The 243,793-nt window shown below is 45.9% G+C and overlaps 3 protein-coding genes across 5 annotated transcripts; 1 reads left to right on the plus strand and 2 right to left on the minus strand.

Moving 5' to 3' along the window:
* Positions 1-24,106: 24,106 nt before the first annotated feature.
* Positions 24,107-28,992, minus strand: LOC142072636 (platelet glycoprotein Ib alpha chain-like). 2 transcript variants are annotated; one of them, XM_075130124.1, is made up of 4 exons: positions 28,915-28,992; positions 27,665-27,840; positions 27,032-27,153; positions 24,107-26,220 (listed from the first exon to the last, which is right to left on the minus strand). In XM_075130124.1, the coding sequence occupies exon 4, from the start codon at positions 26,215-26,217 to the stop codon at positions 25,189-25,191; it is 1,029 nt and encodes a 342-aa protein (XP_074986225.1). In that variant the 5' UTR covers positions 26,218-26,220; positions 27,032-27,153; positions 27,665-27,840; positions 28,915-28,992; the 3' UTR covers positions 24,107-25,188. The 2 variants fall into 2 exon arrangements, with proteins under 2 accessions (XP_074986225.1, XP_074986226.1); XM_075130125.1 differs by lacking the exon at positions 28,915-28,992 and having other exon boundaries at positions 27,665-27,932.
* Positions 28,993-41,229: 12,237 nt separating this feature from the next.
* On the minus strand, positions 41,230-45,539 carry LOC125637916 (platelet glycoprotein Ib alpha chain-like). Of its 2 annotated transcripts, none has more exons than XM_075130104.1 (2): positions 45,476-45,539; positions 41,230-44,615 (listed from the first exon to the last, which is right to left on the minus strand). In XM_075130104.1, exon 2 carries the CDS (start codon positions 44,610-44,612, stop codon positions 42,816-42,818), a length of 1,797 nt encoding a protein of 598 aa, XP_074986205.1. In that variant the 5' UTR covers positions 44,613-44,615; positions 45,476-45,539; the 3' UTR covers positions 41,230-42,815. The 2 variants fall into 2 exon arrangements, with proteins under 2 accessions (XP_074986205.1, XP_048708957.2); XM_048853000.2 differs by having other exon boundaries at positions 45,446-45,533.
* A 49,467-nt stretch (positions 45,540-95,006) lies between these two features.
* LOC125637939 (E3 ubiquitin-protein ligase rnf213-alpha) lies at positions 95,007-239,948 on the plus strand. The gene is made up of 63 exons (XM_075130130.1): positions 95,007-95,067; positions 100,635-100,674; positions 102,432-102,611; positions 106,073-106,293; positions 108,116-108,381; positions 120,437-120,657; positions 122,307-122,501; positions 124,468-124,666; positions 126,432-126,496; positions 128,258-128,453; positions 143,608-143,730; positions 143,810-143,908; positions 145,468-145,590; positions 146,439-146,643; positions 147,313-147,492; positions 148,094-148,225; positions 148,979-149,565; positions 150,841-151,006; positions 152,048-152,265; positions 156,764-156,901; positions 157,831-158,022; positions 161,784-163,254; positions 164,327-164,517; positions 165,178-165,333; positions 166,475-170,092; positions 172,136-172,269; positions 172,389-172,484; positions 173,816-173,931; positions 175,150-175,278; positions 176,040-176,104; positions 176,798-176,948; positions 179,221-179,362; positions 180,143-180,316; positions 181,575-181,708; positions 183,544-183,701; positions 184,250-184,453; positions 188,162-188,355; positions 190,308-190,428; positions 191,795-191,895; positions 193,286-193,459; positions 194,078-194,253; positions 194,652-194,748; positions 194,857-194,971; positions 196,942-197,125; positions 200,616-200,827; positions 202,287-202,388; positions 202,812-203,027; positions 206,184-206,265; positions 206,887-206,921; positions 209,317-209,411; positions 209,684-209,834; positions 210,029-210,194; positions 212,856-212,947; positions 214,211-214,459; positions 216,691-216,832; positions 220,210-220,293; positions 220,906-221,074; positions 226,116-226,311; positions 227,852-227,926; positions 234,026-234,226; positions 235,315-235,404; positions 237,099-237,259; positions 238,613-239,948. The coding sequence occupies exons 1-63, from the start codon at positions 95,022-95,024 to the stop codon at positions 238,782-238,784; spliced, it is 14,583 nt and encodes a 4,860-aa protein (XP_074986231.1). The 5' UTR covers positions 95,007-95,021; the 3' UTR covers positions 238,785-239,948.
* Positions 239,949-243,793: the final 3,845 nt, after the last annotated feature.

Genomic DNA, 243,793 nt, shown 5'->3' on the forward strand with positions numbered 1-243,793 from the left:
CCTACTGGAAATACCTCTCCTGATGCATCCCAAGGTGCTGGATGCCTCAGCTGGATGGGATACAGAGCCTTTCACCTCTGGGTCACCAGTTCAACTTCAACCGCGGCCTGGTCAGCAGCACCCAATGTAATTTGATTGCGTGTGAGGCTACGAATGACTTGGTGGGGGTCCATCCATTTGATAGTGGGCAGCTGTCCCAGTCCCCTCCCAAACCCATCAGCACTAATATCCCATTGCTGGGTTCAGCAGAGAATCCAGGGAGCTGAATGGGCCAGGGAGACTGAACTCTCCTGAACTGACAGGAGTCAAGAGTCAGCTGGGTCAGGATACTGGAAGATCAGCAGCAAAAGACAAACTTGCGATCACAACCACAAGTCAGATGCCAGGAAACCAAGCCAGGGAGCGGCAGCAGAAACAGGCACCACATGGTCCAGAACAGGGAGCAGCCCTGGTGTTCAGTCAGTTTCCTGTTCCTGCTGCTGTCTTAAGCAGGACCAGGGGGCCAATTAGCTTTTCTGGGACTCCCCAATAGGACTTTAGGAGTGGAGCCTCAAACTGGGGCTGAACTTCATGGGCCTTAGGTAAGCAATTTTCAGCAGCCTTCCAGGTGGAGGGTTGGAGTGTGGCTGCTCCCATGAACCCTGCAGACCCAGGTTGAAGACCCCTGGGCCGTGACAGTGAGTGAGCTCTCCCTGCTCAAACCTCCTGCAGCAGGAAACAGCCTCCAGGATCCTAGACACATCCTCTGAGAATCAAATGAGGATATCATGATGAGAAATAGGTTTCTGTTCCAAGCCTGGGATCCGGGGACAGGGAAAGCTCCCAACCAGGTTATGTAGCAGGAGCCCCCTGTTTGTTGCAAGAGCCCCAAGTGGCAGGATGAGTGAATGGTTCTTCCCTCCAGGAGGTGCATGGGATCTTCCATCTGAGCCTCAATGGGACCCATGTTGCTTGGTTTGACAGGATGAGATGACCTGTCCCCACTGCTCCCTGAGCTGGGCTGGCTGCAGGATATATCTGTGTGAGAGGCTGGGACAGAGCCTGAAAGACAGATGTGACAATCAGGGTTCTGTCACCTCAGGGGGAGAACAGAGGGTCTGAACCCCAAATAATGAGCAATTGAATCAACAGATTCAATGAAGTATTATTGTGCCATATAGGTACACCATAAGGTCCTCTCATGGATTGGTAATTGGTTAAACTTGCTCTGCACTGACTGCTCTGACCACGGGAGGCCCAATGGCCCAACACACCTCCAACTTAGCAGCTCCAGCTACCGAGAGAACAAGAACCAGAGGCCTTCCTGCTCCTGGGACAGAGGAGTAGGTTGATGATACTAAACTGGGAGGAGTGGTAGATACGCTGGAGGGCAGGGATAGGATACAGAAAGACCTAGACAAATTGGAGGATTGGGCCAAAAGAAATCTGATGAGGTTCAATAAGGATAAGTGCAGGGTCCTGCACTTAGGACGGAAGAACCCAATGCACAGCTACAGACTAGGGACCGAATGGCTAGGCAGCAGTTCTGCGGAAAAGGATCTAGGGGTGACAGTGGACGAGAAGCTGGATATGAGTCAGCAGTGTGCCCTTGTTGCCAAGAAGGCCAATGGCATTTTGGGATGTATAAGTAGGGGCATAGCGAGCAGATCGAGGGACGTGATCGTTCCCCTCTATTCGACATTGGTGAGGCCTCATCTGGAGTACTGTGTCCAGTTTTGGGCCCCACACTTCAAGAAGGATGTGGATAAATTGGAGAGAGTCCAGCGAAGGGCAACAAAAATGATTAGGGGACTGGAACACATGAGTTATGAGGAGAGGCTGAGGGAGCTGGGATTGTTTAGCCTGCAGAAGAGAAGAATGAGGGGGGATTTGATAGCTGCTTTCAACTACCTGAAAGGGGGTTCCAAAGAGGATGGCTCTAGACTGTTCTCAATGGTAGCAGATGACAGAACGAGGAGTAATGGTCTCAAGTTGCAGTGGGGGAGGTTTAGATTGGATATTAGGAAAAACTTTTTCACTAAGAGGGTGGTGAAACACTGGAATGCGTTACCTAGGGAGGTGGTAGAATCTCCTTCCTTAGAGGTTTTTAAGGTCAGGCTTGACAAAGCCCTGGCTGGGATGATTTAACTGGGAATTGGTCTTGCTTTGAGCAGGGGGTTGGACTAGATGACCTTCTGGGGTCCCTTCCAACCCTGATATTCTATGATTCTATGATCTACCTGGATGTGAGTGTTGGCCTTCCCCATGCCCATGGTCTATACTCCATTCAGGGCAGCACACAGGAACTGCGATTCCTATTCTGGATCTAGGGCTGGTTTCAGTTTGCTGGCAGGAGACTGTACATGAGCCCTTGCAGTTGCGGGGTGACCCAGGCACGAACACGGGCACGGAAGTTTGACGAACAGGGCAGAGGTCTGTGTGGGGCAAGGAGGGCAGGGATTTGGGAAGCAAGAGCAGAGGATCCAACACTTTCTAATGTGGGACAGGATGATCCCCATTTCAAAGACAGAGAAAGTGAGGCACCAGGTGGGAGAGTGACCTGGCCAGGATCACATTACCACTCAGTGGCAGGGCTGCAATATAACCTGTTCCCTGCTCTCATCACTGGACCCTGCTGCCCCTTCTGTATGACCACTCCAGTCATCCTCTCCCACAGGCCATCCCCACCACTCTCCAATACCAGGCTGTTTCCATAATGGAAGCAAGCTTGTAACAGAGTTCACTCACCACTAGGTGCCCCTTCCTGGCAAGGCCTGGTGTCACAGCTTTCTTGCTGGGCTAGCACCCCCGCCGATAGTCACGAGGGCACTTTGGCAGTTTTTTGGCTGCGAACTCAGCCCTTCAGCCAGGTGACCATCTTTTAGTCCACTCCTTCCTGGGTCGCACTTATCCCAAACAAAAAGTCCAAAAATGTCTTTAACCGAAACAAGGTCCTCCGTCCCTTTCGGGGGCTTTTCATCAGCCTGACTTTGGCTCGGCCTGCCCTTGCTGGTCTTGGTAGCCCTTTCTATGGCCTTGTACATCCCCTTCCTTAGAGACCATGGGAGAACCAGTCCTACCCTGGATTCTAGGTTCTACCCCAAGGCCCTGTACCGAACAGCTGGGCCTGCTCCTGTACCTTTGCTGCGGTTTTCCCTGGCTTTCTCCTCAGGTGGAGCTCACTCTGTAATCCATTTGGCCTAGCTCCAGGCTTTATTGCCCACAGGCCAAGCCCCCCTGTCATATACGCTCCTCCTTAGAAACTGGCCCACACGAGGGGAAGTTCTATTCTTGTCCAAGCTTCATCCCTCGTCATCTTGTCGCTGTCACCCGCTGCGTGCTTGTACAGCCTGCACCCACAGTGTCTCCAGCTCCACTGCCAGCTCCCTCACCAGAATGAAGAGGCAATCCTCCTCTTCTGCAGTATCCCAACGCTCTTCCTGCAGCCACTCATTCTCATTAACAGCTGCTTGCAGAGCCTGTTCTGAAGCCCTTAGCGTCTTCTGTAGCCTTTTCGCTGCTGCAGCTGCAGATGCCAAAATCTTTTTCATCAGAGTCGAAGAGCCCACCATGGACTGCTCCCCCTTGAGTTTTTCCCTACTCCAGTCTGCTTCATCTCTGGACCAACCATTTCGTCCTTCACCTCCCTGCAGCACCCGACAGGGTGTGTTGGTGGAGGGTCTGCAAAGTCCATGGCCATTCCTGCCACCTCCACGTTACCTGCCTCATGTGGGTTTGTGTCAGAGGAACCTTCTCCTTTCTTTCTAACTTCTTGGGGCCCTGGCCCCTCCTTTTGACACTCAGCAATTTCCTAAGCAGGCCCTGTCTTTTGATATGGCCTGCTTCTCTGCACCCAAAACAAAGAACTCCTGTCCCCATCTTGGCACTAGGCCAGGCTTGTACACTTTCTCATGTCCTGCTCTCCTGGGCTAACCTCAGCACAGCCCAGGCATGCTCTCCATGTCTGCTCTTTTTGTCCATTCCCTTTGCAAGATCTCTCACACGTATTGCTGCTGTTGCGTCTGTAGCTCCGCCTCCACTTCCTTCTGCCTCTCTTGGTTTTCTATGAGCTGCTGGAGAAACCCGTAGGCCTGGTTTGGCTGCTTAACCAGTCCCTGGAGCTGAAATGGGAAATCCAGTGACCGGCTCAGTCCCTCGATACACCCGCTTGGGAGGACAGACCTTCCTTCAGCAACCAAGTCTTCCATCAGTCCTCGTGGATCACAGGCAGAATTCAATCCTCCTGACTATGCCAATCATAAACGAATCTACTCATTGTTACGTGCCGCCGCTAGAGGCCAGGCATGGCATCACAGCCCTCTCACTGGACTAGCGTCCCCCACCTATGGTTGCTCCAGCACCATGGCAGTTTCTCTGCCTGGTAACTCAGCCCTCCAGCCAGGTTACCACCTTTGGTCCACCCTTCTGGGGCGCAGCTTGTCTCACACTAGAAGTCCAAAGAGGTCTTTCCACAGAAAGAAGTCCTTCTCCCATAGCTGGGGCTCTTGCTCAGCCTGCAACCCCTTTGCTGGGCTTCGTAACCCTCTCTGGGTGTGTGTACACCCCCTTTCTTGGGGCCAGTAGGGGAACCCAGTCCCACCCTGACATTGGTAGCAGCCCAGGGCCCTGTACCCAACAGCTAGGTCTGCTCCTTTCTCTTTGCTGCAGGTTTCCCTGGGCACGTCCTACCTCTCTTCTCAAGTTTCCTTGCTGCTCTGAACGACCTCGTTCTCCTTCCTGTTGATACCCCAGCTGGGCTGTGTCACCACTGAAGTCTGGCTCTTTAGGGGGAGGTACCTGGTGCCTCTCAGTTAGGGCTCATTCTGTAATCAGCTTGGCTAGGCCCCAGGCTCTGCAGCCCAGGGGAAAGCACCCTGTTACAGGCCTGCTCTGCCCACTCCTACTGTTATTGGCCTGGGGTCCTTGCTCCCCATTTCAGACCTGGTTTCCAGAGGGGCTGAGTACACACAGGCCCCATTTTCTGGACCTGAAGTTTGCTTTTTCTGGTGACTCTGACATTCAGACCCTTCATCATTCAGAGGCTGACGGGTGTGGTGAGGGGGCTGGAGAAACCCCACTGCTGAGCGGAAGGAAGTCAAAGAGTTGGGATTCTGGGAGCTGATGGGTTCGTTTGCTCTGCTGTGGGAAGTGGAGCTGGAGACCGGAGATGCCATGTGAACAAGACTACCTGATGCTCTGTTCCTGCCCAAGGGGCTGGAGCCTCCTGCCAGAAACACTCTCAGGAGTCCAGGTTCGAGGACGTCTCTGGGGAGCCCCTTCCTAGGAAGAAAACCAGGGTGGTAGATGATGGAGACGTCTCTGTCCCAGAGCTGGGAGCCAGGGACGGGGGAAGCTCCCAGCCAGGCTATGCATCGAGGATGTCATTTCTCCCCCAAGAGACCCACCCGCCCCATGGCTCTTAGCTCCATGGGGGAGTGGGGTCTTCCATCTAAGCCTCTTTGAGAGCGAGTGTTGCTTGCTTGGATGGGATGAGGTGACCTGTCCCCACTGCTCCCTGACGTGGCTCAGCTACAGGATGTGCCCGTCTGGGAGGCTGTGCAGGATCCCAGGGCCTGGAGGACAGCTGGGAAGGAGGCTCCTATTCATTTCACACCCAGAGACCCCATAGAGGGGCCAAGGGGAGAATAAAGGGCAGGAGGTGAAGCTAGCCCTGAGCCTCTGTCCCACCCCCACCTCCTCAAAAGTGGAGCTTTTCGAGCTTCAGTGGCCCTGACACAATGGCCTTCCTGCACCATATGGGGCAGGGAGAGCTCTACCTGGGCGCAGGGGGAATGGGTGTGAGGGAAAGAGCTCCTGCCCCAGATGAAGGAATTTGGACGACAGAAGGAAGGATCCTGCTCCACAGAGAGGGGAGAGAGTTTCTGTGAGTGCCAGAGGGCTCCATTTCCCCTTCCACTCACTCCCCATTCACAGGGAGCCAGAGCAGTACCTGCAGCAGGGAGCGGGAGTTGCTGGTGGCCTCAGAGGCAGAGCCCCTGCAGCGCCTCAGGCACCTGGCACAAGTGCCGGATGACGCGGAGCTGGCGCATCACATTGGCCATGACGCCCTCCTGCTGCAAGGGAACGAGGACCTGTCAGAGACTCAGACGCCCCCGCGGAATCAGGGGGAATTAAGGGCACCTGGAACCAGCAGCATTTCCACCCAGCACCCGCCCACCTCTGAGGGATGGATTCCCCCTCCTGACCCCCAGAATGGAGTCTTCTTGTCCTTTCTAGTGACCTCCAGTGCCAACGCCCCTCCTTGTAGGGTGAGCTCTTGCCACTTCCCCCTCAGTGCCCCTGACAGCTGTTCCACCTCCAATCCGCAGCTCAAGTTCTCAGACCCCTCTCCTCCACCCCCACCCACGTTGGGCAGGGAGGGGGCTCTAGCCGGGGAGGGGGGCAGAAGGAGGGATTCTGGCAGCAGTGAAGTGGGAAGTGGGGAGGTTGAGACCTTTCCCCAAGTCATCCCAGCCACTATTGCTGAAGCCGCAGGATGGAGCCCTGGTGAATGGGGCAGATCAGCAGCCCCTGCTGACTGAATCCTCCCGTTCTCTCTAGAGCAGGTCCAGCCCTGCCAGCGGCAAGACAAGCTTCCCCCGCCCATGTGCCTCAGAACTGCCTGGTCAGTCGCCATCACCCATCAGTCTTTGGCCTCTCAGGCTGCCAGGGATGGGAGCAACTGTGTGGTGGTTCAGGTGACAGGAGAGGCCCGCAGGGGGCACTTAGAGGACTCTGCTGCCCTTCCCAAGAACATAAGTCCGTGATGAGGCAATGCTGGTCATTAATTAGCCTTGCTAAAGAGCAGGGTTGGAGCTGCTCCTGGGACAAGCTGGCTCCCTTCTGCTCATGGAGGTGAATTCATCTCCCTTCCCAGTAGCACCTGCTCTCACTCTCATTCCTCACCAGTCTCCTTGCTGCCAGGCCAGGGAATGGCCATAGGATGGGAATGAGACCTGGGCCCCGCCACAATCTCCTGAGTCTAATGCAGCTGCTTCTCTTGTCCCCCATCAGCTGCTGGGCTTCCCCCAGGAGGAAGTAGGTGAGGAGCAGCCCAGCCTGGCTGACACGCAGCAGGGGGTCTTGGATGGCCAGCACTGCCGTCTACAGGAAGAATCTTCTCTGCCCCTCTGAGAAGAACTTTCCAAAGACCTAAAACCAACCGGATGTGAGGCTTAAGCAGATAGCCCAGAGCCAGGCTCCAAATCCTGGACTAGAATGGCATCTCCGTCTAGTGGCTCCAGGAGGCAGCCACCCGCAGTGCCAGAGCTGTGTCATGCCCTATCAGAGTGTCCTTAGCTCCCCCACCCTGGCTGTATTCTTGTAGCCCAGGAGCCTGCAGTCCTGGTGCCAATCCCAGACCCACAGGTCTTCGGCCTCATGGACGGTCAGGCCTGGGAAAGAGAGACGCACACACATTTGTCGTTCTGGTTGCAGTGCTTGTGTCCTTCCAATCCCATTGCTGGCTGCACAGTGGGCAGAGTCCTTGCTGTGTGCCTGGCCCAACACAATTGCAGGGGGTGGTGTAGAAGACAGAAAGAGAGAGAGAGAGACTCATCTTCCAGCCAGGGTCAGTCTGAGAGAAATTGGCTGGGGTCCCAGTCTCACTCTTCTCTCGGGTGCCATTTCCCAGCTGGGTTCCTTACCCCTCTGGTGCAGCAGCAGCTGGTAGAGCCAGTAAACCGCCTCCCTGGCCTGCTGGGTGATGTCCTTGGCTGGGTCACTGATGAACAGAGCCAGCTGTGCCACATGGTGACCCATCCTGGGGAATTCGGCTGAGTTCTAATGGAAGGGAGAGGGAGAGGGGATTCCATCAGCATTTTCCTGTCAGCTCCCAGTCCCCGCCTGGGCCAGGACTCTCCTTCCCCTCAGCCCCTCTGCAGGAGATGCTAGAGGATAGGATCCTTAATTGTCTCTGCCCACGAGGGAGCCTGGAGCACAGGGATGCGGGCAAGGCTCTCCATGAGGATTTGCTTCCCCAGCTGCTCCAGGATGACAGGAAGGCATGAATCTGGAGCATGGTCCCCTCAAAAGCAAGAGTCGCCACTTAACCAGGACAAGAAGAACTTGACTCAAGCCAGGCTCATTCTCTGCTTCGACTCTGCCTCCCCAAGAGGAGCACTCCTAACCCACAGCCCCTGCAGCAGCGGATCCAACAGCCTGTAGGAGCCAGCCCACCTATATCTGGAGTCAGGAAGCTGGGGTCAGAGGCCACTTACGTCGAACTCAGGGAGGGTGATGGTGGATCTGAGCAGGGCCGTGCTGCTCCTAATGGCCCAGGCTCTCTCTCGCGACACCCTGGACACGATCCAGTAGTTAATGTGCTGTGGGGAAAGGCGGCAGCTCAGGATCAATGGGCAGGTGCATGTGTTGTGCTAATGAGCCCCTCCCCATCCCCAGGGGGCTGAGACATTGTATGCGGGGTGGAATATCTGATTCATTGATCGCAGAGCTTTAGAAGGGGATTGTTGTGCCCAGGATGATGCTTGTAGGACACAGCTTGTCATTGTCTCTTTACATTGGGACAATACTCGGTGTCAGGGCTGGTCCCATCCTCCCTGAACTCCTGATTCCTGAACAGCTCACCAGGAAGGAGACAGACCCCTCACCCCTCCCTCCCTCAAGTCCTTGGTTGGGTGAAGGGACTGAGTGTGAGCACAATCCCCCCAGGAATCTCGGGGCCCATCAGAGACAAGGGCTGCTTCTCTGGGGTCCTCCTATTTCTCTAGGAACGAGCTTGTGACTCTTCTCTGAGGACCATCTTCTGGATCTCACAGGAGGGGTTCAGACTCTCACTCCCCAAGCCAGCCAGGGCCCCATGGTTAGTGCTCAACAGAACCAGGCAGAGCTCTGGCTTGAAGTCCCAGCTCCTTCCTCTGTCCTTCAAGGAGGAAGGGCCTGACACTACATTGCACTGACTGCCCTGACCAAGGATGGCCCACTGGGGGCCCAGCTAGGAGGACAGACTGGAAAAGGGATCTAAGAGTTAAGGGAAAATTGCCCCCACCCCTCTCATCGGGCTCACCTCCAAGGTGTAGTGGAGCCTGTTGGTGTGTGGGGACTCTGCCAGCAGGTTCCCCAGCATGGCATCCAGGAGGTCTGGCAAGACCCTATGCAGATCCTGCAAAGCAAGGGAGAGTCGTGGGTCAGAGTTAGGGAAACTGGGGCTACACCTGCCACAGGATGGGAAGAGGGGGGCTCTGGGAAGCACTGGTGAGACCCCCAAACACATATCCTGGCCTCTCTCATTCACATCCCACTGCAGACAATTAGCAAGGATTCATGGCAGGATGACAGCTGGCTCTTCAATCCAGGATTTAGCACGATCTACCTGGACTTGGCTGGTGTCCTTCTCTGTGCCCAAGGTGAAGACTGCATGCAGGGCAGCTCGAAGGAGGTGGGTCTCCAGCTCTGGCTCAAGGGCAGGTGTCATGGTGCTGGCAAGCGAGAGGAGCCGGTTTTAGACTGTGCAGTGCAGGGGTGGGACTGGCACCAACACGGACGTGAAGCTGCAGGGAAATAGGTAGAGGCTGGTGAGAATGGAAACTGAGGCACTGGGCCAGGGAATGATAAGGCCAAGGTTTCCCAGACAGATAGTGGCAGGGCAGGAATGGTGCCTGTTCCCTGGACCCTGCTGCCCCTCCTGTATCTAATCCTGTGAGTCAGCCTCTCCCCAAAGCCATTGCAATGTTACTGGAGGGAAAAGATCAGAGCAGCCAGGAGAGAGAGTGAACCTTTCTGCCACCTCTGCCAGAGGAGCCACCCTTGTGAGGTGGGAGGGGCAGTGACTCCCAGCCATGGGCCTGAGCAACACTGGGGTTCGGGGAACCGGGCAAGAGGGTCTTGGTATCTGAGGTTGCCCACAGCAGTCACAGAGTTGGCCAGGACAGCGCTGGGTGGAGAGTCATCGGGAAGCTCCTCATTGAGCTCCTGTGAGACCCAAAGGAGCATGTGAGCTTTGGGCCTCACTCACGCTTCCCAATGAGGAGATTACACAGCCAGTACCCCACACAGGCAGCAGGATCCCCCCACCTGCCTCCCGCTCCTCCGATTCCTGCCCACTATTTCTCCCATCTCTTCTCCGCAATCTTCAGTTCCAGCAATCCCTGCCCACAGGTGCCCCTCCAGCACCAGCCACCCCCGACCATCAGCCTGCGGAGACCCCTGCCCCTCCCATGTCTCTGTCCACCCTCTAGCTCCCGGGCGCCCTGTCTCACTCACCACAATCCTCTCCACCACAGCCGCCTTGCAGCAGTGCGGCTCCAGTGTGTCCTGCCCTCTCTGCTGTGCAGCGAGACACGCGGGGTTTATGGTGCGCAGGAACATGAGCTGCTGGGCCTCATCCTGCACCCACCAGGAGTGGGGTTAGGGGAGATAGAGCCAGTTAGCCAGGGCCCTCCCTGCCCCAGCCACACCAGCTCCAGGATTTAGGCCTGAATGGGGGATAGTGGGGACCCGCCCATTGTCCAAATCCCCCACAACTCCTACACAAGCAGGGTCAGGAACTGGGACAGCGCCTGTGGGGGAGGAGACCCCGGCTGGTGTGTGACAAACACCCCTATCTTGGGGGTCCTAAATCATGGAGGAGAAAGGTCCCCATTAGGGGTGGTGGCTCATGAGGGCCAAGACCCTCTGCAGGGGGTTGGGATGCTGGGAAGGAGCAGGACAATCTCGGTTCTAGCACAGCTGGGGGACGTTTGTACCTTTTCTCAGCCCTGGAGCTGATCTCGGATGTTTTTGAGAGCAGCCTCCTCTGTGACCACGTCCACCCTTTCCTCCTCCTCATCGTCCTCTGAGTCCCTGGCGGTCCCTGCACAAGAGAGAGAAGGGGACAGGGTGACTCCTGCTGCTACTTGGGGGAAGGACAGGGGCATGGTGGGGCAATGTGCCCCCTTCCCACCTCTGGGACCAAGGGCAGATCGGGCCCCACACTCCCCCCTGCCTCAGTGATGCCTTCAGCCCCCAACCCCTTCACAAGACCACAGCAAAGAGACACCCCTCCCACCCACTCTCCTGGACTCTCTGGGATTTGCCTCCACCCTCCACCCCCGCCCAATGGAGCACCAAGGACCAAAGTGGCAGCATCTAGTGTCAGTGGGGTTTACGTGGCTCAGGCCAGACACCTGGGCTGGGGACCCACCCCCATAGCACTGGTCGAGGGCCTGGGCCAGCAGGTTCACAGCCCGCTCCTCACCCCTCCCTGAGCCCAGCCTGGCTCCTCACCTGGAACAAAGCAGAAGCGTCCATCGGCCTCGCTGCTGCCCGAGTCCCAGGCGCTGCTGCTGTCCCATGGGGAGCGGGCCGAGCTCCTGGTGCTGGGACAGGGATCTTCCACCTCCTGCCCTGGGGAGGCTGGAAGGTCCTCAGGGACCGGGCAGGGCGATGCCTCCTGCTGGAAATCAGGGCTCGGCTCCTGAGGCCACTGCTGCCCACACAACAAGCCCCAGAGCCACCCTGCCCGGTTCTGCTCCTGGGCTGGGTCCTGCCTGCCCAGCCGCATCCTGGCTCCGCTCCATTTTGGCCTGGCCACTGCCTCTCCCACCTCGGCACCTGCGCCAGGAGTGGGTTTCCTCTGCCAGAAGGCTGGGCACTTCCACCTCCTGGCCCGGCTAGGGGCTCCTTCCCCACCAGCGGGGATGGAGGGGCCACTGTGCTCCTGGGGAAGATGGCAGCTACTTCCACCTGCAGAGCCTTCTTCCTGAACATCCTCAGGAGCCTGGCCATCCTGGAACCAAGCGGGGAGTAGGCGTGAGTCTGGGGTCGAGGCAGCCGCTCATGAACCAGCCTTATTCGTCCCTCCCCATCCCTGCCCCAGCCAGAGCAGCTCCTCCTCCCCCCACAAGGGTGCAGGGAGTGCAAGCAGGAGTTCGTTGCATGATCTGCTCCCAGCGTTCCCCCTCGTCATCCCTGGTGCTGCAATAACTGGTGAGTCTCATCCTTTTCGAGCACTGGGCATCGTTCACTTTGGACAAGACCATCGGTCACTTTGGACAAGCAGCTCCCTCCTGCCATCCCAGGCCACACTTCCCCCTGCCCAGGTTAGAGAAGGAACAGAACCCAGGAGTCCGGACTTCTCCTGGGAAACCATTCCCCACTTCGAAGTCCCTAGGCTGAGCAAGACCAGGGCCCCCTTGTTTCCCACTGATTTTCATGTTCAGCAGCTCACAGGGTCTGGCCCAGCTCAGAGACTCTCAGCCTGGGGAACTGTCTCCCACAAGGGAAGGGCTGGGAGCCCCATTGCTGGGACCTTTCCAAACATACTGGAGACATCTCTGGAGAAGCCCCTCCCCGGTCTGAGAGCGAGGGGCTCCTGGGGGCTGTTTGCAAATCCAATCTCCTTTGGGAGAGATTCTCTCCCCCTCTTTCTGCCTCTCCCCAGACAGACAGGGAACACCACAGAGGAACCCGAGTGCCACTCACTTGCTCTTGGTGATGGAGCGATGGATGGAGGATGTTCAGTGTCGTCCCTCGCCCTTCTCCTCACTCTCCAAGCCAAGGCAGGCTGGAGAGGGTGGTGACCTGAGTAGTTACCCTGCCCAGCCACCAGGCAGGGTGATGACACTGGGGGATCGACTGGCTGTGAAAACAAGAGTCTGTCTTATTGCCAAGGGACGGAGAAATTCGGCCTGCAGCAGGGGGTACAGATCACTGCCGTAGTGCGCGGGTGACAGCGCCTCCAGGATCCTCACATCCCAGCACTTTACACACCTTCCTGAAGCCTCCCAAACCCTCTGGGCTGTCAGGATTGCGACCTCAACCCTACTCATGAGAAACAGACCCGGGGAGGGGAAGCTACTGGCTCAGAGTCACAGCAAGTGTTAGAACTATGGATGGGACCCAGCAGTCCTTATTTCCAGGCCCCTTCACTAACCACTGCTGCACACTCCCTCCCACAGCTGGCAATTACAACCAGGCCCTCATGTCCGCTCCCCCAGCCTTTCAGAGGGAGTGTACTCCGCTGGAGTGACTGGACCAGGGAATTGGGAGTCAGGACTCCTGAGTTCCATTGCTGGGTTTCCTATTTGATCCATTGCTGATTGTTTTCCTTTTCCTGTGGGACTTTGGGCAAGATGCTCCCCCGTCTATGGCTCTGTCCCCAGCAGTCAAATAGGAATTTAATACTTTCCCGCTATTGGAAAGTGCTGGGAGAATCCCCCAGCAAAAGCTGCTCTGACAATGCTAAGCAGCATCTGACCATTAGAGATCGGAGCGCACTGCGCAGGAGGAGGAGTGTTTGGCTCTGGGGTTTCACTTCAGCCCAGTCTGTAGAGAGGGGCCCAGCAATGGAGTTTGGCTCAAGAAGACCAATTCTCCAATTTGTTAAGGGCGTTTTGAACTCTAATCCTATGCTCCAAAGTGCCTGGTGTCATTTGCAAATTTTAGAAGCATACTCTCCACTTCATTTTACAAATCATTAAGGAAAATATTGAATAGTACTGGACCCCGGACTGATCCCTGCCAGACCCACTATGTACATCCTCTCCATTGGACAGCCAAACATGGAGAAGGGCTCTTGGAGTATGGGCTTTCAACTAGCTCAGCACCCATATTACACTAATTGCATCTAGACCACATTTCCCTCGTTTGATTGTGAGAATGTCCCATGGGACTGTGTCAAAAGCCTTAGTAACACCAAGATAGATCACATCTACTGTTTACCCACCTCCACCAGGCCCGTAACCCTGCCAAAGAAGGAAATAGGATTGGTTTGGAATGATTTGTTCTTGATAAATCCATGCTCACTCGTCCTAAGAACGAAATTATCCTGTAGGTGCTGACAAACTGATTGTTTAAGAATGTATTCCAGTATCTTTCCAGCTATGGAAGTGAGGCTAACTAGTCTGTAAGTCCCAGGGTTCTCTTTGTTCCCCTTTTAAAGATAGGTCCTGTCTTGTTAATGGATGGGAAGATGTTCTTTTTCAGGGATCTCAGATGAAAGCTGGGGAACAGCACCTGATTTGTTAGGGCCACAAAAATGGAGGCAGGAACCTCTTCTTTCCTGCTGGCAAAGAACCCCAGGTACCTAAAAGACAGGGACTCACATCCCTGAATGGGCTTTAAAAAAGGCAATGGTTACAAAATTTGGCCCCAACCATTTCTTGTTTCCGCAGACTAGACATTTTAGGAAACTTTAGAATTCCTTGGTGCTAAACACTGTGAAACTCCCATTTCTCCTTCACAGAGGGCTTTAACGTCCCTTATCTCACTTGGGCTCATGACTGCCCAGAGTTCGAGAATTGTCCCTGTTTCCATTGGACAGATGGGGAGGAGCCTGAGGTACAGAGAAGGGAAGTGATCTACACAAGGGCCTACGCCGCAAGGTGGTGGCAGAGCCAGAAAGAGAAGCCACCAGTCCTGACTCCTGTTCTAACGAACAACAAACCACCCAGAGGTAGGGATAGAGTCCAGGAATTGAAATGGTGGGGCAATTTCATTGAAACCATTTCTGTCAGAAAATCCCATTCAGACTACACCAGTTTGTTTCTTGAAATCATAACAAACGGGATGAAAGTTCTTGCAAAAAATATTTTGTTGCAAAACAAAAGCATCTCCTGTTTATCAGAGTGTGTTAAATTGTCTCATCGCACACAAACAGGAGACACTTAGATCTCGAAGATTAGATAAGATGCTTCAGTCTGAGCTAAGTAGTTGCTGCTCTTAACAATTTCAAAATAAAAAAATACAAATAAAATAGAATATTTCAGCTATTCTATGATGTCATAATCTGATCTGAGTAAACCTCATATTACGCACTTCTCGTAGTGACACTCTCCAATGGATCCCCATCCTCCAGCCACCGTGAGGTAGGTAGGAGAGGATCATTATTGTCCCTACATGAAAGAGAGAGAAGCTAAGGCTGAGAAAGGAGAATTGACTTGTCTTAGGTCGCACAGCCAGTCAGTGGCAGAGTTGGGAATAAGACCCAAGAGCCTTGATTTTCAAACTAACCCTCGGATCTTGAATTTCATAGATTGAATGACGTGAATAAAGTGCTCTCAAATGAGCTCCAGACCAACAACACTACACAGGAATTATTCAGCAAGTATTTTAGGAGAACTGGAATGTTAGAGAGAAGCATGAACTGCTCAGAGACAATTAATGCCAAAAAGCAGCAAAATTCATCAAAGATATGACTGGTTATGACTTTTTTACTTGGTCTTAAAAGAGAACAACAATGACCTGAGTCTCCTCCCTGTCAATAACCCCCTGCTCAGGCAATCAGGGTAGAGACTGAGGATGGAAGGCTGAGGGTTCTCACCAGAGAGCCCAAAGGATGGCCCAGGTCACTGGTGGGGATCACTGCCCAAGCACTATTTCAGCCCCACATTTTTGGGGGGACCTCCCACAATGGGAGCTGCAGAGCTCTCCCCCACGACACACACACCTCCTGGTGTTGGGAGGGGAACAGGAGAAAGGACAAAAGAAGCAAGAGAAGAAGAGAAAGGAGGGAGGGATGGAGGAAAAGGTGAAACAAAAAGGACAAACCCTAATGTCCCTAGTGATTCTAAGGGACAAAATTCTAGGTGTGGAATAAAATTCTGCCTCCTTAAACTCATGTTTTCCACGCCTAGAATTCAACTGTCACCAGATGGATCAGACTGAGCAGGTTTCAAACTTCGAGGAGGCTCTTACCTTCTAAACAGGGATGTCTGTTTTCTAGTCAAATCAGTAAAAGGAAAGAAGAAAACTCAAAAGAGGTTCCTCCTCCACTCACATACGTGAACGCTAATACTCTCTCAGTCCTCAAAGAGAGACCTCGAGAAGAAGACTTGCTGAAGCAAAGCCACACGGGTCTGTGAGGTTTCCCTGGCCCCTCGCCCCTGTCCTGCCTGGCTGATGTCAGCATCTCTCTGTGAGGTCACCACCTCCTCACCACCTTGGACCAATAGTCTGAGGTCCTGCAAAAGGCCTTTGTGATGTCACTGCCACACCCCTCCCTTGCTGTGCTAATGTCCTGCCGCTGGACAGGCACTTTGGAGGTTTGAGCTACTCCCTGTGGATCAGCCCACTCAATGAGTGTTCATTCTCGGAAGCAAGCCGGCTAGACAGTAAAACATCAGACGCTGCTCCCAATGCTCCACTCAGTTTTTCAGAAATGAGTAGACTTTATGGCCAGAAGAGACCATTAGAGCATCTAATCTGACTCCCTGCGTATCACAGGCCTCCTGTATGACACAATAGCTACTTGTTGGGCAAACACATTCTAGAAAGGCATCCAGTCTTCATTAAATGACATTAAGAGATGGAGAATCCACCACTTCCCTTGGTAGCTTGTTCCTGTAGTGAATCATCCTCGCTGTTGAATATTTGTGCCTTACTTGTAATATGAATTTGTCTCTTTTCACCTTCCAGCCATTGGGTTTTGTTTTGCCTTTCTCTGCTAGATTAAAGAGCCCCTTAATACCCAATATCTTCTCTCCATTAAGACACTTCAATGAAGTCCCCTTTCAGTCTTCTTTTGATAAGCTGACCAGGTTGAGCTCTTTCAATAGCTCACGAGAAGGCATTTTTCTCCAGCTCGCAGAACATTTGGTGGCGCTTTGCTGCCCCAGCTCCAATTTCACAACATCTTTTTCAAATGTGGACACCAAAGCTGGAGGCAGTATTCCAATATCAGTCTCACTGATGCCGTGTCACCTCCTGTGATGTTATTGACATAATCTGTAACTCTATAGATCACTGTTGCAACCACTGTTATATATTTGCAGCCCCTATTGTATAAAGGTTGTCGTGTAAGGGGTCTGCGGAGAGGTTATGATTGGCTGATTCTCATTATGCTGTCTGTGTATATGTATCATTTTTGTAGTTGAAGTTATGACTATTGGCTCTATACTGTCTGTATTTCAAACTTGTGCTCTGCTTCTGGGGAACACCCCAGACAATTTGGTGTTAGCTCTGCCTAGCCTGCTTGATGGCCAATTAAGGACCATCAGCGATACAATCAACCCACTGAGAGAAGGCATAAACACCTTGTGACTCAGCAAGGTATGCAGGGACCTGCCTATGGACAGAACTCTTAAGGTTTTTCTATGCCACGTGCTGGATAGAGTGTCCTTGGGACAAAGAAAGCAAAGACCACATGGCAAGAGACTGATGCCTCACTTCCATCTTGTCTTCAGTCCTGCTTCATACCTCTGGAGGGACTTTGCTACAAACTGAAGCTCTATACAAAGGACTGAATGACCCATCTGACCTGTGGATACTACAAGCCTGAACCAAGAACTTTGCCATTGCTGTATGTCATTGATTCCTTTAACAATTTTAACTCTCATCTCTATTTATTTCCTTTTATGAATAAACCTTTAGATTTTAGATTCTAAAGGATTGGCAACAGCGTGATTTGTGGGTAAGATCTGATTTGTATATTGACCTGGGTCTGGGGGTTGGTCCTTTGCGGTCCTTTGAGAGAACCTTTTTTTTCTTTTACTGGGGTATTGGTTTTCATAACCATTCATCCCCATAAGGAGTGGTGCTGGTGGTGATACAAGGGAACTGGAATATCTGAGGGAATTGCTTTTATGACTTCCGATTAGCCAGTGGGGTAAAACCAAAGTCCTCTCTGTATGGCTGGTTTGGCGTGCTTTAATAGTAAAGTACACCCAGCCTTGGGCTGTGACTGCCCTGCTCCAAGCAATTTGTCCTGAATTGATACTCTCAGTAGTGTCCCGCCAGAGGCCACATCATTACAGGGGTCGTCCAGGATTACAACTGAGCTTCAGAGACTTGCCAGGACGCGCTTCCTCAGCCAGGGGAAGTATGTAACCCACACACCTTCTGGGTGCAGTGGTGTGTCCCAGCTAGTGGCACCAAGACCACTTAGAGGGAGAGATAAAATGAGTCTTCTCTACAGCCTTCGCTAACAGCCAGGTGGCTTTTAGTTCATGCTGTAGAGGCCCATGCACTAAGCTCCAGAGGTCCCCGGTTCGATCCCGCCCACCGACGACCGGGATCTGTCAGTCTTACACAGGCAGCTGCCACCCCAAGTAGAAGAGAGCTGCCATGCCACGCCTGGCTGCAAAGAGGTGCCAAGCAGCGAGTTGACACCCTTCAGAGCTTCCTGTGATAAACTGCAAACTTTTGACAATAGCGGGGTGGTAGGAAGTGTCACCACCTTGTGTTGCCCTCAAAGTGGCCTGGGTCAGAGCCCAGTGGGAGGCAGGGGAGGAGGTACACGCAGCACCCCCCACCGCCCACCATGGGGGAGGCGAGGGAGATTCCTGGACCTGAGAAGGCCCTAGGAGCACATGCAGTGACAGTGGTGGGGATGAGTGTGCTGCTGGGGGGGCAGGAAAGGGGGGCTCCTCCCACAGAGCTCGCTGCTGCCGGCAGGGAAAGGGCTGGGGGAATCCTCTCTGGCCCCTGTCCCAGAGCAGACTGCCTGCACCCCAAACTCACCCCCAGCCCTGCTCCATCCCAGAGCCCACACCCCCAGCCAGAGCTTTCACTCCACCATCGCACCCTCAACCCTCTACCCTAGCCCTGAGCCCCTCCAACACCCCAAACACCTTATCCCCAGTCCCAGCCAGAGCCCTCATTCCCCTGCACTCCAACCCCCTGCCCCAGCCCTGAGCCCCCCCAACACCACAAACCCCTCATCTCCAGTCCCAGCCAGAGCCCTCACCCCCCAGACCGCAACCCTCTGCCCTAGCCCTGAGCCTAACACCCCAAACCCCTCATCTCTAGCCCCAGCCAGAACCCTCATCCCCCCGCATCCTAACCCTCTGCCTGAGCCCTGAGCGCCCTCCCACACCCCAAACACCTTATCCCCAGTCCCAGCCAGAGCCCTCATCCCCCTGCACTCCAACTCTCTGCCCCAGCCCTGAGCCTCTCAAACCCCCAAAAGCCACGAGCCCCAGACAGAGCCCTCACCCCCCACACTCCTACTCTCACCCTGAGCCCCTCCCACACCCCAAACCCCTCATTCCCAGCCCCAGAGCCCTCTCCCCCTACACCCCTACTCTTGCCCTGAGCCCCTCCCATACCCCACACCCCACAGCCCTCAGCCCTGCCCCCCATCCCATCCCCAAACTCGCTCCCAGAACCTGCACCCCCTCCCTCTGCACCCCCCCATCCCCAAACTCCCTCCCAGAGCCTGCAACCTGCACCCCAATCCCCTGCCCCGGCCTAGGGCCTGCACCTAAGACCTCCTCCCCCACCCAAACTCCCTCCCAGAGCCTTGGGCAGGTACGGGGCAGAGTTTGGGCAGGGGCAGGTTCTGGGCACCACCAAAATTTCTACAAACCTGCCACCCCTGACCGCAGCACAGCATTCCCCTGAGTCCACCCTTGTGTTACTACAGGACGGGTTATCTGTAAGCCAGGGAGAGACTCCATCTCATGTGTCCCTTTCTTCCCTCCATTGCAAGGTGCTGGGGGAGAAAGAGAACGTGTCCCCAGGGCTGAGGCAGCATGGGATTGCTGGCGTTGCAGCATGCTCTCCAGGAACCCTCAAGCCTCTGCAGCATCAGAACAGCAGAGCCTGGACTGGAGCAAGGGAAAGGCCTGTTTTCCACAGAATCCTTCCCTCAGGCCTGGAGCATTTAGAGCAGAAATCCCCGTGGGAGTTAATGTTGCTCTAAAAAGAGCTGCCAAGGGGTGTGCAGCTTCTTGACAACACCACGCCAAGTGATCTGTTCGTAGAGATGCATAAAGCCCTGCACTGATTCTCTTGAGAGGATTCCCCCAAGCAGTTGGGGGAGGCAGGACCTTATTCCTTACCTCTCATGACAGGGCTGTGTGAGAGCTTGTAGAAAGCCAGAGGCAGCTTTCTAGAGCGTTAATTCAGAAATTCCCTGTGGCATCTAGGGGCTGCGGCCTACGGCAGGAAGGAGCCAGGTGGTTGTTGGAGTGACTCCAGGAGGAATGCTAGGGGATGGCTCTCTGATCACCTCTTTACTCTGCTTCTTCCCACCCCCACCTTTGGGGTAAGTCCATCACTTCCTCCTTAGTGCGTGTGGGCTGGAAACCAGATATGGCAGTAGAGACGTTGCCCACTCAGCCCACGCACAGGAGGATCCATTGCAGCTCACATCCTCCTGCTTGTCACAGCCCAGAGGAATGCATGACACCGAGCCTGGACTCTGGGACTGCATTAGTCACCAACAGGGGAGTGTGGCAGGAGAGGACACACAACATGTCTACAACTAACTTTTTCTGGACTGCTGAGGTGCGGGGAGCGAGGCCAGATTCCATCTGGCTCTTTAGGACTCTGAGGAAGCTCTGGGATTGGGAGAGAGGTCTCTGGAGCCTCGGGATGTGCAGGTTTGGAGACATGTGCCTCCTACCTAGTCCAAAGTAACCTGCTGTGCTCCCCCACAAGAACCATATTAACAGGCAACACTGCCTCTCTATTTCCTTGGCCACATGTACCGTGTCCTTTCTCTGGTGGCTAGTCCAGAAAAGGAGGACGAGAGCTCACGACTGCTACCACCTGAGGGATTTGCTGGGTTGAGATCAGCTGGTAGAAGCAGGCAATAGTGCCAGAATCTGGGACTTCAAGCCCCTAGAGTGACCTCTTACCTTTATAGACCTGCCCTTTCACCATACACAGCTATTTTAGTGTGATAGTAAAGAGACCTCTTTTCAACCCTTCACCACACAAGACAAAGCCTGCAGTATTTGTCATTAACTATTTATTTCTACTCTCCTGGCTCCCAAACGGCTTCTGCTCCCTAATGCCGCCAGCCACCTTCGAGTTCTCCCTCTTCTCTCACCACCTCTGCTCACTTGATTGCAGCAGCTCAGCGGATGGTCCAGCTTTGCTCTTTTACTTCCATTCTTCTTCACTTCTTTGGGTGGCCGTATTTGCCATTGAGCAGCCTGATGGAAATCCCTGAGACCTCTGTCTAGGCACACAGGCCCCGCAGCTAAAGCCAAGCTGCACTGAGAGCAGTGGGAGATTAGCCTGGAGTGTCAAGGGGGGAGGCTTGGCCCATGGGGACCCCAGGCACTGCAGCTGCTGACACCCACAAGGTGAATCCCCCAACCCATCGCCAAAGGGCTCTTCCACATTCTGCAAACTGGCCTCACTGGCTGACTGTCTAGGAGAACAAAAATCCTTTGTTAGAGCAGGAGAGTGTCTTCAATGCAGCACTCTTTCCACGGCTCCCAGAGGGTCCCAGTGAAACACCTGTGAGTCTCTAGGAGGCTCTCAAGGAGTTCCCTGCTCAGTCACTTGGCACCCACTAGCAATGGTCTCGACAGTGGCATTGCAAAGGGGAGCTCAGCAGATGGTCCCTTCTATGGCTTCCTGAGTGGGAGAAAGATTGGTCTTGTCATTTAAGGCCTAGCTGTCAGAGTCAGGGCTCCTGGGTTCTCTGACTTTGGAAGTGGGTGGAGGAGTCTAGTGGCTGGCGCTGGACTGGTATCAGTATCACGCTTCCTTCTTGCATCTGTCAGTGACGCTGTGTGTGACCTTGCAGCCAGTTGCTTTCTATCCGTATGCCCCAGCTGACAGGGATAATAATGACCCACCTCAGAGGGGCTGGCAGGGGTCACCACTGTCGTGAGTCAAATTTAAATGAGTTGTGCTCTTGGTAGTGAAGGGCCCAGATTCAGTCCCCATGGATGCCCAGGGTGTCTGTATTGTGGCCGTGGTTTGACTCACCTAGCATTACAGGCTGTTTAGCCCGGTCCTGGCCAGGCGTGGTGCATCTGCTCCTGGCCCTCTCTGGCACACAGCTCCGTCACACACAGAACACTGCCCGCCAAGGACAATCTATCAGCTCACACCTGGCGTTCAGCTCCAAGATGGATGGTGAGCCCTAGCTATAACAGGGTTCAAAAAATAACTTAATAAATTCACGGACAGGTCCACCAATGGCTATTGGCCAGGAAGGGCAGGGATGGTGTCTGTTGCCTGTTTGCCAGAAGCTGGGAAAGGGTGATAGGAAATGATCACTTGATGATTATCTGTCTGTTCATTCCCTTTGAAGCACCTGGCATTAGCCATTGTTGGAAGACAAGATACTGGGCTAGATGGACCTCTGGTCTGACCCAGTTTGGCCATTCTTATTGGCTGCAAATGCATCCCTGTCCTTAAGACCCTGTTTACTTTTTACTACTTAACAGTGTTTCCACCCAGGGAGCCAAAAGCCTTTTACAAATAAAGGGTGTGGGCATGGGGAGAAAACATATCTGTAGCCTCAAGAACAGACCTCAGGATCTCCCAGCTGACAGTCCCTGCTCCAAATCTAGATGTCACACTTCTCCTGGAGCTGGGAACAGAATTCCCAGCCCACCCCCGCCCCAACCTCTTGGTACATAAGACCATATCTGCTTCTCACTGTGATCACCTATTACATCCCTCCTCACAGCAGTCAGTCACCCCAGGAAAGTGCTCCCTACATTTCTCCCTAATCCTTTCCCATTCTATATCTGTGTGACCAGGGCAGAGGCCCAGATACCTGACACATGCTAGGCCACAAGATCCCCTACCATGGGGCTGCTCTGGGGCAGCAGCTGCTCAGGACCTGCTGTGCAGCTATGCTCATGGTTATGAGACGTGTGGGTCCTCTGATGTCTCGTGAGATGTGAGCTCTGGCCACAATTCTGGAGAGAGGTGGGAACACATGCACGGAGTGGCACAACTTTCAGCATTACTGACAGAGCCCGGGGGGTACATCACTCTCAGAGAGGCCGGTGCTTTTCTTTTTCTCCGAGGCAAAAAGGGGTAGTTTCAGGTTGAGGTAGTTTAAACATAGACAAAGATTTTTTTTAGGGGATTTCTCTATCTTTCCCACGAATAATCCCCAGCCAAATAGGTAGGAAACAGCTCTCTGCTATGTGGAATAAAAAAGTTTTCAGTTCCATCCCTTAGTGGGAGTTTGTATCAGCCTAAAAATACTAAGGCATATCCCAATGGGGGGGAGCCCTCAAACCAATGGGCCTGAGAGTAAAAGTCTCATGTGCTACCAGCTGCACTAACCAGGCACTACAGCACATATTCCGATCGGAAAATATTGACCTGAATAAATTCTTTCTAATGCTAAAGGACTATGGTTCAAACTGGACAGCGGAAATCAGTTCGCCTCATTATGTGGCCAGTTTTCCCCTTCTCAAATTAGCCCAGAACACTCTTGGCGTTTTAGAAATTAATTTCTTTTTCAAATTGTGTCAACTCATTAGTAAATTCTGTTCATCCTCCAGGTCATTCACAGACACTTTACTGGGCCACTGTCAGTCATCTTCTTAGCCACTGACTCCTCCTTTTGCTCCCTGCCTGCCTGGGGAGAGTCACTATTACCAAAGGTTCATTCCAGGAGACTGGAGTGAAATCAGTTCTCAGCCTGGGTGCTGTTCTGAGTCCTTCACCCTCATTCCTTAGGATATGGTGCCACCAGGTGGTCATTTCATGTCCCTCCTGGATTTTACACAGAAACACAATTTTCCGCGCACAGATCAATGGACAGCATATCTCAGATGACTGCCCTCGGGGCTGGCGCAGGGATGTTGCTGGGAGGTGACTGGTGTCTCCATGACAGGGACATCTTTGCCCTGTCCAGCACCCTCATCCCCAGGAAACAGCCAAGTCATACACCTTTTGCTGGCCATGATAGGGGGAAGGGCAGTAAAAACCCATCTAAAGCCAGGTCCCTTTATAACATGCCCAGAAACGATGGCTTCTAATCTGCCTGCAGATCAGTTATCAGCAAATGGGAAAAAATGGTCTGAAATTGGTAAGAGCTTGTTATTTTTACAACATATTCACTGCATACTATGGAGCATTAACACAGCAGGATTGACTTCTCCATGCTACTTCACAAAATATTGGCTCTACTGAGATTTGACTATTTCAGTCTTTCTCTGTTTTTGGAGGGGTGAGGGCGTAGATTAAATGAATGTAGTCTCTCCCAAAGAATTAACCTGCCATGTCATCACTGGGTCCTTCTTATCAATTCCAGACAGGGCAAGGCCTATGTGCAGCCAACCAGCACTGTTGGGGTCTTCGAGACAACCCAAGCTGCAGCTGTGGCGCAGATCAAGCAGTGATACGCGTTGTCGAGGAGTGCTCGCTAACCAAATTCAGCAGTGGGCTAAGAGAGCTCCACTTGGCCACTGAGAACACTACTGCTTGGCTCTGCGAACACACAAATGCTAAATAAACAAATAAAGACTCTGAAAAGTGATTTAACTCAACTCCTTTATATTTAAAGACATTTATTTCTATTCTATGCAAACTATAAGGATAAAGCAATTTCAGTTATTGTGACATTAGCTTGAAGGATTATTGAATCTTATACAAATTGTAAAAATGTATTCCAAACTTGAGCTTCCTGTTATTCAAGGCTGGGTTTCCAAGTTCAGGTCCAAATGTTAGGAGTTTATTTCCTCCAAAGATGGGGGATGTTGGTCATCTGAGAATGTCAAAATGGGAACACGACCAGGAAACATTATCTACAGTCACCGATCAGGATCACTCAGCTTGCTACCAGCCACTGTAAAAGTATAAGCTGAGCAAGAGTGACTAATGTATTGTCCATCCATTTAGGATAGTCGTGACACTTCCCATATGTGAATATGATTTTTGACCCCAATGAGCTGGGAAAACATTAAATATTAGACTGCATTTAAAACAAGAGCAATTGAAAAAAAATAAGGAAAATGTATCATCTCTGCTTTGTTTCAAACCAGGGACCTGTCAGATGTGAGACCAAGATGCTACTCACTACATTAGAGAAACCAACTGTGGGTTTATGTCCCTTGTGGTGTACACAAGTATCAATCATGAAGTCTCATTCTCCCATAGAACTGGAGAAAACGATCTTCTAAAATTTGAATGAAATCTGATTCTACAAAATACTTCCCGTCTCCATTTCTATTTCATGCCAGATAAAGTTTTGTTGCTAATTCTTTTATCTAATCTCCTCTTCTCATATTACGAGTCTTCTTTTCCTTCCAAGGAGTTGTGTGGTTACAGACATTGGCTGCTAAACTAACCAGCTCCCTTCTTGTGTCATTGAGACAGATTTGGCATGTGACCCTACACTATAGCAATGCCCTTTAATAACCTGGACTGTAATATGCTCTAGCTCTGAAACTGAAAGACAAGAAAAATAAAACAAAAATTGTAGACTCCTCACATCTCCACAAAAACATCTGTGATTTCTCTTCTCTTTCTTTTCTAATGGGTGTCAGCTTCTATCTTGCCTCAGGGCAGGAGATTGGAAGGCTGGCGGGGGTGGGGAGTAGGACAGGGAGCCTTTCCTTTCTAGGGGGTGCCAGCTTTGTTACAGCCCCAGGGTGGGAGATTGGCTGGCTCAAGATGGTGGGAGATGGGGTTGGTGGAGGGGACAGTAGCAGAGGGCACAGGGGTTCCCTCCTCTGTCATTGTCCCATCAATATCCAACTCCGCGTCCCCTCCTTTGCCGCAGGCCTGCTTGAACTCGAGGACGGGGCTCCCTCGGTGTCTGAGGGGCACATCGCACACGGGGCTGCGGGGATCATTGTCGAACAGCAGCCCTTCTGACCTCTGCTCCTGGGTGTAGATGCTGAAGTCATTGTCCGCAATCCAGCCCCGCAGATAGGCCAGGCCACAGTCACAGCGCCAGGGGTTCCCTGCCAGGAAGACGAAGGCGAACGTGTGCTCCTCGGGAAAGAAGCTGCTGGGCAGAGTGCGGAGCTGGTTCCCTGACAGCCTCAGTGTCTCCAGCTCCAGCCCAGTCAACAGCCCCCGTGGCAGCTCGTCCAGGGCGTTATCAGACAGATCCAGGTCCTTCAACCCGGCCAGGCCCTCAAAGACCTCTTCTGGCAGCGTCCGCAGCTGGTTCCCCCGTAGATTCAGATCCTTCAGCTGCCCCACAGCCCGGAAGGCCCCTGGCAGCAGCGCTGAAATGCTGTTGTGAGCCAGGGCCAGGCGGGTGAGGGCAGGCAGGCCCTGCAGGGTGGGCAGGACCCCCAGGGCATTGTGGGACAGGACTAGCTCCTGCAGCGAGGGCAGGGGGGGCCCAGTGTGCAGCGCACCCAGGCCGTTGCCTGACAGGTCCAGCTCAGCCAGCTCAGGGAGGTGCTGGAAGGAGGCAGTGGAGACGGACGCCAGGCGGTTGGTGCTGAGCAGCAGGATGCCGGTGTTCTTGGGCAGGGCAGGTGGCACCACTCTGAGCCCCTGCCCGGAGCAGTCGACCTGCAGTTGGTCCTTGATCAGGTTCATCTCGGACTGGCATGGCTCCCCCGGACCCACAGCGCCAGCCACAGAGAGCAGGGCCAGGAGGGCTAGGTGAGGTGAGGTGGGGCACAGCATGGTCTGCAGGGGAGATCAAGAGCATGCTCAGGGCACCGACATCACAGGGCATGTTTACACTAGGCAGCTCAGACTGCAACAATACAGCAACCCTGTGAACACTAACTGAGACGTGTGACTCCCCAGTCTGGAGTGCTGGGGGACAACTCCCAGGGCGATATACCACAGTGGTCCCATCTACAGTAATGCGGCTGGTGGTGCCACGGCGTTGGGTCCCCTGAGCAGATACTAGCTCTAGTAACAAGGGCTCCCTAGCTCCCCAGTGCCCTCTGTCACATCAGGTAGGAGGTCATTGCACTTGCACCCTGACCGTGCTGGGGGACTATCTACACTAACCCTGCTGGTGCTGTAACAGTGTCAGGAAGCTGCCATTAGTACCACTTACATGGGGTTGACTCCCCCACTCCTGCTCCCCGTCCCCCAGAGTGGACTAAACTCAAAACGTTTGGATCAATCCCTGTAGTTTCCTTTCCACCCAATCCCATATCTTCTGCTCACTTTATACCCACAGCAGCTGGTCCAGCCAGGAGACACGCTCCTTCCCCCCCCTCCAGGTAATTACCACATCCAGTCCCCACCTGCCAGTATCCCCTGTCTCTGCTTCAACCCGTGGCTGGGTGATCAGTTCATTTTATTTCACCAATGTTCTTGAAATGGACGTCTCCACTTCTCGAAACGTGATTTGGCTTGTAAGCTCTTTGGGGGCAGGGACCGTGTTTTTGTTTAGTGTTTGCACAGCCCCTAGCTAAGCACAGGCCTGGGCCATGCCTGGGGCACCTCATAGTGCTACGTCAATACAAATAATAATACTTACAAAAAACACATTAAAAGAACGTTATTTAGGTTCCAAGGTTGGGTTCTCAGGGTTAGGAAATGCTGGGATGTACGAACAGCCTGAACTTCACCCTCTTTGTGTGGTGGATGAGGCAGGGGGTCCTGTGGAATAAATAGCACGTGATCATGTACCACAATGAAGATTGCACCAACGCGCCCACAGCTTGGGAACAGCCACCCATCATGACTGTCTGGGCTCAGTCTGGGAGGAAAGTGTGCTCCCAGCTGGGTTCAGCCATGATAAAACTTTGTAATATGCACAGGCCAAATGAGGCCTGGTCTACCCACAGAGCCGCGATGGTTTAACTGATGGTAAGACTCCCAGCTCAGACACTGTCCCAATCTTCCCCTGGAGTGCTGGCAGCAGCCCCTCTGAATCATTTGATGCTACCACAAACCACCGCCATGGGGCATAGAGGGGACAGAATCTCTGTTGCAGAGCTGCTGCCCCAACTCCCAGTCCCTATGCTGGGGGTGGAAGGGTTGCTCTGGCTCTCCAGACCAGGGGTTGATCTCACGCAGAGAGGAGCAAGGACAGAGCAGGAATTAGCATCTGGGGACTGGGCCCCTGCACCCACAGTGCCACGCTCAGTCTCCGAGCTCTTCCACCTACCTAACCGCAGGGACGTGCCAGGCCCTGCTCCACGGTGAAAGGCTCCCTAGGACCTCCTGAGAATCAGAGTTAATCCACAAGGAGCTTTTGCAATGGAGGGCACCCAGTTCTGTTGCTGTGCCAGAAATCGTCTGTCCCGGCAGATTGTAATCGGCAGCTGAATGTGCTCCTCCCACCTGCCGCCAGCAATAGGGAGGGAATGTGAAAGTGAAAGAGCAGCCCCAGAAATGGGATTTTAACAGGACGTCGCTGGCAGGAAGGGGAAGTGTAGTGCAGCGGTTCTGGCAACAAATTTTTTGATGGCCTCTGAATGCGGCCACCAGCTCTTGCTGCTGGCCACCCTGACACTTTTTCCTAAAATTATTTATTTTTCCTAAAGCTAATAAAGTAATATGCACATCTATACATCCTCATCACTGTCATTTATTTAGGAAGGGTTTGGGGGTTTTTTCAGACTCAATAAGAAAAATCATGCACAGTTACTTCTATTCTTTACTGGACCTAACAGAAGAGAAACACAAATAAGGTGCTTTGCATGTTCTTGTCTTTTTTATTACTGTTTCTTTTGCTTTTTTGGTAAAAGTGGTTGTCTGTATAACAATTGTGAAGTAAATTTAAAAATGCTTTGACATAATAGAAGTCCAAAGTAATAATGAAAAACATATCTGGGTGGCTTGGGTCTGGGGAGGGGAGGATAGGCACGGCTGCGGCTGGCCCAGGGCTCCTCCGGGCAGGTGTGTGTGGGGGGAGTCTTGGGGCCTTGGCCAGCCTGGGGCTCCTCCAGGCGGGAGGCTTGTTGCTCCAGGTGCAGGGGGTCTCGGGGCTCTGGCTGCCAGGGTGGGGCAAATGCGGGCAGAAAGGGTGGAGTCAGGGGGGCTCCACCCGCTGCCCATGCACCTGCCGCTCACCTCCTCACCGCCGCCCACCGCTCGCCTCCTGCATCCCTCCTCAGCCCCCCACCCGCTGCTCACCTCCTCTCACCCCCCAACCTGCTGTCCGCCTCCTCACTCCCCTGCCACAGACACCCCTCTGCCCGCCGTGAGAATCCCACTGTCTGGTGGCTCACCGCTCTCCTCCTCCTCACTCCCCCGCTCGCAGCCAGACCCCCACGCCCACCTCCTCGCCCTGCTGCTGGCTCGCTGCTCACCTCCTTACTCCTCCGCCAGGCCCTCCCGCCCGCCTCACCGCTCACCCTCCTGCCCGCTGCTCTCTTCGCCGCTCGCCTTCGCACCCCCTCCTTGCCGCCTCACCTTGTTCCTTAAGCGTGGTATGCCCCACCTGGGTGTCCCACCGTTGTCTCCAGAGAAGCGGCGCATGCAGGAGGAACAGGGAGGGAGTGGAGGGGCTGGTGCTTCCCCCCACTGCCCAGGAAACTGCTGTGGCTGCAGGGAAACCCCCTGGTGGCCACATTTGAGAAACGGGGGTCTAGTGCGTCTAGACACGCCTCTGTAGGACTGTAGGATCATGTAGCTGGGACCATTCTTGTGTCTCAGAATGATACAATGTGGCAGCAGATCCTCTCCCTGGGATGGTTCCTGTCTCTGCTTCTGTCCCACAGAGGCAGGATTTTTTCCCCTTCCTCTTTCTCGAATTGACTCAAACTGCCTCATGGCTGCTTTTTAGCTCATTGTCCAGATGGAAAATGTTTTAAATTTTGATACTTTCTTTGTGCTTTGTTTCTGATTAATACTAGGGAGCTATTACATGGGGAGACTAAATTCAACCACAATTCCCCCCATGTGGTGCTGAAAACCACCACCCTTAAGGTGCCTATTCTACCAACTGAAATAGCCACGCTACTATTTACCAGCCTATCAGCCAAAAGATGACATCCGACCAGAGGTGAAAGTAAGCCGGTCCAGTCCAGTTTACTGGCAAGAGCCAGTATGCTGTGCCGGATCGGACCGGCTTCCCCAGCAGTGATTTAAAGGGCCCGGTGCTCCTGCCACTGCGGGGAGACCCGGGCCCTTTAAATCACCTCCGGAGCTCAGACAGCGGGGCTTGGGCGGTGCTTTAAAGCGCCCAGGGCTCCCCGCAGTGGCAGGAGCACTGGGCCCTTTAAATCCCCACCGGAGCCCAGCTGCCGGAGCCCCGGACCCTTTAAAGTGCTGCCTGAGCCCAGCTGCCGGAGCCTCAGGGCTCTGGCAGCCGGGTTCCAGCAGGGATTTAAAATGCCCGGAGCTCTGTGGCGGCCGGAGCCCCAGTACCTTTAATTTACCCCTGAGCTCTGGGGCTCCCAGCCAGAGCCCCAGGGCCTTTAAATTGCCTCTTCCTGTTGATGCCACGCCCCCACGCAGGACTCCGGCATACCAGTAAGTCCTTTAAGTTACTTTCACCCCGGCATCTGACCATGGTTTGTGAGCACTCTCACTTTTGGCCAATCTCAGGGAGTGATCCCAGAGCTGCAGCAGCTGCTCAGAGGGAATAATTTATTCTCCCCACTTGCCCACTTTCCCTCTTGTCACATCTCCCAAGATCACTCTGATTTTTACACATCACACACTTTCGCTAACACAGGTCCAGGGCTGGGTTACTCCCAGCCTCTTTGCTGTGATGGGGGTCTTTGCTCATTCGTGCTGGGAGATTTATCTTTGGGGCAATGTGTGTGACTCAAACTGCACTAAAGAGGGCAAAACTCTGGCCAGTTTCCCCAATGTGGGGGATGTTATCAGCGACAGACTGGAGTGTAGAGATTAGGGATATAGTTTCTCATTAGGGGCTGAAACAGGGATGTTCATTTCTCTTGATGCTGTTATTTAGAGGAAACAGTGATTTTTTTAAAAAAACAAGGTTAAAAAAAATCACTGAACCTTCTCTGCCATAAAAATTTACTGTCATCTAATTTTTGCCTCAGTAAGGAAAAAAAAACTTTACTTTTTGGCCGGTTTTGTTCTCCCAACTGCAGTAGCAGAGTGAGCTGGAACAGCCGGCAGCTCCGGCTCAGGATACGGGGATGTCAGTAGAGTGGGGTGTGTGGAAGAGCCCAGCATCTGAATGTGTCTGACCCTCCCGGAGATTCACTAAATTGAGAGCCGGGGGAGGTGGCCCTAGCTCTGGACTAAAGCTCAACAGAGCAATGTTTATATAGAGGGACATTTTAGGTCTATTTCATAAAGTGCTCAGTCACTGCTAGCCCTGAGCACAAAGTACTGTCTTGGAGGAAGAAGGGAACATTCCCACATAAATGGAAGGCCAGCTTCTGTGCAGCAGAAGGGTGTGGGACATTTGTGCCCTGATCTTAGGATGTAAAGAAACAATCAGCCCCCACTGACAGGAATCAAAGCAAGCATTTTCAGAAGATGGCAGGGTTTGAAACCCAGCAGCTTCTTACAGACAAAACAGGAGCTCTGCCACTGAGCTATATCCCCACATAGCCTGAAGTGCTCAGATCCTTAAAACAAGAGCGAAGCAGCCACCTATTCACCCTGGGTGAGAGCTGGGATTGAAATCACTCCTCCATCAGTAGATGATGCATGAGCAGTCTGCCATAGCACTGTGTACCCGTTCATCGCATCAGCCCTTTTACTAGCAGTGCTGTGCCAGGCACGATGCCCCCCAAGGGAAATAACCCCTGAATTCCTTTTCATCCGCCCTAGAAATGTGTTTAAATTTAAGTTTGCCTATTGGAGAAATAAATGAATCTCTCTGTGAACAGAGGAGAGTGAGTGCATCCCTTTTCGTAATCAATGTGCAGACTAGCAGCCTCTTGTTTCCCATTCCTGGAGTTCTGGTGCCGTCATGTAGCTATTTCATGTCACTCCTTTTTTTATTAAAAAATGGTGTTTTTCACAGAAAACATTATTTTCCTTTTAGAAACACAGAAGCAGTTTATTTAATCTACAAAAGTAAAGCAAATTCCCCCTTCTGATGCCACAATTCTGGAGAGAGGCGGGAACACATGCACAGAGTGGCACAACTTTCAGCATTACTGACAGAGCCCGGGGGGTACATCGCTCTCAGAGAGGCCGGTGCTTTTCTTTTTCTCCGAGGCAAAAAGGGGTAGTTTCGGGTTGAGGCAGTTTAAACATAGACAAAGATTTTTTTTAGGGGATTTCTCCATCTTTCCCACGAATAATCCCCAGCCAAATAGGTAGGAAACAGCTCTCTGCTATGTGGAATAAAAAAGTTTTCAGTTCCATCCCTTAGTGGGAGTTTGTATCAGCCTAAAAATACTAAGGCATATCCCAATGGGGGGGAGCCCTCAAACCAACGGGCCTGAGAGTAAAAGTCTCATGTGCTACAGCACATATTCCGATCAGAAAATATTGACCTGAATAAATTCTTTCTAATGCTAAAGGACTATGGTTCAAACTGGACAGAGGAAATCAGTTCGCCCCAGTATTTGGCCAGTTTTCCTCTTCTCAAATTAGCCCAGAACACTCTTGGGGTTTTATAAATTAATTTCTTTTTTCAAATTCTGTCAACTGTTTATTAAATCTGGTTCACCCTCCAGGCCATTCACAGACGTTTTACTGGGCCACCTTAGCCACTGGCTTCTCCTTTTGCTCCCTGCCTGCCTGGGGAGAGTCACTATTACCAAAAAGAAAAGGAGTACTTGTGTCACCTTAGAGACTAACCAATTTATATGAGCATAAGCTTTCGTGAGCTACAGCTCACTTCATCCGATGCATTCAGTGGAAAATACAGTGGGGAGATTTATATACACAGAGAACATGAAAAAATGGGTGTTACCATACACACTGTAAGGAGAGTGATCACTTAAGATGAGCTATTACCAGCAGGAGAGCGGGAGCCGGGGAGGGGGGAGAGAAAACTTTTTGTAGTGATAATCAAGGTGGGCCGTTTCCAGCAGTTAACAAGAACATCTGAGGAGCAGTGGGGGGGGGGCAGTGAATAAACATGGGGAAATAGCTTTACTTTGTGTAATGACCCATCCATTCAAAGTCTCTATTCAAGCCTAAGTTAATTGTATCCAGTTTGCAAATTAATTCCAATTCAGCAGTCTCTCGTTGGAGTCTGTTTTTGAAGTTTTTTTGTTGTAATATAGCGACTTTCATGTCTGTAATCGCATGACCAGAGAGATTGAAGTGTTCTCCGACTGGTTTATGAATGTTATAATTCTTGACATCTGATTTGTGTCCATTTATTCTTTTACGTAGAGACTGTCCAGTTTGGCCAATGTACATGGCAGAGGGGCATTGCTGGCACATGATGGCATATATCACATTGGTAGATGTGCAGGTGAACGAGCCTCTGATAGTGTGGCTGATGTGATTAGGCCCTATGATGGTGTCCCCTGAATAGATATGTGGACACAGTTGGCAACGGTCTTTGTTGCAACGATAGGTTCCTGGGTTAGTGGTTCTGTTGTGTGGTGTGTGGCTGCTGGTGAGTATTTGCCTCAGGGTGGGGGACTGTCTGTAGGCAAGGACTGGTCTGTCTCCCAAGATTTGTGAGAGTGATGGGTCATCCTTCAGGATAGGTTGTAGATCCTTGATAATGCGTGGGAGAGGTTTTAGTTGGGGGCTGAAGGTGATGGCTAGTGGCGTTCTGTTATTTTCTTTGTTGGGCCTGTCCTGTAGTAGGGGACTTCTGGGTACCCTTCTGGCTCTGTCAATTTATTTCTTCACTTCAGCAGGTGGGTATTGTAGTTGTAAGAATGCTTGATAGAGATCTTGTAGGTGTTTGTCCCTGTCTGAGGGGTTGGAGCAAATGCAGTTGTATCGTAGAGCTTGGCTGTAGACAATGAATGGATCATGTGGTATGGTCTGGGTGAAAGCTGGAGGCATGTAGGTAAAAATAGCGGTCAGTAGGTTTCCGGTATAGGGTGGTGTTTATGTGACCATCGCTTATTAGCACCGTAGTGTCCAGGAAGTGGATCTCTTGTGTGGACTGGTCCAGGCTGAGGTTGATGGTGGGATGGAAATTGTTGAAATCATGGTGGAATTCCTCAAGGGCTACTTTTCCATGGGTCCAGATGATGAAGATGTCATCAATATAGCGCAAGTAGAGTAGGGGCAATAGGGGACGAGAGCTGAGGAAGCATTGTTCTAAGTCAGCCATAAAAATGTTTGCATACTGAAGGGCCATGTGGGTACCCATAGCAGTGCTGCTGATTTGAGGGTATACTTTGTCCCCAAATGTGAAATAGTTATGGGTGAGGACAAAGTCATAAAGTTCAGCCACCAGGTTCGCTGTGACATTATCAGAGATAATGTTCCTGACAGCTTGTAGGCCATCTTTGTGTGGAATGTTGGTGTACAGGGCTTCTACATCCATCGTGGCCAGGATGGTGTTTTCAGGAAGATCACCGATGGATTGTAGTTTCCTCAGGAAGTCAGTGGTGTCTCGAAGATAGCTGGGAGTGCTGGTAGCGTAGGGCCTGAGGAGGGAGTCTACATAGCGAGACAATCCTGCTGTCAGGGTGCCAATGCCTGAGATGATGGGGCGTCCAGGATGTCCAGATTTATGGATCTTGGGTAGCAGATAGAATACCCCTGGTCGGGGTTCCAGGGGTGTGTCTGTGCGGATTTGTTCTTGTGCTTTTTCAGGGAGTTTCTTGAGCAAATGCTATAGTTTCTTTTGGTAACTCTCAGTGGGATCAGAGGGTAATGGCTTGTAGAAAGTGGTGTTGGAGAGCTGCTGAGCAGCCTCTTGTTCATATTCTGACCTATTCATGATGACGACAGCACCTCCTTTGTCAGCCTTTTTGATTATGATGTCAGAGTTGTTTCTGAGGCTGTGGATGGCATTGTGTTCTGGACGGCTGAGGTTATGGGGCAAGTGATGCTGCTTTTCCACAATTTCAGCCCGTGCATGTCGGCGGAAGCACTCTACATAGAAGTCCAGTCTGTTGTTTTCTCTGCATAGATCAATGGACAGCATATTTCAGATGGCTGCCATCGGGCCTGGCACAGGGATGTTGGTGGGAGGTGACTGGTGTCTCCATGAGAGGGACGTCTTTGCCCTGTCCAGCACCCTCATCCCCCAGGAACTAGCCAGCTCTTAGTTGCTCCTTCCCTTTGCAGAGGACAGAATGATCTTGGCAAGTCATATAACTTTTGCTGGCCATGACAGGGGGCAGGATGCTAAAAACCCATCCAAACCCAGGTCCCTTTATAACATGCCCAGAAACGATGGTTTCTAATCTGCTCTCAGATCAGTTATCAGCATATGGGAAAGAATGTACTCCTTTTCTTTTTGCGAATACAGACTAACACGGCTGTTACTCTGAAACCTGGTAAGATCTTGTTATTTTTACAACATATTCACTGCATGCTATGGAGCATTAACACAGCAGGATTGACTTCTCCATGCTACTTCATGGAGGGAAATCTGACAAAATATTGGCTCTACTGAGATTTGACTATTTCAATCTTTCTCTGTTTTTGGAGGGGTAAGGGCGTAGATTAAATGAACGTAGTCTCTCCCAAAGAAGTAATGTTTCTGTGGAAATCACTAACATTTTAAAAGAAAGGAATGAGACAAAATGGCCATGCATTGCACCAGAACCTAAGAAATGAAAAACAACACACATCTTTAATACACCAAACTTGTTGATATGCAACTCAACTCAGCAGTGTGCATCATCACAGGAACTCTCCAACCAACTCATCTTCCATGGCTTCCAGTTCTGAGCCACATCGCCCACACCTTACATCAGGAGGGAGATTGCAGCTGGCAAGCTTCTTGGGAAGGTATGTGCCAACCCAAGCTTGCCCTTCTTCAACAACCTTTTTAACCCACCTGCCACATGTCTTTCATCACAACACCCACTGTGGTCGAGGCTGCCATGCCAGGAAGTGACAGAGTCCCTGTAGTGGGAAGAGTAGTGCTTAACAACAACCACCAATCAGTTCCTCATCACAGACCCTGCTGCTCACCCGCTCAGCTTCAACCTGCCATGTCATCACTGGGTCCTTCTAATCAATTCCAGACAGGGCAAGGCCTATGTGCAGCCAACCATCACTGTTGGGGTCTTCGAGACAACCCAAGCTGCAGCTGTGGCGCAGATCAAGCAATGATACACGTTGTCGAGGAGTGCTCGCTAACCAAATTCAGAGCTCCACTTGGCCACTGAGAATGCGACTGCTTGGCTCGGTGAACACACAAATGCTAAGTAAATGAATAAATAACTATTGACTCTGAAAAGTGATTTAACTCAACTCCGTTATGTTTAAAGACATATTTATTTCTATGCTAGGCAAACTATAAGGATAAAGCAATTTCAGTTATTGTGACATTAGGTTGAAGGATAATTGAATCTTATACAAATTGTAAAAATGTATTCCAAACTTGAGCTTCATGTTATTCAAGGCTGGGTTTCCAAGTTCAGGTCCAAATGTTAGCAGTTTATTCCTTCCAAAGATGGAGGATGTTGGTCATCTGAGAATGTCAAAATGGGAACACGACCAGGAAATATTATCTACAGTCACCTATCATGATCACTCAACTTACTACTGGCCACAATAAAAGCATAAGCGGAGCAAGAAGGACTAATGTATTGTCCATCCATTTAGGATAGTCATGACACTTCCCATATGTGAATATGATTTTTGACCCTGTCAAGGTTCCTTCCCCACTCTGAACGCTAGGTTACAGATGTGGGGACCTACATGAAAACCTCCTCAGTTTACTTTTACCAGCTTAGGTTAAAACTTCCCCAAGGTACAAACTACTGTACCTTTTGCCCTTGGACTTTCACTGCCACCACCAAACGTCTAACTGGTATATTATTAGGAAAGAGTCTGTTTGGAAACGTCTTTCCCCCAAAAAATCCTCCCAAAAGTTACCCCCCCCCACTTCCTGGGAAAGGTTTGATAAAAATCCTCACCAATTTGCATAGGTGACCACAGACCCAAACCCTTGGATCTTAAGAACAATGAAAAAGCATTCAGGTTCTTAAAAGAAGAATTTTAATAGAAGAAAAAGTAAAAAGAATCACCTCTGTAAAATCAGGATGGTAAATACCTTACAGGGTAATTAGATTCAAAACATAGAGAATCCCTCTAGGCAAAACCTTAAGTTACAAAAAGACACAAAAACAGGAATATCCATTCCATTCAGCACAGCTTATTTTGTCAGCCATTTAAAGAAACCAGAATCTAATGCATATCTAGCTAGATTACTTACTAAGTTCTAAGACTCCATTTCTGTTCTGTCCCCGGCAAAAGCATCGCACAGACAGAGAGAGAGGCTTTGTTTCTCCCCCCTCCAGCTTTTGAAAGTATCTTGTCTCCTCATTGGTCATTTTGGTCAGGTGCCAGCGAGGTTATCCTAGCTTCTTAACCCTTTACAGGTGAAAGGGTTTTTCCTCTGGCCAGGAGGGACTTTAAAGGTGTTATCCTTCCCTTTATATTTATGACAGACCCCAATGAGCTGGGAAAACATTAAATATTAGACTACATTTAAAACAAGAACAATTGAACAAAATAAGGAAAATGTATCATCTCTGCTTTGTTTCAAACCAGAGACCTGTCAGATGTTAGACCAAGATGCTAATCACTACTGTCATAAATATAAAGGGAAGGGTAAACCCCTTTGAAATCCCTCCTGGCCAGGGGAAAGCTCCTCTCACCTGTAAAGGGTTAAGAAGCTAAAGGTAACCTTGCTGGCACCTGACCAAAATGACCAATGAGGAGACAAGATACTTTCAAAAGCTGGGAGGAGGGAGAGAATCAAAGGGTCTGTGTGTCTGTCTATATGCTGGTTTCTGCCGGGGATAGACCAGGAATGGAGCCTTAGAACTTTTAGTAAGTAATCTAGCTAGGTATGTGTTAGATTATGATTTCTTTAAATGGCTGAGAAAAGAATTGTGCTGAATAGAATAACTATTTCTGTCTGTGTATCTTTTTTGTAACTTAAGGTTTTGCCTAGAGGGGTTCTCTATGTTTTTTAATCTAATTGCCCTGTTAGATATCTACCATCCTGATTTTATAGGGGGGATTTCTTTATTTCTATTTACTTCTATTTTTATTAAAAGTCTTCTTGTAAGAAAACTGAATGCTTTTTCATTGTTCTCAGATCCAAGGGTTTGGGTCTGTAGTCACCTAGGCAAATTGGTGAGGCTTTTTACCAAACCTTGTCCAGGAAGTGGGGTGCAAGGTTTTGGGAAGTATTTTGGGGGGAAAGACGCGTCCAAACAGCTCTTCCCCAGTAACCAGTATTAGTTTGGTGGTGGTAGCGGCCAATCCAAGGACAAAGGGTGGAATATTTTGTACCTTGGGGAAGTTTTGACCTAAGCTGGTAAAGATAGGCTTAGGAGGTTTTTCATGCAGGTCCCCACATCTGTACCCTAGAGTTCAGAGTGGGGAAGGAACCTTGACATCGTGGCATAGTGGTGGGATTAACCTGAAATCATTCTGAGATCCAGTTGAGATTTTTTGAACTAGAAATACAGATTTTAAAAAGGAAATTTTTTTTCCTTTGGAAAGGAAGTCTAGAAAGCAGCTGAAACTGAAAGCAGCTTGTTTTTTCTCTGCTTTGTGGCCAAGCAGAGACAAAAGGGGATTATCTTTGTGAATTGCAGGTTTTCTTTGCCTGGAGGCAGGGTACTTAACTCCTGCAGGGAAATTCACAGTCTTCCAACCCAGAGTTTTTTTTTCTTTTCTTCCTAAAAGTAAATAGGGAGTGTGTGTTCTACCCATTTGCTTTTTCTTTGGGCTGGGTAAGCAGGTTTCCAAGTAGTTGGAGGTTTTTTGCTTTGATTTGGGCCCAGAGCAGAGACAAGGGAATTGTCTTTTTCTGTAGGCTGACAATCACTATCAGAGAATAGGTATTCTATTCCAGCACAGCAAAATTTTACAGCCAAGTTTTGTTTGTTTATTTCTAAACCTTGGGTGTAAAGTTAGTTAAAAACAGAGAGGTTAAAATGACAAAATCCGCGGCTCGACTACAGCTGGAATTAGCCAAATTTCAGGCTGAGGAAAAACAAAGGGAACATGAAAGACAGAACTCATGCGGCTGGAGAAGGAGGTACAGGAGGCTGCCCACAAGAGGGAAATGGAGGCAAGGAAGCATGTGGAGGAGGAGAAAGAAAAAGAGAGGAAGCATGTGGAGGAGGTGGAGAAGATAAAGGCTCAGCAGAATATACCAACAAACCCTAGCAATCCTTCTCCAGGTACCACTTCCCATCCCAGAAAGTTCCCCACCTACAAGGCAGGTGATGATACTGAGGCCTTCTTAGAAAACTTCGAAAGGGCCTGCCTTGGGTACAGCATCTCTACCAACCAATACATGGTAGAGCTGAGGCCACAGCTCAGTGGACCCTTAGCTGAGGTGGCGGCTGAAATGCCTAGAGAACACATGAATGAGTATGAACTGTTTAAATCCAAGGCGAGAGTCAGAATGGGGATAATACCCGAGCATTCTCGTCAGAGGTTCAGAGCCCTAAGGTGGAAACCAGACATGTCATTTACCCGACATGCCTACCACATTGTGAAACATTGGGATGCCTGGATATCAGGAGCAAGTGTTGAATCTCCAGTAAATTTGCCCTTCCTAATGCAAATGGAACAATTCTTAGAGGGTGTTCCTGAGGAAATAGAAAGATACATCCTAGATGGGAAGCCCAAAACTGTAATCGAGGCAGGAGAGATTGGAGCCAGATGGGTGGAGGTGGCAGAGAAGAAGAAAACTGGTCGCAGTTGGAGCGGAGACCAGAAGGGACAACCCCAGACCCCACCCTATTACCGGGGGCCGCCCAAAGCCCCACCTACCTCCCAAAGAACCCTCCAGACCCCTTATCATCCCACCACCCCGTTCTCCAGCAACCCTCCTCGCCCCAGTGACCCGTCAGCTGGACGATGTTTTAAATGTAACGAGCTGGGGCATGTAAAGGCCAACTGCACCAAGAACCCCAACAGATTACAGTTCATTGCACCGGAATCACACCAGAGGTCCACAGGCCCAGATACCTCCCAGATACCCTTGGAGCGGAGGGAAACTGTGAGTGTGGGCGGGAAGAAGGTCACCGCGTGGAGGGACACCGGAGCACAAGTGTCAGCTATCCATGCTTCCTTAGTGGACCCCAATTTAATCAACCCAGAGATCCAAGTGACGATTCAACCCTTCAAGTCCAACTCTTTCGATTTGCCTACAGCCAAGTTGCCTGTCCAGTACAAGGGCTGGTCAGGAATGTGGACTTTTGCAGTCTATGATGATTATCCCATCCCCATGCTGTTGGGGGAAGACTTGGCCAATCATGTGAAACAGGCCAAGAGGGTGGGAACGGTCACCCGCAGCCAGGCTAAACAAGCCGTGAGGCCTAGCTCTGTTCCGGAAACTTCTATCAGGACCTGGTCAGAGGTGATGGACCCGGACCCCAGGCCAATGTCTGCAACAGCAGTAGTGGATCCAGTCCCAGAGACCCAGATGGAACCAGTCCCAGAACCGGAACCAGCATATAGGCAGACACACAGACCCTTTGTTTCTCTCCTTCCTCCCAGCTTTTGAAAGTATCTTGTCTCCTCATTGGTCATTTTGGTCAGGTGCCAGCGAGGTTACCTTTAGCTTCTTAACCCTTTACAGGTGAGAGGAGCTTTCCCCTGGCCAGGAGGGATTTCAAAGGGGTTTACCCTTCCCTTTATATTTATGACAACTACATTAGAGAAACCACCTGTGGGTTTATGTCCCTTGTGGTGTAGACAAGTATCAATCATGAAATCTCATTCTCCCATAGAACTAGAGAAAACTATCTTCTAAAATTTGAATTAAATCTGATTATACAAAATATTTCCCGTCTCCAATTTTAATTCATGCCAGATAAACTTTTGTTGCCAGTTCTTTGATTTGATCTTCCCTTCTCATCATACTGTAAATGCTTTCTTTTCCTTCCAAAGGAGTTGTGTGGTTACAGACATTGGCTGCTAAACTAACTGGATCCCTTCTTGTGTTATTCGGACAGATTTGGGATGTGACCCTACACTATAGCAATGTCCCTTAAAAACCTGGACTGTAATTTGCTCTAGCTCTGTCAAGGTTCCTTCCCCACTCTGAACTCTAGGGTACAGATGTGGGGACCTGCATGAAAAACCCCTAAGCTTATTTTTACCAGCTGAGGTTAAAACTTCCCCAAGGTACAAACTATTTTACCTTTTGTCCCTGGACCTTATTGCTGCCACCACCAAGCATCTAACAAAAATAACAGGGAAAGAGCCCACTTGGAAACGTCTTTCCCCCCAAGCCCTACACCCCCTTTCCTGGGGAAGTCTTGATAAAAATCCTCACCAATTTGTACAGGTGAACACAGACCCAAACCCTTGGATCTTAAGAACAATGAAAAAGCAATCAGGTTCTTAAAAGAAGAATTTTAATGAAAGAAAAAGTAAAAGAATCACCTCTGTAAAATCAGGATGGTAAATACCTTAGAGGGTAATCAGATTCAAAACATAGAGAATCCCTCTAGGCAAAACCTTAAGTTACTAAAAGACACAAAAACAGGAATCTACATTCCATTCAGCACAGTTTATTTTATCAGCCATTTAAACAAAACAGAATCTAACGCATATCTAACTAGATTGCTTATTAACCCTTTACAGGAGTTCTGACCTGCATTCCTGCTCTGGTCCTGGCAAAAGACAACACAGACAGGTTGTTTCTGTTTCCTGCCCCTCACCCCCTCCAGCTTTGAAAGTATCTTGTCTCCTCATTGGTCATTTTGGTCAGGTGTCAGTGAGGTTGTCTTAGCTTCTTAACCCTTTACAGGTGAAAGGGTTTTTCCTCTGGCTAGGAGGGATTTAAAGGTGTTTACCTTTCCCTTTATTTTTATGACAAGCTCTGAAACTGAAAGACAGGAAAATTTTAGACTCCTCACATCTCCACAAAACCATCTGTGATTTCTCTTTAAGACTCTCAAGGAGCATTGCCATATGAAATGGGGTTTGGATTATATATATATTGTGTGTTAGTTACAGAGGAAATAGAAATTAGAAAGTGTTCCAGCCGCAGCTTAGTGCATTGGAATGATGTGGGAAATCAGACACTTGATTGGGAAATATGATATGGGAAATAAAGCCAGAACTTAAAGCCATCAAACAATCATACAACTACCCACTCTTCTCCTTCCTATAAGATGCTGCTGCAAATCAGCTGCAAGGTGGGGGAACTGGCCAGCTCAGAGTGCTGGGGACTGGGAGATGGGGCATTTCCCCTCTAGGGGGCACTGTCCTCGCTTCCCATCAGTCCCCAGGGCAGGAGACTGGCTGGCTCAGGGCAGCGGGGCGTGGGACATGCAGCCTGTCTTTTCTAGTGGGTGCCACCTTCAATCTAGCCTCAGGGCAGGGGATTGGCCCTCTGATGGGGGTGGGGAGTAGGACATGGGGCCTTTCCCTTGTAGGGGGTGCCAGCTCCAATCCAGCCCCGGGGTGGGAGATTGGCTGGCTTAGGGCGGTGGCAGATGGGGCATTTCTCCTCTAGGGGGCACCAGCTGATGTGACCCCAGGGTAGGGGATCTAGCTAGCTTAGAGTGGTGGGGATTGGGATATGGGGTTTTTTCGCTCTAGAGGGTGCTGTCTCTGAACCACACACAAGGCAAGGGAATTGGCTGGCCCAGACAGGTCAGGGCATACGATATGGGGCCTTTCCCATCTAGAGGTTGTCAGCTCCAGTTGATAAACTGAGCACCATTATTCACTTCCGGCAAAGACAACTAGCGGCCCAGTGTTTTTGAACTGTGACCTAGTTGAAATGCGTCCAGGGAAGGTCTTTATTCTGTGATTAGCCAATGGAACGGTCTGCCACAGGATTCAGAGTAGGATCAACATTTATGTGTATTATAAGAACAACCAGAGACTTGATACAGAGTGGAGGAAATATCTACAGGGCTCTGCCAGGGCACAAGCCAGCCCTGAAGTGCCTGGTTTTAGGGGCAAACTGTCCTTCTGGACAGTTATTCCAGATCTGGCCTCTGCAACAGGTGTGTGCGTGCGGGAGATACAGGGTTAGAAGGTCCCATTGGTCTGAGACAGGAGGGGCATCTGGGAGTCAGGACTCCTGGGTTCTACATATATTAAGAGAGCCTCCCAGGTACTGCAGCAGTGGGAGGAATCTTGTCCCCGGTGCACAGTGCGTATGGTCACAGCAACAGAACCGGAACTAGAACCCAGGCGTCCTGGCGACCAGCACCCCCTGCCCTAGCTCACAGGACCCTCCTCCCCAGCCCCAGCAATAGAACCCAGGTGTCCTGCCCCCCTTAGAGGGTGGTGGTTGCATATTTCACCCTGACAGCCCCAATAGCTGCTTCCCCCCTGTCTAGGCTGTAGGCAGAGGGAGCCCGCCAGGGGCCCAGCCCCCCCACACTCAGCAGCCTCCTGGTAACACGGCGGAAGGAGGGCACAGGGGGGTCACGGTGAATCTGCAGCTCTCTGGTGGTGCGGAAGGTCGGGGGCTCGGTGGGGCTCTTGAAGCTGCTGAGATGCATCATGGTGGGCGCTGCCAGCTCCCCCTTTCTCAGCAGCTGGTACCGCACCAGCCGTGCCCCCGGGGGACCCCTCAGAGCTGGGCGATACCAGCTCAGATATACCCAGCTCATCCAGCCCATGAGAGCCACCATGGGCAGTAGCAGCAGCAGCAAGGAGGCCAGGTAGAGCATCAGGTGCAGCAGGCAGCAGTGGGCGAGCACCCAGTGGCCCCACGCTGGGCCCTCCCTGCCCTGCTGACGTCCAGCCACGGGCATCGCTAGGGGTGGGGTGGGGCACACGCAGAGGCGGGGAGCCCCCGTTGGAGGGGGTGGCTGGTGGCAGGGGGTGATGTGGAGAGGGCTGGTATGGAAGGGAGGCGAGGGGATAAGGGTGGTGGGAGTCATGGGGGTGCTGGGGAGCCATGGGGGTGCTGGGGATGCAGGTTCTGGGGCAGTAGTGGGGGGCACAGGTGTGGTTGGGGGTAGGGTGGTGGAGGGAGCAGTAGTGGGGGGCACGGGAGTGGTTGGGGGCAGGGTGGTGGAGGGGGCAGTAGTGGGGGGCACGGGAGTGGTTGGGGGCAGGGTGGTGGAGGGGGCAGTAGTGGGGGGCACAGGAGTGGTTGGGGGCAGGGTGGCGGAGGGGGCAGTAGCGGAGGGCACAGGGGTTCCCTCCTCTGTCATTGTCCCATCAATATCCAAGTCCGCGTCCCCTGCTTTGCCGCAGGCCTGCTTGAACTCAAGGACGGGGCTCCCTCGGTGTCTGAGGGGCGCATCGCACACGGGGCTGCGGGGATCATTCTCGATCTGCAGCCCTTCTGACCTCTGCTCCTGGGTGTAGACGCTGAAGTCATTGTCCGCGATCCAGCCCCGCAGATAGGCCAGGCCACAGTCACAGCGCCAGGGGTTCCCTGCCAGGAAGACGAAGGCGAACGTGTGCTCCTCGGGAAAGAAGCTGCTGGGCAGAGTGCGGAGCTGGTTCCCTGACAGCCTCAGTGTCTCCAGCTCCAGCCCAGTCAACAGCCCCCGTGGCAGCTCATCCAGGGCGTTATCAGACAGATCCAGGTCCTTCAACCCGGCCAGGCCCTCAAAGACCTCTTCTGGCAGCGTCCGCAGCTGGTTCCCCCGTAGATTCAGATCCTTCAGCTGCCCCACAGCCCGGAAGGCCCCTGGCAGCAGCGCTGAAATGTTGTTGTGAGCCAGGGCCAGGCGGGTGAGGGCAGGCAGGCCCTGCAGGGTGGGCAGGACGCCCAGGGCATTGTGGGACAGGACTAGCTCCTGCAGCGAGGGCAGGGGGGGCCCAGTGTGCAGCGCACCCAGGCCGTTGCCTGACAGGTCCAGCTCAGCCAGCTCAGGGAGGTGCTGGAAGGAGGCAGTGGAGACGGACGCCAGGCGGTTGGTGCTGAGCAGCAGGATGCCGGTGTTCTTGGGCAGGGCAGGTGGCACCACTCTGAGCCCCTGCCCGGAGCAGTTGACCTGCAGTTGGTCCTTGATCAGGTTCATCTCGGACTGGCATGGCTCCCCCGGACCCACAGCGCCAGCCACAGAGAGCAGGGCCAGGAGGGCTAGGTGAGGTGAGGTGGGGCACAGCATGGTCTGCAGGGGAGGTCAAGAGCATGCTCAGGGCACCGACATCACAGGGCATGTCTACACTAGCCAGCTCAGACTGCAACAATACAGCAACCCTGTGAACACTAACTGAGACGTGTGACTCCCCAGTCTGGAGTGCTGGGGGACAACTCTAGGGGGGATATCCCACAATGGTCCCATCTACACTAAGGCGGCTGGTGCTGCAACAGCGTTGGTTCCCCTGAGCAGATACTAGCTCTAAGAACAAGGGCTCCCTTGCTGCCCAGTGCTCTCTGTCCCATCAGGCAGGAGATCATTGCACCTGCATCCTGACCACGCTGGGGACCATTTACACTAACCCTTCTGGTGCTGTAACAGTGTCAGGGAGCTGACACCACTTACAAGGAGTTGACGCCCTCACACCTGCTCCCCATACCCCAGACTGGACTAAACTCAAAAGGTTTGAATCAATCCCTGTAGTTTTCCTTCCACCCAACCCTGTATCTTCTGCTCCCCTTACACCCACAGCAGCTGGTCCAGTCAGGAGGAGATGCCGCCTCCCCCCACCCCAGGTAATTACCACGTCCAGTCCCCGCCTGCCTGTATCCCCTGCTCTTGCTTCAACTAGGTCCCCCAGTGCCATCTGCTTGAGGGGAGCATGATTAAAACATCTGGCATTTAGTGCCTTCAGCACCGGGTGAGGGATCACTGTATAAACAGCCCTTGCTCCCCATGCCATCAGTGGTACATCCCCGGATTAAACAGCTTCCCCCCACCCAGAGTTCCCTGTACAAACAGCTGCTCCACGCCAGAGGTGACTGCATCTCACTGATGATTACCCGTCCCTATGGACTCACCGGGGGTCTCTGCTGGGGTTGCTCTCCTACCTGTGTCTCCCACACTCCCAGCTGTGGATTGAGAGGTTGCTCTGGGGGCAGCTTTTCCCACTGGTCTGACTGACTGCATCAGGGATCCTGAGTCCAACCCCTCATATCAGCCTCGGCAGCTGCTGGGGGTTGGGTATGTGGTTTCCTGTGACATCAAACAGAGACACTGACCCTCCTTCCCGCATTCCTATCTTCAAGGCATTAAAAGCCTCTATTAGAGGTCACATCAGAGTCCAGCCAGATTGCACACTGCTTTCTGATCCACTCCATAAACTCTTGCTCCACTCCAGAAACTGCATCTCAGAACCGGGCAAGGGATCCCCATACAGATAGCAGGTATACTCTGGCAGGGGATGCATCTTGCCCGGCAAATGATGGTTATACAACCAGCTGTCCCACCCCAGAGGCATCTGCATTACAGCACTGGGCAAGAGTTCCTTTTATAAACTGCCTTTGTGCCCTTCCCCAGAGGTGGTTGCATCTAGATTCATAAATTCTAAGGCCAGAAGGGACCATTAGTCTGACTTCCTGTAAAGCACAGGCCAGAGAACTGCCCCAAAGTAATTCCTAGAGAAGAGCTTTTAGAAAAACATCCAATCTTGATTTATAAATTGTCAGTGATGGACAATCCACCACGACCCTTGGTAAATGGTTCCAGTGGTTAATTACTCTCACCATGCAAAATTGAGGCCTTATTTCCAGTCTGAATTTGTCTAGCTTCCACTTCTAGCCATTGGATCCTGTTCTACCTTTCTCTGCTGGATTGAACAACACATGATCAAAGATTTGTTGCCCATACAGGTACTTATAGAGGTAACCAAGTCATCCTTTAACCGTCTCTTTGTTTGTCTCTTGGTGTGAGGTGAGAGATCCCTATGTAAATAGCCCCAGCCACCCACACCAGAGGCAGCTGCATCTCAGTGGTGGGGGACAGATTCCCTTATAAAATAGCCCTCATTCCACACATCAAATCTGTGTTAATGGCAGATGGTGATCCCAGTATAAACAGCCCCCACCACCCACTAGAGAAGCAGCTCTGTCTCAGCGGTGGGTGAGGGATCCCAGCTCTACAGCCTCTCAGCATGGCATGGGTTAATTGCATCAGGAGATTGTGGGGGTTATTATTAACTGCGGAAGGAGTGACTGGGGTCTGGGCAAGGAGATAAATGGGAACAGGAAGGGATTGTCCTTTGTCATCCTTGCCACTCTCGGTTCCTCTAGCAATGTCCCCTGTCACACAGGGTGGTTAGAAGCACACACAGTCCAGTGGCTACAGTCCTGGGGTCCTGTGTGTGATCCCACCGGGGTTAGCTGTCTCCTCACCCCTAGATGTGCTTTCTGGCCTGTCAATGCTTTGATGTTTTGGGAGCAGGTGTCGGAGAGTTGAGGGGTGCATTAGGGGTCAGCAGGGACCTCCTGATTCCAACTCACATAAAGGGTTAGGGAGAGGGGCTCAGGCCCTTCCAGAACCAGCTACGTGGGGGAATGCACGGTTGGGGGTGGTGGTGGTCAGGCTCTCACAAGTGGGTGAGGGGCCCCAGACGCTGGCACACATAGACAGGAGCAGGGAGCAGGACTCAGCTACCCCCAGAGAGGCCAGGCCCCTTATATCCCAGCTCACAAGTGGGGGCAGGAAAGGGGCTCAGATGCCATTGCTGGGACAGATCCTGGCACACACGCAAAGGTAGGAAGAGGGGCTAGGCCCCCCAGGTCTTAGCACACACACAGAAGGGGGAAATATGAGGCTGACTTGACAGGCACTCCTGCCACTATTCTCCTCCAGCTTTCCTGCCACTCACCCCATATTCCTTCTTCCCTGTGTCCTTCCCCCTCACCTGAGTCCCCCAACCCTTCTCACCACCCCATCCCCATTTATCCCCCTTCCCACAATACCCAGTCCCCTCAGTGCAGCCCCCAAACTCTCTCCCCCCCATTCCCTCCACTCCTCCACCCAATTCACGACAAGTTTTTTACAAAAATACTTTGATTACTTTGCCTCCAAATAAAATAATAAAAATCCTGGACAGCAACAGATTTTTTCCTCCAACTTTTTCAAGATTTCTGCCAAGCGCGGGACTTAAATGGACAGGGAGAGGTGGGTCTTGTTTAAAGGCTTACCTACATGTAGCCTTGGGCTATCCTGCTGCAATTAAACGTGTAGTCTATAATCACTGTCTGTGCATGCTCAGTGTACTCTATTTGGCATGTGACCCAAGGCATGGTGACACACCTAACAGAAGAACCAAACTCTTTGGCGGATAACACTGTAATTTGATTTCTCCCAAAGGGCTGGTGTATAACATGCATTGGGGGAACTTTCAAGTGACTGAGAGCCTGGTGCGATGACCTCAGCCCTGTTTTGATCTCTATCCCTATGCAAAACATCATTGCCAAAACATGTCAACTTTAGTCTGGCGCGCGCGCGCACGTGTGTGTGTGGAGGGCCAGTATCTTGTGAGCCGCTTGTTCAAAAGGCCCTAAATTTGGGTCACTAACCAAACCCCATGCCACCATGAGGAACACAAAATGTCATAGGATCATAGAAGATTCGGGTTGGAAGAGACCTCAGGAGGTCATCTAGTCCAACCCCCTGCTCAAAGCAGGACCAATCCCCAACTAAATAATCCCAACCAGGGCTTTGTCAAGCTGGGCCTTAAAAACCTCTAAGGACGGAGATTCCACCACCTCCCTAGGTAACCCCTTCCAGTGCTTCACCGCCTTCCTAGTGAAACAGTGTTTCCTAATATTCAACCTAGACCTCCCCCACTGCAACTTGGGACCATTACTCCTTGTTCTGTCATCTGTCACCACTGAGAACAGCCGAGCTCCATCCTCTTTGGAACCCCCCTTCAGGTAGTTGAAGGCTGCTATCAAAGCCCCCCTCACTCTTCTCTTCTGCAGAATAAACAAGCCCAGTTCCCTCAGCCTCTCCTTGTAAGTCATGTGCCCCAGCCCCCTAATCATTTTCATTGCCCTCCTCTGGACTCTCTCCAATTTGTCCACATCCTTTCTGTAGTGGGGGGGCCCAAAACTGGATGCAATTCTCCAGATGTAGCCTCACCAGTGCCGAACAGAGGGGAATAATCACGTCCCTCGATCTGCTAGCAATGCTCCTACTAATGCAGCCCAATATGCCATTAGTCTTCTTGGCAACAAGGGCACACTACTGACTCATATCCAGCTTCCTGTCCACTGTAATCCCCAGGTCCTTTTCTGAAGAACTGCTGCTGAGCCAGTCGGTCCCCAGCTTGTAGCGGTGCATGGGATTCTTCTGTCCTAAGTGCAGGACTCTGCACTTGTCTTTGTTGAACCTCAACAGATTTCTTTTGGAACAATCCTCCAATTTGTCTAGGTCACTCTGGACCCTATACCTTCCCTCCAGCGTATCTACCTCTCCCCACAGCTTAGTGTCATCTGCAAAATTGCTGAGGGTGCAATCCATCCCATCATCCAGATCATTAATAAAGATGTTGAACAAAACCAGCCCAAGGACCAACCCCTGGGACACTCCGCTTGATACCGGGTGCCAACTAGACATCAAGCCGTTGATTACTACTCATTGAGCCCGACAATCTACCCAGCTTTCTATCCACCTTATAGTCCATTCATCCAATCCATACTTTTTTAACTTGCTGGCAAGAATACTGTGGGAGATGGTATCAAAAGCTTGGCTAAAGTCAAGATATATCACGTCCACAGCTTTCCCCATATCCACAGAGCCAGTTATCTCATCATAGAAGGCAATCAGGTTGGTCAGGCATGACTTGCCCTTGGTGAATCCATGTTGACTGTGACCAGAGAAGAAGCTAAAAGCAATGCCTAAAATCGCCTGAGTCTGGTAACAGTTTGTCAGGTCTCAGTGTGGTTGATCAGAGCACAGTGCTGGGCTTGTTTTAGCTTGCTGGGCAGCGAGGCTAAAGTGAGAGTCAGCACCAGAGGCAGAAACTGTATTTTCTACCTTTTGACCTTTCTCTCAGTACAAGGGAACAGGATCAGACTCCATCAGCAACACCAACCATCACTCCAGATCATTGAAACGGACGTTTTTCTGCCTAAAAGGACAGTTAATACCATCAAACTCTTCTCTAAGAGAAAGGGAGTAAGTGATATTGTTACAACGAAAGCTTTATATTTCAAACTCTTTAGCTGTTTTTTTTTTCTGTATGTGTTTGATAAGAGCTCACCGGTTTTTTTATAGAAGGTGGTTTCCACGGGAGTCACTAGCAATAACTTGACAGGAAATTGCAGACTGTTAAAGGGCTTTCTCTCAACTCTCCCACTTCCCTGGTTCTTGTCACGCAGACAGCAAGCAGCAAAAGACCAGAAGTCCAAAGTGAAGACAATGTGATGTTTATTGGGGTTAATTTCCACCAAGCATGATTCTAATTTCACCACCTATTTCCTGTTTGACCTCAGTTTATATAGTAACAGTCTCAGCTACTCCTTAACCAATCATTTTACTGAAATCTGTCTAACCAATCCTAAACTATTGTAACATAATTCTCTAACAATTATATCCCACTACCCTAATTAACTTATACCTAGCAAAATTAATTATACAGCAGACAGAAACAATTAGAGAACCAGACAGATTAACAATAGAAAAGTGTGGGCCATAAAGATAAAACATACAGAAATGAGGGTTTCACAACCACAACCATTGATTAGTGATTTCTTGCCAGACAGAATGCTATCAAACTAAGTTTTCTTTAACCCTCTTTCTCTGGAGGCGATAGGCACTACCAGAACAAGATTGTATTCCTAACAGCCCAATACCACCTTATTTCAATGTAACTAGTTTGGAATGTGAGGATGTGACCGTTCGCTTCCCAGCTTATGGCTGCCCCTGCTGCTTAGCCAAAGCCCTTAGCCTAAGAACCAGGCCTCAGATTATCCTAGTGCGAGAAGACCCATACACAGGTGGACTGTGATTTTGCTTCTTTGTTTTATACCTCTATAACTAGCTAAGTGATAAAAATACACTTAAGTTCTTAAAGTATAGGCCTTTACAAGAAGGCCTGCATATCTATATTCTAACAGTCCACCCCTTTCTTTTCTTTTGGGATCCTCCTGCCCAGGTATCCCTGGAAAGACATAGGACATATGGTGACACATTTCCTGATAGGGCCAGGCATCAAGGTGGAATGTGTCGATGCTCCATCTGTCCCACTGCTCCTTGTATAGTACCGTGCCCTGCACCTTCGCTCATCTGGGCATACCACACCTATTCCAATTAGTGTTCCAGACTTCCCATTATAGTGGGCCCAAGAAGTTTGAGTCCGGGTTGTCTAGTACGTGGGGCGGGGGGCTTACTGTATTACGTATGGATTATAATTATTGGCTGTTCTTTAGAGAGTTGTGCCTCTCTTGACGGCTTCCATATGCAATGTAACACAAGTATACTTAACAATACACCAGCCTCCATGACAATCCACAGCAACACTGAGACTTCTGACCACTGTAGTATAGTCCAAGATCCTGGCCACCACCAAAAACACTGCTTCTCCTCCTTCGATAGGGTTAAAATTCTGTCAGTGCCATCCTGAAGTGTGTCCAACTATTGGCGGCCACGGTGAGTTGCTCCTGTAATCTTTGTGTACTCTTGTCCATATTTTATACCCATTGAATATCCACAGTGAAATTCGGTATTGTCCACACCAATTCGACTACTTGTTACGGGATGGGGTAATAAGTGCGAGTTCGATTGTTTACAATGCTTAGGTCCACTGATCCATTCGTGCACCATAGTCCAGCTGGCAATGTATAGAAACTTATAATTTGGTCATATGCTGGTATGATTTTGCCTCCTAGTGTTATATTACAGGATTGCATACATTCCCAACAGCATACCCCGCACCCCTATATATTACACCTAAATATCCCCCCCTTGCAAGAAGCCATTGATCCTGCTCCTCCATAGTCATAGGAGAGGGGCACACCCAGATGCCTCCTCTGGGTATACAATTGCTTAACGTAATGATAGTCCATTCACATCATTCCACCCTCCCCATCTATTTCCCAGAGGCTCCCAACAAACGCCTCCTTTTCTTGTTACTCCGATAGGGTTCGGGGGACCACCTTAGTTGCATTCCCTTCCCACAGTATCATGGTAACAATTACACAAGAACTGGCCCCACAGGTAGGGGATATTATTTTCCAGGATGATGGGTATGTTTTCGCAAGTGTGGATAAATATGGGTCAGCTTCCCGATTTAATACCATAGGTCATTGTTCTGACCAAGCGTCTCTCATGATATCCATTAACATTATTAATGGAGCATTTTGTATATCTACACACACTTCTCCCCATGTTAGCCTTCTGAAGCCATCCATGTCACAAGGTCTCCTACCCAATGAGTTAACCGCAGGTTCACCTCTACTGCCGTCCTCCATCCTGTGGCATCTGCCGAGAGTTGCTGTGCCATTCATTCATTGTTGAAATCTCACATTTTGGCTTATCAATTGTTTGGTTACCCACTCGCCCCTCAGATTCCATGTACCCAGCACAGTGTTCCCTGCTGCCCACAATCCCCTTTTCCAACGACGATTCCAGGTGCGCCCCTTCACCCACCAATCAAGTTGTTGTTTCAATCCTTTTCTGTATGCACTACAGCTGGGATGAATTTAGTCCACCCACCATCCCTTGCGGCATACGACCCATGTAATAGAGTGAAAGGACACACTGAAAAGCACTGGCTGCACCTGCTCCCACAATGGTTCCCATCCGTTTGCATGTCGGGGAATATTCTCAGCTTCAGGCTGTGGCCAATTTAAAATTGTGTTCTTCCAGCTTGGCATCCATATCACCTGTAGGGTTACATTCTGCAAAATGGTTAACTCATCATATATCAAACGTCCCAAAGGGGAACCCCAAATTCATTATTATTTTTAAAACATCTCTGGCTTAAAAATCGTATCTCAGGATTTTTGAACACTAGGGAGTTGATAGTACAGTTCCAAAGTGAAGTGAACTTCTGACCCACCAAGCTGAGCCTGGTTCTGTTGTTTGATCAGAAAAGTGTGTCATGGGTTAAAAAACGCAGCTGCCCTGGGAGCAACCCCTTCCCTGAGCTCCATAAGGAGGGCTCATGCTCATGATCTTCAGAGAGAGCTAACAGAGCTGTACTTCCGAAAACTCAGGTATCTGTTCACAAGCAACAGTCACTCTAATTAGCCACCATACACATTAAACCCACATTAAAAGAGTAACAGAAAATCAACTAGGCTATCATATTGTTTATAAAAGCCAGCAGAAGTTGGAGAATGACTGGTATGAACTAAGATTGTTCCGGGGAAAGGAGCCAGGAGAAGAGGTTTTCCTTTTTTAACAAGCGAGGGTAATTAGCCTTTGGAACAATACTGTGGGTAGTGGTAGATTCTCTATCACTGGCAATGTTCAAATCAAGACTGGATGTTTTTCCAAAAGATCTGCTGTAGGAATTATTTGGGGGAAGTTCTCTGGCCTGTGTTACACAGCAGGTCAGACTAGATGATCACACTGGTGCCTTCTGGCCTTGGAATCTATAAAAAAGGCAGCTCGGGTTGGCAGGATGGTGAGATGGAAGGTTCTAGAAATGGGAGGAAATGTTCAGTTATAATCAGCCCCAAATGCAATTTGATTGGTTATGGGATGAGGCTGCCACCCTCTTTCTGGATGTTGTTAATCTGGGAGTCCCTAAATGGAGCAGCAGGACATATGGATTGGAAGGAGCAAGCTTCAGCATCATGGCTGCTCTTCTACCTCTACCCCTACTTCACCTTGGGACCCTGGGATCCACCATGACACCATTGGGCCTCCATTGTCCTGAGCATGGAAGGTGTCCCGACAAGAGAGAAGGAACCAATGACAGCTGCATGGCCACCAGTTCATGGTAACTCCTGACCAACAGCTGGGATGTGAGAGACTTGAGTTCCTGCTCCCACACACTCCTTCATGTGTCACTTTGTGTCCCCTTTTCACTTCTCTTCCCTGCCTCTCTCTTTTTGCCTTCTATCTAGTAAGAGTTTGGATTAGTCAGCAAAAAACCTCCACTCCTTGCAACAAAGCTGTGAGCCTGTGACCAGAGAAGAAGCTAAAAGCAATGCCTCAAATTGCCCGAGTCTGGTAAAAGTCTGTCAGGTCTCAGAGTGGTTTGATCAGAGCACAGTGCTGGGCTTCTTTTTCCAGCAGTGAGGCTATAAGTATGAGTCAGCGCCAGAAACAGAGACTGCATTTTCTTCCTTTTGACCTCTCAGTACAAGTTTGTTTTTTATGAAAGGGAACAGGATCCAGCTCCATCAGCAACACCAACCATCACTCCAGATCATTGCAGCTGCCCATCAGCAACACCAACCATCACTCCAGATCTTTGCAGCTGCCACTTTTCTCCCCAAAAGGACAGTTAATATTATCAAACTCTTCTCTAAGAGAAAGGGAGTAAGTGATATTGTTGCAATGAAAGCTTTACATTTCAAACTCTTTAGCTGGTTTTTTTTTTCCTGTTTGTGTTTGGTAAGAGCTCACGGTTTTTTTTTCCTAGAAAGTGGTTTCCACAGGAGTCACGAGCAATAACTTGACGGGAAATTGCAGCCCACACCCAGGGTTTTCAGTTACAACAGGAAATAGAGTGTTTAATGACACCTTGTCCCTTGCAGCGCATGAGACACCTCTCTAACACAGCCAAATTCTTCAAAGAGCTGTGACTGACAACAATCCTATTGGAATTGGACCAGGTTTGGATTTAAAAGGTTTGCCAGTCTCATTACAGTAGCACTTTAATGTGACAGAGTGGATGGATGCCAGCGCTGGGGAGAGAGTTCTCCCAGTGCTCTGCAGTAAGGTTAGAAGAAGCAGGAAACTAAGGCTTTTCATAGAGGGCTGTTCTCCCTCAGTAAACACTGAGTTTATGTCTCTTTGGAGGGCTGGGTGTGGTGACCAGCACAGGGAGAGGCCCGCTGCCCAGGGTCCCCCTCGCTTTCCCCAGCTGCTCACCGCACCCAGCTCCACCACTCTGTCTCTGCACTGCTGCTCCTCTGCCTCCAGCTCCCTGGGCTGCTTCTCTGACCTCTCTGGCTCTGGTTGCTGCAGCTCTGCTCCCAGGGCAAGTCTGCTCTGCAGGCTGCTTCTGTGACTCAGCTCCCAGCACTGACCTGCTTCCTGGGCTGCTTTTCTGGCCCCTCTGGATCTGGCACAGCTCTGCTCCCCAGCTTACCTTGGGCCCTTGCTTTCTCCTTAGCTCAGCTCCCACTCTGTCTGACCCAGGCAAATCCAGCTCACACGGAGGACGGGACCTTCCTGATTAGCCTGCCCCCCCTGTCATTCAGGCTGACCTGGAGCATTGGCCTCTCTCCATTGTTCCTGGGGGCTGTCAGTCTCATGGTCCTGATTCCTCATCGACCCTTCCCCCTTTTTAGTACTGGGAGCTAGCCAACCAAAACACCCCCACTGAATGTTAGTAAGGGGGCAACAGTCCCCTTACACAAGGAATGTATGTCTTTTGTGTTGCGGGTGGTCTTTTGCTTAAGAGAATTACTTGGGCCTATCTTGAGGTCCACCTTGTAAATATACCAAAGTTAAGCATTAAGGATCTCTGGAATATGATTGATTTATTCTGGCATACTGGCCCTTGCAGAGGGAGAAATGCTGAGGTGGCAAAAGAAGTGCCTTGCCACAGTATTTAATTTAATAGCAGGGCTGTTAGTAAACTAGTAGGAAAGAAAGTCAGGAAGAGAGCTGGGTGAATATTTGATATTTGGTTTGCTGGTCATACAACTGGGGCCTCTCCTCCCCCCAAATTTTTTGGGTTAACCTGAAATTTAAAAAGTCTAATTTTTCAGTAACCCAAAAAGTAAATAAATTCATTTTGGATTGAATTAAACTTTTTGTTTGACCTGAAACACGTTTCATTTCAGTTTTGAGTTTTTAAAAACATTCCATTTTGTTTAAAAAAAAAAGTTTTGTGACCAAAAGCTGTTTCAACTAAAAAATAAAATATTTCATTTTGAACACACTGACACAAACCATTTTGATTCTTTTGGATTTTTTTTTATTTTGGGTTTGTTTCCAACAAAGAAGTCGGCAAATTCAATACAAATTTGCTAAATGCTTCAGTTGGCCCATATCTGCCTTTTTCTGCGGGAAAAAAGTTCCGGGTGAAACCTTTTGCCCAGCTGTAGTCAGGAGGTGAGACACAATACCTGATCTCTGAGTTGTGAAGATGCTAATTTCAGGCTCCAGCAACAGCTGTTTTGCTAAGGCTGGGAACAGTGACAGATTAAAAGGACACAAAACTCTGTCCAGGGAGGCAACTGTCATGGAGCAGACTGACACAGATAAGGCAGACCCTTCAGAAAGGTCAGAAACTGGTGAACTTCCAGGAGTCTGGTGAGGCTTAGGGAAGTGAGACATGCATGTGGACTATTGTCTTGTTCTCATGTGCTGTTCTGTGCTCCTATTGTTAGGGTTTAATAATACTTTAGTTTAAGAAGGCTGCCTCGTGACAGTATTAACCGCTCATCACCATTCCTGAAGGGGTTGAGGCCAATTAGTTGGTTGGTGAGCAGAGGGCTGTAGCCAAAGACCTGGTCTGGGAGTGAGAGGCTTCTGGGAGTCCACTCCACGGAAATGATAAAACACATAGAATTCAGGAGCAGAGACAGGAATAGAACCCAAGAATCCTAGTTCCCAAACCTGTGCTGATTTCTTGAGACTGTAGACTCTTGCATCAGTTACTAGTCAGTGGTTTCTCACCCAGTTTGCACCACTGTAAATTTCAGGAAGGTGCAGGGAATCTGGCCCTATTGAATTCTCTTCTGGTTCTTACCGTTCTCCCAGAACACAATCCTGTTGATCAGGAATTAGAAAGACTGGATTGTCTCTGAGCTGGTGTGGATCACAAGAGTGAAAAAGGAAATGGGGGGGGGGGGAATGTCACTAGGACAGCATTTCTTACCAGGATGCATATGGTGAGTAAGATGGGACCATTGCTACACAGTCACTTTCAGAGATTCAAAGATTCCAAGGCCAGAAGGAACAATTAGATCATCTAGTTCAGTGGTTCTCAAACTTTTTTTTCCGCAGACCACTGGAAAATTGCAGAGGGTCTCGGCGGACCACTTAATGATCTTTCCAAATGTTGTTTGTACCATTAGCTAATTATCGTAGAGCACTTTGGATAAAAGCGCTATATAAAAAAAACCTTAATAATTAACTATCCCTCTTGCACGCATATTATCTGCACACATAGCTCAGCTTTACGATTCTAAACAAATCTATGAGTCAACTATAAATAGGCATGCTCTCATTGCAAACATTACGACAATATTTTCTGATACTGGAAAGGAGAGTAAAAGGCACTCACTCAGGCTTATGCAATTTCTCTGAGATATCCACTCTAAATTTGATTAATACTTCACACGCAGAGAACAGTAAAATTAAGTAATAAAGTGACACAAACAGGAAAACCAAACCAAGTGACAAAAATACAAAGGAAAGTAAAATATCAAGTGGTTGGTTATGGGTATTTTAAATGAGGGTTTAGGACCCACCCTGTGCAAATGCACCAGAGCCCTGTAGAAACAGACAAAGTTCTCCTGGTTTCACATTGTGTTGTGTGTCACCAACTCAGAAACTCACAGTGCACTCATTGAGTTTTTATAAGTACTGGAATTCATTAACACATGACTTGGAGTTTGCAGACAGATCCCTGCTTCAGGGAGCTTGCAAATAAGGTCTTTATCCTACAAAACACCCAGCAGCACCCCCACCAAACCTAGTGCTGCTTGCTACTTAAGAGTCAATGGAAATACTCTTAGGCTTAGAAGGAACTATCCACGGACCACCTGAATGGAGCTCGGACCACAGTTTGAGAACCTCTGATCTAGTTGACATCCTGTATATCACAAGGCATTTAATTTCACCTATCACCCCTGTTCTGAACCCAAAAATTTGTGTTTGGCAAAAATATCCTCAAAAAAGACATCTTATCTGAATATTAAGATATCAAGAGATGGAAACTCCAAAGCAGAGCTGCACATTAAGAAGAAATAAATTCATTACCAACTTGGCAATTTTACCATAATGGTAGGTCTCTCCTCTAAAGTCCCAGCTCCTGAAGTCACAGGATTACGTGAGGAACTCAGCTTTCAGTTAAAAAGCTCCTAGTCCTATTGACTCCAGAGAAAAGCTTAAAAACATGTCCTGAGTGTGACCCTAAAGGCTCAGAAAGCAAAAGTAAAGATCCCCCTCCCCCAATTTATTATTTTTTAAAACTCTGGTGATTTTTAAGCCAACCCCATGATTTTTGAATGGCTGGTGATACTGAAAACCCCTGTTTCTTAATATTTCCATATTTATTAGTTACACTGTAACCTCCCTCATTTCAGAAGACTGAGGGCAGATCTACACTTAAAACACTGTAGAAGCGCAGCTGCATTGTGCAGCTGTGATGGTGTAATGCTTCAGTGGAGTTGCTGACAGTGCAGTTAATCCATGTCCGTGAGAGACCGTAGCTATGCGCTTTCTGCATCGGGGATTAGATCGGTATAACTTTGTCGCTCAGGAGTGTGGATTTTTCACCCCCCGATCGATGTAGATATACCAATGTAAGTTTGTGGTGTAGACTTGCCCAGAAGTATGTTAGGAACATAGGGGTAACTGAAAACCCTACGTACAATGAGAAAAGGAGTACTTGTGGCACCTTAGAGACTAACCAATTTATTTGAGCATGAGCTTTCGTGAGCTACAGCTCACTTCATCAGATGTTTACCGTGGAAACTGCAGCAGACTTTATATACACACAGAAATCATGAAACAATACCTCCTCCCACCCCACTGTCCTGCTGGTAATAGCTTATCTAAAGTGATCAACAGGTGGGCCATTTCCAGCACAAATCCAGGTTTTCTCACCCTCCACCCCCCCACACAAATTCACTCTCCTGCTGGTGCTAGCCCATCCTCTGAAACCTACGTACAATATTAGCCTTTTGCACAGATTAGAAATATTATTGAATTACTTTCACTTTCAGAATGAATGCATATTACTTACAAGACAGAGAGCAAAGAAATCATGTGGTTTGGGCAGGCAGTTTGACTCCAGTATATACAAGCACACACGAAACAGATGTTATTTCCTGGTGAAGACAAAGGCACATGAAGGCATCTTTATGGCTGGGAATCCAATAGAAGGTAGGATAAAGGTAGACCAAGCTGGATGAGCAAGCATCTCAGAGAGGTGAAGGGTGATTAAGAAAAAGCAGAAAGCATACAGGGAGTGGAAGATGGGAGGGATCAGCGAGGAAAGCTATCTTATTGAGGTCAGAACATATAGGGATAAAGTGAGACAGGTTAAAAGTCAAGTAGAGTTGGACCTTGCAAAGGGAATTAAAACCAATAGTAAAAGGTTCTATAGCCATATAAATAAGAAGAAAACAAAAAAAGAACTGGGACCGCTAAACACTGAGGATGGAGTGGAGGTCAAGGATAATCTAGGTATGGTCCAATATCTAAACAAATACTTTGCCTCAGTCTTTAATAAGGCTAAAGAGGATCTTAGGGATAATGGTAGCATGACAAATGGGAATGAGGATATGGAGATAGATATTACAATATCTGAGGTAGAAGTGAAACTCAAACAGCTTAATGGGACCAAATTGGGGGGCCCAGATAATCTTCATCCAAGAATAATAAAGGAATTGGCACATGAAATTGCAAGCCCATTAGCAAGAATTTTTAATGAATCTGTAAACTCAGGAGTTGTACCGTATGATTGGAGAATTCCTAACATAGTTCCTATTTTTAAAAAAGGGAAAAAAAGTGATCTGGGTAACTATAGGCCTGTTAGTTTGACATCTGTAGTGTGCAAGGTCTTGGAAAAAATTTTGAAGGAGAAAGTAGTTAAGGACATTGAAGTCAATGGTAAATAGGACAAAATACAACATGGTTTTACAAAAGGTAGATCGTGCCAAACCAACCTGATCTCCTTCTTTGAGAAAGTAACAGATTTTTTAGACAAAGGAAATGCAGTGGATCTAATTTACCTAGATTTCAGTAAGGCATTTGATACTGTGCCACATGGGGAATTATTAGTTAAATTGGAAAAAATGGGGATCAATATGAAAATTGAAAGGTGGATAAGGAATTGGTTAAAGGGGAGACTACAACGGGTCCTACTGAAAGGTGAACTGTCAGGCTTGAGGGAGGTTACCAGTGAAGTTCCTCAAGGATCAGTTTTGGGACCAATCTTATTTAATCTTTTTATTACTGACCTCTGCACAAAAAGTGGAAGTGTGCTAATAAAGCTTGCGGATGATACAAAGCTGGGAGGTATTGCCAATTTAGAGAAGGACCGGGATATCCTGCAGGAGGGTCTGGATGACCTTGTAAGCTGGAGTAATAGTAATAGGATGAAATTTAATACTGAGAAGTGTAAGGTTTAGGGATTAATAACAAGAATTTTAGTTAGAAGCTGGGGACGCATCAATTAGAAGTAACGGAGGAGGAGAAAGACGTTGGAGTATTGGTTGATCATAGGATGACTATGAGCCTCCAATGTGATATGGCTGTGAAAAAAAGCTAATGTGGTCTTGGGATGCATCAGGAGAGGTATTTCCAGTAGGGATAAGGAGGTTTTAGTACCGTTATACAAGGCACTGGTGAGACCTCACCTGGAATACTGTGTGCAGTTCTGGTCTCCCATGTTTAAGAAGGATGAATTCAAACTGGAACAGGTACAGAGAAGGGCTACTAGGATGATCCGAGGAATGGAAAACTTGTCTTATGAAAGGAGACTCAAGGAGCTTGGCTTGTTTAGCCTAACTAAAAGAAGGTTGAGGGGAGATATGATTGCGCTCTATAAATATATCAGAGGGATAAATACTGGAGAGGGAGAGGAATTACTTAAGCTCAGTACCAATGTGGACACAAGAACAAACGGATATAAACTGGCCACCAGGAAGTTTAGACTTGAAATTAGACAAAGGTTTCTAACCATCAGAGGAGTGAAGTTTTGGAATAGCCTTCCAAGGGAAGCAGTGGGGGCAAAAGATCTATCTGGCTTTAAGATTAAACTCGATAAGTTTATGGAGGAGATGGTATGATGGGATTTCTCCTTAGCTCAGCTCCCACTCTGTCTGACCCAGGCAAATCCAGCTCACACGGAGGACGGGACCTCCCTGATTAGCCTGCCCCCCCTGTCATTCAGGCTGACCTGGAGCATTGGCCTCTCTCCATTGTTCCTGGGGGCTGTCAGTCTCATGGTCCTGATTCCTCATCGACCCTTCCCCCTTTTTAGTACTGGGAGCTAGCCAACCAAAACACCCCCACTGAATGTTAGTAAGGGGGCAACAGTCCCCTTACACAAGGAATGTATGTCTTTTGTGTTGCGGGTGGTCTTTTGCTTAAGAGAATTACTTGGGCCTATCTTGAGGTCCACCTTGTAAATATACCAAAGTTAAGCATTAAGGATCTCTGGAATATGATTGATTTATTCTGGCATACTGGCCCTTGCAGAGGGAGAAATGCTGAGGTGGCAAAAGAAGTGCCTTGCCACAGTATTTAATTTAATAGCAGGGCTGTTAGTAAACTAGTAGGAAAGAAAGTCAGGAAGAGAGCTGGGTGAATATTTGATATTTGGTTTGCTGGTCATACAACTGGGGCCTCTCCTCCCCCCAAATTTTTTGGGTTAACCTGAAATTTAAAAAGTCTAATTTTTCAGTAACCCAAAAAGTAAATAAATTCATTTTGGATTGAATTAAACTTTTTGTTTGACCTGAAACACGTTTCATTTCAGTTTTGAGTTTTTAAAAACATTCCATTTTGTTTAAAAAAAAAAGTTTTGTGACCAAAAGCTGTTTCAACTAAAAAATAAAATATTTCATTTTGAACACACTGACACAAACCATTTTGATTCTTTTGGATTTTTTTTTATTTTGGGTTTGTTTCCAACAAAGAAGTCGGCAAATTCAATACAAATTTGCTAAATGCTTCAGTTGGCCCATATCTGCCTTTTTCTGCGGGAAAAAAGTTCCGGGTGAAACCTTTTGCCCAGCTGTAGTCAGGAGGTGAGACACAATACCTGATCTCTGAGTTGTGAAGATGCTAATTTCAGGCTCCAGCAACAGCTGTTTTGCTAAAGCTGGGAACAGTGACAGATTAAAAGGACACAAAACTCTGTCCAGGGAGGCAACTGTCATGGAGCAGACTGACACAGATAAGGCAGACCCTTCAGAAAGGTCAGAAACTGGTAAACTTCCAGGAGTCTGGTGAGGCTTAGGGAAGTGAGACATGCATGTGGACTATTGTCTTGTTCTCATGTGCTGTTCTGTGCTCCTATTGTTAGGGTTTAATAATACTTTAGTTTAAGAAGGCTGCCTCGTGACAGTATTAACCGCTCATCACCATTCCTGAAGGGGTTGAGGCCAATTAGTTGGTTGGTGAGCAGAGGGCTGTAGCCAAAGACCTGGCCTGGGAGTGAGAGGCTTCTGGGAGTCCACTCCACGGAAATGATAAAACACATAGAATTCAGGAGCAGAGACAGGAATAGAACCCAAGAATCCTAGTTCCCAAACCTGTGCTGATTTCTTGAGACTGTAGACTCTTGCATCAGTTACTAGTCAGTGGTTTCTCACCCAGTTTGCACCACTGTAAATTTCAGGAAGGTGCAGGGAATCTGGCCCTATTGAATTCTCTTCTGGTTCTTACCGTTCTCCCAGAACACAATCCTGTTGATCAGGAATTAGAAAGACTGGATTGTCTCTGAGCTGGTGTGGATCACAAGAGTGAAAAAGGAAATGGGGGGGGGAAATGTCACTAGGACAGCATTTCTTACCAGGATGCATATGGTGAGTAAGATGGGACCATTGCTACACAGTCACTTTCAGAGATTCAAAGATTCCAAGGCCAGAAGGAACAATTAGATCATGTAGTTCAGTGGTTCTCAAACTTTTTTTTCCGCAGACCACTGGAAAATTGCAGAGGGTCTCGGCGGACCACTTAATGATCTTTCCAAATGTTGTTTGTACCGTTAGCTAATTATCGTAGAGCACTTTGGATAAAAGCGCTATATAAAAAAAACCTTAATAATTAACTATCCCTCTTGCACGCATATTATCTGCACACATAGCTCAGCTTTACGATTCTAAACAAATCTATGAGTCAACTATAAATAGGCATGCTCTCATTGCAAACATTACGACAATATTTTCTGATACTGGAAAGGAGAGTAAAAGGCACTCACTCAGGCTTATGCAATTTCTCTGAGATATCCACTCTAAATTTGATTAATACTTCACACGCAGAGAACAGTAAAATTAAGTAATAAAGTGACACAAACAGGAAAACCAAACCAAGTGACAAAAATACAAAGGAAAGTAAAATATCAAGTGGTTGGTTATGGGTATTTTAAATGAGGGTTAAGGACCCACCCTGTGCAAATGCACCAGAGCCCTGTAGAAACAGACAAAGTTCTCCTGGTTTCACATTGTGTTGTGTGTCACCAACTCAGAAACTCAGAGTGCACTCATTGAGTTTTTATAAGTGCTGGAATTCATTAACACATGACTTGGAGTTTGCAGACAGATCCCTGCTTCAGGGAGCTTGCAAATAAGGTCTTTATCCTACAAAACACCCAGCAGCACCCCCACCAAACCTAGTGCTGCTTGCTACTTAAGAGTCAATGGAAATACTCTTAGGCTTAGAAGGAACTATCCACGGACCACCTGAATGGAGCTCGGACCACAGTTTGAGAACCTCTGATCTAGTTGACATCCTGTATATCACAAGGCATTTAATTTCACCTATCACCCCTGTTCTGAACCCAAAAATTTGTGTTTGGCAAAAATATCCTCAAAAAAGACATCTTATCTGAATATTAAGATATCAAGAGATGGAAACTCCAAAGCAGAGCTGCACCTTAAGAAGAAATAAATTCATTACCAACTTGGCAATTTTACCATAATGGTAGGTCTCTCCTCTAAAGTCCCAGCTCCTGAAGTCACAGGATTACGTGAGGAACTCAGTTTTCAGTTAAAAAGCTCCTAGTCCTATTGACTCCAGAGAAAAGCTTAAAAACATGTCCTGAGTGTGACCCTAAAGGCTCAGAAAGCAAAAGTAACGATCCCCCTCCCCCAGTTTATTATTTTTTAAAACTCTGGTGATTTTTAAGCCAACCCCATGATTTTTGAATGGCTGGTGATACTGAAAACCCCTGTTTCTTAATATTTCCATATTTATTAGTTACACTGTAACCTCCCTCATTTCAGAAGACTGAGGGCAGATCTACACTTAAAACACTGTAGAAGCGCAGCTGCATTTGTGCAGCTGTGATGGTGTAATGCTTCAGTGGAGTTGCTGACAGTGCAGTTAATCCATGTCCGTGAGAGACCGTAGCTATGCGCTTTCTGCATCGGGGATTAGATCGGTATAACTTTGTCGCTCAGGAGTGTGGATTTTTCACCCCCCGATCGATGTAGATATACCAATGTAAGTTTGTGGTGTAGACTTGCCCAGAAGTATGTTAGGAATTTAGGGGTAACTGAAAACCCTACGTACAATATTAGCCTTTTGCACAGATTAGAAATATTATTGAATTACTTTCACTTTCAGAATGAATGCATATTACTTACAAGACAGAGAGCAAAGAAATCATGTGGTTTGGGCAGGCAGTTTGACTCCAGTATATACAAGCACACACGAAACAGATGTTATTTCCTGGTGAAGACAAAGGCACATGAAGGCATCTTTATGGCTGGGAATCCAATAGAAGGTAGGATAAAGGTAGACCAAGCTGGATGAGCAAGCATCTCAGAGAGGTGAAGGGTGATTAAGAAAAAGCAGAAAGCATACAGGGAGTGGAAGATGGGAGGGATCAGCGAGGAAAGCTATCTTATTGAGGTCAGAACATATAGGGATAAAGTGAGACAGGTTAAAAGTCAAGTAGAGTTGGACCTTGCAAAGGGAATTAAAACCAATAGTAAAAGGTTCTATAGCCATATAAATAAGAAGAAAACAAAAAAAGAACTGGGACCGCTAAACACTGAGGATGGAGTGGAGGTCAAGGATAATCTAGGTATGGTCCAATATCTAAACAAATACTTTGCCTCAGTCTTTAATAAGGCTAAAGAGGATCTTAGGGATAATGGTAGCATGACAAATGGGAATGAGGATATGGAGATAGATATTACAATATCTGAGGTAGAAGTGAAACTCAAACAGCTTAATGGGACCAAATTGGGGGGCCCAGATAATCTTCATCCAAGAATAATAAAGGAATTGGCACATGAAATTGCAAGCCCATTAGCAAGAATTTTTAATGAATCAGTAAACTCAGGAGTTGTACCGTATGATTGGAGAATTCCTAACACAGTTCCTATTTTTAAAAAAGGGAAAAAAAGTGATCTGGGTAACTATAGGCCTGTTAGTTTGACATCTGTAGTGTGCAAGGTCTTGGAAAAAATTTTGAAGGAGAAAGTAGTTAAGGACATTGAAGTCAATGGTAAATAGGACAAAATACAACATGGTTTTACAAAAGGTAGATCGTGCCAAACCAACCTGATCTCCTTCTTTGAGAAAGTAACAGATTTTTTAGACAAAGGAAATGCAGTGGATCTAATTTACCTAGATTTCAGTAAGGCATTTGATACTGTGCCACATGGGGAATTATTAGTTAAATTGGAAAAAATGGGGATCAATATGAAAATTGAAAGGTGGATAAGGAATTGGTTAAAGGGGAGACTACAACGGGTCCTACTGAAAGGTGAACTGTCAGGCTTGAGGGAAGTTACCAGTGAAGTTCCTCAAGGATCAGTTTTGGGACCAATCTTATTTAATCTTTTTATTACTGACCTCTGCACAAAAAGTGGAAGTGTGCTAATAAAGCTTGCGGATGATACAAAGCTGGGAGGTATTGCCAATTTAGAGAAGGACCGGGATATCCTGCAGGAGGGTCTGGATGACCTTGTAAGCTGGAGTAATAGTAATAGGATGAAATTTAATACTGAGAAGTGTAAGGTTTAGGGATTAATAACAAGAATTTTAGTTAGAAGCTGGGGACGCATCAATTAGAAGTAACGGAGGAGGAGAAAGACGTTGGAGTATTGGTTGATCATAGGATGACTATGAGCCTCCAATGTGATATGGCTGTGAAAAAAAGCTAATGTGGTCTTGGGATGCATCAGGAGAGGTATTTCCAGTAGGGATAAGGAGGTTTTAGTACCGTTATACAAGGCACTGGTGAGACCTCACCTGGAATACTGTGTGCAGTTCTGGTCTCCCATGTTTAAGAAGGATGAATTCAAACTGGAACAGGTACAGAGAAGGGCTACTAGGATGATCCGAGGAACGGAAAACTTGTCTTATGAAAGGAGACTCAAGGAGCTTGGCTTGTTTAGCCTAACTAAAAGAAGGTTGAGGGGAGATATGATTGCGCTCTATAAATATATCAGAGGGATAAATACTGGAGAGGGAGAGGAATTACTTAAGCTCAGTACCAATGTGGACACAAGAACAAACGGATATAAACTGGCCACCAGGAAATTTAGACTTGAAATTAGACAAAGGTTTCTAACCATCAGAGGAGTGAAGTTTTGGAATAGCCTTCCAAGGGAAGCAGTGGGGGCAAAAGATCTATCTGGTTTTAAGATTAAACTCGATAAGTTTATGGAGGAGATGGTATGATGGGATAACATGATTTTGGTAGTTAATTGATCTTTAATTATTCATGGTAAATAGGCCTAATGGCCTGTGATGGCATGTTAGATGGGGTGGGATCTGAGTTACCCAGGAAAGAATTTTCTGTAGTATCTGGCTGGTGAATCTTGCCCACATGCTCAGGGTTTAGCTGATCGCCATATTTGGGGTCGGGAAGGAATTTTCCTCCAGGGCAGATTGGAAGAGGCCTGGAGGTTTTTCACCTTCCTCTGTAGCATGGGGCACGGGTCACTTGCTGGAGGATTCTCTGCTGCTTGAAGTCTTTAAACTACCATTTGAGGATTTCAATAGCTCAGACATAGGTGAGAGGTTTTTTGCAGGAGTGGGTGGGTGAGATTCTGTGGCCTGCGTTGTGCAGGAGGTCGGACTAGATGATCATAATGGTCCCTTCTGACCTTAGTATCTATGAATCTATGAAAATGAATGTTAAGATATTTTTAACTGGCTGCATGACTTTCTCACTTGGTTTGTGATGCCTGAGTTAAGCCGGCAGGAGTTCCCTGTGTTTTTTGAATTTCACAACAAATCTTTAGATTAAGGATAAACAGATAGCTGCCGCTTCCTCTGCATGAGCCGTATTACACGGAAATTACATTTCCTGTCTTGGTGAAATTGCATTGATGACTAGAATGGAGGATAGAATATTTATAGAAATTCTTTTCTAAATTCTGATTCACAGGAATTGATACATTGTGGTATAAATTCTGATATATGCCTTTAACATAGATGTGCCTCCTTATTTACGTCTTTTTTTAAACTGGGATAATGACATTAACTTTTTCAGAGTCTCCTAGATTTACAGTAGTGGTGGTGTCACTGAGATCAGAATTCAGCCCTGACTCCAGTGCACTAAGGGCTGACTCCAGATTTACCCTCAAGGGAGCTGAGATCCGAATCTGGCACTGACTCCATCACAGTCACTTTGGATTTACCCTGGGGTAAACGAGATCAGAATCTGGCCCTGACCCCACTGTAGTCAGCGAGTGACTGAATTTAGAGCAAGGTCGCTGAAAGGAGAATTAGGTCTAACACCTGTACTGACAAAAATGTGAGACTGTCATGATGTGTTGTGTGCAAGTGGAGACCCCGGACTTGGCCTGTGGGCTTTGAGATCAGAATCCAGCCCTGACCCCACTGCAGTCAATGGGTGACTCCAGATTGACTCAAGGGGAGCTGAGATCAGAATCTGGCCCCAAGTGCCCTGCAGTCAGTGGGTGACTCTGGATTAATTCTGAGATCACTAAGAGCAGAATCAGGTCCGATATCTGTACTGACAAAAATGTGAGATTGCGGTGATGTGTTGTGTGCAAAGAAACACCATAGGCTTGGCCATTTGGGTTGAATCCCCCTGCCCTTCACCTTGTGCCATCATTAACACCAGTGGAAAATGAGGGTAGAGCACTGGACAGGGGCTGAGGAAGCCTGACTCTGGTTGCTGGGTGACCTTGGGCAAGGGTCTGTGCCTCAGTTTCCCCATCTGTAAACTGGGATAATGAAACTGGTCACCTTTGTAAAGTGCTTGGAGATCTACAGATGATAAGAACTAGAGAATGGGGGCTCTTCCTCTGTTTAACTGCATTTCCACTTTGGAGCAAAATCTGCCAGTAGAGGACAAGTTGGCTTTTTCAAAAACCTTGTGTCTTTTGCTCTTTACACAACAAAAACAATCTGAAGGATTCTCTTAGGGTGACCAGACAGCAAGGGTGAAAAACTGGGACAGGGTGTGTGTGTGTGTGGGGGGGGTAATAGGAGCCTATATAAGAAAAAGACCCCAAAATGGGGACTGTCCCTATAAAATCGGGACATCTGGTCACCCTAGATTCTCTTGGGCTCAGCTGGCCCCAAATCACTATGTTTACTAACTACACACAGACACACCAGGCCCAGCTACTGTTGTTCTGAGAAAGTTCGACTGGCTTCTAAAGCAGAGAACACAGTGCGTGCCATGGGAGGGGTCCCAAAGTATTTACATGAATGCTGTCCTATACCTGTGTGCTAAAACAAGGGAACTGAATGTAAACACATTTATTTTTTATTTACATTTTATAGATTTTTCCCTCCCCCTCACAAGTAGGAGAAACACAAAATCACAAATCTAGAGGGGGAAGTACAGTTATGACAATTAGCTCAGCAAAACAGCCATTGTCCAGCAATCAAGAATTTGTATGATAAATAGGCTTGGAAGAAATATATTTTTATCTATAAATGTCCCTAAACATTGATTTTTACCGTACACCCACAAACTGATGGAAAAAATATTTCCATCAATAATAATCTAAATTTACAGATGAGCAAAGTAAGAAAAATGCTGTTTGAGAACTTATCAGAGTTCGATTTAAGGCTATTTAAATACATGTGATGGTGACAATTTACATTTTAATGGTTAAAAAGCTTTAACTTTTTGAATTGCAACATCTACATCATTAAATAATTATTGTCTGACCCTTCTTCATTTCCAACAAATATGAAAATTTAAATAGATAAAAAATCTAAAAATTGCTTAAAACCTATAATTTTGCACAACAGTGAAAATGTAAATAGATTAAAATAGAAAAAATGCTTACAAATAAATATCAATATTATCCGTCAAAATTATATATAAAAGTCTGCCAGACATAATGAAAAAACATGTACAGATAGATTGTGTCAGCAACCCTGTTCTGTGTCACAGGTAGACTCCCTGGGTATAATAATCACAACTGCCAGTTGGACAACCAAGAATGAAGCCCCTTGGTGCTAGGTGCTGCTCAGACAGACAGATAGCAGGTGGTATATGAAATGACATGGTTTCTTTCAGCTGACTGTAAGTTCATTCCTTCTACTCAATGAGCCAATCTCAGTGTTAGGTATAAAATCACACAAAAGAGAGAGTGAATGCAGTAATTTTTTTTTTTTTAAGACGACAGCAAGCAAGGCAGGAGAACAGAAAGATAAAGGAACAGGAGGGGAGGGAAGAGATGGATTGGGGTGGGGGAAAGGAGAACAACACCTCTGTTCCCATCTGCTAGGGGTTAATAAGTGCTACAAATTAATTGCAATGTTGTGCTTGAAAATTTAATGCTTGTAGCTCAGAAATGCACAAGTGAAAGCTCCCATGATTCTGGCCTCCATCCTGTAAACCCCTACATAGGTGTGTATGTGTTTGCCAGATCAAGGCCTATGTTCCATTGTGCATAATGCATTAACAATATTAATTGCATGAAAAAGAGTGTAAAATATTACCATCTGACAGTCCCATCTTCTTCCACTGTCCTTTCATGAGGAGAACAGTTTTGCATATAGTGAAAACTATTTTTTACTTGTCTATGCACTACTGCATGGGATTTATCAACGTCACCTAATTTAATATGTCTTGATGCTGCTGATTAGATGTGACAAATATTATTTTTTGCTAAAGCGGTTGTGCTGATGGAAGGATGGGGCAGGGGGAGCATGAGAATGCATTTTCGGTTTTACTTCCTCATTTTGTGTCTTCAATGAAAAGCTTTACACTCCAACCTTGCAAGCTGAGCTGAATTTGTTAGGTTTGTTTTCAACTTTTGACACAGCTCTCTCACTTCCTTGCATCTTCACACAGACTGCTTCTTCCTGGATAGCTTTTACCTTGAAATTCAAATCCTGGATAGTTTTTGCCTTGAGATTCAAACCTGGGATCAAGTGTTGAAGAGAATTAAGGCTAACAAAACTAGAGATTCAGAATTAATTAAAATGTTTTTAAAAAAACAACCCTTACCTACATCACTTTACTTCTCTTACCTGATACTAAGGTGGAGGCACTGCTGTTTTTCAGATTTGTAATTGATACAATGTTGGCTGCTGCTCTCATAATTTTATTGTTTTGTGATATTTGGTGCTTTTTAAAATCCTCAGCTCCTGGAGTCAGGTGTTTACGTGAGACTCAGCTTCCATTTAAAAACAAAGTCAGATCCTATCTTCCGTTGTTGGGGAGAAAAGCTACACAACATGATCCCTAAAAGGCCCAAAAACCAGGAGACAAAGAAAAAGATAAAATTCTCTGTAAAATCAGAATGTTAAATACCTTACAGGGTAATCAAATTCAAAACATAGAGAATCCCTGTAGGCAAAACCTTAAGTTACAAAAAGACACAAAAACAGGAATATACATTCCATTCAGCATAGCTATTTTACCAGCCATTAAACAAAAGGAAATCTAACGCATTTCTAGCTAGATTACTTACTAACTTAAGGAGTTATGAAGAGCATTCCTGGCAAAAGCATCACACAGCCAGACAGACCCTTTGTTCCCCCCCACCCTCCAGCTTTGAAAGTATCTTGTCTCCTCATTGGTCACTTTGGTCAGCTGCCAGCGAGGTTATCTTAGCTTCTTAACCCTTTACAGGTGAAAGGGTTTTGCCTCTGGCCAGGAGGGATTTTATAGTTCTGTATACAGAAAGGTGGTTACCCTTCCCTTTATATTTATGACACCCCCAAAAAACCTCTCTCACTTTTTAGTTATTTTCCAAGCTGGAAAGAGTAAAAAATGAGGAGGGGGGGAAAGTGGGAGAAAGTGGATTCCCTCTCCATACACACACTGCTTCTCACTTTTTAAAAACTTTCCTCCCCTTCTTTCAGTGAAAGTAAAAGTTGGGGGTGGGGATAAAGAGGGCAGGAAAAACCCAGATCTCCAAACCAAAATGTTTTAGTTTCCAAATCTCAAATAAAATGTCATTTTGAAGCTGAAATTAAATGAACTGTCAATTCAAAATCGAAAATTTTCATTGGAATTGTCATTTTTTTATCTACGCTGATCTTGAGTCTTTTGAAACTAAATTCACAGGGTTTGATTCTCCGGTGTATAGAGAGACCCAAAGATCTTCACCTCCGCAGCGCAGGCTTGTACCAGTTGAGCTGAAGGAGCAACTCTGTTAGCTGGAAGCAATAGTAGGTTTTTATCCTCGATCAGCTAAATTTTCAAAGACATGGATGTTAGGTGCCTAACTGCAATCTGCACCTATGAAAATCTCCCCCTAAGTGGTTAAGCCACTGGAAAGGGACATGACACAATAGGCCTGGTCTGTACCTCTGAGCACCGTAGCTATTTCAACCTAAGCCCCGGTGTAGACACAGCTAGGATGATGGAAGAATCAAGAATGCTTCTGTTAACCGATCTACCATTGCTTAGGGAGTTGGTTTACCTACAGTCATGGAAAAAACCCTTCTGTCTCTGTAGACTGCCTCTATACTGTGAGGTTACAAGAGCACTGCAGCTATACTGCTACAGCCCCTGTAGTGTAGACAAACCCTTAAGCTAGTGTTCGGGGACTGAACCAGAGACCTCCAGAGCAAACAGCAAAAGCTGCTACAGCTTGAGTTAAAAAGCCAATCCTCTGCAGCTGGGGGCTGTAGCAACTCACATCCCCTGTGGATTGGCACAGATGGGCACCTGCAGCCCACTCAGCGGTGGGTTATACTTGCACTTTGTGTTATCATTCACACTTGTGCAAAGTGTGTGTGACTCCCTACCACCAGTGAAAGCAAGGACGGTCAGCCCTGCAGGGCTGACCATCTATAGCATACAGTAGGGAAAGTTGTTTTATAGCAGGATTTCTGTCTCTTGCTAATGACATGCATGCTGGGGCGGGGGTATTTCTCCGTAGGTGTTGGAACTAGGGGTGCTGCCACACTCCCTGGCTTGAAGTGGTTGCCATTATATATAGGGGTTATTCTTTGGTTCAGTGGCTCTCAGCACCCCTAGATTTCTCCGAAGCTGTCTATTTTAATACTAACATATTCACTGGTTTTCTTTAGAGAAGTTCAATTTGACAGAATTATCAAATTAAGAGTCTGATCCAAAGCTGAGGCTTCAAGTGTGTTGTGATCTTAATTCCTTCTTTTGCACTTGCTTTCTGTTTTGTCGATACTTTACCAATAGCTATTAACGTCATATTTCCCCAAACCTCATTAAAATATTTAGAAAATGTTCACAAAATTTCTGCAAAAGCATTCTTACATCTTTGAACATCTTCCTGAACATTTATTGGTTTTGCCACTCCACTTAATTATTATCATTAATAATTATTACTGTTACGAATTATACCTGGTAGGAGACGCACACAAATGCTACGAATTACACCTGGTAGGTCACGCACACAAATGCTACGAATTATACCTGATAGGTCACGCACAGTTCAAATCTAGGCTGAGTCCACAACTGCAGAGTTCCCAAAAAACACCAAGTTCATTACGCTCGAGCGTGGTGCCCCCCTGCTAGCCAGGAGGGGACCCCGAATACAGATTATACAAAGGTTATATACTTTTTAGCAAAGCATGTTGCCCTCGTGCATCGGAAACCTTAGCCAATAAACAAACCCTTTTCTTATCTACCACCTATCCCTGCTTGGTGCATTCCTCCTGCTAAACCAGTATGTTAATTACACAGCATGGTCCTAAAGCCATGCATCAGGAACTTTTATTATCAGGATGGGAGGCCTCACATCAAAGGCCAGGAGATAGGGAGTTAGGGACTGACAAAAAAACAGATACTGGGAGTCAAGGCAGGCTGGAGACAAGGAGGAGGATTTTCACAGGAATGCAATGTCTAAGGAACACGCCTCCTGGTGCATGATGTGCTTGCTTTTAGACAATGGTGGGCCCCAAACCAAAATGGAGTCACATGTACTAACTTTTCCTTAACATTACCATAAATAATAATACACACCTTATCTGAGATGGGGCCCCATCATGCTGGCACTACACAGACACACAGTGATGGAGATCACGGCCCCATCTTGCTGAGGGCTTGAGATTTGGGTCCCGTTGTGCTGGGTGCTGCACAGATATATACGAAGATACTGACCCTACTGTGAAGAGTTAACATACTGAAAAATGTATATTTCCCCATATTACTCAGCAGTGGAATAAAATGGGGAAAATACTTTCCCTGTGATCGAAACTTACTGTAATAGTTTCTCTCTCAAATGGTCATTTAAATGAACACTGGGAATTTGCTGTTACGCTCAGTGAACAGATGCTGTTTTTCTGTTTTTGATTTTTTTTTCATTCCAGGAACGAACTATTTAGAACTAGATAAAAATGAACCAAAGCCTCTGAGGTCAGGACTGTCAGAAGATGCCCCTGCTGAACAGGACCCGGGATCTGGACCCCAGCCGCCAGCTGGTTCTGCTGAAGCAGCCACTGAGGTGGGGCGTTCGTTTCCTTAGGATCAATGGGAACTGAGACTTAGTTTTATGGCTAATCAGGAACTTTCCAATGATATGTTGTTGTTTTTTTGTCACAAAATGCTGGTTTATTAAAACTGAAATTCCTTGCGGACACATTTCAGTTTCAATAAAGTTTCACCAAAACACAGGCCTGATTTCCTGCCAGCTCGCTTGGTGGTGTGCTTAGGGGCCTGGCATTACAGAATACATGGGTTCAGGGCAACCTCACCAGGCGGACTGCAACTGGGCAGAGACCCTAGGGCTTCCAGGCTTCCTGCCATGAAGACCTGAGTGTAACAGTCCTGGAAGTTCTTGGCGACCTGGCTGGATCTGGTGCTCTCAGGTGTTCTAGGTTTCCCAATGTGCAGCGGGGGACTGTCTGGGCTGCTCCTTACTGTGGGGGTCTCCCTGACTTCCACTGGCTATGGACCAGGACCTAAATGGTCTAATTTTCAGAATCATCGGGCACCCGGCAGCTCCCAGTGTAGTCAATGGGATCTGCTGGCTTACGCTGGTGGAAATCTTTCCAAGAACTTTTTCTTTTTGGTGGAAAATTTTTTTTGACTAAACCAAAATTTCCTGAAAAGTCTCCACTTTCCTCAAAATCTTTTTATTATTTAGCAGGTTTTGGCCAAAAATTATTCTGTTTTTAATTATTATTGACCAAAATTATTAAGGTTTTTGGCAGTTTGGGGCCAAAATTATTACAGTTTTTGGCAAAAATTATTTTGATTTTTGGAAGTGTTGGGCTGAAGAGTTCTGGGTTTAGCGGCTTTTTGACAAATAGTTGCTTTTTTCCTATGAAAACCACTCCCACTCCCATTTTCCAATCAGCTCAGCTGCTGGATGCTCAGCACATCTCAAAATCAGTCCACTCATTTAATTGCCTAACTATGGATGTAGGAGGCTCCTGTTTTTGAAAATCTGAGCCATAACCCGGCTGTTATTAACGTTTTCCGTTAATCTGTTTCTGCCTTCGGTTAGCAGAGGAGTTGTTTATGCAGCTACCCTCACACCTGTCAAAGGGCTGCATTTATCAAGCCTCTGCTGTGTTTAGTCAACCCGTTCATGCTTTGATTCATTTCCTTTACCAAGGAACACAAGGTCGGAGCTACAGATCGAGCCACTGGCAAAGCAGAGACAGAGAACCAGAAGGAGGGGAACACAGCAGATGGTACAGGTAACCATTTAATTCCCTGTGTGTGTGTTTTTTTTTTTAGAGCTGTTTGAAAATTTTAAATGGAAGAGTTTCCATGCAGTTTTGTCCAAATTGAAACATCTCATTTAGAAAATGTCAAAATGTTTTGTTTTGATAATATTGTTTTGGTTCACTTTGGTTTTGACTTTTATATTAAGTTTAGTATCACATGTATGATATTTAATAATATGTATATATGATATTTAACATTTAAATATAACATAAAAGTAAAAATGACCACTGAATTTCAATATTCCTGAAAAGAAAATTTCTGAAATGTTCATTTTCAGGGAATTTCATAATTTCAGCTTTTCATACCAATTCAGAACATTTTTTTTTTTGAAATGTCAGAATTTCCCCAAGAATAGAAATTCCCTTCCCTGAGCAGCTCTAGTAATTTTATTTACAAGTTTTTTATTTATAAAGATAAATGTAATCCAAAAATCTGCCCCTTCCACCTGTAAAGTCTCTATTGATGTGAACTATTACCACCTGGGAGCAAGTGAAGACGTTGTGTGCACAATGTCACAGAGACATGGTTAGTGCCTTAAATGGACAGCCAGAAATTTGTGGTCTGGCAGCGGCATGGGGTCACCGCAATGTGGTCTCTAGTGGATTCAGACATAGAACCATAGAAGATTAGGGTTGGAAGAGACCTCAGGAGGTCATCTAGTCCAACTCCCTGCTCAAAGCAGGACCAACCCCAGCTAAATCATCCCAGCCAGGGCTTTGTCAAGCCGGGTCTTAAAAACCTCTAAGGAAGGAAATTCCACCACCTCCCTAGGGAACCCATTCCAGTACTTCACCACCCTCCTAGTGAAATAGTGTTTCCTAATATCCAACATAGACCTCCCCAACTGCAACTTGAGCCCATCGCTCCTTGTTCCGTCATCTGCCACCACTGAGAACAGCTGAGCTCCATCCTCTTTGGAGCCCCCTTTCAGGTAGTTGAAGGCTGCTATCAACTCCCCCCTCACTCTTCTGGATATTAGGAAAAACTTTTTCACTAGGAGGGTGGTGAAACACTGGAATGCGTTGCCTAGGGAGGTGGTGGAATCTCCTTCCTTAGAAGTTTTTAAGGTCAGGCTTGACAAAGCCCTGGCTGGGACGATTTAATTGGGGATGGGTCCTGCTTTTGAGCAGGGGGTTAGACTAGATGACCTCCTGAGGTCCCTTCCAACCCTGATATTCTATGATTCTGTGATTCTCTTCTGTAGACTCAACAAGCCCAGTTCCCTGAGCCTCTCCTCCTTGGTCATGTGCCCCAGGCCCATAATTATTTTCGTTGCCCTCCGCTGGACTCTCTCCAATTTGTCCACATCCTTTCTGTAGTGGGGGCCCCAAAACTGGATACAATACTCCAGTTGTGGCCTCAGCAGTGCCAAATAGAGGGGAATAATCACTTCCCTCGATCTGCTGGCAATGCTCCTACTAATGCAGCCCAATATGCCGTTAGCCTTCTTGGCAACAAGGGCACACTGCTGACTCATATCCAGCTTCTCATCCACTGTAATCCCAAGGTCCTTTTCTGTAGAACTGCCGCTTAGCCAGTCGGTCCCCAGCCTTTAGCAGTGTATGGGATTCTTCCGTCCTAAGTGCAGGACTCTGCACTTGTCCTTGTTGAACCTCATCAGATTTCTTTTGGCCCAATCCTCCAATTTATCTAGGTCCCTCTGTATCCTATCCCTACCCTCCAGTGTATCTACCTCTCCCCCCAGCTTAGTGTCATCTGCGAACTTGCTGAGGGTGCAATCCATCCCATCATCCAGATCATTAATAAAGATGTTGAACAAAACCGGCCCTAGGACCGACCCTTGGGGCACTCCCTTGATACCAGCTGCCAGCTAGACATGGAGTCATTGATCACTACCCGTTGAGCCCGACAATCTAGCCAGCTTTCTACCCACCTTATAGTCCATTCATCCAATTCATACTTTTTTAGGCAAGACTGCAGTGGGAGGGAGACTGTATCAAAAGCTTAGCTAAAGTCAAGATATATCGTGTCTGCTGCTTTCCCCATATTCACAGAGCCAGTTATCTCATCATAGAAGGCAATCAGGTTGGTCAGGCATGACTTGCCCTTGGTGAATCCATGCTGACTGTTCCTGATCACCTTCCTCTTCTCCAAGTGCTTTTGAAATGGTTTCCTTGAGGACCTGCTCCATGATTTTTCCAGGGACTGAGGTGAGGCTGACCGGTCTATAGTTCCCCCGGTTCTCCTTCTTCCCTTTTTAAAAGATGGGCACTATATTTGCCTTTTTCCAATTGTCCGGGACCTCCCCCAATTGCCACGAGTTTTCAAAGATAATGCCAATGGCTCTGCAATCACATCGGCCAACTCCCTCGGCACCCTCAGATGCATTAAATCTAGACCCATGGACTTGTGCTTTTCTAAATACTCCTTTTCTAAATAGTCCTTAACCTGTTCTTTCACCACTGTGGGCTGCTCACCTCCTCCCGATACTGTGTTGCCCAGGACAGTAGTGTGGGAGCTGATCTTGTCTGTGAAGACCAAGGTAAAAAAAGCATCAAGTACTTCAGCTTTTTCCAGATCATCTGTCACTAGGTTGCCTCCCCTGTTCATTTTTCTTGTTGCTAACATACCTGTAGAAACCCTTCTTATTACCCTTCACATCCCTTGCTAGCTGAAACTTCAGTTGTGTTTTTGCCTTCCTGATTACACCCCTGCATGCTCGAGCAATATTTTTATACTCCTACCTAGTCATCTGACCAAGTTTCCACATCTTGTAAGCTTCCTTTTTGTGTTTAAGCTCACCAAAGATTTCACTGTTAAGCCAGCTGGTTGCCTGCTATTCTTTCTGCACATCAGGATGGTTTGTTCCTGCGCCCTCAGTAAGGCATCTTTAAAATACAGCCAGTTCTCCTGGACTCCTTTCCCCATCAACTTTGCCTCCCAGGGGATCCTGCCCATCAGTTCCCCAAGGGAGTCAAAGTCTGCTTTTCTGAAGTCAAGGGTCCATATTTTGCTAATCTCCTTTCTTCCTTTTGTGAGGATCCTGATCTCAACCATCTCATGGTCACTGCTGCCCAGGTTGCCACCCACTTCTGCTTTTCCTACCAATTCTTCCCTGTTTGTAAGCAGCAGGTCAAGAGGAGAATGGCCCCTGGTTGGTTCCTCCAGTAGTTGCACCAGGAAGTTGTCCCCAACACTCTCCAAAACTTTCTGGATTGTCTGTGCACTGCTGTATTGCTCTTCCAGCAGGTGCCACGGTGATTGAAGTCCCCCATGAGAACGAGGGCCTGTGAGCTAGAAACTTCAGTTAATTGTCCGAAGGAAGCCTCGTCTACCTCATCCTTCTGGATGCACATAGCACATGCCCACCACGACATCACCCTTGTTGCTCTCGCTTCTAAACTTAACCCAAAGACTCTCAACAGGCTTTTATCCAGTTTTATACTGGAGCTCTGAGGAATCATACCACTCTCTTACATACAGTGCAACTCCTCCACCGTTCCTCCCGTACCTGTCCTTCCTGAACATTTTATACCTATCCATGACACTGCTCCAGTGAGCTACCCCACCAAGTCTCTGTTATTCCAATCACATCATAGTTCTTTGACTGTGCCAGGACTTCCAATTCTTCCTGCTTGTTACCCAGGCTTCTTGCGTTCGTGTACATGCACCTAAGATAACTAGCCAATTGCCCTGCTTTCTCAGTATGAATCAGACGCTCACCCCCCACACTCCCGTTGCACCCTCCTCCGTGTGTTTCCTCCCAGGATCCCACTTCCCCACTTACCTCAGGGCTTAGGTCACTGTCCCCCAGCGAACCTAGTTTAAAGCCCTCCTTACTAGGTTAGCAAGCCTGCCTGCGAAGATGTTCTTCCCTCTCTTCATTATGTGGATCCCACCTCTTCCTAGCAATCCTTCTTCCCGGAACAACATCCCATGGTCAAGGAATCCAAAGCCCTCTCTCCGACACCACCTGCATAACCACGCATTCACCTCCACAACTCGATAGTCCCTACCTGGGCTTCTTCCTTCAACAGAGAGGATGGATGAAAACACGACTTGTGCCTCAAACTCCTTTATCCTTCTTCCCAGAGCCACATAGTCTGCAATGACGTGCTCAAGGTCATTCTTGGCAGTATCATTGGTGCCCATGTGGAGAAGGGTAGCAGTCTGAGGGCTTGATCAGTCTCGGCAGACACTCAGTCACATCCTGAATTCTAGCTCCAGGCAAGCAGCACACTTCTCGAGTCTCTCAGTCTGGCCGGCAGATGGATGACTCTGTCCCCCTTAGGAGGGAGTCCTCGATCACCACCACCACCCGTCTCCTCCTCTTGGGAGTGGTGGTCATGGAACCCCCATCCCTAGGACAATGCATCTCATGCCTTCTAGTTGATGGGGTCTCCTTCTGATCCCTTCCCTCAGATGGCTCTTCCAAATCATTCTCCTCAGTAGTATGTGTGCAGAAAGCCTGAAAACAGTTTCTTACCTCTATCTGCATAGGGCAGGGGTGGGCAAACTTTTTGGCCCGAGGGCCACATTGGGTTTTCAAAATTGTACAGAGGGCCAGTTAGGGGAGGCTGTGCCTCCCCAAACAGCCAGGCGTGGCAAGGCCCCCGCCCCCTATCCGACCCCCCCTGCTTCTAGCCCCCTGACAGCCCCCCCAGGACTCCTGCCCCATCCAAACCCCTCTCTCCTTCCTGATGGCCTCCCCTGGGACCTCTGCCCCATCCACCCCCACTCTCTGTCCCCTGACCACCCCTAACTACCCCTGCCACCCCATCCAACTCCTCTCCTCTCCTTCCTGACGCGCCCCCCTGGGACACCTGCCTCATCCAACCACCCCTTCTCCCTGTCCCCTGACCTCCCCCAGAACCCCCACCCCGACTGCCCCCTGCTGCCTCATCCAACCCCTCCTCTCATTCCTGACTGCCCCCTTCAACCCCCCTGTTCCCCGCCCTCTGACCACCCCAACCTCTATCCACACTCCCCGCCCCCTGACTACCCCCCAAACTCCCCTGCCCTCGATCCACCCCCCCCGCCCCCTTACTGTGCTGCCTGGAGCACGGGTGGCTGGTGGTGCGGATGCACCAGGACAGGCAGCCGTGCACTGCGCAGCTCCGGGTCAGGCTGCAGCTCTGCAGCCACGCTGGCCCGGGAGCTCGCAGTCTGCCGCCCAGAGCATTGCACCGACGGCACGGCGCGCTGAGGCTGCGGGGGAGGGGGAACAGCAGGGGCGGGGCCGGGGTAGCCTCCCTGTCCGGGAGCTCAGGGGCCGGGCAGGAAAGTCCCATGGGCCGGATGTGGCCTGTGGACTGTAGTTTGCCCACCCCTGGCATAGGGGGTACATGGGTTCTCCTCATTCTTCTGGAGGTCACATGCTGCCAATATTCTTCAGGGGGAGGGATAGCTCAGTGGTTTGAACATTGGCCTGCTAAACCCAGGGTTGTGAGTTCAATCCTTGAGGGGGCCATTTAGGGATCTGGGGCAAAAATTGGGGATTGGTCCTGCTTTGAGCAGGGGGTTGGACTAGATGATCTCCTGAGGTCCCTTCCAACCCTGATATTCTATGATTCCCCATTCTGCGCTGCACTCTCTGATTCTTCAGCATGTTGTACCTCCAGAACCAAATGCTGACTTCTGTCCAGAAAGTCTTAATTTTCTCTGATGCAACGCAAGGTTGATACCAAGGTGATCATGCCATTTACCAAGAGGTTCAGCACTAACAGCTCTGCTCTTGGGAATCCCGACCCTGATGGAGCTAAGGGTTCTGTTTTTCAGAACCATCCCTTTGTCACATTGACTCATTAGTCTCTTCCCCAGGAGGCTATGAATATTGCTGGTCAGAAAGTGAGTGTTTTTTTTTTCTGGGAAAAATTTAGGTGAAAATATATATATATATTGTGACAAAGTTCCTCCTCATAGACTCATAGACTATCAGAGTTGGAAGAGACCTCAGGAGATCATCTAATCCAACCCCCTGCTCAAAGCAGGACCAATCCCCAATTTTTTTTGCCTTGGTGGGTCTTGCGCTTATTTGCAGATTTGCTCGCCTCGGAGATTCATGGCAGCCCTCAGTTTGGCCGTTTTCGTGAATCCACAGTCCAGGTCAGCTCCTCCTGGGTCTGACCAGGAGTTGGGAGGTTTGGGGGGAAACCGGGCCCGCCCTCTACTCCAGGTTCCAGCCCAGGACCCTGTGGAATATAGCTGTCTAGAGTGCCTCCTGGAATAGCTGTGCGACAGCTACAACTCCCTGGGCTACTTCCCCATGGCCTCCTCCCAACACCTTCTTTATCCTCAGTCCTCCAACAGTACGCGTTCTCACTCTCAGCTCCTCACACGCACCCCACAAACTGAAGTGAGCTCCTTTTTAAACCCAGGTGCCCTGATTAGCCTGCCTTAATTGATTCTAGCAGCTTCTTGATTGGCTGCAGGTGTTCTAATCAGCTTGTCTGTCTTAATTGTTTCCAGAAAGTTCCTGATTGTTCTGGAACCTTCCCTGTTACCTTACCCAGGGAAAAGGGACCTACTTAACCTGGGGCTAATATATCTGCCTTCTATCACTCTTCTGTAGCCATCTGGCCTGACCCTGTCACAATATATATTTTATATATATTTTTTAATATTTTGTTGAAAACTTGAAAACAAAGAAAACAAATTTCAGTTTTCAGCAGCCAAAAACTGAAGTTTTCAGTTTTGCCATGAAAAATTTATTAAGACACATTCTGCAAAAATGTTTGTTTAGATTAAAATGAAAAGGTATTTCCCTTGAAAAGGTATTTTGATTTAAAAAATATTGACCAGCCCTAACTCTCAGTTTAATTTTTTTAAGTAGATATTTTTTCAATTTTTCCCAAAACTAGTTAAAGAAAGGGGCTAGGGATTCAGCTGGACTAAATGGGAGGCTGATAAGTGAGTGGGAGAACTGTTTATTAATTATTATTATTATTATTTATTATTAGTGTTATTTTTATTAACATTTGGTTTAACCAGGATCTGGAAGTTTAGAACCAGAAATAAATGAAGGAAAACCTGTGAGTCCAGGACTTCTGAAAGATGACCTGTCTGGGCAGGAATCAGGATCTGGATCCCAGCTTCAGGCAAAAACAGAGGTAGGAGTGTCATTTCCAGTAGAGGCGATGCGTGTGGGACAGTATGTGGGGTCACGTGTCCCCCCAGATTTGTTGCTTGGCTTGTTCTGAGCATGCTTACACAGACTGGGCACGCTCAGTAACACTGCTGAAGCTGGCTTCCCTCACTCTGCCCTCCTACTATCAGCAGGCACGTGTCTTTTCTGCCTTCAAGCTTTCTTTTTTAAGTCAGTTATTCCAAGATATAGGAGGAGTCCTCTGCGGAGAAGAGGAGTGAGCGGCGGAGCTGAGTGGGAATGGGCGGAGCCACTCAGCTCCTTCCCCACTCGGCCCCCCCCCGCCTGCCGCTCTCCATCGCTCCTCTTCTCCTCGGCGGTAAGGGCAAGCAGCGGGGCTGAGCAGGGAAGGGGTGGAGCGAGGGGAGGGTGGGAGGTGGAGTGGGGAGGGGGAAAAGCGAGGGGCCATAGCCCTGGCATCTGCACTCTGAAAGGCGGCGGGGTGGCGGTTGGGTCAGGGGAGACTTAAACTCCCCTGGCCTATTATACCCGCCACCCATGTGAATCAACAATGTAACACTCAAAAAAAAGCAAACATCATTCTGGGATGTATTAACAGGAGTGTTGTAAACAAAAAACAAGAAATACTTCTTCTACTCTACTCTGTCCAGTTGTGGGCACTACATTTCAGGAAAGATGTGGACAAACTGGAAAAAGTCCAGAGAAGAGCAACAAAAAAGATTAAAGGTCTAAAAAACATGACCTATGAGGGAAGATTGGAAAAAACTGGGTTTGTTTAGTCTGGAGAAGAGAAGACTGAGAAGGGACATAACAGTTTTCAAGTATATAAAAGGTTGTTACACGGAGGAGGGAGAAAAATTGTTCTCCTTAACCTCTGAGGATAGGACAAGAAGCAATGGGCTTAAATTGCAGCAAGGGAGGTTTAGGTTGGACATTAGGAAAAGCTTCCTAACTGTCAGGGTGGTTAGGCACTGGAATAAATCACCTAGGGAGGTTGTGGAATCTCCATCATTGAGGATTTTTAAGAGCAGGTTGGACAAACCACCTGTCAGGGATGGTCTAGATGGTGCTTGGTCCTGCCATGAGTGCAGGGAACTGAACTAGATGAGCTCTCTGGGTCCCTTCCAGTCCTATGATTCTGTGATATACTAGTGCCAGAGTTATGCCCTCCCATGGATAGTGCATTCGGTTCTGGTCACCCCATCTCAGAAAGGATGTGAGAATCGGGCAATGAGAAGGATCAATGCCTGGAGACTTATATATGAAGAATGATTCGAAACATCAGGATTATTATTTATCTGTGACAGTGCCTACAGGCCCAGACCCAGGCCCAGTGCGCAGGGAGCTGCACAAATAAACAACAAAAGATGATCACTGCCTCAGAGCTTACAGTCTAAATAGGTTTAGCTTGAAAGGGTGGTGAAGGGTGGTTAGGGTATTAGCTTAGCCCTTGGGATGTAATGGTCCATTTCCTTGCTCCCCCACTGACTTCTTGTGTGAGCTTGGTCACGTCAGTGCCTCAATTTTTCAAGTGTACAAGAAGCGTTGTAGCCATTTCCTACCTTCTAGGGGTATTGTGAGGATAAATACAGCAAAGGTTGTGAGGTACTCATATATTATGGTAATGGGGGCCATCTAAATACCAGAGATAGAATAAGAGGGGGCCTGATGGAGGACTTTAAAATAATGAATGGCAGAGAGGAGGTCAGTCAGATGCTTCCATTTATGCCGTTTCATGACGCAAGAGCAGATGACAGATTCAGCTAAATTGAAAAGCAAGGAATTTAAAACTGACCAAAGTAGCTATTTCCTTATTGGAGAGATAGTTAGCCTGTGGAACTCACCGACACAAGGTATTCTTGAGGCCAAGAACTTAGGATTCCAATAAAAAGGTATGGACATTTATATGGTTAATAAGTTTATGCACAGTTTGAGTAGATTCGGTAAAACACTATAATAAACAAACCCACCTGCTTTGGGGAATGAGCCAGCCACTGTGGATAGGAATAAGTTATTCCATAAATGTCCACACGGGGGTTCCTTCCTATGGAGAAGCTGTCACTGACCATTGCGGGAGAGTGCTGGGCTGGACGGATCATTAGTCAGACCTCATGCTGCTTGGATCCTGCTTCTATGTTATCGCACACCTTGTGAAATGTGTGGAAGGAAGGGCTTCTAGGAGCTGATTTGATACCATGGCTCCTGGAAGGAAACATGATGATGGAAAGTAGGTTTCAGTGGCTTGGTGGGCAGATGGGTTCTCACAGGTGATGTGAAGAGTCAGAAAGAATCACGGGGTGAAATGTTCTGGCCTGTGATACACAGGAGGTCAGAATAGATGATCATAGTGGCTCCTTCTGGCCTTGGAATCTATGGATCTGTTTTGTCCATAGTAAAGCCCAGGAAATTGCCCTCCAGTGAATGACCCGTTCAATATAAAGGTCCCCTGTGTTCAGCCAACAAAAGATGAGAGGGAAAGTTTTTCTGCATGAAATTTACCCCAGCACAAATTCTGGGCATCGCCTCAATCCTGAAAGCAACGGGACTTAACAACATACAGTCCTTGTGTGCAAGAGACAACGCGCTCTTTGGGCTATTCCTGGCCTGACAGAGCTATGCCTTACTCCTTATTTGAGGCTGATTGTAAAGTTACATCAAGTTTTCTGCACGATCCAGATCGTAGAGAGCTCCCAAGGGGCCTAGGCAGCTGTTTTGCCTTTGGATTTCTGCTAGGCATGAATTTCACCCCAGCTAGTTGCCTGTTACAGGACACAGAATTATAGAAATGTAGAGCTGGAAAGGACCTTAAGAGACCATCTAGTCAAGACCCCCAATCTGAGGCAGGACACCTTTGGTCTTTCTCCGGGCTTTACTGAGCTCTCTCAGGGCTGTATGGCCTTTATTTTCTAGCTTGTAACTTTTCTTTTCAAAGGGACACAAGGACACCAGCTCAGAGAGCAACCTCGCTGAGTCAGAGAGAGGTGATGACCTGCAGTTGCGGGATAACTCCTCCTGGGTGATTCTACCCCCCAGTGCAGGTAACCAGCTTCAAACAATTTGCTTAAGAAAATCTTTGTTTAGATTTTCTTTTTCCACCAGTCCGTCTCCCCTGTAATGTCTGTCTTGTTATTTTGCAGACCAGAGGGGCATCTCCTACCCTTTTATGACCATTTTGGGAACAAAACTGACATCCAGGGCTCTTACACAGATAAGAGTTAGATGTTGTTTTATCTCTAAGTGCTTGACAAAAGGGGTGTGTGACGGGGACTGTTAATAGCTCCTTGGTCACTGATGTCGCTGCAGCATGAAGAAGGCTGCAAGCTCAGCTGTGAGCAATTAAACACTGTCGGCTGGGGGATTATGCGCACCTGAGTGGTGATCGCTGGGCTAACAATGTAATTGGTAGGATACAAGTGGAAGGAACAGGAGGCAAGGGGGAAGCTAAGAAGTTGAAGCTGGGCTGAGGAGTGAAGGCTGTGTGGCAGCCTCTGCTTGTCGTAAACCCTCAGTCCACTGTTATGCTTTGCAAGGAAAGAATAAATACACACTTTGGTGAATGGGTAACAATCTGGTGTGTGTTTGTGACTGAGGGGCCACACAAATTGGCCAGGGCAGTATACTGGGCAGTGGCAGAGGTGCCTTGTAATTGGGTGTCTGGTGGGGGATTTCTATAGTCTGGAGAGGGGTCCCAGGTCCTATCCATGCACCTCTGCAAAAACCCAACCTTCCCTCTCGGGGTGTGTGTGTCAGAATTAACCCCTGGGACAAGCACCACACTTAACAATAGGGTAACACTTTTATCTAAACCAGGCAAAGCCAGGAGCAGATCCAGGTCAGGATCTCTAGTAGCGGGTTCACCAGTGGTGAGGTCTTGCTCATGCTGGCCAGCTGAGAATTCCCCTATGCAAGGCAGTTCTCAGCTGGTGTAAGGTCGCAAAGCTGCCAGTTGGACGTCGCCTACACCCTGGCACAGGAAATGGAGAATGAGCATAGCTCAGGCAGACTCTGCCTCTTGCACTAGTGTCTAAGATGTACAGCTGATGCTGTGAGTATCATCAAGTTACACACTGAGTCTTTGGGGCTGCAACTCTCACCACTCTTTTCAGAGGGGTAGCCGTGTTAGTCTGTGTCAGCAAAAACAACGAGGAGTCCTTGTGGCACCTTCGAGACTTACAAATGTATTTGGGCATAAGCTTTCATTGGCTAAAACCCACTTCATCAGATGCATGGAGTGAAAAATACAGTAGGCAGTATATATATTAGAGCACATGAAAAGATGGGAGTTGCCTTACCAAGTGGGGTGGGGGGGGGTCAGTGCTAATGAGGCCAATTCAATTAAGGTGGACACCCCCCTAGGTAAGACAACTCCCATCTTTTATGTGCTATAATATATATTCTGCTTACTGTATTTTTCACTCCATGTATCTGATGAAGTGGGTTTTAGCCCACGAAAGCTTATGCCCAAATAAATTTGTTAGTCTCTAAGATGCCACAAGGACTCCTCGTTGTTCTCACCACTCTGTATGCCATTGCCACCCATCACCCCCAGGAGGGACAGACAAGTTTTCCCACTGTACACTGTGAAAGCCTTTCTAGAGAGGTGGAGCTCACACGAGTGCTACGAACCCTGGCGTGCAGCCCCAGAACTCTGAGCCACATGTCAGCGAGCCAAGCTCCAGGGGGCTCAGGATGTACTATAGCTACCCTTGCAGACCTCCGCTGTTGTTCTGTAGCGTGGCTGCTCTCCCACAAGACAGGCTAACGTGGGTTTCAGAGGCTGTGTGTGGCTAACAGAAGAGAAGAAATGTGAGGGTGGATCACTAGAGTCTAGAGCATGGACACACCCTGAGGGTACGACTACACTGCAATAAAAAACCTCTGGCACCAAGTTTAGAGCCTGGGTCAGCTGACTCGGGCTCTCAGGGCTCAGGCTGCGGGACCAAAAATTGTACCGTAGCTGCTGGAGCCTGCGGTCTAAGACCCACCCTCATGTACACTGCGACTTTATAGCCTTGCAGCCTGAGCCCTTGAGCCTGAGTCAGCTGATCCGGGCCAACCCTGGCAGTGCCATGGGTCTTTTAGTGAAGCATAGACGTACCCTCTAAGTGACTGGTTGAAATCCAGCATTACAGAACATAAGAATGTAAGAATGGACATACTGGGTCAGACCAAAGGTCCATCTAGCCCAGTATCCTGTCTTCCAACAGTGGCCAATGCCAGGTGCTTCAGAGGGAATGAACAGAACAGGACAATATTAAGTGAGCCATCCCATGTCATCCAGGCCCAGCATCTGGTAGTCAGAGGCTTAGGGACACCGAGAGCATGGGGTTGCATCTCTAACCATTTTGGCTAATAGATCTATCCTCCATGAACTTATCTAATTCTTTTTTGAACTCAGTTATACTTTTGGCCTTCAAAACATCCCCTGGCAATGAGTTCCACAGGCTGACTCTGCTTTGTGTGAAGAAGACTTCCTTTTGTTTGTTTATAAACCTGCTGCCTATTCATTTCATTGGGTGACTCCTGGTTCTTCTGCTATGTGAAGGGGTAAATAACACTTCCTTATTCACTTTCCCCCCACCATTCATGACTTTATAGATCTCTGTCATTTGTTGTCTCTTTTCTAGGCCGAACAGTCCCCGTCTTTTTAATCTCTCCTTATATGTCAGCTGTTTCGTAGCCTTAGTCATTTTTGTTTCCCTTCTCTGTACCTTTTTTATTTCTAATACATCTTTTTTGAGATGGGGCGCCTGCAGTATTCAAGGTGTGGGCGTACCATGGATTTATATAGTGGTATTATGGTATTTTTGGTTTTATTATCTATCCCTTTCCTAATGGTTCCTAACATTCTGTTAGCTTTTTTGACTGCCTCTGCACATTGAGCAGATGTTCTCTATGACCCCAAGATCTCTTTCTTGAGTGATAACAGTTAACTTAGGCTGCATTATTTTGTATGTATAGTTGGGATTCTATTTTTCCAATGTGCATTACTTTGCATTTATCGACATTTAATTTCATCTGCCATTTTGTTGCCCACTCACCCAGTTTTGTGAGGCCCCTTTGTAACTTCATAGTCTGCTTTGGACTTAACTGTCTTGAGTTGTTTTGTACAATCTGCAAACTTTTCCATCTCACTCTTTAGCCTTTTTTCCAGATCATTTATCAATACGTTGACCAGTTCTGGTCCCAGTACAGATCCCTGGGAGTCACTGCTATTTACCTCTCCATTCTGAAAAATTACTATTTATTTCTACCCTTTGTTTTCCTTTCTTTTAACCAGTTACTGATCCATGAGAGGACCTTCCCTCTTATCCCATAACTGCTTACTTTGCTTAAAAACCTTTGGTGAAGAACCTTGTCAAAGGCTTTCTGAAAGTCCAAGCATGCTATATTCACTGGATCACCCTTGTCTACCTGTTTGTTTACCCCCATCTCATGGATTGGAATACATTGGTGAGGCATGATTTCCCTTTACAAAAGCCATGTTGACTCTTCCCCAGCCTGTAATTGCCAGGATTGCCTCTGGAACCTTTTTAAAAATTGGCATCACATTAGCTATCTTCCAGCCATCTAGTACAGAAGCTGATTTAAGTGATAAGTTACATACCAATTAGTAGTTCTGCAACTTCCTATTTGAGTTCCTTCAGAACTCTTGGGTGAATACCATCTGGTCCTGGTGACTAATTGCTGCTTAATTTGAAAATTTTGTTCCAAAACCTCCTTTATTGACACCTCAGTGTGGGACAGTTCCTCAGATTTGTCACCTAAAAGGAATGGCTCAGGTGTGGGATTCTCCCTCACGTCCTCTGCAGTGAAGACCAATGCAAAGAGCTCATTTAGCTTCTCCACAATGGCCTTGTCTTCAGCTTCAAAGGAAGTTGAGAGCCTGTTTCCTTATTGTCATTAGTAATCATGTTTGTTACGGCAGTGCCTCAGGGCAAAAGAATGGGGCCTCATAGTGCTAGGTGTTACACAGACACAGAGTGGTAGATGTCCTTGTCCTGAAGAGTTGACGATCTCAACAAACCAGATACACCCAGGGTGGGGGAAGGGGTAGATCACAACAGCGGAGTGGGCCAGTGGAATGGTGGCAAAACGTTTTTGGAGGATTTAGTTAGGAGGGGACCAACTACACAAACAGAAAAGAGAAGTGAGAGGGGACACAGAAGGGAAGGGAGGCTGAGGGGGACAGGGCAGGGGAGAAGAGGGTAAGAGGGACAGGTGTGGAATGAAACTGAGGTGAGTTTACTGTGGGGACGGGGAGGGTTGGAGCAAGCAGCCAATTGGAGAAAGTCCTGTCAAAATTATAGAAAACCAAACTCCTTCCTCATTTCCTGTGTCCTGCAGGACAGCTCCAGAAAGGAGGGGCACGAGGCATGTGTGAAGGATGCTACCAGGCTGGGATGGGTAAAAACTGGTGATCTTCACTACTTGTTTATTTTGCACCTAGAACTGAACCAAGACAAAGCACATCCACTGAGTTCAGGACGGGAATTGGGACCTGGATCACAGCTGCAGTGCCATGTAGCTGGAGTAACAGATGAGGTGGGAGTTTTATTTAACTCAGTCAAGATCAGTTGAGCATAGTTATTCCAATAATTAGCAGGCATGCCAGTTTGGCTGGTGGCACAGGGTGGTGCCGCAGAGCAAGATCCCAACTCAAGTCTGGCCAGCAAACTTTTGTAGTTTGGACCAAGAGGGCCTAAATTCACAGAGACTATTATGATCATCTAAATCGGGTCTCCTGCTTAACCCAGGCCAGAGAACCTCACCCAACCTCATGTCAGGGTGGAATATGGCACCACTTTCTATTGCCGTCAAGTGACTGCTAAATGGATGGCTTATTTACAAACACTGGCCCAGATTCTGTCATAGCGATGCTGCCCTGGCATCCCCTTACCCTGGGAGCGCCCTGCGGGCCAGCGGGCTGGGAGGTGAGGGCTGTAAAGCTGGTCCAGCAGCTCTTAAGAGACCCGAGATTGCCCCTACCCAGAGAGGATGCAGAAGAGCTCTATCCAGAGCAGACCCTAGAACTGAGCTTTTTAATTTTGTTTTAATTTTAAATGGCAAATGGATCTAGATTTATTATTATTAATCTGCACTGAGATTTATTGCTACTTATGATTATTTCAGCTAGGGCTGGTCAAAATATTTCCATCCAAACTGGTTTTTAATGGAGAATTGGATTTTCAACTAAATGAGGTTGAGTGTCCACACTGCATTGTAAACTTGTGTTTACAATTGCTGGACCTGGGTCTCACAGCCGTGCTAACACTTCCATGCTGCACTACACGGACCTTCTGACTTGACCTGCATCCACACTGCAAAATGACAGGGCTTGGATCTGAGTCACAGTGGGATTTGGGCTCTGACCCATCCCCTAGCAAGGTCTTGAGTGCTGGCTGACCTGAGTCAGACTGATTTTGTGTGAACGGAAGGGGGTTTGGGCTTAAACCTGAGTCAAAGCATGGTCTTAGTGTAGATGTACCCTAGCTGGGCAGCCAAACATTGTGGTGGCGCACAAATATTAGTGGCCTCTTCTGAAAATTTAGGCCGATTTGTACAAAGCGTAGTTATCACTGCCTGTAGCTTTTAATAGTTGTAGAAGCACCAAGTACTTCTGTCCAAAGACACTGTACAACAAAATAAAACCCCTTTGATACCTGAAGCCTTCACGTGGGTTATTGTTTTTTCATTTACAAGTGACACGCTTGTCAGTTCGAAGGTTTGCAGGGCCCAATGTGCCCATCCAGTCTGGCTTCCAGCATAACCCAGGCCAAAGAATCTCTCCCAGCCATTTCTGCATCCAGCCCTATAACGCCTGGCTGAGTTAGAGCAGATTAACTCAGTCCTGCAAGCCAAGAAAACAGATGAGTTTTGTAATCCCTGAAGGTCAACAGAACTGGAGGCGTGAAATGAGTTGCAAGATTGTGAATTCCTTTCAGAAAATATCCCTGTTTGTTAAACCAGGGGCCTACTAGCTTGATTGCCTTTGCTGGTCGTAGCTGTAGAGGTATCCCATGGGGAGAGAACGGAATTTTCAACGGGAAGATCCCAAGCCATTTAGGGCTTTCCGTGTCAAAACCAAAATCCTACACTGCACTGCCAATCAGCAGCCAGTGCTGACCTTGGAGCCCTGGTATGTGGCCTAACTGTGATGCATGGCGTACCAAGAGCGCAGCCACAGCCTGCATCTGCATTGACTTTATTAGCAGAGCCGAGCAAATACCTGATTTTTCAATTCAGGGGTTGAATTCAAAAATCTGGAAAAAACCCCACATTTTGAGTTGAAGGATTTTTCATTTAATTTTGGGTTGTTTTGGGTTTGTTTTTTCACTTTTTCACTCAGCTAAATTTCAAAACAAATGGCCATTTTGAAACAAAAACTCAAAACGGTTCATTTCAAAGTGGTCAAAATGAAATGTTTCAGGGTGAAAAGTTGAAATGTTTTGTTTTGAAATTGCCAAAAATAAGCTATTTTAATATCTTCAAATTCTTTCCCCGTTTTTTTTTTTGAGCCAAAACAATTTGCCAGATTAGATCCAATTTTTTGAATAGTTTCGTTGCCTCAAAAATGCATTTTTTGGCAAATATATTATTCACCTAAAAAAATGTGCCCAGCTCTATTTATGAGGGTTCTTAAATTGTAAGTCCATGAAAAACAACTTGGATTGGGGTCATCTAGTTGTGACAAAGGCCAGGGTGACTGTAGCAAACACCATATCCCAGAGGAAAGGCTGCATCCTTCAATAAAATCATGTCTCCCCACAACGAGAGGCTTCTGTTGTTGCCGGGACAAGAGACCAGCATTCAACAGTTCTCTGGGCACCAGCAGGAGTCACCAGTGAAGGTGGAGAGAGACAACCTCACAGGCTCCGCTTCCCAGCCAAAGGAGGTGAAAAAAAGGTTGGGTCGTAAACGTTTGGATAAACCACATGTAGCCTCTAAATCCCAGGTAAATGTATTTAAACTTTCAATAACCTGGTTGATAAAGAAGCAAAGTTCTATCATGGATCAGATGTTGTCTAAAAGAAAGAAAACAAAGAGAAGGAAAAACCAGACCATTCCTGTAGTGCATAAGGGAGCGTCCCTTTAACTAGTATGGGAGCCCTCTAGTGGTGCTCACTGTGTTCTGTCTTTTGGAAGCTCCTAGGAACCAGCCAGAGCAGCCATGTGTATGTAGCTGGGCCTTGTCTTTGCATGTTCAGTGGACATAGTTATTTGGCACTAGAGCGGAGTGAATAACGTTTTTTTTCCGGTTCACTGGAAATTCTGAAAAATTGAAAAACAATTGTTTTGTGTCAAACCAAAAACAACATTTTTCAATTTTTTTTGAGTGGATCAAAAAGTTGAAAAGTTTTCATTGCAGGTTGAACTAAACATTTTGTTTCATTTCAATTTTGAGCATTTTAAAATGGATTTTAATGGTTAAATTATGATATTTCCTTAATTTTATATTTTAAGTAAAGTTTGTTTCGGTCTGAAAAACTGAAACATCTTGTTTAGAAAATATCAAAATGAAATGCTTCATTTTAAATATATTTTTTAAAGTATTTTAACTGAAACAATTTGGCAAAAGGTACATGAATTTGCTAAATATTTTGGTGTCACTGTGTGACAGGTTTCAGTCGGTCCTCCGAGCCCCTAGGGGGCGATGGAGAGCTATGGTCCCACTGGCAGGCCTTAGTCACACCTTTCGGGTGCTGGGGAATTAGCGGGCAGGGGCGCGCCGGGACGAGTCTGCAGCGCACAGTCCTGCTACCCAAGGCGGGTTGGCCGGGGTAGGGGAACGCAGGCCCACCCGACTCCACTGCGTTCCAGCCCAGGGCCCTGACAGTGGCGGGAGGCGAAGGTCCTGCTGCTGGGTCAGCGGGGGGGCCATCTGCGCCCGCTGACCAAACACCCCCCCCCACGGTGCAATTTCTGCCCCTGGGCTACTTCCTACCCGGTCTCTCTGGCGCGTCTCTCCGGTCCCTCCGGCTTGCCGGGTATTCCACTGCTGGCAGCTCCAGCTCCCCCTCTGTGTCGGACTCACGCCGGCCCGGGCTACAGCCAGGCCCCTCCGGGTACTCAGCGGCTGGCAGTCCTGGTCGCGACAGGCCTTCCTCCCGGTCAGGTTCCTCCTGGCCCCAGGCCTCCCCTGGGTTGGCAGCAGGATTGCGAGGGAGCACCCTGCGTCCATCTCCCTCCCTGGTGCTCTCCTCGCTGGGCAAAGGGCTTTGTACTTCCTGTCCCACCCCTCCCCTTCTGGGGATTGGTGGAAGCTGGGTCTGGCCCCGCCCACTCAGGGTGAGAGGGTGGCTCTTTCCCTCTGGTTCGGGGGGAAGCCATCCTGGCTCCCTACACACTGAATCTGCATTTTTTTAACTGAACAAATGTTTAAGTAGAAAACTTTTGCCCAGCTCTATTTGAGATCAGCTGTGCCTGGAGGAGGGTTCTCCATGTTGTTGATGTTGTTGTTTGTTGTGTAAAGCACAAAAGACACAATTCCCAACATTGCTCTAGCTTAACTATGGAGGTGTCTGTGGGAGGAAACTGTGGTAAAAGAAGAGTCTGTGGGAGGAAACTGTGGTAAAATATATAGTAAATATCTGGAAAGGAGGCTAAGCAGGAAGGGAGCAAAATTATCAGAATCCTGTGAGGAAAATCAGTGAGACCTAACCCAGCAAGGTGAATGGGAAATACCCCGGCAGAGAGAATTCAGCGATGATAAAGGCAAAGTAATGGACATTAGAAGGAGCAATTTCAAATACTGATACACCTTACAGGAGTTTATTGTAACTGTACCAGCTCAGAAAAAGTCCTTGGGTCCATTATAGACAGCTTAGTGAATACCTCTGCTCAAAGTGCAGCTGTGTTCAAAAAAACAAACGAGATGTTCAGATGTAGTAGGACAGGATGGAGAATATTACAGAGACTGTTCTGATGCCTTTGTATAAACTAGTGTGGCTGCCCCATCTGGATACTGTGTGCAGTGCTGGGTCAATTAGTCTCCTGTGGGATATTGCAGAATTAGGGCAGGTCTACACATAAAACATGGCAGAGCTGTAGCTCTTCAGTGAAGACGCTACTATGCTTACAGGAGAGCTCCTGCTGGCGTAATTAATCCACCTCTGTGAGATTTGGTATCTGTGTCAGCAGGAAAAGTCCTCCCATTGACATAGTGCAGTCTACACCAGGATTAGGGTGTGGATTTTCACATCCCTGAGCGACTTAGTTATACTGATGTAAATTTATAGTGTAGACCTGGCCTTAGAGAGGTTCACAAAAGGGAGACGAGAATGATCAAGGGCCTGGAAATTATCTTCTATGAAGAGAGTTTGAAAAGACTGGGAGTGTGGTTCCTTTAGCGAGGAGATGGGTAAGAGGACACATGATAAAAGCCTGCACTGAGTGGTTTGGAGAAGGGAGATTGGTCACTTCTGTTCTCCCTGCCTCATAACAAAAGAACAAGAGTACGTTCAATGAAACTGAAAGTGAGAAATTCAAAACCGAACAAAGGAAATATTTATTCATACAATGTGTAATTAGCCTGTGGAACTCACTGTCACCATCTATCACCGAAGCCAAAAGCTTAGCAAGTTTCAAAGAAGAACTGGGCTTTTATAAAGATAATGAAAACATCAGGAGTTACTTCAGATTGGGGCACAATACGCAAGAGAATTAAATCTGCATCAGCTATTCTCTAAGTGCCTTGGGTAAGAAAGACATTTCCTCTGTGTTTTGTCCACATCAAACCCCAGGAACTAACCCACAGTTTAGGAGCCTACAAATTGCCAGACAGAATCAGACCCAAGGTCCATCTTGCCCAGTCCAAGCCCCAGGTACTTCAGGGGAAGGGATAAAAAACCCCACAGTAACAGATGTGGGGTAATCTGCCCACTATGCTAGAGTTCATCCTGGTCTCTGATAGCAAGAGTTTGGCTTAATTCCTGTGGCAGTGAGTTCCACAGACTAATCATATGTGGTGTGAAAAAGTATTTCTTTTGTTCAGTTTTGAAAATTCCACCTTGCAGTTTCCTATGTTACAGGATGGGGAGAACAGGTGTGACCAATTTCCCTTCTCCAACCTGGTCAGAATTTTATAAATTAAGAGTCCCGTAACTTTCACCATCAGGGTTGCCTCAGGATTAAAGCCCAGCCCTCTGGCACTACAATGAAAGCCAGACCCCCAAGACACCCATTTTACTGGGCTGCTTGCATCTCTCATTTTCAGTTAATGTAGAGATGACTCTCATGCCAGGAGTGCATTCCCTGCTGCACAGAGACAGGGAACAGGCCAATGCACTCCTTCCATCTCGGTTACACCGTAGGCCCTGCCGTTAAAGGGTCACCAATTTGGTGCTTTAACTGGTATTTATGTTTTAAAACTTTCTTTTCAAAGACCCAGAGCCCTGGCAGCTCAATGAGAGAGGAGGCAGTGGAGCTGGAGGAGAAATCCCACAGAGCAGGTAACCATTCCATTATATCAGCACAAACTTGTTCATCTGTCCTTGGCCCAAAGCTCTTTGATATCATCCTTGATGATCCAGAAGGAGATACAAAATCACTGCTGATGTCGTTCATAGATGACACAATCAGTGGGTAGTGAATAGTGGTGGAAGCAGAGCAGTTACACAGAGCATTCCAGATCAGCTGGGCCCATGGGCCCATGGGAACACGCATTTTAATACAGCCCAGGGGCAAGATTCAGGAACCAGCAACATAGGCCACACTTGCCAAATAGGGGCTGTATCCTTGAAAGCAGGAGCTCTGCCTGGGAAGGGCAGAAGGGGGTCCGGTAGAAACCTGCCTAACAGGAGCTCCCTGTGCGATGCTGTGCCTATGGTGGCAAGGCGATCCCTGGAGAGAGAAGCAATGGGATATCGAGCAGGGGCAGAGGGGCCGGGTTACTTCTGTACATGGCATTAAAGAGATCGTTCCTGGAGACTGTGGCAGGTCTACACTACAAACGTACAGCTCTGATACAGCTGGGCTGCTGTGGTGCTTCTGGTGAAGACACACTAAGTGGCGGGAGAGAGCCCTCCCATCCGCTTCATAGCTCCACCTCCGCGAGAGGCGATGGCTATGCTGGTGGCAGCTCTCCTGCTGACATAGCGCTCGCTGTCCACACCGGTGCTTAGCTCGGTATAACTACATCACTCCGGGGTGTGGATTATACATACCCCGAAGTGACCTGGTTATACTGAAGTAATTTTGCAGTGTAGACCAGGGCTGTGTTCAGTTCTGGTGTCCACACAGATGGTAACCAACTGTTAAGGGTTCAGAAAAAAGCTGCAAGAACGATTTGAGGTCTGGAAACAAACTTTTAGTGAGAGACTCAGAAGCTCAATCTATTTAGCTCATCCCAGAGAAGGTTAAGAGGTGACTTGATCTCATAATCTACAAATACCTACATGGGAAGGAGATTTCTGATAGTGGAGAGCTCTTTAATCTAGTAGACCTAGGCAGAACATGACCCAGTGGCTGGGAGGTGAAGCTAGAAGAATACAGCCTGAAAATAAGAGGCCAATGTTTAACAGAGAGGGGAATCATTGGAACAACTCACCTAGGGAACATGGTGGATTCTCCATCACTTGGAGTCTGCTCCCTGCTGGTGTTCAGATCTGTGAATCTGTGATTTAAAAATCTGCCCAGTTTCCCCCTAAAGTCTGTTGAGCTGAAACATTTCTCCTTGGGGGCACAAGAAGCTGTCACTGTGTGTGGAGTCTCACCAACACACAGCTGCAGCCTGGTTCTTACAAGGACATCTATGAATGTAGGGCCTAGTAACTGGTGCCCATAGGGAGGGGATCTCTGCTTACAAGGCAAGGCAGCTGGTCTCCAGTGGCCTCAGGCATGGTGCAGGGAGGCATCTAGATCACGCCATGTGCCAAGAGATTTAGCACTAACAGCTCCTTCCCAGCTCTTCTCCTGGGGATGCCCCCCTTGATGGAGCTAAGGGATCTGTTCTTCCAAACCATCCCTTTCTCTCAGGTTTCAGAGTAGCAGCTGTGTTAGTCTGTATTCGCAAAAAGAAAAGGAGTACTTGTGACACCTTAGAGACTAACCAATTTATTTGAGCATAAGCTTTCATGAGCTACAGCTCACTTCATCTGATGCATTCAGTGGAAAATACAGTGAGGAGATTTATATACACACAGAACATGAAAAAATGGGTGTTACCATACACACGGTAAGGAGAGTGATCACTTAAGATGAGCTATTACCAGCAGGAGAGCGGCGGGGCGGGGGCCGGGGGGGGGGAGAAAACCGGTTGTAGTGATAATGAAGGTGGGCCATTTCCAGCAGTTAACAAGTACATCTGAGGAATAGTGGGGAGTGGGGGCGGGGGAAATATGGGAAAAAAGTTTTACTTTGCGTAATGACACATCCACTCCCCGTCTCTATTCAAGCCCAAGTTAATTGTGTCCAGTTTGCAAATTAATTCCAATTCAGCAGTCTCTCATTGGAGTCTGTTTTGGAAGTCTTTTTGTTGTAATATTGCGACTTTTAGGTCTGTAGTCGAGTGACCAGGGAGATTGAAGTGTTCTCCGACTGGTTTTTGAATGTTATAATGTTCATGAAAAAACTCGTACAGATACAGACAGACATCATCTTCCTTTCCAAATGCAAACAGATGGACATCGTACCAAAAGGACTGAAGGTAAAAAATCCATTACAATCTACATACCACACAGACTATGCTGACAGCTTGTGCCACACGCTCTCAAAGAAATTGCGGAACCACCTGATCAACATCCTCTATAGCAAACAGGGAAAAGTTAAGAATGAGCTCTCAAAACTGGATACTCTCATAAAAATCCAACCTTCCACACAAACTTCCTTGTGGCTGGACTTTACAAAAACTAGACAAGCCATTTAAAACACACACTTTAGTTCTCTACAAAAGAAAAAGGACACTAAACTATCTAAACTACTACATGCCACAAGAGGCCACAGCAATGGTTCCCTTAACCCACCCAGCAATATTGTTAATCTATCCAACTATACTCTTAGCCCAGCAGAAGAAGCTGTCCTATCTCGGGGCCTCTCCTTCTGCCCCTCCACCCCCACGAACATGATACAGTTCTGTGGTGACCTAGAATCCTATTTTCGACATCTGCGACTCAAGGAATATTTCCAACATACCTCTGAACAACATACTAATCCACAGAGACCTTCCTACCAACACTACAAAAAGAAGGATTCTAGGTGGACTCCTCCTGAAGGTCGAAACAAAAGACTGGACTTCTACATAGAGTGCTTCCACCGACGTGCACGGGCTGAAATTGTGGAAAAGCAGCATCGCTTGCCCCATAACCTCAGCTGTGCAGAACACAATGCCATCCACAGCCTCAGAAACAACTCTGACATCATAATCAAAAAGGCTGACAAAGGAGATTCTGTCGTCATCATGAGTAGGTCGGAATACGAACAAGAGGCTGCTCGGCAGCTCTCCAACACCACTTTCTACAAGCCATTACCATCTGATCCCACTGAGGGTTACCAAAAGAAACTACAGCATTTGCTCAAGAAACTCCCTGAAAAAGCACAAGAACAAATCCACACAGACACACCCCTGGAACCCCGACCTGGGGCATTCTATCTGCTACCCAAGATCCATAAACCTGGAAATCCTGGACGCCCTATCATCTCAGGCATTGGCACCCTGACAGCAGGATTGTCTGGCTATGTAGACTCCCTCCTCAGGCCCTACGCTACCAGCACTCCCAGCTATCTTCGAGACACCACTGACTTCCTGAGGAAACTACAATCCATCGGTGATCTTCCTGATAACACCATCCTGGCCACGATGGATGTAGAAGCCCCCTACACCAACATTCCACACAAAGATGGACTACAAGCCGTCAGGAACAGTTTCCCCGATAATGTCACGGCAAACCTGGTGGCTGAACTTTGTGACTTTGTCCTCACCCATAACTATTTCACATTTGGGGACAATGTATACCTTCAAATCAGCGGCACTGCTATGGGTACCCGCATGGCCCCACAGTATGCCAACATTTTTATGGCTGACTTAGAACAATGCTTCCTCAGCTCTCATCCCCTAATGCCCCTACTCTACTTGTGCTATATTGATGACATCTTCATCATCTGGACCCATGGAAAAAAGCCCTTGAGGAATTCCACCATGATTTCAACAATTTCCATCCCACCATCAACCTCAGCGTGGACCAGTCCAAACAAGAGATCCACTTCCTGGACACTACAGTGCTAATAAACGATGGTCACCTAAACACCTATACCGGAAACCTACTGACCGCTATTCCTACCTACATGCCTCCAGCTTTCACCCAGATCACACCACACGATCCATTGTCTACAGCCAAGCTCTACGATACAACCGCATTTGCTCCAATCCCTCAGACAGAGACAAACACCTACAAGATCTCTATCAAGCATTCTTACAACTACAATACCCACCTGCTGAAGTGAAGAAATAAATTGACAGAGCCAGAAGAGTACCCAGAAGTCACCTACTACAGGACAGGCCCAACAAAGAAAATAACAGAACGCCACTAGCCATCACCTTCAGCCCCCAACTAAAACCTCTCCAACACATCATCAAGGATCTACAACCTATCCTGATGGACGACCCATCACTCTCACAAATCTTGGGAGACAGGCCAGTCCTTGCCTACAGACAGCTCCCCAACCTGAAGCAAATACTCACCAACAACCACACACCACACAACAGAACCACTAACCCAGGAACCTATCGTTGCAACAAAGCCCGTTGCCAACTGTGTCCACATATCTATTCAGGGGACACCATCATAGGGCCTAATCACATCAACCATACTATCAGAGGCTCGTTCACCTGCACATCTACCAATGTGATATATGCCACCATGTGCCAGCAATGCCCCTCTGCCATGTACATTGGCCAAACTGGACAGTCTCTATGTAAAAGAATAAATGGACAGAAATCAGACGTCAAGAATTATAACATTCAAAAACCAGTCGGAGAACACTTCAATCTCCCTGGTCACTCGATTACAGACCTAAAAGTCGAAATATTACAACAAAAAGACTTCCAAAACAGACTCCAACGAGAGACTGCTGAATTGGAATTAATTTGCAAACTGGATACAATTAACTTGGGCTTGAATAGATACTGGGAGTGGATGTGTCATTACACAAAGTAAAACTTTTTTCCCATATTTCCTCCCCCCACCCCATTCCTCAGACGTTCCTGTTAACTGCTGGAAATGGCCCACCTTCATTATCACTACAAAAGGTTTTCTCCCCCCTCCCCTCCGCTCTCCTGCTGGTAATAGCTCATCTTAAGTGATCACTCTCCTTACCGTGTGTATGGTAACACCCATTTTTTCATGTTCTGTGTGTATATAAATCTCCTCACTGTATTTTCCACTGAATGCATCGGATGAAGTGAGCTGTAGCTCACGAAAGCTTATGCTCAAATAAATTGGTTAGTCTTTAAGGTGCCACAAGTACTCCTTCCCTTTCTCTCAGTGACTCCTACTCTGTTCATCTGCTCCCCAGATGAACTTTAGCTTTAGCTGAGAGTGTGAACAAAATATTTTAATGGGACTTTTTTTCTTCAATTTTACTATAATGAAAGAAAACTTTATCTGCTGCAAATGTGACAGCCAACACATCAGGGATTTAACTGGGGCCCTCCAGAGCTAAAAGCACGTGCTGCTACAGCTTGAGCTACACAGCTAACTGTGCCCGAATGGGGCTACAACAGGCCCATATCCTCTGTGGATTGGGCACAAATTGGGACCTGTCTCTCACACTCACCAGTGGATTACCCACTAGCTAAAGAAATGAAGTTGGGTGAAGGGCAACAAGACGATTGGAGCAGCAGATGTCAAATGCATTCTACTGACCGCATGCGAGCTAAGGTGTAACAAAGTATTTTGAGGCACTTCGACCTGTGACCAGGCCCCATTTTTGTACTTTGAAGTTTCTTTCCTTTGTTTTAAGCATGTGAAACTTTTCCTCACCCTTTGCAAGTTTAACTGAAAGCTCTTTATAAAAATTGCAGATCGCAAGGGAAATGAAGAGACCTCAACATCGGATCAGAGGTTTGTTGCATTGTTCAGAAATGGATGTTGTGAAGCAGACTCAGTGCAAATAAGAGTGTAAAAGAAGCCGATTTTGCTTGAAAATCAAGGAAGCTTGAGACCCGAGAGTTAAGTGCTGCATAGCGAGCTCTCACTGCACTGCTATTGTTACTTGAGCCAGCTTTGATCTAACCCTAACCCTCGCTATATCAAAACTAGCTTGGGTACACCTACGTAAGCTGCAATTGCATTTCCTGACTGCAGCGTAGCCATAGCCTCTCTGTCTTCCTTTTAAACAGCACCCAGCACAATGGGACCCCGTGAGGCATCTCAGTGCTACCATAATATAAATGGTCACCCATAATATTCATAATTGAGTCATTTGTGAAAGAATATGAAGTAGGAGCAGGGAGGGGCATTGTGTATGGCATTGGTGAAACCATGACTGGATCCTGTGCCCAGTTCTGGTGTCCACACCTCAAACAGGATGCTGCCAAATTTTTAAGGTTTCAGAGAAGAGGTACAAGAACAATTCAGGATCTGGAAAACCTGCCTTGGAGTGAGAGACTGAAGCAGCTCAATCCATTCAGTTAAGAAGGTGAAGAGGGGATGTGATCCCGGTCCACAAGCACTGACATGGGAATGGGATTTCTGAGAGCAGAGGGGTCTTTAACCTCCAGACAAAGGCAGAGCCAGAACCACTGGCTAGGAGTTGAGGAGAGACAAATTCAGACTGGCAGTAAGGAGACCATGCTCAACAAGGAGGGGAATTAACTCTTGCAATGGCTCCCTGAGGGGTGGTGTGGCTTCTCCATTACGGGGAGTGTGTCAGTGGAGATGGGGCATCTCCACTCCAGCTCAGGCAGGAGTTTTTGGGCCAGAGGCAGGAATCATTGCGCGAGATTACATGGGCCAGGCTGGATGCATTCTCTGTCCTTAAACCTTTGAATAGTTTTGGTAGCATGTGTAGGAGAGCCTTGATTTAACCCACAGAAATGTTATGGGGGCACCAAGAGCCAATCTGCAATTAAGCTGTGTTCACTTTTTGAGTTAAAGTAGAGCTTCAGGGCCTGATTGCCCATGTCCTTGCCCCTTGTGTACTCATTTACCACTATGTACACTGAGTGCAGAATAGGTAGGACATGCTCCCATCAGCTAGCCTTTTCCACCTGCTTTGCACTCTTACAAGAAGACAGAATGAAAAGACTCAGGTTGCTTACCTTGGAAAGGAGACCTGGAAGAGGGGCACGGTGAAAGTATATAAAATACATATACAGAGAAAGGTTTATTCTCCCAGATGGGGAACTGAGCCACAGGGTATTATTATTTATTACAGCTGTATGTAGGGACCAACCAAAGTTGGGCTCCATTGTGCTATACAGATAGAGACAGGCCCTGCCCCAAAGGGCTCATAATTTAAGTAGATAGGACAGGGGAGGAGTTGAGATGCCATGTACAGCAGAGAGATGGTTGGCAAATGTCACGTTAGGGTCACGTGCTTTTGTTTGGGGTAGGTTTTGTTAGGAAGTGATTACTTAGAAGGCTAAGGGGGCAAGGGGCGGGCAGGGGCAGATGGAATCTCTTGCCTAAGGTTATGCAAGATCTGTACCCAGGTCCCCTAAGCCCCTCTTCCCTGCCTTAACTCCAAATCATCTCTCCTCTCTTTTGGGCAGAGTTGGGGAGAGTGGAGGGGTCCAGATGCTGAGGGTTTTCATGCCTGGGGGGCTGTGTGGAAGATGGCACAGAGATTATCTTATGCCATTTTAATTTTTTTCTAGCATTTTACTGGAAAATTCATATTTTACAAACACAAGATGCGCATTGGAGGAGATGATGACTCTGGAGTTTGTTGTCGTATGGTCTAAAAATTTTGTGTTTAATGAAAACCTTGACAAGATTGTTGTTGCAGCCTACATGGGTCCCAGGAGATACGGAGAAATTGCTAGGATGAAAAAAAGGTAAAACGATGCCAGAGTTGGATTACACTGACGGGTCATTTGATCTTTCTTGGTGCGGGGAAGAATGTGATAATGAGACACATTTCAGGCAGCAGGTGGGGAAATCCCACAGGTAAAGTCACCTCTGGCCTGTAGAAACCAACTTGCACTGGGAATGTTACTCCATCACTCAGGAGGAGTAGCCATGATGAAATGCAAGGGCAGAATCAAATTGGCACCCCTCCAGGTGGAGACATTGGCAACTGTCACCTCTCTGTTCCCCCACTCCTAGGAGCAGTCTTGGGGTGGCTTGACCCCTGGCACAACTTAGGGCAGCTCTAACTTGTATGGACTGGAACAACCAGCCTGGGATTGCTGGGGAGCAAAATGACCTGCCACACCCCCTTTCGTGTCCACTATGGGTAGGTGCAGGAGTCAAAATGAAGTGGCACAGAGCCAATTAGGACAGCTAGCTATATCCCTGCAGCAGGGGGAGAGCTGTATCCAGCTCCAGTGAGCCATAGAATCATAGAATCATAGAATATCAGGGTTGGAAGGGACCCCAGAAGGTCATCTAGACCAACCCCCTGCTCAAAGCAGGACCAATTCCCAGTTAAATCATCCCAGCCAGGGCTTTGTCAAGCCATGAGAGGATTGTAAGAGCCAACACACTGGGGATTGAACCAGGGACCCTCCGGAATGAAAAGCCTATGCTGCTACAGCTTGAACTAACACCCCATAGCCGGTGGCTGCAGCAGATTCGTTTCCTGTGTGGATTGGCAGAGAGGGGACACTAACACTCGCTCACCATGGGGTTATACAGCAGGAAGGAGATGGGGGCTGAGGATTTGGCCTCTACATAATCCACTGATCTGCGGCCAACATTTTGCAAAATGGCCTTGGAGCGCAAGTGCCTCAGTTGCTGTGGGGTGGGCTTAGCCTGAGGCCTGTAGGCCCTGATATTCAGAGGGGCTGCAACCCACAGCCCTAATTACAGTCAGTGGGGGCTGCAGGGGCTCATACCCTGCCCTGTAAATCAGGCCCAAGGTGCCTCATGTCAGCTCCACTTCCCCCAAAACTGAGACGCTCACAATCAGAGGCTGCATCTGACAACTTTAGCTTAGGGGGGGGTTAATCAAGGATACATGTCAGATGCGCCAGGAAAGCCAGACTCCAGGACATACTGATACCTAGAGGGCAGTCGATGCAACTACATAGGAGTGAGGTGGGTTCTCCATCACTGGGCATCTGTTAACGGAGATGCGGTTTCTCTTTCTTAAACCTTTGCTTTAGCTCACCCAGAAGTTTTTGGGCTGGAGGCAGGAACCACTGGGGGAGATTCTGGGTTAAGCAGGAAGCCAGGCTGATAGGCACAATGGGCCCTGCTGGCCTTGACATCTATGAATTTGTGGGTTACTTTAACAGCTTGACCCCTAAGCACTATATCTCTTGGCCCCGTTGCACATGGTTGATAAGGAAGGTTTTGGCAAAAATGCCAAACGTTCACCTCCAATGTGAGAGGGAGACCACACAAAAAAGAAATAGCAGCAGCAGCTGGAGAAAGGCAGAATTAAAAAAGGAGAAATAAAGGAATTACCCATGTTGCTCTAAACACCACCAGGCTTGGCATAAAACTGGCCTGGGGATCAAGGATTTTCTCAGAGCAGCCATCCACACGGCATACAGTGGGGACTGGGCCTTAATGTTTTTCACAAGGTTTCAAACACAGTGAAATTTGAACATCTGAATGTTCTTTTGCTTATTCCTTTTTCTAATGGGTGGGGGCCTGGTTTGCGGGGACAGATCTTCTTTCTCCTAAGTTCTTGTCTGACATGTTTCCTCTCCGAGTGCACTCTGATCACCAGTTCCTTCAGCCTGCTCTGCCTCTTTCCAGTGTGTGGTTGTCACGAGGTAACACACTTTAGTTCAGTTCGAGCAACTTTTCCATGGAGAGCAGAACTTAGGTGCCTGTAAGAATCTGGCCCTAACCATGCAGATAAGCACCCAGATGGATTTTGAAAATCTGCATCGTCAAGCACCTAAATACCTGTAAGAATCTGCCCCTGAGTCCTTCAGTTCGAGTGGTAGAGGCTTATGGTCTGAGTGCTGAACATTCCAGATACAAACCCTGCACTCAGCCCATGATGGTGCATATCCAAAGAAGCCCATTAAAGTTACTGGAGTAATGGAGTAACACTGGTTTAACAGAGAGAATAATCAGGCTCGTTGTATATGTGTCTTTATCATTACCAAGTTGATTGAATTAGGCCTCAATCTTGCAGTATCACCATTACCAAGCTTTAAAGAATCAAAAACCTGTTGGAGTTGTTGTTTATGCAGGGTGTTACCACGATACTAATTTAACCATAAATTCCTTTATTAAATCCAAATGCCAAATGACACCTATATGTTTCCTCTAAACATGCCTTAAAAACCTAAATAATAAGAAATGTACTATATCCAAATAGTAACTAAACATTTATGAGCATTTGATCAAGATACTTACAAATGGACTGGACCTAGGGGTGTTTAGATCCATATCGATCAGCTCCAGCTTGGTCGGGCAGGTGTGAGAAAAGAGCCCTTCAAGAGTTTTACTTTTTTATACTTTAACAAACAAGTGATGTCAATGGCCATTAGCCGATCTTAGCTAAGGCCAGATGAAGCAGTTTTATTATAATACGTAAAACAAACTTATGTAGCCAATTATTTATTGCATCTGGTACCCAGAAAACCATGTTTTATTTCTCTTACTTCAACCCAAACCTTAAATAGGATAACACCGGTATTTCGAAGGCTCACTGCAAGTTTAACACAAAAACTCTTCTTTCTCACGATCTCATTCTTTTTGGACACATACTTCGGGCCCATTGCTTATGCTAATATCCCAACTCAATTTAAAACCATAGTTCCCACAAGCCTCCCCCCCCCATCTTGAAATTGGCTTAAAATCATGAAATTTTTTTTAAAATGTTAAATCTGGAGTTTCTGTTTGCTTCCTGGTGCCAGAGCATTTAGTATCAGCATTGCCATGTTTTTCTCAGCAACTGTGAGGGCTAGAAGCTTATGTTAAAAAAGAAAAGAAAGCTGAGGTTCTCAGCTAATAAATAATCAGAAAGTCCTCAAAAATCATGAGATTGGCTTAAAATTTATGAGATTTTTACAAAATAAATGCCATGGGTTCATTCTATTTATCCTCTGGTTTCTGAGCCTTTACAGGGGTCTTGGTCACATTTTCAAGCTCTTCTGAGCAGTCACGAGGGCTAGAATCTTACTTTTTGTTTTAATGAGAGCTGAGATTCTCAGCTTGCAATAATATTCTGAGGGCTGGTAACTCTGGTCTTGTCGCACTGACCTCATTGCAGAATCGATGCCTTATTGGGGTTTGATCATGATCCCACTGAGGGCAAGGGGAGGTCAACTGGAGCTCTTTATGATTTAAAATAAACAGCCAACTCTTCTGTTTTGTTTTAATTTCCTAGTGTCAGCAATAAGTATGGGATGCTTACGGTATGTGAAGCAAAAGTTCCTGTTTCGGATCTACAAAGCAGACAACCCATCTATTATAAATATGGGGTTATTGACATGCACAGTAGTAAAAGACCAATTCAGTTAGAGCATATTTATAAAACAGTGCAAAAAAAAGAAAAGGCTGAGTTCCACCGAGTTCTAATTGTGCCCGATTCGGCCATCAAAGCAGGAGGTAAGAATCACATTTTGCACTGCGATAAATGATGATGACTGGAGCTCTCAGGTGCTTCTACAATATAAATAATTAGAGATGGTTGGAAAATGAGGCTTTTGTCTCAAGAAAAAATAATTTTTCATTCTGTATAAGCTGAAATCTGAAAAATTTGGGGTTGTCAGCCATAACAGTTTAGTTTTCAGGGTTTGGGTTTTCCAATGAAAATTAAAAAAAAAAAAACAAGGGAAATAAGACATTTTCAGTGCAATTTTTTGTTTGGTTGACAACCCAATTTCACATCAAAAATAAATTTAGGCGGAAACATTTCCGAACAGCCCAATAAGTAATGAATATTTTGGTTTGGGGAGACAGTACCTAGCAGAGACTCCAGGGGCATGTGGGATGTGCCCAACCCTTTGGGTTAGGTTTTTTTCCCGAAAAAATATATTCTTTAGGCAATGGTTCTGGAATGTTTTTTACTGTGTGTGTGTGTGGGGCGGGGGAAGCTGAAAGCCAGTAGTCCTCCCACCAAACTTTTTACCTTACCCCCTTACTCCTGTCAATGCCCCCCACTCCCCAGAGCTGGGCCGCCAGGAGCACAGCCATGGCTCTGGGGACAGGGGGATGAGAACAGGGGTGAGGGGGCCAAGGCTGGGACCCTGTGTTCGGACTTCAGGTGTGGGGCCATGAACAGAGCCCTGGCCATGGGGTCGGTGGCAGCCAGGAGCTGAGCCTCTGGGCGCGGGGTCAGGAGCAGAGGGACTCCAGGTGTGGGGCCAGGAGAAGAGCCCTGGATACTGAGCCGGCAGTGCTGGGACCCTGGACGTGGAGTGGTGGGTGTGATCTGCACAAAAGCTGGCGGTGCTGCGGTACCCCCCCCACCTCCATTCACACACCCATAGTTCCCATGCCTATGTCTTTAGGAATTATTTTGGGGCAGCTCTCTGGTCTGTATTGGACAGAAAGTCAGACTAGATGATCACAGTGCTCCCTTTTGGCCTTGGAATCCATGAATCTATGAATCTACACACCTTCCTGAGCTGTAGCTTACTCGCTCCTTTGTGTTAGTCCTATAATGCGAGCTGGGACATGGGAAGGAGATGGAACTATGGCCTGGCCATCTTCTCTAGACTCAAGTCCTGTTGTGCTATCCACATTTCCAGTTCTGGTGTCTGCATTTCCAAAAGGATTTTGACCAATTGGAGAGGGCACAAGAGAAGAGCTATGAGAACATTTCAAAGTCTGGGAATACCTGCCTTAGCATGAGAGATCTTATTTATCCAAGAGAAGGTTAAGAGAGGACATGATCCTGATCTACAAGCACCTACATGGGGGAGAGATTTCTGAGAGGAGAGGGCAGTTTAACCTCACAAACAAAGGCAGACCTAGATCCATTGGCTGGAACTTCATGGGAGACCATTTCAGTCTGGGAATAAGGGGACAGTGTTTACCAGGAAAGAGAAATAGCCATTGCAACAGCTCCCATATGATGGGATGCATTCTGCATCACTGAGAATCTGTCAGTGGAGATGGGGCGTCTCTCTCTCAAAGTTCCGCGCTAGCTCAGCCAGGAGTTACTGGGCTGGAGGCAGGAATCGCTGGGGAAGATTCTCTGGCCTGGGTTAGGCAGGAGGGTGGCCTGGATAGGCACAATGGGCCTTGCTTGGCCTTAGAATCGATGAATCTATTAAATGAATGGTGCAAACAGCACTATAAAATATCAAATGAAAACATTAACTCTGACAGATTGTGGACTATTACCTCCCACAATCTGCCCCCCTGCAAGTTTGAAGGTTTACAGGCATTTATTTGAAGGCTTACAATGTTTATTTCTCATTAGGAGTGTGGACCCAATTTGATGACATCTGTCAGTTTCCAGAAAAGTCCTGGAAAGACTCTTTCTCAATAGGAATGTCCAAAGAGAATGATAGCAAGTCTATTCTGCAGTTCCTGGAAAATGAGCTATACCAAGAACTTTCTCTCCGAAAGGACTTTGGTGACGTGGAAAGGAAGCTTCACTGCTACCAGGAGTGCTTCAAAAGCAGGAGCATCGGTGATGCAGAGGAAAAAATAATTTATCGTGAAACTGACTTTGACAAGAGAAAGGTAAGGGAGCAGTGCCCATCTCTCATGGCAGCTCCACAATGGCTGGAAAGGTCCCCACTGAACCTTTCTGGAGATAGCTGTACCTGCGCATGGCGCATTGACAATCATCAGAGAATCATTAAAAGCTGGGAGTTATATATATATATATATATATATATATACTGCTCTTTCCTTCTCTAGCCTTGAGCCCTGCTCCAAAGATCACTGGAGTTATGGGAGTCTTTCCATTGACTTTGTGGGCTTTGGATGAGATCCTAACAGCCCAGTCTAGCTCCTGTTGAAATGGAAGGATTTCCATCTGCTTTAATGGGAGCTGGATTGGACTGCCACTGGGATCATCTCTACCAGATTGGGACCTGATGGGGGCTGGAGATGTGTCATGGCATTTTTTTTAATCAAAAATCACAGAGCAGTCATGGTAAATTTAATAAAATTCACAGGTTTAGTGTTTGCTCCATGAATTTGGATAAATGATGCCCTGACAAATGAGGGGGCATTGAATACCTATAGCAGCCCTCTCTGCTTCAGCACTGCAACCCTAATCTCAGCTCAGTGAGGAAGGAAAAATGAGCCTGTCCTACACTCAGCCAAGGCAGCTCCTGTGTGACTGGTCACTCTGGATGTTTTGAGCTAGTGCATTCAGGGTGGCAGGTTTGTAGAATTTTTGGTGGTGCCTAGAATGGGTCCAAGTCCCACCCGTCCCACCCCCAAGGCTCTGGGCGGAGTTTGGGTATAGGAGTGGGTTTGGGGTGCAGGCTCTGGGAGAGAGTTGAGTGCAGGGTGCGGGCTCTAGGCTTCGGCAGGGTATTGGGGTGCAGGCTGTGGGAGGGAGTTTGGGTGCAGGCTCTGGGCTGGGGCAAGGGATTGGGGTGTGGGCTCTGCGAGTGAGTTTGGGTGCGGGAGCGGGCTGCAGGAGGAGTGTGGCGCTTACCTGGGGCAGCTCCCGTAAGTGACCCCCCACCCCCGGCAGCAGCTCCTAGGTGGGGCAGGGGGTCTCCGCACGCTGTTGCCCGCAGGCACCATCCCCGCAGCTCCCATTGGCCGCAGGGGCGCTTGGGGTGGGGGCACTACACAGGGACACCACACACACACCCTGCCCAAGGGCCGCAGCCACCTGGAGCGGAGTGGGTGGGCAGGAAGCCGCTTTAGCCTCGCTACTCTGCCAGTGGTGGCAGCGAAAATCACCCGGGGGCAGCAGGTGGGTCCGGGGGAGGCACGCAAGGGCGGCAGCAGGCGGGGCTGGGGGAGAGACCCATACCTGAACTTTGGTGGAGCTGGGTCCTGTGCTCTAAATATTGGTGGAGCACGGGCACCACCGGCCCATACAACTCGCTGCCCATGAGTGCATTTGGTTGCAGCACTATTTGCGCAGGTTTGGCTCTGCTGCCTCCCCATCGTGTGCTGAGCCAGTGACTCACCTTCAGAAAGGTATAGACTAACTGAGAAATCATGGTGTCTGGGCCTTTTTCTGCACTGTAACAAACCTGCAGCCCTAATGTAAGGGCCTGGGGACTAGACCCTAGGTCTGCAGAGCCTGGGTCAGCTGATATTCCCACAGTACCACTAGGAGGCCATGCAAGGGCACAGCCAGGGAGAGTTGTGGAGAGTAGGTGCCTCAGGACTTACTGCCCACAAGAGCCAGAATGACAGTATCCTGCAGCCCCCAGATTGGCTAAGTGCCCCTATTAACCCCGGAGTTGCCCTAGGAATTTGTCTGGGAAACCACACAGATCTTGGCCTGCTGCAATGCCAGACTTTGCTTTGTCTCCTGGTCTGTGACTCCAGCCTGACTTTGACCCTGATTCCTGCCTCACCATTTTAACCTGGTACTACCTTTGATTTCCAGTCTCCAACCACAGCCTAGGAGGGAGATTGGGTGCAGGAGGGGACTCCAGGCTGGGGCAGAGGGTTGGAGTGCAGGAACGGGCATGGGGTGCTGGCTCTGGGAGGGGGGTCAGGGCTGGCACAGGGGGTACAGGGTGTAGGAGGGGTACAGGATGCAGGAGGGGGTATGGGGTGCTGTCTCTGGGAGGGGGCTCGGGGCAGGGGCTTGGGGTGCAAGAAGGGGTATGAGGGGCTGGCTCTGGGAGGGGTCTCAGGGTAGGGCTTAGGGTGCAGGAGGCATATGGGGTGCTGGCTCCAGGTGGGGGTGCAGGAGCGGGCAGCACTTACTTCAGGCAGCCCTGGCTCCACACCGCTCCTGAAAGGGGCCAACTCATCTTGTGGCCCCTGCGGGAGCACGTGGCTCTGCACTCTGCTCCTCTCTGCAGGCACTGCCCCTGCAACTCCCAATGGCCACGGTTCCCCATTCCCGGCCAATGGGAGCCCTGGAGGGGCGGTGCTTGCTGGCAGGAGCAGTGCATGGAGACCTCTGCTTCCCACCCCAGGGTTGCAGGGGTGTGATGGCTGCTTCCGGGAGTGGCGTAGGGCTGGGGCAGGCAGGGAGCCTCAGGGAACCTGTGCTGCTGGAGATCGCCGGAGATCATGATCAACAGGGAGCTGAACTTTAGGTCCATGGGATCTGCCACTGGCTCGCAGGCCTTGCAGTGAAGAACACTGAGCTAGGTTGTTCTCAGTGGTGGCAGATGACAGAACAAGGAGCAATGGTCTCAAGTTGCTGTACGGGAGGTCTCGGTTGGATATTAGGAAAAACTATTTCACTAGGAGGGTGGTGAAGCACTGGAATGGGTTACCTAGGGAGGTGGTGGAATCTCCTTCCTTAGAGGTTTTTAAGGCCCAGCTTGACAAAGCCCTGGCTGGGATGATTTAGTTGGTGTTGGTCCTGCTTTGAGCAGGCGGTTGGACTAGATGACCTCCTGCAGTTTCTTCCAACCCTAATCTTCTTCTTCTATGACTAGTTTCTGGGGGTTTAGAAAACATAGAACACAGTGAGTACTGTCACGTTGTCTGGAATGGCTCAGAACTGTGAGTGATGACCTCAAAACAGACTGTCAGAAAACAGGGCAGAAAACTGGTGGTGTGTCCTACAATTAGATTTCACCAAGCAAGTGACAAATGTGAACTCTTGGATCACTATACCAGTCTTACCATGGAGTCACAGACAGTCCCCTTAGACTCTCCAGTCTATCTTGCCACCCAGATAACCTACACTTTGTGATAAATGGTCACTTAAACCAAAAATAACATCACATCAAGTTGTTCCCAGTCCCAAGAGACCAGTCACTTACCCCAGATCAATAGGTACTTCAGATCTTACACCAAAGACAACGCTGGCAGCCAATTCTGTAGTAAACTAAAAGTTTATTTGCTGAGAAAAGGAAATGAGAGTTATTGAGAGGTTTAAAGCAGGTAAAAGAAATGTACAGGTGAGTCACAGTTTGTAATTCCAAATGGTGGCAGTGATGTAATAAACTGCCAGTTTCCCAAAAGTCTTTCAGGGTACTCAGACTGTCTCTGGGGATTTCTGCTTTGCATCTGGTAAACTTCCCAATAAGAGTCCAAACAGTCCAGAGATGCAGGATCCTTCCTTGAATCCATATTCATAGCTTCTTCTGACAGAAAGCAAGCTGACAGTGTCTATACTCATGTAGTCTTTTCCTTTGATGATGGAGAGCGAAGAATCCATTTTGGGTCCTTGATCTCTGATCATCACACACACAGACCACTTGCTTTGAAATTGGCCTTTTTTTTCATTTGCATTCCACAAAGCTTCATTCGCGTTTGATTGGTTATTTAGTTACGGGGCATACACAATGTAAATATTTGCTGTTATAACAGGATACAGGTACATGAAAGCAATGCAAGTGACATTCCACTAGATTTCATTAAGTTTAAGTTTCAACACTGCATACACACTTACTCATTTAATACCCACTTTGATCTACTAACACACAAGTGAATTGGCCTGTGGCTCTGGCATGAGCTGGCACCTGGTCAGCCAGGGTTACAAGCACCACTAGGGCTCACCAACTATTGAAAAGGATGCTACCACATTAGACACTACTGCTCCAGTGCCATCTGGGAAAGTGACACCAACTAGCTTTACAGGCAAAGATGCAGTGTAGGGTAAGGACCTTTCCACATGCTATAAGCTTCGGTGTGTGGAGCAGCACCATTTCTGTCCATTGTGTAACAGTTCATTCAGGGGCTGTGTCAAGGTTCCTTCCCCACACTGAACTCTAGGGTACAGATGTGGGGACCTGCATGAAAACCTCCTAAGCTTACTTTTACCAGCTTAGGTTAAAACTTCCCCAAGGTACAAATTATTTTACCCTTGGATTTCCACTGCCACCACCAAACTTTATCGGGGTTCCTGAAAAAACGTAGTTTGGACACGTCTTTCCCAGCAAAATCCTCCCAACCCTTGCACCCCACTTCCTGGGGAAGGTTTGGTAAAAATCCTCACCAATTTGCATAGGTGACCACAGACCCAAACCCTTGGGTCTTAGAACAATGAAAAAGCATTCAGTTTTCTTACAAGAAGACTTTTAATAGAAGTAAAAAGAGAATCACCTCTGTAAAATCAGGATGGTAGATACCTTACAGGGTAATTAGATTCAAAACATAGAGAACCCCTCTAGGAAAAACCTTAAGTTACAAAAAAGACACACAGACAGGAATATTCATTCTATTCAGCACAGCTATTTTCTCAGCCATTTAAAGAAATCATAATCTAACACATACCTAGCTAGATTACTTACTAAATTCTAAGACTCCATTCCTGTTCTGTCTCCGGCAAAAACATCACACAAACAGACACAGACCCTTTGTTTTTCTCTCTCCTCCCAGCTTTTGAAAGTATCTTGTCTCCTCATTGGTCATGTTGGTCAGGTGCCAGCGAGGTTACCTTTAGCTTCTTAACCCTTTACAGGTGAGAGGATTTTTCCTCTGGCCAGGAGGGATTTTAAAGGGGTTTACCCTTCCCTTTATATTTATGACAGGCTGTAACACTGTAGCTGTTTTTGAAAAGCACCTATGGTGATAACTGACCATTCCCAGAAAGGAATGTAGCGGTGACACATTTTGCAGTTGTGGAAGCAGGGGTGCCACTATCCATAACTGAGAATTTGAAAATTTCACATTCTCAGACAGTCTTGCTGTCCTAACCTTCTGAAGTTTCCCATAGATTCTAAGGGACCACTTGTGATCATCTAGTCCGATCTCCTGTATAACACAGGCCAGGGAAATTTCCCCAAATTAATTCCTGTTTGAACGAGAGTAGATCATTTTGAAAAGCATCCATCCTTGATTTAAAAATGGCCAGGGGTGGAGAATCTACCACATCCCTTGGAAAATTGTTACAGAACAATTGAGGTGCTCCCATGACCAAGTAACTGTGCATGCTGGAAAAACCCTGTAGTAACTTCTCAGTGGCTCACTGCTAAGTTCCAACACCCAAAAATCTTACGTATATGTATATGGGCACATTTTTTTGGCCAAACCTTTTTTCTGGCAAACAATATAGATTTGGTGATACCAAAACACTATGCAAATTTGTGTCAATTTCACCAAATTGTTTTGGTTGGAAATAAAAGCTGAAGAAGTCAAAATATTTCAATTTTTCAATATGAAGTTATTTTTCATTTAGAAATTTCCTTCAAATTTATTTTTTAAAATTTAAAAAAAGTTAAACCCAAAATCCAAAGGAAACATTCAGTTTCAGGTCAAACAACATGTTTAGTTGGACCCTAAATGAGGTGTTTTTTTTTCCTTCAAATTTTCTGATTCTCTGAAAATTTTGCTTTCATTTCAACCCATAATGAATATTTTTGTTCAATTGTTTGCAACTGACAGTGAATGGAATAATCTGTCATTTGCAAAGTGCTGTGTACCTCAACTGGCACAATTGGGCCCTGTTTTCCCACACACAAGCCTCATGATGACTCCACAGCTGCCTGTGAGGAAGGTTCTTCTCAATTTCATTTTCTGCCTATGGCTGAGGCAGAATGCTCTGACTCTCTGGGTAAGTCTACACTGCAGAAAAAACCCAGCGAGTCTCAGAGCTTGAGTCAACTAACTTGGGGTCGCACTACAGGGCTAAAAATAACTGTGCTCCAAACAGCAAAAAGATGAGTTCTATTCTCAACTGGAACAAATCATCAAGAATGTCCCTCTAAGGAACAGTCACGCTGATCTCAATGGTTTCAATGCCCATGTGGGTAGGGACTGGGAGCACTGAGGACACAGCATTAGCCAACATAGTAGCCTCAATGAAAATGGCCAATGTGTGCTTGAGCTTTGCGCCTCTTGTGTGTGCTGATAGTCTCAGATACCTATTTTGCTGGCAGTAGCAGCCTCAGTGTCACATGGAGGCACCCTCACTCTGGACACTGGCATCAGCTTGACCTCATCCTGATCCATCACAGAAACATTTGTGATGTACTGCATGCTCGATCAATGCATAGCACTAATTGCAACACTGACCATGCCCTTGTTGCCTCAGCTTTACTAACATGAAGGACTCTGACACTTAAGCAAAGTTTCAACACGCTCTTGAGCGTATGTCTGAAAATGATCAACATGATTCCCCTGTTTCTGACACCTTGTGGGAAAGTTTCAAGAATAAGACACTGGCTACTGCAAAGATGTCTTTGGAACAACAAAGAAAAAATAACCTGACTGGTCTGCAGCATCTGAACATCTGCTGCTCCCATTCATAGAAAAGAAAAAGCAAGCTTGCCTAACTTTACTTCAACAACTATCTAAGTCCAGATCTCTTAAGTTCAAAGAAGGTAAGCCTGCAGTCCAGAAAGCCACTAGAGAATGTGCCCAGGATAGGGTGACCAGATAGCAAGTGTAAAAAATCAGGACGGGGGTGGTGGGTAATAAGTGCCTATATAAGAAAAAGCCCCAAAAATCGGGACTGTCCCTATAAAATCAGGACATCTGGTCACCCTAGCCCAGGAGTATTGGCAAGACCTGTGCAAAAAGATTCAGACCTGTTTTGAAAGAGGGGACCTTTGTGGTACCTATGATGGAATCAAAGAGGCACTTAGTCCAATTTGTAAAAAGTCTGCAAACCTGAAAGTGAAAGATGGTATCATCCGGACTGACAGGCAAGAACAACTTGACCAATGGACTGAGCATTACAAAGAATGCTACTCAAAGGATGTTATTATCTGTGATACTGCCTTAGCAGCTTTCAAGGTTCCTGCCCCACTCTGAACTTTAGGGTACAGATGTGGGGACCTGCATGAAAACCTCCTAAGCTTACTTTTACCAGCTTAGGTTAAAACTTCGCCAAGGTGCAAACTATTTTACCCTTTGCCGTTGGACTTCCACTGCCACCACCAAATGTTTATCCGGGTTTATTTTATTAGGAAAGCATTGTTTGGAAACATCTTTCCCCCCCAAATCTTCCCAACCCTGGCACCCCACTTCCTGTGGAAGGTTTGGTAAAAATCCTCACCAATTTGCATAGGTGACCACAGACCCAAACCCTTGGATCTTAAGAACAATAAAAAAAAGCATTCAGTTCTTGAAAAGAAGAATTTTAATAGAAGAAACAGTAAAATAGAAGTAACAATAAAAAGAATCACCTCTGTAAAATCAGGATGGTGAATACCTTACAGGGTAATTAGATTCAAAACATAGATAATCCCTCTAGGCAAAACCTTAAGTTAAAAAAGACACACAAACAGGAATATCCATTCTATTCAGCAGAGCTTAATTTCTCAGCCATTTAAAGAAATCATAATCTAACGCATCTCTAGCTATATTACTTACTAAGTTCTAAGACTCCATTACTGATCTGTCCCCGGCAAAAGCATCACACAGACAGACTCTTTGTCTCTCCCTCCCTTCAGCTTTTTAAAGTATCTTGTCTCCTCATTGGTCATTTTGGTCAGGTGCCAGCGACGTTATCCTAGCTTCTTAACTCTTTACAGGTGAAAGGGTTTTTCCTCTGGCCAGGAGGGATTTTAAAGGTGTTTACCCTTCCCTTTATATTTATGACAGCTGCCATTCCCCAGCTGCCAACGATGCAGGAGCTGGACCAAACACCAGCTCTCAAAGATGTAGAGAAAACTATCAAAGAGATTGCGTTTGGGGAAAGTAGCAGGCAATGATCAGATACCTCCAGAGCTCCTAAAGGTAGGGGGAGAAAACTTGTGAGCGACATCCACGCACTTGGGAAGAAAGCCACATACGCCAGGATCTGAAAGATGCAAACATCATTTCTTTATACAGAAATAAACTGCTACTGCAACAACTACTGAAGGATATCTCTGCTTAACACGGTCAGCAAGGTGCTTGCAGGGGTCCTGCTGAAAGGATTCCAAGTTCTTGCTGAGAGAATTCACCCTGAGAGACAGTGTGTATTACAGCTGGAGACTTTATGACTGACATGTCCTTCACAATGCGCTTGTTGCAAGAAAAAAGCTGTGAACAATAGGCACCTCTCTATGTAGTGTTCATTGACCTACAAAAGGCCTTTGACATGGTTAGAAGGAATGGCATGTATAAGATCCTGTCGAAAATTGGCTGTTCACAAAAAGTCCTCTCCCTATATAAGGAGGTCCATGAGGGAATGAAGGCAACCATCCAGTATGAAATTGAAACATCATCTGAATTTAGCATTGATACTGGCATGAAGCAAGACTGCGCTTTAGTGCCCACTGGCTTTGGCATCTTCTTCTCTATTCTTCTTAAATATGCTTTTGGAGACAATCCATCTGGCATAGTAATTGAATCAAGGATTGTTCAACATCAGATGATTTCAGAACAAAAGGCATGTCATCCCGCTCACTATTCAGGATCTGCTCTTTGCAGATGACATTGCATTCATCTCTAATTCACCTGATGAACTGCAGATCATGATGAATAAGTTCTCTGACACATGTATCAAGTTCAGCATGGTAATCAATATCAAGAAAACAGTTGTCATGTCGCAGGGCATCAACATCCCACCTAAAATCTAGGTCAGTAATGAAGCTCTGGACAGCCTGGATCACTTCTGCTATCTTGGCTCAACTGTAACCAGCTCACTTTGCCAATTCTCGCATCGAGTTCCCTATCAAGGCTAAGTCTCTGTCACCTTTGGCAAACTTACCTCACATGTCTGGAACAAGAAGCTCCTAACCGTGAAGTCTGTTTATCAGGCTTGTGTCTTCAGTACCCTCCTTTACAGCTGTGAAAGCTGGGTCACATAATCTAAGCCGGACCGGAAATTGAACAGCTTCCACCTTTGCTGTCTTAGAAAAATCCTTGGCGTCACTAGCGACCAATGGATCACTAACAAAAAGATCCTTGAGAGAGCTGGCCTATAGTCTATGCAGACTATACTGGACACGTGGAGCATAAGCCTCAAGATCATCTGCTAAAGGCCGTGTTCTGTGTCCAATTCAAGAACTGCCCATGATGCAGAGGAAGGCCAAATCTCCTCCGATACAGTGACAAGGTCAGGCATGGTCTCAAGAAATTCAGCATTCCCACTGACAAATGGGAGAACCCTGCCCACTCAGTCTGGAGAAGCTAGGTCAAGGCTGGTGCAGTCATTGCAGACAGCCATCAGAGAGCCCAGGCTGAGGCCCACAGGTGAGCCAGGAAGAAGAGTGTACTTCAACCTCCATCTGGTGAGTGGATCTATAACCACTGTGGGAAGGTCTGCTACTTGCATATTGGACTCTTCTCCTACACTGCTGTCAAGCATCATTGACTGACTGACATTTCCTTTCATCTGTCAAGATGTTGGACGGCCATTTGTTACTGTTTGGGCTGGAGCCCAGACTCTGAGACCCAGCAAGGTGGGAGGGTCCTGGGTAGGTTGACCTGGGCTCTAAGACTCACTGCCACAGGCTTGTTTTTGGTTTTTATTGCAGTGTAGATGTATTGTCACTCTCCCTGCCTCTCCCCAGCTCCGGGGCTGGAAAGGCAGAGAGGTGCGGCACTCGTCCCCACCCTCATAACAGGGGAAAGAGTAGCTGAGCTCTCTGTCTCTCCAACAGCCAGACTGGGAGGCTCTTTTCAGTTTTGCTCTCAAGTTCAGTGAAATTGATGAGAACCTTCCAGAGGCAAGGTTAGGTGGATGAGGTAATATATTTATTGGACCACTTTCTGTTGGTGAGAGAGACAAGTTTTCAAGCTCACACAGAGCTCTTCAGGCAGATAGCAAGGGAGCTGAAAAATTCCATGTAGGGTCTCCTGAAACAGAGAATATTCTTGAAATCCCACCCTGTGGCTTTAGATGTCTTTGACTTTTCGTCCTGGTTCAGGATTGATTTTCTTTTCTTTTTTTAAATGCAAGATTTTGCAGGAAGAGAGATCCGTTTCCCAGCCAGTTGTAATCATGATGGAGAAAAGGGCAGTCAGTTATGATAAATAAAGGAATTTTCGGGCTGCGGCTGCATGAGAACTTTGGTTTTGTGGGTCTGAGTTTATTTTTAGTTAAAAGGTGTTACAAAAAAGATGACATGCTCCAGGACAAATTTCTTAGGTTTCCCATTTAAAAAAAAATATTTTGTTAACTGATGAACAGGCTTACGCCTGATTTTATGGTCCTGATCCAAAGTGCATTGAATCTTCCCATTGATTCCACTTCCACCCCACCCATGTAGAAGGTCCAGCCACAGGCATGTGAACCTCTTAAATTGCACTTATTTCCTATTTTGAGGAATTAAGTTACAAATAGATCTTCTGCTGGGCCCTTCTGCACAGAGGTGACTTTCAAGCCACATAAAAACCCAACCAAGTCTTAACTACTGATAATATATGATTATCAGAGAGACAAGGTAGGTGAGGTAATATCTTGCATTAGAACAACTGGCTACAACAACATTGCAAATAATATACGATCTAGTATATTGTTCAATATACAATATACTTTTGTACCCCAGCAAAAGTTAATCTCGTGCTTGAAAAACAGCAAAATACAAATCAATGCAATGCTTTTGTAAATGAAAGAAGAGGGTCAGAAAGAGAGAGAGCTAGATACTGTGGAAACTGCAGATAAGTAAATCAGAAAGCCCAGAGCTGGTTGGCGAAACTGTGGTACCATCAAAATTGAAAGGCTTTGTGAAATCAGGTTGATTAAGCTGGAATTTCATCTTGAAAAATGGGAGGAAATATTCAGGCATTTTCAGAATGAAACCTTTTGATTTTTTTATTTGAAATGACTTTGTTTTGAATTTTTAAAATTTTTATATTATAGTGTGTGTGTGTGTGTGTGTATATATATTATAATATAACACAATTTAAAAAATGTTGAAATTGAAATGTCTGACCCAAAATAATTTTTTTTCAGAATTTCCCTTTGCAGAGAACTTTGAAATGTTTGGATTTTGTTCTGATTCAGAACAAAGAATTTCAAAATTCTTCGCAAAGCAGAACGTCCATCCTCTGCATAGTTCTAACAGATGCACTCATATACCATGGTGAGAAGTGGCTATATAGACTCATAGGCTCTGTCTACACTACAGATGCTACAGTACACAGCTACTGCACTGTAGCTATGCCAGCATAGGGTAGACTCTTCCTATAAAGACCGGTGTTTTTCCATCTCTAGTTAATTCACCCCTCTGAGAGGTGGTAACTCGGTCGATGGAAGAATTCTTCTGTTGACCTAGCAGTTTCTACAAAAAGGTTTAGGTTCGCTTAACTATCTCTCTCAGGGGTGTGGATTCTTCACATCCCTGAGTGATATAGCTAGGTCAACCTAAGTTTTAGGTGTGGGCCAGGCTCCATTGTGCTTAGTGCTGCAAAAATGCACAACCATCGAAATTGGGGCCCTGTCACACCAGGCACTGCATAGGTACACAGTGACCAAGTTTTGGGCCCTGACACGTCACATATTCAAGAACAGTCCCTGTTTTGAAGATCTTACAATCTAAATAGAAAAAGTTGAACAATTAACTGACTTGACCAAGGTGTCACAGGGAGTCTGTGGCAAAGGGCAGAGTTGAACATGAGTCTGCTGAACACCATGTTAGTGCCTTCAGCCTCAAAGCCACCTTTCCACTTTGCAAGTAATGACAAATACCTCCTCCATCATCCATCCCCATCCGCTGGCCAATGTAGCTGAGATGATGCTGGGAGAACTTTATTTCAGACATGTCAGACACTTCCGGTAAAATGTACAACATTCTTACTGTTTGTCTAGGTTTATGATGACATCCGCAAATTCATTGAAAATGTACTCGGAAACTCCAGATTTCAGAATTCTCCTATTCCAGCGATGGATGTTCTCCTCTTTGCATTATGCACTGTATGTCACCACAATATCCATATAAGTGCAGAAACCATGAGCAAGATCGAAAAAATAGCCAAAAAGGTTGACTTGCAGGAAGGCAAATTCGCAAACTTGAAAGAACCAAGAAAAAGGTAATATCTATCTAACTCCCTATATATGTAATTTTATTTGCTTGAACTCTGCCTGTGGTTTTAAAGGTAACACATTCACTTCCCTTTAAATGCTATGCACTGACATATTTGCAAAGCACACAGCTCGGAAAGTAGGAGAGTTAATTATTTATGGGTTTTCATTATATATAATAGGGGCTTACCGTGGGATCACCCTCTTCAGGGTTAACCCTAGGGTGACAATTACTATAATGTATTATTTGTACTGCAGTAACAGCTGGAAACTGTGATACCAACCAGCAAGACCAAATATCGAGGCTGCTGTGTGGCACGTAATGAGAGTCCTAGCTCTCCTCTAATGCTAATCAGATGGAAACAGACTAGCCAACAGAGCTGACAGCCTTAAAGTCAATGGGAGCAGAGGATTTATGCTTCCAAGGAACAGGTCTCCAGTTGGCTGCTAGTGGTACTACCTCCAGATGGGTGAGAGCTCTGGCAGGGCTGCCCCATCTGCATGAAGACGTGAATGATTGACAGAAAAGATCCCAAACCTCAGTTTTCTGTGATAGTCTTAAGGTGCAGGAGTCTTTAACCTGTGGTTTGTAGAATGCCCATTGAATCTGAAAAGATGGATATACAGGTGTGAGAGGAGGAACATCTGCCAGCTTTCAAGCTACTGCAATCTTATTATCAGAAAACAGAATTTGCAACACAGGACAAAAAGTCAACATCTTGAAAATTTTCATGCAATGAAAAGTTCTGAACAATTTCTATTTGGAAATGTCACAATGGAAAATGTTGACATTTTCTGATTGAAACAAAATGTTTTAACAATGTGAGATGACATTTTTCATTTTAAAAAGTCAAGTTTCAATAAAATGTTCTTTTTAAATTAACATTTTGACTTTAAATGACATTTCAAGTGCAAATGTTAATTTAAAGCAAAGTGGGTTTTAAATTTTCAAGGAGTATGATGCTAAACCCCTATTATAACAGGAAACATTGGAACAGGGGCACTCGAATACAGATTTTCCACATCTTAGGTGAATACCTTAACCACCAGGCTATAGAATCATTCTTTCTTGTGTGCATGATCTGGCCCAGTGACTGTTCAAGTATTTTATACAAAGCTTCTAATAGAGAGCGTCATCACAGAATTGCCTAGCAGTTAGGGCACTCACCGGGGAGCCCTTCCAGAGTGTGGATTCAAAGCTGGGTCTCCTACATCGCAGATGAGTGCCCTCACAACTGGACTAATGGTTATAAAAGAGGCAGCACATCCTTCTCTGATCATTTTGAGAAACTAGTCCTTGAAAATGCCTGGAAACTGTTTTGGGTTGAGCACCATGTTTCATTTGACCCAAAATGGACTTTTTGGATTCGTTGACATTTTTCTGAATTTTTGGATTTGGTTCAGCATGAACCAGAGTTTTTTTTTCCTACAATATTTTGCAACAAAAATATCAATTATTCATCACCGCTCAGAAAAACCTTGGGCCTATTTGTACAACTGGATGCAATGTCTTCACTCTGCTGTCCAGTCAGTCATCCAGATCGCAGTTGAAACTCAAACTCATCAAGAACTGCACAGACATAACTGTGGATTCAGGGTTTGTCTGAATACAAGGAATTTTTTGTTTGTTTAACATTTTGCATCCCTGTCATTGCAGGAAGTGTGTTTCAGCTCTGAAGCATGTTTGCATCCAAAGCTCCAAAGACCGTAATAGCATGTGCTGGATCTGGCTGCTTCCTTTGATGTATGCAGCTCAAACGGAACCATTGGAAAATGCAGAGTACCCTTTAACTTCACAACACATGCAGTCCCTGCCCTTCGCTCAGCTGAGGCAGGATAAAGACAAGCAAACGTGAGTCTACAAGAGAAATATTCCGTAGAAGAATGTTGTAGTTCTTTCGTCTAGCAAATTTTAATATAGCTATTTGTGGTATAACTTGGAAGCACTTTGCTTGCTGGCTCCAAATGAAGTAGTAAAACTGAAGACTGTGTGGGCTAGTGGTTAGAGCAACTGGTGTGTGTCCCAGAGGACCTGGACTTCTATTCCTGCCCATGCCACTGGTTTGCTGGGAGGCTTTGGGCAAATCATTTCACCTCCTCATGCCTCAGTTCCTCCATCTGTAACATGGGGGTGAAGATGTGGCCCCTCTTGGCAAAGTGCTTTGATTCATAGATTCCGAGGCCAGAAAAGACAACTGTGATCATGTAATCTGACTCTGGTATAACAGAGGCCACAGGACTTCCCTGAATTAATTCCTATTTGAACTAGGGCAGATCATTTAGAAAACCTTCTAATTTTGATTTAAAAATTGTCAGTGACTGGAGAATCTACTACAACCTTTGGTAAATTGTTCCAAAAGTTAATTACTCTCACTGTTAAACATTTACACCTTATTTCCAGTCAGAGATCTACAGATGAAAAGTGCTATGTAAGAGCTAGGGAGTATTATCTGGGTTTCTTCTGTATTTATATTTTTCATGAATTTATTTAATTAATGGATTTTCAGAGGTAGCTGCACCGTGGTTCAGGCTGGGTGGTAGAGTTCAGATTAACAGGAAAAAACAAACACAAATTCTAAACTTTGAGCACTATTTGAATTTTTCATGGTGAACTGATGAATAATGTATTGACACAGAGAATAATGAGAGAAAAATCTCATCCCTTTTGGTGAATTGTCTCATTTTCTTTTGAGTTCAGCAGTGTTACAGCAGAATCATTTCACAGATGCATAGGCCAAGTGCAAGTCAGATGTGCCAGTCATGAATGTCATGAAGTCATAAGGCTTATGAAGTCACTGTTAAGATTTTGTGCTGAATGGGGGGAGTGTCTATGTTATGAATTTTCTGATTTTAGATTTTAAAGCTGAAATATAGGAAACTAAATTTGCCAATTTGATAGCTGTCATAGGCAATATTGGAGTGGAATTTAATTAGGATAATCCTTTTTATTGAGCCCAGGACGTGTTAGCTTACTAATTTTGAGAAATTGGAGAGGGTTCAGAGAAGAGCAAGGAGAATTATGGAAGGATTATAAAGGCCTTGTAGTGAGAGATTCCAGGAGCTCAATCTATTTAATTTAATAAAGAGAAGGTTACAAGGTGACAGTCTATAAATATCTGCCTGGTATCAGCAATTTGATGATAGAGGGCTTTTCAGTCTAGCAGACAAAGGAATAACAAGATCCAATGGCTGGACGATGAAGCTAGACAAATTCAGACTAGAAATAGCATACGTTTTGAATAGTGAGGGTAGTTAATCATTGCACCGACACCTGAAGTGGAGCGCCCACAGGGGGACACATTTCAGAGAACCTCAGTTATTGTACAGGGTGAGTAACCTTCTCTTCTTTTCAGGTCTGCTTTTACCTTAGACAGTGTTTCTCAGAGCTGGACAAGTAGTTATTCTTAACCAATCCACAAATTGATGAATTCACCAAGAACCACTTCAGTGTATAATCAGTAGTTTTATAGATGTTCAGATGTAACATTCTAGGCATGTACAAAACACAACATATTTTCTTGCAAGTGACTGACATAAACAGCATTGAGTTCAAGCAGCTATAGCACACAACAGTACAAATCACCATCCATCCTGAAGAGGCCAAAAACATCGCCAGTCTAAGTTTTATTTTCCTTTGCAAATCAGTGTAAAGCAAAGGTATTGAAGAGAGAATTACTTATCCTTATGCCTTGGATACCAGCTCCTTGGGCCAAAACTATAATGATAGTGTATTTTAAAAAAATAAACCACTCCACCACATCAAATGCTTTCCCAAATGCAGACTTTTATTAACATAGAGCTCTATCCCACCTGTACAGGAAAGTTCTGGAGATGGTAAAAGCCCATCAGACCTTCATCGGGAGCTGCGCTTCTCTGGCAGAGAAAGTCATGGAGATGCTTGCCCTGAAGAATTTTTGTAGAGAGCCTGTTCCTCAGATACCTGTGCCCCTGCAGCTTCTCTTGAACAACGTGTACCAGCGGATCACCAATCGCCTAGCAGAGCGTTGCAAAATAGACGTAAGGCTAACAGCCAACAAGCACATTAATGGGGCCACCTCCCATTAATCTTTATTTCCTAAGCCATATTTTCTAGATGGTCAGAAAATCTTTGTTTTTCCTATGGAAAATGTAAATTAAAACAAAATAAAGGTAGGGGTCAAATATTGGGGGACAGGGATCTAAGGGACACTAGAATTGAATCTGGGAATTGTTGTAGGGAAGTGAGTGGTGGAGAGAGGATGGGCAGGGAGGGGGGAACTTAGTGTGTTGCACTTAAATACTAGACCTGAAAATTTAGACAAAAACAAGAAAAAAATTAATCTAGTCAAAATTCTTAGCAGAAAATTTGACTTTTCATCGGAAAAACAAAAACCCAAATATTGATTTTTTTCCCTCCAGAAATCAGCAACTGAGCCCCCAACACTTAACAAAAAAAAAAAGGAGCCAAAATCCTATGTTCCCTCTAAGCTGTGCGGCCACGCAGCAGTCTATTAAGCTCTGCACAAGCACTCAGGGTTACAGATCCCTCTCCCTCAGCCCCGAACCTGCTGCAGCCAGGGGAGAGGTGCCTCTCCACCCCAGCCCAGGTGCTGCTGCAGGGAGAGAGAGCTGCGGGGAGCTTTCTCTCTCTCTCTCTGCCATAGTTCTGGGGAAGCCTGCACCCAAAACCCCTCATCCCCAGCCCCACCTCAGAGCTGCACCCCTGCCGCATCACAACCCTCTGCCCCAGCCCTGAGCCCCTCATCCCCAGACCCACCCCAGAGCCCTCACCCCCATCTGGAGCCCTCACCCCAACCCATTGCCCCAGCCCTGAGCTCCCTCTCACACCCCAAACTCCTTATCCCCAACCCCACCCCAAAGCCTGCACACCCAGCCAGAGACCTCACCCCCATGCACCTGTTGCCCCAGCCCTGAGCCCCCTCCCGCACTCCTTACCTCTCAGCTCCATCCCATCACATGAATTTTGTCATGTGCACCAATATGGGGGTGTTGTGTCACACATCATCTCCATATTGGTGCACATAACAAAATTCATTCTGCACATGCATGGGAAAAATTAGAGGGTACACCGCACAACCGATTTTGTGTGTGTTGATTTTTACAAAAAATTGGAATATTTTCATAAAAGCAGACACCTTTGGTGAAAATTTCATTTAGTCAAAAACCCAATTTTCTATTGGAAAAAAATGCTGAAGGAAAACTTTTGAGCAGCCCTAGTAATTTTCTGCAAGGCCTTGGCAAGATGCTTTGCTTCGGTTTCGTTGCTTGTTTCCCAACCCAAGCCTTTCCACCACAGCTTGTCTAACTGAATAGCATTGGGCTCAATCCCCACCCTTGAACTTAATCAGCTTTAAGTCTAGAGGTGCTGTCACACCAGTGTAATGAGAATTTGTCCATTGGTTTCAGTGGGAGCTGGATCAGGACACATGGTAAATATTTGGGCATGGAGAGTGTGATCCTTAGGTGTGGCTTAGCCATGCGGGGTGCAGGACCTGCAAAGTCTGGGAGGATAAAGGTGACTAGGGCTCACTGAAAATTTTCTGTCAAAACTGCTTTTCAAGAAAGTTTGGGTTTTCAACAAAACTTTGTTTTGTGTTTTTATGCTTTTAGTGTAAAAATTTTGATTCTTCATAGAAGAAACAAATATCCAAAAATCAAAACTGTTTTGTTTTTTTCTTTCTTTGGACAAAAAGTTGAAGTCCTCTGTGGAAAAGAAATGTAATTTTTGATGAGCTCTAAAGTTGACCCATTTCCATGTTGTGCACTCTTTCTGTCCTTTCAGGAAAATGATGTCAATCCAGTTTTGGGGGACATGGCCAGAAGGACAAAGATTTGGCTTGGTGCTAGGTGAGTAGTCTACACTGAGACTTCTCAACAAGGTAGTGAAGAAACAGAAAGGAGCCACCACCATCACGGAGAGAAGCAGGAGGAGGTCATGGTGTCCTGCTGCCCAGATAACACCATGGAGCAGGTGTGGCCTAGTGGGCAATTTCCTGAAAGGCCCCAGCACTTAGAAGTTCCCAGGACTGCTCCAGGGGCTAATTAGTTGCAACTCCATACGAATTTTAGACCTGGTACTGGGCATGCAGGTGTCCCTGGGGGCCAACAGAACTTTGATCCACAGATCCATGTGAGGAGCGCCCACTGCTGGAGAAGAATGGGGCCAGGAGGTGGGGATTCAGGCAGGGCCAGGGTCTGATCCTGACAGCCCTCTGCTTCCTCGTGTCTGAATGTGGTCCTACACTGCTACGAGGTGTGACCTGAGACATCCCATAATGCGTAGCACTTGCTGGCCCCTGCCTGTAATACTCTGAGCACTCCCTAGTTGGAGTAGAGGATCAAGGCTGTTTGGAGCTGTGTGTAACTTAGTACTTAACTAGGCCCTGAATGACTCACATTGGGCCCTCACAGAGAGGCACTGAGTTACCTCTGACCCCAACTGACCTCTGTCTGTCTCAGGTACTTATCTGGTCTCCACTGCCTTAATATCTGGGCACCTCACAGTCTTTAATGAGTTTATCCTCCCTGCTCTCCTCCCGATCAGGGAAGATTTCGATGGGAGTCAGGTGTCCAGATGCTGCTTTGAAACTCCACTAGGTGCCCATCTGCATCTCTAGGCTCTGAGATACCTTTGAGGGTCTGAGTCTGCATCACTTTTGAAAGTGCGACTTCAGTATCCTCAGTCATTTAGGCGCTTTTGGAAATTTTACCCTAAGGCAAGTCACCTTCAGTGTCATGCCAACTAGTTCCAGTTAAACCTTGGGCCCAGTGGGATTTCACGATTAGCTGGCATAATGCTTAACACAGCTGCTCCTTGTCCACATTGATCACAGAGCCAGCCGACTGGTTAAATATCGTGTCTAAGCTCTGTTAGATTTCCTGTGTAGTTTCTGCTGTTGAAAACTAAGAACCCGCCAATATTCACACATTGGATTTAATTCTCCCCTGCCTTGTGCCTTGTTGTTTACACCTGTGCCAGGTAGGTGTCAATCCTACCAGGTCAGAAGAGCCGAATCTGACAGCCATGCTACACAACTCCACCAGGTCCATGGCAATGGAGAATCAGGCTCTGTTTAGGGTAGTTTACCGCTCAGAGGAGACAGAAAGCTGTGTGGCTAAGGCACTGGCCCAGGTTCTTGTCAGCTGTGAGGCTTTTGACCACTGATGGTTAGAACAGGGGCAAATCTGCAGTGTAGACGAGGTCTAGGGCTCAGGAGGTCTGGGGTCAGTTCCCATCTCTGCAATAGACTCCTTGAGTGATTTGGGCAAGTCACTTAGTCTCTCTGGGCCCCACCTCCCCATCTGTAACCTGTGGATAATAATTCTTCCTTTGTCTGTTTAGACAGTGAGTTCTTTAAGGCAGGAACTGTCTCTCGCTGTGTGTCTGTGCAACACCCTGTGTGTCAGGGCCCTGATCTTAGTCACAGTGTGTCTGTTCAGCTCCTGGAGCGAGGAGGCCCTGATCTTTGTCACTGTGTGTCTGTGCAGTGCTTGGCTAATATGCTAATAGTCCCATATTTTGCTTGCTTTGAAATATTTTAAAGTTAAAATGCCACAAATTATTGAAGAGCCAAGTTTTCAATGCTATTTCCCTTGCTGTATCCACAGACGTCAGTCAGGAAATGCAGAGGATGCTCTGCAGCCAAAGGAGTTGGAGGATGTTCTGCAGTGTCTTAATTTAATATTCACTTTGGTCAACAATTGCTTGAAACACCCAAAGAAAATACCATTCAGCCCAATGATGATGTTACTGCAGATTTTGGAATTGTTCTCTGGAACAGCAGATCTATTGCAAACCAAAAGGGTAAAATGAACATTTCAAGCTATTTATGAGGATTTTTCTGTAAATGTTCCAAGGTTTCTTTCAGGACGCTCATACCCTCGTTAGCAGCCATGAACTTTGCTGTGCCAAAAATGTCCATTAGTGAAACCATGAATTGTCACCGAGGTGTTACATGTGACCTGGCAGAGAACCCTCATAAGCCTTCTCAAAAGAACTGCTCAGAGTAGGCTAACTGAAAGCCTTGCAAACGTGTCAGAAACCTCCAGAGCCTTGTCTACACCAGGGTGAACCAGTGGTAGCAATGGTGGAATCTTGTTACACAATTTCCGAGTGTGCCCTCAGTGGGCCAGGTCCTCCTCTGGTGTAAATTGCCACAACTTCCATTGACTCCAGTGGAACTACAGACCATTGACACCAGCTGGGGATCTGGCCCCATTGCCTGCAGTGGAGCTGTGGCTGATTTACGTCATCTAGAGATCAGGCAGCTCTGCCAACCTGTTCCAACAAATCCCTCCATCATTTAGTACAGTGCACTGAACACAATGAAAGCTACTGTAGTAAATGATGGACTGCTAAACACTGAGGGTGGGGTGGGGATTAAAGATAATGTAGGTATGGCCCAAGAGCTAAACAAATACTTTGCCTCCATTTTTAGTAAGTGTAATGAGGGCCTTGGGGACAGTGGCAGGGTAGCTAATGGGAATGAGAATTTGGAAGTAGAAATTACCACATCCGAGGTGGAAGCCAAACTCAGACAGTTTAATGTGTCCAAATTTTGTGGCCCCAGATAATCTCCATCCAAGACTATTGAAGAAACCAGCACATGAAATTGCAAGCCCAATAGCAAGGATTTTTAATGAATCCATAAACCCAGGGGTCGTACCCAGTGACTGGAGAACAGAAAATACAGTTCTCCAGTCATTGGATACGACCCCTGAGTGTATGGATTCATTAAAAATCCTTGCCATTGGGTTTGCAATTTCAGTCCCACTTCTCCTTTCCTTGTTTTCTTTTTATTTATACGGTTAAAGAATTTTTTTCTTTTCCTTTGTCAGGTCCAATTCTGCTTGGCTTTTGGCAGTTTTCATTTCTTCCCTTTCTGATTTCCAAGAGGTAGCTTTCCTTGTAGGCTTTCTGCTTTCCATTCCTTATAGGCTTTCTTCTTTCTCTTAACCTGTTTAAGATGCTTGTTCATCCAGTGTGGTCTGTTACATTTCCTATGATTTCCCCCCTTTCCTTGGGATGCAGACTTCAATTACTTTAAGTCAAAGTTGCAGAAACTTATTCCAGGCCTCCTCTACATTCAGATCCTTGAGTTCTTCAGTCCAATCCACTTCCCCAGGATGGGCAGGGATGGAGTCCATAGCCTCTGTTTGCCAAAAGCTGGGAATGAGCGATAGGGGATGGATCACTTGACGATTACCTGTTCTGTTCATTCCCTCTGGGGCACTTGGCATTGGCCACTGTCAGAAGACAGGATTCTGGGCTAGATGGACCTTTGGTCTGACCCAGTATGGCCATTCTTATGTTCTCTAATTCCCTTAGTTTTTTAAGGTTTTCCCTTTTGAAATCAAGGACTCTAGTTGCAGACGTATTTTTGTTTATCCTTCGTTTAGTTTAAGCTTAGTTTAGTTCATGATCTCTCGAAAAAGGGGTATCCCCTACAACCAACAGTATGAGATCCTCACTACTTACCAATACTAAATCTAAAATGGCATCCCCTCTTGTTGCGTTGGTGACTATTTGGTGATGAAATCTGTCAGCTATCACCATTATTAGTGGCACTTGTCCTTCATCTGGAAATTAAAGCCTCCCATAATCAAACAATGCTCAGTAGCATTTATTTAATCACAACTATTAAAAAGGTCTCAATCCATATCCAGATCGGATCCTAAGGTTCTATAGCAGACCCCAAGCACTATCCCAGTGGAGCCTCTGTTACCTTTCTTCCCCAAACTGATTTTGACCCAAACAGATTCTGTTTTATCCATGCAATGATTTCCAGTTTCTTTACAGTCTGCCTTGTCATTCACATGCAATTCTGTTCCACCACCTGTACGTTTATTACTGTCTTTCCTGAACAACACATACCCTTCTATACCTGTACTCCAGTTATTCCACCAATTTCTATACCTGTACTCCAGTTATTCCACCAATTTCCATCATTTCCACCAATTATTCCAATAATGTTTTCATTATTCCTGTAACCCTTCTGCCAGGCCAAGTTGATAGCAGCAAGGGCCGGGTTCAGTACACAGGGGTTCCCTCTCACCAAAGCAAATGCAAAACTGGCTCGAGCCCCCACCCAGTGACCTAGAAAAATCTTACACACCCCCTGGGCACCTCAAAGAGGCAATACTTCCCCTCTCGCAAGCACAGAGTCTCGGTGTAGCAGAGAATCTTTAATAACATGAGGTAAACTACATCAGCATTAAATTGGGGAAACACCACAACTAGTGTTTACTAACCAAACCATGAGCAAAGACCCACCCCAATAAATTGGGCCACGTCCTTTCCCTCGGGTTCTTGAGTCCCACAACCCAAACGTCTCTTGAGTCCAGCAATCCACAAATCACCTAAAGTCCAAAAAGTCCAGCCCCAAAGTTCAAAAGTTCATCTGCAGAGTGTTACTCCCCAGTCTGGGTAAAAATGTGCCTGGGGTAGGGGGGGAAGAAGTAAGGGGCACCTCACGTGACCTGAAGCCGACTGCCCCACAGGGCTCCGCCCTGGTCACCATCTCACGAACGCTCTGCCAGCCTATCCACAAACAGCACCACTGCACTCTAAATCTTCAGGCTCCCCACTACTTGACACAGTGCTCAGTGATTTTAGCTCATAGTAGTGGGAGCCTTAGTGCTGGTGCACCATAAGGCCAAAGTGAATTCAGCACAGTACCTGTAGCAAGATTCTTAATAGACCCAAAATTAGCTCTGACATTCCACAGAGACAGAGGTGCAACTGGTGTTTCAGGCCCTCACAAAGGCACCCACACCACCAGGTACTAATACCTATCTCAAACCTCTCTCAATTCACAGAGTTTTGGAACCCATGTCCCTTACCTAGCGAGTGCTGCTTAGTTGATGGTGAGTCCCTCCATCATAACAAAAGACTAAGTACAGTTCCACTGTCCTTGATTCCCATAATCAGGGTAATAACAATTTATTCTTCCTGCCCCAGTAACAGAGACACTGGGGATCCCACAGCAGCCAAAGTGACCATTTGGGCAGCTATGGCCTCATTCTAGGCGGCGTGGGTGTGCCTATGCAAATGAGATCAGCCCCTGAAGTTCTTTTCCACAACTTGCCACACCTCACCACCAGATGTCAGGGGGGAGCTCATCCTGACTCTGCTTACACTCCGATAATATTTGGTTTCGCTTCCTGCACTGTAGTTCCAGTTCCTCCATTTTTGTTACCCAGGCTCTTTGCATTGGAGTATAGACATGTAAGTTGCTTCTCCTTGGCTTTACCCAGATTCCTCATCTGAATAGTTACAGTCATTTGACTGCCGGTATCACCTACCTGACTGTTATTGTCACTGTCATCGGCACCATCTTTTCTTGTCCATTTTTATCCTACACTCTGTTGTTCCTTTCTCCATTGCTGTATCCTCTTTTACTTGATTTTCTTCCCGCTCAGTGTTAAAATCAGGAGTGGTGATTCCATGAGCATCTCCCAACTGTCTCCCCTGCATTTCTAGTTTAAAGCTCTTGTAATCAGTTGTGCCAGCCTCCATCCTAGAAGTCTATTTCCCTCCCTACTCAAGTGGAATCCATCCCATGAGAATAGTCTTCTGTCCATGAATGTGTCCCAGTGGTCAAACGTCCCAAAGCTCTCCTGATAGCACCACTGCCCAGGGCCGGCTCTAGGTTTTTTGCCTCGCCAGGCAAAAAATTTGCTACCCCAAGCTCCGAGAGTGCAACTGCCCAAGCAAAAAAAAAAATGGCCGGAATGCTGCCCCTGGAATTGTGCCGCCCCAAGCACGTGCTTGCTTTGCTGGTGCCTAGAGCCAGTCCTGCCACTGCCTGAGCCTTCTGATGATCATCATAATCTTGTCTCGTCTTCTCTCTCCTCCTCTAGGGACAGTTAAAATCCCACTGAAGATCACCTGAGCCTCCATTTCTTTAAATCTCTTCCCAGCTTGGCCTAGTCTTCCTTGATGTGTTCCAGTGGGAATGTGGCAGTATCATTTGTTCCTACATGAAGGGCAATCAGTGGATTCTTTCCAGCTCCCATTAGAATCTCTTCAGCCTCAGATCAACACCCTGTATCTTAGCTCCTGGCAAACAGCACACTCTTCTGTTCTCCAGACCATCTCTGGTGACCTACCTCTTCCTGGTGTTGGTGCAATTCTCTGGCCCTCATAATTCTATTCTTTTTGTCTGAAAGTCCTCTTGTCTTGTGTTCTCACTTGCAATCTTCTGTGCATCATCCTCTATCCTCCCGGAGTGCTGAACTCTGACTATCTCCACTGTCTTTTACCTTCTTCTTCTAGGACCAGCTCTCTTCTCTTCTTCCTTACTCTCCCATCTTCTGTTACTGTCTGCCTCTGCCCTTCACTTCCCCAAACTTCTCTGGTGTTAGCTCTGTTTTCTGGCTCCTGTGCCTTTGGCTGGCCAGTTGGCTGCCTTTATAGAACTGTTGATGAGGGAAGCCCTGCCCCTTAATCAAGGTTCAGCTGCAATCATTGGCACTGCTTCTGTCACAGCACACTGTCCCTTATTAGATTTTGCAAACTGAAAACAAATCAGCAAGCAGACAGACAAACACACTCTCAAGAGCTCACTCACTACCCCTAAGGAACAGGGGCTTGCTTGTTTAAAGCAACCTCTGGTATTACCCATTTCTGGACTTGCACTGAACACGTCTCAACCAGACCGGAGCATTAGAACCTCTGGCTCTGAGGCTCACAAATCAGTTGCTGGAAGGCAAGAGGCATAACACATTGCACATGCCCAGTCCTGGCACCCGACTTAACTCATCTGGTTCTGAAAAATGTTTGGGTAGTTTGTCTTCAACATTGAATCCAGATCTGAAGCACTTTTTATTCTTCTTCCAGTGCTTGTTCACATCAATTCCAAACAGGTGTGCGTGCATCACACGCACGGTCGTCAGAAATTTTTTCCAGCAGCTCCCGTCGGGTCGGCTGGGAAGCCCCCTTGAGTGGCGCCTTGATGGTGCTCAATATATGACCCTGCTGGCCCAACCCTCCTTCAGTTCCTTCTTACCATCCATGGTGACATTGGAACAGTGTCTCGCTTGCTGATTGTAAGTCTCCCTTAGCTTAACAGATAGTTCGTTCTTAGTAGAGACATTGGTGGGCGGGATGGTCCACATCCCCTCACCCGCCCTGGGCTTCGAAGCATGCTGACAGCCCCAGGTTTCAAGCCTTCCGGTGTATGCTGGAAGCCTATGCCTAATAGCAACCCCCGCGACTCGTGCCTGAGGTGTCTTGGGGAGGTGCATCAGTCAGAGCGCTGCAGGATCTGTAAGGCTTTCAAACCTAGGACCAGGAAGGAGCATGACTTCAGGCGTAAACAATTGCTGACAGAAGCTGCTCTTCGTCCAGCGGCACCTGACCACCAGGGCCTGGGAGCGAACTCAATGCGGAACACTCCGGCGTCAGTCCAAGAAACGGTGCCGAGGAAAGACTCTTGAGCTAGAGACCCTCAGCACCAAAGATCACTGGCACCGCAGCATGGAGCAGCACCCCAGCACCGCTCCACATGCCCGGTGTCTCTAAAGCACCACAAGAAGGTGGAGAGAGGGCACTCTCCCCAGAGAGCTACAAGACCATTGGGAGATACCTTGCTGCACCAGAGAAAGGACTCTGCGCCCAAGCAGCAGAGACTCAGGCTGTTGACTCCGGCACCCCAGCAGGCACCGTTGAGTCCAGCTCTTAGTGACTCTCCAGCGGGGGAGTGCCTGGTGGAGATGTTGGAGCCCCCCTCCACCCCGGACACTTTTGAGGCAGCTAACAACCTCATAGAGATCACCGAGCCTCAGCCCCCGGCCATTAGAGAAAAGCCTCCAGCACCCCCTAGGTTCGTTCAGTTGAGAGGTAAGCTCACAATGATGTGGCGCTCCCTTATACCGGACCGGCACCGAGCCCGGCACCGATCCCGGTTTCCGTCACCGCGACACTGGCATGTGAGCGCCCGGCACCGAAGGAATGTCGCTCCATTTCCCCAGTACTGGAAGGGTGGCACTGATCCAGGTCTTCTTCACAGAACTGGCACGGAGGCGCAACACCCATTCACGGGTACCAGATACACGGCACTGGTCATGGTTGACACCAACTCGATCATCGAGGCACCAATCCCCGCCACCTTCCTCACGGCACTGATCCCCTGTGCAAGGATCATCTGTGCCGCTGAGGTCATCGCCCTCGGGATCCTCAGACTTGGAGGATGACTCTGCTTGCTCTAGGCACAGTAGACATCGCTCGAGTAGGCGCCGTTCAGAAGTGACAGCGGCCTGGCACCAACAGTGGCCCTTCTAGACCCCCTGGGCTTACCGTCAGGCACAGGGTACCCCCTCTAGAACCTCCAGGTTGGTGGCCTCCAGTCACCCTCCCTCCCAGTCCTCAGTGATCAGGCCTGCTCCTCGGTCTGCAGAAGCAACCCTCTGCAGGCTGCCCCCTCACACTTCAGAGGACTTGGCAGAGCCAGCTCCAGAACCACCCATGACCCCAGGACACATCAGATTGGGTCAGGCCAGTGGAGGACCCTAGTTCAGCACAGGACCTTCCCGAGCAGTTGCAGGACCAGGAGGACCCGGTACCCCCACTGGCCTCTTCATCATCATTGCCTGATGAGGTAGTCGCAGAGGCTTCAGCCTCAGGTCCTCCATCCATTGACCATAGGGCACGTCAGGACCTGCTCCACCGCATCGACCAGAACATGGGTCTTCAGGTGGAGGAAGTGGCTGAATCTGAGGACCCAATGGTCAATATTCTCACCCTAGAGGGTCCTTCCAGGGTAGTGTTACCCAGTATAAAAACCATACAAAACAATAACAAAACCCTGTGGCAGACTCCAGCCTCCATCCCACCCACCGCCAGGGGAGTAGAGAGGAAATACTTTGTCCCCTCCAAGGAGTACACATTTTTATTCTCTCACTGTAGCTCACGAAAGCTCATGCTCAAATAAATTGGTTAGTCTCTAAGGTGCCACAAGTCCTCCTGTTCGTTACACTCGAAGAAGTTCTTCTTAGAGTGCTGTCCCTGTGGGTGCTCCCCTTTAGGTGTTTGTGCGCCCCTGCACTCATAGTTGGAGACTTTTAGTAGCAGTGCCGGTTGGGTCGCACATGCACGGTCCCTGCCTCCCTGCGCTGCTGCAGGCAGTTAACCGACGCTGTGCGACCAGCCCCCACTCCGTTCCTTCTCTACCGCCCTTGGCTACAAGTCGGAGCAATCAGCAGCACCTCACTACTTTGTAGTTAATTAGTTACGGTCACTTACTTAGTTTCCTTATTAGCAGCTACTTAGCTTGTTTACCTTTCCTCTTTTCCTTGTTGAAAAAAAAAAAAGAAACCTCATGGCCAGGAACTTCAGAAAAAGAGCCGTTTTGAGGGTGAAAGCCCTCCTAGCCCCCCAATGGGAATGCCCAGTTTCCTGGGCTCTCAGCGCCTTGCCTCTAGGCTTGGAGTGCCTGTCCCTGACAGGTTTCAGAGTAACAGCCCTGTTAGTCTGTATTCGCAAAAAGAACAGGAGGACTAGTGGCACCTTAGAGACTAACCAATTGATTTGAGCAGAAGCTTTCGTGAGCCACAGCTGTGTTTGCTGCCTGCATGTTAGTGCCTCCAACACAGGCAGTAACAAAGTGTTGCGTTGCCTCAGGCTCACAGAAAGCCAGGGAGTGGAGAGGTCTCTCTGACCTGCGTCAGGGCATGAGGCTTGAGACACCCCCCACCCCGCTGCCCCTCACTTCGCCAGCGGCAGCTTCGTAGAAGTGCTTTCTCCAGCCCCACATTGGAGTGCCCTGCCGGGCGTCACTCGAGGAAGCACCTGGGTCCTCACCGCAGAAATAATAATAATAAAAAAAACCCCACAGCCGTCCCGTGGATAATAATAGCACCGGCTGTGCTGTCAGCGTCTGGCGCTTCGGTGGCTGGGAGCTCCAGCGCTGCTGCAGACAGAGACTTCAGAGCCCCGTGCCTCCATGCCGCAATCCACAGTCGCTCCACAGGCAGGCATCCAGTGCCGGCACCAGCTATGCTGTCAGCGCCAGGAGCCGCGGTGGTGGAAAACCCCGGCACCGCTAGAGCCAGAGACGCTACAAGAGCCGGCTCCGACACAGGCACTAAGGGGAAACCGAAACCCTGTGCCTCTGCATCGCTACAAAAGGCGGCGTCTTCAAAGGTGCACCCAACACGCAGCACCACCTTCTCCTCCGCAGCCCTGGCTCTGACAAGGAGGCAGCCCCAGGGGCCAATCAAACCAGCACATCAGCAGTTCCTCAGACAGAGGGTTCTGGTATTCGGCTCTGCCCCTGATCCCTCTATTCGCGGTACCGATACGAGCATGAGACCCTCGGCATCAAGTCTCCCTGCGTCCCCAGCATCACTCGCTGTCTCGCTCCTTATTTGAAGGAGGAAGATGAGGAAGAACAGGGAGTATTTCCCCCTCGGTTCCTATCCATCAGGAGTCAGTCAACCCAGGAGTCTCTCCTGGGGCATATTATGCTGTCTCCGGGTACTTACAGTGGTATGGGGACCCTCTATGCTGCTCCCATCCCCATGGGCATACTGGCCTCCATGGGTCATATGCCCCACACAAGGGGGGACTGCCCGCCACGGCCAGACCCAGCACACAGTAATTCCCAACAGCTTCTGTACCAATATCCTCAGTGGTACCGGGGAAAGAGGAGGAACATCTCCACCCCTGCAGAGGACATCACCTACCCACTTGCCATCATTGTCCACAGAGGACACTTTTATGCCTCCCCCCCAATATAGGGGATGATTTCAGACTGTTCCATTGCTTATTTGAGAGAGTGGCCCTCTCTGGACATCTCCCTTGAGGAGGTCCCCATGATACAGCATGGGCTAGTGGATTTTTTGCATACATCCATTTTGTTAAAAAAAAAAGTTGCCCTTCACATGAATGAGGCACTGATGGACCCTGTAGGGGTCATTCTGTGGACCCCTGCGGCTGCCCCTCCAGCTGTCGGGAGGTCCGACAGGAGGTGTATACCAACAAAGGGTGTGGACTTCGCATCCAGTGCCTAATTTCTTAGTGATAGACACAGTCCAGTGAGGTGGCATGCAACAACAGCCCTGAAACACAACTCATGATAAGGACTGGAAAAGACTTGATCAGCTTTGGCAATAAGGCTTACTCCTTGGCTACCCCTCACCTCCGCAAAGCCAACTATGCGACATTACTAACAAAATACAACTATACAAACTACACAAAAATGTCCGAATTGATTAATTTTATTGCCAAGGACAAGGGAGAACAGTTCACAGCACTTGATTCTGAGGACAGGGCTGCAACATCTATGTCGATGGTGGTTGTAATGAGAAGTGCCTCATGGCTCTATCTTTCTGGCTTCCCCGAAGAGGTGCAATTCACGGTGAAAGACTTGCCAGCCCAAATTATTCGCCAAAAAGACAGGCGACTCACTCCATTCACTCACGAGCGACTCTCCGATCCTTGGGAACCTATAACCCCAAACCGAAGAGGAAACAGAGGAATTACTTTACATCCCAATGATACCATCCACCAATGTATTCACAACAACAGTGGTGATTTGATTCACAGGGTTGCAGACACAGGCCCTGAGGGGACAACAATCTACTTCTCAAGTTGCTGCATCCCAACCATCAACTTCCCCTAACAAGAATTCCAGTGGTTGGAGACCAATGTTCGACCTCCAATAATTCAACAAGTTTGTCAGAAACACAATGATTCAAAATGGTCATACTATACACTATAAGCAACTGCCTGCTAAAAGTGTCAACCCAGCAGACAGCATTGCAAGCCACCGAAGAGGTGGTAACCCTCTTCATGAATCTGGGCTTCCTAATAAATACTGGCCAGCCCACTCTCACAACAGTGCAAGAGCTGGACTTCATTGGGGCCCACCTCAACTCTATCAAGGCTATAGCCTCACTACCAAGACAACATTCTCTCACTCTCACCAGCCTCATACCCACTGCATGAAATAGCCCACAGGTATCTGCCAGGACTTTCCTCCAACTCCTTAACCACACGGCAGCCACAACATTTGCTGTCAGACACACCAGATTAAACATCCGTTGTCTACAAGGAAGGCTACGTATCAACTTTGTTCCACACAGGCACAGCATAAACAAGCACCCCACAATATCGGGCAAAATAAAGGACCCCCTTCTCTGGTGGGCAAAACCGACCATCGTATGCACGGGGGCATCCTTCATTCAGACACAAATGCCTCATTCCTGGGATGCGGAGTACACCTGCACCCACATTCTATATAGGGCCACTGGTCCCCTGCGGAATCCCTTCGACATATAAACCTACTGGAACTTCAAGCTGTCCCCAACTCTTGCTCCCAGTTCCTGCCACTCATCACAGACAAGGCTATTTGAAGCCTTAGCTTGTATGTATTATATATACAGACAAGGGGAGCACACTCACAGTACCTCTGCGTGCAAGCCATAAAACCCTGACGATGGTGCATCAGACACAGTATCCACACCACCACAGCAGATACCCTCAGCAGACAAATTTCTCAGGACCGCGAAGGGAGCTCGACAACACAATAATCCAGCATGTATTTCAGCACTGGGGGTTCCCCACAGTAGATCTTTTATTAACTGCACAAAATACCAAACACCTTCGTTTTTGTGCCGGTGCAGGTCTCGGTGTGCAGTTGTTATGCGATGCATTCCTCCTCAAGTGGAACGCTCCCCTTCTCTATGCCTTCCCTCCGATTTCTCTCTTGAACCGAGTGATCCACAAGATCATGCTGGATGGTCCACAGTAATTCTACTATCATGATGATCTCACCAAACCATGGTATCCTTACCCCCTCAGCATGACCATGCATCCATGAATCGCACTCCCACTTCTGTCTCACACGTTGTTCCAGGATTGAGGCCGTGTCCTGCATCCACAGAAACTCCATCTCAGAGCTTGGCTCCTCCATGGCTCATGGAACCTGAACTGACCTGTTCAGAGGCAGTACAAAATATAGTTACACAGTTGAACAGAAATGAACTGTTGCCCATACACCCTAAAGGGTGAGATGAGTTAAGGCCTGGTGCCAACTAAAATGGATGACTTCCATCCTAGGGACATTACCCTCTATACTTCATTACCTATTAGAACTCAAATAGTCAGACCTATCCATGAGCTCAATAAGTCCATCTACCTACCATCACAACATTCCACCCCAAAGTGGATTGCCATCCCGTCTTTACCCATCTACTGACCCAATGTTTCCTCAGAGGACTCAATAATGCCTACCCTGAACTACGTGAGCCTACTACACCATGGGACCTGAACCTGGTCCTTCGAACCATCACCTCTTCCCCATGTGAACCCAGGACGACATAATCACTGCTACACCATTCTACGAAAGTAGCATTTCTTGTGGCAATGACATCTGTCAGACATGGTCTCCCATGTTTAAGTTCTGGTCTCCCATGTTTAAGAAGGATGAATTCAAACTGGAACAGGTACAAAGAAGGGCTACTAGGATGATCTGAGGAATGGAAAACTTGTCTTATGAAAGGAGACTTAAGGAGCTTGGCTTGTTTAGCCTAACTAAAAGAAGGTTGAGGGGAGATGTGATTGCTCTCTATAAATATATCAGAGGGATAAATACCAGAGAGGGAGAGGAATTATTTAAGCTCAGTACCAATGTGGACACAAGAACAAATGGATATAAACTGGCCATCAGGAAGTTTAGACTTGAAATTAGACGAAGGTTTCTAACCATCAGAGGAGTAAAGTTTTGGAATACCTTCCAAGGGAAGCAGTGGGGGCAAAAGATCTACTTGGCTTTAAGATTAAACTCGATAAGTTTATGGAGGAGATGGTATGATGGGATAACATGGTTTTAGTAATAGGCTTAATGGCCTGTGATGGGATGTTAGATGGGGTGGGATCTGAGTTACCCAGGAAAGAATTTTTCTATAATGACTGGCTGGTGAATCTTACCCACATGCTCAGAGTTTAGCTGATCGCCATATTTGGGGTCGGGAAGGAATTTTCCTCCAGGGCAGATTGGAAGAGGCCCTGGAGGTTTTTCGCCTTCCTCTGTAGCATGGGGCACAGGTCACTTGCTGGAGGATTCTCTGCTCCTTGAAGTCTTTAAACCATGATTTGAGGACTTCAATAGCTCAGAGATAGGTGAGAGGTTTTTCGCAGGAGTGGGTGGGTGAAATTCTGTGGCCTGCGTTGTGCAGGAGGTCAGACTAGATGATCATAATGGTCCCTTCTGACCTTAGTATCTATGAAAAACATGTGGGAGCACTGTGGGCTTTCATGGCGGAACCCCCATACATGGTCTTCTTTGAGGATAAAGCCTCCCTCAGACCACACCCCTAAACCTCACACAGATAGAACACATTACACACTCCATAATTTGATGTTCGGAGGGCATTGGCTTCTTATATAGACAGGACTAAACCATCCCATAAATCACCCAGACTGTTTCTACCCATCACTGAATGCTCCAAAAGGAGCACCATCTCTAAACAAAGACTTTCCATGTAGATCCATAATCACACAAAACCCTGCTATCATCAGTGTGACTGCCAATCCCTCATGGGGATTCACTCACGTCCCACTAGAGCCTTATCAGCCTCCATGGCTTCCCTGCATAATGTACCTATCACAGACATTTGTAGAGTTGCTGACTGGGCCTCAGCCCATACCTTTAGACAGCACTATGCCTTAGAGCAACAGGCAGCATCTGATACCTCCTTTGGATGCTCTCTGCTATCGGAGGTCATGACTTCAACTCCGAAGCCCCTCCTTCCATCAGAGGGCACTGCTCTGAAGTCACCTAAAGTGTAGCACCCACAGGGACAGCACTCGAAGAACAGAAGGTTACTCACCTTGTGCAGTAACTGAGGTTCTTCGAGATGTGTGTCCCTGTGGGTGCTCCACTACCCTCCCTCCTCCCCTCTACTTCAGAGTTTCCTTATTAGTCTCTTCAGTAGAGAAGGAACTGAGTGGGGGTTGGTCGCACAGTGTCGGTTAACTGCCTGCAGCAGCGCGAGACACGGACCACACATATGCGACCCAACCGGCACTGCTACTAAAAGTCTCCAATTATGAGCGCAGGGGTGCACGAACACCTAAAGTGGAGCACCCATAGGGACACACGTCTCGAAGAATCTCAGTTATTGCACAAGGTGAGTAACCTTGTCTTACCTTGTGCAGTAACGATGGTTCTTTGAGACGTGTGGCCCTGTGGGTGCTCTACTACTCACCCTCCTCCCCTCTACTTCGGAGTTCACACCACCGAGCTCTGCGGTAGAGAAGGAACGGAGGGGAAGGTCGGGGATGCGCGCGCTACAGGAGGTGACGATGGCTGCACAAGACGACTCCTGTGTGCGCCCTTCTCCCGACCAAGTACTGCTGCGAGAAATCTCTGATCTCTGGTGCAGGGATGCACAGACACCTAGAATGGAGCAACCACAGGGACACACATCTCGAAGAACCATCGTTCCTGTACAACTTCTTCTTACTCACCTTCTCAAAACTGTTGCTCTTCGAGATGTGTTGTTCACATCTATTCCAATACCCAACCTCCTCCCACTGTGTCGGAGTAGCCGGCAAGGAAGAACTGAAGTGGAGTCGGGTTGGCAGGGTTTTATATTGAGTGCCATGAAGGTGTCACTCCAAGGGGCTCCCCAACCAATCCAATTCATAGATTCATAGATTCATCTATATTAAGGTCAGAAGGGACCATTATGATCATCTAGTCTGACCTCCTGCACAACACAGGCCACAGAATTTCACCCACCACTCCTGCAAAAAACCTCTCACGTATGAATGTGCTACTGAAGTCCTCAAATCATGGTTTAAAGACTTCAAGGAGCAGAGAATCCTCCAGCAAGTTCCGATGGGAACTGCTAAGGGAAAAAGTTTCCGACGACCATGTATGTGATGCGCGCACACCTGATTGGAATGGACATGAGCAACACATCTCGAAAAACAACAGTTACGAGAAGGTGAGTAACCGTTTTTTTCTTCATACTTAATTTTTAGACGCAAGTCAAACTGGGGCAAAACAGGGTAGGGGGCAGTGATCCTTCCCCAAGTTTCACCCATAAACTAAATTCCATTCATGCACTTGTGACTCCAAAATGAGGTGCAACTCAGGAGATAGTGGAGAGCTTCACAATGTGACCCCCTCTCTCATCTCTTGGATGTTTTGATCAACAGTGAAATAGTTAACAATGTGGACATTTCAATTATGATTAGGCTTCAGTATTAACACTCCACTGAAACATCAAGAGAGACAGTTCCCAAGGACCTTCACCTGAGAGTGGTTGTGTGACTGGGATGGCATGCTAATGGTTCTGAGAGCTCTGATACCACAGTGAGGAGCATGGCCTAAGCAATCTGAAGACTCAGGCAGATGTCACATCAATTTACCAAAGTTTGTGGTGGATTCTCCCTATCACTAGCAATTTTTAAATCAAGATTGGATTTTTTTTTAAATACTCTAATTCAAACAGGAATTTATTTTGGGAAAGTTCTCTGGCCTGTGTTTACAGGAGATCAGACCAGATGGTGACAGTGGTCCCTTTTGACCTTTAAATCTATGAATCACACACAATTTGGAGGTTATGTTAGCACCCTTAACAGCTTAGAAGAATTACTTCATTTTTTAATGAAGTTTAAATTCTGAAACACAAGATGGCAACCCTAAAAAATTGTTTGCTCACTGAATTGCTTCAATTTGGCCCAATTTGATTCCTGGTTTCAGTTATTTTTTCCTGTAGCTTCCAGAGCTACTTAAACCTATAATTTCTCTATCATTTGCTAATGAGTTCTAAACAGCTGAATTTTCCAGTGACCTCATATTTAGGCTATTGAATAACAGCAAGTCTTGAAATGCAGTCTTGAAATTGGTGGCTTTCTTTTCAAGTGTTTGATTTAATGTCTATAAAGGAGATTAAAAGCAGGATTTGCTACTTCTGTAACTTGCTCTTTTTTTATCTTCAAGGAGTTTCAGGACCTTAGTCAGACCAGCAGGCTTGAGGAATTTGTGGATATAGCAAAATCATGGATCATGGAATTATTGCCCAAACCACATGATCAGGAAAATGCTTTTTTTCATGACATTGATGTGAGTCCAGAAAACCATTGAAACTGATTTCTTATTCCTCTTAAAAAATAGTCAACTGATAGGTTTGTTCTGTTCCTAGAAATGGCAGCAGCTCATTTCCGCTGGGCTGTTTTGTGATAAGTGGACACTTGGCTGGCGAAAACATATTAAATCTTTGTTTGCAGAGTGGATAGAAAAGGTGAGTTGACTAATTACAATAAAGACCTTGGGCAAGCTCTTTTCCTGAGAAGGCCAGGGCCCCCTTGTGTAGGGTGCTGCACAGATACAAATCAGACAACTTAAAATCTATGCACAAGGCAAGAGAGAACAGGATGGAGACACAGAGAGTTGGGGAAGCACAAGAGAGCTGTGAGATTATTATTACTGAAATAATAAGCAACGGTCACAGCGCACCAGCTACCTGTCCATGGGTGACAATCACAGCATCAGTTGTTTTTAAGGGAGCGATTTAGAGGAAGGTGGATTATGCGAAGTGAGGAGAAGAATGGGGACTGGCTGTGAAGGTCCTTGAAAGTATTGTTGAGGAACATTTGTGGTGAAAATTTTTTTTTACTGTAAAAACAGATGCAGTGATACCAGAACAATTTTGCAAATTCATGTTGATTTCACTAAATTGTTTTGGTTGGTTGAAAACAAAAAATCTACCCCCCGCAATGCTCCCCCGTTACAGGACACACTATAGACAGCTGCAATCCACAGGGGCCTGGGCTGGAACCCGGAGTAGAGGGCGGTCCCAGGTTCCCCCCATCCCCCCTACTCCCTATTTGATACAAGAGGAGGTGACCTGGACTGTGGGTCCCTCCAGAGGGGAAGGTCCCTGGCCTGTCCCCCGACCCATTAGGTGGGTCAGAAGAGACTGTGGGGACTGTTCTCCTCCTTTTCCCCATGCTGGCCAGTGATGAGGTTAGCTGAGTGAACAGCAGGTTTGTGCCACTAACAAAAGAGCCAAACTGGGGGCTGCTGTGAACCTCTGAGGCGAGCAAATCCGCCAGAAAGCACAGAACCCACCAAGGCAGAGGAGGAACTTTGTCACAATACACAAGGAACAAATACCCAATAATGGGCTCTTCGGTCTAGCAGAGGAAGGTCTAACACAATCCAATGGCTGGAAGCTGAAGCTAGACAAATTCAGACTGGAAATAATGGGTAAATTTTTAACAGTGAGGGGAATTAACCACTGGAACAATTTACCAAGGACCGTGGTGGATTCTCCATCACTGGCAATTTTTAAATTGTTTGGATGTTTTTTGTAAGAAATCTGTTCTAGTTCAAATAGGAATTAATTCAGGGATATTCTCTAGCCTGTGTTACACAGAAGGTCAGACTAGATGATCACAATGGCCCTTCTGGCCTTGGAATCTATGACCTTCTTCCCCATGGTTTTTCAACCTGTGTCGTCATTTCCACCTGTGCAAAAGGAATGTAAATTGCTACCATCAGGGGGCATGTTCAGGTGTCATTTCACCCCCACTTGAAACTGAAGCAAATGATGTCCCACAGCACCAAGCAGGAGAGAATGAGCTCCATAATATTTAAGGGACTGATTTACTACCATGTTACCCCTGTCTTACACACCAAAATAATGATAGGCAGCTCCTCGGCTGGTATACGTTGGTGTGACTCCAATGTGACCCTGCTGATTTACACCAGCTGAGGATCTGACTCTGCATGTGCATTAAGAAAGGTTTTTCTGAGGGTACAAAAGACGGTTGCATAACAAATGTTTCCTTGTTCTAGGTGAACCATAAACACCTGTTTGATCACTACTTGACTTTTATTAGAAAGTACCAAGACACAGAACTGGAAAATGGCTTTTCACAACACATCGTTCAGAGGATCGAAAGTCTGACAAAAAGCGAGGTATAGCAGAATCTCTCTCTCCTCATGTGTAGGAGCTGCCTGACCTTCACTGAACAAAGGGTCCAGAAGCCAGGAAATCCTGAGCGCTGTTCCCAACTCTGCCATGTTGGGTGGCTTTGTGCGTACTTATTGTACACTTTAGGGGAACACTTACAAATAGATTCTAAAAGGTTACTAAATGATTAATAGATGTTGTTAGTAGAACTGGGCAATTTTGGGGGAGGGGATGAATAGATTTTTTTGGCCAAAATGTGCATTTTTTGGAGCTCCAAAACTATTCACAATTTTGGATTGAATTCAACAAGTAGTTTAGGACAAAAACAAACAAACAACAACCTGAAAAAAATTATAAAAGTTGAAACATTTTGACTTTTTCAAAACATTGCGACTTTTTATTTTTAAATTTGGCCAATTAAAAAAACCACACATGCACACAAAGGTGTAAAACACCCCCAAAACAGCCAAACCAAAATGAAAACCTCAAAAACAGTGTCTAGTCAAGATGACTAAAATGTTTCAGTTGACTTAAAACAAATCATGTACCTTAAAAAAATAAACTTTGAGCCAACCAGGAACATATTATTTGATTCAAAATGTTATTTTTTGAGATTTGAATTCAATGAGAAATTTAATAAACAAAAAGTCCAAATCAAACTCAATTTTTTTTTAAGGTCAGCCCCTAAAACGCAAAATCCATTATTCCTTTAGCTCTACTTATGACATGTGACAGACATGAGTAGTATGTTACACATGGGTACAAAAACATCAGCAGATGTGAGAGATGGTGTGTGTGTGTGTGTGTGTGTAATATCTCTACCCATGTAGTTAGAAAATATTCTTTCTTACAGAAGTCAGAGTTGCGAGATATTCTTAGCAAATTTTCAAAGACGAACAAGCCAATCTTTGGACAAATCCTATCTATTATCATTGAAAAGATGTGGACTGAAGAATTGAATCAGATAGCGAATGCTAACCGGTTTGAAAAGAAGACAGCTGGCGTTCTCATAGGGCTGCTCAACTCCTCCATGGGCTGGGATATTATATCAGCTGTCCGTGAGTTTCTGTATGGACATTTTGTTCTGATGACCTCAGGATGGGTTCAGCTTATTGGGATCATAATTAAGTGAAAAGGAGTTGGCTGGGTGCCAAATCCCACTAGTCATCTATCTCTAGCTGTAGGTGCCTAAATGCCTTTGGAGATCTGGCCCTTAGGGACTTAGGACTAAAGCTGATTGAAACTTTTCAGACACAACTTTCTTTCAGAGAAAAATAGAGCAATAACTCAACATTTTACAAATTTGTGTCTGTTTCACCAATTATTTTGGTGGAGGAAGAAAACAAGAAAAAATTGAAATGTTTTGTTTTGACATTTTTGAAAAAAAAAGTTTCAATTTTTCAGTTTGAAACAACTGTATGTCTTGAAATTACCTTCAATTTTATAAAAATAAAATTGAAAAGATCATTAAAATGCCCAAAATCAAAACAATATTTTTCAACTTTCTGATTCACCACAAATTTCAAAAATATTCAAATTTGGATCTACTCAAAAAAATTTGAGTATGCAAAGACTTATCTTAATGCAGGTGAACGGTCCCAATGAAGTCAAGGATGTGAGAAACAGGTTAACATTTTCTTGGGTTTATTGTTAAAACAAAGAAGAAAACTCCAGTATGTGTTCTGAAATCGTCCCCAATATCTCACTATATTTTTTGTATTTTGCAGAAAAATCAAAGCAAAAAGGTCAAATTAAAATTAGCAAAGATGCACAACTGCTGATTTCAAAGGTATCTGAGTTGTTCTCCTTTGTGGGTCGCAGAGTATTTTCCGGAGACGTCCCATTCAACATGCTATCCGACATTCTACAACACACAGAAGAATTTGTCAAGATGCTGTGTCTCATTGGTAAATTTGCAGCTTCATACTTCTGACCCCAAAAGGCACCCAACATATTAATTTTTTTATGTAACAGTCAGAAAAGAAAAATGAGTATAAAATGCAAAACAATACATTATTACCACTTCTATGGAACATAAAACCAATTATTAATGGTAAATATAATATTCAAAGGCAGAGTCTTAAAATATGTTTTTTTAATTGGAATCAATTGTGTTAAATGTGATGGATTGACTTTTAATATTAAAACATTCTCTTCTTTATGTACATCTGATAGCAGTTGAATATTTGAAGTACCATTTATTTTAATAAATGCAGTTGAATTCTAAGCATTTACAATATTCAGTTTTGGCTCTTTATGCTGGTTTCATCAGAAGCTTCAATACTTCATGTTGCTTGCAGAAATCTTTGTATGACTAGTAAAAAGCTGAAGGACAGAAGTTTTCTTCCAAGTTGTGCCCCCAAAATAAGCTCCACCTACATCTCTGTGCTACTGTCTGAAGCTCTTTGCTGGCTCAGGCAGATATTTGTTCCTGCATCAGTTAAACTCCAGGGCAGCTTCCCCATATCATAGCAGTTGTCTCAAAAATCCTGTGTATCTCTTCTTCAGAGCCATCTTTCTCTCAATATATAAAGGAAGTGCTGGATGTCAGGGGAAAGGAGTTGGAGCAGCTGAAAAAACAAACAGAGGAAAGACGAGCATTTCTGCGTCTGTGCGGCTGCATCACGGACATCCTAAAAGGTACCATCCTGTTCTGTTCTCCTGTAGTACATAATAATGGAATTACTTACACACTCACTGGATTGCATCCTGGAAAGCAGCAACACTAGAAAGGGGTTGGGGTCCTGATGGAAATCAGCTGAACATGAGCTGCTAGTGCGATTCTGTGGCTTAGAGGGCAAACACAGTCCCGGGTTATGAGAAGGGGCATGTAAAGTAGGAGCAGGGCGATATTACCTCTGTATATGGCACTGGTGAGGCCATTACTGGATACTCTGTGTCCAGTTCTGGTGTCCATATTTCCAAAAGGATGTTGCCAAAATGAAAGGGTTCAGAAAAGAGCTTCAAGAATGGTTCGAGGTTTGGAAAACATGCCTCACAGTGAGAGAGTGAGGGAGCTCAACCTATTTGGCTTATCCAAGAGAAAGTTAAGAGGTAATGTGATCCTGGTCTATAAGGACCAACACAAGGAAGGAATAGCTGGGAGCAGAGGGGTCTTTACCCTCCAGACAAAGACAGAGCCAGACCGCTGGCTGGGAACTGAAGGGAGACAAATTTTGGCTGGGAATAAGGGGCCAGTGTTTATCAATCTAGTTGTCATGGCCATTTAATGGGCAAATGTTTTTCTAAAAGATCTGCTCTAGCAGGATTGTTTTGGGGAAGTTCTATGGCCTGTGTTACACAGATGGTCAGACTAGATAATTATGGCGATCCCTTCTGGCCTTGAAATCTATGAATTACATATTAATAAATCTGTATCCCCACACTGTTTAGTTGATGTAGGTGCCATGGAGCGAAGTGTTGATGACGATAAACAGAGCATTAAGGATCAGATACTGGTGAAGAAATACTCCGTAAGTGGAGAGGAGAAAAGTCAAGGTCTGCAGTCGAACCCACTTGTTAAACACAACGACATGGTTAGAAAAATTCATACCCTCCAGGAAAGCCAGTTCTTCCAGAAACTGTGGAAGCTGAAAGCTAAACTTGCCAAGGGTGATTTCCCAGACAAAGCCCTTCTTTCCCTGGATGAAGTGCAGAAAAACATTTACATCCCGGCCACGGGCGATTTTCAAAGCACCTATCAGACCCTTAAAGATTTTTCCATCCGCCTTGGTGACATTGAGAGACAGTTTGGAAAGCTGCTAATAGATGAACAGGTGCTCAGAAAGGAATTTAAAATCATGGAGAAGAGTGAGGGAGGACCTGGCAGCAAGTCTGAGTGGGCTGAGGCTGCAGTGGTTAAGATTAACAACTACGTGAAACTCTCCATGGTGGTGAAGAGAGCCAAAATGATAGATGAGCTACGAAGGACACTGGGACTCAATGGAGATTTCCGGCTCCTTGATGACCTGACAAAATACGTATGTAGGACTCTCATAAATATCATTAGAGTAATTGGTTAGACAAATGCAGTCTCGTTTTACACATCTACTCATTCTGATCTCATTTACTCAGGTGAAAGCCTGGAGTGACTCCATGGAAAATAGTGGAGTTCCAGTGATGTAAAAATGGCAAAAGAAAGATTAATTGTTTTTTTTTTAATTTTTCATATTATGTAGCTACTAGAAGCCGTAACCTGAGATCAGGGCCCTGTTAGGCCGGATGCTGCACAGGCTCACAGTGACAGAGATCTAGCCACCATTGCGCTAGGTGCTGCACAGACTTTCAGTCTTAGATTCACAAAGCTACTGAACTTTTAGGTGCCTAGAAAATCACAGGAACCACACTGCAATCCACATAGCTTGGGTTAGGGCCCAGGCTCCATATACAATGTGTGGAGAGATATAGGTGCCTATGAATATGATTCACAAAAGCCAGTACACAAGATGGGGAGCTACCTAAGCTAGTCAATGGGAGATGCCTACAACAGGGGTGTGGGCTGACCCTGACCCTCTCTCGGAGATAGGTGCCTAAGTCAGGGCTGCATGGAGGCACCTATCTCTGTCAGGGATCCACAGCTGGGAACCCTCTTAGAGGTTTCGGTGCCTAAGGCATTTTTGCAATAATTTTAGTCACATTAATAACAAAGGGTGTGAGTTAGAACCAATTCAGTTAATTCGGTGGACAGTTCGTTTCTTGGATAATAGTGGGCCAAGTCAAAAGTGACTTTAGCTAACTCAACTTTAGCCACTTTTATTCCAAAATGAGAGTGTCCACAAACAGACTTCCACCAAAATATTTAAATCGGTTCTAAGAACCTGATTTATTTAAACCAGTGCATGTTTGTGTGTATACCAGTCCTTATTATCTCATACAAATCCACAATAGTAAATCCAACTATGGCTGAGCAGACTTTTATAGACTCCCAGAGGATTATATTATTAACTGTTGCCAGCTTTAGGAAGCAGTGTTAAAGACTGTGTAGTAGGAGTGGCATGTACTTTTAATTTTGGATTTTCTGGGTTTCAGAGGTTTGCATTTCAGAGATTTAAATTTGGCCACTCCACATTCTAGAAGGGCACAAGGCAGCACTGGGCAACCTTAACTCTGCGTTAACAAAGTTTTGGGGGCAAGGACAGTCTTTTTCTCTGTGTTTGTACAGCTCAAAGTGCAACATAAACAATAAGTTAATTAAAATAAATGCTTGTCTCATTTCTTTGCTAAGACACATAATTTTTTATCTTATGTTTTAACAGGAAGACAAGGACTTCAAGGACAAGACTCTTGGTTATATGACCGATGATGTTATAAAAGTTCAAGATACTCTGAGTAATATCCCCAAGGGTGTGCTTGACTTCTTGAAGGAACTTCTTGAGTGTGCAAAGAAAGGCTTTACCTCTTGGATCAAAACTGTCATAAAAGGTGAAATTTATACCACTATTTATAAGCTAAGAAAGAACGTAGGGCCAATTGTGTAGCTCTTACTTGCTAGAGTTTGTAAGTCATCGTATTGTGGGTCGGAGATAGGATTGTTATTGTAATGTCTATGGTGATTTTCACGTGTATGAATTGTAACAGTTATAAAATATTGCTGAAAATTTCCCTAATTGGTGCTTCATGGTCTTTCTGAAGATCAAATTATCTTAAAGTTAGTTCTGTTTTCACGTAAGGGTTCTTTTCAATATTTCTGTGACTTTAACTAGAAAATAATCATGATCTTTGTGCAGCAATTTCCTTCTTTTTTTAGTAAAGAAAGCTAATAATGAGACTGTGGCACGCAGGGGTTGTCACTGGACATTTATATGTGTTGTGAAGAACCCTTGGACAGGCATTGGTTTGGGGTAGGGAATTATGAAATGAGCAAAATATTTTTCTCCCACGTATGTCGTAAGGTGTCCGGTAGCAGAGCGCTTTGTAAGGTCAGTAGGAAAGACATTACACGTTGCACTTGTAATGTTGCACTTTCTGAGCACAGTAAGAGGTGAGCTGCCAGAGAAGGTGCCCGTACTGTTGGTGGAAATGAGAAGAGATGTTTGAAAAGTGTTGGGATTTTCTCCTGCATGGAAAATAAATATCCGCTAAAAAATCTGTCTTTTGGCAACCAAAAACTTGTAGCTGAAAACTGCCAAAAATCTAAAAAATGAAAAATAAACAAAAATATTTTTCCAAGTTTTTGGTTTTCCAATAAAAAATAAAAAAATTCCAAGGAAAACAGAGACCTCCACAAAAAATGTGATTAGTCAAAAACACAATTTTATTTCTAAAAAAAGTTTTGATGGACCACCCCTAGATCTAAGATTTTATTCATTTGATGTAATTGGCATGTCCAAATGGAGCAACAACAGGGATTTTTCAGCTTTGGAGGGCAAAGACATTGTAAGTTTTGATTAAAACTATTTATAGATTCTGGAGCATTCTTAGATTGCTTGTTTTACACTCATTGGTGGATTTTTCTTCTTGCAGACAAAACAGAACTTCCTACATTTGTGGAGCTGGCGTCCATTTCTGCAGGAGAAAATGACATGGACATTGACAAAGTGAGGTTCTTCCGAGACGCTGTCTCTGCCTCTGTGCCCATCTTATTCGATTTGACTCCCGAATCAGGGTTTGAAGCTTTTTCCTCAGCTCTGAGTCCCATCAGAGACGCTGTAGAAAATGACAATAAACTTCCAAAGAAGCTAGTAAGTTTTTTACTGTTTTCTGCTCAAAGTAAATACCTTAAAGACACATTGTGATGTGATATTTGGTGGAATTTTAAAACAAGTAACTTTAGATGAAGGCTAGATGAAATTACTATGATGTGGGTGCACAATTGGTCGAAAGACCGTACTCAAAAAGTAGTTATCAATGGTTCACTTTCAAACTGGGAGGTTGTATCTAGTGAGGTCCTGCAGGTTCAGTACTATTCAATATTTTCATTAATGACTTTGATAATGGAGTAGAGATTGTGGTTATAAAATGTACAGATGATACCAAGCTGGGAGAGGTTGCAAGCACTTTGGAAGACAAGATTAGAAAACAAAATAACCTTGACAAATTGGAGAATTGGTCTGAAATCAACAAGATGAAATTCAGTCAAGACAAGTGCAAAGTACAACACTTAGGAAGGAAAAATCAAATGCGCAACTACAAAATGGGGAATAATTAGCAACGTGGTACGACTGCTGAAAAGGATGTGGGGGTTATAGCGAATCACAAATTGAGTGTGAGTCAACAATGTGATGCGGCTGCAAAAAAGGCTAATATAATTCAGGAGTGTTGTATGTAAGATATGGGAGGTAACAGCCCTGTTCTATTCAGCGCTGGTGAGCCCTCACTGGAGTACTGTCTCCAGTTCTGGGTGCCACACTTTAGGAGAGATGGACAAATTGGAGAGAGTCCAGAGGACAGCAACAAAAATTATAAAAGGTTTAGAAAACCTGACCTGTGAGAAAGGTTTTAAAAAATGGGTATGTTTAGTCTTGAGAAAATAAGACTGGGGCGGGGAGCACCTGAAAGCAGTTTTCAAATGTGTTATAAAGAAGACTGTAATCAACTGTCCTTCATGTCTGCTTGAGGTAAGACAAGAAGTAATGGATTTAATCTGCAGCAGGAGAGATTTAGGTTAGATATTAAGAAAAACTTTCTAGCTATAAGGATATTTAAGCTCTGGAATAGGCTTCCAAGGGAGCCCATCCTTGGAGGATGGAGCAGGTTTGGTAAACATTTGTCAGGGATGGTCCTGCCTCGGCACAGGAGGCTGGACTTGATGAACGCTTGAGGTCCCTTCCAGCCCTACATTTCTTTGATTCTATCAATTCCTGGGGTAAAATTTTCATAAATGTCTAATTGATTTAGGAGACTGTCACATTTTTAGAAGTGATTTAGGTACTTAGGAGCCTAATGCCACATTGAAATTCAGTGGGATTTAAGTTTCTAAATACAGCATGGCAATATTAGCTGAAAAATATATTTTTGAGGGCACCAAAATGGTGAATTCGCGCTAAATTTGGTGAATAGTTTTGACCAAAAAAATAGGAAAGGGTTTTTTTAAAAATTGAAATGGTCTTAACATTTCTATGTTTTGTTTCAGCCATTTTGAAACATTTTGTTTTGACTTCTCCTTTTGAAATGACATTTCATTTTAAAATTTAGCTAATTGAAATAAAAAAGGTAGAAAACACCCCCAAATGACCCAAAACTAAGCAAAACAAACAAACAAAATTTGTTTCAGATCAAATGAAACATTTTGTTCAATCCAAAACTAATTTTTTTTTGTTTTGGTGACTGTGACATGAGGGTACAATCCAGACTAATAAGTAGCTGTGTCACCCCTGCCCTCCAGCCTGGGGTGCCCTTTATACTGCTTTGCTACTGTGGCATCCAGCCTGGACTGCTCACAAACAGCCTCCAGCATGCAAATCACTCCCAGCTACGTCTGTGTGTGCTGCAGCCAGCCAGCCACTCCTTGGTTCTTACCAGCCTTGGTTATACTGCAGGGTGATTCCAACTTACTCCCAGTCTAAGATTCTCGCTCTCCTCCCCATCCCCCATGTATATCTTGTACTGCCCAGCCAGCACCCTCCTGGAAATACACATTTATATAAAGTTTGTATTTCTTTAATAGAAATAATATGCACCCATCTTGTTACTCCCAATGGAGTTTCCGGACAATTTAAACACATTGGATTAGGGGAAAAAAACAACAATAAAACAAGTTTATTGACCATAAAGAGAGAGATTTCAAATGAGTACAAGTAATGAGGCATAAAAGTCAGAAATGGTTATGAGAAAAATAAAGATAAAAACGTGACTAGTACCTAACTTAACAAACTGTTAAATTTAAAGCAAAGTTTTCTCACCACATTCTCTCAGAAGTCTTACTGACCAAACTTCTTAGGTTAGGACCCTTTTCCAGTTCAATGGCTGCTTCTTTTGTCCCTTCTGGTGCAGTGAACCGATGGGCAGGGGGCTAGGGGTGTCTTCGGGTGCTTGTCCCTCCTTTTTATAGTGTCAGCCCCCCCCTTGAGAAATATTTCCAGAGGAGATTCAGGAGACAAAGAGTCTGTGGAGAAGGATGTTTCCTGATGCTTTTCCTCACCTGTTTGAGGTTTCGTTGACTACCCTTCCTGCTTGATGACTCTGTTTACTGCTGAAATGCAAATTTAGCAGAGCACGCATTCCTTTGTTTGAGACAGGCCTGTTTGCCAACTTCGGCTGCGGTTTGGAACATGTGTTAATAACATTATACAATGAAATTTTGTAACTTCACATACAGTTTTGCCACACATAGTTTATTAGGACAGTATAGACCAGCAAATTATGAGTTTTCAGATGATACCTCACAAGGTATATTTTGTACAAACATTACAACAATGTGTAGAGTGTGGACACATGGGTACTTTCGGTCACAGTGACAGGAACAAAAAAATTCAATTTTGGTTAGAACTGAACTGAATTTTTATTTGGATTTTTCAGTTTGCTTCCCATCCCCCTCTCTTAACCAAAAATAAAATCAAGTATTCATTCAGCTCTAGACCTAAGTGCTTAAATCTCTTTTGAGAATGGCACTGAGGCGTTTAGTCCCTGGAAAATGATACCCTTGCTCTCCACACTGTTTTTGTTCTGTATACTTGTTTTGGTTATGGGTGTGATTCTTTTTTTGACCAAAATAGTTAACTTAGCATAGCCCCTAGCATGGACATAGTTATAATATGTCTAGTTGGCAGCCGGTATCAAGCGGAGTGCCCCAACGGTCAGTCCTGGGGCTGGTTTTGTTCAATATCTTCATTAATGATCTGGAGGATGGTATGGATTGCACCCTCAGCAAGTTTGCAGATGACACTAAACTGGGAGGAGAGGTAGATACGCTGGATGGTAGGGATAGGATACAGAGGGACCTAGACAGATTAGAGGATTGGGCCAAAGGAAATCTGATGAGGATTAACAAGGACAAGTGCACAGTCCTGCACTTAGGATGGAAGAATCCCATGTACTGCTACAGACTAGGGAATGGCTCGGCAGCAGTTCTGCAGAAAAGGACCTAGAGGTTACAGTGGACGAGAAGCTGGATATGAGTGCCCTTGTTGCCAAGAAGGCCAATGACATTTTGGGCTGTATAAGTAGGGGCATTGCCAGCAGATCGAGGGACATAATCGTTCCCATCTATTCGACATTGGTGAGTCCTCATTTGGAGTACTGTGTCCAGTTTTGGGCCCCACACTACAACAAGGATGTGGAAAAATTGGAAAGAGTCCAGCGGAGGGCAACAGAAATGATTAGGGGGCTGGAGCACATGACTGATGAGGAGAGGCTGAGGAAACTGGGATTGTTTAGTCTACAGAAGAGAAGAATAAGGGGGGATTTGATAGCTGCTTTCAACTACCTGAAAGGGGGTTCCAAAGAGGATGGTTCTAGACTGTTCTCAGTGGTGGCAGATGACAGAACAAGGAGCAGTGGTCTCCAGTGGCAGTGCGGGAGGTTAGGTTGGATATTAGGAAAAAAATTTTCACTGGGAGGGTGGTGAAGCACTGGAATGGGTTACCTAGGGAGGTGGTGGAATCTCCTTCCTTTGCAGTTTTTAAGGTCAGGCTTGACAAAGCCCTGTCTAGGATGATTTAGTTGGGGATTGGTCCTGCTTTGAGCAGGGGGTTGGACTAGATGACCTCCTGAGGTCCCTTCCAACCCTGATATTCTATGATATTCTATATTCTATAATAGTGCCCTACACCTGTACAGCTTATTCCTCTTCCAATACAGAAATAACTATGCTGGTATAAGCACAATTACATCGATTTAACTGTGCCCTCATTAGGAGAGTGGTAGGTTTAATGTGGTGTAATCCTTTTTTTAAATGATAAATGCTGAAAAGAGAACTCTGGTGAGAGTTAAGCTGAGGTGAAGAAAAAAGAGAAGTGTAATAGTTATATATAATGTTACCTCAGTATTCCTCTAGCCCCTTACACAAAATGTACGCCTATCTATCATTTGTGCTTTTCAGAACCCCTGTGCGCTGCCGCCTTCTTTGCCATCTTTGCCAATGGAAATGATCCTAGTTCTTTCTCTCTGGGAAGTTGTGAGGGGAGCGAACACTCCAGCGATTGGGGTACTATGGGTATCTCAGCAAACGATGCTATAGCGTTCTGGTGTGTGTAGCTTTATTCCTTCTTCAGGAACTAACACATTAATTGTTTTTAATAGAAAGATTCCTGTCACAACAGAGAGTGGCTGCAAATGGTCCATGATTGTCATGGGTCCGTGGAGCGCTCCTCGATGTCTCAGGCCAGGGCCATCAATGGCAAAGGGATTTTTATGATCTCCACACCTCAGAAATTCAAGGTAAAAGTTCAGCAGCATTTAATATAAGGGCCCACATTTTCAAAGTGACTTCGGCTGACCAACTTGAGCTGCCTGAAAGAGACCTAGTTTGACTGTCACTTTAAATTTCAGAAGTTTTTCCTGATCCTGCTTGCAGGCTCTAGGGAAACATGCAATCAGAGTCAGTCTGGAAAGAGCCAGCCTGGAACAAGGTGGAGTGAGTTGTGCCTCTCTGCCTTAGGGAGCAGCCTGTTTGTTTCTCTCTCTCTCTCTCTCTCTCTCTCTCTCTCTCTCTGTTGGGATCTTTGTGTGTTATTGTTCTGAATTCTAAGAAATAAAGTAGTGTCATGATGCAAACTTCCAGCAAGAGTATTTTATATATTTATTTAACTTCTCTGTGTGTGCCATGAACATAACAGGAGCTCAGCACTGTCTGAAAATCAGCATCTTTTAAAAAGGGTCAGATTGGCCCCCCAAAATCACTAATCACCAAGTCTATGGACTTAGAATTATCCCTTTTCCCCATTTCGGCCTGGTTCATACTAGAAGTCTGAGACCCAAGAGTTGGAATCTGGCCATGATTTTCAGAAGTGACTAATGATTTTGAATATCCAGTTGGAAACATCTTAATGATGGGTGCTCGGATATGTCTGAAAATCAGGCTCCTTTAAGATGTTTAAAGTTGGTCCCTAAAAAATCATAGCACTCCAAATAATCCATTGCTTCTGCATATCTTTGGCCCTCTGTACATAATACCTTCAAAGATCTAGAATGACTCCTCCACCTTTACTGTCTTGCATTGGTAAGATTAAATGAGTAAATTTCTACAATTAAAACCCTTGCAGAATAACAGATTCTGAAATGCTTTGTATTGGCCTTGTTTGGTGCACATGTTGGTCCCACAGAATAAAGGCACAGCAGCATTTATCTTTCTTAACTCTGTTTTCCAGCCTTCTCTTGATAATTGCATTTCACTGCTACTGCCAGGGGATGTCAAGGAAAAGGATGCTCAAGAAGACCAGAAAGACAAGACGGACTGTAGAACGTACAGTCTGGCTCAGCTCACTGAGCTGCAGAACAAGCTCATGCTGATAGCCACAAAAGCTGAGCAGGGGAGAAAAGAGGTGAACAGGTTTCTGGAGGTAAATCCTGATCTCTGCATTAACCAGAAAATGTGAGACTTTTTGCACTTCTTTATTTTTGTGTTTCCCTTTGATGGGAAGTTCTATTTCTCCAGCAACATGCTTTCCTGATGAAGAACTGATGTTTTGGAGGAGACTGTCTCATGCCTTTAGTTCAGTCCTAGGAGGCCAAGATAGGAACTAAAGCTGGTCCAAATTTGGAATTTCCATTCCATGGGAGATTCCAATTTTTTGAAATTTGTTTTCATTCCACATAGAAACAAAAACAACAAAAAAGGAAATGTCAGAGGAAATTAAATTTTCAAAACACAAACTCAGAGTGGCCACAGACCAGGTACAGCTCTGAGGGTGTGAATAGGCAACTGGTGGCTCTTGGGAGGAGGGCTGGGTGGGAATCTATCTTGTAAGAATTTTTTAACATTTTGAAATTTTTTCCCTACCTGAATCGGGACAAAAAGTCAAAATGTCAAAATTTTTCACTTACTGAAAATCCAAAACTTATTTTTTTAAGTTCAGGCATGTTTTTCCAATTGATGGTGATTCTCATTAAGCGTTCTTAGGCCTTGTTCAGTATTATCACTCCATCTTCTCCTTGGTCAGACACCATACGAGTGTCCTTCCAAGAGATGTTTAGCTGGTCTGTCTCCCATCATCCTAACTACATGCCCAGCCCTCTGATCTATTTCCCAGTCATCTGATTTCTTGCAGGGATGTCATGTGTATTTGCCATATTTTGGAGGGCTCCTGGCCTATATAAGCTCAAAACATTCCATGAAGCATCCAGTCCTCCTTCCGTCACTGAGGGCATTTATCCATATCATCATTTGTGGTTTTCCCAGGTTTATTTGAGAAATCCTTAACAGATGCACCGTTTATGGGATACGGTTGTTAGCCTTATTCAGAACCCCCAAGCTGGAGAACCAATGGATTGCTCCTTGGTCTGGCATCTATCCTATCTTGCTTGGGAGATCCTGTTGGTAGCACATCTACCCCTGGCTCAGCTTTCAGGATTATGAGCACTCAAACCCCTCTACCACATCAATCCGTAGGAAGGGGCAGAGAAGCCCCCTGTTTTTAAATCCAGTCCCAGCCTGAGAAATTCTTCCCTCAGCCATGTATTTATATTGCCAAGCTCCATCCTTCAGCCATGCAGGGCTCACCTGTTCACTGGGGATGGGCCAAGATATAGTTCCTCAACACCCCATTCTAGGCAAGGCATATGTCTTGGCATTGCCTCATCCACCAGTTATACATTTAAAAGATTAAACTGACTTTCAACATAGGGCACAAAATGGCATAATTTGGTATAGACAAGCAAAAAGCAGGGCATAACTTGATACGGGCCTGCATCCTTCTGTCACCCCAGTCATCTCAACTTTTCTTTTTTTAATCCTTCACGTTCTTGTCCTCAGTTACACGTTGTGGCAATGAATGAAAACTGACAGCATTTAAGCACCATAAGAAATGGAGAGAAGTTTTGATTCAGTTCCATTGATGTCAATGGGAAATACGTTGGGTTTGATCAACAAAGCACTAATGCTTTGATTGTCAGAAAGGCTCACAAGAGCTACGTGAATGACTGATTTTGTTGTCCACTGGCTGTTCCAAAAAATAAAATTAAAAAGAAGAATCTTGCAAGTCAACCCAATATTTTTTTAATTTTCAGCCAACCAAAAAGGCACTGCATTTAGCCGTATGGAGTCAAAAAGTTGAAGTAAACTTCATTTGGGGTCAAACAAAACATTTTGATCAACCCAAAATAAAACATTTCATTTTATTTTTGAGCTTTTAAAAATGTATTCTATTTTTTTAAAATAAAATTGAAGTACATTTCAAAACAAAAAATGGTTTTGAATTGAAAAATAGAAAAATTTCATTTAGAAAATATCTAAACAAAATGTTTCAATTTTTTTCAGAATTCGGTTTTAGGATTTGGGGCGGGTGGAATTGACCAAAACAATTTGACAAATTTGACATGAATTCATGAAAGGTTTTAGATGACCTGAAACTGCTTTTTCTTGGGGAAAAAAGCTTCAGCTAAAATGTTTCTTCTCCCAGCTCTAGTTGTCACTAACCCAGTTGTGTGGTCCATGCTCAGCATCTACCAAAATCAGACCCTATAAGTTGGGTCTTGGCTCTCTTAGAAGCATAGTAGTTCTGTGGTGAGATCAGCCGAGATTCTTGAGTGGAGCTGGTGGGAAAACAATTTTTCCCCCCTGGAAAGTGTCAACAAAAATGGGAGGGGGAATTGTTTTCACTGACAATTTCCAGGGAAAAGCTTGACTTTTTGGTGAAAAAATCAAAAATTTTCAGTTGAAAATCCAAATATTTTGATTCTGAAATAATAGATAGCACTTTTTATCTGTAGATCTTAAAGATTTCACAGTCTTTAAGGTCTTTATCCTCACAACTCTCCTGTGAGGCAGGGCAGTTATCCCCATTGTCCAGAGGGGGGATCTGAGACGCTGAATGACTTGCACCTGCATTTTCTAAGTCCTAGGCTAGGGCCCAAACCACTGGACCATCCTTTCTCTCAAAATGCCACTGTCCTGCCCCACGGGAGTTGTCGTTTGGGTGCCTCATGTTCCCATTCTCCTCTATAGGCTGGACTCCCTCATTGGGCTACATCTCTCATGATCAGAGGTGAAAGTAAGCCCCAGTATGGCGTACCCGGCAAGAGCCGGTGCACTGTACTGGGGCAGCCTGGATTCCCCAGGGGGCAATTTAAAGGGCCTGGGGCTCCCAGCAGTGGCTGGAGCCCCAGGCTCTTTAAATTGCCTCCAGAGCCCCGCTGCTGGAGCCCTGGGACAGTGGCTGCAGGGCTAAGTGTCCCCCCCGGCTAGCAGCAGCAGCACCCCAGGGCTCCGGAGACTATTTAAAGGGCCTGTGGCTCCCCTGCTTCTACAGCCCCGGTCCTTTAAATAGCTGCTGGAGACCCACTGCCTCCCCAGGTAGAAGCAGGGGAGCCGCGGGCCCTTTAGATAGCGCCCGGAGCCCTGGGGAAGCGGCGGGCTCCAGCGGCTATTTAAAGGACCAGGGCAGCAGAGGCAGCTGGAGCCCCACCACTACCCCAGGGGGTAAATAGCTCCAGGGGCTATTTAAATAGCTCCAGGGGGTATTTAAACAGCCAGAGCAGTAGAAGAGAGGAGTCACGGGCCCTTTAAATAGCCCCCGGAGCCCCGGGCTGTTGCTGCTGCTACCCACGGGGGGACACTTACATTACAGGGTGGGCTGGGGCGGGCTCTGACCCCCTCAACCCTGCCCCTTCTGCCCTAGACCCTGCCCCTTCCAGGGGCCAGAGCTGGCCCCAGTGTACCGGTAAGTCACTCGACTTACTTTCACCCCTGCCCATGATGCACCGTGATTCCATCCATGGCAAGGGGAAATGGTGGCATCCTGGAAGGTGGAGACCCACTGGGGAGCCCAGCCGATAGAGGAGGACGGTGACATGAGGCAACAGCGGAACTACAGCTCCCATGAGGCACTGTAGAAGCATATCCCCATGGGAATATTGTGATTTCGAGAGGTTTCATTTTTTTGATGAAAAATCAAAACATTCCACAGAAAGCGGATCCTTTTCATGTCAGCATTCTGGTTACCTGATGTAAACAGAGAAGTTGGGTGTCCCAAGATGAATCCCCACTTAATCAAATTACCCAGGTTAAGTTGTAAAGATGCTTAGAAGAAAGTCCCTAATGAACTTGAAAACGAGCAGTATTCTATAAATTCTATTTTCCCATTGTGTATTTGACACATTACAGATCCTGGAAAAAATTGAAATGGTTGGGAAGCTCTACTTGCAACTTCTCAGCGTTGGCAACATCCTTTTCATAGACTGGAAAGCTGAAATTTATTGTGAACCCAACCCCAAGGTAACAATCAACGCAGAGTTTGGAATAGCCGGAATCATTGTTCAGACCAACAAACCCATCCTGGAAGAATTAGATGGCATTTGCAAAGTCATGGAGCATTGCCTTGTAGAGTGGAAAAAATATCTGGAGACTCAAAGGAACAATTATTGCCATCTAAACATGTTCACTGCACACCAACTCTTCTACTTGTGTAGCAAGTTAGCCCAACTACATGAAGGACAAACAGACCCACAGGTTCTCAATATGCTTTCTGTTTTCAAGCATGATGTTAAAGCAGAGGATATCGGAGAGGCATTAAAGAGAGCACTTGAAACTCCTGCAGAATTTGTTGATATATCTGAGAAAGATGATCAATCTGTGTCCTGGAATGACTACATTGTTAAATTTCCTCAGCTCATCCAAGGTCTGGTTGAGTCTGGGTATGACGAATCAGTGGGTAAGGCAGCTCTGCAGAGTTATCTGCCAAACTCAGCCATTACAGAGCATATGCTCATGAAATTTGCCTTAGACTACGCTGATGAAGAGGAAAAGATTGAAGAGCTGTGCAGATTATATGATGAGCAGAGAGAAGCTTTTTTGCAGAATTCCATGAAGTTTGAAAACAGGAACAGAGATGTGGATCCATCCGCCTTCCAAAGCCTTGCGAAAGATGAACTGGCCACTTCCTTTGAGAGTTTGCCGTCTATCCATTACAAGGTGAATTTGCTCTGGAACGCTTATTGCAGCAAGCTCACTGGTTTGGTGTCAGACAAATACATCAGCCTGGATGTTTTCGGTGAAATGCTGAAAAACCTGACGTCTCCTGAAACCGCTGTCATTGAGAGAAATTTACCAGTAGGTTTGGAAGCGGGGAAGCCTTGCCTTGTCACGTGTAAAGAAGAGCAGATGTTACTCTCCTTGCTGTCAATCTATAGGCACTCCGAGAGAGCACCTCTTCCAACATACGATGAGGTGCTGGTCTGTACCTCCGACACAGAGGAAGAAGACATTGAGCTGATTGTAAGGAGAGCTCTTTCCCCAGACTCGAGAGACAAAAAGATCTATTGCTTGCTTGGTGCAGAAAAATTAGTTTACAAAGTCTCCAAACAGCTGGAGTCCCTCTTCTTCCACTTTGCACAATCTTGTAGCAATGCTGATTACAGGTTTCTTATTTTTTGTGACACCAAAGCTCACAATTCTTATGTTATGACGGCCTTTGACACATACAAAGTCTCTTTTTCCTGTGATTCGGAAGTAGAAATTCAGAAATACCTGAAGACACATCTGAAAGTGCCCAATGGGGTGGCACCTGTTGCTCAGGTCTTTGAAGAACCCTATCAACAAAACATGAAGTTTGTATTTTCAGAGCGAGCTGGCATGGGTAGGTTTTAGTAGAGATTTAATCTGGATTATACTTGTCCTGATGATTATGAATTGAATACAGATTAAGGGCTAGATTCTGCTTAGCCCTTATGCACTGGGAGATGGAGCAGAATCAGTCTGCGATGCCCCAGAGTACATAGGGAACAGGTAGACCCATGACCTACATAGGGGGGGTCAAGGTCTAGCTGGAGGTGTAGCCAGGGGCACACTTTCCCTGTGAGGCTCCTGAATATCTTTAGACACTGTTAGTCAAATGGGCTGTTGGGTCCAGACTTGGCTCTGGGACTGCAGGGGGTGGTTAAGGAGCTGGCTGAAGAGAGTGGAGCAGAAAATCTGCCCTCAGTTTTAGTTCTGCTTTATGCTCTTTATTGAGGGGGTGGGGATTCAGAACCTGAACTGGTACCACAGTCACTGGGCCTTTACCATTAAGAAAGCTCATTTTACAGCAAGTGACTATAACAGGGTTTAAAAAAAAACTAGATAAAATCATGGAGGATAGGTCCATGGCTATTAGCCAGGATGGGCAGGGATGGTATCCCTAGTCTCTGTTTGCCAGAAGCTGGGAAGAGGTGACAGGGGATGAATCACTTGAGGATTGTGTGTTTTGTTCATTCTCTCTGGAGCACCTGGCATTGACTGCTGTCAGAAGACAGGATACTGGGCTAGATGGACCTTTGGTCTGACCCAGAATGGCCATTCTTATGTTCTAAGTTGTGGCATGCCTAACCTGTGGAGCAGAGGTGAGATTTCTCAAGTGTAGAAACTTCTTTAACTCCCAAGTTGAAGAAAAATTATTTTAAAAGGCCAGATATTCAGCCTGTGTACATGAGCGTAGCTCCACTCACTCCAATGGCTCACTCCAATGGATCTGGACCATTGACTCCAAGTGACTTATGCCCATTTATAGTAGCAGGGGTCTAGCCCACTGATGTGAATGGAGCTATGGCTGATTTACACTAGCTGGGGATCTGGCCTTCTCTGCTTCAGGTGAAGAAATGGAAACATAAAGACAGACTATGAGAAGGCAGAGCACTGTAGAAATTGAATCTTGACCTTCTCTCTCATTTTAGGGAAGTCATTGTTTGTAGCAAATACCACCAGAAAAGCCAAAACCCGACTAGAGAAAGGGCTGAGCCACAAAACCATTAGGCTGACAGAGTCAGAAATAGATTTAGGATTTCTCCTGGAAGAGCTTCGCTCACTGGAACAGAAACCAACTGAGGCTGGGCCCAGGATCTTCCATATTGACGTATCCCCTGTGGTAAGTGTCTTTTCCGAGAGCAATCTCCAGGCCATGATATACAGTGGAGATGGATTTTCCAGGGCCTCATTCAAAATGGCCTTTCAGTGTCGGATAAGTAAATTCCTTCCACTGGTAGGTAGAATTGCAATGCAGTTAATACCCTTCAGTTTCTGTAACAAAGGGTTAAACTGTGAACAGTTGTCTTACCTGAAATTTAGTTGTCCTACCTGAAGTTCCACCACAAACCAAACTCGACCCACCCACTTGTGATGCCAAAAGAAGATGACGCTCCCAGCAGATTTTAACTCTGCATCGCTGTGCAGTGTCCCAGCACCTGATACTCTGTCACAATGCCAGCAAATCTCTTTGTATTGCCATTGCCTCTGTCACTGGCACAGCGACAGGCCAGCATTTACTATTATGTCAGCAGGGAGACCATAAATGGGTCAAATCCTTGACTGGTGTAAATCAGTGTAGCTTGCTTGAAGTCAGTGAAGACATGCCTGTTTTACGCTAGCTGAGGTTCTGACCTGGGATGTACTTTTGTGGGGCATCTCTTCTCTTTTGTTGATTTTTTTGGGTCGTCACTAATTCAGAATGTTTAGTAACAATGGGAAGCAATGAACAGTTGACATTGCAATGAAGCAAAACTGACCAGCCCTGCATCTTTCTTGACAGGTCTCAAAGGGTCTTTACAAGTTACTGATTGAGCTGTGCATTCTGAGACACATCCAAAGCCCTGATGGCATGGTCTGGAAGTGCAGAGAGTCCCATCTTTATTTGATTGAATACCTGGTGAGAGGAAAAGGCATAAGCAGCACAAGAAAACAAGAGGTATTCTCCAAATGTGAATTCTGCACTGTGAATAGCAGATTTTCTTGTGTGATAGCAGCATGTTAAAATTTAGTGTAAGAAGACTTTGATGGAACTACAAATCTTTGGCCTGTATTGTACAGTCCAAAAATAGAGAAAAATGAGTGAGTTGTATAAAATCATTGCTGTTGGAAGAAATACATATTATCAGTACCAGAGCTGCTTGAAAAATGAAACTTCCATCCTGTTGGAAAGTCTGCTATTTCAACTTTTCATCCTAACTTTGGAAAGTTCTGAGAAGTTTTGATTCAGAAATATCAGAATGAAAAATGGCAACATTTTTAATTGAAAAAAAAATGTTCAGATATGTCAAAATGCATTTTTTTCATTTTAACATTATCAAATCAAAACAATTTTTGATGTGATTCAAAACAAAAAAAAATTTGTTTCAGTATTTTTTTTATGGAAAATTGAAAAATGTAATAAAAATGTAATCAGAATTGATCCTTTCCTACAAACAATTTCAATGAAACCACATTTTCTGACAGGAAATGTTTTCAGACAAAAAATTTTGGCCAACTTTAGTCAGTATCCAGAATAGCGTTAAATTGGACACATTATATATGTATAAATAAAGTTAGAGCCTACCTTGAATCTTGTGAATCTATTTATACCTATATGATGCTACCATTCTGATCTAATACTATTGTACAAATGACAGCACAAGATGCCAAATAGTGGAAAATCAGGCCCCAAGGTTGGTGCTTCGCTTGTTTTAGAGCATCAACTACACACAGAAGTGTGCAAGAGGCGAGACTGTTGGACTATATCAGAGTAAGGCTTTTTTCATAGCAGGGCTTATAGTTTACCTAAAATTGGCAACTGTTCATCTTTCAAAGTTTTGTGAATTAAACACTATCATTTAGGGAGATGAGATGGTACCATCTGAGGATTAGGTAAATTACTTCATGAATCTAAATTTGGCTGTATCACAGTGAATGATTTGAACTGTGGAACATGGTCCTACCTTATCCAATTTCTTTGTGCTCTACTAATTAAGTCATGTCCTCATGAATAATATAAATGTCAATTTATAGATGATTGCTTCAGTTTATAACTTCAGTGTTTATGAAGCTTTAACCCCTTGTCATTTGGCTTTTAGATGACCAGTGAAATGGAGACAGGCTTTCTAAATCTCCTTCCAGCTGTGAAATGCATATCACCAATAGAAGTACTAGAGATGCTTACAAATAACAGTTCTGGAGCTGCTGCTGAAGTGGAACAGCAGCTGTTGGACAGTGACACGTTCAGGGGTGATGCCTTCCAAAGGTCATACCAGTACATCAGCAGATACCAGCGAAAGGCCGATCTTGACAGCTTCTGTTTCACCCCTGGGAGGGCTGAAGGGACCCAGGAAGAGTGTCTGAGGCTTTTGTTGGAGTCCTGTGGGAGAAAAAACCCTTCCTGGACTGAGCTCAGCAACTTCACACGCTTCCTAAACCTCCAATTAATGAAGTGTGAAAACTCAGTGTTCTGCAGCAGCAAATTAGCTGGAGAGGAATTTAAGGGGTTTAAAGCATTTATTGTAAAATTTATGATCACCATGTCCAAGGACTTTGCCTTGCCTTCCCTAGCCATGGCAGATGAAAGCTCACCCAGTGAAGAGGATAAAATGGATGAGGACAGTGTATTGAGAGGGTACCAGTTAAGACGCAAGTGGGAGCAAGAGTCTCACCCCTACATAATTTTTCATGCTGACAACCACTCCATGGAGTTCTTGGGTTTCCATATCAGTCGGAGTTTTGATGCTGTTGACGCACATTCACAGGTTGTTCTGGAGAAGAAGGTTATTGACCAACATTTATATCTCACCCTTGAGGCTCAGAAAGTCCCTTTCAATAAAAAGTTTGAAGATCTGTCCAGACAAGAGCAGCTAGAAACTCTCTGCAGCGTATTCGGTGTGAGAAGCTCCCAGGACCCAGATGAATCCTACCAACTGACCCTGGACAATACCATGAAAATGCTGGCCATTCACCTGAGGTTCCAATGTGGGATCCCTGTGATCGTCATGGGCGAAACAGGCTGTGGGAAGACCAAGTTGGTGCAGTTCATGTGCAGCTTGCAAAGAGCAGGAAGGGATGTTCAGAATATGATCCTGGTGCGTGTTCATGGAGGCACCAGCTCCAAAATCATCCACCAGAAAGTCAAGGAAGCCATCGAGCTGGCATGCTACAATGAAGAGACGCACAACATGGACACGGTGCTGTTCTTTGATGAAGCCAACACCACCGAAGCCGTGTTTGCAATTAAAGAGGTCCTGTGTGACCAGAGTGTGAATGGAGAGCCAATCTCCACCACTCGCTTAAAAGTGGTGGCTGCTTGCAACCCTTACAAAAGGCACACCAAGGAAACCATTGAGAAGCTAGAGAAAGCCGGCTTGGGGTACAGAGTTCGGAGTGAAGACACCCTAGAAAAGCTGGGCTACATCCCTTTGAGGCAGCTGGTGTATCGGGTGCAGCCTCTTCCACCGAGCATGTTGCCTCTTGTCTGGGACTTTGGAGAACTAAATGAAAAGACTCAGAATCTGTACATCAGACAGATTGTTAAATCCATCATGAAAGAAAAGCTTCCCGAAGACAACATGGATGTTTTTACCTCCGTAATTTCCACCTCCCAGAAGTTTTTAAGAGAAAAGAGAGAGGAATGCAGAATCGCCAGTCTCCGGGACATAGAGCGCTGCATGGGGGTGCTGCTGTGGTTTTATAACTTAAGAGACCTGCTTTTTCCACTTATCGACAAAAAAAAGAGTGGGGCTCAACATTCACAGGACCAAGACCCCACTCATGCCCTTGCAAAGGGGTGTGAGAAAGATCAGATATCTCTATTAAACGAAGCACAAAGATCTCTGGTTCTTGCAGTTGGGGTTTGCTATTATGTATCTCTCGAGAGTCGCCAAGATTATCTGAAAGAAATAGCGAAATGCTTCTCTGTGCCTGAATCCCTGCTTCAGCAAGAGATTGTACTTTGCCAAGAGGTGTTCCTGGATAACCTCTCTGTTCCCAAGACAACAGCACGGAACGATGCCCTCAGGGAAAACATCTTCATGATGGTCATATGCATGGACCTGAGAGTGCCGCTCTTCCTTGTCGGGAAGCCAGGTAGCTCCAAATCCTTGTCTAAGACCATAGCCGCTGATGCAATGCAGGGCAGATTGTCTAAAACAGAATTGTTCAAACGCTGCAAGCAAGTCCAGCTGGTGTCATTCCAGTGCAGCCCTCATTCCAAGCCAGAAGGAATCATCTCCACTTTCAGACAATGTGCACAGTTCCAAAGGGGCCAGAAACTGGAGGAGTTTGCCTCTGTGGTTATCCTGGATGAGATAGGCCTTGCAGAAGACTCACCTGAGATGCCCCTGAAGACACTGCACCCTCTTCTTGAAGATGGTTGTGTTGATGATGAAGCCCCAGAACCGTACAAAAAAGTTGGCTTTGTTGGCATTTCGAACTGGGCCCTGGACCCTGCTAAAATGAACCGGGGCCTCCTTGTGTTCCGGACCGACCTCAACAAAGACGAGCTGGTAAAGACGGCCAAGGGAATCTGTGCTGATGAGATGCATGTTATCAAGATTGAGCATTTGTTCCCTCCCCTGGCTGACTTCTATTGTGAGGTGTTAAAGAAACAGTCCATGGAATTTTTTGGGCTCCGTGACTTCTACAGCCTCATCAAAATGATACTGTCCTACGCCAAGAACAAAAGCATCTCTCAAGAAGAGAAGCTCATTTCAAAAGCAATTCTGAGAAACTTTGGAGGTTTCAAAGATATGAATCCTTTAGAGCTGTTCAGAAAGTACTCACCCATATCTCCGACTTCCAACTTAGAAACCATCCATACAGTTCGTTTGTTACAGGAAAATTTAGGCAAGAAACAGATGGAGTTTGTATCTAGATACTTGTTGCTGTTAACAACAAACCACGCAGCTTTCCAGATCATACAGATGATCAAACTCATGGACATAGAGAACTGTGATATTATATTTGGCTCGGGTTTCCCACGGGACCAAGAATATTCACAGGTGTGTCGGTCTGTTAACAGAGTGAAAATCTGCATGGAGACAGGGAGGCCCGTCATTCTCTTAAACATTCAAAACCTGTATGAAAGCCTTTATGATGCGCTGAACCAGTGCTTTGTCAGATTAGGAGGAAACTATTATGTCGACCTTGGCCTTGGAACTCACAGAGTTAAATGCCGCGTGAAGGAGGAGTTCAGGTTGATTGTGATTGAGGAGAAGAACGTGGTTTACACACAGTTCCCCACCCCACTGTTGAATAGGCTGGAGAAGCACTGCTTGGAGATGAACACCATTCTACACTGGCAGCAGAAGGACCTGAGGATGGAGCTGGACAAATGGGCCAAGTTGTTCGTCACTATCAAGAACACGGACTTCTGCTGCACGAGGCCGGCAGACCGGGCTCCCCAGGATGTTTTCATTGGTTTCAGCGATGACACTTCTGCCACTGTTGTTCTGCAGTGCTCTCCGAGTGGCCTTCAGGGGATCTGTCTGCCCAATGAAGAGTCAGTCCTCACAGCTTCTAAAAGCAAACTCATCGAGTGTGCAACCCCCGATTCCATCCTGCGCCTCAAATATTCTCCGCTGGAGGACGCAGAGCAGATTCAGGACCTGTACTTTGGAAAGCAGAAGCACAATGGCCTGATTGACATTCTGAGGGGAGCCATGAATCAAGAGTCAAATGCAGATGGCACCAATGGACTGTGCCTGGAGGTGAGAGGTTTTATTTCAGTGTTGTTATAATGGGCCTGATTCTAAGAGGTGGGGGCAACCAGAACTCCAGCTGATTTCCGTGATAACTGCAGGTGCGCAGCGCCCCTGAAAACACAGTATTAGACGACGACGACGACTGCTGCTACTGTTATTATTTATCATTCGCATTGAGGTAGCACCGATAGACCCCAGTCACAATCGGAGCCCCATTATGCTAGGCACTGTACAAACATGTGGAAAGGATGTTGACAAATTGGAGAGGGTTCAGAGAAGAGTCATAAGAATGATGAAAGGATTAGAACACAAGCCTTATAGCGAGAGATTCACGGAGCTCAATCTATTTAGCTTAACTAAGAGAAGGTCCAAAGCTGACTTGATGACAGTCTATAAGTGGGAACAAATATTAGCTAATGGGCTCTTCAGTCTGCTCGGTATAACATGATCCCGTGGCTGGAAGTTGAAGCTAGACAAAATTCAGATTGGAAATGAAGCATACATTTTTAACAGTGAGGATTATTAACTATTGGAACAACTTACCAAGGGCTGTGTTTGAACTCTATTAGTGGCAGTCTTAACATTGAGGTCAGATTTTTTAAAACGTTTTGTTCTGATTCAAACAGGAATTGTTCTGGGGAAATCCTATAGCCTGTGTTAGACAGGAGGCCAGACTAAATGATCACCATGGTCACTTCTGGCCTTGGAATCTATGAAGTTCTTGTCTTCAACAAATTCTTGCGGCAGTGAGTTCCACAGACTAATTACATGTTTGAAAAATGATTCCTTTTTATCAGTTTTGAATTCCCCACCTTTTATTTTCATTGACTGTCCCCTTGTTACTGTGTTATGAAACAGGGAGAACAGATGCTCCTTATCTTGCTTCGCTAGATTAGTGAGCATTTTAAAGATTTGGATCCAGCCCCCTTTTATTCATCTCCTTACTTTGGTAACAATCCCACTCCTTCAGTCTTTCTACAGAGCAGTGTTTTTCTAGGTTCTTTGACTTTGTCATTATAGGTAAAAAGTTTGTGGTTTTGAGAAACTAAGAAGTAAGTTCTATATATAAGAACATAGGAGTGGAAGGGACCTTCTGGAACATCTAGTCCCATCCTTGCTCACATAGGCAACTCTGTCAGATAATTCCCTTAATAAATTTATCAAGCTGCATCTTAAAACCAGTTTCTTTTAAATTTATTCATGGCCAATTTATCCCCATTTATTTTTGTGCCAACATTGTCCTTTAGCTTCAGTAGCCCTTCTCACTCCATGGTTTTTACCCCCTGATGTATTTATAGTGAGCAATAGGATCCCCTCTCAGCCTTCATTTTGTTAGGCTAAACCACTCTTTCAGTATCATCTTGTAAGATCAGCTCTCCATTGCACTTAGTATCCTAGTAGCTCTTCTCTGCACTTGCTCAACTTTGAATTCATATGTAGGTGGGTTTCTGCTAAGTGCCTATTTGCCTAACTCTGCATCTTACCCAGCTCTGTCTGCATCTTACCCAGCTATCCCAACCAGGCCTAAGATCCTCCCGCCTTATTCACTTTCTGGGCTTTGGGCCAGTGAGAGAGAGTCATTATTATTGTGGCCATTGCAAGGAAACTCTTATGATCCACTGATGTTTGGTGTTGGTACCTCATGCTATGTCTTCTCAAAACCCATACAGCATGTGTCTGGAGGGGACATGTTTCAGAACAGGGCTTTCTCCTCTCCCAGTCAGTGCTGACTCCAATGCCCCAGTTGTGGCGCTAGAGGGCGCTGTGCTGCAGGGAGTGGGGTGGGGGCTCTGTGGGGGGTGCTCTCCCCTCTCAGTCAGTGCTAGGGAGCGCTGCGCTGCAGGAAATGGGGTGATTCGTGGCTTTGGTTTTTCAACAAAAAGAATCAACATTTTCCATGAGAGGGAAAAACCCATTTTCACATCAGTTCTATTGGGCAACCGTTCAAAAGTCCGGTAAAGGAATGATTTTTATTGCAGTTTTCCTATGTCTTTACAATAGCAAAATCAGGTGCAAAAAACTTGCCTAAATTGACCTTCTTTTTCATAGGTTTCTACACACGCCAGACTTCTAAACCAGAGAGATTTGGAAGTGGTAAGGGATAGGCTGAACCTCCAAAATAAAATCCGCTGTCTTTTTCTCAGTCAGTTTGACACAGAACATGCATTCCGCCAGGAACTTAGGTAACGAGTTTTTTGGTCCTACTTTTTTTCTTGTTGTTTAGTCTTGTATGTGATTTTTTTTTATGTCTTCAGTGTGATTTTTTAAAAAGTATCTAAAGAGACTTTTTCATCTTGTGCAGTAAGTTTTTCAGAGAATCGACAGAAGAGAAACTGCTTTTTGTCCAGTTCAACTTTGACGAGCCGCAGAGCAGCAAAAGGCTTCTTGCCTGTGCAAAGTAAGTAGCTTTTCTTATCATTTTAGGTCCCAATACAGTGGAGGAGTTAAGCATGTGCTTCAATGATTTGCTGAACTGGGGCCTTATAAAATAACCATGGTGGTTCTGTGCTAGTAGATCTTCCTGCTGGTGGAATTTCCAGCGCTCCACTCCATTGCAGTGTCTGAGGGAGGCTGAATGGGAAAAATAAGGCTGTCAAAAGAATCTTGAAGGCCAGCTCGGCACTCAACCTTAAACAAAAGCAGGTTTTCCCATAATCCAGCCATTTTGGGAGCTGGGGCTTGGAGAAAAATCACCAGACTTGGCAACAGTCAGTATCCATTGCAAACAGCAGGGATGGCTGATTGTGCTGGTATCACCTCATATAATGGCAAAAAGTCAAAAGCAGACTCAAGGCTGGTCTAAAACTTAGATCAACCTTGCTACAAGTCTCAGGGGTGTGAAAAACTCATACCCTTGTATGTAGTTAAGGCAACCTAAGCCCCAGCGTAGACTGTACTAGGTTGATGGAAGAATGCTTCTGTCAACCTAGCTACTGCCTCTTGGGGAGGTGGATTATCTATAGCGACAGGAGAACCCCTCCCATTGCTCTAGTGAGTATCCACACTGAATCACTACGGTGGTGCAGCTGTGCCACTGTAGCGGTTTAAGGGTAGACATAGCCTTACTCTCAGACGTTACAGTGGAGAATGGAAACAGGGTGAAATACTGTCTTCACTGAAGTCAAAGGGAGCTTTGGCACTGATTTCAAGATATCAGGATTTCAACCAGAGGGAAGAGACTGCTAGAGAGACAGATAACACATCTTCTGTCTTGATTGTGGCCTAAAGGACCTACGTGGAGAGGAGATTTCTGAATGCAAAAAAGGCAGAATGAGATCCAATGTCTGGGAGCTGAAATAGGGTGACCAGATGTCCAGATTTTATAGGGATACTCCCGATTTTTGTGTCTTTTTCTTATATAGGCTCCTATTCCCCGCCCCCGTCCCGATTTTTCACACTTGCTGTTTGGTCACCCTAAGCTGAAATGAGACAAATTCAGACTAGAACTAAGGTGCAAATTGTTGACAGGGAGTGGAATTAACCATTGGAACAGCTCACCTAGGGATGGGGTGAATCTCCATCACTGGGAGTCTGTAAATCATGGCCGGGCATCTCTTTCTAAAAACTCAACTCTACCTCACGCAGAAGTTGTTGGACCAGATTCAGGAATCACCAAGTGAGATTCTTTCACCTGTGCTATCATGCAGAATGTCAGACTGGATGGTCAGAAGGTCTTTTCTGACCTGAAGATCTATGAAGCTATGAATCTTACTTCTGTTGTGTTTTCAGGTACTGCATAGTGGATGAGAGAAGAAAACCAAAAAAGACCAGTCCATCACATGTCGTCGTCATAACCAAAGTCCCAAGGATACTTGGGGGGTGCAGCTACCTGGCATTCAGTGATGGTAAGAATGTGTCTTGATTTGGAAAAAATTGAAAGCAAGAGGGATTGTTACAATTATTGCAACATTCTGAATAATTTTTAACCATCTTAATTGCTGTTCAGGGTGGAATCTTCAGTAGCATGTAAGGCCTGGAGTTTTAAAGGTATTTAGGTATTGCTGTGCTCACCATTGCAATGTCTAAGTCCCATGTTCTAAAGGGATTTAGGCTCCTAGGTGCTTAAATCACATTTGAAATTGAGACTTAGGCTCCTAAATCAGTTCTGTGTTGCAATGCTGAGCACAGCAACACCTAAATAACTTTAAAGATCTGGGCCTAAGTGACTTAGAAGCATAACTACCATTTCAATAGAACTTGTGCTTTAAGTAACATGGGGGAAAGCTAGTCAAAATTTAACCAAAAAGTGGAATTTCAACAAAAACAATTCTCCCCTCCCCCCCTGCCCAGGAATCTGTTCTTTTTGGTGGGAATTCTTCACCCCAGCCCCCCTTTTAGATCAAAATTTGAAGTTTTGATGAAAAATGTCACAGAAATGTCAAAAATCAAAACAAATTCTGTTAGCTCTAGTTGGGAACTCTTAGGGGAAAAGGCTGGTGGTGCTGGATGTTCAAGAAAGTGAGCTTTCTCCCCAAATGATAAAAATCACACATGGACAGAAGGGTAGACTGTATCTGAGAAAGCAGTGACTCTGCAAGGATCTAGGGGTCACAGTGGACAAAGTAGCTCAGCATGAACTCCCAGTGCAATGCTGTGACAACAAGGGCTAATGCGATCCTTGGATGTATAAACAGGAGGAGTGAGGAGCAGTAGGGAGATGATTTTACCCCTGTATATGGCATTGGTGAGGCAAACACTAGAATACTGCATCCAGTTCTAATATTTATGTTTTAAAAAGGATGGTAAAAATTGGAGAAGGGGCAGAGCAGAGCCACAAAAATGATGTGAAGGCTGGAGAAAATGCCTTACAGTGCGAGACTTAACCACTGGAACAAACTACCAAGGGAAGTGGTGGATTCTCCATCCCTTTATATCTTCAAATCCAGATTACATGCCTGGCTGGAAAGATATGCAGGTTATTGGGCTCAATACAGGGGTAACTTGGTGCAATTTAATGGCCTGTGTTATACAGGAGGTCAGACTGATGATCTAATGGTCCCTTCTGGCCTAAAACTCTGTGACTCAATGACATTTTGTGGTCTATTCCATTTGTGCCTCTGCAGGTGAGTGGCACACTGTTCACTTGGATGACCTGCTGCCTCCCGAGACCTTTGCAGCCAATCTGGGACAGCTCTCCAAAATGACAGTTGCTGAGATTTTCATGATCAGCACCCAGCAGGGAACCGACACAAGTAACCAACTTCTTGCTTTAAACCCATCTCTGATGTGTTGTTTTACCTTCCGCCGTTTCCCTGCCCCTATAAGGGGATGGTAACATCAGTGGAGTGAAGTTTAATCAGATAAGGAGACATCACCGTACGTTTAAAAGCGACTGTGCAAATGGAGCTGTGGGGTTCCACGCGCATTCCCTGTGAGGACTCAGTAGTGATTTAGGCTACACACCCACACAGAGACGTAAGAGGGGGGTAGGGAATCCCGTCATGCTCCTGCCTGGGTCATCCAGTCCACGGGTCCACTTGCGCAGGAGTCAGAGGCAGTCATTGGGTTTACTATGCTGGCAATGGTGCCGTCGCACTGGGCCCACACTTGGCAGGGGCTGTCACTGTGCCTCAGTGGGTCACAACTGAGAATACCAGACTGCTGAGAAACAGGGCAGACTCACCCCAAATCGGTGGTTATTCTTCCATGAGAGCTACCAAACCACTCACAAAAGTAACTTCAGTCTCACCACACTGGCTAACAAGAAGTCAGAAATGCAGTCTCCTTAGGCACTCCAGCCCTTGTTGAACCTCTAGAGTTAATGATGAGTGGTTATTTAAAACCAGTTTAATCAAACAAAGGGTTCTTCTGATCCAAAGGACCAGCCACATACCCAGGTCAATGTAGGACTCCGATTTTACCCAGTAATCACACTGTTGCCAGTCCTTAAGTATCTAATATCTGAAGGTTTTGATGCAACAGATAAGTAACATGCAATTGCTCATCATTCAAGGTTGTCCAGAGGATTCTATTGCCCCTGAAGATGCTCAAAAAGCCAATTACTCCCCAGAGGAAAATGTAAGTGTTTTATCTATCTTGCCTGCCATAAGTTAGAACTATCAAATCCAGTCTCACCTTTTCAGAAATAACAGGTCCAAATTGGGGAGGTCCCTGCTTCTCCGATTTCACTACCCAAGGGAGGAAAGGTTGCAGGGCATCACGCCTGGCGTTTTAGAGAACACCAGCCATCCTCCCTTGTTAAGTAGTGTGGGAAAGGCATTAGGAGTAAGTTTCAGGACTTCTTGGTTCCATTTCTGGCTCTGTCACTGACTTCCTGTGTGACCTGGGGAAAGTCACTGAATGTCTCTGGCCTTCAGCTCCCCACCTGTGGCTGGGAGGGGGAATAGCACTGCCAACAACATGGGGATAAACTCATTGGTGTTTGTAAGGTGATCAGATATTGCAGAGATGGGGCAACATGAGACAGATACAGGAACTGCAGCCCTGAGATGCGGCATGTGCCTCCCCAAACTGCTACAGAGATTGCCAGGGAGCAGCTCAGATGCCATTCTGCAGGTGGCCATGAAAGTGAAGAGGAAGGATTATCTAGTATTCTGGGCACTAGCCTGGGACTCAGAAGACCTTCATTCAATTCTTTGCTTTGCTGCTGACTTGCTGTGTGTCCCTGAGTCAGTCCCTTGGTCTCTCAGTGTCTCAGTTCCCATCTGCCATATGGGGACAATAGCATTGCCCTGCCAAAAATTTTTCCAGCTGCAGCTGATCAACACTGAATTCATGATCAAACAAAGTGTCCAGAAAGCTGTGATCCAGCTGGAAGATAAGAAAGACAACAGCCAGCGAGCTACAGAAAGGATACAGATTCTCTGTGGTGCACTTTTTCAGTCTCAGAGCAAAAATAGATGTGAGTATAAATAAAAGGCCTTGCATTTGTGTGTGACTGGCCATTACAAGAACTTTTAAGAAAACAAATTGGATGGATTAGTGGTACAATAGCTAGGGCACTAGCTTTACAGCTGTGGATTCCTGGGTAAAAATATGCCATTTAGACATCAAATGAAAAATGAGTGTGGCGGTCTTTCATGTTGCTGTGCTGTCAACATTTGTTATGTTCTACACAATTATTCAAGGCAACTGTGCAATCGTCCTTAGTGATTAAATGGGATCCAACTTTAAACAAACTAATGTGTAAATATTTCAAACTAAGTAGATGGAAGGTGCTTTTTTTTAATGGAGAGAAACTATAGCCCAATGGTTCTCAACCTATTTACAGTTGTGGGCCACATCCAATACAACCTATACGGCTCTGAGGATGTCACATGGGCTGCTGTTCTGTGCTGATTGAGCCACAAGCAGTCCGCAGGCCACAGGTTGAGAACCACTGTGTCAGGTGACACTGAAAAGTGTCCATTTTCCTTGGAAAATGTTAACTTTTCATCGAAAAACTGAGCAACCAAACAGCCAAAATCTAAAACCTTTCAATTTGGAAATGCCACCCAAATGTCTCTTGGGAGCTGTAGTTTGATTACATCCATGCCCTCTTTCTCTTCTGCGGGCTGGGCTCCCAGCTGGACTACATTTCCCATGATGCTCTCTGACTATGGGAGTCCTATGATATATCTTGGTGCCTCAGGAAGTGGAGACACCATAGTGCATCGTGCGAGATGTCATCTGGCTGAGTTGCCTGGCCCATAGAGGAGAATGGAGCTATGGGGCACTTTTCACAGGACGCTTCTTCAGCTATCCAGTGTGCCTCATTGCATAGGTTGTTTCCATGGTCCCTAAAACACAGGATGCTTTTTCAGCTATCCAGTGTGCCTCATTGCATAGGTTGTTTCCACGGTCCCTAAAACACAAATATGCCCAGGCTGTTTCCTTTTCATCATGTATACCTTTATTCTTCAGTTCTCCAGCAAACAAAACATGACACAGGGACACTGCAGGAGGAGACTTCTACACAGCTTCTCTCCTCTGCACAACTCACCCTCTGAGCTCTTCCCCCACTTCCTGTTCCTCCCCATTATATTCTCCCCATTCCTGCTAATTGTCATCAATCCAGCAGTTACCACACAGGTTTTTGTAATCAACCAAGGGAAAGTGTTTAATTCCTCCCAGCCAAGCTTGCAGGCTTTTCTGTATTGCCGTGATGTCAGTGATCAGGGTGCTACAGCCAGCTCTCGGTCACAGGCACACAAACGATAACTCCCATGAGGCACCATGGTGGCATTTCAGAATCAACATTTTTTCATTTTAGATTTTTTTTTGGCTGAAAAGTCAAAATCTTCCATGGGGAGAAAAGAAGTTCTAACCAGCTGTACCTTTAAATACTAGTGGACTGCTTCAGTTTCTAGCCCAGGTGGGAGTGGGTTTTGCTACAACATGGACGTAATTGCACTGAATTCAATGGTATAATGACAGATCTACACCAGAGTAACTGAAAAAAAGTGAGGGTTTGTCTACACTTAAAACGCTGCAACTGCGCAGCCGCACTGCTGTAGCACTTTAGTGTAGACACTACCCACGCCGATGGGTACCATCAGTGCAGGTAATCCCTCTCACTGAGAGGCAATAACTAAGTCGACGCAAGAATTTGTCCATCAACCTAATGCTGCCTACACCAGGGGATAGGTCAGTATAGCTACATCTCTTAGGGGTGTGGATTTTTCACCTGCTTGAGAGACATAGCTATGCCAATGTAAATCCCTAGTGTAGACCAGACCTGAGAGCCACATGGAACCCTCAGTTGCTACAGCTCACTTTTTTCCGTGACCCCTTTATCTAAGAGTTTCTTGATTCCAGTTGGAAGGTCAGATTGCTTAGGCCAAAGGAACTGTTTCAAAAAAGACAAACAGGAAATGTTTTTAGGAGAGTGGCCTTGAAAATATTTTTTCCCCTCCCACATGGTAAATTTCAACTTTTTGTCCAGAAACCAAACACCTGAAAACTGGAAAAAGAATTGGCCCAAAACTGCTGTAATCCAAAACGTTTTTGGCTGAAAATTTTCAGGTTTTGGGTTTTCTGTCAAAAAATCAAAAATGTGAGGAAAGCAGAGGCTTTCTGCCCTATTTTTCATTTAGTTGAAAACACAACTAAACAACTATTTTCTTTTTGCGATTAAGAAAATGTTGATCAGCCCTATTGTGAGATAAAGTGATTTATTTTTCTTTTATGGCTAGTTGCTCATCATTTTATGGTCATCTTGAAAAGGAGAATTTGTAACCTTTTACAAGAACGAGAGAAGCTGAGTAAGGAGCCTAGAGAGTGGATTTTCCGCAGAGCTCTGTCTAGTGAGTTCATACTTGAAGGCACTTCATTCAGGTAACGTTGTATGTTCTTCTATAGCTGCATCATGTTGGCCATTTGAATTTCAAATAGTTCCATTTTTTTGGAATACCAAAGAGATGTGATATGTTTGTTTCACGTCACTTAAAGGATTACTGTAAGGGGCTTGGGTTTGTGATGAGGTGGTATAAGAACTTATATAGAAGACTAGCATATGTTTTAAAAATCACAATTAATCAGGGGTATTGGCAACAAAATCTTAGGTCATTCGACAGTTAAAGGGTCTTCTTTGTAACAAGAACAAAATTGATCAGCTGAATGAAATGTGCCGAACCCTGCAGATAAATAACTTGAAAGTTTTGGAAATTCATATTTATGGTATTCAGCCATTGCAGCCAGCTGACTCCCAAACTGCTTGAGAGACATCACCCAGCCAATGCTAAATTTGCTCCCTGTTTTGTCCTGTGTGGACGGGAAGGAGGGAGGGAAGGATAGCTCAGTGGTTTGAGTATTGGCCTGCTAAACCCAGGGTTGGGAGTTCAATCCTTGAGGGGGCCATTTAGGGATCTGGGTCAAAAATTGGGGATTGGTCCTGCTTTGAGCAGGGGGCCTAGACTAGATGACCTCCTGAGGTCCCTTCCAACCCTGATAGTCTATGATTCTATGATGACTATGATTGTTGGATATTTACATAGTTGTATCTTAGGGCCCAGCCCTGCAAAGCAACCCTCATGTTACAGACACACAGAATGAGCTGATTAAGCAGGGGGAGGTGAAAGAATTATTTTATAAGATATGTTTTTCCTTGTTTTTAAGACATGCTGTCTGGAATCATTTGGAAGACATTGTGGCAAATATGTTTGCTCAAATTCTAGCAATAATTGATGCAAACAACAACTTGGATCATATCTCTCAAGAAACTCCTTTCTCTGACCTCTGGCTCCAGATGTTCAAAGATGAATCATTTCTGAAGATTAAGTATACTAGCAAGTAAGAAACCACTAGGAAAGCTCGGACTCTCAGGATTAGATCTGAGTGGGAAACATGGTGGAGAGTGTGTTTATTAAATAAGTACATGCGCAAGGAAGTGGGAAAGCAACAAATGTATAGAAGAATTAAGCCATGGAACTCACTGTATCAGAACTGTATGGAACTCACTGTATTGGAAGCCAGAAATTTAGTAGTTCTATTTAAACACAAGTAATCCCAGACAAATATGTGCACAGAATTACAGGCAAAGTCATTTCTGCCAGTTTTTATATGCATCATTATTTATTAGTGTTAGGAGGAGGAGGAGTATTTATAGATCCATAGATTTAAAAATCAGAAGGGAGTTTTAGAATAATAGAACCACAGGGTTAGAAGGGACCACAAGGGTCATCTAGTCCTAATCACTGATCTCTTTCAGGCCCCTCCCCCTGGGCACAGTTTATTAATTCACAAACTAACACAAAACAAAGTTATTCCCCTGCTGTAAGGGCCCAGAGGCCTTTCACTCTGCATTTGTCTGCTGCAGAGTAAGTCACAGGAGCCAGCCTCTTCGCTGACTGAGTACTCTCAGCCCTTTAGAGAGAACACTTGACCCCTTCCTAGCCAGGTCAGATAGAACAATAGGCTGGCTGGCCCCAGGCCTATGGCCCCTAAAGGGGCAGACCACCCTTTTACAAAGGGGACAATAGATGAAATTGAAAGGCAGCAAATTCAAAACCAATCAAAGGAAATATTTTTTCCCCCACACAACATGTAATTATCCTCTGGAACTTACTGCCACAGGAAGTCATTGAGGCTAAGAACTTAACAAGATTCAAAAAGGGACTGGACATTTCTAAGGATCACAAGAATATTCAGAGTTAACATATTGAATGCTGACAAAAAGTTTGGAAAGGATATTAAACCTTATGTTTCAATGCTTAAACCAATTTCTAATTGTTAGACACCTAATGTGGGAGGCAGATTACCTCCCATCTACTCCTGTGGGTTTTGACACCTTCCTCTGCAGCATCTGGTGCTGTTGGAGAGAGGAGATCGAGTTAGACTGACCTTGGCTCTGATCCCACCTGGCAGTTTCTCTTTTTTATTGAATTCCTTTGTAGGCATGTTTATCTTTTAAATGAAGAACATGTCTAGAGATGACTGAGGGGAATAAGACACATCTCTAAATTGCTTAACTCTCTCTCTCTCTCTCTCTTTTATATATATAAATGTGTATGTGGGTGTGTATATGTTTCTTTGTTTTTAAACACGCAAGGGCCCCTGATGCTAAGATTTCCGTGTTGTCAATGAGTGAAGACCCCAGCCTGTCCATGTTGTGCTGCTTTCCATTCAGCTGGGTTCTGAAAGCTCGCCTGGACAAGATATGGGAGACAGTCCATCGGGTGAAAGGTAACTTCACACTTTCTGCATCTATTAAAATTAACTGCAAAAGAAAATATGGGACCCAATTCTCCTCTCTCTTTTGCCAAGGTTAATCCAGATCAGGTTTCTAGAAGAGCTACGTGGGATGGAGATTTCCCATAAAAGAGAGCTCTGTAGTCTAGCATAGAGAAGCAGAACAAGATCCACTGCATGGGATCTGAAGTGAGACAAATTCACACAGGAAATTAGTACATTTTTAACAGGGAGGGAAATTAACCATTGGCCCAGCTCCCCTAGGTATGGGGTGGAATGTCCATCACTTGGAGTCTTGGTTGTGCTTAAGTAAAGTTGGTTGAAAAATTTTAATCAAAACAGTTTGGTGTCAGAAAATGCCATCTTGAGAACTGAAATTTTTCATGAAATTGTGTTAATTTAGATGAAATGTTGTTAGAAAACAAATTGGGGAAAACTAGAAAATGGTAGCCTGTTTCCTCTTGTTTTTTCCTACCCCCCCCCCCAGATGTTCTGGTTTAACTTGGATTTAAACTTGGAGAGTGGTCAGTTTGGATGAGCTATTACCAGCAGGAGAGTGAGTTTGTGTGTGTATGGGGTGGGGGGGATGTGAGAAAACCTGGATTTGTGCAGGAAATAGCCCAACTTGATTATCATGCACATTGTGTAAAGAGTTGTCACTTTGGATGGGCTATCACCAGCAGGAGAGTGAATTTGTGTGGGGGGGTGGAGGGTGAGAAAACCTGGATTTGTGCTGGAAATGGCCCACCTGATGATCACTTTAGATAAGCTATTACCAGCAGGACAGTGGGGTGGGAGGAGGTATTGTTTCATATTCTCTGTGTGTATATAAAGTCTGCTGCAGTTTCCACGGTATGCATCCGATGAAGTGAGCTGTAGCTCACGAAAGCTCATGCTCAAATAAATTGGTTAGTCTCTAAGGTGCCACAAGTACTCCTTTTCTTTTTGCGAATACAGACTAACACGGCTGTTACTCTGAAACCTAGAAAATGTCAAAGCATCTTGTTTCAACGTTTTCAGAATAAAAGTTTCATTCATTTTTTTTTTGGTTCTAAATGACATTGTTTTGATGTTTTTGTTTTTTATACATAAAAAATTAAATTAAAAATGGTCAAATCAAAATAAACCATTGCAAATTTATCAAAATTAATCATCTTGATTGTCCCAAACCAAAAAAATCATAACTTAATTTTGTCACAATTTTCAGATTTTGGCTTTTTGTTATGATTTGTGACAAAAAATGCAAAATGTCAAAATTTTCCATGGGACAGAAATTGATTTTCCAATCAGCTCTAATTGTAATGCAGTCAAATGCAAGTATTAAAGAATATAGGTCACTCTTACCAGATGGTGGACTGTATCCTGTAAATCAGTGACTTGGGAAAGGAATCTGCAGATAGATCTGGGGATGTAGGTACTCTCAGACATGCAAATCAGTAGGGCCTATGCTTAAACTTTTGCTCCTTAAAGGAGTCTTGCTGGTGGGGGAAAGAGTTCCTCATTGAAGATTGCCCTATTAGACTGTCCGAACTTCCTTGTCCTTTGCGAACTCCAGTCCTTCATTGCTTGAAGGAATCACAATTGCTCCACTCCCCACCCAGCTAGAATGACCTAGAGCCTCCCCACCCAACTAAAATGACCTAGAACACCGCATCATAATTCAAACAAGTAACCATTTATAATGGAGAAAAACAGGATTCCCATTGCCCTGCCATGCTTATACTCTTGTCCCACATTCACTTGCATATTAATAATTACTAAACAATATTTATAGTGATTTACTATAATTCAATAAGCCCCTCTCCTTTGCTCATTCTGTGTCATCCTAGATTATCCAAAGGACCCTACTATGGACTCTGCTGAGATGTTTCAAAGCTCTATCATGAACATGCCGGTGCCAGATGGCAATAGTCCAGAAATGGTTCAGCATTATGCCAGTGATTTTGTGAGGATGGCTTTTCCAGGGCAAGATGTTCAGGTTTATGAGGTAAACGGGTTTCTGCAGAAAAGCACTTTTAAACATCACCAGGCTGAATGGTTGGGATGGGGTTACCAATGGTATCGCGGACAATTTAAACTTAATGCAGAAAAAAATAAAAAACTTAGGGCCAGATCCACAGCTGGTGTTAATCAGCCCTTACTCCATTGAGGTCATTGGGGGCAGATTGCCAGCTCATGCAGAATATTTTCAATTTTTTGTAGATTTTTATTTTATTGAAAAGGTCTTGCCTCAGGTTTTTGGAAAAAAGGTTTTGGATTTTTAACAGTCAAAATTTTCTGCCAAAAATAAAACCACTTCCTGTCCGCTTCTGCTGTTTTTTGATAAATGCACTTTACTGAAACACTGTATTTGCTCTTAAATTACTGCTAAGTGCTCTCAACTTTAACTGCATTTTAACAACATTTTTGACTGGGGTAAGAGTTTCATACATCTTTCATTAAACACAGCAGCAACAGAGAACTTAATTCTATGGGTCAATCTCTATTCTTGTGGTTGACGATGAGTAGAAATAATACTTTTTATTTTATCACCAGATTTTGTCTAATGTTCTCGTAACGGGTGCGAAGCGGCTCTGCACCTCTTTGGCACATGACAACGTGGGGTTTTCCCTGATTTGGTTGCACATTGAATATTTCTACCTACAAGAGAATTATCAGCTATTCATCAATTTAGTAAAGAATGAGGAGACTCTAACCAGTGAGCTGCTGAAAGTTTATGAAGAAGACACAACTAAAATGGTGAGCGAGGTTATCTGAATAGTTTTTCATTGTAGATCTTTTCAACATATAATTGTAAATGGAGAATCATCATCAAGTGGGTGTTTTTACTGGATCCGACAAGGACTGGTCCTTCACCGTACGCTATTCAACATTTTTATTGATTATCTGGAAGAAAACATCAAATCATCACTGATAAAATTTGCAGTTGACACAAAGATTGGGGGAGTGGTAAATAATGGAGAACAGTCACTGATATAGAGCGATCTGGATTTCTTGGTAAGGTAGGTGCAAGAAAAAAATATGGATTTTAATACAGCTAAATGCATATGTATAGGAAAAAAGAATGTAGGCATATTTACAGGATGGGGGACTCTATCCTGTGAATCAGTGATTCTGAAAAAGATTTGGGGGTCATGGTGATTAATCAGCTTATCATGAACTGCCAGTGTGATGCTGTTAGCAAAAGAGCGAATGCAATGCCAGGATACATAAACAGGGGAATCTTGAGTAGGAGTGGGGAGGTTGCATTACCTTTATATTTGGCACTGGTGTGACTGCTGCTGGAGTACTGGGTCCAGTTCTGGTGTCCACAGGTGATAGAGTGATACAATCAAGGAGCTCAATTAAGAGAAAGCTCAGGGGTGAGTTGAGTAAAGACTATAAGTACCAACATGGGGAACAAATATTTGATGATTGGATCTTTAGTCTAGAAAATAAAAGTATAACAAGACCCAGTGGCTCAAAGTTGAAGCTAGACAAGTTCAGATTGGAAATAAGGTATAATTTTTTAACAGTGAGAGGAATTATCCATTGGAATAATTTACTAAGGGTCATGGTGGACTCTCCATCACTGGCAATTTTTCAATCCAGATTGGATGTTTTTCTAAGAGATCTGCTCTAGTTCAAAGAGGAAATAATTCAGGAAGGTCCTATGGCCTGTGTTAGGCAGGAAGTCAAACTAGGTGATCACAGTGGTAATCTCTAATTCTAGGAATCCTCCATGTATTTCTCCGCTTCCAATCATAGAATCTGTAGAACCATAGGTTAGAAGGGACCACAAGGGTCATATAGTCTAGCCCAGTGGTTCTCAAAACTGGTCCGCCGCTTGTTCAGGGAAAGCCCCTGGCGGGCTGGGCCGAGCCAGTTTGTTTACCTGCCATGTCCACAGGTTCGGCCGATAGCGGCTCCCACTGGCCGCGGTTCGCCACTCCAGGCTAATGGGGGCTGCGGGAAGCGATGCAGGCCGAGGGATGTGCTGGCTGCCCTTCCCGCAGCCCCCATTGGCCTGGAGCGGCGAACCGCGGCCAGTGGGAGCCGTGATCGGCCGAACCTGCGGACGCAGCAGGTAAACAAACCAGCCCGGCCCACCAGGGGCTTACCCTAAACAAGCGGCGGACCAGCTTTGAGAACCACTGGTCTAGCCCACTGCCAAAATGCAGGATTTGTTGTGCCTAAACCATCCAAGGCAGATGGATCCAGTCTCCTTTTGAAAACCTACAGTGAAGGAGCTTCCAGGACGTCTCTGGGCCGTTTGTTCCATTGTCCTACTGTTCTTACAATTAGGAAGTTTTTCCTGAGATTTGATCTAAATCTGATATGCTATAGGTTGAACCCATTGCCTCTTGTCCTGCCCTCTGTGGCAAGAGAGAACAACTTTTCTCCGTCTTTTTTTATGGCAGCCTGTAACCGTGCCTCCATGGGTCACAACTGAGAATACCAAATTCAGGCCAAACCCCTGAGAAATAGGGCAGATACACCCCAAAACTGGTGGTTAATCTTCAATAGGATATACCAAACCAGCAACAAAAGTAAACTTCTGTTGCACCACACTGGCGAACAACAAGTCAGGAACGCAGTTTTCTTAGGTATTTTAATCATAGAACCATAGAATATCAGGGTTGTATGGTGGTAATACAAGTCCTTGTATTACCACCAAAAACACTGGATTTAAAGACGAGTGTTTCTTTAAAACCAGTCTCATCAAACAAAATGTTCTTCTGATCCCAAAGGACCAGCCACACACCCTGGTCCATATATAACTTAGATCTTACCCAAAAATCACACTGATGCCAATCTTTTGTTAGCTAAAATCAAAAGGTTTTTTTTATAAAAAGAAAGAAAGAAAGGTGAGAGTTAAAATTGGTTAAAGGAATCAAATACATACAATAAATGCAAAATTCTTGGTTCAGGATTGTAGCAGTGATGGAATAAACTGCTGGTCTAAGTCAAGTCTCTGGTTGCTTCCAAATCCTTGAAAGGTCCTCATTCCCTTGGTTTGAATGCTCCCATTAGTATAAGTCCATAGTCCAGAGGGTGGAGCAGGAAAGAGGCAAAATGGAGGGCCTTTTATAGCTTCTGCTATGTGGAGGGAAACCCCTTGTTTCAAACAAAGCCCTCAGCACAGCTAGTGGAAAATCACAGGTGACAAGATAGTATTTGAAGTCACATGGGCAAGTCACATGTCCATGCATGATTCTGCTTGGATGCAGTAGAAGCCATTACCTATATCTCAAACAGCACATTCACAGGAAAGTCCATTCAAGGTAGATGGGCATCTTCCATTGTGAGTTAAATGTTCTTTTGATGGGCCACTCAATTTGAATAGCCCTTCCAAGATGTGTAGGCAAATACCTTGTGGGCCTTACCCCAGAAGCAAACATTTGAAATCCAGGTATAGAGCCAATAGTCATAACTTATCTACATCCTTTCTATGCATTGGTGACCAAAATTGGACACACTACTCCATCCGAGGCCTAATTAGCGTTGAGTAGAGCGGTACTATCACCTCCCATGACTTGCATGCTATGCCTTTGTTACTGCAACCCCAAACTGCGTTTGCTTTTTTTGCAATAGTTTCACCCTGCTGACTCGTGTTGAGGTTGTGATCCACCAAAAATCCCAGATCCTTCTCAGCAGTGCTGCTGCCGAGTCACATGTGCTTTTTATCATATAACGTTCATTGCACTGGGAGATGGTCACTACAATTTTAAGCTGGTTTTGTTTGATGCAAGTGCTGTCAACACTGGACCAGAAGCTGTATTATCCAAACCAGTTTTAACCACTCTTTAAAAATGGCTTATCCCTGCCCTGGCCTTGTCCACAATAACAAGCCAAACCAGCTTAAATCCAAGGCAGCTTGAACCAGTTTAATAACATGGTTAAGGGCTGGCTCCCACTCCCCTTGATGTCAGTGGGAAGGTGGATTGATTTCATGGGGAATTAGATCAGGCTTCAAACTTGGTTAAGTAACAAGATCCTCAACTCAGGGCACTTAGGTCCTGAAGAGGAGGGGGAATGATATTCTGTGGCACTCCATTATGGTGTGCACTGCTTGTAAACAAGTGTGGGATTTCTCTCCCTCTGTTCCACTAAGGTACTGCTTGTTCCTTTGCCTCGGCAGCTGGATGTGTAACACACTGGTGCAGCAGTCGTGATTTTATCTCGGCTGCTACTCCTTTCTTGCCATTAATGGGGTTATCCCTTTAGCTCAGATGGTAAGGGTCTTTGCTGCTCCCTGCTGATGATCATGTCTTGCCTGTGTGTGCGTGTATATATATGTGTGGGCAGCCACAGGTCGTTCCTTCGTAACCAGCTCCAGTTCTGTTGCTTCAGTTCTTCAGCAAGCGATACTCCTGCCCTGTCATTTTATCTGCTCTATGCTTCCTACCCTGAAACACAATGGCTAGCTCTGAAACTCACAGGATTTGTTTTTAAATGTCATTTTAGTTTGTAGCTCTTGATGCCGTGAGCATCATCCTGAAGCAGCTGCAGCCCACAGAGAAGGAGCTTCTGCCATTCAACGCCTGCCTGAGCTGGCTGAAAAGGATCAAGTCCATTAAGCACATTCTGGAGCTGATCACATTGGACGACTACCAGATGAGACTTTACTGTAACAAAAGGAAATTATTGAAGAGCGTATTGTGAGTGTTACCCCCCTCCCACCAAAATCATGTCTATGTATTTTAAAGAATATAAACTTTGTTAAAACACATAATAGTCAAAAATTTTCTGTTAAACCTTTATTTTCCCAGACAAAAAGATGGGTTTGCCATTAAACAATTTTTTTGCAAAAAGTGTCAGATTTTCTCCAAATATTCTGAATTTATACAGAAAAACTTGCAAACTAAAAATTTAAAAAATTTTGATTTTTTGCAATTTTTTTTACCAAAAACTTCAGTTACTGAAAAAATTGGGGGGTTTGTTTTTTCAGTGAAAAGTCATAATTTTCCACGGGGGAAAAACCTCCATGTTCCAATCAACTCTGTCAGATGGTGGCTCAGTGTTTGCTGTGGCCTCACTAGTGGCCGGCCTGCACAGAAGATAAAAGCCAGCTGTGTTACTCTGTTAGTTCAAATGTAACCATCCTAGATCCCTTCACTCGTCCCTGATGTCCCCCTTCCTCGTCCTCTGTGATGCTGTTTACACCTGCGCAGACTGGATGTAAACGTCTGCTACATCAGACTCCCCCCTCACACCAGTGGGAATGTTTTACACGTATGTAAATAATGAGGCAGGGCACCAGTCTATGGAGGATCAGAGCCATTACTGGAACAGGCTCATCTTGTGATTCAAGGTTCAATATTTTATGTCACCTGCACACAGCTGGCTACTTGTGTTGCTGGTGCAAATCCTGCCTTTGGAAATGAGTATTTTAATATTGTAGAATTGGGTGTGTGCGCTGGAGAGTGCTTTCACCAGCTGGGACAAGAATCTGGACCAGGAACTGAGAAAGGGATGCTCAGGGGAATAGAGAACCTGTCTGAGGACAGGAGACTAAAGGCTTGTCTTCACTGCCATGCTAAATCGGTTCCGTTGCCATCGATGCAACGGCATCGATTTAGCAGGTCTGCTGAAGATATGCTAAATTGATGGGAGAGCACTCTCCTGTCAACGTCTGTAATCCCCCTCAATGAGAGGCAGAAGCTATGTCACCAGGAGAACATCTCCCAGCAACATAGCATAGTGTGGACACCGCTGTAAGTTGACCTAAGGTACGTCGACTTACATTACTTACGTAACTTAACTAGTGTAACTTAGATCAACTTACAGCGTCAATGTAGACCAGGTCCAAAAGAGCTTGGCCTCTTGAGCCTAACTAAACGAAGGCTGGGAGTGGATCGGGATTGCTCACTATAAATACACTGGGAGTGGGAGGGGTGACATTAAACACCAGGGAGGGAGAAGAGCTATTGAAGCTAAAGGACAGTGTGGGCACAAGAACAAATGGGGACAGACTGGCCATGGCTGAAATTAGGCTGGAAATGAGAAGAAGGTTTCCAGTCATCAGAGAAAGGGAGGTTCTGAAAGAGCCCCCAATAGAGGCAGTGGTGGGGAGCAAACACCCTAACTGGTTTGAAGATGAAGCTTGATAAATTTATGAAAAGGATTATCTGACAGGGTTGCCAGTGATAGCAGGGACTGGACTCCACAGCCCAAGTTGTCCCTTCCAGTCCTACATTCCTATTAAAACCCCAGATATTACTCGTGTCATGGCCCTTTCTCCAGAGCTTGTTCTAGCCACAAAGATAGAGCAAATCCACTCAGAAACCCTGGGCCATAATCCCACCGAGGCTTTCCAAGCTTTACGCAGACAGCAGAGGAAAGGACAAAGGTTTTTTCCCCCTTTGATTCCCCCTTGTATCAGCTTCCCCTTCATTTTGTAAGCTTCCCTGAAGAGCTAGTAACAGTTGAACAGTCCCTGACTGCAAGCCATCACACCCAGCCTGAGGGGATTATGAGCTGAAGGACCGGTTTACATGTTCAGTTCCTATCTCCAGGTGGCTGGTTTTGTCCAAAGATGTGGGGAAGAATTATTTTTCCCAGCAGACAAGGTGCAGCTACTCTCAGTGAGGCAATTCTGTCTCTTTTTCAGACACCAGTGGAATTGTACCAACATCGTCTACCTGCTCATCGATCACCTGCTACACGATGAAACCAATATGGACGAGAAGCTGCTAAAGCTCGTTGTGAAGCAGTTTGTCTTCCTCTGGAATGTAGGTGTATAAAATTGTGCCCCACTGCCCCTTTGAAACCGCATGGAACAAGAGGCTACAGCCCCCTAGGACCCAGCTGAGATCGGGAGGACCGCTAGAAGAACTTTTTCATCCAAAATTTTTTTTGGAGAAAAATGCAGAGTTGGCAATACCAAAATGCTTCATGTCAGTTTTTCCAAATTATTTCAGGGAAAAAATCAAAATATTTCAATTTTTTTGTTTCAATTTCAAAATTTCCTTTAATTTTACTTTTTAATACAATTAAAATGGTCGAAATCAAAACAAAATATTTTGGCTTTCTCCAAAATGTTTTGTTCCTTACCAAACAAATTTGACACAAAGCTCATTTTTCCCCAATTTTTTCGGAATTGCCAGCAAACTGAAAAATCCATTATTCACCTAGCTCTGAATAATCCATTATTCACACATCAGTTGAGGATTCACCCAACCCTGTCCTTCACCCACATGGGACGTGGTGTCCCCACAAGGGATGAGGAGGTAGCCTGCAGGTGGACCAAGCTGCATTGACCCTGGACAGTTCCCCCACTTACCGTCCCCATCTCCTGTGCACACTACACTAAGGCTGTCTGCAGTCCTCACCCCAGAATTAGAGCCTTGCACAGGACAGAAAGTATGTTTGGCACAGGATTTGAAAATTTGGCTTCATTCCAAATTGAAACAAAAGCTGAAAAATTCAAAATTTCCACGTTTTGGTTATGATTTTCAATAGTTTTGGTATTAGATGACACAAAATAGCATCTTGGTGTTACAGTGTAAAATATAATTTCCAGGTTTCCGGGTTTTGGTTTTCTGACAAAAAAACGAGTTTTTTTCAGGAACACAGACAACACCCATTAAAGTTTCTGTTCAGTAAATAAGCCAATTTTCTGCTGACAACATGTTTTGACCAGCCATCCTCAGCTGGTGTTCCCAGTGATGGAGATGTGTGTGTAATATTGGGCACCCAAGTTTGCAAAGTTTGGCCCCAGATCTCTCTGAAAACCTTTGCAACCTTAATTCAGCCCCGATGCTTCTGCATTATGATATAATCTTTAATTACATGATCATGTGCTATGGGTTCTGTCAGACTCCAGCCTCATTCAGTGCACAGAATGAACAGTGAATGAGGGAGTGTATTTAAGTCTCTGGGCTGGGACTCAGGAGACCTGGGATCTAGTCTGGGCTCTGCCCTAGACTTCCTATGTGATCTTATACAAGACTAAAGGGGTAGAGTTAAGGTTGAATGGGCAACCTTGATTCTGGCATATCCTAACTTTTGAGAGCTTGCTTTTGCTAATGTAACTTTTTAAATACTTCTTGTATCACTTAGAATGCAATGACATGCATTATGCTTTATTTTCTGTAGTTACTGTACGATATTGAAGATGGTAAACCAGCAAAGATTTTTGAAGATGTGACAAAAGTGCTGAAGAGATGCTGCAACAATGCTGCTACCACCTACCTTGTGTAAGTCAAGCAAACAAGCAAAAAGACCGTTGTGGGTAAATTTTCAATAAGGGCATCTTTCGCAGGCAATGTGTCTATTAATTACACTTGCAAGTTAACAAAAATATTGTCAGGGATTCTCAACATTTTTCTTTCAGAGGTCCCCCCACAACATGCTATAAAATTCCATGGCCCACCTGTGCCACAATAACTTGTTTTCTGCATATAAAAGCCAGGGCCGACATTAGGGGGTAGCAAGCAGGGCGATTGCCTGGGTCTCCATGCCACAGGGCTCCCCGGGAAGCCAAGCTGCTCAGGCTTTGGCTTCAGCCCTGGGTGGCAGAGTTAGGGTCCCAGGCTTCAGCCCAATGTGGTGGGGCTTCGGCTTTCTGTCCTGAGCCCCAGCGAGTCTAACACTGTCCCTGCTTGGAGGACCCCCTGAAACCTGCTTGCAGCCTCCCACATACCATGGGATACCTGACTCAGCATTCAGTGCTATACCCACACATACACAAAGCATTTTGCATTATGTACCATGGATGTGAACAACTCCCCCTCCTGTCAGTGCCCCCTTGTGGCTGGGCACCTTCACACCAGGCTTATTTCCCCATTTCTCCCCTCAGGCCCCTTACAACTCCCCAACAGCTCTCTTGCCTCAAAAGTATTCCTCCTTGGGGCCAATTTATTATAAAAACCTAGTGCAAAGAATCCAGAACAAGAGTCCCACAGTACATATAGACCTTAAATACCACTCTCTGGCACCTTCCACCACACTGGGGCTCTTTGTTGGTTGTCTCCTGTTCTTCTACCAGGAAAACCACGCCAGCCCTTCCAGCTGGAGTGCAACTCTTCTCTTTCCAGTATCAATGCCCACCCACACTCCCCCAGTCTCTCTGCTGGGAGATCATCTTCACCAAGGGAGCATCCATCACTCCTCCTACTACACTAACTTTTCCAGCTCTCGTAGGTGGCGATGTCAGTGGGTAAGCTCCTCCACTGCTCCCCTTGCCTTCAAACCTTTCTGGCCCTGGCTCTTTGGCTTGGGGAGGTCAGCCAGTGAACCCTTCTGCTGCTCCTCTGCCTTTGGCCTTTCCCCATGAACCTCCTGCAGCTTCCTTCAGGGATGTCCTCCCTCTCTGATTCTCCCTGATCCTTTGTAGCCCCAGATACTGCTCTGCATTTTAATTGGCCAAACTGGAAGCACCTGTTCTGGTGGAGCGGCGCAGGACCTGCTTCATTTAAAGGAGCCAGCCACTCTTTGACAGTCAGGCTTATGTATATTGCCGTGGAGCTTGGGCCCAGCTATGCAAGTCTTTATTAATTATTATTTATTTTATGGACTCTGTAAGGCACAAGGCAGCGGAGAATCAGACCCCCGTGAATTGCATCTTGCTTTTGTGGTGTCTTTCAGGAAGGGTGTGAACAAATGCAAAAGCTGCCAGAACGAGATCACTGACCCGGCTGAGCTGCCCTGTGGTCACATTTTCTGCACTCAGTGCATCCGGGAGTGGAACATCAGGCAGTGCAAGATCTGCAAGAAGAGCGTCCCCGAGGATTACACGCCCACCGCCTCCCAGGTCACCAGGTATTGTACAGTTGCCTGACTCTGTGATTTGGGACACTTGTTTAGCAACTGTTAATCTGAGTTACTGACAGTTGTCCAGAATGATTGCTGCTTCTTCGGGTGATTGCTCATGTGTATTCCACAATAGGTGTGCGTGCTCGCCAAGCTCCTTGTAGGACCTCCTGTTCTATGGCAAGGCCCTGTTTGCGGAACAGAAGTCTACTCTCGGTACACACACCAAATCCTCTTAACTTTAGCAGCAGTTGTGGAGCTATGTGCATGTTTCAGCACAGAGAGATTTGTAGATTCATAGATTTTTAAGGCCAGAAGGGACCATTAGATCATAAGGCCAGAGAATCTCACCCAGTGGTTTCTACATCATGCACATAACTTTGGCTTGAACTATAGCAGATCTTTCAGAAATACATTCAGTCTTGATTTAAAGATTTTATATGATGGCAAAACTTCTTTTTCCCTTGGTAATTTGTTCCAATGGTTACTCACCCTCACGGTTAATTTTTTTTGTCTTTTTTCCACTCTCAATATATTTAGATTCATCTTCCAGCCATTATGATTTTGTCTGCTACATTGTATATTAAAACAGTGACATTTTAAAAAATAATCTTTTTCTCGCCCTAGGGAGGCAGTTGCAAATCACAACAAATTCAGGAGGAAGTGCAACTCCTTCTTTGTGGAATTTGTCAGTAGTTACTGTTTTGGGGACAAAATCCCACCATCTGCAGAGATCATCGAACAACTGATTAAGTTCGTGGCTTGCAAACCTTCTAACGCAGAACATCAAGGGGTTAGAAAGGGTGAGTGATGTGTGTAACACGGGAACGGCTCGATCCCGCCAATCTCAGTTGTTCAGATATCCTGAGTCAGGCCCCAAAACTCATGACAGTGACTTTAAAATCATGAGACTGAAAAAAACAAACACTAAATATGTGGTTCTTTCTATGTGCCCTCTGGTGTTGGAGAATTTAGGGCAATTCACACCAGCTGGGGGTCTAGCCCCATTAACTCCAATGGAGCTTCGGACGATTGACGCCAGCTGGGGACCTGGCCCATGGGTTCCAGTGTAGATAGGGTCAGTTCATACCCAGCTGGGGACCCATTGACTCCAGTGTAGCTGTGGCTGATTCACACCAGATGGGGATCTGGTCTCATGCTCAAAAAGAAAAAAGTAATCCATTCTACATCTTGGTTTCAGTGTACAAACCAACGAGTGACTTGTCGCCCTTTGAAGAGTGCATGGACCCGAGTCCTACTGTCAAGTCCTCCCTTTTGAAAATGCTGCTTCGGTGCAGGTTAGTTCCAGCGCTTCCTCCCAGCCAGATTAACTATATTAACTAAATTTACTCACAGATGCACGATGGGTATATTCAGTTTTATAAGTTACATCCATTTCCTCCTAGACTAGACGATGTGAAGGAACACCTGGAAGGGTATCTCTCCAGGATGGAGGAAGCGTTATCATTAAATCAAAGCAGTCGTGATGATTTCTATTTCATGGCAGTGCGCTGCTTTGAGGTGAGTCCCATGAGTGGGGTGTCTGTGGATAAATGTAGATGTTTTATTACATCCATAATAACTATGTTAAAAGAACACTTAAGGTTGCAAAGTCAAGTACTTGAATGTTAGGAAATGCTAAAACTAAGGTTACCTGTGCAGTCTTCACTTGATCCTCATGTGCTCTGTCATATTCCTTATGGTATAGTCTGCAATTACATAATCACATACTATTTTTTTCCACAGAATCCCTGCCTCATTCACTGTATGAATAATTACTCAATATTTTTCTTATTATTTATGTATTTATTTATTTATTTGTATTACTGTAGTGCCTAGGAGTATTAGTCATGGACTATGACCCATTGTACTAGGTGCCCTAGCTTATTCTCTGCACACCATCCAGACCCTGCTCTGAATACAAAATTATTACTACTGAGGTGTTCTCACTATGGTATCAGAGTGCTTCACAAACATTAATGAATTGATCTTCACAAAATTGATCTTCACTACACCCCTGTGAGATTAGGTAATATTATTTTGTCCATTATATAGCTGTCGAACTGAGACACAGAGAGATTAAGGCCAAATTGTAAAACATCTCCACTAATTTTGGGTGCCCAATTTTAGATCCTCAGGGACTGACAAGCAGAGTACTTAGCATTTTTATAGCATTTTATATGTTGTGTGACAGGGTCAGGCCATATGGCTACAAGAGAGTGGTCGAAGGTAGATACATTAGTTCCAGGTTAAGCAGGTCCCTTTTCCCTGGGTAAAATAACAGGGACTATTCCAGAACACTCAGGAACTTTCTAGAACTAATTAAGGCAGGCAGGCTAATCAGGACACCTGGTTTAAAAAGGCTCACTCCAGTTAGTGAGGTGTGTGTAAGGAGCTGGGAGTGAGAGGACATGCTGCTGGAGGACTGAAGAGTACAAGCATTAACAGACATGAGGAGAAAGGTCCTGTGGTGAGGACAAAGAAGGGGTTGGGAGGAGGCCATGGGGAAGTAGCCCAGGGAACTGTAGTTGTTGCACAGCTGTTCCAGAAGGCACTCTAGATAGCTGTAGTCCGCGGGGTCCTGGGCTGGAAACCAGGGTAGAGAGCGGGCCCGAGTTACCCCTAAACCTCGCAACTCCTGATCCAACACAGGAGCTTCCACCAGAGGGGAAGTTCTCTGGGCTGTTCCCCGACCCACAAGGTGGATCATCAGAAACTGCGAGGGTTGTTCTTATTCTTTTTTTCCCCCATGCTAGCCAGTGATGAGGTTACCTGAGTGAATGGCAGATTTGAGCCATGAAAGTGGCCAAACTGAGGGCTACTGTGAATCTCTGAGGCGAGCAAAATCTGCCAATAAGCGCAGGACCCACCAAGGTAGAGGAGGAACTTTATCACAGTTCATACACAGCTCCAGTTGACCTCAGTTGCAGCTGTGAGCACTCAGCATTTATGCAAGTCAGACCCAGGTACCTCATGTTGGGCACCCAGAAAAAGAGAAACACAATTAATGGCCAGTTCTCCCATTTTCAGAAATAACTTAGTACTTAGGAGATTAAATCTCACTGACTTTCAAAGAGACTTAGGGGGAATTTTTCAGTAGTGCCTAAGTCATTTAGGACCCTAAGTCCCACAGCCTTTAAGTGACCTTTGGCTCCTAAATCACGTTGGCATTTTTGAAAATTTTACCCAGAGGCTCTTAGGAGCTGGGAAGCGGGGAGAGGGGCGGGAGCAGAAGATGGCGGGGTAGATACAAGGTGGGGAGAGGCAGATGGGAGACTGTTATTTTTAATCCAGTGGCATTATTTCAAAATGATCAGGTTCAGAACAATTTTATATTTTGTAGCCTTTAAGGTTATTGTCTGCTGTGTGGTGTGAGGGGAAAGGAAAAGTTGAGTCACAAAAATACAGATGGCCCAACCAACTGCATCTCCTTTACACAGAAGTACTATCTCTTCACTACTTTACATTTTTTAAAATTCTCTCTTGAACAGGATTTTATGTATTCCTCCTTTCAAGAAGACGCCAGCCAGCATTCGGAGCACTTGCTCTCCACTGCAGTTCTGTCTGCTCCCAGCTCTGCCACTCTCACCAGCATTGAAAACCTGCAGTTCATTGCTAAGCTCCGACTCGCCGTCAGTAACGTTGCATCTGTGCTTGGCAGACAGCTGCCAAGTGGTAAGTGGAGTTTCTAACTGTTTTCCAGTTGTACTGGACATCAGGGAAGATTGGTTAGAGAACCATTTAGCTCCATGGATGTTGTTTGCTTTAAGAGTTGTGTTTGTCCAGAGTAATTTCTACGTGTAACCGTTCTGCCAGCTGGAGTTGGCAGCAATAAGGGCCAGCCAGGTTCAATATCTAGGGCTTCCTTCTGATGATACATTACAGAACTGGCTCAAGCACCCACCAAGGAATCTGGGAAAATTACACACCACCTGTTAGGGAGCTTATTCCTTCACCCACTTACTTCCCTGGTCCTTCTCGCACGAACAGAGAGCAACAATACCCGAAGTCCAAAGGTGCAAACAATTTGATGTTTATTGGGGTGAACTTCCAGCAAGCATGATTCCAGTTTCCTTCCTTAGTGTCCCCCTTCCCAGCTCTGACACCACAGAGCCTTACACCTGTGTCCCTGTTCCCATTCCTGCCCTTAGCCAAACATGATTCCAGTTTCCCCACCCCCATTCCCTGTTCCCCCTTTAGCAAAACATTATTTCAATTTCCTTACCCCCATTCCCTGTTCCCATTTCCCCCCACCCACTTCCTGATTGACTGCAGACTATATAGTAAAACTTGAGTTCTGCTTAGCTATACCTTAACCAATCATTTTCCTGAAATTTAACTCACCAATCCTAACATATTGTAACATGATTATGTAACCCATTATATCCCACCACCTTAATTAGTTTACACCCAGCAAAATTAATTATACAGCAGACAGAAACAATCACAGAACCAGACAGAGATTATACAGACAAACAATAGCAAAGTGGGAACTATAATGACAGAACAATACAGAAGTGAGGATTTCACATCCCAGCTATTGATAAGTGAGTTCTTGCCAGACAGGATGCTATCAAACTAAGTTTCCTTTTACATCTTCTAGGCACTTCCCTTTCTCTGGAGGTGACAGGCACTATCAGGACAGGATTGTATTCCTAACAGCCCAATAGCACCTTCTTTCAATGTGACTAGTTTGGAATGTGAGGATATGACCGGTTGCTTCCCATCTTATGGCTGCCTCTGTTGCTTAGCCAAAGGCGTTAGCCAAAGAACAGGGCCTCAGACTGTCACAGTAAGAGAAGGACCTTACACTGGCAGACAGTGATTTTGATTCTTTCTTTTGTACCTCTATAACTAGCCAAGTGATAAGAATACACCTAAATTCTTAGAGTACAGGCCTTTACAGACAGGCCTGAATATCTATATCCTAACACCACCTCTGGGTGCCCAACTCACAGTTGTTGTCCCTGGTCATTGACGACCAAGATTTCAGAGGTGCATTCGCATGAGTTCACCTCCCACCCATGGGGCAGAAGGCACTGGGCAATGCCTCAGCTATCACTCCACCATCAGCCACTCACTTTGCTGCTGCTCAGTGCGCCATCTGCCGCTTACTCCGCAAGCTCACTCCACTATTGGTCACTCTGTCAGCTGCTCACTCCTATATCAGCTGCTCTGCCATCGCTCATTCCACCACTGCCCTCTAGTGCAACCTCTGAAATATCTTGAGGTCCCCCCACTTAACACAGCTCTCAGTGATTTCAGCTGTTACAGGGGGAGCCTCATTACTAGGGCAGGCTGGGCAGTCACTTTTACCAGAGACGCTGTCCCATAGCAGCTCTAATGCTTGGACCTGGTTATCAGTGATTTCAGCTGTAGGGATCCAAAACAAAAGACTCTCAACTGAATCTTAATCAGCTCTGTCATTAAACAGTGGAGCGGGGGAAGGACAAATGGTGTCTAGGACCCTTAGAGCCCAAGCCACCATGTACAGACACCTGTCCTCATTCTCTCACCTCTGCACTGGGCTTTGGCACCTCTACCCACAGCTTAGCAAATGCAGTTCATTTGAGGGAGAACCCCTCAATCAGGGTATGCCAAGCACAGATCTTCTGCCCTTTATGCACACAACAAGGATGCCAACACTTTATCACTCCTGCACCCAAAACCAAAGTGATTTGCAACCCAGCACCAGCTAAAATTGATCATTTGGGCAAAGCGGCTCCATCATGCTGCGCACCTAGGCAGAGTGGGTGTGTCCATGCAAACAAAGTCGGCTCCTGAAGTCCTCTTCCCCAACTCACCGCTCGATGTCAGGGGAGAGCTCATTCAGACCCTGCTTACAGATGTTTCTGAATCGGAATATTTCATACATGAAATATTTCGAAATTTTGACTTTTCTTCATGATTTGAACAATACAAATTTAGAAATGTGAGAATTTCCCACAGAACAGAAATTCCATTTTCCAACAAACTCTGATCATTACTGAAAATTACAACTTTAAATGGCAAGATGTACAGAAGTGTGTGGTACCTACAATAATAAGTGTCCCACTTCTGTATGGCCAGCACATTTACCCAGCTGACTTTCATGAAATGATCTTTCCTCCCAATCTCACTTGGTATGAGGTCACCAAATTAAAAGATAGGGTAAAAGCTTCTTTAAATATTTTTAAAGTATTTACATCAAGAATAGATTTCTCTTTCTCAAAGCGCTGCTGTAGCTCAGCCAGGAGTTATTGGGCCAGATGCAGGAATCACTGGGGGAAATTCTCTGGCCCGGGTTATTCATAGATTCACAGATCAGAAGAGATTATTGTGATCATCTATGACAGGTTTCAGAGTAGCAGCCGTGTTAGTCTGTATTCTCAAAAAGAAAAGGAGTACTTGTGACACCTTAGAGACTAACCAATTTATTTGAGCATAAGCTTTCATGAGCTACAGCTCACTTCATCGGATGCATAAAGTGGAAAATACAGTGAGGAAGTTTTTATACCCACAGACCATGAAAAAATGGGTGTTTATCCCTTCATTTGTATCTGTACAAGTTTTTTTCATGCAGTTGATAGATTTCCACTCCATACGGCTAAATGCAGTGCCTTGCATAATGACAGGTTTCAGAGTAGCAGCCGTGATCATCTAGTACAGCATAAGCCACAGAACTTCCCCCAAATAATTCCTGGAGCAGAGCTTTAAGAAAAATAACTGATCTTGATTTACAAGATTATGTAGGAGGTGGACTGGATGGACACAATGGGCCTTTTTTACCTAAGAATTGGTGACTCTGTAAAAGTATCTGACCTCTCTGAATGCTGTAGGTTCTGCCAGACCAAACTCGCTGTTGCCATAAAATTAATGGTGGCCACATTAGTCCTACAGGGTGAATTTTATCCATGAAGCAATTTTCCACTGGGAGGTGGTATTGCATTTTATACCTGTAAATCTTCACTTCAGAAAGGTTAATGGAAGGACTGTTCCTTCTGGTTCAGATGAAGTGTATCTATTCAAATGGGGTCTTTCTTGACTTTCTCCTTTTTTCGCTTTTATCTTAAATACTATGGTAACATTACTGCAGGGATTTCATTGCATATGAGCTTTGAACAACTGTGAAGCTAGACAGCAATATTGCATTGGTTTGGGGCTAATACTGAACTCTGCTTGGCAGCTGCAGACCAGAATACAGGGACCAGTGCTGAAACTGCAGAGAAACAGTCCCAGCTTGTGAATTCAATGAAAAATCTGGTTGAAAAGGCCCAAACACCTTGGCCTCAAATATTCCTTATTAGAAATCTTTGCAATTTCTATGGGATGAACATAATGGAGCAGATTCTTCAGCAAGAGCAGTGGATTTTACCCAGAGGGATTGAGACTTCACAGGTAAGCGACTTCCAAAGGTGACAGACTTTTATGCTTAACAGAAACTGTATGAATGGTTTTCATCTCCTTTCTATGGGATGGTAAATTCAAGAACTTTGTATTCACATGAAAGCAATTTTGTACTTCCTGATAAGCAAAAAAATGTTCCCACACACGGAATTGCTAAAATATTACCTTTGTGCTTTTGAGTTTTACTTTCAAAATGATTTTGGTATTTAGATTGAGAGCTCTTTGTGGCAGAGACCATGGCTGTCCCTAGGGAGATGCAGGGCCCGGGACATAGGCGCTGAGCTTCTAATCTGCTGGGGGATGCTCCCCCTGCCCTGCCTCTTCCTGATCCCACCCCACCCCGCCCTGCCTCTTCCCACCCCTGGTCCACCTCTTCCCTGCCCAGTCCCTACCCCCTCCCCCCGGCCCCGAGCATGCTTCGCCCTTGCACCTCTCCCCTCCTTCTCAGCACCTCCTGACGCCATGGGTGAAACATCTGATCCGCGTTAGGCGCTGAGAGGGAGAGGGAGGCACTGATTGACTGGGGCCCGCCGGCGGGCAGGAGATGCTGGGGAAAGGGGGAGGTTCTGAAAGGGGTTGGCCAACACTCACCTCCTTACCCTCCCCCCCCCAACTGCCTGCTTCCTCACCCCCCTCCCAGCTGTCCTCCTGCCGCTCGCCTCCCCGTTCGCCTCCTCACCCTGCTCGTCCGCCCGCTTCCCACCTCACCTCTCCGCCCGCCTTCTCATGATTTTATCCAAGCATGGGGCCCGGGGCAGTCGCCCCAATTCGCCATACCCAAGGGACGGCTCTGGCAGAGACAGTCTCTTAGTACATGTCTGTCCAGCACCTCGCACAATGGGGTGCTGATCTCAACTCCTGTGGGCAGGTCTCCGCTTAAAACTCTGTAGCGGTAGAGCTGCAGCTCTGTTGTAGCACATTAATGAGGATGCTATACGCTGACGGGAGAGCCCGTCGGTGTAGTTAATCCACCTCCCCAACAGGTGGTTCTACATCAGCAGGAGAGGCTCTCTTTCTGACATAGCGCTGTCTACATGGCGGGTTAGGTTGGCATAATTACGTCGCTATGGGGGGGTATTTTTCACACTCTGAGCAACATAGTTATACCGATCTAGGTCTATAGTGTAGTCCAGACTTTTGTATTTGTGCAGCACCCAATGCAAATGGGGCACTGATGTCAGTCGCTGTGTGTCTGGGCAATGCCTGGCACTATGGGCCCCAATCAAGACAGGGGCTTTTAGACACTGCCATAATACAAATAATAAAACAATACATAAAATGAGAATAATAATAATAAAATACATGAAAAACATTTTGATTAGCCTTCAAATGTAACTGGTGTAATAGGATTCATTAGTGACCTCTCGGTGTAGAATGATGTACCTTAATAAATAAGTACATAAATGATACATGAACAGCTTTGTTATAACAAAAGTATTTATTTCTTTAGGACATAAAAATGAGCTCCAATACACCACTGATACTTGTGACTATAGAAAAAGCAAGAAGCCACAATAAAAACACAGACTCTGAAGAAGCCAAGCAACTAACAGTGAGTGTCTGTTTTCTATTTTAATGGAACACGGTTTGGTTTGTGATTCTGTACAAGTGAAATTCACCCCTGTACAGAGAGCCAGCACAATTTATACACCAGCAGAGGATCTGCCATGTAGGATCTGAATGGGACTTAACTGGTGCCTAAAGTAGTTATAGGGAATGTGCCTTTAGGGACTGAGCTTCCCAGACAGAGTCTCAGGAGAGGTGCTGTGAATCTCTTGTTGTTATCACAGCCAGTTGGAACCAGACATAGAACAAGCTTCTATGCACTGAGCAATCACTGAACACCACACCTTGGTCTTGTGCTGAATTTCACCCTGATTATGAAACACCACAGAGATCGGTGTGACCCTCTGGAATGAAATGTGAAAAGTGGAGCCCATTAAACCCCTCTCTGTTTTATTTGTTTGTCATTTAGGCCATTATAAAGCACATGGAGAGACTCCTACAAGCATCGCTGCCATCAGAAGAATCCATAGAAAACAAATTGGAAAAGATCATGAGTGACGTGAGCAGCCAGGAAAACGCAACCTTGCTGGAAGTGGTGCTGCATACTGCTCTCACGCTGACCCTGTCCCAGAACCCACTCACCGAGCTGTTCAAATCCATCTGCTTCCAGCCCAGCGCTGTCAAGGTGAGTCAAAAGCTTTTTCTGCAAAGAGTGAGTGTATCCTTCCTCTGCTTCGGCAGCTCTGTGGCACCTTATCCTCTTGACACCACCAGCCCTAAACCTAGCACCGGCTGGGGGCTACGTCAGTCTGCAGTGTCAGTTACAGCAGCTTTTGGGTGTAGGAGGAACTTACGATCAGTCCCTAGAAATACAGATATGTTTGAAATCATCTGAAATCATGGCCATCTCACCTGCACCATACTTTGCTTTTGAGTCTCATCCCTTTCTCTTAACTCAGTCACAAACCAGAGACTGGCTTTTCTGTTCCAAGCCCCCCCCCAAAGTCACTATTTGCATTTCCCCGCCTCTACAATGACGAATGCTGGGGATATGTGCATGTCAGCACCTGCCTGAGGTTCTGGGGGCTCCAGGGAAATAGTATTCATCGAATTTCAAGCCAGAAGAGACCATTATAACCATCTAGTCTGACCTCCTTATAACCCAAGCCAGAGAATCTTAAACAGTTACCCGTTTGGCGCCCTGGATTAGCTGCCTGCAGGCCTGACCATCTGTGTGTGTCTGTTTGCAATGAAACATTATATTATTGTCACCTGATAAAATTAGATTTTCTTGTTGAAATCAAATGGGAAATCACAATTTGCACAGGTCACTGGGCTAGATGCAAGAATCGCTGCATGAGATTCTCTGGCCTGTGCTATGCAGGAGGGCGGGCTGGGTGATCAGAAAGGTCCCTCCTGGTCTTAGCATCGATGACTCTTTCCCTTTGAGCTCATCTAATCAGCTTTCCAAGTTCTGGCACCAGATTCCCAGGGGACGAATACTGTCTTTATTCAGGCTGAGAAAGCCACATAGCACACAGGAATGAAAATCTGCACTTGGGACGAAAAGGGAGAATATGGCAAGAAGCTGTAGCACAAACAGCTTCTTTTATTGACAAAGTGCCATAGAGGGGTGTCGCATATCAAAGGTAAGTAAGTTGTACAAGGTCGGTGGAGTAATATCTTGCATTGGACCAACTTCCGTTGGTGAACAAGACAAGTCAAAATCATGTCTCTCCCCAAGAGAAGTTGGTCCAATAAGAGATGTTATGCCACCCAGCTTGTCTCTCAAAGGGAAATAAGACACACCCCTTGTGAGAATTGATGTGGCCTAGCCAGCAGCCTGCTTTGGAGGCTGAGCACTTTGACAGGACCATTTTGCTTTATGATTCCGTACCGGTATTTTATTACTCATTCAGAGGGGCGGTGTCATCGAGGGGATTGGGCACTGGACTAAGACTCAGGTTTTCTGGTTTCTGTTCCCAGCTCTGCCACAGACTCCCTGGGTGACTTGGGCAAGTCACTGCACCTTTCTTATCCTTAGTTTCCCCTCTCACCTCTTGTCTATTTATATTGTAAGCTCATTGGGACAGGGATTGTCTCATTATGTGTCTGTGTCTGTCTGGCACAACAGAGTCCCAATCTTGGTTGCTGTATGTCTGTGCAGCGCTTGGTCAATGAGTTCTGATCTTAGTCACTGGGCACCTGTGCAGCGCCTTCCCCAAACAGAACCCCAGTCTTAGTCACTTCATGTCTGTGCGATACAATGAGGTTCTGATCTTAGCCACTGTGCATTTGGGCAGTGCCAAGAACCAAACCTATATCCCCCGAATCCCCATCCAACGCTCTATCCACAAGCCCTTCATAGAATCATAGAATATCAGGGCTGGAAGGGACCTCAGGAGGTCATCTAGTCCAACCCCCTGCTCAAAGCAGGACCGATCCCCGACTAAATCATCCCAGCCAGGGCTTTGTCAAGCCTGACCTTAAAAACTTCTAGGGAAGGAGATTCCACCACCTCCCTAGGTAACGCATTCCAGTGTTTCACCACCCTCCGAGTGAAAAAGTTTTTCCTAATATCCAACCTAAATTTCCCCCACTGCAACTTGAGACCTTTACTCCTTGTTCTGTCATCTGCTACCACTAAGAACAGTCTAGAGCCATCCTCTTTGGAACCCCCTTTCAGGTAGTTGAAAGCAGCTATCAAATCCCCCCTCATTCTTCTCTTCCACAGACTAAACATCCCCAGTTCCCTCAGCCTCTCCTCATAAGTCATGTGTTCCAGTCCCCTAATCATTTTTGTTGCCCTCTGCTGGACTCTATCCAATTTTTCCACATCCTTCTTGTAGTGTGAGGCCCAAAACTGGACACAGTACTCCAGATGAGGCCTCACCAATGTCGAATAGAGGGGAACGATCACTCCCTCGATCTGCTGGCAATGCCCCTACTTATACATCCCAAAATGCCATTGGCCTTCTTGGCAACAAGGGCACACTGTTGACTCATATCCAACTTCTCGTCCACTGTAACCCCTAGGTCCTTCTCTGCAGAACTGCTGCCGAGCCATTCGGTCCCTAGTCTGTAGCTCTGCATTGGGTTCTTCCGTCCTAAGTGCAGGACTCTGCACTTGTCCTTGTTGAACCTCATCAGATTTCTTTTGGCCCAATCCTCCAATTTATCTAGGTCCCTCTGTATCCTATCCCTACCCTCCAGCATATCTACCACTCCTCCCAGTTTAGTGTCATCCGCAAACTTGCTGAGGGTGCAATCCACACCATCCTCCAGATCGTTTATGAAGACATTGAACAAAACCGGCCCCAGGACCGACCCCTGGCGCACTCCACTTGATACCGGCTGCCAACTAGACATGGAGCCATTGATTACTACCCGTTGAGCCCGACAATCTAGCCAGCTTTCTATCCACCTTATAGTCATAGAATCATAGAATATAAGGGTTGGAAGGGACCCCAGAAGGTCATCTAGTCCAACCCCCTGCTCGAAGCAGGACCAATTCCCAGTTAAATCCATTCATCCAGCCCATACTTCTTTAACTTGCTGGCAAGAATACTGTGGGAGACCGTGTCAAAAGCTTTGCTAAAGTGAAGGAACAACACGTCCACTGCTTTCCCTTCATCCACAGAGCCAGTTATCTCGTCATAGAAGGCAATTAGATTAGTCAGGCATGACTTGTCCTTGGTGAATCCATGCTGACTGTTCCTGATCACTTTCCTCTCCTCTAAGTGCTTCAGAATTGATTCCTTGAGGACCTGCTCCATGACCTCTTTCTTCTGCTCTGTCCCAGTGCTGTAGTAAAGGTGTCCAACTGTGGTTTGTTTACCAGGGGACCTACCTTCCGACCATGCCGGGCGACCTTCTCTTTGATGTGACGAATTGGAAACACAATCCTGGAGAAAAACTGTGGAGTAAGTCTCAGAAAAACTTAATATCAATATTTTCCCTGGCTGCTTTTAAATGCCTCATTATTGTAATACAAGGTATGTTTTCTAAGAGGCAGCCATTTGGCTTAACCCTAATGGTGTCTACATATGGAGATGTTCCTATGCCACCTCATTTCCAAGCCACTGCAAAACAGGGCAATGCTGCGACACAGCTGAGTCTTGCTTGACAGAAAAGTGCTGTGAGGCTGTAGGAACTGGTCTTAAATTAGAGCAAGGTTGGGGCAGGGTCTGTCAGTCTTGGCACAAGGGTTGGGTAATGGCTCGTTAAAACCAGCTATGTCCCTCCAGTCTGGTCCTGCACTGACCATTTTTCAGACTGACCAAAAATCTGGTTTAGAATGTTGTTTCACAAAGTCATTTTTTACAGAACCAGGAAGTTTGGGACCAGGTCCCCAGCTGATGTAAATGAGCTGTAGCTCCAATTCCATGGGACCAGATCCACAACTGGGGAGGATCGGTTGTCACTCCATCGGAGTCGCTGGGGCTGTGCTGATCCACCCCAGCTGAGGTTCTGGTGCGTTATCATTAGTGTTGTTTTTGTGACTGTACCAGTAGCTGATTGGTCTGATTCCCTCTCACACACAGGATGCCAATGTGGGCAGCACTGGCGCATTGAAGACGTAAGTGTCTCTTCGTAGCTATTGTTTGTTGCAGATGTATCTTCAGTCTCTTGCTGCGTCTCTGTTTCTGGAATGTACATGTAGGATTTCTCAGGACAGGACTACTTGCCACTGAGACAAGGATCCGGAGGCCAAAGCTGACTCCAAGCCTGATCTCCCTACATAGAAATATGCACTTAAATTGCACCTAAACTTTCACGTTAGGGCTGATGTAGTGTCTGGGCTTGAGAATTTCACTGCTGTGCATCCAAGCTAGTCTCCTGTGATACAAGAATTTCATATCCAAACCCGTATCTGCATGTAGCCCCTTCCTGTGGCACCCCCCCCCCACTTCCACAAGAATGGTAGAGCCCCTGCGTGGGAGCTGAACCTGCCTCCTCCAGAGCTAAAAGCACAGTTCTTTCCTGCCTGAGCCAAAAGACCCACCTTTCTTAGCCCAGGCTGTAGAATGCTCATCAACCTCTATGTACGGTCTGTCCATCCCTAGAGCTGGTCAGGGCACCACACTGGTAAGTGTGGGTTGCATGTGTAGATGTGTCTGTATAGACAGTTACTGAAGATAAAGAGTTCCATGGCATGGCCTATAAGAGCAAAACATGTGGTATTTGTAAAGTTAGTTGCTTTTGCCCTGAAAATGCCTTAGGCCCAGATTCACAAAGGAGTTAGGCGTTGTGACATTGCACGTCGCAACACCTAACTTTTGGTTGCAGTAGTGAGATCCATAGGAGCCCGAGTTAAGCGCCTCACTCCCTATACAATGCATGGACAGAAACAGACATGGGAATGTGACACACCAAGCTAGCATGCTAGGCAAGGAGCTGCCTAAGCCAGCCAAGGGGAGATGCTGATCAGTGGAGTAGGTGCTAAGCCCTTCCCCCCTCACAGAGGTAGGTGCCTGGTCCAGGCTGCAGGGAGGCACCAGCCTAGCTCTGCCTAGTGCTAGGGAACCCCTCCCCTAGAGTCAGGGGGCTTAGGTGCCTAAGTCGTTTCTGGGTCCACACAAAGATTGAGATTTTCACTACTGTGCATCCAAGCTAGTCCCCTGTGATACTAGAGTTTCATCATATCCAAAGCTGTACGTGTATGAAGCCTGTGTCACTCCACACAAAACAAATAGAGGAGGAGGTGGTGGTGAGAAGGAGTTTGCAGTCCAGTGATTAGAGAGGTGGGAGATCCCAGGGTCCAGTCCCCTTGTTCCAGTGACTCATTGCTTAGCCATAGCTGAACAGCGTCACCAGGAGAGATTGAGGGAGCCCCATCAGATTATCCCATAGCTCAGTGACTAGGGCACCCTCCTGAGAAGTAGGAGCCCCCAGGTCAAATCCTTTGGGCCAAGGAGACAATTAAACCTGGGCTTTTCACACCGGGGCTGAGTGCTCTAACCACTAGGCTGAAAGGTGTGAAGGAACCTTCTCCTCTGGCTAGGTTTTGAACCAGCTCCTTTTCCTGTCTTCCCCCAGTTCGTGGGTCGCTCTGGGGCTGAAGCAAGAGATCAGTATTTGGACAGCTAGCGCGGGGCAGCAGTGCACGTGCCCAGGGTTAGAAACTTCAGCACTGAGGGAACTTGTATCCTGAACACAGAGGCGCTCAGTGAGTGAAGATATCTACAGGGTTAGGTGATAGCAGAGCAGGAGTTTTGTGGCTCGCCGTGATGCCTGAAATTGGGACTTAGCCATGAAGTGTCTTGGTGGATCTGGGCCTTCCCGACTGCAGACCTTAGTTCCCTGCACCTAATCCTCCTCCTCCCATCTAGCAACATGGTTTTAAACACTGACCGAGCTGGTTTTGCCTTGCCACTAGCAGTCATGCTCATTCAGCGTACATTTGGTGAAACCACAGCTTTATACACACAAAGGGAGCTAGGCACCCCCCACCCCAAATTTCAGTGTGTTTGGGGAGCCTGGAGGCTTGTCTACATGGCCATTTTGTGCGCAGCAAGCCAGGGTTTGACTGTACAGCACACAGTCCTGCACACTGTCACCGTGTGGACGCTGCTGCCTCTTGTGCACTAAAAGTTCTGTATCACGCTTGGACATCCTGCTGATTCAACAGCACTTTTAGCGTGTGGGAGCAGGTGCCATGCAGACAGTTGGTGCGTGTACATTCACACCCCAACCTCCCGTGCACTGAGGGGCTGTGTAGACAAGCCCTAACTCCACTAGGCTAGTCTGAGAAACATGATCCTACACACAAGACCAGTATATTGCACACTCACTGTCTTTCCTGTTCACTCTTCCGAACATTTCTGCCTCCAGTGGTTTGTGCAACATCTGTTTTTTGCTCAGCTGCAGAGAGTGGTGCTGTCTGGCTAGCAGCTGAGCAAATCACCGTACAACTGTTGCATTGCTGGTTCTTTATAAAGTGACTAATGCTGACATTATTCCTGTGACAACAGTGCGGACGGCCCTATGTTATTATCAAGTGTCTGTGTGGCTCCGAGATCGGTGGGACTGATCACAAACCTGTGGAGGGATTTGAGGAAGTAGATATGTAAGTTTAAAATCATTGCATGTAACCTAAAAGGAATGAATGGGACTGTGTCAACTTAAACCCATATTGCTGTCTGGGTATTGTTTACCGGGGTGAACTATAGGGGAAATTTCATTGAAAGTTCAAAATTCCAATGCTTTCCCCCCACCCCAGTCTGACCCACTGGTCACTACAGTTGTGAACTGGTTAGGGTGAAACACTGAAAAAATACAAGATTTTGGGAGAAAAGTCTGATCTCTGACTGTCAAATGAGTTGTGGTTTTTTAATACAGCACGAAGGATAAAACAGAGAGAGGCTACGTGCTGGGGAGTCCGTCCTCACGGAACAAAGAGACCGAGAGGGATCTGCCTGCAGCCTCAGTCTGCATCGCCAGAGCACTGCTCCATTCTTCAATGCTACTGGGGACATTTACCGATAGACAGGTGGGAAAACAAATGCCCCCAGTAACACTTCTGTCTGTCTTCGTAACCGATCAGCATTGTATGTACCACTAACAGGCTTTAATTTGTAATGGTAACTTTGACTGAGTTATACATTGCCTTTGTGGAGGTGTCTGTACAATTAAGAGGGGAAATGCTTCCTCAGAGCTAAGCTATGGAAATACTTTGCCTTCTAGTCCATTTTGGAGCTAATGAAAGTGAAGCCCCAGGACTCAGAAAAGTTCTTTTTGGACCACCTTGAAAAAGACATCCAGTTCCTAGCAGAGTCACTAAGTGGAATCATAGACGATGCAACGATGACAGTCCACCTATTCCTCAGATGCATCCTCGACAGCACAGCAGGTAAAGAAACGCCTCATTTTAGGGGCTGTTTTTTTGTTGTTGTTGGGTTTGTTTTTTGTTGCTGCTGCTGAAGTTATGACAAAATGTACAGTGAATTTGAGCAAGGGGCATTTTAACACAGCTAAATGCAGGGTTACACATCTAGGAACAAAGAGCCTAGGTCAGACTTAGAATCATAGAATCATAGAATATAAGGGTTGGAAGGGACCCCAGAAGGTCATCTAGTCCAACCCCCTGCTCGAAGCAGGACCAATTCCCAGTTAAATCATCCCAGCCAGGGCTTTGTCAAGCCTGACCTTAAAAACCTCTAAGGAAGGAGATTCTACCACCTCCCTAGGTAACGCATTCCAGTGTTTCACCACCCTCTTAGTGAAAAAGTTTTTCCTAATATCTAATCTAAACCTCCCCCACTGCAGCTTGAGACCATTACTCCTCGTTCTGTCATCTGATACCATTGAGAACAGTCTAGAGCCATCCTCTTTGGAACCCCCTTTCAGGTAGTTGAAAGCAGCTATCAAATCCCTCCTCATTCTTCTCTTCTGGAGGCTAAACAATCCCAGCTCCCTCAGCCTCTCCTCATAACTCATGTGTTCCAGACCCCTAATCATTTTTGTTGCCCTTCGCTGGACTCTCTCCAATTTATCCACATCCTTCTTGAAGTGTGGGGCCCAAAACTGGACACAGTACTCCAGATGAGGCCTCACCAATGTCGAATAGAGGGGAACGATCACGTCCCTCGATCTGCTCGCTATGCCCCTACTTATACATCCCAAAATGCCATTGGCCTTCTTGGCAACAAGGGCACACTGCTGACTCATATCCAGCTTCTCGTCCACTGTCACCCCTAGGTCCTTTTCCGCAGAACTGCTGCCTAGCCATTCGGTCCCTAGTCTGTAGCTGTGCACTTTCCAGGGTACAGACCACCACTTACCAGGTGGTGGTCTGTACCCTGGAAAACTGGAGGATTGGTTCAAAAGAAATCTGATGAGGTTCAAAAGGACAAGTGCAGAGTCGTGCACTTAGGATGGAAGAAACCCATGCACCGCTACAGGCTGGGGACCGACTGGCTAAGCAGCAGTTCTGCAGAAAAGGACCTGGGGATTACAGTGGACGAGAAGCTGGATATGAGTCAACAGTGTGCCCTTGTTGCCAAGAAGACTAACGGCATATTGAGGGGCATTAGTAGAAGCATTGCCAGCAGACTGAGGGAAGTGATTATTCCCTTCTATTTGGCACTGGTGAGGCCACATCAGGAATATTGCGGGCACCCCACTGCAGAAAGGAGGTGGACACACTGGAAAGAGTCAAGTTGAGGGCAACAAAAATGATCAGGGAGCTGGCGCACAGGACTTACAAGGAGAGGCTGAGGGAACTTGGCTTATTTAGTCTGCAAAAGAGAAGAGTGAGGGGGGATTTGAGAGCAGTCTTCAACTACCTGAAGGGGGTTCCAAAGAGGATGGAGCTCGGCTGTTCTCAGTGGTGGCAAACGACAGAACAAGGAGTGATGGTCTCAAATTGCAGAGGGGGAGGTCTAGGTTGGACATTAGGAAACACTATTTCACTAGGAGGGTGGTGAAGCACTGGAATGGGTTACCTAGGGAGGTGGTGGAATCTCCATCCTTGGAGGTTTTTAAGGCCCGGCTTGACAAAGCCCTGGCTGGGATGATTTAGTTGGGGTTGGTCCTGCTTTGAGCAGGGGGTTGGACTAGATAACCTCCTGAGGTCTCTTCCAACCCTAATCTTCTATGGTTCTATGACTTTGAAAAGAACATAGGGTCATGGTGGAAACCAACTGAACATGAGCTCCCAGTGCAGTGCTGCTGCTAAAGGAATTAATGCAACCACTGGATATATAAAAGTAGCAGAAGGGAGATGGCATTACCTCTGTACACAGCACTGGTGAGACAGTTGCTGGAGACTGTCTCCAGTTCTGATGTCCACACCTCAAACAGGATCTTGCAAATTGGTTAAGGATTCTGAGAAGAGCTACAAGAACAATCTGAGGTCTGGAAAACCTGCCTCATAGTGAGAGACTGAAGAAGTTCAATCTATTTAGTTTATCCAAGAGAAAGTTATGAGGTGACATGAGCCTGGTCTAAAAGTGCCTTCACAGGGAAGGAGATTTCTAAAAGTAAATGACTCTTTAATCTGGAAAAATAAACAAGATCAAATACCTGGAAACGGAAGTGAGACAAATTCAGACTAAAATTAGGTTCAAAATGTTTGAGAGAGGAGAATGTACCATCGGGACAGCTCATGTAGGGATGAGATGGATTCCCCAGCACTTGGAGTCTTGACATTAAGATATGATATCTCTTTCTAAAAGATCTGCTATAGCTCAGACAGAGGTGATGGCCGTGGTGTAGAAATCACTGGGTGAGGTTCTATGGCCAGTGTTATGCAGGAGGTCAGACAAGATTATCATAACGCTCTCTCCCAGCCTTATAACCTATGAACCTATTAATAAACTGATTTTTAACTGTCTAACATTTGAAGGTGCTCCTATATCTTATGACTCAGGAATCCAGTTCTCTGGTAACATTGTAATTCATTTCACTATTATGAGTAACAATATTTATTGCAACTGCTGTACTTTAGATCTGCTCGTTATTTTATGTTAAATGATGTTACAGCTGATGTGTAAGTGTATATTTCTTACAGACACAAACATGACCATTAAAGTTATGCATGAAAAAGCAGACAGAGTACAGTGGGAAAGCTGCTTCAAAGCCGTAACTCAGTCATTCTTCCAGGTATGTGAGAACCAGTTTTCTATACATGGTAAATATCACAAATATAACCAATTGTTTACTCAGGATAAGAGATTAAGCCAGGAAAAGCCCACCTGAGGCTTCCATGCCACTATCTGAAACCAGAAGTCACACACAACGTTTCTAAAATGCCATTGTTTTGCCTCTTGGTTCTCAGATGCCACAGTGATGGGCACATTATAAGAACCTGAATAGAACAACATAGACTATATTAAGCCTGGCTAATTTTTCCAATGCAGAAACTTGTCCATTGTGTTCAGCATACTAGAGAGGAAAACCCTGTGTGTTTGAGTGTCTATGAACCTGGTATTAAATGGCCTGCCACTCTGCATTTCCAAGAGTTCTGTTGGCATTTATTTATTTATTTTATTTTTCCATTAGGGCCTATTGCCCTTAACTGAAATCAGGGCCCCATTGTGTCAGGTGCTGCACGCACACACAACCTAGAAATGCAGTCCCATTGTGCCAAGCACTGCACAGACAGACGCACACACGCAAACGCAGCCCCATTGTGCCAGGCACTACACAGACACGTGCAGGGCCCCATGGTGCCGGGCGCTGCACACATATACCCTCAGAACCCAGTTGTGCTGGGTGCTGCTAACGCAGACCCACAGAACCTTGTTGTGCCGGGCATTGCACAGACACTCAGTAACCAAGGTCAAAGACCGGTCATTCTGGGTGCTGTGCAGACACACAGTGAAAGACAGTCCCTGGCCCAAAGAGCTCATAGTCAGGACCAAATATAGAGGCTGGCAACCCAGGCAACAACCACCTGGGCTGCCGGTCATGGGTGAGCGCCAAGCTTGGGATGCTGTTTTTGTTAGCAAATTTATCATCTTATATGAGAGGGATAAAACATGCATGCAAATCGTGCATCAGAACCATGAAATAAGCTACAAATGCAATACATAAGATATTCAAATGTTTAACAAATTGCAGGGAGAGAGGTACCAAAGATGCTCCTCACCTATGGCCCCATTTGGTCTAGGGTCATCTATGCTCACAGTGTAAATAGACAAGGGCAGGGTTATTGTCCCCTTTTTACAGATGAGAAATGGAGACACAGTCATGAAATAGCTTCTCTGAGATCGCACGGAGTCGGCGGCAGAGCCAAGAACTGACCCGGATCTCTAGTCTGGTGCCTTAAACCTGCACCAGCCCAGGCTGCCTCTCAGACCAACTAGAAGAGCCAGGCCCCTTTATAACAAGACTCGATTGCTAACTGACATCTCACTTCCACAGGTGCTGGAGCAGAAACTTGCTTCTGCAAAGCAGCAGATCGTAGAGGAGGGAGCTCACAGTTCAAATGTTCTCCTGAAAGTAGCCTATGGCCAGTCCCCGCCTTTCAGCCACCTGCCGAGCTGCGGGCTGATCAACATGCCCTGCATGTGGAGATTTGAACAGAGGATGACACTCCAACGCCTGACCCATCTGGTGCAACAAGAAAATGAAGCAGACCAGTTCCCTGTGCTCCTGGAACTACTGTCCAAGGTGCTCTGGGATGATTTGAACTAATGTGTACACACAAACAAGCAGCACACACACACACACACACACACGCAGATGTGAATACATTGTAACCCCTTTTCAGCCCAGTAGGCCAGTCAAAGTTTGGGGCCTTGTGGATGTTCTGGTTGGAAGTAGAAATTGATGGAGCCTGGTATTTTCTTAACTATAGTTTTGTTTATTTACAAGGAATGTACAAAGTCTTGTGTCTCTGAACACAGGGGGAATCAACTAGCAGGAAACAGCTTTTGTTGCACCCAGCACCAAGAGCAATCTTAGAGCCTGCACCTGACCTCTTCCCAAGTTTCTGCCAGAGTCAGCCACTGAGCTTTCAGCTGCTCCCTCCTTGTGGCAGTCTCTCCCTCTCAGTCTGATCTTGTCTGACCTCTGTTTCTGTGGGCTTGAATACGCTTAAATTGCTAGAGAGGCAGAGCTGAGCCGCTGTAGCACTTCAGTATAGATGATACCTATGCCAGTGGGAGGGACTCTCCCACTAGCGTAGCTCATCCATCTCCCCAAAACGCAGTAGCTAGGTTGGTGGAAGAATTCTTCCATTTCATAGCACTGTCTACACAGGGCCTTAGGTCAGCTTAACTTACTTCAGTACAGCTGTGCCACTCTAAGGTCTCTAGTGTAGACAGAGCCTTAGAGTAATAGGAACATTAGGGCTAGAAGGGAGCTCATAGATTCCAAGGCCAGAAGGGACCATTGTGATCATCTAGTCTGACCTCCCACATAACACAGGCCAGAGAACTGCCCCAAAATAATTCCTAGAGCAGAGCTTTGAGAAGAACATCCAGTCTTGATTTTAAAATGGTCAGTTTTGAAGAATTCACCATGACCCATGGTAAATTGTTCCAGTGGTTAATTTTCTCACTGTTAAAAATATGCTCCTGGGTCATTGTGTCCAGTCCCGTGCTATTATTCATCATAGAAACCCCTTCGTAGCTTATTAAGCTCCATCTTAAAAACAGTTAGGGTGTTGGGCCCCTTCTCACTGGGAGGCTGTTCCCTCCTCTCCTGGTTTCCAGACTACATTTATTCCTGACAAGTTTATCCCTATTTGTTCTTGTGCCAACATTGTCCTTCAGCTCTTCTCCCTCCCTGGCGTTCGCCCCCCTGAACTCATTGTTCCTCCATAATGAAGCGATATTCCAGGTTAAAGAAAAATCTAATATTTATCAATTTTGAGACCAGAAGGGGCTGTTACAATTGTCTATAGTCTGGCTTCCTGTGTAACCCAGACCAGAGACCCTCACCCAGCGTTTTCTGGGTGACCTAGAATGGATATTTTAGAAAGAGGCTGAAGTCTTGATTTAAAGATAGGAGATAATTATACTAGATTTCCCATCATGTCTGTATTTAAACATAAATGTATAAGTTTAAATTATGCCCATAAAGCCAGATTCTGAGGTGATGTGTAAGATTTACTCCCTTACTCTCATTTGGACTCTCCTAGGTCAACTCACACTCACTGATCAATGTGTAAAGGAGTCATGTGACAATGGCTGATTTCTTCAAACACTGAACAAGACACTTTATTAGAATAAAGAAAACCATAGTTCACCTAAAACCCAGTGTCTCGCTATAATCCTAAAGTTCTTTGCCCAGACTAGGAAAAAAAACTAATTAATTAATATGTGTTAGCTAACTTTAAAACAAAAAGCATAATTTTTGCCTACTTTAAACTCCTCCCCTTCTACCAGGCTTCCTGCTACACATGTAAAAAATAGTACAGCTAACCTCACAAGGGGGTTAATTTACATCATTGTTTATGCTACGCCTCTTAATCTGGCCCAAAGAAACAAGGCAGGTGTGATCTACTGCTTCCATTCCAGTCAGGCAGCTTCATTTTACTGCAACACATGCCTATGGACAATTTGAGTTTGCTTTACAACGGGTGTGCTAGCAATTGCCAGTGTGATATGCAAGGGAGTTGGGTTAGCAGGCCCTTTGTATAGCTTTCCTAGGGTCTAATAGAGACCTGCAGGGATAAAATAGGTTACTATTAAGAAGTCCACAGAGGTTCAGGGCCAGATGGACCGGTCCCCGCTGGCTGCTTTGCACTGCTCCAATGATGCAAAGCAGCCAGACACTCACATAACCATGATGTTTTCAGGAACTTCAAAACCACACGACGCCCTTCCCCATAACAGCTTTCCTCTCCCACTGAACACAGACATCACGATAAAGAGGTGGCTACTTTTCTCTTACAGCACCAGCACATCCAACATGTGCAGCAGCTGCCCGAAATTCTCGCTCTGCAGCGCTCTCTGATCCACTTTTTCCAAAACGGCGATATCCATGAAGGTGAAAGGCTTTCTGTGAGAAAGTTCTTGGAACGGGATGACCTCTCAGGTACACGTCATACTTCTAGGATTATGGTACCAAATCTAACCTTGATGCAGCGGTATTGGAGTCAGTGGGGCCAGATCTCCAGCTGATGTGAATTGCTTCAGTCTCCAATGGAGTCGATAGGGCCAGATCTCCAGCTGGTACCAGATGTGCACTCCATCAGAGCCAGATGGGCACTGGCCCTACTCACCTGTGGATCCCTCAGTGCTTCGGGCATTTTCTTGCAGCCAGATCCACCAGCTTTAGGGCAGCTTTGCACTGTGGGGACAACCCCCAGCAGTCTTAGCGCTCCCAAGAGTCAGTAGGACCCTATTTCCTGAGTAGCAATAAAGAACTTCATGGCTGAGCTACATGTGGTCTCTATACAGGGGATAATACTGACATGCCTGGGGCTTGAGCCAGATACTGCAGAGACCAAGGGAAAAACTCCCTTTTACTGCAGTGGGCTTTGGATCAGGCCCGTGGACAAAGAACACCTGCAGATCTGCAATTGTGTGCAAACTGTAAACATCAGTCAAACAAGCCAATGAGTGCAATTAATCAAAATGGTTCAGTGACTGAGGAGCCTAAGAGACATTGGCTTTCAATAAGACTGAGGCCCAGGTCCACACTACAGACATTTGACAGCATAGCCAGGTTGGTCAGGGTGTGATGAGGTGCAATTTGTGACTGACAGAGCTTCATGGCAAAAGCTCCTAGTACAGAGACGTAACCCTTCTGCCAGATGGAGCCAGCAGCAACCAGGGCTGGGTTCAATATCTAGGGGTTCCTTTCCATTGATACAACACAGAACTGGCTAGAGTCCCCATTCACTAACCTGGGAAAATTACACACCACACCTGGGCGCCTCCGAGAGGCAGTACTTCCCCACTCACAAGCATAGAGTCCGAGTGTAGAAAAGAAACTTTTACTAAAAGGAGGGAAGTAACTCGGCATTAATTTGGGAAAACACCGCAAACATGGTTCATAAACATAAACCATGAGTAAAAGACCCACCCCTAAGTTGGTTGGGTCTACTGAGGTCCTTTTCCTCCCAGGTTCTTAAGTCCAGCCACAAAAAAAGTCCCTTTCACATGCCCAACCCTTCTCTGCACTCCACTCACAGTTGCTGTCCTTGGTCAGTGCTGACCCAGAGTTCAGAGATGCATCTGCAGAGTTCACCTCCCACCCTGTGTGGGGGGGGTAAAGAGGCATTATTCGCTTCTTCGCTCTGCTGGCCATTCACCAGCCACCTGCTCACCGTGCCCCTCCACCAGCCATTCTGCTGGCCGCTTGTCATGCCTCTTTGCCACTGCCCTGCTGGCCACTCACCACGCCTCTCCGCCACTGCCTTGCTGGCTGCTCACTCACCAGCTAACTGTCAGTCACCTTCTGCCTCTCTGCTGTGACCTCTGCACATCAGTCTCTCAGTTGTTTTCAGCTCTTTTGCAGGCTGGACAGAAACATTGCCCCAACTCAAGTGATTTCAGCTCTCAGTGATTTTAGCTCTTAGCAGGCAGGGCAGAAACACAGTTCCACAACTGGTCTCTGTTCTGATTGAGCACTTAAAATAACAAAAGGGGCTCCTAATGAAGCCTAGTTGGCTATATTCTTTGAACAGCAGGGAAGAACAGGTTAAGTCAGTCTAGAGAGAACGGGGGCGGGGGGGTGGAGGGAGTTTGTGCAGACTCCTGACCAGCACACCTGTCCCACCGCCTCTTATTTTCCCAGGGATTTGCCAGTCAAGCCCCTGGCTCAACAAGGTCCTCTCCACTATGGGTGACCCCCGCATTTGGAACAGGTTAAGCACAGTCCTACTTCCCTGTATTCTCACAATAATCACAACATTGATAACAGCATTTCACTACCCCTGCATTCAGTACTAATGTGATCTGTGACTCCACACCAGCCAAGTTGATTACAATGAGCAAAACACCACTCCATCTGCTGAATATCTAAGCATACCTAAACAAAGCAGGAGCAAACTGTATTTACATAACCACCCCTAGAGTCTCTCTCCCCCTCCCAGCTAGCTGTCAGGGAAGCATTATCATAGAATCATAGAATATCAGGGTAGGAAGGGACCTCAGGAGGTCATCTAGTCCAACCCCCTGCTCAAAGCAGGACCAATCCCAGAGTTCAGAGATGCATTCATTCAGACCCTGCTTACATCCATAGTTAGACCAGCTGAACTGTGTTTTTGTTGGGACATCTTATTTTGCTCGGGGAGGTGGGAATAAGCTATACTGGCAAAAGTGCAGTTTTGCCACTGTACACTGCGTCCACACTAGGAGCGCTTTCCTGGAACAGGATACTGGTATAGCCAGACAGGCAAAGTGCTCCTAACATAGACTCCTAACGTAACCTGACTTGTAAGCTGGCTTCTGAGAATGCCTGCTGGGTTAGGCTTCTGCAGATGAGATAGGAAGGGTGATGTCTAGTTCATAGAATGATAGAAATGTAGGGCTGGAAGGGACCTTGAGAGCTCGTCAAGTCCAGGATCAAGTAAACCTATATTATCCCCGACAGGTGTTTGTCCAGCATGTTCTTAAAAAACAAAAAACAAACAAAAAAAACCCCAATAATGGGGATTTTACAACCTCCCTTAGAAGCTTATTCCAGAGCTTAATGACCCTTCTTAATATGTTACCTAAATCTCCCTTGCTGCAGATTAAACCCATTACTTCTTGTCCTGTCTTCACGGAGAACACTTGATCCCTGTCCTCTTTATAACAGCCCCTAACATATCTGGAGACTGTTATTGGGTCCCCCCCTTCAGTCTTCTTTTCTCATGTCTAAACATGCCCAGGTTTTTTTAACCTTTTCTCATAGGTCAGGTTTTCTAAACCTTTTATCATTTCTGTTCCTCTCCTCTGGACACTCTCCAGTTTGTCCACCTCTTCACCCAGAAGTAGACATAGTACTCCAGCTGAGGCCTCCGCAGTGCTGAGTGGAGTGGTTACCTCCCATGAATCCTGCTGGGGCTTAAGTGGCATCATGATTTGATGGCTGTGTACATGCTGCCTAGCAGAAATTTGGGAACCACAGAGACTTTACTAGTGGGAATTTAAGCAACTGCAGAGTTAAGTAGCAGCTGAGTGATTTTAAATATCTAAATTTTGGCCTCAGGTGCATAAAGTGGCAATAAGGTGTCCAATTCCCTTTGTGGCTCTAGCCCTCGGTGCCTAAATCTCTCGAAAATCAGTCTTAGGCTCCCAAGAAATTTAGACGCTTTTCAAAATTTTACTTCACATATGTAGGTAAATCTTCTTTAATGTTGCAAGGCATGTTAAAATTTTAATTAGTTCTTTTTTCTATAAGAAATATTTTTGCAAGAGGGAAACGGGTATCTTTCCTGGAAAACATCTGTTGATAAATGCCATCTTCCCTTCCAACTTTAGATGATCAGCGTTTTGCTTTTGAAAGAGCAATGCAGACTATTCAGAAAGTGTGGAGCAATGTAAGATCAACTCCCAGAATCTCAGGTATTTTGACTTCCATGGTGTTTTACTTTCCTTTCTAAGTATTTTTCTATCACGCAACAAACGATTCAGTTGTGAAGCTGAGTACAAGTCCACTCCAGAGTAATTACCGAGTATTCCCTGATACACAAAGTATCCAAAGTAACCCCTATCCTGCAAACATCCTTAACATACTCTGAGTCGTTCCACTGACTTCGCTGGGGCTACTCCCAATGTCTAAAGCTCAACATGGACATAAATCTTTGCAGGGTTGACGAGGAAGGGAGCTGCTTATTAGTAGGGCAATGATAATCAGATCACTCTGTTATGTAGGCTAACTGAGCATTATGTGGAAATTGCTAGCGAGAACTGGGGGTGACTTAGAAAAAAATAAGTTTTGCAAGTTTTTCACAACTTTTTTTTTTTTTTTAAAACAAAACACTTGCTGGGGGTTTTTTGGTTGAATTTTATTTATTTAGATTTCATTTGAAATTTTGACAAAAGGTGTGTAAAATGTGGAGAATTATTTTGTGGAAAATGTCCCCCCCCCCCCCCTTAGTTCTACCCTTGTCATTTGATATCCTGGTTCCTGTGATTCCATACACGCTGTGTGAAAGATTCTCTGCTTTATTACAGAAATCAATATCCCTAAAGACCTGTGGTGTAAGGAGATCAACGCTGATACTGCCATCCTGGACTTCATGCCAACCACTCCATCCATAACTTCCATTGTTACGAGGTTCTTAATACAGCTCCAGAACAGCTGCATTGACACCGCTGCTCAACTCACTAAGGAAAAGCAAAGGTATCTTTCAATCCTTGCCCCTAGAGGTGAACCACTCTGACTAGGTAACTTTAGTTACCCATAAATCAACAATTCAGCTTAAAACATAGATCCTGAGTTTCCTCTCACTTCAGATGGTATAAAACAGGCATAGCTCCACTGATGTCAATGGTTTTACTCCTGATGTACAGCCATATACGCGAGGAGGGCCAGGCCAGACTTCTCCAAGAAGAAAACATGACTCTTATGACCTCGTGCAATGCGGTAGTTAGGTTGAGACCATCTCAAGGCCTGGTCTGCTCAGGTGGGGTGTAAAGTTGATTTAGTTTGTTCAGGGAGATACTTTGAATAAGCTTGAATTATATCTAATGCCTGAAGGACTGATCAACTGCACTGCAATTTAGGAAGTTCAGTGATCCTCATTTATTTTAGTGTCCCAGACACTGGAACTAGGGGTGTTGGGGATGCGGCAGCACCCCTGGCTTGAAGTGGTTTCTATCATATACAGGATTTACAGTTGTTGGTTTTATTAATGGTTTTCAGCACTCAGCACCCTGGTCCCAGACTTATCTTAGGGTAGGTGAGATTAGAATCCGACCCTGATCCCACTGCAGTCAGGAGGTGACTCAGGATTGATCCCAGAGGAGCTGAGATCAGAATCCAGTTTTGACCCCACGGTAATCAAGGGATGACTCCAAATTAGCCCAGGGTAACTTCTCATGTTACCATAAGGAAGGACTGGGGAGCACAGCAAGATGCTTATGATCTCAGCAGGGAGGTGCCTTTTTAAAGCTAACCTAGGAGTGCCACAGACATTTAGTGGCATATAACCCAGAGCGTGATCCCAGCTGTACCAGTATGAAGATGTTGACAGCAGTGTAGTTTCCCATAAATTTAGGGGAATAAATGGTGGTGTAAGCATCTTTATACCGGTACAACTGCACCTGGCTAGGGGTCAAACCAATGTAACTATTTAGCTAAAAAAAAAAAAGAAAAATCACACACACCCCAAAATAGTTACATTAGTAGAAGGTCTGTCTCTAGAGGAGACTAGCTGAACCCATACAAGGCAGCTGCAAACGGATATAAGAGCATCCACACAAGGGTTTGCACCAGTGCAAATACATGGATTTTAAACTGATTTCAGCTCAACTGGTGCACTTGATCTTAGCCAAAAGGCCAAGAAGCACTTGATTTCAGTTCAACTGATGCAACCACTGTGTATAGAGCTTAATCCTGTTCCTATTGAATTCAAAAGCAAAACTCCCATTGGCGTTAATGGGGCAGGTTCAAACTCTTAGGGCCACATTTACAAAGGTGTTTAGGTACCTGAAAATGCAAAGAGGCATCTCATGGGATTTTCTAAATTGCCAAGGCAGGTTAGGCTCCAAACTCTCATTGTTTTCAATGGCTGAAATGGGAGGTAGAACAGGCTAGTGGACAGAGTGCAACACGAAAACGCAGAAGAACTGGCTAATCCTGGCTTTGGTAGCTGATGCTGGGCAAATCAATTTTGCTTTCACTGTGTCTCAGTTTTCTCATCTGTAAAATGGGGATAATGATACTTGGCTCTTTGAGAGGCAAGACCTAGAAGTTATTACTTATTATCTGCATCTGTAGGTACCCAAAGACCTTTGTAAAGCTGATCTTTGACCTTTGGTCCTTTAGCTCACACAGCAAAGGTACTCAGTGCTTGAGATTGCAGAGTCTTTCCTTGATTTTCCCTTGTTGTCTCCTCTCAGTGGATAGGGACCCAGCCCGTTCTGATTTCCTGTTGCTGTGTTGCCAACTCTCACTGTTCTACAGCTTTCCTATCAGTTCTGTCAGTTTCTGGCCTTGGTGGCAGTGGGGAAAAGACTAGAAACATGGTCCCCAAGCCTACCAACTACAGAAAGTGAATAGAAAGGACTCAGAACATAATATTCTTTAAATCTTAAGCCAGCTGCATGATTTGGAGCCCAGCGGTGGGGCTGGCCAAGCTGATGGGGTGTTGTGCTGTCAGGGTAAACATCACAATGATTCATATTCATTTAAAGACAGAAGGGACTCTTAGATCATCCAGTCTGAGCTCCATCCAGGCCATTAGTGTCACCCGGTTACCCAAGTTCTAAGCCCAATAACTTGTGTTTGGCTAAAGTATCTTCCAAAAAGGCATCCAATCTGGATTGGAAGCCATCAAGGGATGGAGAATCCACCACTTCCCTTGGCAGTTTGCTCCAAGGGCTAATCACCTTCACTGTCAACATTTGATGCCATATTTCCAGTTTGAATTTATCAGGCTTCAGCTTCCAGCCATTGGTTTTTGTTCACCGCTAGATTAAAGAGTCCTTTAGTACCCATAATTTTCAATGTGTACAGATTTTTAGAGAGGACCAAGGGCTTCTTTCATTCAGCAAGTGACACAGCCAGCCAGCCAGCACTGCTTCTGCATGTGAAACTTCAACCTAGCAGCGCATCGTTGAGAGCAGCTTTAGGCTCTTCCTCCACTGACTTCTGTGGCACTGTTATGCTGATGTGACTGAGCATAGTGTTTCGCTCACTGTCAGCAGCTCTGCCAAGAATGAAAAAGAATATGAGTCTGCCCCCCAGAAATCACAAGATTCCTCAAAAGTCACAAGATTTTTTAAGTTTCAGAGTAGCAGCCATGTTAGTCTGTATCCGCAAAAAAACAGGAGTACTTGTGGCACCTTAGAGACTAACAAATTTATTAGAGCATAAGCTTTCATGGGCTACAGCCCACTTCATCAGATGCATAGAATGGAACATATAGTAAGAAGATATATATACATACAGAGAACAGGAAAAGGTGGAAGTTGCCCTACCAATTCTAAGAGGCTAATTAATTAAGATGAGCTATTATCAGCAGGAGAAAAAAAACTTTTGTAGTGATAATCAGGATGGCTCATTTCAGGCAATTGACAAGAAGGTGTAAGGATACTTAACATAAGGAAATAGATTCAATTTGTGTAATGGCTCAGCCATTCCCAATCTCTATTCAAGCCTAAGTTAATGGTATCGAGTTTGCATATTAATTCAAGTTCAGCAGTTTCTCATTGGAGTCTGTTTTTGAAGCTTTTCTGTTGCAAAATTGCTACCTTTAAGTCTGTTACTGAGTGACCAGAGAGGTTGAAGTGTTCTCCTACTGGTTTTTGAATATTATGATTCCTGATGTCAGATTTGTGTCCATTTATTCTTTTGCATAGAGACTGTCCAGTTTAGCCAATATACATGGCAGAGGGGCATTGCCGCCACACGATAGCATATATCACATTGGTAGATGTGCAGGTGAATGAGCCCCTGATGGCGTGGCTGATGTGATTAGGTCCTATGATGAGGTCACTTGAATAGATATGTGAACAGAGTTGGCATCGGGCTTTGTTGCAAGGATGGGTTCCTGGGTTAGTGTTTTTGTTCTGTGGTGTGTGGTTGCTGGTATTTGCTTCAGGTTGGGGAGCTGTCTGTAAGCGAGGACTGGTCTGTCTCCCAAGATCTGAGAGAGTGAGGGATCATCTTTCAGGATAGGTTGTAGATCTTTGATGATGAGCTGGAGAAGTTTTAGTTGGGAGCTGTAGGTGACGGCTAGTGGCGTTCTGTTATTTCCTTTGTTGGGCCTATCCTGTAGTAGGTGACTTCTAGGTACTCTTCTGGCTCTGTCAATCTGTTTTTTCACTTCAGCAGGTGGGTACTGTAGTTTTAAGAATGCTTGATAGAGATCTTGTAGGTGTTTGTCTCCGTCTGAGGGGTTGGAGCAAATGTGGTTGTATCTTAGAGCTTGGCTGTAGACAATGGACTGTGTGGTGTGTCCTGGATGAAAGCTGGAGGCATGTAGGTAAGTATAATGGTCAGTAGGTTTCCGGTATAGGGTGGTGTTTATGTGACCATCGCTTATTAGCACAGTAGTGTCCAGGAAATGGACCGCTTGTGTGGATTGGTCCAGGCTGAGGCTGATGATGGGAGGGAAATTGTTGAAATCATGGTGACAACAAGGAGTCTGGTGGCACCTTAAAGGCTAACAGATTTATTTGGGCATAAACTTGTGGGTAAAAACTGCACTTCTTCAGAAAGCTTATGCTCAAATAAATCTGTTAGTCTTTAAGGTGCCACCGGACTTCATGTTAGTCTGAATCCACAAAAACAACAAGGCTACCCCCTGATACTTGAAATCATGGTGGAATTCCTCAGGGGCTTCTTTCCCATGGGTCCAGATGATGAATACTTTTAAAAATATTGTTATGCTCAAAGGTGCCATCAAGTGGGTCTTTGATCTACAGTTACTCACAGACTTCCTTAAAGCTGATGAGTTTGCAAAGCACCTTTATTTCTGGCTAACTGAAAGGAGTGATTAACTACCCCTGTATATAATGATAGATGGAAACAGTAGAAGCCACTGCCCAGGGCACTAGGCCACATGGTAAGGCCAATCAGAAAGTAAGCCATGTGATTTCCCTGAAATTAACTGCAAATGTAAAGAGCTAGTGGATTGTTTGGCAAACTGTGTGTATGTGTGAGAAGCAGAAAGATGGGAGGAAAAAGCCGGCAGAAAATGAGAGAAGCAGTGGTGAGCACGGCCCAGAGACAGAGTTCTTCCAGACTTGGAAATGGTGAGCCAAAGACCTGCCTCCTGCTTGTGTGTTTCTACTGTGTTCAGGAACCAGGACTTCATGTGCATTCTGTAAATAAACAGGGTTTCACCAAAGAAATACCTGACCCGTCATCCATTTCTCCTCCTAATGGAAACAATCCCACAAGCCCCTAACTGCTAGCTAACTACTTGGACCAAAGGATCAAAAATAATAAAGGTGTAGGTGTTTATTTGCCTCCCAGGGTCAAGATTTCAAGCTTTTCTTGGTAGTTACAATGGTGGCAAATTTACTTTTTTAAATGCAAGCTGCATTTCTCCTGTGATCACATGACTCCAGTAGCTGGAACCCCTAATGTCACGAGACTCCCAAGAGTTGGAAGCCCAGCGATGGGCTAAACAGCCCATCTAAGATGGAACAAGCTCTGATTTCTTTGTCAGTAAAGAAGACAACCCCTCATGTTGTTCTGCCCTATTCTCCAGGTCTGTTTCAGCGGAAGAAGTGAAGCACGCCTCTGTGTTAAGTGTTACCGAGAGCGACTTGATCACCATGGCGCTGTCAAACTTCCAGTATGTGCTAGAGGAAGATGGAACCAAGACCACCCACTATAATTTTCTGACTCTGCAGAGGCAAGTGATTCACCGATTCATCAGCGGGAAGCCCGTTGTGAAAGCCCAGGTGAGTTCAGGATGAAATCATGGAGGTGGTGCTTTGCCATAGACTTCAGTGCAGCCAGGATTTTACTCTCAGTGCTTGCTGCTCTGCCGCCTGGCACCTGTGTGGAGTTATTCACACCTGAACAAAATGAGTGTAAACCACAAACAAATTAAAATGCATAGGTGGAAATGGTGATGGGAGGTGAAAGACCTGATCCACTCTGGCCTTACTCCAGCTTTATACGTTTTGAGATTCAGTGACTTCAGTGGGGTTACACTGGTATAAATTGGGAATAAATGCATTGGCAAATCAGCTCCACTGTGTTTAGACTTATTTTAAAATTTTCAAAAGAGCTTAAGTGACTTAGGAGAAGAGCTGGTTTGGGAATTTGTTGATACAATTTTGTTCTTGGAAAATGCCAATTTATCAAAACCGAAACTTCCCGTGGGAACATGCTGATTTTGACAAATTGTTCACTTTAAAAAAATGGAAAATTTGGAGAAATGTTTTGCAAATACAGTATAAAACATCTCATTTCCACATTTTTGGAACAAAATGTTTTGATTTCTGGTTTGAAACGGGTGTATATTTTGAAATTAGTTATTTCTTTTAGTTTAAATTTTAAAAATAAAAGTAAAGGTCAAAGTCAAAATTAAACATTGAGATTATCAAAACATTTCAATTTACCCAAACCAAAGATTTTTTTTCAGATTTTCGGTCTTTGAAATTTTCAAGATTTTGAGTGCCCATCTTGATTTGGGAAGAGAAAAATTTTTGAACTCTTAAATTCTTGCAAGATAGGAAAACTATTTCCCTTAGAGCTTTGCTTAGAAGCCTAAATTGCACAGACTTTCAGAGAGACGTAAGCTCCTAGGAGCCAGATTTAAAAACAAACAAAAACAAACAAAAAAAAAACCCACGTCTTTAGGCATCTAGGGGCCTAGTGGAATTTTCAAAAATGTCTAATGAGGTTAGGTGCCTTGTTTTTCAATGGGAATCATGTGATTTAGGCCAGGGGCACCAGAACAGGTGCCATAGCCCCTCCTCTTTTTACCAGCCATAAGTGTAAGTGATGGGGGGAGGGGGCAGAGAGGAGCAAGTGGTATCAGGGCATTGGGGAGAAGGGTGGTGCGAGGGCAGGGCCTCAGGAGGAAGGTGCGGTGCAAAGGCAGGACCTTGGGGGAAGGGTCTGTGTGAGGGGGCAGGGTCACAGTTCTGGTGCCCATGGCCCCTTTTCTTTTTAGTTGCCTTATGTCACCCCTGATTTAGGCACCCAAATGATTAAATCATCTTTAAAAATAGGACTGCCCTGAACACTTTAGCCTAAACTCCCATTGATTTCAATGGATGATTTTTCAAAATCTCACTAGGCAACTTTAAAAATCTGGTTCTAAGAGCCTAAGCCACTTTTCAAAATGGACCTTTGGCTCCTAAATCCCTTAGGTGCTTTTGAAAATTATGTTCTAACCCATGGCATGGGCTTCAGGGTTGTTGTTTTTCTGTATTGAACAATGCTGTGCTTTATAAACCAGTTATTAATCACTAATGTTTTCACTTTCAGACAACTCCATCCATTACACTGAACAATGTGAAGACTCTGCACTCCACGAAAGTTAATGTTAAACAATTGTGCCAGGTAAGATTAATAACGACTCTAGGTTTTCCCCAGCTCCAAACTCAGATAATCCTCTCTCTTTTGCCCATTGTAAATAGCTTTCATAGCTACTATAGGGTCAGAAGGTTGAGTAAATATCCCAAACCTACAGTATGTCCACTCGCCCATTAAGGGCAACATTCTCTAAACTATCCAATCATTTCTGGGTGCCTCCAGGATTTGGGTGCTCAGCTTGAGACATCAGAGCAGCACAAAGTGGCTGTAGAGTACACCAAGATCAGGCTCCTGAGCCAAGTGGAGCATCAGACTAACTTTAGCTACTAAAAAGCACATTTTGTACAGTTCCTTGGCGACTTGGAGTCAGGGGGGCTGTTTCTTTTCCCTTGTACACCAGTTTTACTCCACTGACTGCCTGGATTTTACTCCTGAATTACACTGATGTAACATTTATGAAACCTCAAACACATTTTGAAATAATTCCCATGATACAACAATGATTGATCTAGAGAAAGGTGTTCTCCCTGTCTCATAACACAGGAACAAGAGGTGGTTCTTCTTAGGAATGTGCCTGTGGGTGCTCCATTTTAGGTGTCTTGATGCCCTGCGCTTGTAATTGGAGATCTCTGGTAGCAGTGCCCGGTTGGGTCGCGCATGTACTGTTACCATCTTGCGCTGCTTCAGATGGTTACATAGTACTGCGTGACTAACTGTCCCTCAGTTCCTTTTCTCCTGCCTTTGGCAGGAGTCAGAGCGATCAGCAAAACCCTCTCTTACCTTAGATAAGATTAGCTTTTAGATGCTTTATAGTATAAGCAGTAGTTAGATATTCTACCCTTTATACCTATTTTTATTTTTTAAGTTTCTTCCCTACGTACCTTTATTCCCCTCAGTAGAAAGATATGTTTAGCTCCAGTAGGATTATTACCCTCTTCTTTTGTAGGGGGACAGACTCTCTCGGGTATGCCTGGATCACTGGGCTTCAAATGCTGCCTGACTTGTAGACTGTCAATCCCGGTTTCTGACAGGCACACACTGAGTGTCTGCTGTCTCGGTGAGATGCACATTACTCAAAAGTATCCATATTGCCAGAACCTCATGGCCAGGGCAAGAAAAACCAGGAATCTCCAACTTAAACACCTTATGATGCAGAAATCCCTCAGGCTAGCCTCAGACCCCAAGTCCAGGACACCTTGGGGCCAACTGTTGCCATCGACAGCCTTTGACAGAGGTTCTGTCCCAGCAGTGCCCACAAAGGATCCTTTACCCAAGAAAGGCAACCAAAAAGCGTTCCCAGACTTTTCTGCACTGGGAATTGGTTAAGAAAAAGCGATCCCTGACTGAAAACAAATCTACTCTGGTACTGACGGCACCGAGTGTGTCGGATCATGAAACACCAGGACTGTCCGGTTTCGAGAGTTCAGAGAGTGAAAGACCCTATGAAGACAAGCTCGAATGGAGGCTCGCAAAGCAAAACGAAACCCTCAACATGAGCACCCAGAGAGCCAAAAAAACTTCGGCACTGACTGACAAAATGGGGCCACCTGCGGTACTTGTGCCACACAGCTCAAAACCCTTGGCACTGGCGGCTACAATTCACACTCCCGGACTGCCAGCAACACCGTCCCGGGTACTGAAGCTCACAGTTCCACAACAGTTCATGAGACATGTGGACCTAATAGTCTCAACACTAGAATCCCCTCTACTTGGTACCGAGGATACTTCATCCAGCTTCGTACTGAGCCACTTGAATATTTCTTCTAGGTCAGCCCCCACTCTGTCCAGTGGACAAAGCTAATGTACTCAATGCTTTTTTTGCCTCTGTCTTCACAAACAAGGTCAGCACCCACACTGCTGCATGGGGCAGCACAGCATGGGGAGGAGGTAACCAGCCCTCTGTGGAGAAAGAAGTGGTTCATGACTATTTAGAAAAGCTGGACGAGCACAAGTCCATGGGGCTGGATGCACTGCATCCAAGGGTGCTAAAGGGAGTTGGTAGATGTGATTACAGAGCCATTGACCCTTATCTTTGAAAGCTCATGGCGATCGGGGGAGGTCCCAGATGACTGGGAAAAGGCTAATGGAATGGCCATCTTTTAAAAAGGGAAGGAGGAGGATTCAGGGAACTACAGGCTAGTCAGCCTCACCTCAGTCCCTGGAAAAATCATGGAGCAGTTCCTCAAGGAATCCATTCTGAAGCACTTAGAGGAGAAGAAAGTGATCAGGAACAGTCAGCATGGATTCACCAAGGGCAAGTCATGCCTGACTACCTACTTGACTTCTATGATGAGATAACTGGCTTTGTGGATGAGGGGAAAGCAGTGGATGTGTTATTCCTTGACTTTAGCAAAGCTTTTGATACGGTCTCCCACAGTATTCTTGCCAGCAACTTAAAGAAGTATGGGCTGGATGAATGGACTATAAGGTGGATAGAAAGCTGGCTAGATCATGGGCTCAATGGGTAGTGATCAATGGCTTCATGTCTAGTTGGCAGCCAGTATCAAGTGGAGTGCCCCAAGGGTCGGTCGTGGGGCCAGTTTTGTTCAATATCTTCATTAATTATCTGGAGGAGGGCATGGACTGCGCCCTCAGCAAGTTTGCAGATGACACTAAACTGGGAGGAGTGGTAGATATGCTGGAGGGTAGGGATAGGATACAGAAGGACCTCGACAAATTAGAGGATTGGGCCAAAAGAAATCTGATTAGGTTCAACAAGGACAAGTGCAGAGTCCTGCACTTAGGACGGAAGAATCCCATGCACCGCTACAGACTAGGGACCAAATGGCTAGGCAGCAGTTCTGCAGAAAAGGACCTAGGGGTTACAGTGGACGAGAAGATGGATATGAGTCAGTGTGCCCTTGTTGCCAAGAAGGCTAATGGCATTTTGGGCTATATAAGTAGGGGCATTGCCAGCAGATCGAAGGACGTGATCATTCCCATCTATTTGGGATTGATGAGGCCTCATCTGGAGTACTGTGTCCAGTTTTGGGCCCCACACTACAAGAAGGATGTGGAAAAATTGGAAGGAGTCCAGCGGAGGGCAACAAAAATGATTAGTTTCAGAGTAGCAGCTGTGTTAGTCTGTATTCACAAAAGAAAAAGGAGTACTTGTGGCACCTTAGAGACTAACAAATTTATTTGAGCATAAGCTTTCGTGAGCTACAGCTCACTTCATCGGATGCATTCAGTGGAAAATACATTTGGGAGATTTATATACATAGAGAACATGAAACAATGGGTGTTACCATACACACTAACAAGGGTGATCAGGTAAGGTGAGCTATTAGCAGCAGGAGAGCGGGGGGGGGGGGGGGGAGAACCTTTTGTAGTGATAATCAAGGTGGGCCCATTTCCAGCAGTTGACAAGAATGTCTGAGGAACAGTGGGGGGAAGGGGGGGAGCGGGGGAAATAGTTTTACTTTCTGTAATGACCCATCCACTCCCAGTCTCTATTCAAGCCTAAGTTAATCATATGCAGTTTGCAAACTAATTCCAATTCAGCAGTCTCTTGTTGGAGTCTGTTTGTGAAGTTTCTTTGTTGAAGAATTGCCACTTTTAGGTCTGTAGTCGAGTGACCAGAGAGATTGAAGTGTTCTCCAACTGGTTTTTGGATGTTATAATTCTTGACGTCTGATTTGTGTCCATTTATTCTTTTACGTAGAGACTGTCCAGTTTGACCAATGTACATGGCAGAGGGGCATTGCTGCACATGATGGCATATATCACACTGGTAGATGTGCAGGTGAACGAGCCTCTGATAGTGTGGCTGATGTGATTAGGCCCTATGACGGTGTCCCCTGAATAGATATGTGGGCACAGTTGGCAACGGGCTTTGTTGCAAGGATAGGTTCCTGAGTTAGTGGTTCTGTGGTGTGGTGTGTTGTTGTTGGTGAGTATTTGCTTCAGGTTGGGGGGCTGTCTGTAAGCAAGGACTGGCCTGTCTCCCAAGATCTGGGAGAGTGATGGGTCGTCCTTCAGGATAGGTTGTAAATCCTTGATGCGTTGGAGAGGTTTTAGTTGGGGGCTGAAGCTGATGGCTAGTGGTGTTCTGTTATTTTCTTTGTTGGGCCTGTCCTGTAGTAGGTGACTTCTGGGTACTCTGGCATTCCTCATCACCATCATGTCCGCCAGATGGGTGGGAGAACTGGGTGCCTTAATAGCAAACTTCCTTTAAAGACAAAGTTGCCTTAAGACCACCTCCCAAATTCCTACCAAGGTTGCCTCCCTCTTTCATTTGAATCAACCCATTTACTTATCTGTTTTTTCCCCCCAAAAAACCACATGCAGATGGAAGGGAGGCATCACTTCACACACTGGACACTCGCAGAGTTCTAGCTTTCTACATTGAAAGAGCAAAACCATTTAGAAATTCATCAAGATTTGTCGTTATAACAGAATGATCAATGGGAGGAACTAAGTGGATATCAGGATGTATCCACCTTTGTTATCAAAACTTCCATTTACAAGTCCCAACGGGCATCTACACACTCTACCAGAACACTTTCTGCATCCGTAGCTTTTCTCAATGTTCCTATTATTGGCATTTGCAGAGCAGAAACTTGGGGATCAGCCCATCCATTCACAAAACACTCTGCTATACAACAGTCAGCATCAGATGTTCGCTTTGTACTCATGGTGTTATCCACCATCCACAACGCAACTCCAAAGCCACTCCCTTCCACTGAGAGCACTGCTCAATAGTCACCTAAAGTGTAGCACCCAAAGGGACAACCATCTTGAAGAACCTCAGTTAGTGCACCAAGTGAGTAACCTTCTCACATTCAATGAAGTTAAAAAGGTGGAAATTCAAAACTGATCCAATAAAATACTTTTACATGATATGTGATCATCTTGTGGAACTCATTGCCTCAGGAAGTCAGAGCCAAAGAAGTTGCAAGATTCCAGGAAGTATTGGACATTTCTGTAGATCACAAGAATACCCAGTTAGCATAATTAGTGATGACAAAAATTGTGTAAACCTCCTGCTTTAGGGTTTGAGCCAAATCTCAGAGACTAGATGGGACCTAGCTTGGGGGGGGGGGCAGGCAGATCATCCCCCATCTGATACTGTGGGGTTCCTACACTTTCCTCTGCAGCATCTGGTGCTGGGTGTTGTCAGAGACAGGTGACTGGGCTACATGGGCTTTGGTGTTGATCCCATCTGGGAATACCCATGTACCTTTCTCCTAAATCCCATAAAATTTAGTAAGGATGAAAGATCTTTTAATGTGGTTCCATAGAACCTGATCTCCAAACTTTTCCAGTTTCATAGAGAATGATATCCTTTCTATAGTTTGTCACCTTCCCCTAGAATTCCAAGCAGGGAAAGAATTCTCAATTGAATTCTATAGCAAAATCAAAAAATGTATAGCGCTTGCAATCTGTCGGAGGTTTGCTTAGAGTCACCTGACTTTACGGTCTTAACTACCAGAATGAGATAAAATACGTAATAGTATCTGTGCATTATTAACACAGCATTATTAGCACAGCTTAACAATAAGGTGACTTGATCAGTCTAAGTACCTACATGGGGAACAAATATTTGATAAAGGCTTTTCAATCTAGTAGACAAAAGGTATACTGTGCTCTAGTGGCTGGACAAATTCACGTTGGAAATAAAGTATACATTTTTAACAGTGAGGATAATTAACCATTGGGATGATTTACTAGGGGCCATGGTGGATTCTCCATCACTAGTAATCAAGATTGGATGTTTTTCTGAAAGAGCTGCTGTAGTTCACGCAGGAATTATTTTGGGGAAGTTCTGTGGCTTGTGTTACACAGATGGTCAGATTCACTAGACCATCACAGTGGTTTCTTCTGGCCTTAGAATCTATTTATCTAATATTCATGTGTCTTATATATGGCACCTCTATCAAAATTCCTCATAGGTTCTTCACACATTGTATAAAGAAAAGGAGGACTTGTGGCACCTTAGAGACTAACCAATTTATTAGAGCATGAGCTTTCGTGAGCTACAGCTCACTTCATCAGATCCCGTGGATCATATAAGGCCAGTGTGGAAACACTTAAGCTGAGAGTTTTTCAAAGTTGCTTAGGGGATTTGGATGTGGAAATCCTACAGAGAGCCTGACTCCTTTTGTCTCCTGTTGCTATCCTTAGGAACCACTGAGCGTGAGTCAGATGAAACTCATTATGGAAGAGGCCGGTTCAGTGAGCGACATTTCCAGAGCACTCTCCACCCTGAAAGTGGCTGCGGAGTTCCTGGCCGTGACTGGAGGGGACCCAGAGCGGCTCCTGACTGAGTATGTCAGAAATGACCTGAAGATGGAGGCTAATGCAAAGAAGTTCAGAGATTTACCGGTAAGAGATTAACTTTGGTTTGAATTCACAGCAATGAAAATGAAGCTCTTTATAATAAATATTTTGTGTTTTCATGCTATATACAGACTCTATAGTAGAAAGAGTAAGGTTTCTTTCAAAACTGTTCTTTGAGAGGAATTTGGGATTTTGACTAAAGGATTTTTGTTGTTGCTGCTTTCCATGGAAAATTGAAATTTTCCATTAAAAGAAATGAAAAAACTTGAGTTTCATCCCAAAAATGGAAAACTTTGCTCTGAAAAAAAAACAAAAGCATCATTTTGTTCAGGTTGAAAATTTTCCACAAAACATTTCATTGAAATATTCTGTGGAAAAAACCCATTCTCTGACCAACCCTACAATATAGATTCTATAGTAGAGTGTAGTACAGTATAGTCAAGTTTTCTGTCAGAAAATGCCGACTTGATTAAATTGAAACATTCTGCAGGAATTCAGCTCACCCAACTCCTACCTCCCCAGGTTCTTCAGCTCCTCCACAGCCCCCAAGTCACTTTTGATAAAATTCATTCCACACATAGATGTAAATAATTAGAAGGAACATTGCTCCTAACTCACTTAGATGCTTCTGAAAAGATTACCCTGTATTCATTTGGAGACATGCATTGTCTATTTGTTACATCCCAGCACATGGTGACTGGTGCTTCTAGACGCTACTGCAATACAAATAAATAATACTAATTAATAATCCGCATGGGCACAGTCTCTGAAAATGCCTACCAGGTACCAGGAGGATCCCAGATTTTCAAACCAGAGCTTGACCATTCTACTCAATGAATAGTTCATTGAACTGAACTAGTTGAATAAACTGAAAACAAAGAAAATATTCTTTGTGCCTACAAAAGGCTGTCAAAAGCTGGTTTCACATATCAGCAAACTCTGGTTCCAGGTACTTAGCCAGTGACTCCCAGCAGCTCAGTGGCTTGACATTCTTTAAAACTTTGGCAGAAGCAAGGCAACTGTGAAATGAATATGGAATGTATTCACTTCTGTGATGAGGATTTAAGTAACAGTGTAAAGGCTTTCTGGGTACCAAGGTCTGGATAAACCCTGTCTGTGTTGTTTCATTCCAGGTTGTCCCACAAACCCGGCTGAAGCACATCCTGTCTCTGTGGCAGATCCTGTCAGCAAAGAGATCAGTGCTACTTGTACAAATGAACCAGGTAATGGAGGAACCCACCCCAGTGAGTGCCTGGGATGGGGCTGTGATAAGGCTGAAAACTTTCAGTGCAATTGTTTTTAAATCAGAAAATTGGGTTTTTGACAAATTGAAGTTTTTCCACAGAAAATTTTGACTTTGCTGCAAAAAGAAAACATGAAAACTTTCCAGCTGAAAACCTATTCCTCTTTTGGACATATTTCTGAAAGCCAGCTGCACTGTGAAATGGGTGGTGATTTTCAATTGCTTGTAACTCCACCAGATCTGAACAGAGTTTCTTGATCACAGCAAATGGCACCTGCCTGGCCCAAGGGCCATCCCACTGTCAAATGTCATGCTGCAAGCCACAGATACAATTGTTTTAGTTATTGTTTTGTTTTCTGATTAAAAGTCAAACTTTTGTGCAGGAAAATATCCCAACATTTCCCCACCTGCTCTAGTTATGACCAACGTTCTCTGCTCACTTGCTGTGCAGTCCCTCCTCTGCTGCTGTCAGGCTCCATCACTTGGAGTCTGTAAATCTAGGTGCGACGTCCCTTTCTCAAAGTTGCACTCTAGCTCATCCAGGAGTTATTGTGCCAGAGGCAGGAATCTCTGGGGGAGATTCTCTGGCCCGGATTTGGCAGGAGGCTGGGCTGGATGGGACCTGATGGCCTTAATACTGTTGATAAATTGCATAGACAATTGTTTGTCCACATCTTGGTTTGTTATGAAGTATATTCAAGAGATCAGTCGGGTTTATTGCTAAAAGTCAGGAAGAGTAGAGAGAGATGTCTGTTGGTCTTTCCCTGACCTGAAGAAGAGCTCAGTGCATCTCAGAAGTGTCTCTCTTTGAGCAACATACGTTGTTCCAGTGAGAATACCTCACCCACTCATCTCTTTAATATCCTGGGACCAACATGGCTACAACAACACTGACAATAATAGCATAGTACTGGAAGAAAGGCTTTGTAATATAGCCGTTTCCGTGAAGCTGTCTTGTGCTGCTGTTCAATTCACTTTACACAGAAGGTGTGCTCCCAGTTACATATTTCAGCAAATAGTATTTATAGGATGGTTAACAAGTTACAAAATGCTTTATACGTCACAAAAATCCAGCCCATCAGCTTGTGTCAGTTCCTTAACTCGTTGTTCTGTGTCTTCCCTTACTTTGTTTTGGATACTAGTGTTCCAGGTACTGGTCCAGCTTGTACTGGGCACAACATTAATGTATTTTGTGTTTGGCAAGTTTCTTATTTTCTAATGCCAAAGCTGACTTCAGTTTTGCAAAGTGTTATGGGATACTTAGCACAAGAGAACAGGATTATAAAAAGACAGACAATTCAGGCAATTGCTAGAAATTTATCTACAATATAATGTTCTATTGATATTGTGTGTTTAATGCATTGTGGTATCAATATTGATTATGTGAGATGGATGGACAGACATTAGTCAATAAAAGCTATGAAAGTTTTGCTGGCTACAGGGACTGCAGCACTGGCCTGAGGTCATGTGCAGAGCCACCTGCTCCATCCCACCACAGGAGCACCCCCTATGCATAGGGTAGAAGCAAGAGAGTCACCAGGCTACACCTGCTCTGAGCCAAATGAGGAGACTCTTCCATTAGGTACATCCTCAACTGCTCTGTGCATGGGGCATCCAGCCACTCCTGCAGCACCTCTGCACTTGCCCCCACTGACACTGTGCTTCTCATTTCAGAATCCCTTCTTCCTGATAGACAAGGGCTTCCATGACGAGCTGGCTGCCCAGGAGAGGGAGGAGCTGACAACTGCGCTATCCACTGTCAATATTGAGTTCTTTATCATTGAGCTGCACGAAATGATCACAGTGACATTGGAAAGCTACAAAAACAGTTGGGGGTAACATATTTCTCTCGTCTGTTAATATGGGAAGGGCCTCTGCACGAACATTTAGATCCAGATTAAAAGTAAAAAAAAAAAATTCTCCTCATTTGGAGCAGGCACAAACCACTTTAGATATGATTCCCTATTGATTTAAGAGCCTTTGTGGGTATGTTTGGTGGTTGTTTGGTTGTTTTTTTAAATGCAGGTTAAAAGATCAAGGGGAAGAAACCCAGCCTCTTAAAATTGCCTGTATATTACTCGTATGCTGTATTAAAAGGGAACGGTCAAATCATATCACGTATAAAAGGTCATTTTCCCTTGACCTCCAAGTCTTTAGAATTGGATAACCTGCTAGGCTAGAGATTCTCAGACTTTCCATACTGCAGAACTGGAGGGGCTTAGAGAAGGGCAATGAGAATGATCAGGTTTGTGGAGAAACTACTATGAAGAGAGACTGAACAGATTGAGGATGTTACCTAGGAATAGAGGAGATTGAATAATGGTCTATAAAATACTGACTGGTCTAGAGAAGGAAGATCAGGAAGCATCTGTTCTTCCACTCCCATAACACAAGAACAAAGGGATGTTCAATGGAATTGAAAGGTAGGAAATTCATAGGGAGTAGTTTTTTACATGGCTTGTGGAACTCACTGCCACATGAAGTCATTGAGGCTGAGAATTTTGTAAGACTTAAGAATGGATTAGGCATGTCTATGGATAATAAGAACATCTGTTGATAAAAATTCCAGCAGGGATATTAAATCTCATTCTTTAGGTAAGGGCTGGAGTTTTGGAATCTATTCCTTATGACCCTTTAATGCCTTGTTTTCTTCCCCAGAATTATCTCCAGTACTGGATAATTTCACCCACTGCTGTTTAAGAGCACACTGTTTTGCTTAAAAATTGATGGAAGGAAACATTACCTCTTGTCTGACAGCTCTTGAATATTCACTAATTGAGGCTTTAGAAACTTTACATGTAGGGCTTTTTTGAATGAAAAATTGTTTTGGACTAAATGTAAATTCTCAGGAAGCATCTGCCTGCCTCAAAAAAATTTGGTTCAGAAAACCAAAAATTGAGACATTTTTCATTTGAGCCATCAACATTTCACTTTTCAGTAGTGTTGAGCTGAAAATGTTTACTTTGTTTGGTTTTCAGCAACTTATTTTCAGGTTGGGGGGGGGGGTGTTCATTTTTCAACAGAAAGTCAAAACTTGCTGCAGAAAAATACCCCACTTTATACCATCTGAAGTGACCAACAGTGTTAAAAGGGAACTCAAGAAACTGGGTGTGTCTGTCAGACTTGGCACTTAGCCTTTCCAAACCAGTGTCCTGAACATTTACAATCTTGTTCTCTTTTATGAACAGGATAGTGGAGACCTTTCAAGAATATTTAGAAAAAGAGGGAAAAGAAGAAGATTACATTATGAATCTGACCAGCGCCGTGAGCCCGGACCTTCAGCTGAAGAAGGTCATTTCAGTGTGGAAAACTGCCGTGCTAATCAACAAAACATACGCCCGCTCCTACAGCCAAGAGTGAATGGGTCCGTGAATTGTTTCCTGTGGATACCAAAACCAATTACTGCACCCAGCCTGCTGTAATCCACAGAGATTTAGGAAGTAGAGTTTCTTTCTTCTTAAAGTCTCAAATCACCAGGCCAATGCATCACTTGAATCAAAATAGGCCTTCAATCGGATTGAAGTGGTGCCTTGGCCTGGGCATTTGAGTGGAGATGTTATGGGCATGACCAGCTATGCTAATGTTGCTCTGCGTGTTGCTCTCTGCAAGTGGGTGAATTTCACCCACCGAGAACTACAAATGATGGGCATGAGTCTCGTGCCACTTGGGCCTTGTCAGCACGTAGTGCTTTAACAATACCAGTATAGAGAAGGGGAATAAGCTATACCTCTGTAAGTGCACTTAACTATAAGGAGAAGCACTGAAGCCTAGTGACTAGAGCCAGGGAGTGGGACTCAGGAGACCTATGTTCTGTTCAGTAAAGTGGGGGAAATGATACGGATTGGTTTCATAAAGTGCTGTGGCATCTGCAGATGAAAAGAGCCAGATGCTATTGTACTTGTGTAATTGACCCCAGCCTAAATATAGCTATTTTGGTAAAATGATCACACTCCTCACTGACATGGTTAGACCAGCACAACTTCCAAGTGTAGGCCAGGCCTTGCACTGGAGTCAGCAAGGCTGGTTCTCAGCCTGGCTACTCCTGCTGTCATTTGCGCCTGAGCAAAGCACGTGTAAAGTGCCACCAAATCAGAAAGGTCCTTTGCAGCCGCGGTGCCCTCTCTTGGTGCAAGAATGACACAAGGTGAAAAGCAGAGGAGGAGAATTCCCCATGGATAATAGGGCATTAGGCCCCTAATTTTTAAAAGTCTGATAATTCTCAACCAGGGATTCTCAGACTTGGTCCAAATTGCTCTCCATTATTTTCTAGCTCTTTACTTGTGCTTTAGCAGATGGAATCATCCCCAGTTCTTTCGGGCAGTGTCATGGCATATGCTGTATCACAGACTACGTGATCAGAGTGGTCCCGTCTGGCCTTACAGTTTCAGTCTCTGCTCAGTACTTTGCAGCTACGTGAAAATTAGGTGTTAGAAAAAAATATTTGCAGCTATAGTTTCCTGCCTTGCTTCAGTGCAGACATTTCCCTGTGCCTCTCAATAAACAATGGAACAAGAAAATGTCAAATTCTTCTAGTTACTACCAGGTTTGAAGACTGAAAGGGAGGGGTGTGTGCGCGAGAGCGGTGTGGGGGCATGTGCATGCATGCACCTTTGGGAGAAAGTTTTCTTTCTAGTGAAATCAATTGGCATAGGAAGTTTAATAGTATTTCTCCATTCTATGAATATTTTCAAAAGATAAAATTTTCCACCCCCATCTTGAATCAGGTCAAGAAAACAAAATCCCCCAAATATTCAAACTTAACTTTGTTTTTCCATTTTGGATCAGTTGAAACATTGATAGGAAAAAAAAATGAAATATTTCAAAGCTGTAACCTTTTGCTTTCAGTCTAATCAGCTTCAATTCTGAAACTGAAAGTCATTTGCACCAGAAAACAATTTTCATTTAGAAAGTCTCAAAACAATGGTTTGACAATCTTGAAACATTTTTCCTCAGCTTTTTTTGAGCCAGGAAATTTTTTGAACCCAACCCCATTCTTGGTTCAATGAATCTGCCTTTATCAATGAAAAAAAGCAAACAATTTATCAAAAATCTCAGTTCTACTTTAAGTCTTCTCAAAATAATGCACCCTTACATACTGTCGCCATCTGTCTCCCTCCTCCCTCTCCTGCCAATGGGGGAACCAGGTAGGTGAAGGAGCCTGCTCCTGCCTTTTACTAGTAGAGAGCTCAGGTAGGAACAGCTCCTGCTGTTAGTTCTAAATAATCACAGCTTCAATCCATGCTGCTGGTGGGGCACATAAAACCTGCACAAAGAAACTGGACCAGTTTAATTTAACTCAGTTTAAGGCTGAGCTCTTCCACTGAGAGATTTGTTTTAGGGTTCAAAAAAGAACTAGATAAATTCATGGAGAATAGGTCCATCAATGGCTATCAGCCAGGATGGGCAGGGATGGTGTCCCTAGCCTCTGTTTGCCAGAAGCTGGGAATGGGCGACAGGGGAATGGATCACTTGATGATGACCTGTTCTGTTCATTCCCTCTGGGGCACCTGGCCCTGGCTACTGTCAGAAGACAGGATAATGGGCTAGATGGACCTTTGGTCTGACGCAGTATGGCCATTCTTAAGTTCTTATATCAATTCAGCTTAAGCCAGTTGGGAAAAATGTTTAAGCTGAACCAAAACAAACCAGGTTTCCATGAATGGGATATATTATGTGATGTCCACATGGCCTTTTGCAGTAATTTAACTAAATTGATATTAATAGTGATTTCAGGCCAAGTCTGCTCTCAAACTTCCACTGGCTTAATTATACTGATTTTGTTAAACTAGTGAAACACTGAAATGAGAGTACTCTCACAGGGTTAAGACTGGCTTATTTCTGTTTAGCTTAGCCCAGCTCCTAGGCCAGGTCTACACTAGCAAGTTAAAGTGCTCTAACTTGCTGGCTCAGGGGTGTGAAATTCCTGTACTTGGATGACTGCCTGCTGAAAGCACCAACACAGCAAGCAGCATTAGTCTCCACTGAACAGACAGTAGCTCTCTTTACTAAGTTAGGCCTCCAAATAAATGCACACAAAAAACAACCCTAACAGTTCATTGGAACCTACTTCAATTCTCCCGAGGCAATGGGCTCTCTCTGCTGTGAGAATTTCTAACCTTAACCAACCTGATCTCCGCAGTACAACCGTAGCAAGGTTGGGACTCACCCCATGGTGCCTCCCGCTGGTCACTTTGGGAATTAGCACCTTCTGGTGGTGTCGCACCATTGTTGCTCCTGCTCCTCATCTGGGACCCATGTTGCTCCCTGGCTTGCAGCGTCCTCTTCACAGGATGGCCCTCCGGCTGTGCCCCCAACTCCATTCTCCCTACTTCCGGGGGAACCGGCAATCTTCAGTCTGGCCCCATGCCACAGTGAACTGCAGTCCCAAGCCTAGGCCCTCGCTCAGGGGCAAGCCGCAGTCCTTTGCTTGGCCACTCTCTCCAGCAGCTAGTGGTGCAAAGGGGGTGGGCAGGCCCACCCACTAATCTGGGGCCCAGCCCAGGGACCCTCGAATGGCAGCCTCTTACTGCCTCCTCAGTCCTTTGAGTCAGTGACCTCAGTCTGGCAGGAGCTCCCTCACTTCTGCTCCCCTGAGCCTGCCCAGCACTGCTCTGTCTGAGGTGCTACTCTCTCTAGGTAAAAAGAAAAGGAGGACTTGTGGCACCTTAGAGGCTAACCAATTTGAGCATAAGCTTTCACGAGCTACAGCTCACTTCATCGGATGCATTCAGTGGAAAATACAGTGAGAATATTTATATACACACAGAACATGAAAAAAATGGATGTTATCATACACACTGTAAGGAGAGTGATCACTTAAGATGAGCTATTACCAGCAGGAGAGCGGTGGGGGTGAGGGGAAGAAAACCTTTTGTAGTGATAATCAAGGTGGGCCATTTCCAGCAGTTAACAAGAACGTCTGAGGAACCGGGGGGGGGGGGGGGCGCGGGGAATAAACATGGGGAAATAGTTTTACTTTGTGTAATGACTCATCCACTCCCAGTCTCTATTCAAGCTTAAGTTAATTGTATCCAGTTTGCAAATTAATTCCAATTCAGCAGTCTGTTTTTGAAATTTTTGTTGTAATATTGTGACTTTTAGGTCAGAGATCGAGTGACCAGGGAGATTGAAGTGTTCTCCAACTGGTTTATGAATGTTATAGTTCTTGACATCTGATTTGTGTCCATTTATTCTTTTACGTAGAGACTGTCCAGTTTGACCAATGTACATGGCAGAGGGGCATTGCTGCACATGATGGCATATATCACATTGGTAGATGTGCAGGTGAACAAGCCTCTGATAGCGTGGCTGACAGAACCAGAAGAAAAAGGAGTACTTGCGGCACCTTAGAGACTAACCAATTTATTTGAGCATAAGCTTTTGTGAGCTACAGCTCACTTCATCCGATGCAGAGCCAGAAGAGTACCCAGAAATCACCTACTACAGGACAGGCCCAACAAAGAAAATAACAGAACGCCACTAGCCGTCACCTTCAGCCCCCAACTAAAACCTCTCCAACGCATCATCAAGGATCTACAACCTATCCTGAAGGATGACCCATCACTCTCACAAATCTTGTGAGACAGGCCAGTCCTTGCCTACAGACGGCCCCCCAACCTGAAGCAAATACTCACCAGCAACCACATACCACACAACAGAACCACTAACCCAGGAACCTATCCTTGCAACAAAGCCCGTTGCCAGCTGTGTCCATATATCTATTCAGGGGACACAATCATAGGGCCTAATCACATCAGCCACACTATCAGAGGCTCGTTCACCTGCACATCTACCAATGTCACAATATTACAACAAAAAGACTTCAAAAACAGACTTCAACGAGAGACTGCTGAATTGGAATTAATTTGAAAACTGGATACAATTAACTTAAGCTTGAATAGAGACTGGGAGTGGATGAGTCATTACACAAAGTAAAACTATTTCCCCATGTTTATTCTCCTCCACCCCCCTCCGCACTGTTCCTCAGATGTTCTTGTTAACTGCTGGAAATGGCCCACCTTGATTATCACTACAAAAGGTTTTCTTCCCCCCACCCCACTCTCCTGCTGGTAATAGCTCATCTTAAGTGATCACTCTCCTTACAGTGTGTATGATAACACCCGATTTTTCATGTTCTGTGTATATAAACCTCCCCACTGCATTTTCCATTGAATGCATCCGACGAAGTGAGCTGTAGCTCACGAAAGCTTATGCTCAAATAAATTGGTTAGTCTCTAAGGTGCCAAAAGTACGCCTTTTCTTTTTGCAAATACAGACTAACACGGCTGCTACTCTGAAATCTCTCTAGATAGTCTGTCCTTTTCCCTCCAGCTCCCAGGAGAGACTGAGCTCCTCTCAGCTCTGCAGCC

Source organism: Caretta caretta, chromosome 6, assembly GCF_965140235.1.
Source record: "Caretta caretta isolate rCarCar2 chromosome 6, rCarCar1.hap1, whole genome shotgun sequence".
NCBI lineage: Eukaryota > Metazoa > Chordata > Testudines > Cheloniidae > Caretta > Caretta caretta.

What these genes read in the sequence shown, in the direction of transcription:
- LOC142072636 (XM_075130124.1), bottom strand. Translation starts at nt 26,217, where the DNA reads ATGCTGTGCCCCACCTCACCTCACCTAGCCCTCCTGGCCCTGCTCTCT.
- LOC125637916 (XM_075130104.1), bottom strand. Translation starts at nt 44,612, where the DNA reads ATGCTGTGCCCCACCTCACCTCACCTAGCCCTCCTGGCCCTGCTCTCT.
- LOC125637939 (XM_075130130.1), top strand. Translation starts at nt 95,022, where the DNA reads ATGAGAGAGGAGGCAGTGGAGCTGGAGGAGAAATCCCACAGAGCAG. An exon ending in AGGTGAACAGGTTTCTGGAG is followed by an intron (nt 158,023 to 161,783) that starts GTAAATCCTGAT and finishes GACACATTACAG; the next exon opens with ATCCTGGAAAAAATTGAAAT. An exon ending in GCTGCTACCACCTACCTTGT is followed by an intron (nt 191,896 to 193,285) that starts GTAAGTCAAGCA and finishes GGTGTCTTTCAG; the next exon opens with GAAGGGTGTGAACAAATGCA.